Genomic DNA, 288358 nt, shown 5'->3' with positions numbered 1-288358 from the left:
ATGATCTAATCACTGAAAGTAGAAATAAAAAAAAGATCAGTTAGATCATCCAGTTCATCTCCCTGCTAATGCAGGATTGTTCCCTAAAATCTTTGGACCAACACGGGATTTAGAAGCCCCAAAGGATAGGGGTCTCTATCAGCTCTCTACAGCCAAATACTTCTTGTGTCAGCTATGTCAGTCTATTTTTAAATGATATCCCTGTTACTTCTAGTTACACATCTGGGTACTCTACATAAAGAATTTCTTACATAATTATGAGATGTTCAAATATTGTAGACAGTTAATGTTTCCCCTTAGACAACTCTGGTAAAATACATATATTTAGTCCCTTTATTCAAAAATGTTTTGGAGTAAAAGAACACGTAATACTTTTTTTGGGACGGGTAAATGGTGACATTTCTGTAATATTTTCCTAAATAAAGAATGTATAGTCTTTCAGAAAATGTGAGGTTGCTTTTCTAAAGTTGGTTTTGCATATGCTCCCTGTATTTTAATACTCATTCACTTTGCATTTAGTGTGATCTGTTCTTTTCTGATGAAACTTGGAAGTTTTCGTTTGAAAAATGAAGTGTCTTATAGATAGTACAGACTAAGCAATTTTAGCTATGGCAGAGCAATAAAAAACATTCTTGCCATGGATTCATTGAAGGTGCAAGGACAGGTATTAACCTTGGTAGGGTCTTTCATAGCATTTATTTAAAAAAAAAAAAAGCTAGGAAAGGCATTGGTATTTAAATTCTCTCTGTCTTTTGAGGAAGCAAAATTATAAACATAGGCGAGTAAGAAATAATAAAATACTCACAGGATTAACTATCAGTGAGTGTATTTTAAATCACAATACTAAAATAGTTAACTAAATGGCAATTTACATATCTCCAAGAACAGGATTCTCTGTTCAGTTTTAGATGTAAAGGGATATTTTCTGTTTATATACAATTTATTATTTCTGATGGGTCTTCTAAGATGGTATAGGGTGCAACATGCAAAGAATTCAGAAAGAGAAATAAACATTAAACATTATACAAGGCATGCCTGTTACAGAATTAAAAATGTAATTCACTGAAAATATCAAACATGGGATGCAGAAAATCTTTAGAGATCCCAGAAAGCCAAATCCTGTTTACCCTGATCAGATGAGCAGTCCCACTGAAATCAATGAGTCTATTCCCAGGAGTAATGAAAAAAAGGATTTGGCCCCTACACTTTGTTAATAATGAGCTGAACTCTGCTTATGTAAAAGAGGCAAATAGGAACACTGAAGAGAATCGATCCACTACAGACATACAGCAGCTATGTTTCCTCTCTGCCAGACTCCTAATATAATTATTTGTTTTTTTTTTCTTTGCACAAAAATATAGTAGGGTTTAAATGTGAATTGGTTGCACTAGAGGTGAATGGTAGCTATGAAGTTCATTAGTGTAAAGAAAGCCTTTGGGGCTGGTATTTCCCAAGTGATAAAAATCTAACACCACTTATGGCCACCATTTTGGATTTATTTTAGTTAGTCTAAATTTCTACTTCATCCCATTTCTAGACTTGATGTACAATATTTAGGGCTTGGCTAGGAGCTACAGATATCATTAAATTCTCTCTGTGCTTGCTACAGTGCCGAGCAGTTCCAGGCAACAAGCTATCTGCAAGTCAGTGCAACTTCTTAAATACCCATAAGATGGAGAAAGGAAAAGTAAATGAATTATTCAGTATAAAAGTTTGGTAATCAAAGACTGAGAGGTTTTATTAAACAAGAACAAAGCTCTTGGCATCAATTAAAAGCATTGCTGGCTTTAAGTAAACTCTTAACAAAAGATGAGAGAAGAAGCTGTTTCTATTATATCCTATAGTGCATGGTGCTTTCACGATGTGTATACTTAGGCCCTTATCCTACAAGCTGTTCCATGCAGGTGGACCCCTGAGTCCCTGTAGAGCCCACAGACTTAAGCCTGCACAATCAAAGCCTGTCTCTGATTTTCTCAGTAATTCTAATGACAGAATTAACAGAACAACAGAACAACTCCCCATTCCAAAACTCACAGTTGCACACATCCTTCCCCAACACAGAGGCAACTAACAGCAAAAGCAAACCATTTTCAAACTACTGAAGTATATATTACTCATTCACAAGGATATAAAATCCTTTTCTTAATTTGTATGATAACTCGATTAAATTGAACAGGAGTATTTTTAAATTTTAAAACATGAAGGAGAATGTATGTATTTAGTGTGTATGTTGTGCATGCATGTGCAGGTGCCTGAGAGTGTGAGAAGTAATAGTCTAGTTTACAGCTATACATATGAACTTCTCCGACTGCATTGAATTATTGGTTTCCGAAGGAAATATTATTATCAGGTCACTGTAATGCTAAGCAGTATTACATTCTAGCTGATAATTTCTGAAAAGTGCTTACTTTTGAAATAAAAAAGTAAGAGAAAAAAATCCAGCAAGTGCTGACTAAAAAAAAAATATTTATATTTATATTAAACCCCTCAGCTAGATTCTCAGACACATCACTGCTTAAAATGCAGTCACCTGACAAAAACAGTTCTAATTATTACCCCCTTGGGCTAACATTTTTCAGAGTGACTGGCTAAAATGCACTCCAGCTCATAATTTCTATCTCTGACAGTGGAAGACATAACCTAGTTTCCTCTAATGCAAAAGTCTCTAATCTAGAGGGCAAGACCCTGTTCCGTATAACACTGAAAGGAGAAAATGCAATTTGAGCACAAGGAAATTGCACACATAGTTTGATAGTTCTACCATTCTCATTTTTTCCCCCAGGTTTAAATGTCGTTTTATTTTATACTAAATTATGACCTGGCTAAAATCTGTGTATATTCCTTGGCATATTCTGGAAACTTTATACTATAAAAGTAAAGGATACAGAAATATAGTGTAACTTTTAAGTTATATTTTAGCTGTAAAAATTCAAAACTACTATGCTTTGTGTAAGAATATTTTAAATAATTGATAGTTTTTGTTTTAGCAAGTGGCACTTGTACACAATAAATCTGAATCATCACTGTATTAATCCTGTTCTATGTTAGTGTAACTCGGCTGATTTCAAACAGATGTAATGTAGTGATGAATCAGGCTCCCAAGGTTTGAGAATAGGTATGATTTTCAGATGGGCTTCATCTCAGTATCTTTATTTTACAATGTGTATTTCACCGGTGAAAAGAGATATCCACATTTTAGTTCTCATGAACAATGCAGGGGGCAAAAATTAGACAGCACCTTGGATAGATAGCTACCTGTATTACACATGAAATTGGGTAGTTAAATGCCTAACTACAAATATTCGCAATGGGGGCCACTTGCCAAAATCTGGATCTCTATGTATAAGTACTTGGTTAAAACTGACTGCTAAGAAACACAATGCTTCATGCATCATATTCAGAAGCTAAGAACAGAAGGATTCCTAGCATTGCTAGGAGAGGGGAATTAACCTCAAACATTTCTGGTTCAGCTTATGTAGGCAGCAGCTGAATAATAAATTGACCTGAAGCTAATAAGTCAAAAATGTTCATGAGGTTTTAAGGAAGTGAGTCAGGAGTCTTGGAAGAGATGACTCTTCTACTGGAGACTTATTAACAATTTTTATTTTTCCCAATTTAAGCACCCACCCCCTCCCTTGCAGCCTAACAGCTGCTGCTTAACACCTTTCTTCCAGCTGGGAGGGCAGCTGGATGAGTGCATTTGTAACTAATGCCAGTATGGCTCTTTAGTGAGCAACTGGGGCATCAGTTTCCTCCTGGAGACTGCATATGTCACCTTCACGTCTCATTCATCTTCCATCATTCCAGGGAACATTTGAGGAATACTTGGTAGCAGGCAGTAGGTTATGAAAGTACAGTCCAAATGAGTGAGAATGAAAGCTGTCTTCTATTACAAATCACCTGCTTCTACGTTTATATTCAAAGCCTTTTTCTTGAAGACATGCATTCGCATATTCAAGGAAATAAACTATAGACACAAAGCTACTCAGAAGAGAAAGGAAAAAAGTAAATTTAGCATTTGGGCCCATTTTGTTGTAAATGATTAATGTTCATGAGAGTTTTACGTGAATTACAGTACTCATGTTGACTGGTCAGCACTCAGGTTTAAAAGTAGCAGCCGTGTTAGTCTGTATCCGCAAAAAGAACAGGGGTACTTGTGGCACCTTAGAGACTAACAAATTAATTAGAGCATAAGCTTTCGTGGGCTACTGCCCACTTCTTCGGATGCATATAGAGTGGAACATATATTGAGGAGATATATATACACACATACAGAGAGCATGAACAGGTGGGAGTTGTCTTACCAACTCTGAGAGTCCAATTAAGTAAGAGAAATTTTTTTTTGAAGTGATAATCAAGCTAGCCCAGTACAGACAGTTTGATAAGAAGTGTGAGAATACTTACAAGGGGAGATAGATTCAATGTTTGTAATGGCTCAGCCATTCCCAGTCCTTATTCAATCCTGAGTTGATTGTACCTAGTTTGCATATCAATTCCAGCTCAGCAGTCTCCCGTTGGAGTCTGTTTTTGAAGTTTTTCTGTTGTAAGATAGCCACCCGCAGGTCTGTCATTGAATGGCCAGACAGGTTAAAGTGTTCTCCCACTGGTTTTTGAGTAGCACTGGAAACTGAAGTGCTCTGTTTTTTCACAGAACAGGTAAAGACAGAGCAATGACAGTACAAACAAAGTACAGTGCAAACAATGTTCACAGGAAAATTTAAGCCACATGAAACTCACGAGGGCTCAGATCCTACAAACAGAACTGATAGTGTGAACTCCTGTACGCATGCACACATCTATTTCCAGGATCAAAGTTCACATTACTATGAAAGATCTGAACCAGCAAGTTTTATTTGATTTTTTTTTAAAGTCTCCACCATGTAAGTTGAAATTTGAAAGACTATTTGGAGAGGAGCAAATTTCTAGTGGGTGAAGTGTGCTGGTTGTCTTGAATTTGATTTGAGATGTGGTGGTGGTATGTTTGCATAAGGCCATGTAATGTAAAACACCTGGTGTGTGTCGGGGGAGTGGTCCTTGATTGGGAATGTTTACCCTCTGCCATTAGAAGAGATAGCAAAGATGTCAGTTGTTGATGGGGACTTGCAGAAAAGGAGGGTGTATTTAATTGGATCGTAATTCTAGTTTTCAAAACACAGTGCCCCAAATGTTACAAATTTTATAAGTTTTCACTATACTTGTGTAGTTAGTGAGGCAAGCAGGGAAGGCTAAAAGGAAACTATGTATACACTATTGTCAAATATCACACTAATAGTAATTAATGTCTGTTGCATTACTGTTTTGTGCAGCCCAGATTCCCTGCTTGTCCTTAAGCTCATTGAAATATCAGCAGAGGCCTAAGAAATTTTCATTCCTAAACAGGCCTGGCAGTGCTAATTGCATCTCTAAATATTATAATTACCCCACCAAACTGCTTTAGCCCTCATCTGGAGGGACCACCTGTAGAGGTGAAAGAGCTGCTCAGTCTTGATAATCATTCAGTCCTTGGGCACCTTGCTTAGACTGACAACAAAGTGTCAGTTGTGATGTTGAATATCAGGATGCAGGAGACCACCAGCTCATTTCAAATACTATAGGCCACTGAGAAGCCATAAATGTTAATAGCTTTTAGTCAATGCTGAATAGGTGAGATTCAGATCAATGAGAAAAGCTCCATATCTATTATCAATTCACTGAGGCAACTACCCTTTTGTGGTTTGATTTCAAAATGGTACTTTTTAAATATAGGTTAAATGACATTATTTTGCTTTGGCTTTCCTTTGCCTTTAAAAGAAATAGAGGGTAAATATAGAAAGAGCCCCATTACTTGAGACATTTAAATCTAAAATGGCAAATGTACCAGTAACCATACTTTAGGAAATAATCCTATAGTGATGCACTGGATGACCTGTAGGTTATTTATGTCTCTACTTTCTAGAATTCATATGTCAGGGAGGTTTTTACTTCCACGACTGGGTCCCAAGATATTGGCCCAATCTGAGTAGTTTTATTAGGATTTCACTCACCCTCTCATTCTACACACTGCCACGTTTCTCACTTTTTAAAGACACCATGGCTATCTATGTGCTTCAGACTCAGCAGGAGCTGCATCACGGACAAGAATCACAAGCTGAGAAGGTGGATAGCTACCTATACGATTATAATGTAGCTCTCTTACAAGCCATCGGGAGCAACTTGCAAGTATTTCTATTTCCACTCATCCCTCCCACTTGTACTATATTATCAATTTGACTAGGATTCTAACCCTGGTGGGTCAGAGCCAGAGGACAGATGCCAGAGCCAAGTGTCACTGCCAAAGTCAAGAATTGGAGCCAAGGGTCAGGACTGGATTATCTGGAGTGAGGCAAGGCAGGGGTAAGGCTGAGGTCAAGGTAGGAGCAGGGCTGGAACAAGGTTGGGAACAAGTAGGTTCAGGAGTTATCATAGCTGCCTGTGGGGGAATGCTTTGAGCATCCACTGACCTGCTGCTGCTGAGCTTAAAATTCTGCTGATTCTTCCAACCAATCAGGCAGCATAGCCAATCAGGCAACCTACTAGGTCAGCTGCACTTGTTAGATTGGCCAGAGACTGGCTGTGCTTTGAGACAACTATTTTCCATGTAAAATGGTCAAGTAGTAATTCAGCACCCCAAAATTTGATTGAAGGATTTAAGAAACTATGTCACAGGTTAAGAAATGGGCCAGGTATTAAATCCATGACTTGGAAGCTATTAGTGTCCCTCAAGAACCTTAATTATTCACAGGTACACTGGCAATTGGTAAGACCCATTTTATGTTCATATTTCCCCGGAAGTATAGCTTCTGAGGGACTGGCACGATTCTGAGGTAGGTCAGGCAGGCCAATACTCCACCTTCCCTATGGAGCTCTAAAAATCCTCAGGTTTGAATGGGGCTGAGGTTTACTGAACAAGTCGAGCACATATCTAGGACCATTGTGGCAACACATTTTTAATCCTTTTTGTTTTTTGAACTGGAAGAATATTTATTGTCATTCAGACACAGAAAAACTGGCTGTGTTGAAACAATGATAAGTTTGCAAAATCACTGACTGATCTAGCAAACGTTAGTCAACTGTAACATCCCTCTGTGGTACATTAGAAAACTTGAAGTCTGTACCGGAATGAGGAAAAATGCTTTTCTGTCTGTGCTCAAAGGTAGAAAAAGGATATTTTATTACAGAGTACTGAATAAAAGTAATTCACATTTAGAAAAAGGAATAAACTAAATGTCACTTCACTAAGAGAGAGATTCTAAATATGAACCAATAGGAGTTTTGCATATAGAGCAAAAGTAAAATATGGGTCTAATCCTGCTCCAGCCAAAGTGAATGGTAACACTCACATATGGGAACAGATGGATTTGATTCTGTATAAATCAATAATTCAAGAAAACAGGCCAAGGTGCTACAGAAATATAAAAAGATGCAGGTAAAGAGAAATGCACTAGTATAGAGCAAAAATAGTGCATCATAATGGACTTTTTTTGTTTTGGTTTTGACTGCAGAAAAAAAGGAAGACATGAGAATGGCATTTGGACCTCCCCCAGGGTAAAATTCACTCCCGTGCAAAAGGCACCACATAAATCTTATTTTAGGAAAATAGAAAAGGAAAACATGATCAGCAAAACGTATCAGGTTATGTGAAAGAAATGTACATTCCACAGGAATAACAAAAAAAACCCAAAACAACGCACAACCAAATAATTTCTTCATTCCATTTTGATGGGATCCATGTTCACTAGAATGAAAGCAGCCTTTCTAGTCAATGGAGCTTTTTGTGGGTTAAGATACTGCTCAGTGAGATTAAGTGTGACTGAAATCTTGGTAATATCCTGTTAAATACTACAGGTGAAATCCTGGGCCCACTGAAGTCAAGGCAAGTTGGCTAGGATTTCATTCTAGGGCTACTACTGACCAAAAAAAAAAAAAAAAAACCAAACAAAACCACATTTCATTGTTTTTCTTAAATTTTGTTGGTAACGAATTCATAATACATTGTAAGGTTAACTGTTTTAATGAGTATCTAAAAAAAAAGACACACAGTGTACCTTTCCCAGACCTGTGTAGCTCCCAGACCTGTATAGCTCAAAAGCTTGTCTCTCTCACCAACAGCAGTTGGTCCAATAAAAGATATTACCTCACCCACCTTGTCTATCTAAAAAAAAATTAGGGTGTTTCATCGTTGACTTAAATTGGAAACAGGAAGGACCCCAGCTTTGGCATAATTCACTACATCACTTGAACAACGTAACCATCTAGGCTTTCCTAATGTACGTGGCAGCCAGAAGCACATTCAGACCCTGAAAAAGGAAACACTATTTCAGGTTCGAATATCTACTGGAAACAGTATAAAATATACAAAATTCCAATTTTTCCTAATGAATTCTCAATTTCCACTGCACTGCTTATGAACTGTAACCTCTGTTTGGTAATTTTCAGCCTGATATCTAATGAAGTTCACAGTTACAAATTTTTGTATTCAAGACTAGGGTAGGGTAAGAAACTGAAAAATGAAAGCAGTAACAGTTCATAGGCACAGCATTATAAAATTATCATATTTCTGCCATAGACCTACTGATTTGATTATCCTTCCTTTAACCGCTTATCTGCTTTGCTTGAGTGTGATTTACATGAATGTAACAAAAGATATTTTGTGTCAAATGTATTTACTAGATACATTGTCATAAAGAGGAACCTCACTCTCCCCAAAACAAAGAAACAAAACTCAACCCAGCACTAGTTAAGGACATGATCCTGCAAACCCTTACTCACGTGGGTAAGCTTCAAAGGGGCAGTAGTCTATAGGACTTTTGTAAGATGAAGCTTAGCTGAGTATTTATGTTTTATACTCACTTCTGTATAGACCACATTACACATTTTGAAGTGATTTTACACTGCAATCTTGTAGACTGCAATTTTTGAGCAATCCAAACATCCCCATTAAATAAACCAAAACAGAATGCAGAAAGTGTAGGATTCTAACACATTCCCAAAAGATCAGAGTACCGCTGTGCATTCTTGCTCAATTTAAACAAACTAAACTCCAGTTAGTATTGGGGCACCCCTAATGGGCACCCCCACTGGGGACATTGTTAGATTACCACCATCGACAATAAGTACAGCTGGATATGTAAACAAGGCCATAATCTGTCTGAAAGAACTCTCACAGTTTGGCAGAGCTCACAGTGTTGTTAACATATTGTGCCAAAGCAATAACAAAGCCATCATTTTTAAGTTTATTCACGGACTCATATTAATCAAGAAATGTTCCAGAAATTACTTCTAAATGAGGAACCTTCCAGAAATTTACCATTTGGAAAGAAGGTTTCCAGATGACTTTTTGCTTATCTGCAACATGTTCCTCAAAATAAATCACTATTTAGTCCAAGTTCAACTGAGACAAAAAACACATTGCTGCTGTAGCGTAAGGGTGATTCTCTTTTGATCACTCTCTAATTCTTGTAAAGCCAGTCAGTTTTGAGGTCATAGTTCCTTATTAAATAGGAGATAGCCAGTGCCATCTAGCTTGGCTTTCTGGCAATAAATTTAAAACATTACAAGTTATGAATTCAAAACAATAACTATACGTGCAGGCAGTATTACTGAGTTAGCTACCCTAAGGAAAGAAAATGTGTTTTACAAGTATTGTAATTCAGTTGCTGATTTTAATTAACCTGCAATATATTACAGCTTTATAACCATTTAAACATTTTCCTAGATTTTAGATACAAGTTATATAAATTGATTAAATTGGGAGATTAAAAAGTCTAATTTTGAACAGGATGAAGAAATGAAACCTGGATTTTAAAAATCTGCCCCTAGAATTTAAGGCTACAACTGTTCTGAAACTTTGCCTTATTAGGATCATTTTCAATTAAAGACAGCAGAGACAAGGATGGGAGCTACCTTGACCTTTGGTAGTTTTTATTATAAATTAATATTAGTGAAACTTACCACAGGGGTTTTGCATTTTTTTAAAATAAAAGTTTTGTGGAAGGTTATTTGTAAATTGTATCATGTTCTCAGTATATCGCAATGGCTCTATCAGGAAATTACTTATATATATGGTACCTGTGACTGTATATTTAAATGCAGATCATTTACGTGACATTTTAATATAACTGCAACCAAGGAAACAATTCTTGTTTATCTGCTGAATTCATATTTATAAATACATATTTAAAAACATAGTTAATTACTGTCCACGATTGTTTCTTTGGAACCAGTGAGGTTCTTTAAAAAATTATTGTATATTTAGTGATATTATGTATATGTATCCATATCCCATGGAACTATGGAAAAGATTCAGCACAAATTTTCAGTGGTTTTAGGAGCCTCCCAAACCTTGGCAGGTTGCAGTTGTTGACCTTGTGGCAAGCTGACTTATTCAGAGGAAAGTTCAAAAGCCACCTGCTCTGATGCCCACACTTTCAGAGCTGTCTGGGAAATTCACAGTGAGCTCTCTCAGTATCTCTGCCCATAGCCAGGATAAGTAATCATGCTGTGTGTGTGTTGGGGTGGCAGTCCCCTTGTGGTGATAATGCTTTCTTCTGTAAAGCATTCTGAGATTGCTGGATTAACAGAATTTTATAAAGAACTATTATTTTTGACCTGAAAAACATAGCAACTCCTGTGATGTTAGCTATTTTGTACTGTGAAAATAGCTAGGGAACTTATCATAGAATATCAGGGTTGGAAGGGATCTCAGGAGGTCATCTAGTCCAACCCCCTGCTCAAAGCAGGACCAATCTCCAACTAAATCATCCCAGCCAGGGCTTTGTCAAGCCTGACCTTAAAAACCTCTAAGGAAGGAGATTCCATCACCTCATATTATATACAATATAACTTATTGTTATATCTGCCAGGACAGTCATTTGGGAGATGCCCAACTCAAGCAAACCCTACACCCTATTGCAAATGACACACTGGCGTCATCTCCTTTGCTCTAGCCCAGCATCTCAGGACTGTCTATTGCTTCTTGACACTAACCATCTCCTTATTATTGGTTGCCATTGCATTGATTTGGTTAAAAAACAACAACAAGGAGTCCGGTGGCACCTTAAAGACTAACAGATTTATCAGGGCATAAGCTTTCATGGATAAAAACTCCACTTCTTCAGATGCCTGGAGTGAAAATTACAGATGCAAGCATAAATATACTGACACATGAAAAGACAGGAGTTACCTTACAAGTGGAGAACCACTGTTAACAAGGCCAATTCAGTTAGGGTGGATGTGGTCCACTCCCAATAACACTGGTCTACAATTTTTGAGAAGTCATCTGCTTCAGAGATAAAATGTGCTATTTATTATGTATTTTGATGTGCTGAATTCAAATATGACAATTAAAACAACTGATTGGCACTGTTTCTAAGATATTTAAGTTTTTACATTTTATGTCTATGTATATTGTGTAGATAGTAGAGTTTTACTCATAAATTGTAAACCTAGGTCTTTTCATGTGTTTATGGTTGCTTTACATGATAATATTTCACCTGTCCTGTTTATGTAACACTTTAAAAATCAGCAAAAGGGTTATAGAAATAAAATTTATTCTGAAACAAAAGGCAAAAAACTATTGTGTACATAGTTTAGTCCTATTCAGTGTCTACTCGGTGCTTCTTGGCTTGTCTCTTGTATTCATTAAATGGAGCATCTCTTGTCACTGTCCAGCAATAGTCTGCAAGCATTGATGGGCTCCATTTGCCCTGATAGCATTTCTCCACTGTTGCAATGTCTTGGTGAAATCGCTCGACGTGCTCGTCGCTCACTGCACAGTTCGGTGGAAAAAAATCTAGATGAGAGTGCAAAAAATGTATCTTTAGTGACATGTTGCAACCAAGGCTTTTGTATGCCTTGAGGAGGCTTTCCACCAACAACCTGTAGTTGTCTGCCTTGTTGTTTCCGAGAAAATTTATTGCAACTAACTGGAAAGCTTTCCATGCCGTCTTTTCCTTGCCACGCAGTGCATGGTCAAATTCATCATCTCGAAGGCGTTCACAAATCTGAGGACCAACAAAGACAATTTCCTTTATCTTAGCTTCATTTAACCTTGGAAATTTTCCACGGAGGTACTTGAAAGCTGCTTGTGTTTTGTCAATGGCCTTGACAAAGTTCTTCATCAGACCCAGCTTGATGTGTAAGGGTGGTAACAAAATCTTCCTTGATTCAACAAGTGGTGGATGCTGAACACTTTTCCTCCCAGGCTCCAATGACTGTCGGAGTGGCCAATCTTTCTTGATGTAGTGGGAATCTCTTGCACGACTATCCCATTCGCAGAGAAAACAGCAGTACTTTGTGTATCCAGTCTGCAGACCAAGCAAGAGAGCAACAACCTTCAAATTGCCACAAAGTTGCCACTGATGTTGGTCATAGTTTATGCACCTCAAAAGTTGTTTCATGTTGTCATAGGTTTCCTTCATATGGACTGCATGACCAACTGGAATTGATGGCAAAACATTGCCATGATGCAGTAAAACAGCTTTAAGACTAGTCTTCGATGAATCAATGAACAGACTCCACTCATCTGGATTGTGAACGATGTTGAGGGCTGCCATCACATCATCGATGTTGTTGCAGGCTACAAGATCACCTTCCATGAAGAAGAATGGGACAAGATCCTTTTGACAGTCACGAAACATGGAAACCCTAACATCACCTGCCAGGAGATTCCACTGCTGCAGTCTGGAGCCCAACAGCTCTGCCTTACTCTTGGGTAGTTCCAAATCCCTGACAATGTCATTCAGTTCACCTTGTGTTATGAGTTATGGTTCAGAGGAGGAGGATGGGAGAAAATGTGGGTCCTGTGACATTGATGGTTCAGGACCAGAAGTTTCATCCTCTTCCTCGTCTGACTCAAGTGAGAATGATTCTGGTGCATCAGGAACCGGCAGTCCTTCTCCGTGGGGTACTGGGCGTATAGCTGATGGAATGTTTGGATAATGCACAATCCACTTTTTCTTCTTTGACACACCTTTCCCAACTGGAGGCACCATGCAGAAGTAACAATTGCTGGTATGATCTGTTGGCTCTCTCCAAATCATTGGCACTGCAAAAGGCATAGATTTCCTTTTCCTGTTCAACCACTGGCGAAGATTTGTTGCACAAGTGTTGCAGCATATGTGTGGGGCCCACCTCTTGTCCTGATCTCCAATTTTGCAGCCAAAAGAAAGGTGATAGGCTTTCTTAACCATAGTGGTTATACTCAAAAAGAAGAACAGGAGTACTTGTGGCACCTTAGAGACTAACAAATTTATTAGAGCATAAGCTTTCGTGGACTACAGCCCACTTCTTCGGATGCATATGCATCCGAAGAAGTGGGCTGTAGTCCACGAAAGCTTATGCTCTAATAAATTTGTTAGTCTCTAAGGTGCCACAAGTACTCCTGTTCTTCTTTTTGCGGATACAGACTAACATGGCTGCCACTCTGAAACCAGTGGTTACACTGCGCTTTTGTGATGCAAAAGTCACTTCACCACAAACATAGCAGACGTTATCTGCACTGTTCACACAAGTACGAGGCATCTTTGCTCACTTTGGCTAAACAGAAATGTGTCCCTTTGCAAAATCAAACACTGACAAATAAGAGAGCACGACACTGTATGATTTCTAGAGCTGATATAGGGCAATTTGTTCAGCAGAGTGATGTAAGCTTCCTTATGATTGCATCATCCATGACTTCTAGGAATAACATGATGCAATTCATATCATGTATGACGCAATACCAGCTTCAGATTGCATCATTCATTGTTTTGCCTAAAAAGCAAGTACTGTCCAAACCCAGTCATAGATTTATTCATAGATCCAGTCAAAGATGTATTTTAGTCATTTCTGGTTTAAATTGAGATCCCTTCCCTTTATAACTCACTTATCCTCCGCCATTCCCAAGTCAAGGATCATATATACTGACCCAATAGCATATCTTGAAAACTAGAGCCAATCAACAATTTTAAGCATCATTTTCGTTCTCAGTGACCCAGAATTAGTAAAGTTTGACTACATTTATTTCAGAAGCATTTTGGCTGTAGAGCAGTGTAATTGACGAGGGGGTGTCAATACCAAGAGAGGGAAAATTGCTTTTGTAGTGAGCCAGCCACTCCCAGTCCCTATTCAAGCCCAAATTAATGGTGTTAAATTTGCAAATGAATTGTAGCTCTGCAGTTTCTCTTTGAAGTCTGTTTTTGAAGTTTTTTTGTTGAAGGATGGCTACTTTTAAATCTGTTATAGAATGTCCAGGGAGATTGAAGTGTTCTCCTACTGGCTTTTGTATGTTACCATTCCTGATGTCTGATTTGTGTCCATTTATTCTTTTTTGATTGATTTGGTTGACAGTTTTCTACATTTCATATCACTCGACACAGGGTTCCTCTTCCCAAGTGTATGTCATTCTTAGTTTTCAGTGTCAACAGTCCATTTAGATAACTGGGGCAGATCACACCTGTAAGATCTACTGTATACCTACTGTAAAAGACCTATAAGTGTATACTCACCTTCAGAATATGAGTCAAGTGTAAACTGATGCAGTGTTGTGTGCCTGAGGCAGCAGCCAGCCTAAGACAGTAGGTCTTACAGGTGTGATCTGCCCCAGTTATCTAAATGGACTGTTGACACTGAAAACTAAGAATGATTTATTTATGTCAACACTGAAAAATACTTTGTTGATGATCAAAGCAAAGAAGAATTGACAAGGATGATCTACTGGCAGTGGCATCTCATTCTGAATTAATAAATTGTCAGATCTTGAGCTGTGAGCAGAGTATGAAGGAAAACAAACATTGCCTTTTTTCCACTCCAAATCCATCCCTTAAGGGCTGCTAGGATCCATAACTATTCCTATCCTCCAGCCAAAACTAACCCCTCCATTTGGAAGGGGTAGGAAATTCTATGTCCACAAAGCCTTCACTAGCAGCAACAGCAGAGCAGTTCCATCTTGTATAGCTGGTTGAGAAAAACTTCCTTTTTTTTTTTAACAAAAGATTTCATGAGAAAATGCCTGTTTAAAGCTTTTCAAACCAAAAAGCAACAGTTTTCCAAGATAATTTTTTAAAAAAATGAACATAAACGTCATCTTATTTAATTAAAATCAAAACATTTTATTTCCATTTTTGGAAATATTTTTGGAAAAATGTTGGTTTTCCATTTTTGGGGGCATTCTTCTGTTTTTTCCACTGGAACAAAAGGAAGAAAGGCCCTAAAACAAAATAAACAAAAAAGTGAGTACATGGGGGGAAAACCCTACTTTCTCCTTTTTGTTTATACGGTTTCCATCTGGAAAAAGCTGGAAAATCATAAGAAAAATATGAGAATGTGGGGAAAATGTAAGTTCCAAATGTATATGTTCTCTTAATCTTCCACTGGATAGATTCTCCTAGGAGTTTATTGGCAATCCTTGAATATAAATATTTTACCTCTAGGAGAGACAGAACTTTACCAGATATAGGATCTAATTTTCTGCTGCTTGGTCTGCAAACTCTTTCTTTAATGCTGCCAGCTCTTGAGGCATCAAATAGAGAATGTGGTCTACCTATTTTGGCTCTAGGAAACAGATGCTTACAAATGCTATATACAGGATTCATTATTAAGGGAGTATGTGAACATACTTTTTAACAACAATATGATTGTGGGGAAACAGGATGCTAAATGTGCACTTGTGTTGCTATTGAAGAGAGTGGATAGGTCAAATTTAGTTATTAAAAATATAATAAATCTCTGATAAGTCAGACTCTCTGTTATTGGGATTTGAATTATTTTGGCTCTGTAGGAGTGAAGCAGTTAAATAATTTCGTCTTCTAGTCAAACAATATATAACCTCTTAGTTATTATGCATAGCTTTCATGCATACTGTTTGAAGATAAAATGATTTATCCAGCTGGTTTCTTATATAATCTTGTGGTATAAATTTATATAGTGGGAGTTTTAGTGTATTTATGATCCATAATAAATTATATTTTAAAAGTAACTTGTGCAATATATTGTACAGCCTTGCTTTAAGCTATTCTCCCAGCCCATTCAAGAAGCTTGAATTTCACATCTAAGAGTTGACCTAACTCTTCTGTTCTGAGCCTCAACCTTGAGTAGTACCACAAGAAACGGAGAAAATGCTTTTCCAATTTCCTCCTTTAATTAGCTTGTTTAGTAGTCACCTTGTTTCTATATGAAAAATACCGTCATTGGACCAACACAGTTAAAATGGATGATAATAGCTGCGAGTGACTAAACAAAAACTGTATTAACAATGAAACAGAGCAGAAGAGGAACAGCATCTGGTTTATCTTTTAGAAGTACATAACCTGCCCTTATTTAAAGAACAGGATGTTAGGGTACCCTAGCAATAAGAGTGTCAAACCTTTATACTAAATTGTCTGGGAAATTATCATGTTTTCGGAAATCACCATAGAATACTGTACCGTTTTCTGTATGGATGATATATTCTGTATGATAGAATGGGAGGAAAAGTGATTAATTACTTTGCAATCCTATTATGCTTTCCATCCAAATATCCAAGATCATTAAAAACATCCATGAACAAATATAACCCCATCACAGGGAACTCATGCCCATTTTACAGATGTGGAATCTGAGACAAACAGATAAAGTGACTTGTCCAAAACCACGGTCAGGAGTAAGGCTCTGCAGCTGCACGTGCTCAGTACAACTGACACTCAGTTAAGGTGCCTGACAGACCACACTGCTGGATTGGCTGAGGAAGCTAGCAGGCTGGTTCTTAAGCCCCAAAGCAGCAATAGCTCAGTGGCTGCCAATGCACATGTTCATGGGCTCTCTAGGCATATCTAGACTACAATTAAAAACCAGGGGCTGGCCCATGCCAGCTGACTTAGACTTGCGGAGCTCAGGCTAAGGAGCTGTTTAATTGTGGCTCAGACTGGAGGCTGGGCTCTAGGACCCTGTGAGTTGGGAGGGTCCCAGAGCTTTGGCTGCAGCCTGAGCCTGACTGACTACACCACAATTAAAGGCCTCTTAGTCTGAACCTGAGTCAGCTAGTATTGGCCATCTGTGGGTGTCTAATTGCAATGTAGACATACCCTTAGCATCCCTGTGGTTGTCTTTCTTCAAGCCCTGTTCCTACTTTGCTTCTCCATGGCTCCAGCCCAGATCCTGCCCTGAACCTAGTCTTATTCCCATCCTGTCCCAGCCTTGCTCCTGCCTCAAACTAGTCCTGTTCCTGATTTCCCTGACTCCTTGTAATATAACCTAGTAGGCCGGACCACCTATGACCTGGTCCCCTAAACCTGCACAATTAGTCTGTAGCAGAGTTGGGTTTAGAACCCAGATCTTCTAACTTCCAGTCACATGCCTTAACCACAAAACCAACTTTCCTTTCTTTAGAGCTAATGAGACAAGAACCAAAATAGTTTGTATCCATTGAAGTTGTTCTGTCTGTTGTTTTCTTTTACAGACTATGTTAAAAACCTGGAGTTGCTCATCTGGATGCACAGCAACCATTGGATGTGGCTACTGTGGGAGCCAAACTCTTGCTTGGATTTCACCCTAAAAGCTCTGCATGTCTTTTCATGTCTTCTAGTCTAATGCTAGAAAATTGATGCAAGAGCTATTTCAGGGATATAGCCTCTGATTTTCTATTACTATGGTTTAGGGAAATGCCCTAAACTTTGTTGAAGTTAAAAATATTTAGAAGTTTTGTAACTGCATCACAAAGGCTGCAAAAACAAACACCAACTATAAATATGTGACTTATAGTAACAAAGGAATTCAGAGAAATGGGTCAATGTACTGCCTTATAGTGAGCTAGCTATCTGAGAAATGAAGTAGTGAGTGGGATGAACTGATGAAAAAAAAATCATAAACATGACATTCATAACAACAATATTTACAGTGCTGTAATTGAACCAATACTGCGGCGTTTCCTTATCATTTTTGTCACTATCTGTTTTAGGGCATGAATCAGTGTCCCTTGAAGTCAATGTAAAGACTCCCAATGACTTCAATGAGCATTGGATCAGATCCTTAATACTATGTGAAGAAATAATTTATAATGTCAACAATTCTTTTACACTTCAGTAACATATTACTAAATAAAATCCTTGTATTCATATATGGGGGCAGGGTGGCCCATCAATCAACAATCCCTTGGTTATGCTCATGAAATTTACATAATGCACATGCTGGTTACATCAATCCAGCTCCTTTGAAGTCAAGAGTGATACACTGGTGCAACTAAGAGCAGAATCTAACTTACTGAGTTTGGTTGTTTAGCTTTTCACCCCTCTGCCTATGTAATAAATAACAGTAGTGTGTGTGTGAACAAGTGTGTGTGCGAGAGAGTAGTTAAGCAGGCATTTAAACTTCAATCTCAAGATATAAGGACACTAAGTCAGAAAGGATGGTGGTATCACAACTAAAATATCATGGCAATTGAAGAAAAAAATGCATCTAAAGTTATGTCCACACTAGGGGGGACTGTACTGGCTTAGCTATGGCACTGTAGCTACACCAGCATAACCCCATAGGGTAGACACAGCCTATGTGAGCGAAGGTGTTTTTCTGTCAGTAAAGTAAAATCATCTCCTCACAGTAGCTCAGTCGATGGAAGCATTCTTTTATCAACCTCGCTATGTCTACACGAGTGTGGGGGGGGGAGGAGGGGGGGAAATTGGCATAGCAACATAGTTCAGGGTGTGGATTTTTCCTACAACCTGAGCAAAATAGCTATGTTGACCTATATCTTAAGTGTAGACCAGATCTGAGGTTTTGGCAGGACACTTCCTGACATACTCTGAATGTCATGGCAGGATATGGGGGAGGGGAAGTGGCAATCCCTAAAGAAATGTGGGGGGAAATAAATAATCCAGAACCACAAAAAACTTCATACAAAGGGGCCATTGTGCAGCCACATTGGTGATATTGGTCACAGGGGCACATGGAAGAAAGGAAGTGTGTGTGTGGGGGGGCGTCTATAGACATGGGGACTAGGTTGTGCAAATGGCATCTCAAATGCTTGTTTGAATGTGGGGGATCTGTTTTGATGTTTACAGTCTGACTGGAACCCTAAGTCCATGCTGATTTTGGACAGGCTCAGGAGTCTGGCAGGGCCTTTCACACAGCCCTCTGTCATACCCTTTGCATCAACATGAATATTTAGTGATACACAGAGGGAAGACTGCATTCTTGGCAGGTGTCCTCAGTATTTTAGAATAAGTGCAGAATGGATTTAGTAGTAGTAGTAGTAGTAGTAGAAGAAGAAGAAGAAGAAATCAGACATCTCAAGAACATCCAACTTGTGACCTTAAGAATTTATAAACAGAAGGACCACAAGTTGCTGTAATACATGTTACACTGAGGCACAAGGAACACCTCAGCATCAGCTTCATACCGGGGTAGTGAGTTAGAAGCAATACATATTATACAAGCCTGACAACAGCTTTGAAAACTTGCAATGGGATCACAAAGCTACTGTTATGTTTTTTCTTTGATGTGACATCATTATGTGTGATGTTACAATATAATTTATTATCTTGGTAAAAGCCAGAAATAGAAGAAGTAAACAATTTCACGTGCTATTTTAGCCATCCTGCAGAAAATCCCTCTGCTACCTCTAGTCTGTGACTTTCTCAAGCTGTCTCTACAAATCACAAGCCAGTGATCTTGATGATCTTCATGAAAATTCACACACACAGTTCCAATACTACTCTTCACTCTCTGAATAGCTAGTAAACAGATTTTAAAAATCCTTTATTTGGTATACAGAGAGTTTCAGAATCACACATACTATGCATTCTTTCTGAGTGCAGATCGTACAGCTGTTTTATTTTAAGACTTATTTGGAAATAATTGCCTATACAGGGTCATTGTCTGATCCAATTTGGGCAGGCATGGTCCTAATTTGGATAAATATATCTTGATCAAAGGGACGAAAGAATAAAATATGCCCTCAACTTGGTAAAATGATACTGATTCTTAGAGCACGGAGAGACCACAGTGACAAAAATAGCAGGATAGCTAAAGGAGAATTAAAATACTGAAAAACAAATAGACGTTGAATGAAGTGTTAAATACTTTAGTCTGTTAATTAGACAGCATATTATATACTATAATAGAAAGACTAATACCATGGTAAGCACAATATTCCATTAAAAATCTCAAAAGAACATAGTTACTGGTAATGTTTTATTTTTTCCCAACGTAAATCTTATTGACCAGCACCTTAAATATAAATAAATATATGTACAGAGAGAGCTTCCATCATACAGGTCTTCTGCTGGATTATAGTGCAACTCTATCTGGAATTGTAGAAGACCACAGAAGCAATTGCAACAAATATTTCATGACATGAGTACACACTCGTCAGTATTAAAAATAAATACATGTTCTTTTATTTGATGGACAGGTTTTTTTAAATAAATGGAGATATTCTATCTCCTAGAACTGGAAGGGACCCTGAAAGGTCATGAAGTCCAGCCCCCTGCCTTCATTAGCAGGACCAAGTACTGATTTTGCCCCAGATCCATAAGTGGACCCCTCAAGGATTGAACTCACAACCCTGGGTTTAGCAGGCCACTGCTCAAACCACTGAGCTATCCCTCAGGGCACTGCTCTGTGAGTTGATGCTAGCCATGGTAGTGAGGATGCACTTTGCCGACTTAATGCGCTTAGTGTGGACATACGCAATCGACTGTATAAAATCAATTCCTAAACATCGACTTCTATAAAATCGATGTTTAGAAATAATTTCATAGTGTAGACGTACCCTATATGTTACCTCAGCAACCCTCAATGTCATAGGTGAAATTTTCTGTGAAATAACATTTCTTTACTATTTATTTTTTTCTCGTTCTAATAATAAATAATAATAATAATAATGTATAATATGTTCTCTGGTTTTGTTAGGTAACTAAGAAACTTATAACACAGTTACTTGATTTTGAAAATTTAATTTGTGATAGGTTATTCTGATTTTATAAAATCCAATATAAAAAGATCCAAATTGTTATAATAAAAATTGAGGAATAAATCATCATTGAATCATCATTCAAATTTTTCAAGATGAATGGAAAAAGAGAGAGCTCTAATATTGAACTTCACAGAAGGCAAATTAAATAAAACCACAAATACATATCCCACAACACATTTTCAATACTTGAACATCATCATCATAAAGACAAATATTCTGTGTCAAATAGGATATTCCCCACCTACGAAGGAGTAATGAAGAGGGAAACAGAACAAAGAACGAAGAACAGTTTAGAATAAAATTAAAGAAATCTCAGAACTTTAGTATGATACAAATGTTAGCTAGTCATCCATTGATTCAAATATGTCTATATTTCATCCTTATTTTCAATTCCTTTTTTATCTGAAGCCAGTCATCTGACTGACCATTGACTTAATACAGCTTTGAAATTTTACTATGCAGAAGAAAAATGCTGCTTTTAACCATCTTAATTTAAATGAAACAAACACAGAAACAGTTTCCTTACCTTGTCAAATCCTTTTTAAACTTTCCCTTTATTTTTTTAGTAGTTTTTGTATAACACAATCCTCTACTGTATTTTATTTTTCTTTTCTTTTTTTGTGTGTTTGTCTCTGCTGCTGCCTGATTGTGAACTTACAGTTCCAAATGAGATGTGTGGTTGACTGGTCAGTTTGTAACTCTGGGGTTTATAACTCTGAGGTTCTACTATAAGTTCTAAAATAGCTAGAAAAACCTCTAATGGGCTCATTTCCTCGACCTTTCCAGGTAGTCCCACTGTTCTTAAATTGTAATATTTTGATGACTTCTGTCTTCTTGTGCAGGATAGCAATGTCTTTAGTGAGGGCTTCATTAAGGGCTTTAGTACACTAGTTCTGCCTGAAGATCTCGAATGCAGTGTAGGTGTAGCTGTGTCAGTCCCACTATATTAGAGAGACTTGTCTTTCTTACCAAAAGAAGTTGATCCAATAAAAGATATTACCTCACCCACCTTGTCTCTCTGAACACCTTGAAGTCAATGGAACTATGACAACTGAGCTCAGCTGAGGATTTGTCTCTTTGAATTATATCACACAATTGCTGAAGTATCATCTTTTTCCCAGATATGGTCTTTTGTGCTAACCAAGGATCATGAAACTATTTTCTATTTCCAGTTTGACTGGCTTCTAAGGGTATGTCTACACTTTCAGCTATGGATGTGATTCCCAGTTTGAGGAGACATGCCTGCACTAGCTTTCATTGAGCTAGTGTGCTAAAAATAGATCACATTGTTACAGTGATTTTCTAGGTGCCTTAAAGTTAGGCCAAAGTTCTCTGAGCCAATCAATGGCACCCTCACACAATGGATTTATGAGAAATATTTAAAGATTCTACTTAATTTATGTGTCCACTGAAGGTCTGCTATAAAGTATCCCTAATTTATTTCTATTGCACTCTAAATCCTCTACTCATTATAAACTCCATCTGTATAAACACACCTATGTGAGAGAAATAGCTTATACAGGAATAAAAATCCTATATAACATTTTAAATTTTATGTTTCAAGGGGCTTTATGTTGATGGACTTAAAATAACTTTCCTCTATAAAATGAAGATTTCAGAAAATAATCTCCTTGATTTATAGCTCAGTTCCAAAGCAGAAAAAATATTGTAAACATCTTTGTCTCTAAGAAGGAATTGGAGGTGATGAAAATGGACAGAAGGTTGAACATATTTTTAATTTTGCTGATGAATGAAAGTTGAGTGACTGGTTATTGCTAGTATTCTTTTTCCAGTCATTTTTTTAGATTGAACTTTCTGTAAACTGGCAACACAATGTTGTCTCAAGAACTTTTCAACCAGATGAGACCATGGCAGCTTTCTCAAAAGTGGTCTCATGTATCTTTGATATTTTTTGCAGATCTTAGACTCTGTTTCTGTGGCATCCAAAACTCACACCAAAATAAAATTAAATTAAATTAAAAAAAATTAAATAGCTGATTTTTCTGAAATGATGCTTGCTGAGGATGACCTAATTTGAAACTGACTTGTCCAAGTTGTGTGTCTCCTCACAGCTGATTTGTCCAAAGAGTCAAGTAAAAGTAGGGAAATGATCTTGTTTTGTACTCAGCATTGGTAAAGCGGCTACTAGAATATTGTGTCCAGTTCTGGTGGCCATACTTCAAGAAAGATGTGGAAATATTGGAGACAGTTCAAAAGAGGGTCACAAAAATGATCCAAGGGCTGGACAACAAGCCTTATGATGTGAAGCTTAAGGAGCTCAACTTATTCGGTTTATGGAAGAGAAAGTTGAGAGGTAATTTTATCACTGTGTAGAGGTCCTTACTTATGGAAAAGATATCTGATATGGGGAAAGGGGGCTTTTCAACTTTGCTGAGAAAGGCATATCAAGATCCAAAGGCTGGAAGTTGAAGTTAGATAATTCACCCCTGAATAAGATGCAATTTTCTAGCAGTGAGGGAATTAAACTTTTAAACAGCTTACTAAGGGACATGCTGGACTCACCATCATTTGGAGTCTTTAAGACAAATTTGATATCTTTTTAAAAGATAAACTTTAATCCAGCTTCTGGGAGAAATTCTGTAGTCTCTGTGTGCTGAAAGTCAGGGTAGTGGTTCCCTTTGGCCTTGGAGTAGGTGAACCTCAGTCTCCCTGTTGATCCCCTTCCTTCATGAGCCGTGGTAAGAAAAGAATAGCCTGCACTGCCCTTATCATGTTCATAACACTGGCAGCTCTGCATTAAGATAATAACTATAATCAAATCTCATGCTTCAAGGCTTCAGCTGGTCACCTGCCAGGATCAGGAAAGATTTTTTCTCTCAATGCACAAATTGGCCAGATGCATTTTGTGGTGTTTTCATTTATTTATTTTTCACCTTTCTCTGAAGCATCAGAGATTGCCACAGCTGGAGACAGATTGGACCCATGTTCCAAGTTGATACAGAGAATCTTTTCTAGATGACTGACTGGTATGTCTCTCAGGGCCTTACACAGAAGTTCAGGGTGTTTGTCTTCCTAAGTGAAAGATAACTTGGGTTTCTTTGCCCCTCTCTTCTGTAGTGCAGTGAACCTTTGAAATGGATTATTCAGAAGGTTACACCCCAAAATAAAGTTCTTTGAAACTCTGAGGAAGGAGACATGGAATCTGGTGGTGCAGGAAGTTCCATTCTAGTTGTATCCCCTGCTGGTGTAAAAATGCAACTTGATCTGCTTCTACCCTCTCCAGTGCAAATGAATGGTCACTTGACATGTGATTGCTAATTGACCTGACTGGAAGTGGGGATCATCCTTCCTCTGGGTTTACCCACTCCCCAGACTTGTTTGGTGAACACATTTTAGTTCCACATTTCCTTCATATTAGTATTTTCCCTTGGGTGTTTATTATACGTACACCATGCAAGAATATTAATGATCAGTGTGTTATTAGTTTTCAAATGATACTTTACATGACACATAGATACAGAATGTGACATTAATGAATTGGGGTATACTGAATGGGTCAGGCCAGCTGAAACCCACTACCAGATACCAGTAAGCCCCTTTCACTCTTGCACTGTGATGCTGTTTGGGTACAGGCATAGTTTGACCCTAAGACTTGCTAGCGAGAAACTTTGTGCCAGCAGAATACCACGGTCTGACCCCTAATTACAGTTCCAGCTCCTACTCTATGAGAGTCCAGAAGACTGTGAGAGCTGTCCGATATTATTTTAAATAACTTATTTTTCCTTTTTCTATTTTTATTATCTGGGAGATATCCTAGTCCTTTTTTTATTCTGTGTGTGACCACACGGGGAAAATGTCTGACAGAAAGGTCCCCCAAGTTTAAACATCCCCAACAATTGTCTCACAAAATTACTTAGAGTGTGTTCTGTATTCTACATTTACAAGACTGAGAGACTTGAGATTGTCATCTGGAATTTCTGGTAACTTCTGCTTTTCAAGAGTGATCTGTTAAAGTTTGTATTATAATATCTTTGTTGTGGGATGAGATTTAGGAAAGGTGAACCATCACACAAGGTTCAAAGTCTAAGGAGGAGGCTTTATGATTGGATCTGTGGTTCTGACATTAGATAATAATTTGGTTTCAGTATTGATATTTAACCATTCAAATTATACATATTTTATTGACTTTAGTTGGGATCTATAACCAAATGGGCACCACCTCCTAAGACTCCTTCTTAGAATGCATAGAAGGGTTGATTATTTTTGGTATTAATTTGATGATTTAGCTAATTGAATCATTTAATTCCAGTCCAATATAGATACTAATTTGTTAATTTGACCTTGATTTGATAGCTGAATTGCTTTATTTTTAGTTTAGTTTCATATTGTTGATAGTACCTTGGTTTGGTGGTATGTTTTCTTGATTCAATTTTTTGTTTTAAGTGTTTTAATAAAATGTACTGAAAGACACTGAGTTGCATTTCTTTTACTAAGAAACATGGGTTTAGAATCTTTGAGGAACTGGGTGGATAACAACCAATCAACCTAGAAGCCTTCCCCCAATTAGACTTTGGTTCTCACACCTAACTATGTCCATATAAATTTGAAATACATGGTGAAGCTTCTTAGCAAACAGTATTATAAGAGTAATGCAACTGAAGATGTGCCAGCCAGTGAAGGCTTAGTTTCTCCCATCATCGTGTTAAGCTTTTGGGGAATTTACTTTGCATGGGGAATAGCAGTTACTTCTTTTAAACAGAATATATGGCAGTTGATGGAGCAAAACATTGTTTTTAAGAAACCATGCACTAATCTGTTTCAGCCATCTTAGACAGATGGTCACAGAGAAAATTAAATTAACAGAAATTAGAGAATCTTGTGAGATACTGAATAAGGAAAAAATCAAGAGAACCAAGGAAGCACGTCTTCTTTTCCCTAGAAAAAAATACTCCCTGGTATTCACAGCGATCTGTTTTTAGGTGACATGGGAAAACAATCCAGCTTAGTATAAATCACTCTTACTATATGGTGGCCATACATGGTTTTATCAGGCAGCAGGAAGTGGGACAAGAAAATTCCAAGTGGATTTAGTATGGAAATAATCCTCACATATGCTGAGGTTTTTTATTATTAATTATTATTATTATGTTGCTTTTTACTTTTAAATACAGCTGAATGAAAAGAGGAAATATTTTTCAAAAGCAATGTTGTGTTCAACCATATTCACCATCTTTTCATTTTCATGTAGATTTATGACTCAAGTTTCTTTAGTGTGAATACCATCAAAAATTGAAAATTTAAGCTCAAATTAGGCTATTTTTCAACTGCATATTCAGCTGTAAAATTCACACTGCTGTGTTGGAATAGAAACAAATATATGATTTACAAAATGAACAGTGCAAATTTTCCCAACAAACTCCTCACAAATGCTCTGAACCACAAGAATTAATGGGTAAAGACATTCACAAATAATTTTGAACAATGACTATATCAAGAATTTCATAATCTGCTCTTGAACAATTTGTTAACACCAGAAAGGAGATGTCAAATAAAGTATTAATTGCAATTTATTTGTTCAGGTCCCAGTTTTAAAGCTCCTCCTAAATATATAACTACCGTAAAAATTCAAGTATTACACACACAACCTCAGTAAATTCCCATTTTCTTTTTTTATTATTTATGATATAAACATCAAATGTATGACAGTATAAGGAAGTTATATGCTTGTTAACAATTCTCTTCTATACTTCATTCTCATTAATGCTGATAACATCAGCAAATCAGAGAGCAAAGACAGGTATGGTGTCTTTCATAATTCACAGATAGGGATATTGAAGGAAAGGGAGATAAGTGATTTACCAAAGGCAACACAAGTCAGACCCATTAGACTACACCTCATCTCCAGTACAATAAAGATCTGATTTTCAGCGGTGCTGAACACTCAAAATGTCCACTGTCTTCAGTAGGAGTTGAAAGTGCTCAGACCTTCTGAAAATCAGGTCATAAGAATACAATTATCCCCTCTAGAGCAGTGATTCTCAAGCAGGGGCACATGTATCCCTCGGGGTACACAGAGATCTTCCAGGGGGTATGTAAATTATCTAGATATCTGCCCAGTTTTATAACAGGCTACATAAAAAGCACTAGCAAAATCAGTACAAACTAAAATTTCATACAGACAAGGACTTGTTTATACTTCTCTATATACTATACACTGAAATGTAAGTACAATATTTATATCCCAATTGATTTATGTTATAATTATATGGTAAACATGAGAAAGTAAGTAGTTTTTCAGTAATAGTGTGCTGTGATACTTCTGTATTTTTGTGTGATTTTGTAAGCAAATAGTTTTTAAGTGAAGTGAAACTTGAAGGATACACAAGACAAATCAGATTCCTGAAAGGGGAACGGTAGTCTGAAAAGGTTGAGAGCCACTGCTCTACAGAACTAGCGAGTTACATGCATACATTCATACCTACATTATTATATATTATTTGAATAATACCAGTGTTCTCAGCATTACTATACTTTCCTTTCTAAATACAACAATAATTAATAATGTTAATTCAAATGTGTTATTATACAAAATACATTTTTCCTGATACAAGTGCAACGTATTTCGGATCCTTCTGATTTGCTGTGAATGGCAGAAATCAATGAGGGGTGACTTTTCTGCATTGGAAATACCATATAGTGGTTGCATACTGGTTTGGACCACCTCTTTTCTCCTTACTCTAGCAGTGCTTCAGTACATAGCTTTGTGATGGCCTTGGTTCTTTGGTGACAGTGAGAACCTGCATATGCTCAAAATGGACTTTTCAGATTGGTCCCCTATTCTCTTGTGAGATAAATAACTGATCCTAACACTATCAAAATTATTAGTATTTTCCCTCAAAGGTCCTTTAGACTTAGTTATAAAGTCTAATGAACGTTGGAGGTAAAGACTAATTATGTAATCACCCTCAAAAGAGGAATTGCTGTTGAGACCTCTGATATCAGGTGTTACAGCAATGAAAGAAAGATCTTTTTGGAAGAAAAAAAAGTTCAGACTGAATCTATGGAGAAACTTGACATTATTCACTAAGAAATTCAGTGCAGCACAAAACTTTTCTCTCTGTATCTGTGGTATTTCTAAGACTCCTTTCATCAAGGTTGCTAAATGCTGATTAGGCTCAGAAGAGCATGTCAGCAGAAGCAGCATGCAGCCAAATCAACAACTTATGAGTGTGAGTACCACTGAGGCTGTAAGATGGGTGTCCACAACATTAACATGGCAAAGTACAGAAGTGACTGAAACAGCCCTTGGAAGGCAGAACCAAGGAGAACCATATGAAATACCTGGGGGGGAAATGGACTCAACTAAAGGTGACAAAACATATCTCTTTGCTTTTGTGGGATTCTCTCTGTACGTTATCAGTAAAACAATGTTGTTGTAAATTTGATTTTACCATAATTCTCTCCGTGACACTAAAACCTTGTTTTTTCAAAATAACAAACAGCCAAGTTCCCTGTAAGGACTGTAGAGCTTTTCTGGTATAGAGTTTTGATGGGTTGAATCACAGAAACCCCCTTGGGAGCTGCCACCCGATGTGCAAAGACTACCCCTGCTTCTGTTTTCCCTGCCAGCTCAGGACTCCAGCATCCTGTCTTGCTGAGCCAGACACTCCTGTTTGGCTCCAGACACAGATCCAGGGTCTGAATCACTTGTCCCAAAGCTGCAAGTTTACCTGAAAACAGCTCACAGTAGAGTGCTTGTCTTTAGCACTCAGATGCCCAACTCCCAGTGGGGTCTAAACCCAGATAAATCCGTTTTACCCTGCATAAAGCTTATGCAGGGCAAACTCATAAATTGTTCGCCCTCTATAACACTGATAGAGAGATATGCACAGTTGTTTGCTCCCCCAGGTATTAATACATACTCTGGGTAAATTACTAAATAAAAAGTGATTTTATTAAATACAGACAGTAGGATTTAAGTGGTTCAAAGTAGTAACAGACAGAACAAAGTAAGTCACCAAGCAAAATAAAATAAAATGCGCAAATCTATGCCTAATCAAACTAAATACAGATAATCTCACCCTCAGAGATGTTTCAGTAAGTTTTTCTCAGACTGGACACCTTCCAGGCCTGGGCACAATTCTTTCCCCTGGTACAGCTCTTGTTGCAGCTCAGGTGGTAGCTAGGGGATTCTTCATGATGGCTTCTCTCTCTCTCTCTTCTTTTCCCCCCTTTATATATCTTTTGCATAAGGCAGGAACTCTTTGTCTCTCTGGGTTTCCACCCCCCCCTCACTGGAAAAGCACCAGGTTAAAGATGGATTCCAGTTCAGGTGACATGATCACATGTCATTGCAAGACTTCATTACTCACTTGCCAGCACACACATATACAGGAAGACTCACAGGTAAATACAGCCATCTGCAGACAATGGGAGTCATCAAGAGGCCCTCAGAGTTACATTTTATATTTCTAGTTTTAGATACAAGAGTGGTACATTTATACAAATCAGATGATCATACTCAGTAGATTATAAGCTTTGTAATGATACCTTACAAGAGACCTTTTGCATGAAGCATATCCCAGTTACGTTACATTCACTTATTACCGTATTTTCTCTAAAACTATCTCAGTTACATTATATTGACTTATTATCAAGTTTTTATAAAACCATATAGACTGCACAACGTCACACTCTCAGTGACACTAAAACCTTGCTTTTTCAAAATAACAAACAGCCAAGTTCCCTGTAAGGACTGTAGAGCTTTTCTGGTATAGAGTTTACTGGAAATATTGTCTTCATTTTTGACCCATATGGGTTCCTAACTTCTTCTGAATCCCAAATTGCAATCTCTTAATCACTTCAGAAATTCCACTGACTTCAGTAGGACTAAACATATGTTTGATTCACTTTGAGCTCTGGGTTAAAACTAATCAAAAGTCTCTAAGTGAAATTCAACTGAAATTATGTTTGCTTGTTTTCATGTTGAAACCACATAGAATGCAATTTTCATGATTACAACAGAAAAACATAAAGCAGTTTGCTCCAGACTCAAGAGATAATGAACCTGAGTGAATATTGACAAGTCTTGGTCTGAGTCTCAAATTTGTAATGAAATCTCAGCAATACTCAGGTGAACTTTGCATTCCTTCAGGGTCCATTCCAAAAATCCATGCTACTCTAATAAGGATTAATGGCTTATAAATGCTTAGCCAGAGTGTGGCTTTGATGGGGCTGGGAGCAGTAAAGACACCTTCTGGGGCTGGTGGGGGGAGAAGTTCTCTGGGAAAAGCTGAGGCAGTGTCCACATGACATCTCCTCTTCCTCCCCCCCAATTTTTCAACATGCAGGGGCTGCTGCATCTGTCTTCCCCCTTCCTTATCATGCACAGAGCATGATGAAGGGAAGAGAGGATCCCATGCTGCATCTGGAGCCAGCACTCCAGGGCCTGTCCTGGATACTGCTATTGGGGCTGGCTGATTGGCTCTCATTTGGAGGTGGTAGCATGTAAGGGGGTTGATTCAGTTTTTGCTGTGAGAGTTTTTACACCTTCCAGCAGATCTGGTTTTGGAATTTGGAATACAATTGTTGCAACTTTGGTAAGTTCCAGTGCAGCTGGGCATTAAAAAGTGTCTGGTAGCGGTTCCTGTAGCCCAGTGAGCATTGGTCCTGGGCACAACAATGACTGCAAAGGGAATGTCTATGTGTCTCACACAGCTTCTGGCTCCCCTCATCTTGGCTCTTGTACCTCTGATGTAAAGAAAGTGAGGGGATTAATGCTCTGGTATCCAGTCAAAGTCTTTTGGCAGGCCTGAGGGGATAGAAGGGGCATGGCCTTCGCACCTATTCTCAGGTGCTAGGTGGAATCTCATTGATGCCATTGGTGCTAGCTGAGATCAGCACTCAAACAGTCTACCTGGGTAGTTTGAGGGTGGCTACCCCAGTTAGGGAAAAGATTAAAATAAAGTTGTGGTTTCTGCATTTAATCATATTATTGTGTCTGTGTCACATTTTTTCTGGGTCCACACCAATTATTTGTTTAAAACAGAGGCCATTATTTTCCAAAAAGGTAGCTGACAACTGGTTCTTCTTATATATTTTGTCACATAATGCAATCCATGTTTAAAAATATTTGTATATTTTGGGCGCAGATGCGGCACAAGTCAAACTTGTGCTCCAAGTTTCAGTTTGGTGCAACATGAAACACCAAGCTGAGCTAGTAAACCAGGAAAATCAGGATTTGTAATGGCTAAACCATCTCACCCTTAACTATCCCCACCACTATAATATCCCCTACTGGTTATGTAACTGGTAGAAATACACTTAAAGAGGTAATCTGTCCTTTCAGCTAATAATATCAAAATGAGACCCTTTTCTTCACTTTACTTGGACCTCTAACCTTTAAAGGTGAGTTAGACAGCTGCAGAAAACCTGATCTCATTTTCTGCCCCTGGCAAGATTTTTTCAAGTTCATCTTCTTTTTTCCCTTCTCTCAAAATCTGATGAAAAATGAAATGTCATGAAAACAGGCTCTCAGGCTAAAAAACCTCTGTCTGTCTTTGTGACAGATGTCAGTTTGAAAGGTTTCAGGTCACCTGTCAGAAGTATGTCAGTATGATCCATACAAACATCTACTCAACCTCTAACACTAACATTGAGTTCTGCTTTTTAAAATACCCCTTGAAAAAAGAATCAAATGATTTCAAGTCACTGCCTTTTCCCCTTTCTTTTAACTCTGATTAATGAGCCAAACTCTTAGGGAAAAAAAAAGCCTTTAAAAAAGGACAGCTTGACCTTTATGTGCCCCTGGCAGTGAACCAATCAGCATTCTCGTAATCCAAACACAGATGCCTGGAGCTAAACAAATCCTGTACTTGTGAACAAGAATTCGGTTTGCTGTCAAAATACAGTGACGAGCAGCACAGTGCTGGTTTTAAACAAAATAGCCTGAATTAAATTAAATTTAAAATGTTTTTGATTAATAAAAAAAGTAATGGAAGTAACATAATACATCACTAATAGCATGGTTCAGTAATGATTAATTCCAGATAGTTAGAAGTCTGCTGCATATATTTAAAATACAGTATCTCATATAGATATATAGGACTTAATTCCCTAATATTTGATGCCACCAGAAACATTGCTTATGTTATGCTGTAACTCAGTATTTTGTAATGTTAAATTAATGGGGTTGAATGTTGTCCTGATGTTGGTTTAGTGTCACAGTGTTTACATTATTTCTCACAACTTAGTTCCGCCCCCTTAAAAATTGATCCTCTACACAATCAAAGAGAAAATCCCATAGCCATGACACTTTTTTTCAACATGCTGAGCTAAAAGTTTTTAAATAATCTACTATAAAGATACACTGAGATTTTTTTCTACCATTCTTTTTCTCTAAAATGCCCCAAATAAATGCTACCAATAGGTTCTTGATGGAAACAGTCAATTTTTTTGATGTTTCATAAAAATTCATACTGTTTATATTATAGACCTGGCATAATTTGGATAAGGAAAACTTGGCTACTGTATTGAAAGATCACAGAATTGAATTTTCATTATATTCTAAAGGTACTTTTGCACTAGTCTTAAATTCAGGATTAAATGTGTAGTTTAGTTCATGTAGTAATTAGATGAGAGACTGGAGGTGGCATTTTCTTTCTGTGAAACGCTCTTCAAGTACATAGTCTTCATTTTTTACATTTGTCTAATCTATGATTTGTCATACTGCTTGTCAAGTGTCTATAATCTCACTGCTTACTAGTAAATCAACATGCCAAATGTACAACTATGCTATGTCAAATTTCACAGTCCTGCTTTTAAATCATTAGCCATGGCACTATTCATAGTCTAATAGTTAATTTAATTAACACTTGCAATCTGCTTTTAAAGTCAGATAGTAGTCTACTTGGAATCAAAGGGTTACAGTTCTTCAAAAAACAAGTATAGTTTTAGACAGCCCTAAAAAGAACAGTTGGAAGCAAGACTAGCCAGCTAGAACTATCAGGATTGTTTAGACCAAGATGACCACAAGCATCCTGAAATACTTTACAATGTCTGATGTCTCAGTGAGTCATGCTTTTTTTTTAAACTTTAGCTTGCTCTGCCCCATTCCCCCCTTTAGGAAATTAACATTATTTGTATGAACACAGCCATATGGCAATTCAGTTACAAGATTAATACTGATTACTTCACAATATTGATGGGAACTGGTGCTTCCAGTGGCAAAACCCAGCTGCACCAGTTTTCTCACTGTAGTGGACATGGACATGGCTTGGATTGCAGCCAAGTTGGACTGCTGCTTGAATACTGAATGCTATAACTCCAGAATTCAACCTTGCAAATAAGGATGAACCATTTCAACAAGCTAAATTCTCTGTGTTTACAAAATGGTGGATATAAAAAAGTAATTAGAGATTTTCTGTCTAGTGTTCTGAGAACCTTGAGTTCTGCGAATAAACCTATCATTTTATTCTCACCGAAGAGTGCATAATGTTATATGCTACAAATATTTAGACACACGATAAACCATTCATTGTAACTTTCTTGCCTCTAGTTATTTTCAACACTTGGGTTGTGACACTCTGCTCCCCTGAATAAGAGCAAGAATGGAAAGATTTTCACACTGCCTATCACACAGTAAAGCCTTTTAGGAACTAATAAATTAATTACATCTCCAAAGGAAGACTATCACTCGCCTCCTTTATTTTGCATTGCCAGTTTCATTTGGCCAGCTAGTCAGATACTGAGAGAGCATTATTGCAGATTACGATCAGAAATGTTGAAGCAGTGATTTGTGTCACACTGGAATAGCACATTAGCATTGCCACAAACAGTCTTTCCCTTGTAGAATAGTGCTTTGATGTTCCGACCCCTAGGTAGAATATTAGGAAACAACCAAACAAAAAAAAAAGGGTGGGGGGGGGGCGTTAAACAGCAGCGATTCTGAAGACAGATTTCCCAGCTGAAATTAATAATTCTGAGCAGCACTAAAATTAATTACTCTGTAGTTGTAAGCAGGCAGCGGATTTATGGTAAATGACAGAGTGTTTGCAAATTTTCCTGACTACTCGATTAGAAAATGCACCAAGTAGAGGCATCAGCCGAGCATGCATTATTTAAGTGGTTGGTGTCTGGCGACAATCTGGAAGCTGCAATTGTTGTGGTTGCCCGTAGGAAAATTCACACTTTATGAGAGAAATTCTTTCACCTTTGTGTGCCCACAGCATGGATCTTTTCTCATGGCAGCTGTAGGATACGCTGTAGCTCCATGACCTGGAAAATGTGGGACAACTGACACAAGGTGACCCTTGAATGCTGGGGTAGGCCCAATTAATTTAAAATTTTGCTTGGCCTTGTCTCTTCCAATTTTCTAAATCCTCTGGAAAAATGATTAATGCGTACACTGCCAATGCGAAAATATTTTTGACCCTATTAAAGTCGACCAAGGGTAAACCAAGTGTAGGCTGGCATTGCATCAAACTAGCTTTATTAAATTTGATTGGAGGTTTGTATGAGGAAGGGACAGACAAGGACATTATTTTGCACAGCAACTCCCTTTTAAATGAAAATATTGGGAGGAATACAAAGTACTGATTTGCTTTGCTATGGAGTTGTTTTTAATCTAGCAAAATCATATGAAGAACTGTTCTTTTTTCCCTTCATTCTTTTTTTCCTCTGTCTTTTTTCTCCCTCAACAATATTAGAGTTGTTTCCTCTGTTTATAGATGAGTGAGAATCATTCAAACCTTGCTTTCCTTCTCCTTTTATTTCACTTTATTATGATTTCCCTTCCCTATTCTGTCAGCTCTGGCATTCAGTGTGTTAATGCTGCTCCCCCTCCACATCCAGGACCCAACAAGTAGTAGGGTAAGTTGTGTTGTGGATTTTCTACTGGTTAGCATGTTTACACTGATTTCAAAATGGTTACCAAAACATCTATTTTTTGAAGGAAAGAAATTCCAGCCCAAGGATTTATCTACAAGAAGCAAAAACTCACAAGTTCCATTTACGTACTGTATTGTGATATTCTGAAAATCTTATTCAGTGTAAGAAAGATATTGCTTATATAGTCATTGTGAAGACTGTTTCTCATTTAACTGTAGTTTACTATAAACCACAACAGTATATTTAAATACCATCATGGTGGTGACACAAACAATAAAAAAAGGACATTCAAAGTTCTCAATGATTTTTGGTTGGGTTAGTCTCATAGTTATGAAAGGTGCTGTACTGACAACACTAATAACTCTATTCAGTCGCAGAACAGGTAGAGCAAAAGCAGGAGTAGTTCTAGCTCTCCAACCATCTAGTGAGGATCAAACTGCCTTGAGAAATGGCAGCTCAATTTCTGGCCTTTCTGAGGGGAGACTGAGTGGAAAAGTGCCAATTGGGAATGGTATTTTTAGTGTGATGTGGAACCTTGTCCACTAGAAACTCGATTTAGACCACCATCTCATTTCACAGATGCCAATGAATAGACATCAAATGGTAACATCACCAATTTGCACTGGACTCAGACTGATGAGCTAAAGTAGAAAGGTTTGCCACATCCCACTGAATTTCCCCAAATATTGAAATTAAGGTCTTCAGTTCACATGGTTATGTCTAGCCTCATACTGTATTTACAGCTAGAGCTGGGTGAAATTTTTCTGCAAAAAATGAAGATTCTGGTTAACCCCAAAATTTTGTGACTTTTATGTTAGATTCACAAAGGAACTCAAGTGTAGTGATACTGTGTGTTGCCATGCTTAATGTTGAGATGCCCAGAAAAATCACTGTGCTTCACAAAGCTTGAGTTTGGTACCTAAGCTTCGTATACAATGAACGGGAAGAGAGATGCTCCTCAAATGGGATTAAGCCAGCGTGCTGGGCAGCTCCTCACTAGCCAATGGTAGATGCCAAGCTGAGGGTGTTGTGCTAAGTCCCACCCTTCTCTGTTCCATGGTGGATAAATAATGAAAGAATCATTGGGAGAGAGGAGGAGACAGAGAGAGCGAAAGAAGATCAAGAGAATAACTATAAAGCCTGGTGGTTAGAGCACTCATGTGGGAGAGCCAGGAATCAGTCCCAACATTCCATTCACACTTGTTAAATGTATTATCCACAGCGTAACAGCTTTAACAGGAGAGACTGAAGGAGCCCCATGTCAGGATACCCATAGTCCAGTAGTTAGGGCACTCACTTGAGAGGTAGTAGATTCCAGTTCTAAATCCCTTCTCCCTCTGAGGACATGAATTGGAGGTCTCCCACATCCCAGATGAGTATCCTAATCACTGGGCTAAAAGTTATGAGGGAGGTCTTCCTCCTGTACCCCACCCGTTTTGTGTAAGCTTGTCTATAGTGCCCTGTAGCGATGCGAGAGACTCACCCCTGCGGCGCCTCCTGCTGGTCGTTGGGAATTAGCTCTTGTCCAGCCTCCGGAGCGCCCTCTGCAGGCTGGTGTCCCACTGCCGCTGGCCCCCCATGTCCCTCCCAGGACCCAGTGCCCCTTGTCTTTGGGGTGCTGCCCCCTGGCAATGCCCCCACAGTCTCAGGGTCTCCCCACCCAGGGGAACCCCCAACCCTCTATCCCTACCTTGCCTCAGTCATGGGCTACTGCCAGTCACCAGCTAGCCCCCGTTCACTGGAGCAGACTGCAATGTAAAAGCCACTCATCATAGGCAAGGGGGATTTTGGACCTGCTGCCTGTGCCTACTCGTGGGCTGCCCCCTGCAACCACAGTACCTAATTGGCCTTCCACTAAGCCACCGCCTGGGTGGTTTCCAGGCCGGAGCTCCCCAGCTCCCTTGGCCTTCCCCCAGCCCTGCTCCATTCCAGGTACACCTCTACCCTGATATAACACTGTCCTCGGGAGCCAAAAAATCTTACCGCATTATAGGTGAAATCGCATTATATCGAACTTGCTTTGATCTGCTGGAGTGCGCAGCCCTGCTCCCGGAGCACTGCTTTACCGTGTTATATTCAAATTCATGTTATATCGGGTTGCGTTATATCGGTGTAGAGGTGTACCTTCTCTTGGCTCCCTGCAGCCAGGTCCCTCCCTCTCAAAGCTAGAGAGAGTCTGTCTGTGCTTCTGGCCATTGCCCTCTTATAAGGGTCAGCTGGGCCCTGATTGCACTGGCTACAGCAGTGGCTGCTTTCCCCATCAGCCCAGCTTTTCTCTGCCAAGCCCTCTCCCGGGCTGCTTTAAGCCCTTCCAGGCAGCAGCTGGATTGGGCTCCGCAGGTGAGTTAGGCAGAGGAACACCTAACTTTCTCTGGTTTATGCATTGCTCTGGGGCTTAGGTGGCTGGATGCCGAGGCAGAAACCTAGGTACCTCCAGGACTGTTAATGCAAAAATTTAGGCGCTCAGGAATTTTAGGCACTTAAATGCTCAGAGGCAGCTGAGTAGAGGTTTTGTGAATCCCAGTGGGATCTAATTCTAGGTTGTGAGCATCTAAAAAGGCAGTTAGATGGCTAAGTACTTTTGTGAATCTAGCATTTTGTGTCTATTTCATTAAATTTTTTGGGCCAAAAAACCCTAATTTTTTTCAGAAAAAAAACCTGAAACTTTTTGTTTTGACATTTTAAAAATATAACTTTTCAAATTTTCAATTCAAAACAACTTTTCATTTCAAAATTTTCTTCAATGTTATTTTATAAAAATCAGAAAATGTTTTTAAAAATCTCAAAATTAAAAGAAAACTTTTGATTTGGGTCAAAAATAAATGTTTTGTTCGACCCCAAACAATTCTCCCCACACACATTTTTTTGCATAACTGAAAATTAAAAAAAAAATTCCGGTTGACCTGAAACTGCTTAAAAAAAATTTTTTTTTGGAACTACCAGTGAATCGTAAAATCAGTGAATCACTCAGCTCTATTTACAGTGTGTACTTTATGATGCTATTTATAGAATCATATTAGAACAAAGGAAAATTAGAATGAATTGTTAACCTTAAGTTTGACATTTAGAACTGGATCCAAATGTGAAGTTTCTTCAAAGTATGAGATGTACAGATTCGGAATTCTGGGTGCAGCCAATTGTAGAATTAGGCTGGTTGCAAAATTCGGATTTGAATACAAAGCCGGGGTTTTCCAAAATTTAGGACTTTTTGGATATAGATTTCTGCCCCATCTCTGGTTTGTGCCAATATCATAAAAACAATTTATTATTATTTTCATATTATATATATATATATATATATATACACACACACACACACACACACACACACACTAGTCTCTGACCTGATTCTACTCTCAGTTACATCAGTTTAAATTAGAAATAATTCCATTCAAGTTAACTGAATTACAGTGCAAGACTGATGCAAGGGAATGTAGGAGAAAGGACTTGATAACTCATAGGGTCTAATTAATAAAATATTTACATAGATTGCTAAAATACAAATTGTATATTTGAAAAGGATAGATTACTTTGCATATAGTGAAATAAACATGATTCCCCCCCCTAGGTTTTAACTTGTCCATTTTCTTGGACTAAATACTGTAATATAGATTTAAAAACTGTTTAAAACACATTATTATTGTAAATACATATACAGAAATTTGAAATATACATGCTCAGTATTTAATAAAAGAGTAATGTACTTAGTTAAAGTAGTGAGTGCCAAACTAACCACTTTCAAAGTGGCAGTTCTGCTGTGGTATTTAATTGCCAAAATAACAAAAGTGATTTAACCATACTATAGAATAACTGATTACTACAGTAGCAAAACTTGATTTTTAAACCGAATGTAGTTGGGGGGAGATCAGGGGAGGCTATATGAATTCAAAAATTGTATTTAAACTTTTAAATTTTCTTTTGCAATCATGTTAACAAGGCTGAACGGATATGGGGTGTATCAAGGAGGAATAGGTAAAAGAAAATAAACTGGGTTGAAATCTTGTGTGTCAAGTTTCAGTGCAAGGGGGGAAATGTATTTGGCTGAATTTCAACTCCTAACAAACAGGGAAGTATATGGAAATGATGACTCAACCTGAACCAGAGCAGCACTAGCAGGCCCCACAGTTATACTTGAATTATTTCATAGTTTGCAACTGAATGGACTTGGTAACTTCTATAGTAAATTAGTCTTTCTAGCACATAGTGGACAGCCTACAGCATTTTTGTGAGAACAGCAGATCCAAGAACAAAAAGACACTATTTGCATGATTCTGAGCTACTTTCAATACTGAAACTTCAAAGATGAGTTCAACAAAGGGTGAGATGACTTGTAAACTGTGCAAGTTTAATTTGCTAAAAAAATAGACAGTTTCTAAAATGGCTAAATAGATTGTAATTTCTTATTTTCTCACTTCTATTTTATCTATCTGCTTTCTGTATTTATAAGGTGCCTATCGCTCTGGTATTTAAGTAGTAAGCTTTTTAGTCAAACTCATTAAAATTTTGCATTAGTAATTGACAAGAGAGACCAAAACTTGTAAACTGTCTCAACCAAATATTTTGCTCACTTCTCATTAGCAATCTGAGCCTCTGATCACAGTGCAACATCTCTGGTGAATGTTTTGCAAATGCTGTCTTGGTGACACATAGGAAGTGAATTGTGCTGTCATGCATAAGTTCTGGGTTTGAACTGACCTCAGAACTCCCACTCCTTCAGCCTTTGTTAGGTCTTTTATGTAGAGGCACCACGTCTCTATTTCCTCTTTACTGCCTCCCATGCAGACCTCAAACTCTCTTTGGGGCAGCCACCTGTGTGAACAGGGAGTGGTCTGAACAACTAATCTGTCTATGTCCTGTTGCTGCTGTTCAATAACAACCTAATTGGCTGCCTGCCACCTCCTGCAGGATGGGGATGATAGCAGGCAGGGAATATTAAGTGCTTCCCTGTGGGAACCTGCAAGGGGAGTAGGATAACATTTCACTGGCCCAATCTGAATTCATGGGAGTCCCTCACACAGGATAGCTGCCTTCACCTCATAGCCAACCAATCCAGGCAGAAGAGGAGAAAGGGAGAAGCTGTCCACAGTTTGGAAAGAACCCTGGGTGAGGCACAGTATCAGTTTGGTGGGGGGTGGGATAAGCTAACAACTTGCCATGGGCGGCTCAATATTGTAACCAACTCCTTCTTGTTCCCTACAGGCCTGATCCCATATGAGTGGAGGTGCACAGAAATGGATTACTGTTGGTAACCACAACAACCAAATCACAATGCCTGGGACAAATGCTGTGGTCTAACTATTAAAGCCACAGGACATCAAACTCTCCGTGGGTTTGTCCTGGAGTCTCACACACACACACATACACACACACACGTCACAAAATAAATGAGGAACTTAACTCCCAAACTGGCTGGAAACTGTGAACTGAGTTCAATAAGGGCTGCAATAAACAGAATTAAGTGGCAGTCAGACAAACACAATGAGCAGATCCAAAACAATCAGTCAGTAGTAATGAGACCTCTTGTTCTAGATGAATCCCCATATCCCCCATGCATCTCTCTGGAGCAGACACACCTGGAGATCAAATTCCTTCCAACACAGGAATTCTTAAATCTCTAGGGTTGATGTCTCCTTCCTGTCTCATTTCTATTAAGAGTTCCACTTTTCCCAGGCCAGAGACTTCTTACCCAGGCCAGACTCAAGCCTTTCCTTATTTGGGCCAGGTTCCAGGAGCCTCCCCTATTTCCCTCAGGGCTTGTCTACACTGCAAAGTTGTCGACAAAACTTTTGTCTTTCATGGGTACTTAAAAAAGTCCCTCCGGGACAGATAAAACTTTTACCGATGCAAGTGGCAGTGTGAACATGGATTTGTTGGCAGAAAGCTAACGCCACTTGCGGGGCTGGAAGTATTTTGTCGGCAAAAGTGCTGAAAAAGTACCAAAAAAGAGCGTTTACACATGCTGACTTTTAACGACAAGGCTGTGTCAACACAGCCTTGTCGCTAAAAACTGCGTGGTGTAGACAAGCCCTCAGTACCAGAGAGGCATCTGCCTTTCTTACTCTTGCTCATCAATATGGATCCTTGTCTTTAGTTCCAAGTGATCCTCAAAGTGATTTGATTGATTGCTGGAAGGGAACTCAGCTGTGCATCAGAATGTCGGTCTTTCTCTGAGAGACAAGTTGGGTGAGGTAACACCTCTCATTGGACCAACTTTGTTGGCGAGAAAGACAAGCTTTCGAGCTTACACAGAACACTGCATACAGTCTCTCTGGTTAGTTCCAAATCTGCAGCAGCTCAGCTCTCTTCTGGAGAGAGAGAGTAATAGCCCTTTCAGTGGGGAAGGCAGTGTATCAATTTGTTGGGGCTAGGGGATGGGGAGGTAAAGTATTGAATGTTTGGGAAAGTGGGGTGGCAATGTATCAATTGGCAGGGAGTTAAGAGTTGGGGAACCAATAGTTTGCTCAAGAAAATATCGTATCAGTTTGTTTGGGGTCCTGGAAGGAGGCAGAGGATTAGTTGGCTATGTGGGCTGGTGAGGGAAAGGCCTCTTGCTGAGGAAGATTTAATCAACTGTCAAGAGCACTAGTGAAAAAAGAGAGGGCACTCCCAGTTCACACAGGTGGCTGACTCAGATAGATCTGACATCTGCAGAAAGGCAATAAAGAGGAAACAGAGAAGTGGCACCTCTACATTAAAAGGCATGCCAAAGGCTACAGGAGTGGGAGTCCTGAGGTCAGTCCAATTGAGCTCCCCTTTGTGTCTGTTCAAATTCAAGCCAGTGAAGAACAGATATATAGAGATAGTCATGAAAACGAGTTTTATGAGCTAAATCGATGGAGTAGCCATCCTGTTTCTCTTATGGCTGGTAGATATTGTATGCTTATAAGTAATGTGGAGAAAAATATTGTCACCATTGGCTAGAATAAAAGAAAACTATGGGAATTGACTGTCCATGAAATCATAATAGTTGGAATAGATATAAAGAGATGAAATCACTAAGTCCAAAAAAGATAGAAATAACCCTCTACCTCATAGCTGCAAATGTGGATAACAATTAGGTTGCCAACAACAACAACAACAAAGAAAAAAACCAACCCCTTAAAATCTACAGTTAAGTAGGTTTGAGAGGTTGCCAAAAGTAATGCAATAGTTTTAAAAGTACACTCACAAAGCAGTATGCCTGATCCAGTACTAACTGGCATGAATTTATTCTGAATTCCATTTCCCTTATTAAAGCTGGAAATCATTACCCACAATGTTTTAAAAGACACGTATGCATACTTTTTTGACCAAAAGATATCACATTTATTTTGCAAAATTGCCTGCTCTGGCTATTATCAACACCTATAGTTGAGCACAAAAGGATTATGAACTACAACCTCCAACCCCCGGCCAACTTCAGATATTTGAGGGTCTTACTGAAGCACACAGAAGGAACAAAGGAAATCTGTGTTACAGTTATAATTATATTGGGTAGCTAAAGTGAAATTCTTAGACTAAATGTGTCATGAGAATTGCTTAAAATTATGCAGCTTTCATATCTGGGAGCAGCCTACATAAACTACAGGTCCCAGCATACAATGTTTCATCTTAATGCAAACAGCCTCATCTTTTGACAGAACAGGATGGAGAATTGCATAATAGGTTTCATAGAACAAGCCTCCATATTAAAAATAAGAGTAACAGCTGTATGAAAATTAGGAGTAGCCAGTGGGCTCCTGGCAAGCTATCTATGAGGTGGTTCACTAGACAAAGTTTGAATGTTCCAGTTTATATCCTTAAACCACCTAGTTATGTCTGAGTATTGCAGTACATATTGGAATAACCTTGGCCTTTAATGACCCTTCACAAAGAATATAAACACTGTACTAAAAGCTAATAGCAATGCTCTTTTAGCTCAAATGGTAGAGCTGCTGTTTTAAGATTCAACATTCAAAAGGGCTTCAGTTCAAGATTCAGCAATGGCAAAGTCCTCAAAATTGGGTGCCCAGTTAATGATTCAACACTCATATCTCTATATTAAGTTTGAAGCATTTAATACAATGGACACCATTAAGAAAGTCATCGGCTAACAAACAGCAGTTACTCCCTGTACTAGATATACCAGAAAATATGGTATCTCAAACCAACACAATTCCTAGATGAATGAGGATTATTTTATATAATCCATTCTCCGGGGAATCTCACAATGGTTCCTACACTATAGAAAATGACCATTTGAAACTTCACAGTGAAAACCAGGGTAGCACTCAGATCCTCCTGCTCCCAAAGCATTTATCACCATTACTGAAGCTGTAAGAGAATCTCACTTAAGTTTTAGCAGTAGATGGTTCAGTCAAGCAGTTTTGATCTTTCTCAGTTGAAAGTACACAGTCACACTATCCAGGACATTAAGCTACCTAAATAGGACTTGGACTGTGGATTTTGATGTCCAAACCCTGATGCTCTACTGACTTAATTATTTAGGCTGGATTCATTCATCACTTTGTATGTCTTTCTAACCTACCTGTCATAACATTCCAATACACTTTTGTACATATTGTGTACATGAGTAGATGTTTGATAATTTTTTAAAAATGTATTTTTCTTTGTAAAGTATTATATAATGCATGGATACCCATGATAGGATTATGCCAACTTCAAGTTTACTGGGGGTCGTGAGCGCCTTTTCTCCACTTACTTTCACAGTGAACTGTTATCCATTATCTTATTTATACAAAGGTAACTGAAAATACGAGTAGAATATAATATCCTAAAATTTAATATTTATTTTTTAGGTACTGCGGCATGTCAGTGCACTTCTTTCATGTCACATTGTGTTATATAGACTTACAATGAGAAAAAAATTAACGAGATGTGACACAGTGTCAGTGATGCACTGACATGTATAATTTAAAGACTACACTCTTGTTGGAAGCAGACACCTGTAATTAATTCAGATCTTGGGAATTCAAAATGAAACTGATGATTAAAGCCAGAAGGGACTTAAGATGCATATTAAGCTCATGAACTGATGAATACTTCTGTTTACCAAATAGACAATTAGTATATTTGTGCTTATAACTCATGTACAGACTATGAGTGTTGGCCTTTGAACAGAATACCATCAATATAAAATATTAAAAATCCTTCAAGTTTCTCCAATTTTTACCTCATGGCTGAATGGTAAACATTTATCAAGAGGAAATCTTGCTTTCTGTTCTCTTAGTATTTTCATTAAATTAATATCTGAGCTAGTGATGGACTTCTCATTTAGGAAATTTCAGTTGCTTCCAGAAATGAAGATGCCTTCTAAAACTCTAACATGAAGCCACATTGTGTGTGTGGGGGGGGGGGGGGGGGAGGGGGAGGGAGAGTGGGTGGAGGGGTATATATGTATCTGACTCAAATTCCCTGTGCAGAACCATCACTACAGGAAAGCCCAGGAGTGACATCTCTGCTTGGGACAATTTCAGAATGCTGTGCTGTAACTTCTAGCATACCATTTTTAGGGACAGTATTTCCAGAAATAATAATAGAACATTATGTCCTTAGGTACTGTACTCAATGTACCCATCCTACTTTATACAGATATAACTGTAAAATGTCCAGTCTGAAATCCCAAACAGTGCTCAGTTCTCAGTTTTTTCACAATTAAAGGCCTGCAAAATAATAATAATAATCAACATTGTGGTTAAAGGAAACCTGTATACTTTGACTGGTCATTATAATAATCACACACAAAAAAGAAAGAATATACATATCAGATCTATCCATATATTTCCATCTATTAACTAGCAACTTTAAAAGGATATGGAAGAATCCTACTGGAATTAACATAGAATATATAGTCCATTGTTGTTTGCAGTGTTGTTGTAGCCATGCTGGTTCCAGGATATGAAAGACACAAGGTGGGTGAGGTAAAATCTTTATTGGACCAACTTCTGCTGGTAAAAGAGAGAAGATTTTGAGTTCCGCAGAGCTCTTTTTCACCTCTGCGTAGTGTGAATGCTTGTCTCTTTCACCAAGTTGAAGGAGTTGGTCCAATAAAAGTTATTACCTTTATTTCTCTCATAGAATATATATTAAGTGATTTATTTGAAAAACACAAGAAAAAAGGCTGTATTCTAATATTGCATGGGAAGTGGATTAAAAGTACATTTACTTCTTGTTTGTCTTATCACTACATAAGTGCTAAATAATACTTATTTACATAATGTCCATTGATTTACAGGCAATTCACCATCAGGGGAGTCACCTTCACATTCTCTACATGCATGCATTCATTGAAATTAATAAAAACAGCAGAGACTAGGATTTTTCCTAAAAATTCACCATGTTATTTATTGCTTAAAGCTACTAAGTTCTGTCATTTTAAAAAATATGTAATCCTTGATGCCTTTCATTGGATGACACCACAACTCAAGGTTATAAGAAAGCAAGAAAAGTAAAAACTTCCAACTTCCTGTATAAATAAAGAATAACTCTGGCCATACGCTCTTATCTATATTAACAAACAAACAGTGGGAGTATTCCTAGAATCAGATTGAATTCCCATCGCAGATTCCATATACAATGGGCAAACCCAAAGAAATATTCCAGATTCCATTTTTAAATGGATCATGCTCACAAAGTTATGTAAAAATTATATTGCAAAAATAAAGCAATTTTATCATGAATAGAACTAAAAGATCTGCCCTCTATGAGCTCTCTCACTCCTTTCTTGCTTTTCAAAAATGTTGAAAACATGCATTCCTCTTGCTTTTGAAACCTATAATAGTATTCTTGACAAAGTTCTTAAGCACAGCCAATCTGTTTGATGCCCACTATATTGTATATTAGTCATTATTCCACATCCTGTCATTTCCGGGGATTGTTTTGTTAGGTAAACATTTCTCTTGTTCAGGCTAGACCACTTCGATCAGCCAATACCAATAGTTTGAATTTATGAGGCTCACCAACCCAGTACAATATACTTTTCACATTATTTTTCTTAAATAGTTTGGCAGTTCTGAAAGACATGGTCATAGTAAACTAACAACTGAGAATGTCATTAAGAGGCATGTTAAGCTATCAAAAAAAAGTTCACAGTATGCTTTCATTGATTAAAGCACTTTCTAATATCAGCCAATTATATCAACTCCTCTGGCACCTATATTCCTTAGGTTTTGTATAGGTTTTCCCTTTATCTCTAATGGGATCCTCATAATATTGACCATGTGGCTTTAAAACAACATCAAACTGCTAATCTATTCCCCAGTGTGGGCCAGAGGCATTACATAGACCCTAACATGAACCCATATTTGGTGGCACCCTAATTCAAATAAAAGCTAGAATTAGGGCTGATCAGGTGGCTCAGTGGCACAGCATAATGATGTGTAGGAGAGGAGGTACCAGTAAATGATCAGGCACATTTCAAATTGGTCACCAGGGAGGGTGAGTTGCTCCTGCAGACCACTTTTTTTGGAGCTCTTTGGACCTTGCCAGATGGAGGAAAAGGGCAGCCACTATAAAACAGCAAAAATAGAGGTGCTGGAAATATGTGTGGGAGAAATGGAAAATGGCAGCTCTAAAACTGAAGTTGTGGGTAATAAATAATATCTGACATGTTAAAATAGGAGTTAGGCTCATAAGTCATCTAGATACTTTTGCAAATTTTACCTTATATACTGTTACCTAATCAAAGGTAATAGCTAATTGCATATAGTAAAATTAAATGTTAGGACTTAATTTTCCTAAAAAAGACCACTCCAAAATGTACAGTAAAGCCTCATATTTCAGCATTTATAGCTCTGCTTGTGGAACAGGAAGGCTAATGCCTGATCCATGCAAAAGCAAATATATTTATTATCATTTTTAATACTAATCATAGTATTTGCATTTATGTAGCACTTTTCATTCATAGCTCTCAAAGTATTCTATAATAGCATGTCAGTTTCATTATCCCTGTTTTATTAATGGGAAAAATATAGAAGAGAGCTTGTGTGACTTGTTCAAAGACACGTGGTAACACAACGTAGATCTGAGAAGACAACTCCCATTTCCATATTCAGGCCTTTTAGATTGCAGCTGTCCCTCCATTTTTTAAATCTCCCACCACCCCGCTCCACCGTTTTCTGACATTAGCACTGTGATTTCTACTTACATTTGAAGCAGAAAGCAGAACAATAAACCAAACATACAGACAGGAACATGTCATCTCTTTTCTTCGCAGCTTTTTCATAACTCTCCCCAGGAATTCCCTCCTGCTCTGGCCTCCCCCTGCTTCTTTTCCCAGTAAGTCTAACTTTAGTCTTTCATCACCTGTGATGCTGTGACTAACCTTTACAGCAATTAACTAGTACATAACATTGAGTCACTGAAATTGAACAACTTCTTCCAAACTCCCTCTCCATCTTGCCACACCCAGGGTAGCCTGTCCAATCACACCTTTTCTTTTGAGCATCAGACTAGGAAATTTAACTGCCCTACTTACTTCTGGTTGGGGAAGTTCCCACTAGTCCTGCCTTCTGAATGCTGTAAGAAGACAATATTTTTCCATACATATTCTCATTATTTTCACTCCCTCACAAGTTTTAGCCAACACTTTTATGACTTGTTAGGAGAAGAGACTCATGCAATAGATAAAGCTTGTTTCAGGTGGGCGCTGAGATTTTTCTATCTTATCCGAAGGCCTGGGATGGCATGATACTGGGATGATACTATGGTACAGATATGGCTGTTAATAGATTTCCAGGCCAGAAGGGCCCATTATGATCACCTAGCCTGACTTCCTGTATTACATAGGTCAGAGAACTTCTCCAAAATATTTCCTAGAGCATAATTTTAGAAAAACATACAATCTTGATTTTAAAATGGTCAGTGATGGAGAATCTACTATGACTCTTGGGCATAGAAGATTCGTGCTTCCTGATATGGATACTGCGCACAATCTAAAGCAGGGGTGGGTAAACTATGGCTTGGGGGCCGCATCTGGCCCTCCAGACATTTTAATTCGGCCCTTGAGCTCCCACCGGGGAGCAGGGTCCAGAACTTGCCCTGCTCTGGAGCTCTAGCCAGGGAGCGGGGTCTTGCCCCCTCCACGCGGCTCCTGGAAGCGGCGGTATGTCCCCACTCTGGCTCCTATGCATAGGGGCATCCAGGAGGCTCTGCATGCTGCCCCCGTCCCAAGCGCTGCCCCCAGAGCTCTCATTGGCCTGGAACCCTCCCACACCCTGAACTCCTCATTTCTGGCCCCACCCCAGAGCCCTCATCCGCTCCAGCACCTCAAACCCCAATTTTGTGAGCATTCATGGCCCACCATACAATTTCCATACCCAGATATGGCCTTCGGGTCAAAAGGTTTGCCCACCCCTGATCTAAAGGCTTTGGCAGCTCCTCATTGCCCGGGTCTTTCCCCCCTGTTCCCCATGTAGGTACTTAGAGACTTTAATCAAGTCACTCCTTAACCTTCTCTTTGTTAAGCTAAATAGATTGAGCTCCCTGTGTCTGTCACTCTAAAACAGATTTTTCTAATCCTTTAATCATTCTTGTGGCTTTTCTCTGAATCCTCTCCAATTTTTCAACATCCTTCTTAAATTGTGGGAACCAGAACTGGACACAGTGTTGCAACAGCAGTCACACCAGTGCTAAATACAGACGTAAAATAACCTCTGTGTCTGTGATATGCCAGTTCAGTATTTGCAGTATCATTCAGATACTGAATGAGGGCACAGCAAACAGGCATAGAGTGATTTGCGAAGCCTTTATGCACGAAGTCTTTCTCTTTCGATATATATGATTTTGTTTAAAAAGGGGAGAAAAACCTCCAAATCAACAACCTCAATTACTTCACGTGAATTTCACCCATGTGGCAAAGTACACCTCAAAAGGCTTTGAATGATCTTAATTTCATGTTTGATCTGAAGTCTAGCTCATATGAACAAGGTTTGTGGTAAAAGGAGTATTGGTCACATCGGTTCTGAGTCCTGATTCATAAAAAGCCTTAAAGCAGCTATAGTCACTCTGCAGCTTGCAGACTTCATGTGACTCTTAATAAGTGATTTGTGGCTTAGTATGACATGATTTACTGCAAAATACTCTATGCTTCTGTGTGCCTCTTACAAAGTCGATTCAAATAAAAATTCTACACTATTCTCTTTCTATCTTAAATATTGGGAGCATGGCCAAGAACTAGTGCCCTAAAGATATACCTTAATCTACTCTGGTAATAATGGGGGATAAAAACAGGCACATGTATAACAAAAAGTAGTTAAAATGTTGTAAACAAACATTTTATACTGGTAGGGATAGAGGAGGTACTTCATTTGCTATATTAAGGGGGACAGCAAGCTTGTGATATTACATCCTATATGGTCTGCTACTGCTCTCATGGAAGTAAATGGCAAACTCTCTAGTAGAATGCGGAATCCTCAAATTTATGTAACTTTATCCCAATCTTTCTGAGAATGTGGCATCCAAAATGGATAAGGAACAGAGAATTAGCAATTTTATCAATTTGTACAGAAACCAACTCCAACATGCTGCAATTTTGCTTTTGTCCTCTTTTAAACACATTTGCTTGCTGTCAGTGGAAACATATTCTCTTAATTCCAGAGAGTTAATAACCCTGATTATATATTTAACTGCTTTACTAATCATACTGTTGGACCTATAGTGCTTGTTCTTGAAAAGACAACTATTTTTCATTTTCAATCAGCTTCACCACAATATTTTTCATATAGGCTCCCATCACAATGCTAATTTCACTTTAGAGCTGGCACTACATCACACATCCGTTGGCCTGCTGTGCTAACATGTTTTCACATTCTTATCTTTTATTAACATAAGAGAGGCAAAACTCTGAGTCACACACCTCTTAATGTAACTGAAGTTTCAATATGGGACCCTGACCCTACAAATAAGAAACAAAATGATCAGAAAGTGAGAGACACTGTATAAATTAGTAGTGCTGAAAACACTGAATGAAGAGTAAATAAATACCTAGCATAAGCAAGGCCTGAGGTGACTTCTGTTTGATGATTCAAGGATGTGAAGGATGATTTCGATGTGAAGGAATCACTCACAGAAGCAATTTTTTTTTGGAACTGGGCAAAATATTCTATACAACAACGTTTAAAATATTTGAGGTCTGCCATGTTTCAGTTCACCCTGTTGTCCCTATGAGTTACTTTGAATCATTGAGATTTGCATCCAAGTCAGGCTATAAAATTTTGCACTTTGTGGCTGTCTGAAAATGTTGAGGCAGATTTTTGCATTTCCAATTGAGTTTCAGGCTGGGATTGGTAATGTGGCAGAAGTTAAAAGGCTGAATGTTAAAAGTCACATGGTATTTATTCTAGTTCTATGACTGGCTGTGTCTGCTCCCTGTGATCATGAGTCTAATTGCTGTGGCTCCATATTGTCTGCTCTTTCTGAGACATACAGAAAAAAACTAGGAGATGAAGACATGGACTTTCCTTAGCAGTCACTTGCAAGGTCTTATGCGTCACTTATTTTCCACAAAACTAGTCTAGATTTGGGGCACAGACAGTGGCCCTTTATAGGGCCCCCCTTTACCTGCCCAATAACACCAGAAAAAGGATTAGGACTCATCCTCCAAAAACACCAGAAGGGTAGCAGACCACTGGCATTTCCTTCATCAAGATGACAATAGCAGAGGGAACTGATGGAAAGCCTTTGGGTGGAGTGTCTGTCACAGGACCTGTAGAGAACAATAGGATTTGTGTTGGGACAGAGAGCCTAGTTCACCTATCCCTAGCCTTTTCTCAGGTGAGAACCACCACAACCATTTTAGGCCTATTTGTCACTCTGAATCCACAGATACGAGTCCACAGGATCATGTATTTATAATTTTAATAAGCCATTATTTTACACAGTCTATCCACTCCAATTATCTCAATGCGGGTAGCTTTGACATATCTGCTGATGCCCAATATTCTTGCTTAGTGTATCTCTAAAAAAATCCAGCCTGTTCTTAGTGGCTCGGAGTAATTGAAAATAGGATACAACACCAGGTCACTATAGTAAAACACAGGTCAAAAATGAGTTACTATTCCACATAATAAGGGATAGAGATGATCAACAGTTTTTGCAAGAATACTGAAATTAACAAGTGAGGATCTTATCTAGAAGGTACATGAGCGTATTAATTAATGAGTCTGCTCTACAGCCTTAGCTAACAGGCACTTGGCTTTTAGCTCATGAGGTAGAGACTCATGCACTAAGTTCCAGAGGTCCCTAGTTCGAACCCGCCCACCGACAACCAGGGTCTGACGGTATTACATATTCACCCTGTTCCTCTTCACCCTTGAATTTGGAACTGAAAAAAATCTCTTGTGCATAACCACCTTTCCCAGATCAAACTAAATTAATCCAGAAGGGATGTAAGAATGGATAGCAGTTTTTTCAAGGTTTGTTGTTAATTAAAAAATCTATTACCCAGGATTTCTAATTACTTTGTAAGTACACTATAGCCTGTACCTGCTCCTCAGCAATTTAGTGAGATAATGCTTGAAACATCTTATTAAACAGAATTATTCCTCCTCCATATTCATTCACACTTCTGCTTAATAGTCTTCTTGAGCAACACCTCTGTGAAACATTTGTATCCATTAAGTTATCTTTACTGTTATTGCCATTGTGCATTCGTTTCCAAATGTTTTCTGCTGAAAATGCAACAAAATGAGAGGATTGGGAGGGGGAACAGTGAAGGAGAGATCTTCAAATATGCCTGTTACGACACACGACCCAAGAGAAGTGGATACATAATGTTGGAAGTCCCACAGCTCTCCCGCTGGCATAATAAAACCACCTCCACGAGCATCAGAAGCTGTGCCGCCGACATAGCACTGAGAACACGAGCGCTTATGTCAGTGTAACTTATGTTATTCACACCACTGAGTAACACAAATTATGCTGACATAGGTGGTAGTGTAGACATGGCCTAAATCTCATTTCTCCATCACTCCAAGTATGGCCTAGAATACATTTGTCAGCATCTATATATTACATATCAGATAATATAGCTGGAGGGAAAAAAATCCCTTTAATATTGTTTATGTACTATTACTGAATTACACTTAAAATAGAAATATGCAGGATGCTCACTTTACTTCATATTTCCAACTATCCTGGAATTATACTTTCTTTCATTTTAATTCTTCATTACAGTATCATTTATGAACAGTAAAGTGTCTCTTACTGATGCTTCTTTCTTACTAACAGTCGTTGTCTTTCTCGATTCTTATCTGTCAGCTCAGCAATGGGGCCCAAATGAAGTCTATCACTATCTGTCTTGTACCAGATTCATGGCTTCATTCATCTTTAAACTTTTTTTGTTCTATGTCATTCTTCAATGTGTCTATCCAACACATCCTCAGCCTTCCTATATTTCTAGCTCCCTGCACTCTGGTATCCTTTCTGGGTCCATTCTTGACATGCAGCCAACTCATTGCAGTCATCTTTCTTGAATCTTCTGTCACAGTGTCATTTCTTGACTTAGCAATTTTCTTATCACTTTTTTACAATTTTATTTTCTGCATCTTGAAACTCTCAGTATTCCCCTCAGCCAGGTCATTTCTTCAGTCAGTATCTTTTGTTTGTTGGCATTCTTCATATTCCAAATTTCCAACCCATACAGCAGTGTCAGTGTGACAGTTGTCTCATATACATAGATTCTCATTTTTATCTAAATGTTTTTAGCCTTCTTGCAGAGTTTTCTGAATGCAATAGTGGCTACTCCAACTCCTCTTTTTATGTCATCTTCACAATTCCCATTCTTCAATACTAGTCCTCCAAACTACACAATTTTTTCCACTTGTACTAGTTCTTTGTCTCTGAATTTTATCCCTTACCTCATCCTCTTGCCTTAACTTTTGTCTTCTCCATACTGATCTTCAAACTGAATTTTCTGCTTTCCCAGTCTACCTAGTCAGTTATTCTCTATAAATCATCCTTGGTCAATGCTATGAGGTCAATATTGTTGGTGAACCTTTGAATACCAAGGCCTTAAGAATATAAAGAACCTAAAAAATGCAACAGGCAAAATTACTGACAAGGCTTTTAAATAATTTTTACAAGTGTGATGCTAGAACTTTGATCAAAAATCCCCTGAAAACCCATATTTGGAGAAAATAAGGAAATGCTGACATTAAAGGTCATGCTGTCCCTGCAACCACCACCCCTTCAAATAAAAAGTAAAGGTTATAATAATGCATGTTGTGGCAAATTGCTGGCACTATTATGAGGGGTCCCGCACTTTCTCCTCTTGTTGGGGTTCAGGGTGCCGTTTCTCACCCCTGAACTGGGGTATCAATTGTCCCACTAGTGTCCCAAAAAAGGGGAGTGGAGAGGGAGGGACCCGAGCCTGCCCTCTACTCCGGGTCCCAGCCCAGGGGCCCTAAGGATAGCAGCAAACCACTTGAACTAGTGATTCCTTCCCCTGGGCTACTTCCCTCTCCGGCCCTTCAGCTTGTGGGGCTTCCTGCCCTCTCTCCGCTTGGGCCAAGTTTCTCCCAACCCCTTGTGCCTCTAGAGTCCCTCTGCTCTGCACAAGCCGGGTTTCCCTGTACCTAGGGTCTTGGTCTTCTGGCCCACCACAGCGCTTCTCCAAACTGCTTTCCTCCAAACTGCTCTATGCTCCAACACCAAACCACTCTGCTTCAACTCCTCCAACTGTCTGATTGAAGCGGGGGGGGGGGAGGGGTTTATCAGGTGACTGGCTTCAGGTGCTCTAAATGGCTTAATTAGTTTCAGGTGCTCTAATTAATCTGTAGCAGCCTCTCTTCCCTCTACAGGGAATAAGGCTCTCCTCATCCTGGGGCTTACATATCTCCCATCTATCACTTTCCTGGTGCCCTCTGGCCATGCTATATCACAATGTATACCGAGTTATGATTTTGAAATATAAAGATGAAAAAATTTTGAATGGTAAAAATAAGGTTTTGTTATTTTAATGGTTTATACTTATGGATAGTGAATGAGTTTGGATAGGGTAATACTTATGCTTTAGCCTAGCTCATTGCCTGGCATAAGTGGTATCTTGCCAATCTCTCTCTTTTACATAGACTTGTTTAGATACTTCTTACAACTGACAGGACAAGGGTGATGTTTTGTTATGGTGTTGGAGGACTGAGATAAGAGGAAGATAATTAGTACAATAAAACACACAAAACATTGTAGTAAAAGCCTCTGTTGGGAAAAACAGGAGTAAGGTGACATGAAGCCATGATGACATGAAAATAGTGTACACAGTAAAAATGTGCATATGTATTGTATGGTTTATGTAATGTAAAAAGGTATAAGAAATCAAGTGAATAGGTGCTCTTGCCAGAGAAATACTAGACTGGAAATTGAAGAAATGAGACTGAAGGAGCAGACCAGAGGCCAGACACTGAAACACCATCATGAAGTGCAGGAGAGCTTCCTGGTATCCCAGAACTCAGTGACTTGGGCTCTTATCTGTTCTGTCTTATCTGTTTATTGTCTGGCATAAATATATGTTCAGAATTGTGACAATAATTATGTTTGAAAATTAACAAATAAAGGTGAAAATTGATTAAGTCTAAATTGGGTGGACATGTGAATCAGTTACACAATCTTACAATATCATCTGCGAATCTAAGGTTATTCACATAACATGACTCCTCCCAGTTCATGTCTCAGTGCTACACCTATAACTGCATCTTATGCCAATTTGAACAAATATAGCAATAGTGTGCATGCTTGCAACCCTTCTATGGTCATCCTGAACCAATCTGTCAGCTTTTTGTTCGCTCTCAATGCACTTATCAACTTGCTGTAGAGGTTATAAGCTTGACCAATTTCTCAGGGATGCCATATATTCTCAAAACACTTGCCATAACCCTTTCTGTCAAATGCTATCAAAAGCCTGTTTGAAGTTTATAAAGTTGTTGTAACAGGTTCTGTTGTGATCTATATATGTGTGATAATTATCACAAATAGCTGATCTATAGTACTTTGTTCTTGTCTGAATCCAGCCTGCTCCTTTTGCTAGCATCCCTTCCACATAGCTCTTCATTCTCCTTTGCAACATCTTGGTGAATGCTTTTCCAGCACATCAGTAAACTGGTTCCTCTATAGTTCTCGCACTCAATCTTCTCTCTTTTATTTATAAATTGGTACTATTATCGCGTTCCCCTATTTGCTCAGCACTTGCTCTTGTCTGTAAATCTTTTTGAATAGCTTGTGCTGTGCCTTTACCATGTGTTCTCCCCTGCTTGCAGAAGCTCTGCAATTATGTTGTCACTTCTTGGTGTCTTTTTCTTTTTCAAACTTCTTATCAAGGTCCTTACTTCTTCTTTTAAGAATTCTTTTGTCTGCTCTCCCTTGTTAGTACCATGGAGCTGTTTCATCTACTGTGTTCAGGACTGTTTCATCTACTGTGTTCTGCACATTGTATAGCTTTTCAAAACATTCTTTCCGTTGCTTATTCTTTGCTTGTTCATTTTCAATTATATGCCCATGCTTGTCTTTCACCACCACCACCATCTTCAACTCATAAGTTCCACTTAGTTCTCTCATCTTGTGATATAAGCCCTGTGTCAGTTTTGCTTAATTTATTCTTCTGCATCTTTACGTTATTCACTTTTCCAGTTGTTTCTGTCTCTGTTCACTTTGTTTTAGCTCTCTGCTCAACCTGTTGTACTCAGTTAGTTATAAATTAGTGCTGGCATCAATGAGGTTGAAAGCAAGCAAAAAAGTGCTGTGTATCTATGACATGGACAAATTGAAAGAGCCAGCTATCAGGAAAGAATATGACAAAGTCATGTGGAAAAAAACATCACCTCTCTGGTGAAAGAAGCAATGAACGTTGAAGAACCATGGAACAATGTAAAAATGGGATTACAAGAGTGGTTGAACACGTGTTGGGCTACAAAGCAAAAGTGAGGAAATCAAGGTGGATAATGGATGAAGTGCTGCAGGTGAGTGACAAGCATAGAAAGCCGAAGTAGAATAAAAAAAGAAAGGCACAAGAAGTTTAAGCGCTGAATGTATGCATGAAACTGAAACTGTAAACATATTTGGGATGTAAAACCATTCTTTATTTCTGTGTGGATTGTACATATTCCAGTTGGAGTTGTTCATGGCTTTGAAAGTTAGAAGACTAACTCAGAATTATATTATTTATTATATAATTTGGTTCTTCCAATTTGTTGTTTGCTTGTGCAACTTATTTTGTTGTTCACCACTTTATGTTCAGTTATCCATGTTACTTACATTCATTTATTCAGTACTGTTGGCATGTGGTAATTCTGGTTCTGTATTACTATGCAAACCTAGCAGAATAGAGTGGAAGGAAGTTCTTTTGAGATAACCAGTTAATTTCAGAGGTCTTGTATGATCTCCCTCTTGGGTAAGTAAGAAGAACAAAATCACACATTGCATGATATTCTTCAGAACATATGTTTTAATTGGTTCCTGTGCACCATCATGTTATCCAAGGTGGCAGTACCAAGAAGCCAAATTAATATCTATTCAAGGCAAAAGTAGATCACAACTGGCAGGTAGATTTTATTATAGTCTTATGAGAAGGAAGTAAATTAAGCCACAAGGGATAAAGCTGAATATGCTGAGGGCTGACTGAACCCAGCATATTATCCACCCTTCTATGTCAAATTTGTCTGGCTTGCAAGGCCTTAACTAGGTTGTCCTGGAAAACAATAAAATGAGACATTCTATTTGTGGCAGAGGACCTCTCTGCCATAATGTTTAAATGGCCAGACATTTTCTTTCCTTATTTCTGTAAGGTTTCTACTGCACTATATTGTGGTTTGCCTTTTCACATTACACAATGAGGTAACAGAGGGTCCTGTGGCACCTTTAAGACTAACAGAAGTATTGGAGCATAAGCTTTCGTGGGTGAATGCCCACTTCATCAGATACAAGACTTGCATCTGATGAAGTGGGCATTCACCCACAAAAGCTTATGCTCCAATACTTCTGTTAGTCTTAAAGGTGCCACAGGACCCTCTGTTGCTTTTTACAGATTCAGACTAACACGGCTACCCCTCTGATACTTGACACAATGAGGTAGATTTTAATCCTGATTATATTGTTGTAAACAAATTCACTCCATGCAAGTCAACAGGGTTAGTTGGGAGTAACACCATTATAACTGAGAATAAAATCTGGCCCAGAGGATATATTAATACTGAACATTAAAATTATTGTTAGAACTGATTGCCATGAGGATTGGAAATGAGAGAGAGTTTTAAGTCTGAGTCACTCTTTAATGTACTGGGTTTGCATATATGTGACACTGACCTCCAGTGACTGGCCTATAAAGAAGGTAGGAACCTGTTACTACTTCCAGCCAAAATCTATGTAAGCTCAAGTGATAGTGTTTTATTGTTTTGTTTTTGTTTTGGGGTTGGGAGGTTGGAGGGAGAACTAAAAGTCCAGGGTTCTTGCTCTCCGGGTGCATGATTTATTTAGTATATATGTCTTTAGTTTGTAGCACATGTATGGATTCATTACAGCTCATTTATATCCAGTTTAGGCCAGTAATTACTGAAAGTTGTTACCATCTGATAAAGTGGTTGGTGGCCTACGTGAAAAATGTCACTCTATAATTTATTGGATACATCACACCCAGCAATAATTACCTGCCTTATTTCAGAGGCTAAGAACTGAATGGGCAAAATGCTGATTGACGAAATTGAAATGCTTTGCAGGAATATATAGATTTCATCAAAAGTTTTTGCGGGGAAATGTTTTGTTTCAATAAAGTTGACATGTTTCATTTTTACTTTTTTAATATGTTAAAATTTATACAATGATCATCAAAACAAATTATGATTCTGATATTTCTAAAACAAATTATTTCAGAATTTTCATTATGCAGTTAGTTTCAGAATTTTGACTTTTTGTTCCAATTTGGAATAAAAGAAAATTTTGAGTTGTTGGAATTTCCCTTGAAATAGAATTTTGAGTTTCAACCAACTCTTGTGGAGTCATTTTCTGTTCCTGGGTGCCTCTGAAACTGATACTGCTCTTTTCTTTGTAGGCTATAGTCCCAAAAGCCTGAGAGATCTCAATTTGTATTCTCAGGTTTGATTAATTTAGGACCTGTTTGGTTTCAATTGATCATAATAAACCAAAGTTTCTCCATTGCCGGTAGATACAAGTTCAGACCACACACACACTCACTCACATTTTAACAATTTTAAAGACTTGTTAAACGTATTTGCAATTTTGGACCTAAACATTTCTTTCTTTTGGTTTCTATCCCATGCTAATTTTCTAAAAATATCCCAAATTCATATACAAGAGACTTACAGAAATATAAAGGGAGGTTCAACTTAAAATTATCACATTTGTTTGAATACTTTTAAACATTAATTTTACAAGAAATAAAAATATTTTTAAACCTTTCAGTTATATTATTTTTGTTTTCTTTATTTTGACAGCGCTTAGTGTATATTTCACCTTCTTCCCACAAATAAATATGTAAATATAGAAATATATATTGCCCTCTCCCAATAGTAAGCTATTTTGTGGATTCCACTGTTGGTATGGCTTTCTCTCAGTGCTAAAAAGAGGAAAGACAAACATATAAAGTGATTGAAAGCCTTCCAAAATTGGAAGGGGTTTTAGGGACAGACATAGTGTTTCTAACAATGTTTAACTCATTCTTTGAAACAGACTGTATTTCAAGTTGTTAGTGTCCCTTTAATTTTCAGGTCTTTGCAAGGTCAGAAGTTCTGTATGCAGAAGTTGCCCTATTTTACTTTCTATTTTATGTATATTTCAGCATCATTAGAAAGCTATTGTCATCTTAATATATTATTACTGTAATTACAACAGTCATATTTGTGTAGTTCCAATGCTAATACAATCTTTTTATACTGTATGAAACAGTTGCCTGCAATAAGAACTGAAATGACCTCTTTCTTTCAAAAACTATTTATTACAGTTGCAAGACCTACATATTCAATTTCCATATGCACTGCTGCTGGTCCTTGGAATATGCCAACTATAGGCTTTTTTCTTTTAGCTGTGATAATAGCAAATATGAAATAAGCACCACCATCAGTTCATTAAACCAGCAAACAGATAATAATATTGGGCATTGAAAGACCACAATAATTCTTACAATTATGGAAAAAGCTTTAGAAACTTTAGTGAGTAGAAAATGCACAAATATAGTAACAGAGATTATAACTTAGGTTTAACCCATCATATTCTGCAAGTGAATGCACAGCTGCTGAGCACTCTGCTTTCGCCACACCTTACACACACTGGCTGAGGAATTCTTTCAGTCAACCGGGATGAGGGTGGTCTAGCCTAGTAATCAGAGCAGGCAGCAAGACGCCAGAGCTCTTGAAAACTGAGAAAGATGGGTCCTTCAACCAAGGGGAGTTGAAGGTGCTGGGAACTGAATATAGGTGAGAAACCTGCTTAGGCAAAGATTTTTCACCTAAGAAAAGAAGGGAAACCAGCACCTTGTACTTCTGTCCTGACTGAGAGAACGTCATGGCTGAAAAGAAAAAGTTTGGTAAGAAATCTACCTGAACTACCTTGTAGTTAGTTGAGTTTAAGTCTTAGTCAGTAGAAAGTGTTTCACTTATTTGTTTGTAACCATTTCTGACTTTATCTTATGTACTTGAACTCACATAAACCCGCTCTTTTTGATTAAATTAACTTGTTTTACTTTTATTCTAAATCAACCCAGTACTGTGTTTGACTTGAAGTGATTAGTAACTCCATTTACAACAAGAAGCTGCTGTGCTTTTTTCTCTTTAGAGAAGCAACAGAACTTATTACTCCTCTGAATGTTCCAGGAGAGGGCTGGAGATTTCAAGGCAGATGAGTTTGGGAAAATTCAGGACTGGGGGTGTGTTGTGGTCCACTTGCAAGTAATAACCAAGGCTGGTGGAAACCAGGGTGGGCCTGTTTTATAGGCAGATTGCTGGGGTCAGCATGCTGAACCAGGGCTGCATAGAACAGACACACTCCGGGACCTGCATGCTTATCTGTGGGCTATTGATGTCCAGGCTGGGAGCCATAGCAGCAGAGTATTTAAGAAACTCAGGGTTACTGGACAGGCTCTGACACCTGTCACCGGGCTGAATTGCACTGCAGAAGGTGACAATATTCTATAAAAATTGCTAACAAATATTTGTACTGTGCAACTAAAAGCCAGTATAGAGGTTGTGAAAAGCTTTCCAAATTAAACCCAAAGTTTGACTAGGGTCTCTGCTAAACTGAAATGTGAACCAGGTTTACCAAGGTTTTGCTGATGTTCAAAAACCCTTTTAGTGAACTTGGGCTGGGTTTTATAGATTTTAAGGCTAGAAGGGATCATCTAGTCTATTTCTTTTAAGAAAGCCTGTACTATATTTTTAATAAACCTGGGTCAATTCATTGCTTTGGGTAGAAACTCAGCGAGGTTTTGTGCAGCATTTTATTTCATTTTGACAAAAAAGTGCACACAACACTGTGCTAACCTTTACAAATGTTCCCTAACCATTTATGGGCCTGCTACACTGGCTGACTATATTGTGTAAACTTCATAAACCTTTATTAACTTTTCCCAAGATATACAAGAAATGTGTGTTCCTTGACTGGAACATATTGGCTAGACAAAACTGTCAGCACACTCTACACCTTCAAATTTTCTCAGGCTGCTTACACAGCAACTGCGGATGAATGAACCGCAAAACATTTGGAGGTACAGTTCAGGTAAACTCAAAAGTTTAGATAAGATTTAGGAAAACATCTGAACTTCTTGTGTCTTAAACTAGGTTGGTAATATCACCAGATCAGGCTCTTCGGTGAGATTTCTAGTAGAACCGGAAATACTAAGAGAATAGCCGCTCCTGAAGTATTTCAACTCTTTCTCTTGTGCTCTTGGGTAGACTCTGAAAGTGGCGTGAAAAATAAACATAAAAGTTAAAGGAACATTTTTGAACCTTGAAGACAGGTTTGGTTTGGGCTTAGGGCAAAGTGTTTGGGAGAGTTATTTGTCTGAACCATTTTCCCATCCTTAGTGACAGTGAACTTGGTTGCAGAGTAGGAGTGTTTATTATAGAATATATATTCTTCCCTCAATGCAGTTTGTACATGAATAAAATTGCTAGACTCCAATTTAGTATCATAGGAGTTACATATGCACATTGACAGAATAATACACTCCATGCTTATATCTTTGTAGCTCTTATAAGTTTATATCCAAAGCTCTATTTAGCTTCTATGGACTCCAACAACTGATCATCTTCATAAATTTATTTCTACTCCCCTTAATTATTTTAAATATAAATACAGAGACTTGTGTTTAATAAAGATCTGGGCCCAATCCTGCACCACAGGAAGACAACAGAAAGCTTGTTATTGGCTTCACTGAAGCATAATCAGGCTCTTTATGCAGCAGCCCAGCTAAGAACCAACCAAATGTCTTAGTATAGTATAGGTAACAGATAATCAGTAGAAAATTATGGACATTGAAAAATTATGGATCTATGATTTTCCCTGCTTCCTTAAGAATCTAGGATTGGTTGCTCCTTCAGTTCCTGCCTAACTGGATCATTGCCTATCAATAACTCCAGCAACAACAAAAAACAACACAAAATCTTGAATAGGCACACCCACACTGGCTGCTGGTGTCCTGACTCTTTCCTGGTCAGAGCCCTTCAACCAAAGTTCCAAGTCTTTCAACTATAGAAATGTCAGGCTTTTGGTGTTATTGTAATAGTAAAAACCAAAACAAGCAAAGGTAACTCTTAAAACATCCTTAGAAAGCCAAGATAAGACATCTACAGACTTGGTCATGATGCTTACCAAGCAACAGTGATTATATAATGAAGGCGAAGGCAGCCTTAAATAGAAAATTGTCCCTTGTCAAACAACAGTAAACACCCCCTTTTAACTCACTGAACTGTTAACATCACAGCGTGGTTGAGACTACTGAATTGATACGGTATTCAGAAATGTAAACACCCAGCTGGAGTTGGATTATTTATTTTTAACTCTACACTGATTTTAGATTATACTTTTGTCTCTATTTAATGTCTTTAATAAATTCAACTTAATTCAATTTTATATAACCATCACATAATTTTTCAATAAAACATACTTTAAATCAGCTTTGCAAAATTCTACTTGCAACATTTTTGATGGGCTTGTTAAATGCCAGTTTAATGGAAAGCTTTCTGATCATCAGATGGTAGAAAGGTGTGTGTGTGTGTGTGTGTGTGTGTGTGTGTAGGGGAAGTATAATTTAATGTCTGACTAGGTAAATTGTTAGAATTTTGCAGTGATGCATTGAAGTACCAAGCATGCAGAGCTGCATTTAAGCAGGGGTTTCTACTGCAAAACCTGCTAGGTTCTATAGCCATTATGGGCTCTTTTCAGCTTCACAGAAGTGTTTTGAGCTTCTTGTGCTTTATATCCATAGAGGCAGCTTCCAGTTCTGATGGGGGAGTTCAGATGCATAAAGGTGAATGGCCTTACATAGTTGCCTATGCCCACCCCGCTCCTGTATGGAGTTATACAGTAGTCAGATGTGTATGGAGGAGCACTAAACACGCTGTAGTAACTCCTGCTTTCTGGGGAGTGGGGATGTGGGAAATAAAGGAACTTAGAATAGGTAGTACATCTGCTTGGGAGAAATGGAACTTATTTACATAAGCTGACCACCTCTTACCTCCCAGGCAGGTCAGGTTGGTTTGTCCCCCTTTGTTCACTGGTCTGAATTTCACCTGAATAGGTCAGGCCAGTGCACAGCCGGCTTAAAGGGCTTTTGGGCACTTGAGTATATATTGTACAAGGGCTATAATTAAGTAATTTATTGGGCCCGATTCTGTTCTTATTTACACCAGGGTAAATCAGGAGCAACTTCATACTTTATTGAAATCAATGCAGTATGAAATTGTCAATCCAGTGTAAGTGAAAGAAGAATTAAATCCATTGCATACACATTTATTCACAAGTGGTACTTTTCTCCATCCATTCTCTGAATGGAACTTTTACGCCACACCTATTAGTTTGGGAAGAAATTAGGAGTTTGCCTCTTGTCCCAGCATACTTAGCATTTTCTCTGTCCATTTCCTAGACTATAGTAATTCATTTCCTTGTCACAATTACATGGTGCCTTATCTCAAGTTAAAAGGATAGGTAGGTGGCTTCTTTATTCAACAGTCACTATGGCTTACAGAATATAGGAGCTGTGACATGAAAAAGTCTGCTCTCCTATCTGCCGAGTCTCTGAATAGTTGCAAATGTCCAGCCCTTTTCAGAGGAATATGGACAAAAGTATCAGCAGAGATTGCCAAGAATGTATGTACCTGTTGTGGCAGGGTCACTCACCTTACATGAGTGCCTCCTATCAGGTGTGTATGTGCGCCTGCACTCACTCTCTTCAACTGCATTGCTTGGGGTGATCTCTGTTGGGCAATTAGCTTCTCAAAGCAGGTTTTCAAGGACTCAGCCCTCTGGCCGAGACACACACAGTCTGTAGATGTACAACTAAATGAACCCCTTCTTTGGTACACAGTCCAATGGGGCCTATCACAGTGCCCTTAACTATGTCTCTATCTGTAGCCCTGTCTCTGGTCTCAGTCCTCAGTTGGTCCAACAGGGCCTATTCCAGTACTCTCAGTTAGTATCTTTAGCCCTCTCTCTCGGCTTGGGGGGAGGGATAGCTCAGTGGTTTGAGCGTTGGCCTGCTAAACCTAGGGTTGTGAATTCAATCCTTGAGGGGACCACTTAGGGATCTGGGGCAAAATCAGTACTTGGTCCTGCTAGTAAAGGCAGGGGGCTGGACTCAATGACCTTTCAAGGTCCCTTCCAGTTCTAGGAGATAGGATATCTCCATTATTAAAAAGAAATAGGCTTAGCTTTCAAATGATCCTTCTACATCAGTTCCCCGCTCTAGAATGGAGCAGCACCCCCAGGGTTCCCTCCCTGGAGACTCTTCACCTCTTGGTGAGCCCCAACTGACCCACGCTGAGTTGCTCTTTCAGTTCAGTCCCCTTTCGGGGGTTTATCAAAGGCCACAAATGCTGACCCTCTTTGGGGGCTTCAGCCCCTTCCCTGGGCTAATTTATAAAATGTTTTCTTGGAAAGTCAGTGAAATAGTATGTGAGGTTTCTCTGCAATGCTCTGCTATAAATAACTGCATTCTCCATCCTTTTCTTCAAAAATAGTATAATTTCCCACAATTTTCTCCAGTTTCTTTGCAATCACCCTTTGGGTCTGATAATGATAAATTGTGAGAGTTATGAAACATTCTTAGGTTTTGGTACAAACTTATTTAGCACAACTGTTTCTATAATTTAAATACACTGGGAAAATTCACAGTGCTCAATGGGCCAAGACTTCTTATTACTTCTGCTTGTGTGTTGTGTTGTTGGTAAACTAGGTTTTATATAAAACATAGTGGTGGTGGCAGGATAGACTTTTTCAAGTAGATTTATACTGGTTTTATTTCTATAGATTCATGGTGCTTAGTCATTGATCTTTTTTAAAAAATTATCAGACTTCCTCCCATTTTTTAGTCAGCTATCCTGACTAAATGGTCCACATGTGCACTTGAGCTGAATCAGCAGCACTAAGAAACCAGAGCTGATCTGTTCCATAAAGCTCTTGTGAACAGTTTCCAGTGGATCACTAGCACAAATAGATGAGATGAACTGAAACCAGGAGGTTCAGAATCTAATTCAGGTCCAAATGCTTCCAATATATGGTTATTTGGATCTAGGATTTTGGAGTGCCTCTTCACAAAAACTGGCGTTAGCTGTGTAGTTCAGATCCAAATCCAGCAACTGCTAGGACCATTCCTTTCGATCTACTATAAGGTGGGTGCATAACTGGTTGGAAAACCATTCCCAGAGAATAGTTATCAGTGGTTCACAGTCATGCTGGAAGGGCATAATGAATGGGGTCCCACAAGGATCAGTTCTGCTCAATATCTTCATCAATGATTTAGATAATGGTATAGAGACTACACTTATAAAGTTTGCAGATGATACCAAGCTGGGAGGGGTTGCAAGTGCTTTGGAGGGTAGGATTATAATTCAAAATGATCTAGGCAAACTGGAGAAATGGTCTGAAGTAAATAGAATGAAATTCAATAAGGACAAATGCAAAGTGCTCCACTTAGGAAGGAGCAATCAGTTGCACACATACAAAATGGGAAATGACTGCCCAGGAAGGAGTACTGTGGAATGGGATCTGAGGGTCATAGTGGACCACAAGCTAAATATGAGTCAACAGTGTAAAACTGTTGTCAAAAAAGCAAACATCATTCTGGGATGTATTAGCAGGAGTGTTGTAAGCACCACACAAGAAGTAATTCTTCTGCTGTACTCCATGTTGATTAGGCCTCAACTGAAGTATTGTGTCCAGTTCTGGGTGCCACGTTTCAGAAAAGATGTGGACAAATTTGAGAAAGTCCAGAGAAGAGCAACAAAAATGATTAAAGGTCTAGAAAACATGACATATGAGGAAAATTGAAAAAATTGAGTTTGTTTAGTCTGGAAAAGAGAAGACAGAGAGGACATGATAATTGCTTTCAAGTACATAAAAGATTGTTACAAGGAGGAGGGAGAAGAATTGTTCTGAACCTCTGAGGATAGGACCAGAAGCAATGGGCTTAAATTGAAGCAATGGAGGTTTAGGTTGGACATTAGGAAAAACTTCCTAACTGTCAGGGTGGTTAAGCACGGGAATAAATTGCCTAGGGATGTTGTGGAATCTCCATCATTGGAGATTTTTAAGAGCAGGTTAGACAAACACCTGTCAGGGATGGTTTAGATAATACTTAGTCCTGCCATGAGTGCAGGGGACTGGACCAGATGACCTCCCAAGTTCCCTTTCCAGTCCTATGAGTCTATCTGTATTTGCCAAAAAATCTTGTTGCATTTTCATTCAGATAAAGATTTTAAAGTAGTTATCCATGCCTTTGTCACCTTGAGGTTGGTTTACTTGGTCCAGGTAACTTGAACCCAAGAGTTGTAAAAGAGTTGGTTGAGGAGCTTGCTGGACTGTTAACATTGCTTTTCAGTAAGTCTTGATACCAATTTGGTCGATACAGATAATAATGTAGATGTAATATACCTAGATTCTTTGTACTGCACAACATTTTGATTAAAAACACTAGAATGATATAAAATTAACATGGCACACATTAAATAGATTAAAAGCCAGCTAATGGATAGGTCTCAAAATGTAATTGTAAATGAGGATTCATCACTGAGTGGGGGCATTTCTAATGGGGGTCTGCAAGGATCAGTTCTATTTAAATTTTTATCAATGACCTCAAAGAAAACATAAAATCATCACTGATAAAGTTTGCAAATGACACAAAAATTGAGATACGGTAAGTAATGACAAAGGCAGGTCACTGATACAGAGCAATCTGGATTGCTTGGTAAACTGTGTGCAAGCAAACAATATATGTTTTAATATGACTAAATGTCAACATATACATCAAGATACAAAGAATGTAGGCTATACTTACCGGATGGGAACTCTATCCAGGAAAGCACTTGGGGTCATGGTGGATAATAAGCTGAACAATGTCAAAAGGGCAAATGTGATCCTTGGAGGCATAAACAGGGTAATCTTGAGTAGCAGTAGAAAGGTTATTTTACCTCTATATTTGTCACTGATGCGACCGCTGCTGGACTACTCTGTCCATGTCTGGTGTCCACAATTCAAGAATGATGTTGAAAAATTGGAGAGGGGTCAGAGAAAACCCATGAGAGTGATTAAAGGATTATAAAACATGCCTTACATGATAGACCAAAGGAGCTGAATCTATTTAGCGTCACAAAGAGAAAATTGTTAAGGTTTGACTTGATTACAGTCTATAATTACCAACATGGGGCACACGTATTTGATAATGGGTTCTGAATCTAGCAGTGAAAGGTATAACATGATCCAATGGCTGGAAGTTGAAGCTAGACCAATTCAAACTGGAAATGATGTGTAAACTTTTAACAGCGAGGGTAATTAACCACTGGAATCTATGAATTAGGTTTCACCCCTTCAAATTTTGCAGCTAGTGGTGAATAATGCAAACCCTCTTAAGTGCTGTTTCACATAGTCAATGCATTACACCAATACACAGATCTGCAGTGTCAACAATTTGATTTCTGCACAAAGATTGAGGTGTTGTTTTGATCGAGAATATAAAGCCTTAAATGATCTGGGTCCCATCTACTTGAGACACTGTTTTTATCTCCATGAGACACCATGATAGTGGTGCTTGAGTTAATAGCTCCTGATTTGATAGGAGCCTGATGGTATGTCTACCCAGCATAGTAAGCCTGGGTCTGTGAGACCTGCGACTGCAGACTCAGTGCACTGGGCTCATCTGTTTGGCCTGCCCTTTTTTTCCCTTTCTTTTTTTCAGGGAGGAGGCAAGTGAGAAGGGCAGTGAATGTAAGAAAGTTTGGAAGTATTTAATGGATACATTATGTATTTTGGTATGTGTTTTTAAATTTCTTTAATGGACCTAAAAACTGTGGCAGGAGCAAAAAGAAAAAAATTAAAATAAGATAAATAAATAGGAAGAAATTAAAAAAAAAAAAAAAAAAAAAAACAACGGACCAAGCCTAAAAGCAGTGAGACCATGCACAAAACAGGCCAGCATCAGAGGAAGTAACAGCATTTCATCTCTGTGCCACATTGTTCTAATTTCCTTCACATCTGTCTCTTTTCTGGAATATGTGCCTGTGGAGGAGCTGTAGCAGCAGCAATAATAACCACACTGCCAATTAAGGTATTGTACCTGGGGTTGGCCAGGGCTTAGTCTGAGGACAAGATCACCTCCAGGGATGGAGTTGTAGCTCTCCAATTACAAGTACTATCACTACCTTTTCTAACTTGTCAAACAATGAGGAGCTTTTGAAGGCTAAATCCAGCAGTAGCTAGTAGCAGGGTTAGTGCTGAGTGAGTGACACTGATACATTGAGACTGAGAGTCTGACATTGTTTGTCAAGATAAGTTCACAATGAAGATGACTTTCATTTCCAGTCTAAACTATCAGGAAAGAGACCATCTCTAAACTGGATAGCTAAGTGTGTGGCTCTTACGGAGCCTGACGGAAAGGGGTTATCTAGAAATAATGGACAATGCCCATTACTGTTTGGGGTATTTTTAAATTGTTATTAAACTACAGCTTTAGTGGTTCAAAAAAAGAGAAGCTACATTTATACCATTACTTTAATTTACAATTTTTTTCTGGTTATTGACCTGTGGGAAGGGCACATTTTTCCTTTCCCAATGGGTGGACCCACATCCTGTCATACGGGGCTGACTCACTGAATGTTATTTGATTATTCTTTAGGGTAGTTTGACTCTCACTTCACTTCAAATATTGCAGCTGTTTCACAGCATTCCAAGTAGTGAATATCACAAAATGTCAGATAAAAAAAATTATAGGGGCCCAAAATGTTCCTGGAAACGTTGGAGTGTCTCAGCCTCGAGATGTCAATAGATCACAGTGCACTGGGTTCTGTCTGGGAGGAGTGTTCCCTGTCCCGCTGCATGAGCCTAGGGCACTGTCAGAGTCGAAGAACCCTGTTCCTGCTTATCTAGCTCAAGGGCCCTGAGCTAGAACCCAATGGAGTGGGCAGGCCTGGGTTCCCCTACTGACCGCCTGACGGACGTCAGAGTGAAGAAAGGGATTTCAGAGTCCTGAGCACCAGGAATAGACTAATAGCCTTGCTAGGTTATGTCAGCGATCGGGCTGCACCATGCTTGGCCAGAAGGGGTACAGTTGCACTGATGCATCATCTTACAGGGAGCTGACATGAGATTCTTTAGATTTAATTTTCAGAGGCACAGAACACTCACAGCTCCCATTAACTTCAACACATAGGACTTCTGAAAAACAAGAGTGTCAAACTGGGTACACAAAAAACGAGAGAGACACAAAATCAGAGACTCCTTTTTTTAAATTTTGATCTATGTGTCTATGCTTTTAGTAATCTCCTTGTTTCATCAAACTCCGGAGATCTGTTCTTATTGGGATGTTTGTAAGCTATAGGAGTTATCTAAGAGCAGCATTATTTTCCAGATAGAGACAGAGGAAGAGAGATGTAGGGTGGGGTGGGGGGAGTTGTGTGCATTTTTGTCTTTCTACTTTTAGACAGTTTATGAATTACATGTATTGTGAGTTTATTGTGCTGTTTGCAGATTCCTTGTACAACTGCATTTTGCTCTTCATAATTTAAGTTATTCATTTTCTCCAACACAGTTGAATCTTTCGTCAAGGGAAGAGAATGCACTTTGCATTTAGTCTTTTTTTCATAAGGACTCCATGAGATTCAAAGTGAAGCCAGTCCTGACTCAAGTGGTACTAGAGTTATGTTGATCTGAATCCCAACAAAGAGGGTGTTTGCAAAGAGACCTGTGACCTAGAGGCACACAGTTTAAAGAATTCTGCTTTCTGCCTTTCTCAGAGTTATTCTGATGTTGGGTAACTTTTCTTTCCAAATGCTATGATATCCTGCCATACAAGATATCCGAAAGCTTGGCATGAAAACAGCCCTTAAAATAAGATAAGATTTCTGGTCCATAAGCTTTCAGAAGATTCATCTGCTCTCAGTTATGCCTAGTTCAGCCCTCCTGCATTCTTTAAATTATTTCTTTCTCAACAGAACACATACACATCCTTGTATGTGTTTTATTTTATAGTTCATTAGATCAGGATGTGTCCCCCACCATCAGCTGCGGCTCTAACAGAAACTTGCATGTCAATATATATTGGAGAAATTGCATAATAAACAAGTAAAAAATACCAAATCAGAGGAGAACAATTTTATAAAATGTTATAATGAAAATCTATATAATTGACTTCTGTATTGCATTTTTACGCATATAGGTTGGCGAAATGAATATCAAAAAGATGTCAAGAGGCTTTGAATTTTCATCTTGAAAATAATAACCTTTATCCCCACCTAACTACAGTACTAGTGTTTACTTAACAATGCTTCAAAAAGGCAAACTAATGATGTGCTGTGTAAAAGATGCAGTAGGCTGAAGTGTGACTGAACCTCAACAACGCATATAAAAGAATAAAATATTTATATTAACTCAGCTGTGCTTAAGTGCCTTTTAAAGTGTCTTTATAGGATTTATGAGTGTCTGCTGTGTTGTGCAGGTTGGAAAAAAATACCCACTTTTCACTACAGATTGATCATTAATTGAACAGCTTGTTCAATGCAGTTTCTGTAAAATTTGAACTGTTGCCCTGTCCTCTTACATTAAACAGTAAACACTTTTCTCTCCCCAGTCTTCATCACAATGACAAGTAGCCCATCAAGCTGCAGAACTTTAAGTACCTGCTCTTTCTTACAACTGTTCCGAGACTTCTGACCAGGAATGAGCAAGCCCTTAATTGTTTGGCACTGGGTTCAGACATAGGCTTTAAAGGTCAAATTTAATCCAAAGCCACCTTAAATGAGTTTCTCATGAGATTTCTGCATTTTTTTCTTGTTATTAATGAGTTGGACATCTTACTGCTGCAGTTGCTGGATGACAGAAAAGAACAGAATAGCACCGGAGAAAACGGAAGTAGAATCCTCTCAAATCAATCCTTAAACATAAATTCAGAGGAAATTAAAAAAAGGGTTTGAATTTACAGTAAAGCACCTAAAATATAGATGGATTGTTCTTTCCAATATTTTCAACAAGCCTAATTTGAACAGACAAGCTCAGAGACTTCACTGAAGTTTTTTGTGTGCGACAATGTAAGCCAGCTCTTTGGTATGTTTGTTTGATTTTGTTACACTTTAACTTTTCTAAAATGCTTTTAAAAAAAATTTGCTGCCCTTGTAAAAAAGGACATCATTTTCTCATCTGGGTTTATGTAAGCTGACATTTGCAGTACCATTTCTCTCACTCTTAGCTATTTAGAGGCGCTTGCCCACAGAATCCTTTTGGGAACTGGTTTTCTAGATTCAGGGCTGGTGTTGCTTTCAGGGTGAAACTTTCTAACCTCTTCAAAGAAAAGACTGGTTTGACCCCAGAGCCCTTATTTATAACAACCAGTCACAAGATGATCATCCTACATGACCTATGGAACATGCTATGCACTATTTTTAGATACCATAGAATGTGTTCAAGGGCAAATGACACATTCCATGATTAAGAAAGAATTCCTGCAGGAACATTCAATAGTAGGAGATATAGACACATCAAAATGAGGCACCAGGTTTAATAACCCCTCCCAAATGGTTTAATAACCCTCCCCAAAACTTCTTTTTGTATTAACATTTTTGTTCTGAATAACCCCAAACAATACTAAGTTAAAGGTGAAATAAAATGCTTTTGATTTAAAAAGATATATATAATTTTTGAGATTCTATATCATCCATGCTATAAATGCATAGACATCTACAGAACTACATTTTCATTCGAGCTTTTGATTTTGCACATAAAAATGGGCAAATTAACCCATTATCTGATTTGTACATGCTCACAAAAAAAAAAAAAGAGGCCCAGCTGAAGCTGACCCCAAAATTTATAAATAAATATCTTTTGAAGATGCACTACAGAGGCTTTTTGCCTACCATGTCTGAGTTAAAAAAATCTGTTTCTTCTGAAACAGTGGATGAGAACACGTGTTAACAAGGCAGGATCCAGTGGTCTGAGAACAGGACAAGGGACCAGGAACTGCTAAATTCTAATCCTCTAATGCAGATTTCCCTGGTGGCTTTGGCAAATCATTTAATCTCTCTGCTTCAGTTACCTTAATATTTAGTTAATTATTAGACAGGGCTGCAAAGAGACTTAAAGTGCTTAAAATAGTGAAGCAAACTATTTTCTTTACTCTACTTAAAGTCTTTACCCAGATTTTTAAAGGCATTTAGGCATTGCTGCACTCAGCTTCACAACACCTAACTTATTTAAGAGCCTACAACTAAAGGAGGAGTCTAAATCTCATTGATTGTCATGCCTAAATACCTTTAAAAATCTGGGCCTTAATGATGTCTTCAGTTTCTTGGTAGGTAAACAAAACAGCATCTGATTTTAATGTATATTGTTCTAATGTTTTTATTTGCTATTTTTAGCTGTAAGGAGGGCCCAATTCTGCTCCCTTACTCAAGTTATCTTGCTTTCAGACACTATTCAACTTAAGAATAGGAGAGTGCTTGATTTTTGGTTCTTAAAAAAAAGATTACATTTGTTTTTGTTAAACAACATTTCAGTTTACCTTCAGAAAGTATCTTGATGAAAAGAAGTAATGACATATACTTATTTCCTTTGCCAAAAGTAAAGACATGCATTACACTAACTTGTTGCTGGAAATTTTGATTTGTTACAACTTGTCTCAAGAAATCAACCTTGCTTTGCTAACAGTGGAGCCACACTGCATTACGCAACATCACTCTGCAGTGGTATATTTCAGTTTTGCTACAAACCTTGCAATGTTCTTGTTTCACAGTCATTAGACTCATAATGTTTGTAGGTGATTTCTGCTAAACTGGACATCTTAAACTTATATTACAGTCAAATCCTAACCCTTTCAGGTCTCAAGAGGGTTAGGATTTGACTGTAGGTTAGGATTTGACTGTCAGGTCTTGAATACTTTGGCTGCTTTCGTGTCCTTTCTAGATGAGGTATGGCATTGCTTTGTGTGCCACTGCAAATTTTAGTGTCTCAGTATTTCCATTTTAAAAACCTATTTTCAAGGGTTTATAACTCAGTTGTAGAATGTGCTCTAGGCTGAAATTTGGCATTCGAAGTTCCAGTCAAGAAGCTCAAGCACATTCTGTCTCTCATACATATTACACATATACTCATGCATATATATATACATATACATTCAAAATATAACTTGGTATAAAATGCTGTTGTTATTTTTAAGTAAAAAGAGTGCCAAAAATAATAAAAGTTAAGGAAAAAGGGTTGCCACCCTGCTTGTTCACTCTATTCTTCACCTATCTCCAGAGATAATTCTAGTTTTCTGACTGTTATTGGCTACTCTTGCCTCCTTTGTGAACTGTTTCTCTGAAAATGTCCGTACCACCCTGGGGTGCAATCTCAACAGATCTTACAAGGTAAACAAAGTCAGATCTGGTCATAACATGGCCAAAGGAAAACCAAGTGCTATAGCAAGTGGTGTTGATTCATTCTTTCTTCTGAATTGGTGCTTATCTAAGCATGACATCAGTGAGAACAGCACCGCTTTTAAAGACTTAATGCCAAGAGTCTGATTACCTTCAACTATTTTTTGACGAGTCCATGAGATATTTTGTAAGTATAGGACTATTATCCTCAGCGTCAGATTCAAATTTGGATGATTATATTCTGTTCCTCTATATTGTCCTGTGGTATCAATTAGCTATGGTGTTTTTCCTCCTGTCCTGTCCTAAACTGTTGTGTAATACAGCTGTGCACAGATAAACATTTGGTATAGTTCACGTACAGGTATGGAATGCATTAAATTGTACATTTGTAGCATGGGGGGGGGGGGTCGTCTCTCTCTGGATGGGCCAGATTTCAAAAAGAGCTGAGCTTCCATGTAGGTCCAGATTTTGAAAAGTGACCAGCAGTTACTATTGTTCTCAATTTGGCCACTTAATTTAGGTGTCTAACTGGGAGCTGAGTTCCTCTGAAAATGTGTCCCAAGTTATAGGTGGTGAGATACAAGAGAAATTGTTAGTCTATTATGCGCTACATTTTCCTGAAATAATTTTGCTTAAATCGCACTGCTTAATTAATTCTTAAATTCTTGGTTAATTAATTTTAAATGGCGACACACCTCAGGCTTTTAACTCCCCACCAGTGTCAACTATTTCTTGTATCCTCCTTTTCCAAACTCCTTCCTAATTTTGGAAAGAAAGTGCTGTGATTCATGAATGACTCCACACCTCTAAACCTACTTTTGAATTAGGGCTAGTCTAACATTTAATATGACATTTGGTCACTTAAATTTTAGAAGTCATTCTATATCCAGCTTGGCTTACGTGTGTGGATGTATAAAACATCAGTCATTTCTTACAGAACAATAGCTTTTTGAATTGGCAGCACTTCCCCCACCCAAGAGAAAAAACATTTTAAGTGTATTAACAGAGACTTCTATGTTTCTTCCTTGTCTCATATGCCTTACAGGGTTCTAAATTAACCATATCAACTCAGGAAAGGGACTTGGGTGTTGCAGACAGATCCGTGAAGACATTTGCTCAATATGCAGCTGTGACCAAGATGTTAACAAGATATTAAGGTGCATGAGGAATGGGAAAGAGAATAATACAAATAATATTATAATACAAAATCAGTGGTGGGGCCTTATATGGAATATTGTGTGCAGTACTGTTCATCTCAAAAAAGATACTGCAGAAATACTGGGGATTCAGAGAAGAGTGAGGAGAATGATGAAGCGCTTGGGAAATGGAGAGATTGAAAAGGCAGGGACTATTAAATTTAGAAAGGAGATAAATTAAAGGGGCTATGATAAAAGAATATATAATAATGAATGGTCAAGAGAAAGTAGATCAGGAGCTTCTGTTCTCCCTGTCTCACACAATAAAAAGAGACATTCAATTACATTAAAAGGTGGGAAATTCCAAACCGATAAAGGATCTTTTTCCCCCACATAACATGTAGTTAAACTGTGGAAGTCATTGCCACAGGAATTCACTAAGGCTAAGAACTCAAGATTCAAAAAGGGATTGGATATCTACATGGATATCATGAATATCCAGAGTTGTTAGAATGAGAAATAATACATTTTTATTGGAATTTAGCAATACATGGAAGGGATATTAAACCTCATGCTTCAGGACTTAAGCTAATGTTTAACCATCAGAGACCAGGTTGAGCCCTAATGTAAGGGGCACACTAACCCATATCTGCCTTTTGCAGGGTTGTTAAATCTTCTTTAAAAGCCTCCAGTACTGGCTGCTGTCAGAGACAGGATACTGGACTAAATGGACCTCTGGTCTGATCCATTATGGTGATTCCTATATCTAAACTTATTCTCTCTCTAGTTTTAAACAATGGCTTTTAACAAATGTAAGTTTTGTTCACATTATTCAAAGTAGTTTCCTCACATGGGGTAGACAATAGTGCAGACAAAGCAACTGAAGACAGAATAGGGGAACACAATAGGCTGTCACATTCTAAAATGAGAATAAGTCTCAATCCCCCATAGAAATGGAATTTTCAACCGAGGGGAAAAAACCCAAGTGTGTTGCTTCATACAGCTGTACCAGTGAAGAGGAAAATACCTTTTAGGAAGTGCTAAAAATGTCCTGCAGTACCAGCTTCTTTGGAAGATTCCCAGCCATGCCCAGAAGCAGAAGTGCTGGCTATTTCATTGAAGAAATCAGATTTCATGAGATTTCCAGTTTATTTTTGTAGACTCATGAAATAGGGATAAGCACCCAAACTTTTTGAACCGAACCTCAATTCCAAAGGCACACCACTGAAGGAAAGAGAAGACATACCTTTCTCATGTGAAAGGAAAACATATTGGAGAATTTATTCAAGAACAGTTAATCCATATGAAAATAAAAGTCTCGGAAGTTAGCCAAAGCTCTGGGATGATGTGGTGCTGAGTAATTGGTAGTGCAAGTCAAAGCTGCTTAAGAAAACTTAATTAAAAAAAATATTCAGAAGACTTTGTGAAATTTACTAACCTTGGGAAAGATACTCTTTCCTTCTTTCAATTTCTTTGCCACTTATTGGAAGTGCTCACCCACCCCTCATTTCAGATGCTATGCAAGTTTCCTTCAAGAACTAAGGAGGAGACATTCATTAAATTAGAGAGCTAGGCAGTGACACATATTTCTACAAATAATGCAAAAAATCAAGTTACAAGCAGGCTTGTAATGACAGAATAAAGCCTCTAGTTGAAAAGTTGTTCCTGTAAACAACAAGGATGAAATTCACTCTGTGGAGAGGGCCAGCTCAAGACTTATGCACTGTTTAAACATAAAAGTTTAAATGGTGAGCAAACCATTATTTTCCTCATACCAGTACATTCTAACATTTACTTCCTGTCATACACAGTCCTGGAAGAATTCACAGAGAAATTGGCCTTCCACATAGTAAATAAGGGCCCTATTGTGCAAAGTGCTGAGCTGCCGGAGTTCCCATTGACTTCAGTAGAAGTTTGGGCCATTCCACATCCTGCAGGAGTCAGAAAGCATCTCACAGGATTAGTTCCTAAATGCTTAAAACTAAACTTTGCAGGCATTTACCACAAAATTACAGAGTCAGGTGATGATGCAGTAAAATCACAGCCAGAAGATATATTTTGCATGTGAGTCCAGGGAACTGCTAATGAGCCTCACAATTGAACTTGAAGGGAAAAAAATGGTTTATGAAATATTTTTGGAAGCTTCTGTTAGACTATTTTAGAAAGAATCAGAAGTTTTAGCCTTTATATGCCATAAACTCCATTTATCCTTTTACCCCACACAATTCTTACCAACATCTCTCCTTCAGATTTTTAACCCCACATGGCAGTTATGCAACAAAAGGATCACTTTGACTAATTCAAAAGTTATGGCTTAGCCTTAGCAACCATAACTGTGGCTATTATTTGAGAAGTGTATGTAGTTTCAGAGATCTTTTCTCCAGGGAAAAATATGTTTCTCAGTTTGTTTTTAACCACAAACTGGCTGGAGTACTCCATGTTTTCTTTAACTGTGACTTCAGTGAAGCCTGTGTTCTGTCTGCTATGATGTATCTGAGTGCAAACAGCCCACTGTTAGCCATTATGTACCTATTAGCACTGATTACTTTCTGATAGCTCTTCACCAGTTGGTTTCACTCACTTTGACAGATTTGGCGCTTTGTTTAACCTTTAAACTAGTGGGGCAATAACACTGTTGACAGAATTGGAGAAATAATTAAGGAAAACTTAGCCAAGGCATAAGAAAACAACTGTAACAAGGCAGGTCTTTCTGTTAGATTTGAAAAGTTGTCAACTGACACACATTACAATGACCATAGCACAATATAGCATAATTATGGCTATTTCCAGTTTAATCTGCAGGAATCCAGTTTAAAGAGATTATTACTGCTTTACTAATCTTATTTTTTCTCACTGTAGCTACATACTGTCTAGGTCAGGAAGTAATTTATTTCAGCATTTTTACAGCATATAATATTGCAGGGAGAATACTAATAGTCTATAGCTATAGAGCGTCTATTTTGATTTATAAAGCTGAAACAGGCACTATAGTTTATTAAAGTACCGTCTGGAAACATGCTAAAATGAACGACTGCAACTTCACTAGGACATCTTTTTCAACTGACTATTGTTACAGGATAACACCTAATACCATAAATGAATAAGATTAATTAGAGGGAAAATATCATTGTCTGTTTTCCTTCTCTCCTCTTCCCCAGTTTATTTATTTGGTGTGTTTGACAGCACTTTGGGTGAAATTAATTCCAGCAAAGGCTCTGTGCAGGCAGAATGTGGGCGTGTTGAGTAAATGAAATTCATCCCCCAATGCCAGGATGCAGGGTGACCATGCAACTGCTACTGGACTGGAATTACACCTGTAGTCCCACTGCATTGGCTGCATGGGGCAATGGATCCTCATACATGCCTCTTTCCTGGCTTGCACCCGGACAACCACAAACCTATCTGCCTTCTGTGCCAGCCTCTGATAGGTTGGTGTGATTCCTGACACACCCTCAGTCTGGGTTTTAAGTGGTGTGGAGGCCCTCTGCATTAAGGATAAATTTCACCCTTTGCGAAGAGTAAATTTCAGAGTTTTCTTTGTACAATCAAACTATCCGTTTCCCCTGTTGTTTGACAAGGTCTTGCCCAGCATAGGAGAGAGAAATATTTTTTGAAATAGGAAAATTTAATTGTAAAATCACAAAAGTTGGGACCCGTATTCATGGGCAAGTATAATACCTGAAATGACTTTAAACTCCTTTGTGAAAATTGACTTGATTTAAAGTTGATAGGTCCCTTTAAAATTTCCACTCAACTCTTTTTACTGAGAGTGATCTAATCTGTTTTTGAAAGAAATAGAGTGCTCAGGTTTATGATCAGGATATACTCAGCTTTATGAGCTGTATAATTATCACAAAAGCATAGTGAATATGCAGAATTCTACAAGACAACCAGAATTTTGATAATTTCTGTTCAAATATAAGGAATCCAGATTTGGTAGCTGGCAGGAAAGGGGTGAGCTTAAAAAAGATGTGTGCTTTTTGTATCCATTTAGTGATGCTCTTTGCAATTCAGTTAAAAATGCGAGTGTAGGTCACAGGCCTTTTGTCATTCTACCTGCCAACCCTGACATGCAAAGTATAGAAAAATGCTTCATTGCTGCATACAGATAATTAAAGTCTAAAAAATATTCCACTAAGGTAACCAAATTAGTCTGCCTGGTCATTAATAATTGAAGAGTTTGTAAGACATTAAAATATAATGTATTCATATTTTCCTCAGGTTGACTAGAGCCTTACATAATATGATATATTTATAATCTGTAACCTCTCTTGCTTTAGTTATATTTCCATTGGCCATGACAATAATAACTAAAATAGGCTACTTACCCTTCTTGTCAGATGTAAGATACTGACATCAAGCAAATAGCACAGTTGTCTCTTAATTAAGTGTGGTAACTAGTCTAATTTAGTGTCCTTTCATCAGTCATTTATCATCACTCTTACTGCTCCTAGTATTAGTTCTTATGCTAATTGCTCACTGTAATGCTCCTAAACTACATAACTGCATAAATATTTCCTGGGCAAGAAGTTCAGCATTTCCAGCAGCTCACTGCAAGTATTCCACAGCAAAACATGCTCTGTGCAGCATTTGGATAGGAAAAAAATATAATGTAGGGCGAATTTGTCCTTGGTCATGCAAACATAATGCAGTTTTTAATGTGGTTTCTGAGCTTGAACAGCTCTTCAGTGAATGAAAAGGGTAAAGTAGGTAGACATTTAAGATGAGGGTTTTTTTGCTGAAAGAAAAACTGAACTCCCCCTGAATTCTCTTTCAACTTGACTAGTTTTCTTGCCCTCTTTCACTTTTTGAATCCCTCTAAATTTGTGCTTCCATTTTACTGTATTCTGAAACGAAACATTTTTTAAGGGTATCTGGAAACTGAGAAAGCTTTTGGCATCACATTTTTCACCCTTGTGCATTAGGGTCTCGACAAATAAGACATCACGTAAAGGAGAAAAGAATGGTGTTTCTCTTTCCACAGTCGGTGCATTTGAAATCATCTTTATCTCATTCTAAAACACACAATACGCTTTACACTTCAAAAGGGTAGAGATATAAAGAGGTGTGTTAATTAGGGTGATTTTAGTACAATTATTGGAGCAAAAGTGTACAGTAGCTGTCTATTGTTTTTAAAATAGAGCTTTATTATTAAAGATGTATGTGACATTGCTTATGGTGAAAAATAAAGTTATTTAATATGACACAGCAGGCCAGCAGTGTTTCAGGAATAAATGGAACTGGGTCATTATGTGTAAACTGAAAACTTGTTCCTGACTGTTAGTGTAGAGCACTTACACATGAATTCATAAACCCCAGACCAAATGGATTGGTTAGAGATCAGCAGACACATGAATTTCTCAGTAAATGTCTCTCACCCCATTGCCACTTTTTTCAGTACTCCATATGCTAGATTGCAAACTACAGATTTAGCCCTTTTGCCCAAAGGCATCCAAACCTGTGAAAAGCCTAGCTGAAGCACTGTCTATTGTTCATTGACAACTTGTCAATTTACTTCCAGGCAAAATAACTCATAAACATGATAAGTAAGGCAGATAAAACAAGAATTCTTTCACACTTTGCAACTTTACTGCAAAAATGCCTTATTTTTCATAAATGTGTGAAATCTCCCCTCAGAATTGTGACTGTGCATTGAACTTTAAAACTGTGTGGAAACAGCACACGCATCTCACAATTTCAGTCTATAATAAGATGAATGTTAAATATTAAACATGGATTAAAAGTGATAAAATAAAAGATTTTCAAGGTTCAACAACATCATCATTGGCTATCTAGCTCTTTGAGCTAATAAAAGTTAAGTTTAGGAGTAATCTCCAAAAAAACAAATGTTTGAATACCAGCCTCAAATTTGACATTTTTATATATTTATAATGGCTATTAACCAAACCTTATCAGTTCAGAAATAATAATAAAAAATCCTCTACCTCATATATAGTGCAGTGACCATTACATAGAAATCCACAACGTGCCAATTCAGGGTATGCCCAACTTTTAATTTTTAGATATTTTTTAATTTTCACAAAGAGATGAGCATACAAGTGCCTTTTAAATCAAGCCACTATCTCATCATCACACAAAGGGTTTATACTTATTTGTTTTCACACTCATGGCTGACTCATGCACTCATGAATTGATATTTGCTGGAAGGATTTTTAAGCGGGGTATTTTCTTGCATTAGGGTATTGGGAGAATCTTTTTTTTTAAAATGGCTACTAAAAAAACAATGATGCTTGTTTACACTGTTGAGACTACTTCTTCTTATACCAAACATGTGAATTTCACTGATCCTTTATCCTCCTCCCCTTGACTTTTCCTCTTGTCTCCCACTATATGCTAAGATTGTAAGCTCTTTGAGGCAGAGATTTTCTTTTTAATACATGTTTGCACCTTGCACAAAGAGGCTCTGATTCCCGTTTTTGGGGCTCCAGGGATTACTGCGATACTAATAAATAATGATACAAAACAGAATGTTAAAACATGCAAAATAAGAGGTTCATACTTTTTAGTAGATAGCAGGTTGCCTACATGCCATATACATTCATGCATGTCATGATTCATTTTGGTAAATTTTTCAAGCACATTCACAAATATTTTAATCACATTCATGCTTGCTCACAAAGTTGAAGCTCATGTGTGACTCTCGCATTCACCTCTATTTTCAAATGTTTATTACATACACTAAACATTTCAAACAAACATTTGTGAAGCGTTTTCTCTTAATCAAATTACAAAAGAAGATTCCAACTTTAAAAACAGTGTTTGCATTATACATATCTTATTAATATTAGATTATTCTTTGCTATGTCTAATTATAATAAAAAAATAATAGAAATGTGAACACATCACCTATTGATTCATTACTGAAATTCACATTCTGTTTATATTTCAACTCCGTATGTTATTGCACCCTCATTTTAAACCAATTTTAACTATAATTTAACAAAGTGTGGTTAATGCTTTGTTTTCAGTTTCCCCAAGAACTCTATTTCAGTGCCCTAGATCAGATAGAACAGCAGATCTTGGGAGCTTCACTGTTAATAATTCTGATATATAACTTGTATATTAAATAAGTCACTCCACAATTTTAATTTTAATGCTCTCTTCTCTACAAATGCTATAAACAGCTACACAAATTACAGTCCATATAGATACAGTTCAGATGGAGTGAGGCATGAAGGAGGACTTGTAATAATGTTAAAGAATAACAAACCAATAGTATACTGGATCTAGAATTTGGCTGGCCTCTGAAGCATGCTGTTGATGAGGTTCAATACCTTACCAATCATAATTTGCATATTAAAAGTTTATGCCCCCACAGAAGTTTGTGAAGAGTCTCTGTTGAACAGTTTTTATGATAAAATAGAAAAAGTAAGAAAACAAAGGAAAAGCAGACACATGTTGATAGAGGTGAATTACTTCAATGCTAAAATAAAAAAAGTTTGGGTGGCGGCCATAGTTGGAGATCATGGATTGAGATTTAGGAATGAAATACGAGACAGACCGATTGAATTTGCAAGCAGGAAAAATCTAGTAATCTGCAATACGTGGTTTCAGCATCACCCAAGAAGATTATATATGTGGTGAAGCTCTGGGGATGAACTGGGCCATGCTAGAAGGAATCAAACATGTTACATTTCAATATCAAAAAGATTTCATACTGCAGTTCCCATTCATAGACTGCAATAGTGATCATAATCTGTTTGCCATGAAACAAACTAAAGCTTAAAAAACTCCTTAAACTATCTAAAAGATACAGACTACAGATTGACATAGATAGACTCAAACAACAACAAAAATTCATGGAATGTATTTCAGAAGTCAACCAAAGTCTTGATTTCTCCCATGAATACAACAATGAAGACACTTTAGAGGAACTGGAAAAAAGTTTAAGACAGCAGTACATAGCACCACTAAATTAGTATTAGGAGAGAAAGGATGTGATGCTAAGCAACCATGGATGACTGATGAAACTGTAAACTTACTTAATGAAAGAAGAGAATGTAAATATAGGAGAAGTGAGGAATATCAGAAGTCAGAAAAATTCAGAAAGCATGCAAAGAGGCAAAAGAATAATGGCTAGAATAAAGATGTGATGACATAGAAGAATATGAAATCCGACAAAACCACAAAGAGAGAGATTCATTGCACTGTAAAAAGAACCATGAGATAAATAAAGAAGTCAGAAAAAAAGGAATTAGCTGTGTTAAAAACTAAGAACGCCAGAAAATGCTAACAAAACTAACAGCATCTTGGAGAGATGGACAGAATACATGAAGGAACTTTTTGGTTATTCTGAAAAACTGGAAGATATAGACATCAAAAAAAGAAGAAGAAAAAGAACCGCATACTACTATGTGGGAACTAGAAAGAGGTATGTTGGCTGGAGAGAAAGCACAGCGTTTTTATTAACTGAACAAACACTTAGGTCAGGCTTCTGGAAACATCAAGCTCACACTGGGCATGCTCTGGTGTTCAACTCAGCTATCAACATAGCCACTGTCATCTAATAACGCTACCTTTTTTTTTTTTAAAACAAATTCCACCTCTGCAAGCCCATTGACACAAGAAGGCTTTCACAGCGTACATGTCAGTGTCATATTTGGGACATTATTTTCATTTTATGCAGTTAATTTTCACTTTATGCAATTAATTCTATTTAAACGTGTGCATTATAACATGTTTTAATAAGCAGAGTCACAACATACAGTCATAGGCTTGGTCTACACTAAACCCCCAAATCGAACTTACCTCGGTCCACACGCGGCAGGCAGGCTCCCCCGTCGACTCCGCGGTACTCCTCTCGCCGAGCTGGAGTACCGCAGTCGACGGCGAGCACTTCCGGGTTCGACTTATCGTGTCCAGACAAGACGCGATAAGTTGAACCCAGAAGTTCGATTGCCAGCCGCCGAACTAGCGACTGGGTATAGACGTACCCATAGAAATATAGTGCTGAAAGGAACTTCACAACATACAATCATAGAAATATAGTGCTGGAAGGAACCTGGAGAGGTCATCAAATCCAGCCTCCTACGCTGAGGCAGGACCAAGTATACATAGACCATCCCTGAACAGGTGTTTGTCTAACCTGTTCTTAAAAGCCTCCAGTGCTGAGTCTACAACCTCCCTTGGAAACTGATTTCAGTGCATAACTATCCTTATAGCTACAAAGATTTTCCTAATATCTAATCTAAGTCTCCCTTGCCACAGTGGATATGGAGAACAATTGATCACCTTCCTCTTTATAACAGCCCTAAACATATTTGAACACTGTTTTCAGATCCTGCCTCAGTCTTCTTTTCTCAAGACTAAACATGTCCAGTTTCTAAACCCTGCCTCATAGTCCTGTTTTCTAAACCTTTTATCATTTTTGTTGCTTTCCTCTGGACTCTCTACAATTTGTCCTCATCTTTCCTACAGTGTGGCACCCAGAACAGGACACAGTAGTTCAGCTGAGGCCTCACCCATGCCAAGTGGAGTGGGACAATTACCTCCAATGTTTTACATATGACACTCCTGTTAATATACCCCAGATTGATTCTACCCTTTTTAACATCACATTGTTGACTCAGTCTGTGAGCCACTATAATTCACACATCCTTTTCAGCAGCCAGTGATTACCCATTTTGAAGTTGCTTCCCAAGTGATGTACTTTGCACTTGTCCTTAATAAATTTCATCTTGTGGATTTTAGACCAGTTCTCCCATTTTGAATTCTAATCCTGTCCTCCAAAGTGCTAGCAACCTCTCCCATTTTGGTGTAATCCAAAAATTTTATAAGCATACTCCACTCCATTATCAAAGTCATGAATGAAAATATTGAATAGTACTGGATGCAAGACAGACCCCTCAAGGACCCTACTAGATATGTCATTCCAGTTTGACAGTGAATCATTGATAAGTACTCTTTGAGTTATGTAGTTAGTACATAATGAGATTCTTTACTCCGCTTTTCTATTAAAATAATTAAAAATACTCATAGCATTACCTTTATTTTGTAATTTTGCCCCACTCCACAGATTACCACTTCCCTTTCTTCGGGTCAAGTCTTCAAACAAATTCTCTAGTGCACATCCTTATTGTTTAAATTAAGGGAAATCTGCATAGGTCTAAAGAAAGGAATTCTGTGATGCTATATCCAGCGTAGAGTCCATCTGCAGATATTACATCAGGTTATGGGAGGGAGAAGTGAACAATGGTCCACTATAATAACTTTATATGCAAGGTTTTAGACTAGAGAATCTGGCCTGTATGCTGGCTTGCTAACCCTACCATTCCTTGGATATACCACAATATATCATCCTTTTATTATTATTAGTTATCAGTTGTATTACAGTCGTGTCTAGGAGCTCTAGTCATGGACCATGACTACATTGTGTGGATGAAAGATGCCTCTGCCACAGAGAGCTTACAATCTAAGTATAAGACAAGAGATAACAGATGGCTACAGACAAACCAATGGGGGAGTACAATGAGACAAAATGGATCAGTATGATGGGCAGTGGTGTCAGTAAACCAGTGGCTAATTGTTAAATTTTTGTGGCAATCCCAGCAAAAGAGTTTAAGGAGGGATTTGACCTCTCAGATGTGCATAGGGAGTGTAGTTCTCTTCCCAGACTCTCAGCTGGTGTAATCTGTCACAGCTCCATTGACTTCACAACAACTGAAGATCTGCCCCTGCATTTCTGATGCTTTCAAGCTGTGCCCTCAGAGGAAGCTGGAGAATTTGACTCTACCTTTTTCAGAAATATTCGATACTCATTCCAGAACTTCCCTTTGATATTTTTATTCAGAATTGGAAAGGGGCACAGTACTTGCAGAAATAACATCCCAAGCCAAATGTGTCAGTCCCTGAAGTTCTTCATTTTAGAGGTGTTATTCCAAAAAAACATGAGCTCTATGGTGTGCCAAGTACCCAAGGTAAGAGGACATTTGCACAATATCCAAGGCATTTGGATGGCTAGTAATTTAATTCTGAGCCTTTTCTACTATTATGGAGTAAAGAAAAGTACAACATTACTAGGTAAAAACATAGTTTACCATTTTTCCAGGAATAATTCACAAAAATTGTTATAGACAACAAACAGGATTCTATTGAAACTTAGTATTAAAAGCAGGGGCCACAGCAAACCCAATAGTGTTTACTATGGCTTTATTGTCTACAAATATATGTTCTTTGTATTCAATTTTGAAAATAAAAATTGCATCCTTGTGGCTCTTTTTTTTCATATATACACAGCACATGGCAGGTTAAAAGGGCTTAGCTGTGTTGATTAACTATCCAAATGTTTAATCAATACAGCAATAGCTAGATGCATTCTGGCTGTGAAAGACCTTGGAAAAGTCCCTCTTGCCTTATTCCCCACCCCCAAGTGGGACATCAATGAACTATTACATGATCCTTGCATATCAATGCAGAGGGGCTTAGACAAATACAACACTAATGGATAATTGTGGGTCACCTTGTCAAAATGTTAAATGCCCCCTGAGTACCTTTTTTTTTATTTAAAAAAATGACAGTAAACTGTGACCTTGTTGATATCATTCAGCCTTTCAGGAAGCAAATATTACTCAGACTGCAAGAAGTTCATTGATTCATGGGTCAAAAATCCATTCAAACTAAATTATAAAAGACGCATCCTGGTGTGTTGATACAACCCATAGTAACTGTCTGACAAACTGTTAAACAATTGTACTCTTTAGTGTAGGCAGAACACATTTACTGACACTTATTCAGAAAATACACATATAGGCCTCTGTCTGAGTGATTCATAAGCAAAGCCTGTGTATCCCTGAGTACGCTGGATGTTAACATATCACAAAGTCAGGGAAAGTTCATCTTGGGACCAAGTTCCTTGGACTCAGTCCAAGAATATGCCATTTGTAGGAATGGCGTTAACTGGAGGAAGGCTGTTGTGGGACTTGGATTCCTGCCCCTGTATTTGTCTACTCACAATGTCATTAACACCCACATTGATTCTGAACTGTTATTGGTACTGATGCAGTGCATGGAATTGCTTGTAGTCTGGTGTCACAAATCACAAGCCAGAGAAATGATTCTGATAAAGATAGCAACTTTGCTGCTTCCCATTGTTACAAATGATGCCACAGAGGCCCTGCATACATGTTAATAATGTGGTATAATGATTTTGCTTAGCTATCCCTTAGAAGCATTACCTTTTCTTTTGCTGTTAAAATTAGTACTCAGAGGACTATAACATGGTTTGCACTGGGATTGTCACAATGCATTTGTCATATCTCTGGCACTGGCAGTAGTACAATGCCTGAGATAATGTTGTAGGTTAAAACAAGCAACAAGGACAAAATGCAATTAATTAGCAATTTTTTTCTCTTTATTATGAAGCTTGTTTTTTGTGCAGCCAGCAAAGAAATGGAAAAGCTATAAGAGTATGTATTCAGAGCTGTGTGAAATTTTGAAAAAGTTGGCATAGATTTTTTCATTTACTATTTATTGCAAGAAGGTTACTTTAATCACCACAAATACACACATATATATACATACTGTGATGGGGCAAGGCCAGATGGCTATAATAAAATAGTGAGGAACAGGTATGTTAGCCTCAGGCTAAACAAATCCCTGGTACCATGGTAACCAAATGGCAGTTGCTCTAGGTTAATCAAGACACCTGGGGCCAATTAAGATCCTTCTAGAAAGCCTCGCCCACAGTCACCTATTTGGAGAACACCTAGGGGTAGAGAAAACCCAGGCACAGATCCTGCTGAGGTTCTTCTGGACAGGAGTACACGAAGATGTCCAGCGATACTGCACCTCTCGTCCAGAGCGTCAGCTACATAGCCCTCACCCACACTTGTGGGCCCCTTTGATACCTCTTCCAATAATAGAGGTACCATTTGAATGCATAGCCATGGATCTGGTTGGACCCCTAGAGAAGACAGGTAGGGGCCACCAACATGTGCTTGTTGTACTAGACTATGCAACCCGATCCCCGGAAGCTGTTCCCCTACACAACACGGCTTCCAAGACAATAGCTAAGGAGCTAGTACAGATCTTTTCCCTGGTTGGGCTAGCCAAGGAGATATTGACTGATCAAGGGACACCTTTCATGTCCAAGTTGATGAAAGATCTGTTTGTTGCTCCACGTACAAGCCCTATGGACCTCTGTATACCACCCGCAAACAGATGGCCTCGTGGAAAGGTTCAATAGGACCCTCAAGGCCATGATCAGGAAAGTGGTGAGCCGGGATGGGAAAGATTGGGATACCCTATTGCATTACCTCATGTTTGCCATCCGGGAGGTTCCACAAGGTTTTCTCCCCCGGGGCATATTGGATATAGCCAGAGAAGCCTGAGAAGAGGAGCCAAATCCCAGAAGGAACATAGTCGAGCATGTACTGCAGATGAGGGATTGGATAGCTCGAGTTATGTCCATTGTACGGGAACACTTGGAGAAAGCACAGAAGACCCAACGAACCCATTATAACCACCAAGCAAAGCTTCGATGGTTCTAACCAGGGGATCGAGTGATAGTCCTGGTGCCCACAGCAGAAAGTAAACTGTTGGCCCAGTAGCAGGGACCCTACAAAGTGATTGAAGCTGTGGGAGAGGTGAACTATAAGGTGCGGTAGCCAGGCCGCAGGAAACCAGAGCAAATTTACCACATCAATCTTCTAAAACCTTGGCACGATCGAGAGGCATGCTTAGTCACGCAGGAGACCTTTCCCCAGGAGGATAACTTACACAAGCAAGTGAAGATATCACCCGACTTGATGCCGATCCAAAAGATCGAGGCAGCTGACATGATTAATCACAACCGAGATGTGTTCTCTACAAAACCGGGGCAGACGACTGAGACCTATCACCATATCCGCACGATCCCCGGAGCCAAGGTAACATTGAGACCCTACTGAATCCCTGCAGCCAAAAGAGAAGAAATCAAGGCCGAAGCAAAGAAAATGTTAGAATTAGGGGTTACTGAAGAACCTTTCAGTCTGTGGTCCAGTCCAATCATTCTAGTACCATGAGATTCTGTAATGACTTTTGCCGACTGAATGAAGTATCCCAGTTCAATGCATACCCCGTGCCATGCATCGACAAACTGGTTGATTGACTGGGTAGTGCCCGATTCTTGACTACACTGGATCTGACAAAAGGGTATTGGCAGATTCCCCTGACTAAAGAAGCTAAAGAAAAGACACCATTCTCCACCCCGTACGGGCTATTCCAGTACACTGTCCTCCCTTTCGGGTTACATGGGGCCCTGGTCACATTCCAGCACCTCATGGATAAACTGCTGCGCCTCCATACTAGTTATGCAGCTGCGTACCTAGATGATGTCATCATCCATACGCCAGACTGGGGAACCCACTTGGAGAAAGTTAAGGCAGTACTGCACACCTTAAGGCGGGCTGGCCTCACCGCTAATCCCACTAAATGCGTCATAGGGCTAGCAGAGGCTAGGTACCTGGGATATATTGTAGGCAGGGGCATAGCGAAGCCCCAAATAAATAAGCTAGAGGCGATTCAAAACTGGCTCCAGCCAACCCAAAAGAAGCAGGTCCACGCGTTCCTTAGCTTGGTAGGCTACTACCGATGTTTTATTCCCCACTTCGCCGCTAGGGCTAGTCCCCTAATGGCCCTGGTGAAGGCCCGAGGTCCAGACATGGTGAAGTGGACCGACGCAGCAGAGGGGGCATTCATAGACCTTCAGATGGCCCTCTGTAATGACCTCATACTCATAGCCCCAGACTTTAACAAGGAATTTATTTTACAACAGATGCTTCCGAGGTGGAGTTGGGGACGGTTCTGTCAAATGGTTGGAGAAGAATACCCGATCCTCTACCTAAGCAGAAAGCTGCTCCCAAGAGAACAGAAGTATGCAGTAGTTGAGAGAGAATGCCTTGCTGTCAAATGGGCCATGGAGACATATGTTATTACCTCTTAGGCCAGCGATTTACTCTCGTGACGGACCATGCACCCCTCCAGTGGATGCAGAGGAATAAGGAAAAGAATGCAAGGGTTACCAGGTGGTTCTTATCCCTCCAACCGTTCCAGTTCCGCATATGGCACAGGGCTGGATGCCACCATGGCAATGCTGATGGTCTGTCACGAGCACACTGCCTGGCGTCCCAAGTTGCCCAACTCTATGGTGTTGAGCAAAGGGGGGAAATATGTGATGGGGCAAGGCCAGATGGCTATAGTAAAGTAGTGAGGAATAGGTATGTTAGCCAGGCTAAACAAATCCCTGGTACCATGCTCCAGGTTAATCAAGACACCTGGGGCCAATTAAGATCCTTCTAGAAAGCAGTGGAGATAGCTAGGTTGATTGGGACACCTGAAGCCAATCAAGGGCTGGCTGGAACTAGTTAAAAGCCTCCCAGTTAGTCAGTGAGGCGTGCGTGTCAGGAGCTGTAGGAGTAAGCCGCGCTGTTGGAGGAACGAAGCAGTACAAATCCATATCAGGCGCAAGAAATGAGGCCCTGAGGTAACGGTGAAGGAGATATTGAGTGGTGGCTGCTGTGGGGATGTGGCCCAGGGAATTGTACACATCCTATTTCCAAAAGTCAGCTATCATAGCCGCTACTATTAGGGTCCCTGGGCTGGAGCCCGGAGTAGAGGGAGGGCCCTGGCTCCTTCCTTCCCTCCCTGATTAATCACGGAGACTGGGAGACAACAGAGAGTGTGCGAGGGAGGGCTGCTTCTCCTCACCTCCCTTGCTGGCTTATGATGAAAATGGCTCAGTAAGCTGTGCCTCTAGAGAGAGAAGGGCTACATGGAGGGTCACAGTGAGCCTCTGAGGCTAGCGAAATCAGCAAGGAAATGCGGGACCCATGGAGAGAAGGACAGAGCTTTGTCACAATACACACACACACTATGTGTGTGGTTTTACACACACACACACACTTACTCACACACTATTATTTGTACTATGGTAGCACCGAGACTGGGGCCCCATAGTGCTAGGCCCTGTACAAACACCTAGTAAGAGGCAATCCCTGCTGCAAGGATCTTACAGGCTAAATAAGACAGCCAACGAGTGTGAGGGGGAACAGAAATGAAGTGACTTACCTAAGGTCACCCAGCAGATCATTGGCAGAGCCAGACACAGAACCCAGTTTTCCTGAGTCCCAGACCAGTGCCCTATGCACTGGACAATACTGCTTCTCACATATTATACAAATCTATATACAGAGACATATCTCATATATCTGGGTATTAAGAAGAGAGACAAGGAAGACTAAGGAGAAGTGATTGGTAAGTCCAGTAGTGATCATGAAGGAGAAGGGGTTACACAGGAAACTTTAGAGTGAGACACAGGTCTTAATAAGGGCTCAGTTATGCGTTGTAAGAGCATGAGCAGTATTAAAGGAAGGGGAGGAGGTAAGATGGCTGAGCCGTAGTGTTTGGAACATTATGCCTTTAAAAAGTTCTACCAGGAGAGGCATGCTTGCTACATCTTTGCAAAGACACAGACACCACTCCTATTAGGGCAGCCCTAGTAGTTCAGAGAGGTGGACTTATGGCTCTGCACATACATGCCTCCTGTGGGGCTGCTTACACTGCCACCTCTCTCCTGTACTGCACACTCCCTGCAGCCAAGTTATAACTGCCCCATTCATACCTGTAGGGAATGAGAGAATTGAAGGACTCCTTGTGCACACATTCTGGAACAATTATGATTTGGTACTGTACATTGCTAACTGCTATGGAAACATTCCCATGGAATGCGTGACAGTTCCCCCCTGAATTAGCTGGTAAACAACTTATCCAGTTTAGATCTCACTGTTGACTTGAGAAGTGATTTGCTTTGTTGAGACTCTACCTATCATGGGAAGGCCTACTGCTGTGAATGCTCCCCATTGGTAGAGCTCCTCAAGAGATAAAAACAGAGAAACTTTCCATTGTAGCTGGGGTCAACATTTCATCTCAGAGTGTTGAGTACCTGCACTGAACACATGGAGATCATGGACTTCAATAAACCTTCAGCATTACTGGATATCATGGTGAAAATTATACTCCATCTTTGCGAGCTCACCAATTACGTTTCACTTTCTAGGAGAAAGTAAACTGAAAAAGTAGTGTTAATTTTTTTTTAATTGTTAGGACCATTCAGATAATTAGGTTCAGATATTTTTACTGAACTTTTAAAAATATAAATAATGTACAGAAAAAAGGACAGAAGTTGCAGAGATGGAATGTAACTGATAAGCAAGACAAAGATAGTATAGTTATCTCAGTGATATTCCGACCTTGTTTTATAAGTATATTGAAATCTACACTCATCTTCTGCATAGATAAGTGAATGTGTTTGACACTTTGAGGTTAAATGCTTCCCTCAGATGAAATGGAAGGCTCTCTTTTGATTCAGTTATCACAGACTGTATGCTAACAGTAGGAACATTCACAGTGGTAAGTATTCCCATACTAGAGAAGTCCAAAAAACAAAGTCTAAACAAAGTAAAATTTTGCTTGGAAAAATCAGATCATTGTCCTACTTGATTGGTGAAAACAAGAATGGAGGTATGGAGGCCCTTTTTAAATTGCAGTTGTTAACACCTCTGTAGGAGGAAAAGGGCCATCTTTCCTTAGATGTGCAGTTTTTATGCACTTGCCCAAGAAATCTTCTCGAGGGAGGCAATCTCTGAGATTCCATTTGAGCATGAGGTTGTGTTCACTTGCCTATTGACTCTATCATTCTTGAATGGGTCCGTTCTTTCCTGTCTGGGATATCCCAATGGAGGGCAATATCCATCATTATTTTGTAAACTGTACATGTTTTGGGCCTCCCTTACTGGCACAAGGCATCTCAGAATATGACCTTAGGCAGATGTCATACAAATACATATTTAAGACAATTTCATATCCCCATATTATACATTAGGTTTTATTTTAAAATAAGTTAATTGTATGTATTTTAGCATTGCCATTAGGGAAGTCAAATTAGCATCCATTCAATCTTTTACTGGGGAAAAAACAGGGTAATAGTCTCCTCTTCCCTTACACAGCATGGAGAGGAACCAAAAAGTTCTCTTTTGCTTTTTACACAACAAAAACAATATGACAAAACCACACCACAGTTAGTCCCAAATACATATTGCTGCTCTGGCTAATTTTTGGCAGCTTTTAAAAACAGACACAGCAAGTGCCACTTAACAAACAATTTAAGAGCGGTAGACGTGTTAGTCTGTATCAGCAAAAACAACAAGGTCACATAAACACCACCCTATACCAGAAACCTACTGACCTCTATACTTACCTACATGCCTCCAGCTTTCATCCAGACCACATCACACGATCTATTGTCTACAGCCAAGCTCTAAGATATAACTGCATTTGCTCCAATCCCTCAGACAGAGACAAACACCTACAGGATCTCTATCAAGCATTCTTAAAACTACAGGACCCATCTGGTGAAGAAACAGATTGACAGAGCCAGAAGGGTACCCAGAAGTCACCTACTACAAGACAGGCCCAACAAAGAAAGTAACAGAATGCCACTAGCCGTCACCTACAGCCCCCAACTAAATCCTCTCCAGTGCATCATCAAAGATCTACAACCTATCCTGAAGGACGATCCCTCACTCTCACAGACCTTGGGAGACAGGCCAATCTTTGCTTACAGACAGCCCCCCACCCTAAAACAAATGCTCACCAGCAACTCCACACCACACAACAAAAACACCAACCCAGGAACCAAACCCTGCAACAAACCCTGGTGCCAACTCTGTCTACTTATCTATTCAAGGGACACCATCATAGGACCTAACCACATCAGCCACACCATTAGGGGCTTGTTCACCTGCACATCTACCAATGTGATATATGCCATCATGTGCCAGCAATACCCCTCTGCCATGTACATGGCCAAACCGGACAGTCTCTACGCAAAAGAATAAATGGACACAAATCTGACATCAGGAATTATAACATTCAAAAACCAGTAGGAGAACACTTCAATCTCCCTGGTCACTGAATAACAGATCTAAAAGTGGCAATTCTTCAACAAAAAAACTTCAAAAACAGACTCCAATGTGAAACTGCAAAACTGGAATTAATTTTCAAACTGGACACCATCAGATTAGGCCTGAATAAAGACTGGGAGTGGTTGGGTCATTACAAAACCTAAACCTAGTTTCCCCAATACTAATTTCCCTCTACTGTTACTCACACCTTCTTGTCAATTGTTTGAAATGAGCCACTCTCATTACCATTTCAAAAGTTATTTTTCCTCCCTTGGTATCCTGCTGTCAATTGAATTGTCTTGTTAGACTGACCTCACACTTGGTAAGGCAACTCACATCTTTTCATGTATTTATACCTACTCCTGTATTTTCCACTCCATGCATCTGATGAAATGGGTTTTAGCCCATGAAAGCTTATGCCGAAATAAATTTGTTAGTCTCTAAGGTGCCACAAGGACTCCTCGTTGTTTTTAAACAATTTACAAGGATACTGCCTTATTCCTATACACTACAAGAGGCCTCTTATTGTGTTTGAGGGAGATGACTGGGCATGTCAAGGGGAAAAAGATGGCTTTGTAGAGTATTTGCTCCTACCATGTAACTAACTATATGCTCTATGTGGCCATTATGTAAAAACTCAGACCTGCAGAGCTAAGGCAGGGGATGTGGAAATCAGCTGGTTAATGTGTTATGTTCCCATAGTAATGTATCAAACATATTATGTAATTTCCACTGAAAGTTAGTGCTGCTCTGATCAGCAGTAACTCCCTCTCTGTGGAGTCTAGACACTTTAGAGAGTTATAGGAAGAAGAGAGAGGAGACAAAGTGAGCACAACATCGGGGTCCAGCTTGGTACCTATGACAGCCCCATGCTGCAATTGAGTTGAGACAGGTGGCAAAGACATCTCACAGAGCACAGAGATCACACACACACACACAGTTTGAAATCTCTAGGAGATGCAAGAAACGCTAGCCATGCTCCCCTCCTATTCTTCACAGCTACCAGCCTGCTGGTCCAAAGGGAGTGATGCATCAGACAAGCAGCTTTTTGAGAGCAACACAAGTACAGGGAGACTGTGCTCATCTTCCCTTGTGGTTTTATTCAAGAAGGGGGAGAATGTGGCCTACAGTATGATATGAAGAGAGAAGTTTAAAAGCAAAAATACATGGATAACCCTGAGGGATTTTTTCATTATTCATTTCTTTTCAAATTTACAGTTACAGCCTTCTTCTGTTGTACTTACTCTCTCTGTTGAAGCAGTTAGTTAGAAGAAAAGTGTCAAGGCCTAGTAAATAGCACTGCTGCAAATTTTTCCAGTGCCTTCATTCTGGAAGATTTCACTGTTCACACTGATTCTCCAAGTGACTGTGCTGTAAAGAATTCTCCCTTAGCACCTAGGAGCCCTAGTTATGGAACAAGACCCCATTGTATGCCTCAGCACTGAACAAAGTCCCTGTCCAATGTTCTTTCTTTAGCTTTTGGTGTTTCTTGGTTTCAGCTTTTTCACTCTATCCTCTGAATATTCTTTTCTTATCTCTGATTTTAGTGGGAAACAATTTCAGGCCATGGGGACTGTCATGGGCTAGCTGCATTTCTGTCCCTTTTTGCGGTCTCTCTGAATGTATCCCCACAGATATCAGTCCTCATGCCTTTACCTATCTTGGGGTAAAATTCTCCCACTTTTACACCACGTGGGGCTATCGCATTCTGTATATCAACTGTTCTTACCTTCCAGGTCCGACTGAGTTAAACACCTGCGGTTCTTCTCTTTGGGAGTCTGTGACTAGTCGTGGATATAGTGATGGGGCAGCCTTCATAAACCAAAAATATTCTTTATTTTAGCAGTGCTAACATAGCTTTCATAGAAACGGGAGTTTAAAACAACTCATGTCTATCTCACCTAAAGTCTTGTCTTATCCCCTGATGGTGACCTAGATAGCTCGAACTTCTTCAGTTACTCCAGCTATTGCCTATGTCTCAGTCTGGTTCCCCCAAACAACTAGTCTCCCTTTCTTGAGAGAGTCCATTTTTAAACCCTGTTATAGTTCTTTTGTTCTACTGTGCTTGTTGGCCTTTTCCTGTGCTGGTGCAAATCAGTGTTGTAGGTTGGTTGGAGAGGAGGCAAAATCTTCAATCTTAATAGTCCTGGCATTGTCCCTCAATAACCCTTAAGTGTTCATGGAGAAATGGCTATCTTGAGCCATTCTCTCTTTTCCACCCAGTTTCTCCAGATAGCCCTCTATTCAATTAATCCTCAAAAGTCAGACAGTACCCATCCCAATAATCAGGTCAACATCCAGTATTCATAAAATACTACTGAGCAGCTCCAAATCTGTCACAGAAATGACTTGATTCTCTCTTGAAATGTCAAATATTAATATTCAGGAGAATTAGCTTGATTTTACTTAATTTTTTACTCTCTTTTTTAAACTAATGGACAGTAAGTGAATGAATTTCCCTGTATTTGCAAGATTTATCTGACTATTTCAGATTTTCTTGATCTAATATTAATATCAGAGAATGAAGGCAACTGTGGGTAGTTACCCAGACTTTAGCTAAACTATTCAAACTTCTTTAATTTGAAACAGTAGTCAAGACAATGTGATCTTTCTGTTACTTCCTAGTTTTGAAGTAGGCCATAAATATGAGGACTCTTTGTCTTATGGTATTCTGGCACTTCTGCTTGGCAGAGCTGACTGGAACCATAAGCTGATGTACAGAAAGCTGAAAAATATACATTAAAAGTTGACTTTTTTGAACCTCACACAATGGTTAAATTCAGTTCCGTTCAAGTTTTGGGTTGACTGCTCTTACAGCAGAATCATTTTGTGATTCCCATACTTGAGGACTCTCAAAGAGTTAACAAAGTCTTCCATCATGATTTGGCAGCCAAAACTGTTTGTTAAGAACCAATACCAAAGAGTATTTCTGGGACTAGGTTGCAGCCAGTTCTCTTCTAGCCAATAATGGATATAAATAGAAAAGTCAGAAACACAGAAGAGTTTCCCCCCTGAATCAGGACAAACCTATACAGGAAGACATGTATCAGCAGGGGGAGAGTGAAAAGACAAATTATGAGAACAAACGATATCTCCAAGTGCAGCATATGACTATTGAATCACAAACGGACCATAATAGTATGCCATGCATCACAGGAAAATAAATGAATGTAACACATCCAAATAAAACAGATTAAGGACAGGGTACATGTTCACTACGGTTCACTGCGATCTGGCCACAAATCTTGCATTGCAATTGGATTACTAGGTACACTACACTGACAATATCTCGAATTTTGTTTAATAAGATGAAAAGGAATATAAGTAAAAGTGATGATGGCGCTAAGCAAAACACCATAAGAAAAGATAAGATACATGCAAAGTAAGGGAAAAGGGCCTACAGCCATACAGTGGTGGCCAATAAAGTTATCATTTTCATTTGCCTCAGAGGGATGCCTGTGATGACACTTTTCAGAGTAGCAGCCGTGTTAATCTGTATCCGCAAAAAGAACAGGAGTACTTGTGGCACCTTAGAGACTAACAAATTTATTAGAGCATAAGCTTTCGTGGACTACATCCGAAGAAGTGGGCTGTAGTCCACGAAAGCTTATGCTCCAATAAATTTGTTACTCTCTAAGGTGCCACAAGTACTCCTGTTCTTTTTGTGATGACACTGTCATTTCCTATTATAAGTATAGGGAGAAACTTAAGTGTTCATATAATTGTGATGTATTGAAAACTGTGTTAAAATTATAGGCTTTCCCTTTAAATCCTAAGGGGTTTCTTGGTCCTTCTTGCAGGTGATGGGGATCTGTGTTCCCAGCAGTCAGTCTGCAAAGAGCCAGCCAAGAGCAAGGTGGGTTGAGCTGTGCCTCTCTGCCTTAGGGAACAGTCTGCTTTATCTCTCTTTGTTTTTGGTTGTTGTGTGTTAATGTGCTGGATTTCAAGAAATAAAGTAGCATTACACTGCAAGAGTATTTTATGTTTTCATCTAACTTCTCTGTATGTATGCCATGAACATAACAATAACTCCCATTAATTTTAATGTGAGCTATTTACATGCACTGAGAAGCTATATACCTCTTAATTTTTATGCAGGAACTGAAAACATAGTTGTTTGCCAATGTTTTCAATTATTAATGTATTAACTGGTTTCTGTGATAGTTTTAGTGTTAATATTTTATCAATGATGTTGTAATTGTATATTGACCTAGACTCCATGAAATACTGTAAGATGCATGTTTCCTTTTATTTCAGGGACAGGTTCTGCCACATGCAGGTGGAAGAGTACCTTGCTATGCTAATAGATTTCATTGAAACTGCTCGTGGAGTAAGGGTGGGAAATCAAGTCCTGATTGCCCATTGTATTGTCTACCTGGGGGTGGATGGGCATAATTCTGCAATTCTTTTTATGTATAATTTATTTTTTTCATACTGCAAGATGCAAAATAATCAATTTAGTTAGAAAAGTGTCATTTCATTTCATTCTAGGTAATATCCCTCTTCAAAAATCTCTCATGTACTGGATATTTCACATAACATCTATCATTATTTTAAAACCTTCTAAAGGTTTTTAGCTTTTTAAACAAACCCTCCACCCTCTGTGGCTTTTCCCACAGCCCTAGTGTATATGTTCACTTTTTTTCCAAGACACCATTCTCCACTGTGAGTGATAACGTCTGGTAACTCACTGAAGTGAAACATTGCCTTATTCAGAAAAATAATTTGGGCCACTGCTGTAGAAAATGAAAGCTACATTCTTTACACGAAAAAGAGCATGGGATATGATTTCCTATATAAAGAATGCTCTTCTGCAAAACATCAAACTTCTTTTCTCCTGTGTGTGCAAATGGAGTCTCCTTTGTTACATGTAAGAGGGTGTATAACTCCAAAAGAGATGGAGTTAGATGAAAAAGAGCCATTCCAAACTCTACTGATTAAAATAAATGTGCTCATAAAAAAGACAGGAGAGTAAATTACTGCATCCCCAGAACAGCAGTAACTTATACACCAACAAGTTATTTTCGAGTTTGCCAGAGGAAATAATCTGCTATCAACAAGGGGTAATTGCCTGAGCAAACTCGTCTTTACATCTCACATACACTGTCACCTTGTGTAAAAAAGAGAAATACACCACATATCAATTCAGAAAAGATTTTTGAAACATTCTTTTAAAGGTTTCCTCTCTCTCAACCACCTGAAAGAGAATATATACACAGTTCAAAACATATCTAATCTCTGCTCTTTTCTTATCACTAAACAGTAGTCCAACACATCACAAAATTCATAACCTAAGCAGCCTAGGGCAATATTAGAAAGTGTCCATTTTAGACTGGAACAGAAATTCCAATCTGAGATTTACCCGGTGAAACAGGTTAGCTACAATACCCTTCAGGAATAAATGAAGGAACTATTAAGTAAAAGACTATTTTCTGATTTTATGCCAGCATTGGGTGGCTGTAGTGCTGGGTGAATACTACCAGTTTTCTGTGAATATTTACTCTCATTTTTTAATTAATTATATTCAGGCATGCTCACATCCCTTTTTATGTTCACATTGCACAGACATTCATTTTATTAAACTTTACTGGCATAGATATTCACGTAAAGCAATTTTCAAGACCTCATGCATAAATATTTGTGGAAACTGAATTTAAGATTTGCCTATGTGTGACTGGGTGCTGAAAATACACTCCCAATCCAGGAACAGACTTACCCAACCAATCAAAACTAACCAGTTTTAAAACTCAACACAAAATATGGGTAGTTACTTCAAAATAGTATATAATTTTGAGGAAATTGTGATCTTCTCATGAATATTTTGTAAATCAGAAAGGAGGCTACATTCATCAGATAAATTGCCTATTGTGAAGTGTCCACTCGTGGCATGCCTACGGAGCAGCCCTGCAAGTGACCCGCTGCTCAGTTTCCCCTTTCAAGGGGGTTCTTCAGTAACTCACACACACTTGTTTCCATTTGCAGCCCTTCTTAGGTTCCAGTTTATTAGATTAACAAACATTCAAAATAAAAGTTCTCAGTTTCCTCCTCAAGCCCATCCATTTAGCTCCTTATCAGAGTGTTATCAGGCCACTCCACAGACTTTCCTGTCTGTAGTCTCACTCCCCAAGTTTCAGGTTTCTTTCTCTGCTGGAGACTACTTGCTCCCAGGAGTCTCTGTGCTGTGCTGAGCTCTTCTCCCCCAATCCTATCCATGGCTTGGGGGGGAGGGATAGCTCAGTGGTTTGAGCATTGGCCTACTAAACACAGGGTTGTGAGTTCAATCCTTGAGGGGGCCACTTAGGGATCTAGGGCAAAATCAGTACTTGGTCCTGCTAGTGAAGGCAGGGGGCTGGACTCAATGACCTTTCAAGGTCCCTTCCAGCTCCAGGAGATAGGATATCTCCATTAATTTAATTTTATAGCTTCCTGCTTCTCTTTATAGGAGAATGCCCTCATCCTTGCTCAGGTGTGCCTATTTAGCTACTATGGTTGGCCTACCCCAGGCATCTAGCCTTTAAAGGAGCAAACTACTCTATTACAATGAGATGACATTTTATTCATAAAAATAACATCTGCCTCACTTCTTACTCAGCAGAGGACATCAATGTATTGATTTCCTCTACTCCATCTTTTTGACTTTTATTTAATTGAGTTCCCTTATGTTGTCTCCAAAATTATCATAACCAGCCTAATTTTCCTGGTCATGGTAGCAAAATATTAAAAGGAATATAACAGAAAAGAGATTGAACCACCCAGTTTGTATCCAGATCCAAAGTTCTTTGTACTTCCAGGATGTTCTAATTCTGGTGATTCTTCCTTTCATTAAAGGGTTGCAACCAGCAGCAAAAATCTGATCTGGATCTGAATTTTCACAAATTTGGGAAATATAGATATGGGAGGATTTTCATCTCCTCTTTAATCCTCACATGTTGTGGCCCTGGGGTCATAGTACTGTAAAGAGGCTGAGGTAGAATTCCCCTGGTGCAGGGATTGAAGAAGATACACGCTGGCTTGTGAGGACCTCTTTGCAAATTCTGGTGTAGGGGATATGCCACAGTAGTGAGGCTGGATTGAGAGGGACATGTCAGTGGTGGAGTCCCAGTTCTTAGTGTTGCATTAATTCTGGGCTGCACTGCTGCTCAGAGGCAGTCATTGACAGTTTACTATAGGGCTGCTTAAGTTACATTGTGGCCCATTCTAGTCCCTGGACCAGTCCAGACTCAAGAGGATGCAGAGGTATCTTAAAACTATGTTAGCCCTCCAACACCTCAGGCTGAGAGTTCAGTGCAGTGAAGATCTCACCCAGCTCCCTTACCCAAAACTATGTATAGACTATCAGCACCAATTTCAATTCACCATCTGAGAAAGCAAACTCACTCAGCAACCAATTCTGCCACCCTTATTCACATGGAGTCTTCTAATCATACTCTTCACAAATAATTCTACTGAAATAAATGGAACTCCTTGTGGACTAAGATACCAAAAAGTGAAAGGATGGCAGAATCAGGCATTTAGAGCATGATTCCTGTCCTCAGTACAGCAAGGGAAGCTGGAAAGCACACCTTGAAAAATCAATTAGGCAGCATTCTGGCATAAGATCAAGGATATTGTTATATAGACTAGCATAGACGAGATTTTATTTCTGAGTTAAATGTAGAAAGTGTGTTCTAGTTTACGTATATTGTTTCTGTGAAATGTGTATGTTTCATATGCATAATATTTTTAATGGTCAGGACCTTATATATTCCCTACTCTTTGGACTACGAATAAGAATGTACATAATCCCTCAGTAAGGCTACAGTTCAGTTTAAAAGACAAAGAGCCTCTCAACAATAACAGAAACTGTGGATAAAATTTGCCATTGTAACTGATTTTCCAATCTTTATCAGACTGTATCTGTCAGTCACAGGAAATCGGTTTAGAAAATGGGGCAGTCCTCCCTCAGAAGCTTGGGACGGAGTCTGATTCCATTTATAGTAATTCAATGGATGCTTTTACCATTCTCTCATTAAAAAAAAATCATAATAGTTCCAAACCAGCATTAACATCAGTATGTTAATGATACCATAATGGTTGGGGAAACTGCTGTACAACAATGTAGTACTTATTTTTTTAAAAAAGAGTTGACTTCATTTGGAGCAGGATCAGAACATGGAGCCACAGTCCATTTCAGGTATAAATGGGCACATACATTCCTCCCAATGTTCCAGGTAAAATTAACAAACCCAGCCACATTAATACAGAATCCATGTACTAGCATTTTTTACTGCAAAAACAAAACCACACTGCATTCTGTACCCACCAAAGTGGATTTTTGGAATGTTCCTAAAAGTTATCAGTAGTACCCCATACTATTAGCAATTATACTAATATATCATGGATTACTACAAACAAAAGAAAAAAATAGATCATCAGTCATCTCTAGTAGAATAAAAATGATTTCAGAGATAAACACATCTTCATGGAATATGCCTAGTGTATAGATGACAAGAACATTTTTGAATGAGAAAAAAGATGGAAACTGTTTTCCAAAGTGGATCGCTAGAGGATAAAAATGAATAATTGTTTCTATCCCACCAATGAAAGAAAAAGAATGACAAATATCGTTCAACTTTTATTAGTGTAGGGCAACAATAGACGAATGGGACCATTCACACTGAGGACTTCATTGCTGATAATTCTCAGAAGGAACAGTATGGCTTTGTTCTACAACAGCATTGAGACTAGAAAACCATAGAATTAAAACTAAAAGAACATTCTTTTCAGCTTAGTAGAGAGAAAAAATAGACTCTCTGGGTAGAGAGGGAAAATGGCCTGTGTGACGAGTCTTCAACTATCTTTCCAAAACAGGCTTCATAAATGAAAAAAATTGCAAAATGTATTTGCCTATTTTGTTTTAGAGTCAGGCGGCAAGAAAATAATAAATAAGTTGGGTTAGTTATAAAACTAAGGGCCACATTCTCCCATGGTTGGCATGCTGCAAAGTAAAGAACACAATCACAACTTAAATAATACCTTCGTTTCCAATGTCACAACACACCACTCACAACCAACTTTTTTTCCACCCTCAGCATCTGCAACAGATCAGCAAATAGCACAGAAAGACATCTACTTTGTGGGAGAAGTCAGATAATTTAAAAAGCAATCTGTATAATACTCTAACACCAGCCTAGTTTACTACAGAGAAACATCATAAGTTACAACTACCAGAGGTAGTAAGTAATAGGTTGTACTCCAAGGCCTATTCTATGATGAATCAGATTCTAATCTTGTCAGCAGCCTTCAGAGCACATAGAGAGTTGTTGTGCGTGTCAGATACTCCTGGGAATGCAAGAGGTGCAGACAAGTTTGCTGTGTAACTGTGCAAGCCCTGCCACCCTATGTGTGATGCTCAGCAGTACATTCTCCTCCTAGAGAATTTTCATATGGTTTGGCTCTGTAAAATGTGTTTTAACCACACCCATTTAGCTTGACACAATGGTTTGCCTAGATTGAAGGGTTTGCTACAGCATAACACAGCACACCAGATTTTGCACAGCTGTTCACAGATGTTTACTTCTTCCATGCTGTTTTCTGTAAAAGGGCATACATTGATTTTAAATAATATGCTAATTACTATGGCTCCTTAGAGAATAGGGAAATTTTTAAAGCAGTTATTATATATGGAATATATGATGGCATAGTATAGAATCATCCTGAGTTTGGGATGTTACATTATGGATGAGTGGCAAAGCCATGAATAAGTATGCAGGTCATCCCAAACAAGTGGCAATAAATATACCATCCCTCACCATCACCTATTCTGTATTTGCTGCAAATAGTACAGAAATGTGACTCAAGAAAAGTCAGAGAGAGTTTTATTTTCTTTTTATTGGGACTGTATTCTGTAGCTCTCTGCTAGGTACCACATTTGCCATGAGCCCAATTGTGCAGAGCTCTGATAGAGACATTAAACCTTTAAATTGAACTAAATAGCTTTTCTATGTGTAAAAATGGGAGTTATAAATGCTGATCTCAGGTTCTTTCATGGCAAGAAGCAAGCACTGCATCCTATTTGAAAGCAAATCACCCCCAATGCCATAGTATAAGACTTCTGTTTCTAGCCCCAAATCCTATATCTAGAAAAGGTTCAGGAGTGAACTTTGCCTGTTCTAGGCCTCAGGTAGGAGTAGTTCTGTAGGTAATTTACACCTTTGGGGGAGGAAAGAGTGACATTTAGATTAAATAAATAAACAAAAAGAGCGGCAAGGTAAGAACATCAAGTATCAGGGGGTAGCCGTGTTAGTCTGTATCTACAAAAACAACAAGGAGTCTGGTGGCACCTTAAAGACTAACAGATTTATTTGGGCATCCGAAGAAGTGAGGTTTTAACTCACGAAAGCTTATGCCCAAATAAATCTGTTAGTCTTTAAGGTAAGAACATGTCCCCTGACATTTGGATTAGTGGGCAGATAGCAAGTGAGGTGATTAAATGTGCATGGTAAATGAATTCATCACATAGCTCTGCAATTTATTACATGCACATCACCTTCATGCATTTGATGATACATCCGTTACAAACTCAAAAAGTTTGACACATGAATAAGTTCTAGCTGTATGATCTTATAACTCCATACTATGGGGGAAAATTTGACATTTGCATAGAGATTACAAAAGATTAAGAGTAGAATAAATTCAGGTGCAGCCAGGTGAGTGCATGCGCGCGCGCACACACACACACACAGTAGACCTGGGTGGAAAATGGTTTTCCTATCCCATAAAAATTTAAGATTTCAAAAAGTTTTCCTATTTCATATAAAACTGAGAATTTTTGAATTGTTTTTTTTTAAAAGGAGAGAGCGTGCAGCACCTCAGAACAGCCCAGTGGCTAGAGCACTTATGTGGTATGTAGAACACCCAATTCTAGTCATTGCTCTGAAACAGATAGCACCACTTGATAGCTTATTAGCCATTGTGGGGTGGGTCTCTCAATCTTTCCTGTTGGAGCTGTTCCATTTTGTACAAATACTGAAATAGTCATTGGGGGGAGGGTGGGAAGGGAGAGAGAGAAAGCACGAGCAAGAGAGAGAGATATTCTATACCTAGTGGTTAGGGCACCTGGGATGTGAGAGATGCAGGGACTTGAGCCTGTCCCTTCCACATCCCAGATGAGCTTCATATGCAAAAGTTTTGTTGAAACTTATACATTTCCGCAAAAGTTTTTGGTTTTGATGAACCAGCATTGTCTAATGGAAAAACAGTGTGTCTGAAAAATTCCTGACCAACTCTAGTGGTCTGACCAGCTCTAGTGGTCTGTTCCATTCCGTAACAGCTCATGCACTAGATTAACTCCCAGCAGGGTTCGCTGATTACATTATCATGGCTTTAAAGGGACATCATTTACATGACCTCTACTCATGTGTCTCCCACTCCTCTGCCTGTACATGAGAATGTGGAAGCCAAAGAGGAAATGAAGGATTGTACTTGTGATGTCATAAGCCAATTAACTAGCTATATTCGAATTAAGACTAACTGATCAAGAAGTAGGCTGAAAAGTCATAACACTGTAGCAACCTAACCAGAGTTTCTGTATCTGTTGAATGCCTTGGTATTTGAAGACACCTGACCATTTATAAATGATAATTTACTAATTTCAGTCTTTTTTCAAGCTGTAAAGCACAAATAATATCATGAACAAATTCATAAGGGTGAAGTAAACATCAAGTTATGATTTTTAAAAATATTCATACTCTGAAGAGCATTTTGCAATACAATGTCCCTGCCCCAAACTATGATTTTCCATCTATTTTAAGCAAAGCAAGAGATGTAAATGAAAAAAAAGAAAAGAAAAATACCGATACAAGAGTTTTATGGTTATTTATCTAGGTTCTAATCCACCTGAAATGGTTTTATCCTGAGGCTTCACAAAACCATGTGAAGGGAACGAAACATGACCATACACCCATATTCCTGCAGTGGGTATAGCTTGATTTATAAAACATACATCATAAACATATTACAAAAGTATTACTGGAGGAAAAAAAATCAATGTAATAAAAACGTAAAAAAATAAAACTGTGCATTAAAACAGAGATTGTCACAATGTGAGTCGAAACACCCACAGTTAAACATATACATAATATACCTTATCTATAAAAGCTATTAATTCCATTTAACAACATTCAATGAATTTATACTAAGAAATGGAATTTACAGAGATGAATAAAAAGCCCAATTACCAACTAGATTTGGGAGATTCCAGTTGGTAAATAAGGCTGTGAAATTGCTTTGTGTTAGAAGCATATTAATGGTTATGCTAGCACTTGACTAATATTTTATGGTGCAGACTGTTACTAAATTAAAATCTGTGTATGTCTTCCTGTAGAGTCCTTTAGTTGTAGTTAGAAGACTTGTTTTCTATTCAACACATTTAAGAGTTTGCTGGTGTGTTGGAAGTTCCTGACCTGAATGATTTTCTCAGAGTTGAAGCTGTGTACATGCTACCTGCTTCTCGTAAGTCTCAATTGAAGACAGATTGGTTATAAATAATAACACTCCTTATTACTCCTTGAGTGAACTCCCACTCAGGTGCTGGCAAATACCCTCATTTGACAAGTATTGGAACTGTTGGTTGACCGAAAGGAAAACACACTAAGGTACATCATGTTAGATACTACTGATACACCATACCATATAATCATGTTATGAGAAGGGCCAGTGTGAACTGTGGATCAGATTCTAGCTTGGGGAAATACAGGGCATAATTTTTCCTCTCTGATTGTGGCTTTCCTCCAAAACCTAAACCACAAAGATGCATCTCCATACGTCATCTGTGACTAGAGCTGTAAAGCAAGGTGGTTCCAGGATCAGTGCCAGGGGACATGGATGGAATGATACTGTAGGTATATCATCACTGGGGAGTAAAAACATGTGTTCCTAGCGCAGGTTACCTAACCTAGGTTAAAATAGCAGTGAAGACGTGGTAACTCAGGTTACCAGCTCAAGTTTAACCCTTGGCTCCCCAATTGGCTTGAATTTGAGCTGCTAACCTGAGTTCAAAGCCAAGTTGATGTGTCTTCACTGCTATTTTAATCCCAGTTACCTAATGCAGGTTAGCTAAACTGAGTTAAACACTCAGCATTTTTGCAGTAAAGACATACCCGTAGACACAATTATGGTGCCACAGAGGAAAAAGCATAGATATTGTTAGAGAGATGCTCCAGTGCCAGAACTTTTCTATAAATTACCACAGAGCAGCATTTTTTTAAGGTTATCTTTTACATCTGAATCTCATCTATGAAGAAAAATACCTTAAACCGGTTTACACACCTATAAAGTTCCACTGTGGCCAAACATGCTTTAATACTTAGGCACAAAGGGGTGAAGTTATGTACGAATTCTTTTATCTTGTGAATTTCAACCAAACATTAGCTTATGTAATATATTACAGCTTATTCAACATATTTCACATAAACAATAATATAAAATACAAACTATTGATAATGTTACTTTAGTTATCTTTTTAATTAAAATTACTCTTTGATTGAGGCTTATAATACTCTTGGTAGTTATGCCATATTTCAGCTAAAAATTAAGAATATAGGCCCTGTTCCTGCAATATGATGTGCTTGGGCAGAGTTCATTGACGTGAATGGGGCTCTGTGAGGATATAGGGGTCCTACATCATATTGCAGGAATTTCTAAATATGACTATTCAGCAACCTGGCAGTCTAATTTGCCCTACTAACTGCTACTCAAAATACAAGTTCCTTTCTCAGTTAACCCTAATCTGTTATAATAAAATTCTACACAGAACATAAACTTTCCTGATAAGGAATTATAGTATTTAAAAGAATGTGCAAACCAAAGAAAGATGAACAGCAGATAGAACAGAAAACCCAACTGAGTTTTAATATTAGCCACTTGACAGTCTCTGAATGGGACTCACAGAAAAAAGAAAATCCACCATAATGTATTGAGTCATTATTGCTAACAGAAGCATAGCTCTTCCACAGCAGCAGTAACATTGGTCTCAACTGGGGGAACACAGCAGGAGGTTCACAAAGTGTTCCTCTAGCATGCTGGGGAAATGATCCCTGGTGAATGCCCAAATGCAGTTTGAAACATCAAAAGTGCTGATAGTCAGAGCATCTGCTGTACCAGTTACAAATATATTACAAGAATGTATATGCTCAAAGCTGCTTTATATGGAGCATATCTTCGGTATAGCCCAGAGCAGAAGAATTAAATTGTGCAATCCTAGTTAGAAACAGAATGAATGTCCTATTACTGGGTACTGAGAGAGGTAAAATAAAACAGTGTGCAATGAGCAAACAAGCTTTGGCCTTCCATAGGCCTTATCTACTCTAGAGAATAAACCCAACTCAGCCATTGGTGGCAAGCAATTGTAATACATCAGTTGACCCCCTAAGGGTAGAAAAGGGCAAGTTAGAGTTTTGGACTGATTGTGATTATCATAATTTAAATTATTAAATACATTATATATTATAGGGGGAGATGGTGGTGTCCATATATTAAGGTTGTATAGCACTTTCTATTATGACCTTTTTTTGAGGAGCTCTAAAACCTCCATTGTTTCCAGCAGTCTTTTGAAATGCAGCAGGGGGAAAGACTGCTGATCTAGGGAAGTGCCCTTTTCTTTGTCTCATGAAATCCCATTCAGGTTTTGCTGAGATATAAATAGCTGAGAATTCCCATCTTCTTTCTCTGCTTGCATTCCCCAAGACATTATAGCTGCCTGCTGAAATCATTGAACATGAACATTCTAAAGAATTGGGTCCATGATGCAGCCCCAGAGCCAGAACAGAGGCTGCATTGGGAATGCTTAGGAGCTACAAGAGTAGCTATACTGTGAGGAAAAGTTAAGCGGGAGAGAGAGCAGGCCTGGGATCTTCTGAAAACCCACCAGACAACACCTCTTCTTAGTAGTCATTCCTTAGTAGTCACTACTCCTCCACTCCCCCACAATCTCTTCACCTCAGTATCACTCCTTTTATCCTCTTCTGCTCTTCCTTGATTCTCATACCTCCTTCCCTTCAGTGTCTCCTCCTAAATAATCCCCATGGCCGGATTTACACCTTACGCATCCCTAGGCACAGCCTCTTCAGTGCCCTCCCACCCACCCCCCACCTACAGCTGACCTTCATGTTGCACACAGTTTTAGAGAGGTAAGGCACCCCTAGAATGCTGGCACCCTTAGGCACATGCCTACTGTACCTAATTGGAAATCTGGCCCTGATAATCTCCTTCCCCCCCTTACCCTCCCGAATGGCACTAACATGACTCCCAACACATTATTCACTCTGCTTGTATGTTTGTGTGTTCTAACCCCTTCCCCACCCTGTGTCTGTCTTTTCTTGTCTATTTAGACAAGGGGAAGTGCCAGCTTTTTGTTCTGTTTGTACAGCTCCTAGCACAATGGAATTCTGGTCCATGGCTAGGGCTCCTTACCACTATGGTAATACAAATAATAGAAATACTACACAATTCAGGAAGGCAGAATTGCTACTTGCTCGTGAAATATGTATGTGTAGCAGAAGGAGTGTCAGGTTAATGCCTTTATTATTGTGGAAAGTGAGGTGGGATCTTTAAGCAGCACAATGGCCAGGGCCTTAGTTTTTATCTTATCCATGGCATCTCCAACAGCATAGTATCACCACAGTGGAGCTCTGAGCTGTTATTGCTCACTTTTAGCATTATTACTACATGCACAATGTGGATTTCCCTTGTGGGTCTTTCATCCAGCTATTGGTCAGGATGGATGCTGCTGTACTTATGAGATCTGACAAGATACCAGCCCAAGGAGACTTTACAGTGAAAATGCTTTTGTTCATTGTAACAAAGTGAACCAGATTGTGATATATGTTTACTCACAGTGAATTGAACTTTACTTTGCAAATAGTTCCACTGCCATCCGTAGGACCACTTGTGGAGTAAGGTGTTGTTTAATATGAGTAAGGGTATCACAATCTGGCTTAGCATTTTTAAAACAATTTATTTATTAAAACACTGAGGTCCCAAGCAATCCTTGTAGTGACAAAAACAATAACAAACACAACTCTACAGTGTTTATTTAATAACATCCAAAAATACTTAGTACATTTTTTAAAAGTAAAAGCTTCCTCCTGGGCTGAGAACTAATATATGCCAAGTACAGTAAATTTTTACTTTAGTAATGCTCAAAACCAGGTTCATTATGAAAAATGCCAAAAGACACGTCACTAAGTCGGTTCTAGCTATAAGAAATCACAGATTATTATGTGGTAACGCTCCTACTGACAGATGCAAGTCTATAATTCACGGATTTGGAAATGAATAATTTGAATTTCATCGTTATCTCTGAAAAGGTTTCCTGTATCACAATGGTAATTATAGAAGAAAAAATAAAGAGCATTCAAAACCATAAAAAGTAAACCTTGATGGACATTAGCTACTAATGGAAAAAGTTCAGCAGGGACACTAAATCCATACTACATAGCCATCAATTTGTATTTTAACATATTGATAATGAATCCCAACATAACCATTCAAACCAAAGTCAGAATTCTTTTCTTTGTCCCTGCAGGAAATTGTAATCAATATCACACACATTATCTGTATATATATCTATATATATGTATAGATATATACACACACTACAAAATAATATAATGTGCTTCACTCTCATTTCAAATCTTTAACACAGTGATGCATTTCTCCATTCTTCCAATCAATGTATTCTGTTAGTGTTTTTCAGCATTTTAAATCCCTGAGCTAAGTCAATAATGTTGATTACTTACCATAAGCACTGTAAATGCCATTCTAATACAGGTTATTTGCAATTTGACATCCTCATCTATATGCATTATTCCACTTGGAAAATTAAACGAAACCCTTGATTCAGAATCTGAAACACTTAAAAGTAATGATCCTGTTTACTGATTGACTGAAGTTGTGGTTTTTGAGCACTACTTAATAGAGGAAACAAAAAGCAATATTCAACTAAAATAGAAGTATCTAAGTTACTTTAGGAAGCATTCATATTATATAAATAATAGCCTTTTATTGTATTTTCCTTGTTTATACCTCAAAGATACTTAGCCAACACTGTTGCTAGCTCAATACCACCAATTTTTAAGATTCTTGATCATTCAAAATTTAAACCCAACAGGCTCAATGTAGTAGAAAACCCAGTGTTCAATACTTTCGATTTTTTATGTCAAATTCTTTTATAAATATTGTTTGCCACTATATGGGGATGAGCATATAAATAAGAGAGGATAGTTCTAAATGAGGTTTTTTTTTAAAAAAACACAATAGGTTATAAAAAGGAAATGGAAAATAGACTTAGATGTGACATCTTGGCTGGGAGGCCGAGTATGAGTTATAAAGCCAAAGAAACACAGGAGGTGGCTTCTAATTTTACAAAGGTTATAAGAATCAGTTTATGTTTCATTACTTCTCAGAAAATTGTTTGTTATGCCATTTTGTAGCTACTGATTGATGCATAACAATAGATGGTTTGGAAAACAATAAGCACTATACCAAAACTCTGCCCTAATTTTGAATTGAACCAAACCTCAACCTTCCTCATGCAACACCCTCCCCTCTATCCATCTCCCAAATACTAAGAACATTATTAGTAACAACAAAGAGAAAGATGGCACAATTTCTCTACCAAAGAGCTGACAAAGGCTGCAATCTAGTGACTGTATCCATGCAGATAAACTCCTGTGCCAGTGTGAAGCCCCATTGAAGCTATTGGGGTTTTGCACCCTGTCAGAGTTCCACTTATGTAGCTCCAATTATAGGTTCAGTGTGTAGTTGCAGACATGACACCAAAGGGAGTGAAAGGGTTACATGTATGTCTGGAGGTATCAGGAAGAGATTGGAAGGAAGGGACAAGGACATCATCAACAAGATTATGTGGTTATCCAGAAAAGGTAATAGACAAATTAGGGCATAATCTCGGGGATGTTTTTGTTGTGTTTTGTCCTGTCCTACTTTTGCTGAAATCCATGTTGGAATCTCAGAAGGTCTGTGTCTCTCTCTGCTGTGCCAGCTAGTACCTTAAAAAGCACAGGGAAGCCATAGAGCTTTGATGTGTCCCTGTATATATTTATATTTGCAAGTATGTGACTATGTAAGGAGCACTTCTGACTCAGGAAAGCTATGAGATTTGAAAGGAACAGATTGTCCACAGCTCAGTAGAGATACTGCAAGATTTGGGAGAACTCCCTTGCAACATCACTAAAGGCTAGAGGGGATGTTAGACAGAGATAAAAGTGACTTGATTCAGGCCAGGGAGAAAAAGCCCTGGGGTTCAGGAAAATTAAAAAAGAATGTAGTAATAGAAGACAGTGGGTATTAGATCAAGGCCCCTAGTTAGATTTAGGGAGGGAAGGGCAAGTATGGAAGGTGACAAAGCTGGAAGGAAGAGTGAAGGAGAAGGGAGAAATCAAAAAGTTCAGCTACATTGAGATAAACATTCAAATTTTTTGGGACTCATCCTTTGGGAACCAAAGCTTCTGAGATTTTCCCAGCCTTTAGTAGATTACAGCTAGATTCATTTCACCTCCCAATTTAAATCTTCCACTTGAAGTTTTAAATACATTAGATTCCACAGTTAATATCATACATTTATTACTGGTACTTGTTGGCATGAATAAATGGGAAGAAAATAATTGAGGAAATTAGAAATATATTACACACTGATTTTGGGAAGTGTAATATGCAGGTGCTGAAAGTCCATTTGATGGCACATTTTTATTCAGAATTATTTTAGGGATTATCTAAGAGCTGCACTGTGGATTATCAAAAATGAGTAATTCCAATTTTGTTGAACTCTGTGAACATGTGAAAATGTTTCAGACAGGTGAAGTACAGTGACGGCTGTCTTAAGCTACCACTCCAGGGACCGGAAAAGAATCAGTTGCCAAGTTGAGTTGGTATTTTACTAAGCCTGAATATAATTATACTTGAAACCTGGAAGATACTTTAAAGCAGCCTTTTAAGAAAAGATATTGCCCACTGGAATGCTCCTTAGTACAAATTTCACTACAATTATTTTAGATCAGATAGAGCTGACACATACAACTATGCTCTTTCCCTGGATATACATATATGTTCAGTTCACCCACTGAAGCCATTGGGAATTGAGTGCACTCATTTGAAGGAACCATTTTGACTACCGTCACTTACTGTGGAATCACCTATTGCCACTTTGGTCTAATGTACCCTGAATCAGAAAAGTCCTAAAAGTTTATCAAAACAAAAAAATGTCTGATGGGTGAAACCCTAGAGCTGTTGAGGAACTGTCCATAACAAAACGTGATCTCATTACACTTGGTGCTGGAATGCATAAGAACTGTGAATAGTTCCTTCATAGCTTCATATATGCTGCAGTTCAGCCCATTCCCTGGGTATCTGGAAGGGGAAAGCATGAATGGTCCCACAAAAATGTGTATGGGATGAAGACTAACAGCTTGTTGCTGTTACTCTTGAGTGCATCTTGCAGGAGTGACGGTAGAGTAACTGCACTGGCTCCTGTGAGTTACAGAGCAGGGTACCATCCACAGATTCTTTTGCCTGAATGCACAGCCTGTTTTACTGGGCTGCAAGCTCTATTGCAGGATTTCACTAAAACAGAGATATTGGTGCTTTTTCATAAATTAGAGCTGGATGAAATTTTTCATATGAATAGTTTATTCACCAAAATATGCCAGTTTTGGGTAAATGAAATTACTCTAGTCAAATTCAGTGAATAGTTTGGCCAAAAAGATTTTTTTTCCAAAGTAAGTGTTTCATTTTGATATTCCCCTTTTGAAATGACATTTTATTTCAAAATTTAGCTAGATTTATTTAAAACACTCACACATAGGTAAACACACCCAAAAAACAAAATAAAATGGGAAAAAAATAATTTATTTTTGGGTTAAATGTTTTGCTAGATCTGAAATGATTTTTTTTCTTAATTTCAGTGAGGAAAACACACAAAATTTCAGTTTAGGGTTGATTGAAAACTGTGTGTGTGTGTGTGTGTGTGTGTGTGTGGGCATCAAACCAAAAAAAAAAAAAAAAACCAATTATTTGCTCAGCTCTATGAAAAATACTACCACAGGGATGGTGAAGGAGGGAAGCATCATTGGGTGTGTAGAGCACAGGATTGGGATTTGGAAAACCTGGAATGTATTCTTTGTTCTCTCCCTGACCTGCAGTGTGAGTTTGGGGCAAGCATGTCACCTCTTCATGCCTCATTTTTCTCATTTGTAAAATGGAGGTTATGATACCATTGAAGTTGGGACAAGAAGTAATGGGCTTAATCTGCAGCAAGGGAGATTTAGGTTAGATATTAGGATGCACTTTCTAGCCAAAAGGGTATTTAATCTCTGGAATAGGCTTCCAAGAGAGGTTGTGGAATCCCTGTCAATGGAGGTTTTTAAGAACAAGTTGAACACACACCTGACAGGGATGAACTAGGTTTACTTGCCTCAGTGCAGGGGGCTGGATTAGATGATCTATTGAGGTCCCTTCCAGCCCTATATTTCTATGACTCTATATATTCCTTTGTAAATAAAAAGTGCTACATAAGGGCCAAATATTAGTAACTTATTAAAAAAATATGAGAATATGGAAGGCGCATGTGTACCATTGATGAGATTTTTAAGTACAACCTGTAATTACCTTGAATTGCTCTGTATTGCAGTAAAGGCGATGCAATAAAATAATTACATTTTCTCAAAGCCAGATTTCTCAATGCTCATTCAAATCCTGAAGATACATGCAATAAAAATGAATCAGTTTAGTGTCTGTAAAGCTAATGATACAGGTATCTGTTCCAACCTATTTCCAATTAAAAATAATATTAGGAAACAATTATTCATAGATTCTAGGACTGGAAGGGTCCTCGAGAGGTCATCGAGTCCAGTCCCCTGCCCGCATGGCAGGACCAAATACTGTCTAGACCATCCCTGATAGACATTTATCTAACCTACTCTTAAATATCTCCAGAGATGGAGATTCCACAACCTCCCTAGGCAATTTATTCCAGTGTTTAACCACCCTGACAGTTAGGAACTTTTTCCTAATGTCCAACCTAGACCTCCCTTGCAGCAGTTTAAGCCCATTGCTTCTTGTTCTATCCTTAGAGGCTAAGGTGAACAAGTTTTCTCCCTCCTCCTTATGACACCCTTTTAGATACCTGAAAACTGCTATCATGTCCCCTCTCAGTCTCCTCTTTTCCAAACTAAACAAACCCAATTCTTTCAGCCTTCCTTCATAGGTCATGTTCTCAAGACCTTTAATCATCCTTTTTGCTCTTCTCTGGACCCTTTCCAATTTCTCCACATCTTTCTTGAAATGCGGTGCCCAGAACTGGACACAATATTCCAGCTGAGGCCTAACCAGAGCAGAGTAGAGCGGAAGAATGACTTCTCGTGTCTTGCTCACAACACACCTGTTAATACATCCCAGAATCATGTTTGCTTTTTTTGCAACAGCATCACACTGTTGACTCATATTTAGCTTGTGGTCCACTATAACCCCTAGATCCCTTTCTGCCGTACACCTTCCTAGACAATCTCTTCCCATTCTGTATGTGTGAAACTGATTTTTTCTTCCTAAGTTGAGCACTTTGCATTTATCTTTGTTAAACTTCATCCTGTTTAACTCAGACCATTTCTCCAATTTGTCCAGATCATTTTGAATTATGACCCTGTCCTCCAAAGCAGTTGCAATCCCTCCCAGTTTGGTATCATCCGCAAACTTAATAAGCGTACTTTCTATGCCAATATCTAAGTCGTTAATAAAGATATTGAACAGAGCCGGTCCCAAAACAGACCCCTGCGGAAGCCCACTCGTTATGCCTTTCCAGCAGGATTGGGAACCATTAATAACAACTCTCTGAGTATGGTTATCCAGCCAGTTATGCACCCACCTTATACTAGCCCCATCTAAATTGTATTTGCCTAGTTTATCGATAAGAATATCATGCGAGACCGTATCAAATGCCTCACTAAAGTCTAGGTATACCACATCCACAGCTTCTTCTTTATCCACAAGACTCGTTATCCTATCGAAGAAAGCTATCAGATTGGTTTGACAGGATTTGTTCTTTACAAATCCATGCTGGCAGTTCCCTATCACCTTACCATCCTCCAAGTGTTTGCAGATGATTTCCTTAATTACTTGCTCCATTATCTTCCCTGGCACAGAAGTTAAACTAACTGGTCTGTAGTTTCCTGGGTTGTTTTTATTTCCCTTTTTATAGATGGGCACTATATTTGCCCTTTTCCAGTCTTCTGGAATCTCTCTCGTCTCTCATGATTTTCCAAAGATAATAGCTAGAGGCTCAGATATCTCCTCTATTAGCTCCTTGAGTATTCTAGGATGCATTTCATCAGGCCCTGGTGACTTGCAGGCATCTAACTTTTCTAAGTGATTTTTAACTTGTTCTTTTTTTATTTTATCTGCTAAATCTACCCCATTCCCATTAGCATTCACTATGTTAGGCATTCCTTCAGACTTCTCGGTGAAGACCGAAACAAAGAAGTCATTAAGCATCTCTGCCATTTCCAAGTTTCCTGTTACTGTTTCTCCCTCTTCACTAAGCAGTGGGCCTACCCGGTCTTTGGTCTTCCTCTTGCTTCTAATGTATTGATAAAAAGTCTTCTTGTTTCCCTTTATTCCTGTAGCTAGTTTGAGCTCATTTTGTGCCTTTGCCTTTCTAATCTTGCCCCTACATTCCTGTGTTGTTTGCCCATATTCATCCTTTGTAATCTGTCCTAGTTTCCATTTTTTATGAGACTCCTTTTTTTTTTTTAGATCATGCAAGATCTCGTGGTTAAGCCAAGGTGGTCTTTTGCCACATTTTCTATCTTTCCTAACCAGCGGAATAGCTTGCTTTTGGGCCCTTAATAGTGTCCCTTTGAAAAACTGCCAACTCTCCTCAGTTGTTTTTCCCCTCAGTCTTGATTCCCATGGGACCTTACCTATCAGCTCTCTGAGCTTACCAAAATCTGCCTTCCAGAAATCCATTGTCTCTATTTTGCTGTTCTCCCTTCTACCCTTCCTTAGAATTGCAAACTCTATGATTTCATGATCACTTTCACCCAAGCTGCCTTCTACTTTCAAATTCTCAACGAGTTCCTTCCTATTTGTTAAAATCAAGTCTAGAACAGCTTCCCCCCTAGTAGCTTTTTCAACCTTCTGAAATAAAAAGTTGTCTGCAATGCAGTCCAAGAATTTGTTGGATAGTCTGTGTCCCGCTGTATTATTTTCCCAACATGTATCCGGATAGTTGAAGTCTCCCATCACCACCAAATCTTGGGCTTTGGATGATTTTGTTATTTGTTTAAAAAAAGCCTCATCCACCTCTTCCACCTGGTTAGGTGGCCTGTAGTAGACTCCTAGCATGACATCACCCTTGTTTTTTATCCCTTTTAGCCTAACCCAGAGACTCTCAACACTTCCAACTCCTATGTCCATCTCTACCTCAGTCCAAGTGGGTACATTTTTAATATATAAGGCAACACCTCCTCCCTTTTTCCCCTGTCTATCCTTCCTGAGCAAGCTGTACCCATCCACACCAACATTCCAATCATGTGTATTATCCCACCAAGTTTCAGTGATGCCAACAATGTCATAGCTGTATTTATTTATTAGCACTTCCAGTTCTTCCTGCTTATTACCCATACTTCTCGCATTTGTATATAGGCATCTAAGATACTGGTTTGATCTTTCCTCCCAGTTTTGTCCTGACCCTCCTTTCTCTCTGCCAATATAGCCCACACTCCCTCTCATTTCTGACCCATCTCCCAGGTCTCCATGTTCCCTACTTACCTGTGGGCTTTGCTCACCTGTCCCTGTCGAACCTAGTTTAAAGACCTCCTCACTAGGTTAGCCAGTCTGTGTCCAAATAGGGTCTTTCCCCTCCTCGAAAGGTGAACGCCATCTCTGCCTAGCAGTCCTTCCTCGAATAGCATCCCGTGGTCTAGGAAGCCAAAGCCCTCCTGGCGACACCATCTTCGCAGCCAGGCATTCACCTCCATGATGCATCTCTCTCTGCCCGGGCCCCTACCTTTGACAGGAAGAATCGAAGAGAATACCACCTGCGCTCCAAACTCCTTCACCCGTACTCCCAGAGCCCCTTAGTCACTCTTGATCGGCTCAGTGTCACACCGCGCAGTATCATTTGTGCCCACATGGATGAGTAGCATGGGGTAGTAGTCAGAGGGCTGGATAATCCTCGACAATGCCTCTGTAACATTTCGGATATGGGCTCCTTGATCTAACCAATCTACTTCAGAAATTGAAGTGGTAATGTCTGTATGGGTTAAATGCTCAGGGCAAGTCTTCAATACAAAACTTAAGTTGACCTAAGCTACATCGATGTACAGCCACTGCAGTAATTGAATTGGTTTTACATGTCCACACTACCTCCTTGTGTCTGTGGTGCATGCCCTCATCAGGGGTGCTTGCACTGATTTAACTGCCAGTGTGGGGCATTGTGGGACAGTTTCTGAAAGACAGCAACAGTCGATGTAAGCAATGCAGTCAGGGCCGGCTCCAGGGTTTTGGCCGCCCCAAGCAGCCAAAAAAAAAAGAAAAAGCCGCGATCGCGATCTCCGGCGGCAATTCCGCGGGAGGTCCTTTGCTCCCAGCGGGAGTGAGGGACCATCCGCCAAATTGCCGCCGAATACCGGGACTTGCCCTCGCCAGAGCGGCCACCCCAAGCACCTGCTTGTCAGGCTGGTGCCTGGAGCCGGCCCTGAATGCAGTGTGCGCACTGACACTGTGTTGACCTAACGACATCAATTTAAGTGCTATGCCTCTCGCAGAGGGGGAGTTATTAACTCGGTGTAGTGGGCGAGTTACATTGGTGGGAGCTACATTTTAGTGTAGGCGCTTACTGAATTCGGTTGATGTAAGCTGCCTTACATTGACCTAACTCTGTAATGTAGACCAGGCCTCACAGTTGATCAACACTCAAGAAGTTATAAGGCCATAAAGAGCTGATTAAATTGCTATTGGTAGAATTCACATGGGTGACCTGCTAGGATAATAGCAGAGACAAAGGTAAGCATAAGAGCACTTGTTTGTCTATCAGAGGCAAAAAGCCAGACACCATCAGTAGCACAGTTTTATCAGACACTTAACAGAAATTATCTAAGCTTTTGCTATTTATAAATTAATTTTCAAGTATTACAGTGTATAACTATATGCATTCCATTTATCTTTTCTTTAAAGAGATTGACTCACTGACTTATGAAGTCAAATCCCTAGGTTAGAAGATGCCTATAAAGATTAAGGCATTTCTCCTCTTTCCTAACAATTAGCAGCACTAGACTACTAAGCAGAGATCAATTGTAATTGGGGAACTGAGATAGGGCAATAAACAAATTACTGGTGTTTTCACTGCAGCCTGTTGGTTTACAGACCCACTGTTATTTAATCCAGGAGCCCTGTAGGTTGTAAATTATCTATTACAGTTGTCATTCGGCTGCTGAACAGGAGTTACTTACTAGTATAAAGACATAGGACAGGAAAGCTGTCTGGTTCTTTATTTCAGGTGAAACAGAAAAATCACAGCTGAATCATTATGGAAACATTTGAGCTGCTTAGTTATAAGAACCTCCAAAGGTTCAGAGGTTTGACTAGATAAATACACAGACATTTGGATATTTATCTGACCCTTAGATGAATCTCTTAGGTCTGCACAATTGGACTTGAAATCTAATACAAAGAGGCCCTCTCGTGAGATTTCAAGTACTTCTATTCATATTTCTAACCCAGCCAGAAACAGCAACATCCATTCTCACTGTATTTTGTCTCTTCTAGTTCCATCTGAAACCAGGAAGCATGAAGATGTGAGAAAATGAAATATAATGGTGGAAATCTCAAAAAATAATTTAATGTAGGGTTTACTTGACAATCACTGGACAGGTGGAACTAAACAGAACATGAAGGGAAAAATCTCTCCGTACAACTGGGAGAAGGGTTTTTTGTGGCATTCCAGCTTCTGCACCTTTTTCTAGCTCAGACCCCTGCCCACTACACTCTGTCCTGTAGAAGACAGGAAGGAGTAAGGCCCAATGATTGCACGTACTTGTCATTTTGGCTATTTTGTTTCGGCTATTTTGTTCTTTCTGGGCATTTTCATATAGCCAAAGAGTCAGTACAAGGACATACCTGCACCTAGATTACAAAGATTTAAGGACATCTGGAGGGATAACTGCCGTGCCACTTAGGGTAGGTCTACACTTACCTCCGGGTCCGGCGGTAAGCAATCGATCTTCTGGGATCGATCCCAGAAGTGCTCGCCGTCGATGCCGGTACTCCAGCTCGGTGAGAGGAGTACGCAACATCGACGGGGGAGCCTGCCTGCCGCGCCTGGACCCGCGGTAAGTTTGAACTAAGGTACTTCGAATTCAGCTACGTTATTAACGTAGCTGAATTTGCGTACCTTAGTTCGAAATGGGTTAGTGTGGACCAGGCCTTTGTATTAAAGAACTACACACAGGCAAGATAGTATCTGACTGTTAGTCAAAGAGGTAGATTCCTATTACTCCAGTTTAAGACTAGAAACTCATGCAGAAGCAGCAGAAATAAAAAGATTTACTGTTCAATACAGTATGAGAAGCTTGCAGAGAAAGGAAACATTCTGGAAAAGTATTTTCACATACATTAAAAATACATGTGTGTTGTGATCTCCCATTAACAGATATCAAATGCCTCCTCTGGAGATGCTGCCACCTAATCTCAGCAGGGGCGCATGTGTGTGCGCATGTATGCATGTTCATCATTAATGTTTCATAAATTGCCTACCTCTGGGGAGAGGACTATGTGCATTTTAAAACTCCCACAATACTGTTGGTCTTGAACTAAGCAAAATTGCACTATTTCAGATGTACACATTTTATTTAAGATACTTGCAATAATAAAATGCAGCAGCAATTGATGACCAATGTGATGGCCTGTTTATTTTAAAGAAAAGAAAGAGACATAGGACTTAAGCTTGACCTCTACATAGAGGAAACTAACTGAAATCAATAGGGGAGTCCGGCCTGAGTAAGAAGTCTGGAGTTAGGACTATAATTCTTTACATTGTATGATTTAAATTAATCCCTGGTGTAATGACATTGACTTCAAAAGGGATACATTTGACTATATATTTTTAGCGACATAAGATAATGTCAAGGTATAGTTCCTCTTGTTTATGAAACTGGGCAGCCCTTTTTAAATCATACAGAATTAGAATTTATACTGGAAAAGGGTGCAGGTTTGGGTTTTATAGAGATAAATGTGCAATTAGGTTCCATTTTAAGTCTTATTTTTACATGCACCCCAATCAAAATGCCTCAGAACAAATCCAAGCCACACAAAAATTCCCACCTGTCTTAAGATGTTTTGTCATTATATATCTTTCCCTCTGCCCCAACTCCAAATTTGAAGGGATTCAGATAGATGTTAAAAACCTGAAAGAGCTAACTCTCTTTTGGGAACATCTTATCACAAACCAACTGGACCTAGAACTCCACATTTGCTTCTTTTATCTGTTAAATATTCTTGAAAGGTCTGATGCTTAATTCTGGAGTGGCCTGTTACAGATTCTTGAAATTAGCTTTTTCTTTTTCATGCCCTCCATTATCCTCCTGTACTATTGAATTCCTGGAAGCTATCTAGTTTCTCCCTCCCACCCCCCCATTTAAACAGTTAGGTAGGTAAATAGCAGAATGGACCGGATTAAAGCCCCTGATAGAATGGGTCAGTTAAAAAGTCACTGTACATCCTGCTAGTGATCCCTCAGAAATTATAAACTCGTTATGAGCGGGGAGGGGAGCTCTTTTGTAGAGATTATAATCCCTGTAGCCTGTGGGATGCATATGTCATAGAATAAAAGCTCCTAATAGTTTTATAAAACCCTGATGGATTATTGCATAACTTGTAAACCCCACAAATTCTCCTGCAGAATTTATAAAACTTGCCAGGACTCCTGTAGAGACTGTAAAATCCACTGGACTCCTGAAGGTTTGTCAACTCCACACGAACTCTGGTGGGGTTTATAAACTCTGTATGGACTTTTATAAACCCTAGGCATCCTGGAGTGATTATAATATCCACAAGGACTCCTGAGGTTATTTACTCCAAATTAGGAGTTCACAAATACATATAATCTTTCCAGGCCAGTTATATTCTTCCTCAAGTCAGACATTCTTTAGACACTATGAGGAAACCCTAAGAGTACTCCTAAACTGCAACTTTGTTAAAATAACATTATCAATATTTATCAATAGTTTGCAGGGACAACCCCTTAAAATAATGATGTTTTTAAAAGAGAAAAGTTGGATAACCAGGAATTTCAAAATGATGATCAACCTTAAAAATAACCCTAACCATTGGAAACTATTGACATGCTGAATTAAGATGCCCTTAACCATCTCTAAGGATATAGCTACACTGGCAGAGTTTCAGCACCAGCAGTTACAGCGCTGCTCAGAGAGCGCTGAAGGGAAACTGCTGTTGTGTGTTTACACTGTCAGCTGCCTGCACAATAGCATGTTCACACTTGCGACACTTGCAGCGGTATTCAGAGCAGTGCACTCTGGGCAGCTATCCCACAGAGCATCTCTTCCTCTTCTGCCATTAAGAGTTGTGGGAAGGCGGAGGAGGTCGCCAGACATCCTGGGTCCTGTCCCAATGCCCTGTGATACATTGCTTCGCATCCCAGCAATCCCTGTGCTTCTGTCCGCATTTGGCGCCATCTTTCAACAGTTTGTGTATTGTGCGCCCTGCACTGCCTCTTCGGTCTGCAGGAATGGATCCCGAACTGTTGACCAGTATGCTGCTCGCTCTGACTAACATGTCACAAGTATCAGTGGAGTCATTCCTTAAACTACAAAGGCAAGAGAGTGCAACATTGATCTCACCACACGTAGTAGCTACGACACAAGATTGCTTGTGGCCTTCACAGAGTTTGCTGACCACAGTGGAACGCCGCTTTTGGGCTCGGGAAACAAGCACTGAGCGATGGGATCACATTGTCATGCACGTCTGGGATGACAAGCAGTGGCTGCAGAACTTTCGGATGAGGAAAGCCACATTCATGGGACTGTGTGATGAGCTTGCCGCAGACCTGCGGCACAAGGACACGAGAATGAGAGCTGCCCTGCCATTGGAGAAGTGTGTGGCAATTGCACTGTGTAAGCTGGCTACTCCAGACTGTTACTGATTGGTCACTAACCAGTTCAGAGTGGGAAAGCCAACCATTGGACTCGTGTTGATGGAAGTGTGCAGGGCCATTAATTGCATCCTGCTCTGAAAGACCATGACTCTGGGCAACATGCATGACATTTTGGATGGATTTGCACAAATGGGCGTCCCTAACCACGGAGGGGCATGCATATTCCAAGTCTGGCACCAGACCACCTTGCCACCGAGTACATTAATTGGAAGGGGTATTTCTCAATGGTTCTCCAGGCACTTGTGGATCACCACGGGCATTTTATGGACATTAATGCAGGCTGGTCTGGAAAGATGCATGACGCACGCATCTTTTGGAATACTGGCCTGTTCAGGAAGCTGCAAGCAGGGACTTTCTTCCAGACCAGAAGATCACCATAGGGGAAGTCGAAATGCCCACTGTGATGCTGGGAGACCCTGCCTACCCCTTAATGCTGTGGCTTATGAAGCCATACCTGGGGCACCTTGACAGCAGCAAGGTGTGGTTCAAGAACAGGCTGAGCAAGTGCAGAATGATGTTGAGTGTGCTTTTGGCCATTTAAAGGCCTGCTGGCGCTACCTATATGGGAAGCTGGACCTGACCGATGACAACATTCCTATGGGTATAGCCGTGTGCTGTACGCTCCATAATATTTGTGAAGGGGAGGGTGAAAGCTTCACTCAGGGCTGGACCGCTGAGGCACAGTGCTTGGAGGGTGAATTTGAACAGCCAGAGACCAGGACTATTAGAGGGGCCATAAGGATCAGGGATGCCTTGAAGCAGCAATTTGAACCTGAAAGCCACTAATATTTGTTGCTATGCTCGGGAGTGCAGTGCTTGTAATGCTAGGAGGTGATTGTGATTGGTGCAGATGATGCACTATGGAGGTTTAAGATAATTGTCTCTTGCTTTGCAGGGCTCTGTTTGCTTTCAATTAATAGAATAAAGATTGCTTTCAAACCAACACAATTCTTTTATTTAAAAAAACAACCAGAGGAGAGAGACAAAAACACCCCACAACACATCAGCACTGAGGGGGATGAGGGAAGGGAAGGTCCCAGGAGGAGGTGGGGTCCTGGGACAGTTAAAGATTTGTTTCCAAGTAGCAGCCGTGTTAGTCTGTATCTACAAAAAGAACAGGAATACTTGTGGCACCTTAGAGACTAACAAATTTATTTCAGCATAAGCTTTCGTGGGCTACAGCTCACTTCTTCAGATGCATAGAGTGAAACACACAGACAGAAGATATTTATACATACAGAGAACATGGAAAAGGTGGAAGTACGCATACCAATTGTAAGAGGCCAATCAATTGAGATGAGCTATCAGTAGCAGCAGAAGAAAAAACTTTGAAGTGATAATCGAGATGACCCATAGAAGGTGTGAGGAGAACTTAACACGGGGGGAAAAAATTCAATTAGTGTAATGACCCAACCATTCCCAATCTCTGTTTAGACCCAAGTTAATTGTGTCTAATTTGCATATTAATTCGAGTTCAGCAGTCTCTCTTTGGAGTCTGTTTTTGAAGTTTTTTTTGTTGCAAAACTGACACCTTCAAGTCAGTTACTGAGTGATTAGAGAGGTTGAAGTGTTCTCCCACTGGTTTTTGAATGTTATGATTCCTGATGTCAGATTTGTGTCCATTTATTCTTTTGCGTAGAGACTGTCCAGTTTGGCCAATGTACATGGCAGAGGGGCATTGCTAGTACATGATGGCATATATCACGTTGATAGATGTGCAGGTGAACGAGCCCCTGATGGTGTGGCTGATGTGGTTAGGTCCTATGATGGTGTCACTTGAATAGATATGTGGACAAGCTGGCATCGGGCTTTGTTGCAAGGATAGATTCCTGGATTAGTTAGTGTTTTTGTTGTATGGTGTGCGGTTGCTGGTGAGTATTTGCTTAAGGTTGGGAGGCTGTCTGTAAGCAAGGAATGGTCTGTCTCCCAAGATCTGTGAGAGTGAGGGATCATCTTTCAGGATGCGCTGGAGTGGGTTTCAGTTGGGGGCTGAAGGGAGCGGCTAGTGGCGTTCTGTTATTTTCTTTGTTGGGCCTGTCCTGTAGTAGGTGGCTTCTGGGTACTCTTCTGGCTCTGTCAATCTGGTTTTTCCCTTCAGCAGGTGGGTATTGTAGTTTTAAGACTGCTTGATAGAGATCTTGTAGGTGTTTATCTCTGTCTGAGGGATTGGAGCAAATGCGGTTGTATCTTAGAGCTTGGCTGTAGACAATGGATCGTATGGGGTGACCTGGATGGAAGCTGGAGGCATGTAGGTAAGTATAGCGGTCAGTGGGTTTCCGGTATAGGGTGGTGTTTATGTGATTTGTGTATGTCCAGGGATCATATCCAACCTGCTACTTTGGAGTACAGTGCAGTGGGTACTGTACTTCAGCAGGGCTAAACTGCAGAGGGACTGGTGTTGAGTGCAATGGATACTGGGAGTCCGCAGTGCTGGACTGTGATGGGGAGGAGTGGAAAGCAGTGGGTACAGACTTGAGCCAGGAGATTGCTAAGAGTGTGTTAGTGGTGTCTGGTGGGGGCGGGGACACATGGGAAACAGTTTTGCGACAGTGCCTGCAGGGGAGGGCAGGCATGGAGCTGCTCAGTTTGAAGAGCTACTATCGCCTGGAGTGTGTCCAGTTGGTGTGCCATAACATTTAAGAACCGCTCCATGGTTTCATTCTGGCACGCCATGTTCTCCTTTCGGTCCCTCTTTTTGCTGTCCCGCCACTCCTTCGATTCCTGTTTCTCGGCCGCGGAGTATATTAACATCATGCAGAAAGTCCTCCTTAGTTCTTCGTGTCCACTTTCTAATTCAGCTGGCAATAACAAAGAGGGAGGCTGGGCTCCCAAGGTCATCTCTGTGAAGCCAAAATGCAACATTTTATGGAAGCAGTATTGTTTGCAACACACAGACCACTGATTCGGTGATTTAAAACACAGCCACTATTCACATACCTGTCACTAACTGGCTGACCCCAGGCAAGCAAACATGAGCCACAAGACTCCCAAAATGATGAGTAGCCACTAATGTACTCTGAGCACGTGGTTCTTGGGGAGAGCCAGCACTGGGGGGGGGAGGGCGTTTCTAATCATTCCTATCCCCACATTTTTCACAGGTTGTGTTAATTATGGATCATCTGGTGCATGGAGCAGGCATGGCCACCTGGAAAGATGCACAGAGACCACTGCAGACATCACCGAGCAAACAGGAAGGGAACTTTCAAAATTCCAAAGGAATTTACGGCATGGGGATGAAGGTTGGTCACCTGAGGGCAGGGCAGTAGAGTTCAAACTGATGACCAGAGAGGCGAGAACAGGCATTGTGGAACACCTCCTGAAGGCTAATTGCAGGGCTGTAATCGACCCTGGTGTCTGCACTGGCACAGCGGTGCTGTACCCACAGTGCAGAAAGCTGTACGCCTCTCGTTGGGGTGGTTTTTTTTTACAGCACTGCAACTGCGCAGTTTCTGCGCACTATGTGGCTTGGCAATGTGTTCAACTCGGGAGTTACAATGCAGAAAGTTGCTTTACTGTGCAGAAACTTGCCAGTGTAGAGAAGGCCTAACTCTAGCAAACAAGATCTTTGAAAATGAGCTCTCAGCTGTGAGTCAAGAGGTATATTGGGGCTTAACCAGTCTCTCCTCATGGGTGAATAGGAGTGAGGAGGATAGCTCTCTCTTGAATTAAAAAAATAGTACTCGGATGAGAGCTAACTGGTTGAAGATCAATCCAGTTATTTTTGGTAGGTTTGGGTAAAAAAAACAGAAGAAATAGAAGAAATCAATTCCATTGATTAAGGAAGTTTCCATGCCTTTTTTTACTCAGGTTTGTAACTTTAGAGTTCTGCTGGATCTTTGACTGCTTTTGGAAGTCCAGTTAGCAGCTCTAGTCAAGAATGTTCATCTTCCCTCCCACCACTCCCATCTACACTTGACTAGAAAGAGGATCTTGTCAAAGAGCCTTGTCATATCTAGACTGCAGAGGAAGGTGTTCTTCTTCAGGCTACACCTGAAGACCACTCAAATTTAAGATAATGTAGTGCAAAATGCAGTGGCCTGATTGCTTAGCTGTGCTATTCATTGAGAATCCTAAGCAGTCTGGCTCTGTATTCTGTTGTGCGTGCAGCTGAGGTTTTAATTTCTGAATTGCTTTCAGTCTTAGTTGCAATAAAATGCCCATCTTCTTGTAATGATGGCATGGCTATTTAGAGGGTTCACTTCGGCTACATCTACACCAGAGCTGGAATCAACGCTTTGAGATCGATCTACTAGCGGTCAATTTAGCAGATCTAGTGAAGACCCGCCAAATCGACAGCAGCCTACCCCTGTACTCTACCCCTGATGAGAAGAATAAGGTAAGTTGACAGGAGAGTTTCTCCCATCAACCCCCTGCGGTTTAGACCCTGCGGTAACTTGACCTAAGGTATGTCAATTCCAGCTACATTATTCACGTAGCTGGAGTTGCGTAATGTAGATCAACTTACCATGGTAGTGTAGACATAGCTTAGATTTGGTCCTCCTGTAATATGCTTTCAAACTTAGATTCATTCAAATCTGAAGCTCACAGTGAGACCCAGACAAATCCAGTTTGGGATTAAAAATAAGAAAAAATGCAGTTTCATATAGTTTTTCACCCAAAATCATAAATCCTTGGAATTCACCCAAAACTTGGGCCAACGTTGGCTCAGAGCTCTGCCTGAGTTCGCCTGAAGGGTTTGTAAACTTTGATGAACGTTTCATCTGAACTGGTCTAAAGTATGGATTCCCTGCAAAACCCAAAACCACATGAGTGCTGTATTTTGAGTTCCATTGCAAAATTTTTGCACAGCTCTTATGAGTTTAATCCTGTTTACTTTAGTAATGCGAGTAGTTCCACTGAAGTCAGAAGGAGTGCTCATTAGTGTAAGGCAAATAAGTTATGTGACCAGATAGGCTTACATTGTTAATATTGCTGTTCCTATTAACTGATTACATCAGTTTTGAGGCATCTTCCCTGTAACTTCCATCCTCCTACAAACTCCAGAACATCAGACTGACAAATATTTATTATCCTTTTTACTTCTATAATGCCTTCCATTTGAGGATCTCAAAGTGCTTTACAAATTAAGATCTCTACCTCCCAGAGGTGTTAAGTATTCCCTCCATTATACAGATGGGAAAGTGAAACATGCTAAGTCTGTACTAAAAATGAAAACAGAGTTCAAATAGCTTGGCTTCCAATCCTGAGTTTTAAATACTAGGTCGTGCTTAATTTTTATTGTCACTACTTATTCTTATGGATGCATTTTCTGCTTTTGTTTCTGTATATTTATAAGCTGCAATGCCCGAGACATCAGTTTCTTTACTGAAAAAGCTCCATAAATTCTGAGTACAGTAAGTAGATAGTAGAACAGTTCTTTGTAAACATCACGATCAGGGGAATCTGCCATTACTTCTTATATGGATGAATGCATAATGTTTCCAAATACACAGATCACATTTTAGATTTAAATCTCATTTACATAATACATAAGGCTGTAGAAAATCTCCCAAAGGGCAAATAAACACTTTGAGCATAAAATGGAAAGATATCTTGAAAACTGTTTCTTTGTTGGGTTTTTTAGAGTGTTTTAAAGCCTAAGAGATGGATATCACAAATTTACAACAAGGTTAGTTTCTTTTTCTTTTACAAAAGTTACAATACAGATAATAGCTGTTAGTCTGGTTGTTACGAACTCTCCCCTAGAAATGTCCTTCAGACTGGTGAATGTCAGGAAAATCAAGCACCCCTTAGGAATCCATGTAACACCATACAGCCAACACCATAAGGAAAATATTAGTTGTTTTGGGGCTTCAAGCACACTTATTTATCACAAGGAGCTAAATTCCTGTTTTATCAAACTAACAATGTTATTTTTTGTTTCATAGCCTGCTCTGCATTTTTCATGCAAAAAATTTGGTGCTCCCTGCTCTACTGAAGGGCGCTATTTTTAAATGCAAATTGCAACACAGTTTCCTACACTTAAGCCCACAACAGAGCTACCTTCACAGTCTTTTTGTAAGCTAGAGAATGATGGAAGCCAGAAGAAAGAACATTTTAAGATTAAATTCTCAAGCAAGTAGTGACAAACTCCTTGTCCTTGAAGCTTATATAAATAACTTTCCTGTGTTTTTTTAACCTGTTTCCCCCTCTCCCCAGCCACCCCAGCAGTGAGGCATGTCACTCTGCTGGTTCACATCCATCTCCTTTTATTGATGTCCACTTTGGTATCTGTACAGGTCATCAATTTTGCTGCCTCTTTGACAGCCACTGGGAATGTACGAGCAAAGTTACTGGACTTTTTGTGCTGGGGGGAAGGAGTGTCAGCTTTCCATAGGACTAACAGTTCCAATCAGATGCTGGCACTAGGTCTCATAAATCTTGTGGGTGACCCAAGTGAACTCTGAGGCTCAGAGCTCACTGAAAACTGATCAGGCCTCTGCTTAGTTTAACAGGTCTTTTTCAGTGACAAGTGAAGGGTTCAACAAATGCACAAAACAGATCTATTTTAGCTGAAAAACTAATGGCTTTTAAAAGAATGTTTGACAATTGTTTAAGGCTGTCTGTAGAACCATTATACTGATAAACGACCAACTTGGTATATGCCAAAATGGAACTGGCCAGCAAGAAAACAACTCCCCCCGCATCTTTCTGTTGATTGTTTCATGAGATCCATATGTTCTGTGGTGGTCAGGAAGACTTAAAGAAGGCAAGAAAGGTTACCTGTACTGCATAGATTTAACCTTGCAATCAAACTGGAATTAAAATGACACTGCAACTGCCCCCAGTGACCTGCTATTGACCGACTGAACTTCTATGTTAGGGTCAGTTGGGGCCCAGAATAGGAGGTCAAAAGCTGGTCAGTGCTCTTCAGCCCCAGCATGTTGAATAGGAAGACTTTATTGCTGTGATTTATGCAATTTGCACAGACAGGTTAAGGAGACCTTAAAACATGCCATAGTGCTCACTTACACTGGGTACACCATCCGCTGGGAAAATAAATTCTGATTGTCCAGCAGAAATCTCTTGTGGATACGCTCTGAAGTATTTTACCCTCTGTGCTCTAAAGATTCATTCCCACACTCGACCCCTGAACGTGACAAGGTTAGTGTTTCCAGATTTATTTAAACAATACAAATGCACCAAATGAAGCACTTTACAAACCTGATTAATTGCAAAGGCAGAATAACCATCAGTAATGAATTATTCTGGGACAGCTAACTCATAGGAAAGTTAAGCTCTTAAATCAGTAACTGCAGCTTTTTGAACACAATGAAAACTAATTTTAACCAGTTCACAAATATCAGAATTTGGGATTTCCTTCTTATATATCAGATACTCTTTTTTTTGGTCTGAAATCCGGTAGTTAATAGTAAATTATCAGCTCAAACAAGGAACTAAGGCAAAAGAAACATTGACATTTATGAGACTTCTCCCACCCACTTTGTGATCAAAATTGGACTAAGTGCATTTTCTCTAAGAGAGCATAGTGTAGGCAGGATTATGTAAGCTTCCCCACACAACGTACTTTCATGATCTGCCTGCAACATTACCTGCTATTCTAGTTCTAGGCCTTCCTCAAGCAGAAACTACCAATAGTCCTGTGGATTTTCTGATGTGGAGGAGTCTCTAGCCACCAAACTTGTTTTAACCTGTGATCAAAGCCAGACATTGAATGCAGGTCACTAGAGGTGAAAGGGTAAGGCACTAACCCAGTTGCACCACCTTGCCTCCCTTTTAGCAGTTCATAATGTGTGTGTGTGTGTTCATTATTAAAATGCTTAAATTGATTTTGATTTAATAACCATAATTTAACAAGCTATTAGTCCATAATATGGTATAATTCTATTTAATATAACGAGGAGGGGGGAAATTTAAAACTGCAAAGCTATCCTTCTCTACAAACTGGCTCCTGTGAATGTGCAGTCACACATTTTTATAAGGATTTTAAAGATACAGTTTTAATAAGCACACTCTAGGCCCTAAATTATATTTACATGAGACACTAGGATGGCTAGGCATGAACTGTTTGAATATGTCAGGTAAATAAAACCTCATTAATACATTTATTTATAACCAGCTATAAAGCCTTGATGGTTAAATAATAGTTTGCATCTAAAAGAATGTATACATATTATTTAAACTGATAACTGGTCTGTCATGGGCATAATGCATATTTTTAAAACTGCCAGAACGTGTATTTATCTGAGAGACTGGAACAGCTCCAAAAAGCAGTCAAGTCAATAATATGCATTTACAACGTTCTGTGACAGAATCTTATGTTGCATAACAAGAGAAAAAGAACATTGTGACATTTTGGGGATCACCCACACCAGTAATGGGTTCTGCCACTGCCTGCCCTGTCGCTTTGGGTGCCTTAATGCTATGCTGCTATGTCTCAGAGCCCTGACACCAGCATAAAGGTCTCCCCATGGCTTCCAGTAACCTAGTTACTCCTTGCAGGGTGACCACAACAACCTTTCCTGTTCCAAATCTGTCCGCTCTGAAAGGCATGAAACCAGCCCCCAGACACCTGCTTGTTTTAGCACACACATATTCCATATAGTTTGCACAAGAGAGACCAGCTTGGGGTAAAAATAAACAAAAAGTTTATTTGATAGAAACATCACAGATCCAAAGATGAATTAGCAAAGGAAACATACATATGCATGTTACACAGAAAGTAAACAAAGATGCCACCTCGGGCTTTAGGCTTTCAAATTAGATAAATCCCTTTTTTAACACAAGTTACCTATTGCCTTTGATCCGTTTCCCAGCATACCTCCTAACTGTAGAGGGGATCCAGCATTTCACAGACAGCTTCCTGCCTAGATGCTGTTCCTCAGGTTTTGGATAGATTACACTCAGGGGTGAAAGTAACTTAAAGGACTTACCAGTACTCCGGAGTCCTTATGAGGGGGCGGGGCCTCAACTGGAAGAGGCGTGGCCTCTGCCGGAAATGGGTGGGCCTTTAAATCCCTGGGTGCTTTAAATCAGGATTTAAAGGGCCTGGGGCTGGGGCTGTGGTAGCAGCAGCTGGAAGCCCTGGGCCCTTTAAATCACCCCTGGAGCTACCAGCTAAAGAGACGGCTGGGAGCCCCGGGGGTGATTTAAAGGGCCTGGGGCTCCAGGTGCTGCTAAGGCCCTGGGCCCTTTAAATCACCATCGGAGGGGGCTCCCCAGGGCCCCAACCTCTGGTGGAGCTTTAAAGGGACCGGGGCTCCACTGCAGTAGCGGCAGCCGGGAGCCCCTGACCCTTTAAATCACTGCCAGAGCCCTGCCGCCGCTTCCCCAGGGCTCCAGCAGCGGGGCTTGGGAGGTGATTTAAAGGGCCCCAGAGGGTAGTGGCAGTGGGAGCCCTTGGCCCTTTAAATTGCCACCTGAACCCCCCTGCTAGAGCCCTGGGGTAGCAGCGGCAGCCGGGGGCTTGGGCAGTGATTTAAAGGGCCTGGGGCTCCGGCTGCCACTACTGCCCCGGGCCCTTTAAATCATCCCCGGAGCCGTGGGGTAGCGGCAGCGGGGCTCCGGCGGCAAGTTAAAGGGCCTGGGGCGGTAGCTGTGGCCAAGACCTGGGCTCTTTAAATCGCTGCCAGATCCCCACCGCCGCTACCCCAGGGCTCCAGCAGGCTCCAGGGACGATTTAAAGGGCCCAAGGCGGTAGCGGCTGCCAGAGCCCCGGACCCTTTAAATAGCCGCCGGAGCCCCACCGCTGCTACCCCAAGGCTCCGGGGCGGTAGCTGCGGCAGGCTCCCCGGGCCCTGTAAATCGCCACCCAAGCCCCACCGCCGTTTCCCCAGGGCTCCGGCAGTATGGCTCTGGTGGCAATTTAAAGGGCCTGGGGCTCCAGCCGCCCTTTAAACTGCTGCCAGGGGAAGCCGATCCGCCCCGGTATGATGCACCGGCTCTTGCTGGTACGCCGTACCATGGCATACAGACTTACTTTAACCTCTGAGTACGCTTCAAACCCCTTCCCTTTTAACAAAGTTTGCAGGGGTTTTTTGCTTTTGTTTTCCCCTTCCTTTCTCTCAGACTATGGTGATTCATAGTTATTCAGAGCAGGGGAAATTCTCTCTCAATTTATAGTCTGGGTATCTCAGTGTCTTCCCAGTAATAGTAATGGGCCATCATTCACCTCTGCCCCTATTGCCGGAGAGGAGATTAAAGACAATGTAGGCATGGCGCAATATCTCAATGAATATTTTGCATCGGTGTTTAATGAGGCCAATGAAGGGATTAGGGATAGTAGCACCACTACAGAGGGGCGTTCAGGATGGGGGATTACCGTATCCGAGGTAGAAACAAAACTTGAACACCTTAATGAGGCTAAGTCGGGAGGACCGGACGATCTTCATCCGAGAATATTGAAGGAATTGGCACGGGAAATAGCAGGCCCGTTAGCGATAATATTTAATGAATCTGTAAACTCGGGGGTGGTCCCGTTAGACTGGAGAATAGCTAATGTGGTTCCTATTTTCAAGAAAGGGAAAAAAAGTGATCCGGGTAACTACAGGCCTGTTAGTTTAACATCTGTAGTGTGCAAGGTGTTAGAGAAAATTCTGAAAGAGAAATTAGTTGAGGACCTGGAGATTAGTGGCAATTGCGATAAATTACAACATGGTTTTACGAAGGGCAGATCGTGCCAAATGAATCTGATCTCCTTCTTTGAGAAAGTAACGGATCTATTAGATAAGGGAAATGCGGTGGACCTAATATACCTGGATTTCAGTAAAGCGTTTGATACTGTACCCCATGAGGAATTATTGGTTAAACTGAAAAACATGGGGATCGATATGAAAATCCAGAGGTGGATAAGGAATTGGTTAATGGGGAGAATGCAGCGGGTCGTATTAAAGGGTGAACTGTCAGGTTGGAGGGAGGTTACTAGTGGAGTGCCTCAAGGTTCGGTTTTGGGACCCATCTTATTTAATCTATTTATAACTGACCTCGGAACCGATTGCAGGAGTGGGCTGATAAAGTTTGCGGATGATACGAAGGTGGGAGGTGTTGTAAATTCGGAAGAGGATACGGATATCCTGCAGGGAGACTTGAATGAGCTTGTGAATTGGAGTATCAGAAATAGGATGAAATTTAATAGTGAAAAGTGTAAGGTGATGCATTTGGGGATGACTAATAACAATTTTAGTTACAAGATGGGGACGCATTGGTTAGAAGTAACGGAAGAGGAGAAGGACCTAGGGGTCCTTGTAGACCGCAGGATGAATATGAGTAGACAATGTGACGTGGCGGTGAAAAAAGCCAATGCTGTCTTGGGATGCATTAGGCGAGGTATATCTAGTAGGGATAAGGAGGTCTTGCTTCTGTTGTACAAGGCGCTGGTGAGACCTCATTTGGAGTACTGTGTGCAGTTCTGGTCTCCCATGTTTAAAAAAGACGAACTCAAACTGGAACGGGTGCAGAGAAGGGCCACTAGGATGATCAGAGGAATGGAAAACCTGTCGTATGAAAGGAGACTAGAGGAGCTTGGGTTGTTTAGTCTGACAAAGCGAAGGCTGAGAGGGGATATGATTGCTATCTTTAAATATATTAGAGGGATTAATACAAGGGAGGGAGAAGAATTATTCCAGCTTAGTACTAACGTGGATACAAGAACGAATGGATATAAACTGGCCGTGGGGAAGTTCAGGCTTGAAATTAGACGAAGGTTTCTGACCGTCAGAGGGGTGAAATATTGGAATGGCCTTCCGAGGGAAACGGTGGGGGCGAGGGACCTGTCTGGTTTTAAGATTAAGTTAGATAAGTTTATGGAGGGAATGGTTTAATGGTAAAACATAGTAGTAAAGAAAACCAAGCAATGGTAGGTAAATAGCATAATGGCTAACAGGGATCAGGATGGAGACTCTTGCCTATATGCTCGGGGTCTTACTGATCGCCATATTTGGGGTCGGGAAGGAATTTTCCTCCAGGGCAGATTGGCTGAGCCTCTGGAGGTTTTTCGCCTTCCTCCGCAGCATGGGGCAGGGATCTCTAGCAGGAGGGTCTCTGCCGATTGAAGTCACTAGTAGCAGGATTGGGGACTTCAGCAGCAGAGTCCAGGGAAGGGGTAGGGACGGTTTTATGGCCTGCAGCATGCAGGGGGTCAGACCAGATGATCATAATGGTCCCTTCTGACCTTAAAGTCTATGAGTCTATGAGTCACTGTCATAAGCATTAAAATTCTGTAATCTACCATCCGCTCCCTGAAACTTACTTGGAACATTGGCATATTTTGGTCACCTTTGGCAATGGAACAAGGATTAAGAACTGAAACAAAAGTGCTCACCAGACTTTCCTTTCTTTGAGTGTGGAATTCATAGACAGCAAGTTGCTGAGCATCAAGGATAGTTGAGTCATAGCACTATGCCTATGATGAGAACTAAAAGTGAGTTTTCTTGTGGCCAGTCTACACTGTAATAGCTTTGCTGATATACTGGTGCAGTTTATATAGGCAAAAAGAGTTCTTTTGCTGGTATTTAAACCACCTTTTCGAACAACATAAGATATGCCAGCAAAATGACTCATTGGTATAAGCTGTGACTACACAGGATGTCATAGTGCAGGTCCTGGTGCCCCCTTGCAGTCAGGCATGGCACTGTGGGTGAGTCCTGTGTGGATTCCTGTTCACCTGGAGTATAAACAAGTCCAAGCAGGCCTTCAGGTATCTAAGGGACCCCCCTTTAAAAGGTCTCAGTTAGTAGCAGAAAAGGCCAACACAAAGCATAAGCAAAACATTTGTCTCAGCATATTAGAGGAGACATAACATCAGTCTACGTTTATTTGTACCACATGGGTTGACTGCTCACCTCTGCCCAGGCCCTTTATCAGCATGGTTCTCTTAACGTCATCTCATATGCAGACATCAGAGCTCAATGTCCAGGTTCCATAACCTCTGTATCAAGGAAGTCTAGGAATTGTAAATCTCCCTCCATATGTTGAGTTGGGCATTCTTCCACCACACAAGTTATTGTCTCCGACTCTGCCCTACAGTCAACCTGGAGAGGAAACCAGGCCAATCCAGTGCTTAGTTGTGGCAACTCTGGACAAGCCAGAGAGTAACCTGTTGAGCCTGTTCAGAATCTATGATCAAGTGGACAAGCAGCCAGGCACAGTGATAGATTCCTGAATTTAATCAGAGTGATAGACACTCTTTCCTACCAATGCTTCCACTCTGTAAGAACGTAGTTTCCCACTCCCTGGTGGTGCTAATCATCCATGCAAGGTAAAGTGCCAGTAGTGCTCTTGTCCAGGTATGTGTGAGCTGCCATATCAAAGGGGTGTCAAAAGATCAGCCAGAATGTCATACCCCAGTCTGTGGGAGTGGAATTTCTTCCCAGAATTTGAGCAGGCCTTCATGTTGGTACTGTGTATTGTTTCCTGTCTGAAGATTGGCCATCAGTCATCCGGAGATGTAGTAGATTGGTTTAATCTGTTCGGACTCTCCAGGCAGACAAGAACATATAAGAATGGCCGTACCAGGTCAGACCAAAGGTCCATCTAGCCCAGTATCCTGTCTACCGACAGTGGCCAATGCCAGGTGCCCCAGAGGGAGTGGACCAACAGGCAATGATCAAGTGATCTCTCTCCTGCCATCCATCTGACAAACAGGGGCTAGGGACACCATTCCTTACCCATCCTGGCTAATAGCCATTAATGGTTTTAACCACCATGAATTTATCCAGTTCTCTTTTAAATGCTGTTATAATCCTAGCCTTCACAACCTCCTCAGGTAAGGAGTTCCACAAGTTGACTGTGCACTGCGTGAAGAAGAACTTCCTTGTATTTGTTTTAAACCTGCTGCCTATTAATTTCATTTGGTGACCCCCTAGTTCTTGTATTATGGGAATAAGTAAATAACTTTTCCTTATCCACTTTCTCCATATCACTCATGATTTTATATACCTTTATCATACCCCCCCTTAGTCTCCTCTTTTCGAAGATGAAGAATCCTAGCCTCTTTAATCTCTCCTCATATGTGACCCGTTCCAAACCCCTAATCATTTTAGTTGCCCTTTTCTGAACCTTTTCTAGTGCCAGTATATCTTTTTTTAGATGAGGAGACCACATCTGTACGCAGTATTCGAGATGAGGGCGTACCATCAATTTATATAAGGGCAATAATATATTCTCAGTCTTATTCTCTATCCCCCTTTTAATGATCCTTAACACCCTGTTTGCTTTTTTGACCGCCTTTGCACACTGCGTGGACATCTTCAGAGACTTAACTGTAATGGCATGGCACTGAATTTCTTGCAGAGCTATGTACAGTAACACATACAAACTGGAGGTTGGTATGTAGTTCAAGCAGTCACTAATAATACTACAAGTGATCGAATTCAGCTGTGTTGACAAGCTGATGTGGGGACTGTGCCCCTAGACCTCAGAATTGTATTCAGTTGGAGCAAATGCCCAGGCCAGTACAGATATATGAAGGACTGAAGGGTCTGCTCCCCTGGAGATTCCTGATAGTTTTTGTATCAAGGCGGTACAGGAAGAGATCTCTATTTTCAGATATTCCAAGTGAGGCCAGTATGTCAGGCTATGGTTGAGTTTTACCCACAATTATGTGACAATTGGTTGGAATGGCAGTAAGTAACCTTTCATATAAATCATTTCCAGTGTCAGCAATACAGATGTTATTAGCATACTTTTCGGCCTGTGTTTCAGGAAAGTTGTATGTGCATATATATTGAACAAATGAGGAGACAAACTGATCCTTGTGGAAGGCCATTGCAGAATGGTTTAAGGCAATTGATTTTCTCCCTATTTTACAGGATAAAGCTTCAGTTACTAAATTATTTCCCCAGCCTACTGAGAATAACTTGCAACAGTTTGGCATTCAGCCTGATAGTCCACACAGTGTTGTAGGCTGCCATAAGGCCAGTAAGGACCGCACCAACTTTCTTTCCTGGCTCAAATGCATTTTCTATGTCTTGCATAAGACTGAATACATGATTTTGGGTGCACTGTCCCCTTCTGAATCCAGCCTGAATGCAAGGCATCTGAGAATTTACTACCTCATTAATCCATATCAGAATGAGTCTCTCCATCAGTTTATAGATAACACACAACAGAGAAATTGGTCAGTAGCTCTTTGGGTCTGTCAATGGTTTCCATTGACTGGGAACAGCTAAGACCTGCACCAGAGTTTTGGGATACTTGAAGCAGCCGGCTTTTTGGTGATTTGCCCAAAACAAGAGGAACACATAGTGGATATTATCTAGACCAGGAGCCTTGCGAAGTTGCAATTAATGTATAACCATGTTGAGCACTTGATCAGTAAAAGAAGCATAAGGTTTGTGTTCACACTCAGAGTCTTCCATCTCTCAGCAACCATTATTTTAACTGCATAGCTGAAAACTTTATCTTGTTTAGAAGCTCTGCCATTGGTCACCAGATGAGATGAGATGGAGTTTCTGTGATTCGGTATTCCCTCTTACCCAGACTAGAATTTCCACTCAGTCTTGTAATAGTTTGCCAGGCTTTGTGACTGGAATGCATGAAGTTCGATTTGGAGACCATTTTCTTTACATTGCTCATGCCTGGTTCAATATAGAAAGTAAAAAAGAGCTCTACTTTTGTCAAAAACCTTCTGTTCATTCTTAGCAGATTTAAATTCCTCATATACTGTGATTGTATCAGATGACCATCCAGGACTGAATTGCTGATGAAATCCCTGATATCTGTGCAGAGGTCAGAACTTTATTACAGAACTGTTGGTAGACAGCATTTATATTGTTCAGAATATCAGGCTCTGAGTCCCTACCCACAAGAAACTTCAACTTGGATTGGAACAGATCCCACCTTGCCTTCTGGAAATTCTACTGGGGTTTCTGGAGACTACTTGTAGTTGGAATTTGCATGCCTGTTGTGATCAAGTATGGCTGATGCTGGGCTCAAGGAAACATATCAAGGAGTTTTCACTCTCTGACCACCAGTGGGTATTGTCCAGTTTTAGAAACAGCAAGATCAGGAGAAGAGTCCAAGTTCCATCCTTTGCCATAGAAAGTCGGATGCTGCTTAGGATCACACAGAAGCTGCAGATTAGGTGCCAACGCCCATTCTTCTTGCCTCACTCCACCCACATCGTCATCAGGATATCCTAGTTGGCAGATGGAGGTTTGTAGAAATTGACAAGAGTCGGGTCCCTCAGTTTTATAGGCACCATTTGATAACATAATTTGTACCTGATAATGACACTGGAGTTGCTGGAATGCCTTCCCTGATGTAGGATGACATCCTGTATTACCTGTGATGAGGGTAAAACAACAACAAAGCCAGGGACTGAAAGTTGAATGTCAATAGTAGCATGTGTTTCTTAAAGCAAGATGACATGTGCTTTATGTTCTATGGCCAGCTAGAAGAGAATCTCTCTCGGCTGCTGCAATGCCCTCTATATTAAGGCACAGCATCTTGAGAACTGACCCCAGAGCTAAGATTTGTAATGCTGGCCCTAACAGGGGCTCCATAGGACAATGACTTCTTTGCTTTTTTACCAGAATTTGAGGTCTGATTTTGCATTTAATCCTCATTAGCTTTTCTTTTGCTGCTGATGGGGTGAAGGGAACAGGCCACATGTCCTAACCAATACAACAATGCTGGCTAAACTCTGTAGCATAGACCTGGCCTCAGTCTTTCATGTTTACATTACTTAGCTCAGCGTTTAAAAAATAGTTCATCTTTCTTGTCCCTTATCAAAATATTGTGGAACAGACTTATCAATCTTCATTACCTTACACAGTACACTGAAGAATATTCATTACTTGGTTCCTTTGCATTAATAATATCTTTAATATTTAATTAGCACTCCAAGATCTACAGTGTTACTTGGAGACTAATGAAGAGCACAGAGCAATCTTAAAACCCCGGCAATGTGAAACATATACTTTAATGGCTTCTATAGGATGAGGCTTTAAATCAGATTTGTAGCTAAGCTTCACATTTTAATGTGAAAACAGGTTGCTTCCTTGTTTTATCTTCTGGGAATATATCATAGGAGCATGAACATTGAATGTTAGCAGCATTGCTTGCAATGAAAGTCATCTCAGAGACCTCAAATGTAATTGCTTCGGTAGTTTCAGCCCCTCATAGATAATATGGTATGAATTTTATAATCACAAAGTAACAAATTTGGCTTATTTTTGTAAGATTAGTTAAACTTGTCTTCAAAAGTGCTTCATGATCAAGTCAGGCTAGAAACAGAAATACTATCTACCATAAATGGAGCATAAAACCTTCCAAGGTCAGAACTGAGGTCATGAACAGGGTAATATGGACTTGAGCCTGCAGAGCAGCTGCTCTGCACTGTATTTAGCCTGTGAATAAAGAAGGGGCTTTTGTGAATTATTACAAGACACTTCCCTTCCACTATCTATACTTAAATATACCATATATGTACCAGACTACAGGGCAGAGATTTATTTCCTGATGTAGTGAAACCTAGGCTGCAAAAAAGTGGGGTTGGGGGGGAGGAAGGTTTACGGATGGAAAACTAACACACACATTTGCTATCATAGCTTTTATTGCATGGTAGCTAAATGAAGTAAGCACTATGCCTTTGCTCATGGTTCACCTAACCTAGCTACCACAGTGCCTTGTCTCCACTAAGATTTCACAGTGGGATAGCTAACCCTGTGGGGGAGAACACACTTTTTTTTGTTTTTGACAGTGAAGACAAAAGGTTAGATTTTTAACTCATAGTTTGCCTTCCAAGGCAGTAAAATACTTGCTAAATAATTTCTCTATCCTCTGGACAGTTGAACATTTCTTTTTGACAGAGCTAGATTATTTTTTTTCACTGTGGAAGGCTGACCTTCCCCTGAATAGTTCTGCTTGCCACAGGGCCAGCACCTACAGTTTTGCACACCTTCAGGAGCTCCAAAAGCTTAAGCTATTGAGCTTGATCAGGCTATACATTTTTCTTTGGGTGATTGACTTGTTTTGTGTTTCTACTAAAACAGCACTGATGAGCCATGAAAAGTCAAGAAAAGGAATCAAGGTGTTTTTTATTAAAGTAACTTGCTGCTGGTGTTAGATTGATCAACTGAGCTGTTTAGGAAAGTTGAACCAAGCAGGATGAACTGATTAGTGATATGCATTCTTCTTGTAACTCATAATCTATGCTGCCTCACATCTGCTATTCACTCAGTTTTTATATCTGTCACCCTCTCTTTTAATACTTATCAACAACAAAAAACTTGAACTGCCATCAATTTTCTTTTTAGCATGAGTAATAAGTTAGCACCTAAAACCCTGATCCTTCTCTTATTAAAGTCAATGGAAAAAATCATTGGCTGCAATGATGCAGGATCAGGCCCTAAACAGCCAGCTGAGTAAAATTGTGAAATAAAATGCTTTTATTGCTTTATGGGAGAGGTTTTCTGAGCAAAACTCCATCATTCTATGGTCCTAGTACTGTGCAGACCCAGAGCTAAGAAAATAAAGAGCAGAGAGCGAGAGAGTTTTGTGAAAATATTGTTGGAGCCATGCCTTCTCCTTTGTCTAATTGTTATATTTAGGTGAGCCAGGGTTTTTCACATACTACACTTCCGAGCTCGAAGGGTTTTCACATTGACTGAAAAATTCAGTGCACTGTTTTGTTTTTAAACTACAGCCATGTGAAAATTGCAACTGAGATGCTAGATTTGGCATTGGAGATGTATAAACCTATACACTCCACTGGGGGACAAGGTCAAAAAATTGGAAGGTGATTTTTAAGTGTGTATCTTTGCTGTAATTACATTCAGTAAATCACTGTAAAAATAAACCTTTCATTTGATTAAAAATAAATGGGTATATTCTGACAATATATTTTTAATTTCTTCCTTTTGTCTCTCTATTTGTGAAATATTCTCTCGATTTTTTTATTTTAATGCAGACATTTTCTTTATTCTTACGTTCCCCACATCTGCTGTCTAGCCAGGGCAGAATACCTTTTTTTAACCCTCCGCACAAGCAGTCCTGTAAAAATGTGGCAGATTGCAGAGTTCAAGTACTCCAAAATGTGAAGCAAAACAGCTGCCCCTAATCACTTGCACAAGTGAGGTTTTTGGAGCTTCGATTTCAGATCTCATCTGCCTGGAATTCTCCATTTCCTGTGTCCAGATCAAGTGGCAGACAGTGTCACAGAGGTCTTTGATATATGGACACTGATTCAGAGCTGGTGCATGAGTCTTTGCATTAACAACCTTGTCACATTTTTTAATTTGATATGATTTCCAGACACTTTGTTCATGTTCAGTTAAGAATAGTTCTGCCAAAGAGTCGTGCACAATGGTTAGAAGTCATTTATCAAGCCAAAGGTAGTTCAGATTAATGAATAGAATGGGTTTTTTATGCATTGCTCACCATTTAAGAAGAAAAATCCACTTAGAATGTCAAGTATAGTCACTTGCAGCAAACAGAAATTCAGCCCCCTCATTTCCTTAATGCACCTTGACTGTCACCTAATTAGGACAGCCTTCTCTCAAGAATCTGCTGTACACTTCACTTAAACAGACATGTTGTATTGAACTGTTGTTGAACAGGCAGTTCTTTCATGAATGAATCCACTTCAGCATGCATGTCCCAACTACTCCAAGTGAGGACTGCACATAGAATGAACTGATATTTGGTTTCAGGACAATCTTCAGTGAAGTAAGTTATCAGATACTGGTAGGGGGGGGGACCATAGAAATACCTAGACAAGTTAGGATTGTGTCCTCATATCTGAAACAGAATATATTGATTCAGTTCTAAACTGAAGGACTATGAGGTAATCCTGGTAATGGGATGTTAGCTAATTATTTATCTTTGATATTGTATGTCATGGATAGAGTTCTTCAAGAATTTTCTGATCCAAAACCTAATGCAAAATAGGATGAAAAAAATCAAATGAATGAAACACAACAAGGAAAATCAAAAGGTAATTTTCCCTTCAGTGTTTGTCTTGCTTTGAAAATCTTACTCAAATTTAGTGAAATTTGAAAATAAACCACATAGTGAATAATGATGAAAATAGAATTAGATTTAATTATTCCAATTTTAATCACCTATGTTGTCATTAATAGCACATGGAAATAAATTAAAATGAGTTCTTTGTTAACAATGAGCTTTTAAACAGGAAAAATTATCAAAAGGGCAATTAAATGTGTTATTTTCATATGTATATTGCACAATTGCATTTGGTCATTAGAAATTAAACATTATTGCTGCAATATACTTAAATCATCTGACAATTTAGCATTTGCTACAGTATTTTATCAAACTGAATTTTCTGATCAATGATGCTTTGGAATGTGAATTGTGTAGATGGTAATACTGGATGTTCACTGCTTTCAAATCCAGCCCTCTGTTTACCAAGCATAAAGACAAATGCCAGTTAAACTACTTTCTGTTCTATCCCTCTGCTGTTCAAGTGCAGGAAGAATTATCTCCATCAATATTTAATGGCCTAATCCTAAACAGACAGTGCCACAAGTACAGGCAATAGTCCTGTTAACTGCTGTTAATTTTCAAGCATAGAGGCTGAAATGGACTATAGAGTTACTGGAAATGAGTAGAAGTACATTTCCCTAAGGTAAAATACACTCAACAGTCTCCGAATAATGGAATTAGATCTCTTTCATAGTTCTGTTTAATGGGTTAAATCTGTGCAGTCCTCCATGTTCATTTGGGGAATGTATCTTTTCCATTTTCTCTCTGAGATTCATTGTAGCAGAGCTTGTGGGTAGCTGACTCAAGCTGGGTGTGGTGTGTTGTTTTTTCCCCATCTGCTCATTGATTTCTTATTGAATTAGCTCCTTAAATAATCACGCTTGTTTCCCTAGAGTCCTTGTCCAGGTCTCTGGAATCTGGTCTATCACTGGCCTCTTTTTGTATACCAGAATTTCGTGGCAACATATGACATGACTGAAGTTGATTAAATGTATTTGTCGATGTATGAACCATAAATATAAAACAATTTTCCCAAAGAAATGTAGTATTTGAAATATGTATGATGTTTGCATTTGATAAGACTTGATCTCTGAAATGGGATGACTATAAGGCAAATCTCTGCCCTGTTATAAGACTATAAGGCAAATTATGAGTTAAAAATCTAACCTTTTGTCTTCACTGTCAAAAAAAAAAAAAGTGTGTGTTTTCTCCCCCACAGGGTTAGCTATCCCACTGTGAAATCCTAGTGGAGACAAGGCACTGTGGTTTTTACCATGAGGTAGCTAGGTTAGGTGAACCATGAGCAAAGGCATAGTGCTTACTTCGTTTAGCTACCATGCAATAAAAGCTATGATAGCAAATGTGTGTGTTAGTTTTCCAGCCGTAAACCTTCCCCCCCCCTCCCCCAACCCCACTTTTTTGCAGCCTAGGTTTCACTACATCAGGAAATAAAGCCGACTCTCTTACTTTTGGATTATTCCTAATAAAATGTTTGCCTCTGCTCTGTGTTCCTAGCCCCCTGTTTCCATCACAAGGTGACATGGTGTCAGAATTGACTGAAACCCACTTTCAGAGATGAGAGACAACATAAAAGGAAAGGAATAAGAGTGTCTGAGCAAGTGAGAGAATGAAACTCCTGCCTTGTGAGGAAAAAAAAAAAAGAGGGTTTGTTTACCTAAACTCCAGTCACGCTGGGAGCTCTGCTGCTGGAGCGTAACTGAGAAATGCAGGAGAAAGAACAGCTGAAGCTCTGAGTAGAGTTGCCAGGGCAGGAAGAGTCCCCACTTTAGGACAAGCAGTGTCGTCAATTATCATGCTCGTATTGCGAATCTTACAATATTTGGTGCTTTTTTGAATGCTCCAGTTTCTGTAATCAATTATCGCAGAATCTCAGCTCTCACTAAAAAAATAAATACATTTCTAGCTATTATGGCTTTAGAGAAAAGCTTGCAAACGTGAACCCCTAAATGTTCTAACACTAGAAGGCAAATAAAAAGAACTGCAAATTTATTAATTTTTTTTTAAAAAAATCTCATGAGTTTTAAGCCAATCTCCTGATTTTTGGGAACCTAACATGATTTTTGAATGCATGGGGTTGGCAATACAGGAGTTGGAAAGGAGTAAGCAGATAGGGCAGAGAAAAATAAACTTAATTAAGAAGCATCTCTCCAGAGAAACTGGGCTGTAAGCCAAAATCAAAGAAGCTGCAGTGAAGAGCTTCAGGTCCCATAAAAACAGAAAGGGAGGCCCATTGTGAGAGAGAGAGAGAGAGAGAGAGAGAGAGAATTCAAGCTGTTTTATAGGCTCAGAAGAAACAAACAATACAATAAAACTGAATTTGTAAAGGAAATTGAGTAGAGCCAGTTGGAAATTTTTCAGAATGCAGGTTTGTCGAACTTGGAATTTATCAAGAAAGTGAGTTGGGTTCGATGAACTTTCAACAAATCACAGACACAGTTCCAACAAAATCCTGCCAGCTTACCTGGTGGGCTGCTGGGTATTCCCATCATACATTCTACAGGACTCCAGCCTTCTAGGGCTTGCGACTCCAGAGCAATTTCCTCTTGGAAACACCAAGTTTTTGAAACATTATTTTTATTTATTTATTTATGGTTCATGAGAAATTTGGAAAAATTTCATTCTGATCTGGAACAAACAGATTTTCCAATGCCAGAATTTCTCATTAACCAGAAATCCTTAGTTTCAGACTGCTCTAAAAATAAATTAATTTAGAGGAGCAAAGGAGCTAATATTTCCCACAATCCCACAGAAGGACCAAAACGGATGACATTTTGAGCAGTTTTGTGTTGCATTAAAATTTGTGAATAGAAATGAAGACTAACAAATAAATGTCTTCATATACCATACACCGGGGTAATCAATTGTTTTTGTCAAGATCTAAATTTCTTGGTCAAGATATAGTCAAGGTCTAGACTACAGACAAAATAATAAAAAATAACAATAATGATAACAAATAAATAAAAAGATTTTGGGGTCTGTTCAAAAGCATCTGGCAGTGCAGATTTGGCCTGCAGTCTGCCTACTGACTACCCTTGCTGTACACCATGGCAGATGAGCCATGTGCCGGATTGATGGCACCCAATCTAACTCGAGATAAGAAGGATGTGTGTAAAACAATGAACACTGAGGGACCCACACAGAATAAAAAGTGAGAATACAAGTATGCAGATTTCATTATAATGAGGTTAAAAAACTCAAAAGAGAAACACAAATCAGCAATTTAAAGAAACTCAATCAGAAGGTTTAAGGAACATGCAATACATGGAAAACTATGTGTAGAGGACACGGTAAATCTTTTATTCAGTTAGCTTTTACCTGACATGCAGGAAAGAGAGTCTGCCAGATGGGTGGATGGGGAGTTTGTGGAGGTAGAAGATCGACTCGGGTGGCATCATTGGGTTTTGGGAAATTAAAACAAATAGAAAAAAGGTCCTGTTGAGTTTAGGGAGACAGAAGGGGTATTAATGGGTTTTAGACAGCGGTGTTGTGAGAACCGGGGATGTAGAAGAGGCACATGCTGGCTCAGGGGGACAAGGAAAGTGGGAACGCAATGTTTAGGGAAAACATTGGGTTTCTGTGTTGGTGTTTTGAGGTGGCAGAAGGTGGGACCTGCTAGGTAGTAGGGGCAGGGAAGATGTGTGTGTGGCTATGTCCACACTATGACTTAGAGGTGCGATTCCCCTGCTCGTAAACACATCCTTGCAGTAACTTGATGAGAGTTACATCTAGTATAAATAGTAGCATAGTTGCAGTAACATGGGCAGTGGCAGCAGAGGCATGGCTGAGCCATGCAGGGAACATACCCACAGTTTTCTGGTGGGTTTGTACTCAGCATGGCTCAACCATGCCTCTGCACAGCTACATGGCTAATTATAGTTGTACTAGCTTTCCAGCTGCTGTGAGTAGTATGTGTACACAATCCGGAAAAGAATCATACTCCTACTTTGTAGTGTAGACAGGAGAACTGGGGAGGAAGAAGGTAGAGCCCACTGAATTGGGTGGGAAAGTTAGGGAAACTACTTGCTTGGGAGGAGTGGTCTTGCTTGTGAAGAGCGGAAACTCCAAAAAACTCCCACTTCTCCTGAGAGAGCAGTTTTATTTATTTATTTATTTTTAATAAAAAGCCAGAATTTTCTGTGTTCCTGGGCTTTGGCCCTTCTGGTAAAAAACAGTCTTGTAGATTGGCTGGGGAGGAGGTAAAGTCTTCAAAGCTAAGAGTTTGGACATTGTTTCTTTACCATTAAGAACCAAATTATTAAAGGTATTTCAGTGCCTAACTACTACTGAAATCAATAGGAGTTTGGTGCTTAAATAGCTTTTAAAATCTGGGCCTATGTGTCTACCATGGAGTGGCTTTGTCTTGAACTATTCTTTGCAATTCCTGCTTGTTTTTCCTTACAGCCCTCCTATTGAACTAATATATTCATACAATAAACATCCCAATAACTAGGCCAATATACAAAGTGGCTCCACTTTTATCACAGGCATACGAAGAAACATCCTACCTAAAACTATTTAAAGTTATCAGAGATTCATAAAGGGGGCTCCTTTGAAGCAGAAGACCCTACAGACATAGCAGGAGGCCAAACAGATTATTTAAGACAAAAATGAAGCTGCATGTCTGACCACAGAGGAACTGATATGTTTCTAGAAGTTACCTTGTAGTATTTCAATTATTTGATACGCAACTTTCTTTTCTATGGAATTGAATGTAATGGTAAGAAAAGAGACTCATTTTTCACAAAGACCAAGAAGAAGATTGGTGTGAAAAGAGAGGAGAGAGAGAAGTAGGTGGGAAAAGGAGAAAGAGATAAGAGGGAGTAAGCAGTCAATAAGAGGGAAAAGCCTACTGTTCCTCCCATTTAATTGTAATTCTCATCCCTCCCCATCTTTTTTCATCACATATCTTCTCCTTTTTCCCCTGCTTCCTTCCTTCCCCTTTCAATCCATCTGCCCTGTTCCTTTTTCATTTCATGTTTGTTCCCTCCTCCCTTATGAATTACTTTTCTCCCTGTCTCCTCTTCACTTCCCTCTTATTTTGTCATCTTACAAGTGGTGTTTCTTCACCTCTCTCTTCAGTGCTCTCCTTTTTTCTGTTCCATCTCTACTTCCTTTGGCCTCCTATATCCTTCTACTTTTCTCTAGCATGTGTTTTTTTTTTTACACTACATTTTCTCATTTCTTTCTTTATTCCTCCTTACTTCTTCCCTCATCCTTTTTGTCTCCTCTTCCCCCCACCAAAACTTGAGCAGAAGATCAAATGGGGAAACTCAGCAACACGAATTAAAGATTTGATGGAACTCGAATGTAACTAATAAAATAAGTTTAGATTAGCCACAGTTACTAACAGTTTTTAATAGCTGACAAGCTGCAGTTTCTAATAGGAGAACAAGAGGGTTGTGGGCATAAGTGGACATAGTGGATGAAGCAATTAAATTGACGATTCCTTGTTACAAACTGGTCCAACCCACCACCCTTTTCCTGGATATTCTGTATTGTTCCTGGTTTAAGTGCTATGCAAAAGTTTAAGGAACTGGGCTAAACACATTTATTGTAAAATATGGTTCATTTAAGATGCAAATTACTTGAATTTGTATTTTTTCTCAATAAATATCCTCTCATTTCACTTTTAGTCACTGAAAGGTGGAAATGAGAACTACATTTAATGATTAGAGCATCAGTACTATTTCATAAAGCCTGTTTTCAAGGATGCAATCATCCAGATGTTGCAGCTTTTAGTAACATTGTAATACTATGCATGTTCACACTTTGGTGTGCATTAAAAGCACAGTTTATAAATGTATGAGATGCATAACTATGTCCGCTTTGAAATATCATTCTAAAATATATTAATTATCTCCAATAATCAAATTTTATAACCTTTTAATTGACTGGTATTTAGTGTTTAGCTATTTAAGAAGTGATCATAGCTAATCATCCACTGAAGTTAATTATTTGTAGATAGAGCTGGTCAGTAAAAGTATGCCTTTTCTGTGTTCAGAATGTGGCGCTGTTCCAATTTCTTAATGGGCTACATTTAGACTGGTAACTCTAGTAGAATATTGATACTTCTAGCATATGTATTACATCAGAATGAGTCATATGACAACACCTCTGATTAGGGTATGTGATTAACTGACCTGACTAAAGGATATATCCTGAGCTGGTGTAAATCAGCACAGCTCTATTGATGTCAGTATAGTTGCTCTGATTTATATCAGCTGAGGAGTGGGACCTAAGCCTGGCAAACAAAACAAACACAAACTCATTTGCAAATACTGGATCATTCAGGATGAATATTGTCACTATAAAACATGTTATTTTAAAAACAAGTAATTTGGAGCAAATTCTCCTTTGAGTTACACAGGGATATATCTGGAGTAACTTCTCTAAAGGTAATGGTTTTACACCAAATTTACTTTGGTGTAAGGCTCAGATCACAATTGGGTCCTTACATAGAATGACCAGTTGTCCAAAGAGTCCTGAAAATATAGTTTCATTAGTGTTATCATATTGTAAGATTTTTTTAAAGAAAAAAAATCCTTTAATTGGTTATCTCAAATAGTATCTCCAGTTACCACAGATGACATGACAGATGGGAAATGATGTAATAATGCAATTCCTAAAGTACTCTGCAGTCCATCTATATTTTTAATTTTTGTTTCCTATTGGGCACATGTAGGCTATAAATGTCAGCCCTTTAATAATGTCTCATATACAGAGTAGAACATAACATTTCAATGCAAACACACACACACACAAAGCCAACAGATGGAATCTGAACACATAAGAATGACTAGGTTTCACAACAACCATTGGAGAAGAATATACACTGATTTTCTATATTGAACAGCTATTAAATCCAGGATACAGCTCTGTAATGAAAATCTTTTTCAAGGCAGTTTTAGCCTATTGCTGGGAGATAGCAGACACCTGTGTGAAACTGATATTCTTGTCATGACCACCTGATGCCAAACTTTCATTCACCAGCTAGAACTGAGTAAAGTAATTCATAATTCCTTATTCAGTGGCCATGCCAGAGTACAACAGAAAGAAGACATTACAGCAGCTGCCCACTCAGTCAGCCTAGAAAAGTTTTTAAGATTTAATTTTGTATCCCATATTCATAAGAACAGCCCTATGGAGTCAGACCAATGGTCTATCTAGCCCAGTATCCTGTCTTTGGACAATGGACACTGCCAGGTGCTTCACGGGGAGAGAACAGAGCAGGGCAGTTACTGAGTGATCCATCCCCTGTCATCTACTCCCAGCTTCTGACAGATAGTGTCTTATGGGGTTGCATTCCTGGTCATCTTGGCTAATAGCCATTTACGGACTTATCTTCCATGAACTTAGCTAATTCCTTTTTGAACCGTTATAGTCTTGGCCTTCACAACATCGTCTGGCAAGGAGTTCCATGGGTTGACTATGTGTTGTGTAAAACAATACTTCCTTTTGTTTGTTTTAAATCTGTTGCCTATTAATTTCATTGAGTGATCTCTGGTTCTTGTGTTATGTGAAGGAGTAAATAACACTTCCGTATTTACTTTCTCCACACCACTCATGATTTTATAGACCTCTACCATATCCCTGCCCTTAGTTGTCTCTTTTCCAAGCTGAACAGTCCCAGGCTTTTCAATCTCTTCTCACATTAGTTGCAGCGTAGACATACTCTGAGTTCATCATTAAGATCCCACGGACTCAAAGTTTCTCTCTCTTTTTTCACATACTTTCACCTCTTTCTCTCTATAAACTTATACTATAATTATTTGTGTACTATCTCGCTTGGTGCTGTGCTTACAAATTATGGCCCCAATCCTGCAAACTGACCTGCATGAACTGATTCCTGGAAGTCCCACTGACTTCAGTGGGAGTCCACATGATTTCTGTCCATGCAGATCAGCATGCAGGATCAAGGAGTATATGGGAATATCTACTTCATTGCCTTATGGGCCTCAAATGCACCTAATAAAGCCAGCAAAAAGCAGTGGTTCTCATAATGTATGACAAGAAACTAATACCTGCTGTCTTAGAGCAGCATCAAAGGAAAAAAATAACTAGTGGTATATTAATCAATGCATAAATGCACAGAAATCAGGAAATTGGATTTCCTGGTAAACTCTTTAGGGCATGGACTGCATTTTACTGTGTGTTTGTAGAGTGTCTAGAACAATGGGACCCTGACCCTGACTGGAATATGTGAGCACAAGTGAAAAATAAAGGATAACAACAGCATCCAATTTGTAATAAAACATGTCTGGGTCTAGGACTAAAAGGTCTTTGTATGTGAAAATGGATGTACCTGAACATTTTTGCTTTAAGAAGACCAAACTGTCAAGTTTGGCCTTGACAGTTTACCATTACAAATATGAACTTGCATTGAAATTTGTTTGTCATCTGTTAGAGAATGTCTGCTACTAAGTTGTTTTCTATTCAAATGAATTCCAATTATATTATTGGCTCTTATCAGAATCTCTGAAAAACTTTTTAGTATCTTCATAGTATGCTTTGTTTTTTCTCCTGGTGTATATTACACTTCTGGTTGCCAATTACCGTTAACCCAAGCACCTCGCAACACTTTAATGGATATTAATTTTTAGATAAATGATAGTTCAATAGGTGAAAAATTGTTTTTGATATAAAAATAGATATCTGGTAATCTTTTACACTGAACAGACTTCATTGTTTTTAAATATCTCTATAATGTACATTTAAAGTATCAGTAATTAAAAAACATATTATAAAAATTTGATGAAGTATCCAACACTAATTCAGGATAAGTAAATGATTTCTCCTCATTTGAGCAACTTTCCTGAAATTATATGAAAAACAACAAGACTGAGAAAATCAAAACTAACTTGGAAAGTTTCAGAGAAGAATATTGTATCTAACTGAAATTGCAGAGGAAATTTAGGTAGGCAGAATGTGATTATTTACATTGAAATTTGCCTAAGAGACTGTGGCTAAAGTGCTAATTATTTTGAATGGTGCCACAGCATCTTTAATCACCACATGTGTTCAGGACCTCAGTTTTAAGTGAAGTGTTATCTTAAAATAAATCCTCAAGCAGCGTAGTGCCCACTAATGCAATGCTGGGGCTCCAGTCCAGTACTCTGAGGGAAAAATCCCACCTATAAGATCACCAGAACATCATTCTATAGCACCTGGTATTTTCCTTAGAAGTTCCTAGTCCCTATCCAAGTACTGATGTTGAATATGTTATATGTATCTGGATCACAATCTAAGGTGTTTGATCTATGAAAGTAGATTAATGTCTAACTAACACGATGTGGGAGGAACCTCATATTTTGAAGTTCTCTGCATGTATTTTTGCGAGTGCTACTTGGGCTTAATGGGTATTCTCCCATTGGGAGTAATGTGTTGAGGTCCTGATTACAGCAAATCCTAGGAGGGGTTCAAAATATGGCCATTGGGAAATTACTTGCAATTTATTCTTCTACCTCTATGCAAAGAACAAACATATACCATCCTTATTATTGTTAATTGGAGTTACCTATGTAAATTCTCTAATAACGAATGGACAAAGAGATCCCTTGTCCTCCTTCAAGGAATAAGTCTCAGTGGGTATGTTACTCAGCTGCCTATTCTGTCTTCTTGGTAATACTCCACAGTTCATATTGGAGGAAAGTACAGAAACATTTCTAAGGAGCTGAAGTTTTAAGCTTTAAAAACAGTAGTTATGGCATTCAAGAAAGTTAATAGCAGGATATAATAATTAGGCTAGGCCTATCTTTCACTGAATCTCATGTAGCAAGAGCACAGACTCAAGACATCAGGAGAGGCAAGTAAAAAGCTTAAAAATTAAATAGTGGAATTTTATATGGACTGTTACTATGTAGCTGAGATATTATTTTCAATTAAAAGTGGTGGCCAGATCCTGAAATCAGTGGAGGTTTTGCCTGAGAAAGGACTGAAGGTTTTACCCTACATTTGAAAAGTTATTATGCAATATGATTATTTCCAGTCTGTTCAGACTTGTAAAGTGGGGCTCTCTCCAGTTAGCTGATTCAACAGAAACAATCCAGTAAAGTATATGCTATATTAGTTAAAGGTTTACCAAGTGAGTTCCCATGGTTTCCTTTTCCCTCACTGAATGCATTCACATGCACTGGAAAGGAACTGTGAAGTGGAATGCATCCGGGGTATTAGGCCTCAGGATGTATTATTTAAGGCATATCAGGTTGTCTGGTCTAGTGCATTTACATGGGAAACTTTTAAAGTTCCTTTCCCTTGTTCCAATTCCAAAGCAAAAGTTCATGTTAAATTAAATCATTTTTGGCTTTGTTTAAATTTGGAAGCAATCTTAGTAGACTATAGCTGTGGTTTTCACAATGTATGTTGGAGATGAAAGGGGACTCAGGATGGCAGGTTTTTTAAATGCCATGTTTCAGATGTGATGTTTATTGTTTTCCCCCCAGTGTGACTGCATTTCAACGGAATTATATTGTAAATGCCTATAACCTTCCTGCCTAGTATAAATATTGTACTCCTGCCTTCCATTCTAGATTTCTGATGAATAAATGATATTATGGGGTGGCAATGCTACAACCAGAAAAATATAGTCAACATCTTCTGATCCCCAAAATGAAGCATTCAGAGAAGATGCTGGTGTTTTTCTGGTACTGTTCCTTGGAAGTCTTGGTGAAGAGAGTTATATTTCATTCAAAGAACTTCAAGGGCAGCTTTGTTGGTTTATTAATCCTAATGTGGTACCAGATCATAAAGGTAATTTGACTGATTTGGTAATGTTCTGATTAATGCACTAGCATGAACAGAAGAGACAGATTAACCATATGAATTGTAACACAACTAATTCCTCACTGTAACTCTAACAGTTGAGTCACATGCCGTTTCAATTATTTTACATGTTTGGCAGCCATTCTTCCCCAATGGAACAATAAGCATTAACTCAATAATCTGAAAGAAGCTTATAAAAACATAGTTGACATAACTCATTCTCTATTAAGAAATATGTTTACAGCAAAATGCCAGTTTTGTTTTTAACCACACTTGCTTGTACATTTGAAAAGAAAGATCCTGATCTGAATGCCTTGAAAATATTTTCCAATTTGTCATGCTCCACTAATATGTCAAATCATTGATAGTTCAATAAATTAGTGTTATTGCAAGGTGAATGCATGAAAAAGAATGGGCAGTGGGGGTTAATGAGAAAGAATTGAGCTTGAATTAAATAGAGCTCTGTGTTAGAAACACTTAACAGCAGAATAACAAGAGTACTTACAAGAATAATCAACTCCAAATAATGCTTTCAATCCATAGATCTCAAAGCACTTTACAGAAAGAGGTAAGTAACCTGATCCCCATTTTACTGATGGGCAAACTAAGGCTGAGAAATTAAGTGATTTGACCAAAGCCACAAAAGGAGTCAGTGTCAGAGACATGATTAAAACTCAAATTCCTGACTCCAATTTCTGTGCTCAGACCCTAATTTTCATTCTGTTCCCTCTATGGAAGGTAAGAAAAAACTTGGCAGGTGGCATATTTTCAATAGTTTTCAGCATTCACATTTTAACCCAACTGCACTGAGAGATACCAAACTTGCTATACTATTGCTCTCACCATGCTGAACACATTAAACCATCCCATGACAAGTTATTAAATGATGGACAAACCTAGAATCTAGACAATTTGTTCAACTCCATTACACTGCCTGGATGAAAAAGTTGTATGATCACCAGAAACGTATGCAGGTTTTACAGTTAAAGGTGATTCTGGAAGCAGAAAGAGTTTTGATTAGTGGCTCCCTGTGCTCAGCCTTCTTGTGAAGGAACTTTCTGTCATACAGTGGGATTGCAGCTTCTTGGAAAGGGTAGCCATTTATCATGATCCCAAATGAAAGCATTCCTTGGACACAAATGTCTTTTTCTTCCTTTGTGTAATTACTGAGGGGAAAAGTGAGAAGGAAATGTCAAAACAGTGAAACAGTGGTGTATAGAGAGCAGTCACTTTGGAGCTCAACCAGCTTTTGTGAGGGTCTGGGCGATTTGTCAAACGGTTGTGGCATAAGTCAAGCCCTGGGGTTGAAAGGTCTTGACCTAAGGAGTGCTGAAATCAGACAGTGTAAGCAAGGGGAATGCTAGAAGTTTCAGCTGTAGTGGAGATGAACAATGATGAGTGCTGGACACCACAAAACCTCATCTGCATAATTCAGGTAAGTAATTTTATTGGAACTGACAAGTATGTGACAGGCAGAGAAAGAGAAGGGAACATGCTCTTGCTGGGAACCTTTAAAGCTCTTCAGTTAGGTATGTGAAAATAAATGACAGCCAATCTCTTTACTAAAAAACCCTGTAAACAATGCCATTTTACACAGGGCTCACCCATGACCTTTTCATAGATCAGGCTATCCACTTTCAGGCCAGGCCACAGAACCTATCACACACAATGAAGTGAATTTAGATTATGCAATAAGAATGTTACTTTCCATAATTACTTTGTATGTTGCTACTCAGTTTGGCAGGTACACTACCATAGACAGGTTAGAGCTTAGACAGGACTAGTACAGAGTTTATTTATTAACCATAATGGTCTATGTGAAGGTATTTCACCAGAAGGATTGCATTGCTTTTCCTTTACAGTTTTAGCTTGCATGGGTCATACTGAAACTACAGATCTCAAGCTAAAAGGTCATAAGGTGACAAGACAACTCAACTTCTACTATTGAAGTGACTAAGGCTTTTAAGATCCTACACTGACCTCTTTTTAATATATATATTATTTTATCCTCTTGCCTGCATTTCTGCAAGTCTTCTTTAGGTAGTCAACAGTACATTTCAACAATGCAGCTCTTAAGAAAAATATACAATAGGTGCTTTTGAAAATAAGATGCTGAACAGTGTCCTTTGATGATAAAAAAGGCAATGCAATTTTTCTGATTAAAAACTACTAGACAAATGTAACCTGGATACAAGTATAACTCTTACAAGGAGTACTTGAAAAACAAATCTAGCATTTGTGTGAAATAGTTACATCTATCCATCAAAAGAAATAAGCAATGGCCACTATATCAGTTGGTAGTTTTCCTTTTTTGAATAATTGAATTCTTGAGAGTCATTCCTTAATCTAAGCACTGAATTTCCTATATAAAATAGCAGTTGATATCTATATAAAGAGGCTTTCTTGCCAGATCCAGACCTCTAAGCCTGACAACAAGATAATTTATTGTGCAGACGGCTGAAGGATAGGAAAGACCCCTCAAAATATAGGATAGCACAGTCTGACTGTGATTTGCAAGAGAAGAAATACAACTATAAAGCTTTTCAAACAAGTACAAATATCAAAACCACTTTGTCAAACATGAGTCACAGAATCCCTAAGCATTTCTGTATTACCAATACACAGCGGTTCTGCTTTCTTTCTGCAGTGTATGGCGCACATGCATATTTGGACCTAACTGTGGATCATTTTACCTAATGGGAAGCATTTAAGAGTTCTGGCTGGATCAGATGTGGATCTCAGTATTATAAACAGTCCAATGCATAATTCACTAGGCTTAATGAATATTCCAATTCATGACAGCCAACTGGTTCCATAGGTCACGCCTCCCAGTCTCATATAAATAAAGAATGAGATACTGGAAAGCATACCAGCTGAACCCAACTGAGTGCCAAAAACATGCATATTAATGAGGCACAATAAAAGATATACTTGACTGTCAGGAAGTGACTGTGTTATTTTCTAGTTTTAAATGGAGAGAAAGTTTGCAGTGTACCTTTAAGTATACTGTACTGAGCAACAGAAAATGAATTATATTCATAACATTTTAAATCCCATCTCATCAGATCTATAGTATCAATAAGCACTCCCATCACAACGGTGAAACATTCTGGAAATATTCACACCCTCTGCACCCATGTTCCTTTGCAAGTCCCAACTTGGTAACTAAGGAGAGGAAGTGCTTCAACAGTGCTGTTCTTTTATGTGTTCTGTTTAGACCTTGGAACAGGATGAATGGTAGCTTGGATGAATGTATTTGTGCCATTTTTCTTGGCCCCAGACTATGTTTCCTCACTACCATGACATCTGAACAGAAGGAGAAAACATCTCCCTTTTGTGGCAGGCTAATTTAATTTGTACCTTCCACCTAGGGGTAAATATGTTTGTCTGTCTGTCTAAGCTCTCTTTGCCCACTTTCTTTTCTCACGGGAAACCCTGCTGAGTGGAAAGCAGGATATTGCTTAGTGCTCTAACTTTATTTTAAAGTAATTTAATTTTAAGCATACTCACACCCACCCTAAAGTGAAGCAACTGTAGAAACTCCCTTGGGATAGCCTTAATGACTTTTGCATGTCTCTTGTGTCACAGACGTCAAGGGCTTGTTGTTAGGGGGGTATTTATCTTTTGGAATAAATGGTTTAAAACAAGATCTCTCTTTTGCAGTATTCTTAGCATAAGATGTGTGTTTCTTTTTTTCAAAAATCCCACAGCTTTGCACATTGACCTACCACCTTTAACCACCCAGCGTTATAAACCATTGACCTTTGCTCTAAGTTGATCTGGTATTATTTGAGATTTGACCTTGTTTTGTCTGGAAATTCAGTCAAAAGATTTAAAATAAACAACAACATTTATTTATGAAAAAAAAAGCAGAAGTGAAATATGTCTCAAACAGCCCAAAATTCATCTGATTTATGCACAGCTTTTTTAAAATCAGGAAATATATTAAGCTTAGGGCATTATTTGAGTTAATTAAAAAAAGTTTCTCTCAATTAATAAGTAATTTAAGATGGGGAGGGGAATGAAACTTAAATCCAAATTAAACTGTCATTTACATTTTTGTTTATGCTAACAACACAAGTGTTTCCAAATGGTCTTACCATTAGATAGCAAGATTTAAATAAAAATCTAAACGACTCATTCAAGAAACTGCCTAGTAAGCAATTTCTTGCCCGTTATTGTAGTTTTTTTTAACTGTTTCAGTGTTATTGCCCAATAATTGTTTGCCTATCACAGTTTTGTCATTCTCTCAAATGATCATATAATACTTCTAAAATAATAAACTATAGTTCTAATATCTGCAGTAGTAAGTATTGCCATTACTGTTTCTATTAGTGGTTAATAGTTATTCATTTTTGCAGAAACATTTCAATAAGACGTATACAAAATAATTTGCATCCTGTGTTATGATAGCACATACGCATTTATCTATAGATAGAAAATTAGACACCCGTGGGGAGGGAATTTTTAAGATTAATCATAATATTGCTGTTTTGCTGGGGAAACTTGCTTTCATTTTGTTTCTCACTCATGCTCATTATAAATGAGCCATACGATTTAGAGAAAGGGGATTCCTCTCTGATCCAAAAATATGATGTAAATGATGTTATGTATGTAGCAACAGTAACCAAAGATTCTTCTTCCCTACCCCCCACAGCTACACAAAACCATAAATACATCAAAAATGTTTCCCTTTAACTGCTTGGAGTACCAAACAGTGGAGATCACATTCATGGGGATATCACACTTCCATGGACATTGCATAAGTATGTCAGGACTGGACTGTGGGAGTGACATAGCTGGGTGTGGCACATGGGTCTGTATACAGCACAGATTTGAAGAGCCTCCAAGCTAAATGGGGGAGCAGCACACTGCTTCTGCTATTCCTCCCCATATTCTGCACTAGATGTTCTAGGTCCTACTTGGGGGTGTTTGATGGGGAGCCTTCTGTTCTCTTCAATCTTTATGTACTTCCTGCATTGCCTTGTACTTGTGCTTTGCTCACCCATCCAGGATTTAGTACTAAGTGATACTAATTGGCCAAGCTTGTACTTTTCACCAACTGTGATCTGCACAATGTCAACACAATAATTACAATACGAGGCATTTATTTTAAAAGATAGATCTAAGTATGGTCAAACAACATATCCAAATTAAATCTGGCCTATGTACTATTTTACAAAAAATATGTTAGGGTGTAATGAGATGGAGGAGGAGGCAAAAAGGATCCCTGACATGTTTCTCAGTGTTCCAGCCATGGGCCTCTTGTAGTCACAGTGCTTCAAACAACTTCCCTCAAGATTTGAAACTTTCGCTTTAAAATCAAAACTTAACTCTTACGACATTGCCTTTGACAACAGTGCAAAACCTAGTTAGTAGGATCCCTTACGGATTTGCTTTGTTGCCAGGTAAATTCACTGTCTTTCCAGGTCATAAAGTGATCACAAAATGCATGGCAGTAAGGAGATCGTTCTCTTTAGACCTATAAAAAGGTATTTCCAACATCATTGCTAAACTGTATAAATCAAGGCCATCCACGAGTCCATTAGAATCTAAGCTCTTAAGGTCTATATGGACAAAGGGCTTAGTTGTTTATGTAGCAACAACATCTGCTTACACTCAGCCTCATTGTCAGAGTGGTGGGTTAAAAGCACTGGATCTTTTTTCTGTCCATTTCACGCTGTATTATGTTTCATGCGGGAATATCTACTCTCTAAGGCTTGACCAGTGCTTTAATCTGGTGGACTTTAAAGACTTAGCTGCTTGTAGTGAGAATCAGATCATCACAACCATAGCAGTCAGGGGACCACAACCAGGCTAATTTTGCTGGACAGTTGAAAAATTTCATTTGGTCTCCAGACACCTTTCTGTAAAGTATTAGCTTTCCTCTGTTGCTCTGAAGCTAAAGCTCCTATGTAAACATTTCTCCAGTTCAGTTTAACATACAATATAGTGTTTGGATTGGAATTCCTCTAATATTACATGTACACAACAAAAGTCTATTAATTCCACACAGACCACAAAAAATATAAAGAATCCAGGCTCTTCTTCAGATCTTATTTTTAATACTATACTAAAATAAAATGTTTCTGAGCTTTGCATACTGACAGGAGATAGGTTTATGCAACCCACACTCATTAACAGAGTCTGGAAAGACAAAGTCTCTTTTGCAGTCAGTTTTTACCAGAAATGTTTTTAACAGAAAACATGCAAAGGAAGTGAAAATTGTCCTGTAAATATGTAATTGTGCTGCTTTCTCCCATCTGTTCTTTCGCCCCCACCCCAAGAAACAAAAAGCTTTGATGCAGTATAAATTTAAACAGTCTTAAGACAAATTTCTCCTCCCTGATCCACATTACGGAGCAGTTATCGGTAACCCAGTTCTCTGTTGCATATTCCATCATTGCTCTGCATGTACAAGCTCCATTGACGTTGATGGGAATTACTTGTGTAGAATATGCCATAGAGATCTGCCCTGTTGATATAAGTGCCCCACAATGCAGATCAGAGAGAAGAAATTTGCCCTCAGGCTGTATGTTATTTTAATTGCATTATACCAATTAATTGTACATCACTTTACCACAATATCACATACGACATTATAACCACATGGCTTGCTATACAATACTTTGATACCTGTGCTACTGAATGTAAGAGCTAACAATGTTCAGTATCATGAGACAAAGAACTCCCAGTTAATTTATGTATTTTAAAATATACATATGAAAATGTATCCTCATCTCTTTAGGCACGATAAAAAAAACAAACAGAAGTTAAGGACACTTACCAGTAGGAAGAGAAGAAGCTGTAGCAAGCTGCTGACTGTTACAAAATGGCCACTGAAGGACTACAGGTGCCTCTTCTGCCAAATTCAAAGGACCAGCCCCAGAAAGGCATGCTGGGAAAAAAGCCTATGAAGGGCAAGCCTACCTTATGGAGGGCTAGTAGGGAACCTATCATTCACAAATGAAGTTGCTCCAGGGGAGAGGAGTTGCTTCTGTGTGTTGTATACTACCACTGTATCACATACAGATATCAGTTATCTGTCATTTATTTGTCAAATAGACTAATACTGCTTGAAGAGTGTGTAAAGAGAGATTGATAGACTCATAGCTATTGGCACCTATACACTTATAGTTATTGACAGAGCTTAACTCTTTTCAAGAACCTTTTAACTAATATTGGCATTCTGTTTTACACATTGACACTCAACCTGATGTACTGGAGAAAGCTTTCATACTTCATGTGTTTAACCAAGGTTTATCATCATCAGTGTTTAATGTAGTTTAATACCATCATGTTTTTATTTTAAGGCTGCTTGTTTATATATGAATCAACAATCTAATATCCCTTATGAGAACGTGTAATCACAGTGGAATGGTAATCTCATGTGAATGCTGATAGGAGAATTATATGGTATGTTTTAATCATATATATTAAGATCCATGGGGGTTCCCTTTCTGTCTTCAGTAAGAAAAACTTCTAATAAAGTCAACAAACCCAAATACAACCAAGTTATAACTATAACTAAGGCCACTTTAGAGAGTGGGGTTTTTAGTCCTTATTTTACACACACCACACCTGAATTTAGTGTATGATGCTGTCCATGATAATTAAGTTCCTGAACTTTTAAAAGGTTGATAGAGTAGTAAAACAGAGTTGGCAAGGGGCACTACACAGCCCTTACACAGGACAAGAACAAATCAGTCACTGGAAAGGCTGCCTCAGGGAGGGAAATTGAGATGCTTTGCATCATCAATCTCCACATGCCATTGGGATGAATGAGTAGCATTGTATCATCACCAGGGGCACCAGTGAGGAACAGAATACCGGAGAGCAAGATTAAAGGAAGAGTGGAACAAATGGCCAAATTCATGAAAGGAATAATGGGTAGTGTTTCATTTGTAGAATATTAAGGAGTTACTGATAGAGTATTTGGAGTTACTTCTTCTCTTCACCTAGAGAGAATCCCAGTTCTAGCACAATCACTCAATGTCTTTATAGGAATGGATGAATTGCCTAGTATGAGGGTCATATTCACATTTGAAGGATCTGCAATATGGATGATATTCATACTTCTGAATCTGAATCCTAATCACATCTGTGCACCATTCATCTCATAGGCCTTCCCTCCTACTTCTTACTGCTCCTCAGTGTGGTTTTCCTGGTCCCTCCAGGGGACTGGACTGGATGTGTGGATCTGCATTCTCTTTTCCTTGAGGCTATGGGATTCAGCTGCTGGAGTAATTCTTTCCCCACCTCTTGTGGCTCCCTCCTCCACATTTTTAAAAAATAGAATGAAGCTAAGGAGGAGGGCAGGAGCATATGGCATCTTTGAGATTTGCCTCTCACTGGTCATATACACCCATCTTGTCTCCATTGAGTCACTGTGCTCAATTCACCACAGCTGGTGGATGGTAGTGATGAAAAGTCTATCTCCTTACATAGGTAGGGGCTGCTGTGGCCTAGGGGGTTCACTCATATGCAATTGCAGGTGACGTATGCCCTGTCACCCTCCCTCAGGGTCTCTGCCAGGGGAGAGGACTATTAACTTAAAAACTGGAATGCATAGGTCTCTGCCACGGGAAGCTGTTCAAGGTTGAACGTGAGCAAAATGACTGCACAATCCAATCTGTAAATGGTCACTAACAACAGAAATGTGCATTATATTTATTTGATGTAGTATTCATGTCACAGTACTTCCAAGGCTCCATTTCTGTCTCTCTCTCCCCCTCCTATTTATTCTTCCCTGCTTACTTCTTTTAATAAGCCACAACTCTTGATCCTTCTGCTTCAAGACCCTTCTTCTTTTTCTCTGACAGTTTGGGACACAACTCCCTCAGCTGTGCTTGGCCTTCTCTGTCTTTGAGTTCCCTCTCTTTGCTATATGGCCCTCATTTATTTTTTTCTCTGGTGAACTGTTTCTCTCCCTAGTCTTCATAGCCAACTGGAACATGCTATGAGGATTTTGAGAATGGTTTCAGGTGACACAGTTTTGCATGTCACCGCCAGCCGGTGTGAATGGAGTGCAACATTTTTAATGATAGTTTTTGGAAATAATTCTGGAGACTAGATAACCATTGTCAAGATTAGTTTTTGAAAAGGATTTTTTAACAGAACCCACTTGGTGGAGTGGACAGGACTTATTCTTCGTTGGTCTCTCTCTCTCTCTCTCTCTCTCTGTACTCCAAAGCCTCCCAGTTGTCTCTGTCAGCATCTTGGATCATATGTATTTCCCTTTCAGTTCTGATTCTGTTGCCCTTTGCACTTTCCAGTGTCCTGCACCACACACACCTGATTAAGTGGAAAAAGTGACATCCCCAGTTCCCAGTCTCTGATGGTAGTAGGCCATGGAAGTTACACTTACGCCACACTTACGAGTTCATGGACCATGCAGGTGGGACATCAGAGGCTGCAAAACCAGGCCAGATGAAAGTAAGAAATCATCACAGCCTGCATGGGGATTGTAGACAAATGTGAGATGGCATGAGTGAGGAAAGGCAATGCAGAGACGTGCCCAATGCCAGGTGGGAAAAAAGCTAGAAATGTTCTCACAGGTGTTATTTTACATAGGGCCCAAAACACCCCAACCCTGTATAATTTTCTTGTACTAGCACCAATATGTTTTACTTGTAGCTGTAGGTATTTGGAGAACTAGTCAAGATGTTTTCTGACTATTTATCAAAGGTGTAATCTCACATACTGCATGGTGCTTAAAATTCACTGTGCTAGAGGCAATACAGCAGATAAGGTGTTAACATACATGTCAATGCAAGCTGGAGTGCTTCAACTGCTTCAGCAACAAACAAGAAGCCTTTCAACTAGCAAGATGTATTAGCCAGGGCTGTATGCTTTAGAGTGCATAGGGTATGGGGGAAAAATGGATTTTTTACATTAACAGAGAACTCAGTTCAACCTTTTAGAACCAGGGTGTAGAACTGGCTCCTCAGAAGCCTCTCCTCTCTCTACCAGGTAGTTATTTTTGTAGCATTCTTGTGCTTGCCTTCAGGTGCTGCATCCAATGTTCAGTCTCAAGTCCCACTGTGGGCTGGTCTACTCCTAAAACTTAGGTCAACTTAGCAGGGGTGACAGTAACTTACCGGACTTACCGGTATGCAGGGCGGCCTGGGCAAGGTGGGGGGGGGGTGCTGGGCCCCTGGAAGGGGCAGAGCCCAGGCAGAGGGGGCAGGGCTGGGGCCAGACTCCCCCAGCCAGCCCTTCAGCGATGCCCTGCCCACGCCGCCCGGGGCTCTGGCGGCGATGTAAAGGTCCCAACCCCAGCCTTTGTTCCTGGCCATGGCTCTATTTCTCACCCCACTCTTGTCCTCAGACCCACCCCTAGCTGCGGCCCCAGCCTTGGCCCCCTTACCCCTGTCCACATTTCCCCCCTCCCCCTCCGGGAGCCATGGTCCCACTCCTGGCCCTGGAGGGGGGCACAGACAGGGGTAAAGGGAGGGGCACGACCATGAAAAGTTTTGGGGTCACTGCTCTGCACTGGTTCACAGATATACCTCTACTTGTTAAGAGCCATATTCAAAACCCATTCAAGGGAATGGTATGACTCTCAGTGATTTCTGTGGAATTTGAGTCAGGGCCCAAAGTGGGCATGATTTTGTTTTGCTCTCTGCTACATTGTTTTAGATTTCCAGTATTAAACATCCCATAATTTCATCTTCACCCACAGAAGTGCATACAGTCACAAAGGTGCACATTTTCATTAAAAGTCATCTTGCTACTTTATCCTGAGACGCAACAGTCAAATCATACTCAAAGTGAGATGAGAAGCAGTGATAATTTTGTGAGCAAATCACCATCAAAATCTTGCATATATTTTAGCATTAACATATGGCTGTTCATTTCCTTTCTGAACTGTATGACAGCATTGTTTGTTTTGTGCATGGTAAATATTGTATATAGCACAAATCACTATGAAATTACGGTGAAGTCACTTGATCATTTAATTCTCTCATAGTTACATAATAACTTCATGGCTACTTAAGTCCTTCAGATTGCATTAATTATACTTGGAGTTAATTATTCCCATCCACTTTCACGGATGTATGTCATAAGTTTGGTAAAAACAAGATATATTTTTTAGAAACTTGAAGTGAGGGGTTTGGAAATGGCGTGGCCATTTCAGTCTCATTTATACCATTTGGAGCTGTGAATGCTATAATTTATTTAGCCTAATGTAACATAATACAGTTATGTAATGCTCAATGAAGCAGTCATGCAATGCAATTTGTAGTTTACATATACATATAGGTATGGATGAGAATTTAAATTTTCAAATACATAAATATCAATTCCATAAAAATGCAGTCACAGTACAGAGTCACCATGCAACAACTATTCTTAGTTTTCAAAAACTAAACTTCAATATCTGGTCGCCAGGAGCTGTTTCTTGAGTTGCTGAGGTCCATATCCTTTCTCTGTGCTTAGGCTTTGCATAGGATTCTCCAGGAGAAGTTAGGGGACAGGCACTCAGATATTTTCCAACACAGCTAGAACATGTAGAGTTATTCACAGAGGCAGGATGGTCTTCCATTTAAATGTACTTGCGAGATCTAGGTTCATTTCTAGCTGTAGCACGAGCTTCCTGTGCCACGAGCTTCTTGGTTTTTACCTCTATGTGCTACTATGATACAGGCTTGTATTATACTCCCAAAGTTACAGCTTCTCTCTGACCTTGGCTTAGTAAACACTGCCACCACCTAAATGCAAAATACCCCCCTTTGAACCCAGGAAGGAGCACTTGGGAATTCCTCCCTGTGGGGTACCCTCAAGTCCTTTCACACACCCTCCGTGGAAGAGCTGAGAAAGAAAACAAAGGAAATTAGCTGTGCTACCAGCTAATCAAACAACATGCACAAACCTCTTAGGACACCAAAAATCCAATCCTATTCTTAAAAAAGGTAAATTTTATTAAAAACAAAAAGGGAAGAAAATACATCTGGAACTTAGGCTTTTTGCTAAATCATAAAAGAAATAATTACAAAAAGTAAGCAACCAAAATAGCTTTCTGGGGGGTTCAGCTTAAAGGTTACAAGCAAACAAAAGCATCTGGGGTTAGCACAGAGGAGATCCACAAGCCAAAATAAGAAATAAACCTGATAGCGTCTAACTAAACATTCCCTATCCAAATTATTTCTTCTAGGTATGGAAGATGAATTTTTATACCTGATTCAAGCCTTACACAGCATTCCTGATGCCCTCTGTTCCCCTCTTTCCCCGGAGAGACACAACACACAAACAAAGGGAAGTTTTTTTCCACATTTTAAAAAGTTCTAGCCCTCCCATTGGTTCTTTTGGTCAGGTGCCTACTCCTTTTCCTTTACCTGGGGAACTTAATTAATCCTTTACAGGTAAAGAAAAAAGAGAACAGCCACCAAAAGGGACTTTATAGCTAACTGGCTGGCTGGGTGTCCATAAAAGGAAGCTAACCCTCCCCCCACATTCATTTGTCATACCCATATTCTCATGTTATGGCAACTGGATAGGAGAAAGCTGCTGCTTTTCTCACCTCGGAAGGCTTGTTGAGTTTCCATGTGTTTTGGTGTCCAGGAAACCATAGAGGCTTTTATATAGGTGCAGGGATGCATCTTCTTTTTCCCTCCCCTTTTAGGATAGAGGCTGGAAATTATTTTAAATTTGGAGGTGGGAAAGAGATTGAATATCTTATTCTCCTCTGCAGCAAACCTTGACAGCAACTAACTCCCCACATGTAATCCTATTCCACTGAATCCAATAAAAATGTAGAAGTGCTTTCACTTGAATTTTCTGGTAAATCAGTTGCAGTGCAACAGTTATAAGTGCTGACTTTTAAACTACCATTGTTAGGCTTTAGAGTAAACACAAGCTAGAGACAAATAAGGCAACTTCCACTCATTAGTCATGGGAATGGCTGGCATATTGGCATGGTCATGGATTCACTGGCCCCACACCTTCTGGCTTGCACACCAAACCAGTTGCACACTCCCTGCCTTCTCTTGCAAATAGTTTGACTGTGTCCAGGATCTCCCATGCCCATGGGGCTGGGGACATGATTGGCTCCTTAATGAAAAGCAGTGATATAAGAAATTTCAAGAATTTGTTTTTTTTAAAGGCTTAAAGTATCTATTTAACCATTTCCAGAATTTAGCCTCAAGGAGTCCTAAGAACAGTATTGTTTCAGCTGTAATATTGCCACAAAATGATTTTCTTGAGAAATAATAGCCCTGTTCATTCTTGATATGTTGGGAAATTCAGGAAATTTTTTGAAAGCTAATCAAAATATCTACGTGCATTTAAAATATTCTAATCCCTGACTGATAATGTTGCACCAAACTCACTCAGTCACTTTATCACAAGTTCAGTTTCTGAGTGCTGTGTTCAGCTGCCTGACTACATTTAAGGAGACACACCACACTTTTGGTGTTCTGAACACTACGCCAAACATAACTGTCAATATTGGTAAGGCTGATGGTAAAGGCATTTGTTTCTGGAACACTTGCTGCTTTTTCTCAGCACATTTTGTCTGTGAATTGCCTTCACAATTATGTATGCCACTATCATTTAGGATGTTTCCTGATTACTTACTATTAGTTTTGTCAAGAAGCACTATTTTAGAACAGAAAACTCAATAGGTCTTTCCCATGAAGTCAAAGAAACCAAACTAATTAATGAGTAAAGTTGTTACATGTTGTGTCCCTGCTTACTGGAATCTTTTTGAATCAAAGCACTAAAAATTGATACCGAGGTACATGACTAACAGCTTTATTGAACGAGTCTCCACTGCACAAGTATCTGTATACCACTGATTAATCCCCCAAACTGCTGTACCAGTATGCCCAGGGCTCAATGTAAAACCAAAAATGTTTTTTTTGGGGTAGCATTTTTAGTTCCAAATTCATACTCAGGAATCTGGAAGATAAATTCCCAGAACGAGATTCTTATAGATTTACAAAGTGAAATGCCAGAAGGCACCATTGTGATCATCTAATCTTAACTCCTGTAGAACACAGGCCATAGAACTTCTCCCAAATAATTCCCAGAGTTGATCTCTTAGAAAAACAGCCAATCTTGATTTAATAATTGCTAATGATGGAGAATCCACCATGACCTTTGGTAAATTTTTCCATTTGTCAGTTACCTCAATGTTAAAAAGTCACACTTTATTTCCAGTCTGATTTTGTCTAGCATCAACTTCCAGTCATCAGATCATGTTACACTGAGCTATCGTTTCTCTCTAGATTAACAGCCCATTATCAAATACTTGTTCCCCATGTAGATACTTACAGATTATAATCAAGTCACCCATTAACCTTCTCTTTGTTATGCTAAATAGATTCAGTTCCTTGGGTCTATCACTATAAGGCATGTTTTATTATCCTTTCATCATTCTCAAAGCTCTTCTCTGAACCCTCTCCAATTTATAAACATCATTCTGGACACCAGACCTGAATACAGTATTCCATCAACATTAGCACCAGTGCCAAATACAGAAATAAAACAACATCTGTACTCCTACTAGAGATTCCCCGGTTTATGCACACAGGGATCACAATACCCTTGTAGCCAGTGTCGTATTAGGAGCTTATGTTCAGCTTATTATCCACCGTGGCCGTCACTGCTTTTCAGGATAGAGTCCTCCATCCTTTAAGTATGGCCTATATTCTTTGTTCCTCGATGTATACATTTACATTTAGCCATATTAAAACAGCTTACCAAGTGATCTGCTCTGTATCAGTGACCTGTTCTCTTCATTATTTACCACTCCCCCAATTTTTAGGTCAGCTGCAAAGTTTATCAGTAAAGAATTTATGTTTTCTACCAGGTCATTAATAAAAATGTTAAATAGCACAGGGCCAAGAGCCACTCCCTTCAGGACCCCACCCAGTTGATGATGATTCTCGGTACACAATTACATATTGAGACCTATCCGTTAACCAGCTTTTAATCCCTTTAATGTGTGCCATGTTAATTTTATATCATTTTAATTTTTTAATCAAAATGTCATGTGGTAACAAGTTGAATACCTTCCCAGAAGTCTAAATATATTATATCAATACTATTACCTTTATCAGCCAAACTTGTAATCTCATTAAAAAAAAGATATCAAGTTAGTTTGACAGGATCTAGTTTCCATAAACCCATGTTGATTGGCATTAATTATATTACCCTCCTTTAATTCTTTATTAATTGAGTCCTATATCAGCTACTCCATTATCTTGCCAGGGATCCATGTCAGACTGACAGGCTTATAATTTGTTGGGTCATCCATCTTACCCTTTTTAAATAGTGGCACAACATTAGATTTCTTCAAGTCTTCTGGAACTTCCCCAGTGCTCCAGGATTTATTACAAATCAACATTAATGGTCCAGCCAACTCCTTTAAAACCCTTGGATGCAAGTTATCTGGACTAGCTGATTTTAAAATGCCTAATTTTAGCAACTGCTATTTAACATTCTTTTGAGATACTAATGGAATGGGAAGAATAGTCATTATTATATGACTACATCATCTGTTTTTCCCCCAAATACAGAGCACAAATATTTATTGAGCACTGCCTTCTCTGCATTATTATTGATAATTCTACCATTTTCATCTTGTAATGGACCATTACCATTGTTAGGATTCTTTTTGTTCCTAATATACTTAAAAATACATGTATTACATTTTTTTTATAGCTGCCTTCAGCTCCTGTCTAAACCAGGACAGTTTTTTTAACCATTAGGGCCCTCTTTCTCGATTGTGGGGTTGTGGCTTTTTGTGCATCTAGTAAAGTGTTCTTAAACAAGTCCCAATTATCATTCCCAATTTTCTGACTAAATTCTACCTCCCAACTGATTTGCTAACAATTTAATTGCTTTCTGCTTTGTGAAATTGGACCTTTTAAAGCACCAAGTATATATATTACTGGCCTGGACATTATTCTGTTTGTACATTATAAATGTGATCAAATCATGATCACTTGTACCTAAGCTACCATTAATGTTAAGGTCTCTGAGCAGTTCCTTTTTATCTGTCAAGATGAGGTCTAATATAGAATTCCTCCATGTTGGAAGCAAAATGTTTTGAGTTAAGAAATTGTCATGTATACAATTTAGAAATTCCAAGGATGTTTTAGTGCTGGCAGCATGAGACAACCAGCAAATTGAAGTCTCCATGATCACAGAGCTCTTTTTGTTACACATTAAACATAGGTGCATAAGGAGTTGTTCCCCAGTGTGATTAAATGGTCTGCAATAGACACCAACTAATACCCCCATCTTGTGCTTTATCTGTTACGATATTGATCCATAAGCATTCAAGATCACTTTCTTCTGAGTTATCAGTAACTTGGAAACAGGTAATGCCATTTTTGACATACAGTGCCACTCCCCCTCCCCTTTTGCTCACTTAATCCTTCCTAAATATGTTACAACCTATGATTTTAATATTCCAGTCATGCAAATCATCTTTCAGTAATAACAACTGGATCAAATGTGTAGTACTAAATGAGCAATTCCAGTTCCTTTTATTTGTTACCCAGACTCCTAGCATTGGCAATTAAAGAATTTCATTGCTTCATGTCCTTTAGTTCCTAGATTAATTGTGTTCTTACCATTTCAATTTTGTGTGAAGTGAGTGCTCATATTGTCCATCTCTTTATCCTCTACTTTTTTGTTATTAGTTTAATACTCTTCTGACTAGTTTAGCCAGCCTATCCCTGAGGAGATTAGCTCTCCTTCTACTTAGGTGGGATGCCATCCAAACTATACAGACCCCTCTCCCCATAGAAGGTGGACCAATATTCTACAAAACCAAAACTGTCCACCCTACACCACATACCTAGCCAGTGGTTCACTTCCAGAATCTTATGCCTTCTTTCACCCATGGACAGGAAGAATCCCTGAGAAGATCACTTGGATGTTCTTTTCCTCAGCACACTTTCAAGTTTTCTTGAAGTCATCTCTTATCTGCAACATATCCTGTGATGCAGTGTCTTTACTACAGATATGACCCATCACCACTGGATTCCGTCAACTTCAGAAGTCTACCCAATCTCAGAATAATGTCTTGTATCTTGGCTCCAGGAAGGCAGCACACCATCCTGTTGTCCCTTGCAGAATGTTCTTTCGATTCTTTGGATTACTGAAACCTCAACAAAGATTATCTGTCTTTCTTGGATGGTTGGAGAACTCTTTGTGGGCAAGCTTTATTTTCTTACAGGGTGGACCAAGCAGTCATCTGTGGGTTTGTCTGAAGTACTTTGCTCTACTTTGTCAAAAGCTTTTCAGATTATTTTCTCTCCCACAGATAGAAGCCATTAACAAGAAGAGCTAGCATCATGTTGTCATGAGACAGAAAACAGAATACACACACTCGGGGCTTTCATTTAGCAGTTTGTAAACAGAGATTAAATTAACAGTGTGTTTTCTACACCTATAAACATTGTTTTAGGATGTAAGTGGCTTGAAATACACTCTGTATTTAATGGGAGGTGGAAATGATCTTTTTAAAATGTTGTATAGATTAACATAGATATTGAGATGAAAATCAACAAATGTAATTGCTATAAAATTGAATTCATTAGTCATTTAATGTTGTAGAAGTCACTTCGTGCTTTTCACCATAATGAAAAAATAAGGTATAGGCAGTATTTAGAATTAAATGGATTCAAATAACTTTTTGTGTATTTAAAGAACAAATTTTATTTTAGTTTGGCTTTGTTAAAAAATTAGCTGTGAAAAAATTATGTTCACCTCACACAGTATTAAAATTATTCTGTATTTTTCATAAAAGTAAAGGAAACAGGAAATCACCAGTAAGCAACTCATCAAAGTCTGGCAAAAAATATCAGCCTCTGCATAACACACCTTCAGAAATAAGTCAGGAATCTTGAGTACCATTAATTTAAAAGAGAATAGCTACCTCTCAAAGATTGAAGTACTGATGTGTGTGTATTGAGAAGTATCGGTGTTGGAGCCTTCACAATAGTAGGGGGGCCAAGGGCCCGCACTCCATCAAGGCCCTCCCCCCTGATCCTGCCCCTGGCCAAGCCAGAAGCTGGAGTGGGGACAAGGAGCTCCCACCCCCCGCTAGAGGTGTGTGTGTGTGTGTGGGGGGGGGGGGGGCAAAAGTAGCACCCTGCCCATGTCCCTGCCCCCAGGGCTCCCCGCCTAGCCCAGGGCAGGTGAGGTGGAGGGTCCACTGTGCCTCCCCACAGCTGCCCTTGCAGCTCAACCCGGCTCCAGCTGGGGTCGGGGGCTGGGACCTGCAGCCTGGCCATGGTAAAAGCCACACTGGCAGCTGTGGGGAGCTGCAGTGGACCCTCCACCTGCCTGTGGTGTGGTGGGCCTGAGGAGAACAGACCCCAGCCAGTGTCCCTGCCCCCCCGGGTGCCCTGCCCAGGACAGGTGGAGGCTCCATGGCTCCCCACAGCTGCCCGCGTGGATCTTACCGTGACCAGGCTGCAGCTCTGAAGGCCGCCCTTCTCCCACCCAGGACAGAGGCATGTGGGCAGCTGTGGAGAGCTGGCACAGAGTCACGGACCCTCCACTGCCCTGGACCAGGCAGGGAGCCTAGGGGGCAAGGATATGGGCCAGGGGCTGCTCTTGGGCCCCCCATACCGCGGGCAGCTGGAGAGTCCACACACGTTGCTCCCACAACTGCCTGGGCTCCCATCCCCGGACGGGTTCAACGCTGGCCTGGCCGTGGGGGTGGGGTCTCGGGGGGAAGAGGAGGGGAAGGGTCCACTGCCAAACCCCTCCCCCCCCCGTTCCAGCGCCACTGTTGAGAAGCTTATACAGTAGCTTGTTTATCTGATTTCTGCATTTTCCTTTGGCTTCATGTAAATAGATGCCATCCATTTTTAGTTTTACCAACTGAATAACTGTCTCAGGCCCCAACATTTAACCAATTTCTGTGTGTGTGTGTTTGGGCCAAATTCTCAACTGATGTAAATAAGCATAGTTCCATCGATATGATATATATACACACAAACACAATGAGGAAGGGAACAGCCTTAGCATCAAAACATATTCTGCACTATCCATCAATTATAACAAACATAGAGGAACAACAATTGAACAGGCGAGAAAAGATAACATAGAATATTGTGTATTACTTATAACATTTGAAGAGGAAGGATACAATAAACTGTGTGTTAGGTGCTAAAATGTCAGTGAGCAAATATCTGATACAAATATTGCTTTATAAACATATGCTTTGAAAATATGCAAATGTAGAAAACAGACATTAGCATTTCTGCTATTTGCAAGTTATAAAGTTACCTAGTTTTGGAGGTGCAGACGTTTTCATACAACCACTACTGGCAAAGTAGCTCTTAGGGACATGAAAATGATTAGATTTCTTCTAGAAATTCACTAAATACAGATTCACTTCAAAAATCAAGAAGTAAATGGGGCTGATTTGTTGGCAGCACTGTAGGTACAGTACTGCCAAATCACAAACTGTACAGTGAGAGGCCAAACCAAAAGACATAAAGAACAAACTAACAGCGCTAGTCACATGCAGCAATTAGCTATGGTAACAGAATTGTTTTTAAACTAGGATTTAGACTTCATTTAAATAAAACTCTCCTCAAATTTACATGTTGCAATGCATTCAGCCTGAAATGAAAGTACTTAGTGTGCTGAGTCTCAGTGATTAGATTTTAATTTCAGGCAGGCTCGGAAGGGTTGGAATTTGGGGATAGGAAATGTTCCTTGCTTGCAGAAAACATTCTAATTCTTTAGATAAATAAAGATTCACCCCTACAGCTTCCACCAAAGAATTGTTCAACCATTTCTGAAAATGCTACATTGTTAAACAGTTCTCTTTAGTCTTAAGTGGAAAACCAGTTAACCTTGATTAAGAAGTGATTAATATTACTTGGTGAGAAGCTAAGCTGTCAAATAATAGTCTGGAGGATCCGCAAAAAAGTCAGAAAGATATTACAACACAGCATGAGCTACTCTCTGATCTTCTAAATACCTGGACTGTATTTGCTTCCACAATTTCTGTCTTATCTAACCTTCTTTATATTCACCTGTACGTTTATATTAAAGCCCCAATCAGTAGTATGGCTTCTAACTGGGGATTTCACAGTGTACAGAAATTAACCATACAAAATACAGGCATTTGCACTTTAAAATCCTTCCTGCCATTGCACTGTATTTCCAAGATAGTAAAGTCCAGAAAAAAATACAAACGCAAAAGCAGCTCTATATTATAACACACACACCCCTCTAAATGTCACTGCATGATAGTGATTAATGGATACTGTTAGCAATTATGTATATTACAGTAGCACTTATGGGCCTTGCTGATATAGGGCATTATTGTGCTAGGCACTGTACAAACATATTTAAATGCCATTTACTGCAACAAGCTATAACAATATAAAAAACCTTGATACCAGAACAAGTGCAGCCTGATTAGAAAGGTGCCCTGATTGAATTAAATCATTTAAAAAAACCTAATTTAGTTAAAGTGGTACAAAAACTGTGTATCGAAAAGCCCCTAGTGGAAGACTGTCCCTTCTAATGAAGTGCTTACACTCTAAATAGCCAAGACAGACACAAGGTGAGCAAGGAAACAGAAGTGAAGTTACTTGTCTGAGGTCATATAGGAAGTCAGTGGCAAAATCAGAAATAGAACCCAAGTTTCCTAACTCCCAGGCCTAATCCACTAAACCATGCTGTCTTTCATGATTAAGGAGACTAATTATCAATTTAAATTTGAGCATGGATCAGCCTAATTTGTTTTTATTTCAGATCAGATAATCACTAGTGGAACTGGTGACTACATTCACTGGGATGCATCAAGTATGTTAACACCGAGCCAGCTTGTCAGTAGACATAATGCAGATGTGCGGGGTTGGGCTGATGTGGTTGCACTCTCTACAAGGCTAAGGACAATTGCACTCTCTGCAATTGCTCCCTCCATATATCCCTAGGGGCTCAAAGGGGCCAGGAAAAATGCAGGACCATGGCCCCAACAGTACCTCACAGAATAGGCTGGCTGTGGCCAAAGCATGGTGCACCACACAAGTTTCCATTCATGCGAGTGAATAGGGAAGGGATCGTGGTTCCTGGAGCTTCTTCTGGAACTGTGCAGCTTCTCATCTCCCCAATATAATTGATAAAATATGGCCTATAAAAATAGTTTTTGGGAGTAAACTATTTATATTGCTGGTCCTGTAAAAATGCATCCTCAGAATTGCTACTGTCTTTCAATAAGAGGTAAGCTCTGTGCTGACTGAATAAAGTACAGGCTTTTCTGTTGAATCTGCCTAAAACATTTGTCTTCTATCCCAGCTGTTAAAGCACGCAGTCAATGATCTCGTGAGATGAAGAACATATGCCAGTAACACTTCATTTCAACAAGCTTACTTAGTGTTTCTTACTTTGATCTTTCACTGTACACTTCCTGCAACTGGAGTTAGTTACAGGCTAAAACAAGACCCAGAGCTCCCAAAGATTTAAGATTTTTTTTTTAAAATGTTCCATTTGTACCAGATCCCATTACCAGGTATGTCAAATAAACCAGCTGGCCCTCACTGGGTCTGCTGAAAGTTGAAACTGTTCCAATTCTATTTCACTACGTAGGTTCTTATGTGGACCTCATCCCCATAGTATTGAAGCACCTCACAATTGTTCATTGATTTTATCCTCACAACATTCCTTTAAGGTAGGGAAGTACTATCATCCTTTTATAGATAAGGAACAAAGGCACTGGATAGATTGAGTGACTCACTCAAGGTCACATCGGAAGTCTGTGTCAGGAACTGAACCAGGTCTCATGCCCTATTCACAAAACCATTCTTCCTCTCCATCCTTCATAAAACTCATGGAATATTTTTTAGTCTTAATGCTGTATTTACAGCTATTTTCAGTGGAAAATTTCAGGTAGAGTTAAATTCTCTGTCACCCTCTGTGGATATGCAAGGTCCGAAGTGGAGCACAAACATCACATTTATATTGCAGAGGGGATCCTGAAAGTGAAACACACCACAGGAAAAATCCACAACTCCAAGCAAAATTTGAAGCCTAGATCAGAAACATCTTTCTCTGAAGGAATGGTTGGAGTGTAGTAGGCAGTTAGGGCAGCACAAGGGGTGGTGGCCAATGGGTACGTCTCCCAACACGATTACAATGGGTCTATACTGGGTACATGCCCAGTATAGACCCATCGTAATCATGTTGGAAGAAGCAATCCCTGAAAACATTTCCTTACCATACTCAGTCATTCAGTTATTTCTCAGTGACCATCACCACAGCAGAATAATGACATAAAAAAAAAGGACCAACATTGCATTGTCGTCAGATTGCATGCTCCTTACAAAGTGCTGCTCTGTCTTGCTAAGGAAAGTATTCTTATTCAAAAAAAACATTGATAAAATAGAATTAAGGTTGAGATACATATAAATAATTTAAGGGACTAAAACCTTAGTTGAATGCTATCGTTTTTTTAAGAAGTTTGTAAAGTGATAGATGAGTATAAAGTATCAGTAAGGCATGTCAGTGTTAGAAATAGGATTAGAATTCCATTGTTCTGGGTTCCCAGTCCAGTGCTCATTCCTTTACAATATGGAATTGTTAAGAAAGTGGCATCTTGTCCTCTTCACATTTTCAGCTGTCTCAGACTTCCAAATTTGTTTGGTTTCTTGATGTTTATAGTCCTTGGAAGTTGAAGTGAGTGCTAAACTGTTTTATAATATCTTCAGCATTTCCTAAAATGAACAAACAAAACGAACACACAGTAAATTCTTCTACATATGGTATCCTAAACTTTATTATTGTTATTATTATTACAGTAAAACCTAGAAGTCCCAACCAGATCAGTGAATTCCCCAGTTTACCATTAAGACAAGATATCTGAGAGAGAATTCCACAGTGTGAGAAACATCTGTCATGCTCATAGTTTAAGAACTACCAAGCCAATTTCTTTCAAACTTGACTTGTTCCTTAGATAATTTCTGATCTACAAAACAATTTCTAAGTAAAAGGTTTTCAACATTTTGACTTGCACATGTTCAAACTTTGTGACTGGAACATTAAAATAATGCATGTTTATATTTCTTCCCCACCTTTCACCCGTCACTTTTCTTTTTATTGTGAGCTCAGTGGGATAGGATTCTGAGCCAGATCTTCAAAGGTATTTAGGTGCCTAAAGATGCAGCTAGGCACCCTGTGGAATTTTCAAAAGTGCCATGGTGCCTAACACCCTTTAATCTCAATTTATCTGAGGAAGTTATATGCAACTAGAAAAGGAGGGACTGAGGAGGAAGAGGCTACAATGGAAGCCACGCTCACTTTCCGAAGGTTATGTATGGAGTAGACATGTATATTGATAATATATTATTGGCTTACATTTTCAAAAGTTAATAGTGGTTTTTGGCAGAATGACAGATGCCTGCCGATAGGGAGGGGGTAGAGTGAGGGCAGCGAGCTTCAGCAGTGTTACTGAGCATGCTCAGTACAAGCCAAGCAGCAAATCTGGGAGAGGAGGTACATGACCCCGAATGCTCTCTCCCTCCCCCCCACCCTCCATGTTGCCTCTGGTTTGGGGACACAGATGGAGACACGGTAAGGGGCCTGATGCACAGAAAGCATCTGCCTTCTGAAAATCATGACCCTTGAAGTATCTTCAATTGGGAACCCAAAATCACTAATCACTTTTGAAAATTTTGACCCTAAACTAGAATTGAAATGTATAAGGGATATGACTCACAATTCTTCAGGACATAAACCAACCACCACTTGCTTGGGTGTATGAAGAAACTTCTGGCAATGGTATGTCATTGCATCATTGTTCATTCAGAGAAGGTCTTCAAACCTCTGTCTGAAGAATGTGGTACTCACTACTGTGGAAGAAGGATTAATGGATCATTGATCTGATCTAGAACAGTAAACTCTATATGTTTATATTCACAAACATACAAATATTCATATATTTTCTGCCTTATTAGAGAACAAGCTGAGAATGTTGTGTAACTGTTTCAAATGAATCAGAGCAAACTTACAGATAAACATTCAGCATCATTTTCTCAATTACATGAAGATAAGAAACAGCATTTGGCTACCCAGAGTTCCACATAATGCATGTATAGTGGTCTCTGTCAGACTTCCTGCTATTGCAACAATAGTCTTATACGCCCAGATCAATGAAATTAATGTAAGTTAGGAGCCTAATTACCTTTGAAGATCTGGGCCACAGACCTTTCTAATGTACAAGTTAGATTCTGGTCAATTTGTGTTGAGTAGTGGGGTTTTAAGTCATTCTAACTTACTAGGTATGATTGTTTGAAGATTTTTCAGGGCACCTTCTCTCACCTAATTTTTCACTGTCTAATTTTAATATCTCCCTCATAATCTTTGTATTTTTATTGTCCTCACTAGATTTTCTTCTCAGCTAGGCTTTTAGATACAGGATGGAGAGCTACATTATATAGGCTGGATCATCCTTCACCCACGACCCATGCACAAGAGAGACAGTCCATATGTGTTTTTCCTTCCTCTTGTTTGGAAGTAGTCATGACAGTCATCTTTGCAGTAGCATTCTCCTTCTTCCAGACCCCACGGATGATGCTGTATGGGTCCACACTGGAGAAGATGGCAGACACTTGAGGCCTGGGTAAGGAATAGGAAGCCCAGGTTGGGGTTGGGACACATATCATCCTCATCCAAACCTTTGGCGATTCCTCAAAAATAATAATTCAGTCTAGGGCTGTACTATCTTATTCATGGAGCCTGATACCCACCCTTTACCTAAGGGGGTCCAGGAGCAGCTATGACCAGAGGGAAGAAACCGGTAAAACGCTCCAGTGAAGGTGTGATACTAAGAAGCATGTGGATTGGAGTGGGGATGTGGAGGTGGAAACACTATTAGTCTGAGCTAATGGAGAGGCATAAGACCTCCCATGGATCCCTGGAGATCCAATAGGCTTGGGTTGGGACCTGTAGTCTAGTCCTTGAGGAGAGAGCAAACATTGCCCTTTCCTGCTGGAACAATAGGGGAAGAACTCCTAGAGAAAGCCTTCTTTACTGCTACAGACCCATGATTTTAAAGGGCTCATGATTTTTGAATACTTCATCAATATCATGTTCCTGAGGTAAAACATATTTTAAAAACTATTGCTCAACAATTAAATGTTTCTGTCCTCGTTAAACTCTGAGTTTGAAATCCTGCCACAATACCCTTTGCAACTGTTTATATTGGTTCAGTTCCCTTCCTGTTATCCATTATTTTATTTGTTCTCTGCTTGTTAGCATTTTAGACAGCACTTTGTGCTAGTTCTAATTTCCTCTTCCTATCTAATCTATGCAGTTGACTCAGTTCATCTGTCAGATTCCTCCTTTTGTGTGTGTGTGTGTGTGTGTGTGTTCCATTTTCACTTTTTTTCCATCACAAGGTTCATGTATTCTTTTATAGACTCTTATTTACAAAGCCATGTATTTGATTTTAAAAAGTATTTTTCCTGAAAATCAAAGCATAGGTTTTATTCTCCTATTAATGCATGAAGGCGCTTTGGGAGTGTAATTCCCATTAGCACTAGTGATAGTTATACATTTAAATCCCCATCCAACAATAGACATACACCCACACCACCATTTGTTTATTGTGTCCATCCTCTAATAACAGTAATCTGACTAAACATCCAATGCAGAATTTACGAATAAGAGATGGAACAGTAGGACCCCACGGTAAGTAGATCTAAACTACATTGACTTGAGTTATGCTACTAATGTAACTCAAATCCCATAGCTTAAATTGACCAAAAGCAGTAGTGAAGATAAGCCCTTTGAGCCAAACACAAGCACAGAACTAGTTAAAGTCCATAGGTGTGCCAAACATATTTTCAGACTTAATGGAAGGAGCAATGAAGCACTTTTATGTAGTAGAGACAGCTACAAACAATGGATGGACTGCCCAAAGCACATGGCAGATCAGAGCTATGCCAGGTGGGCTGAGGGGTTTCACGGATTACAAATGCAGGGGCTAGGATATTGATTTTGCAGCCTGTTTGTGTTAGAGGAGAAAGTCAGCAGGAAACCTGGAGAAGCAGTTGTGAGCGTGACCTTGAGATACCACATTATCCATTTCTCCTGTTAATGGTAACAACCCTGCAAGTTCCCAAATACTGGCTAAACACTCTGGCCAAAGAGACATACTGTAAACTTCATGAACCAAGACAAGTCAGAATCTATTTCTGGAATAGACGTACGTTGTTTAGGAAATTGGAATGTATGACCTCTCTGATATTTTTGGTGAGTTATCTGTGTAACTTAGTTTTCATAGAGAAGAAGGTTTAATTCATTTTTCTCTGTACAACTGGAATTCAAACAGGGATATTAAGCTGGTCCTCCTTGCATAGATACATTGTTATTAATTATTATTATTATTAATTATTTGTATTGTGGTAGCAGCTAAGGGCCCTGGTCATGGATCAGTGCTCCATTGTAGTAGGCACTATACAAACAGATAAAGAGATGGTCCCTACCCCACAGAGCTTACATTTCAGTGTTATAATTTAAGAGGTAAATGTGGGATTCTATGGTCTTCACTGGCATGTGGGACATATGAATATCAGGAGCTCTGTAGGACTGAAATACTGTACTTCTGATCACAAAAAGTTGATCACTTAAAAATAATTTATTTTCCATGGAAGGGTGGCATGTATTTGAATTTTACCTCTAGAAAGACAAGGTAGATTGATCATAAGGACTAACTGGCACAGATCTTTCACTCTTGAAATTTTTAACGACTCACTGATATTTCTATCCTTTAAAATGCAAACACTGATGAATGAGGAATAATTCTAATAACAACAACCTATTTTTTTTATTTAAGGAAAGCCATTATAAATGTAAACAATAGCACAGTTCAACAGTTATGAAGTCCTTCTTTTCTCTTCCTAAAGAATTTAATAGTCCTCACTAAAACTATTCATTATCTATCTTCTTTAGAATTTTAATGAAAAGGTATGCGAAAATTGCTTAAAAGGTTGAAATTTCAAAAATATCTCATTGATGAATCAAGACTGAGTTCAAATCCATAAGTGAAAATGAGTTTGGTGGTCTACAGTTAGAGACTTAATTGTCTCCCACATAGTTTGGCAGAATTCTTCACAACTGGCAGAGACATATGTCTTGAATAATAGTATCAATATTGAAACTGACTAACTACTGAAAGGCAAACTAGTTCAAATAATGATAGAATCACAGAAATGTAGGGCAGGAAGAGATTTCAAGATGTCATCAAGTCCAGCCCCGGTGCTGAAGCAGGACCAAGTAAACTTAGTACATCCTGACAGATGTTTGTCCAGCCTGTTCTTTAAAATTTCCAATTATGGGGATTCCATAACCTCACTTGGAAGCCTAATTCAGAGCTTAACTACTCTTATAGTTAGAAAGTTTTTCCTAATGTCTAATCAAAATTTACTTTGCTGCAGATTAAACCCACCTTGTCCAACCTTCAGTGGACACAGAGAACAATTAATCACTGTTCTTTTTATAACAGCCTTAACATATTTGAAGACTTATCAGGTGCTCCTTCCAGTCTTCTTCTGAATATGCCCAGTTTTATTTAACCTTTCCTTTCCTTTAAGATCAGGTTTTCTAAACCTTTTATATTTTGTATTGCTTTCCTCTGGATTCTCTCCAATTGTCCACATCTTTCCTAAAGTATGGCACGCAAATTGGACACAGTACTCCAGATGAGGCCTCACCAATGTCAAGTAGAGTGGGACAATTATCTCCAGTGTCTTACATACAATATTCCTGTTAATATACCCCAGAATATTAGCCCTTTTCACAAGTGCATCCCATTGTTGACTCATTCAATTTTTGATCCATTCTAACCCCCAGATCCTTTTCAGCAGTACTACCATCTAGCAGTTATTTTCCATTTTGTGGTTGTCCATTTGATTTCCCCCTCCCAAATGTAGTACTTTGCATTTGTCGTTATTGAATTTCATCCTGTTGATTTCAGACCACTTCTTTAACTTGTCAAGTATGTTTTGAATTTTAATCCTGTCTTCCAAAGTGCTTTCAACCCTTTCCAGCTTGGTGTCATCCACAAATTTTATAAGCATATTCTCCATGCCACTATCCAAATCACTAATGAAAATAATGAATAGTACCGGATGAAGGACTGACCCCTGTGGGATCCCACAAAGTATGTTCTCAAACTTTCACTACGAACCAATGATAACTACTTTTGACGATGCTCTTTCAACCAGTTGTGCTCCCACCTTATAGTAATTTCATCTAGACCGCCTTTTCCTAGTTTGCTTATGGGAATGTCATGTGGGACAGTAACAAAAACCTTACTAAAATCAAGATACACCACTGCTACTGGTTCCTCCCTATCAACTAGGCCAGTAACCTTGTCGAAGAAGGAAATTAGGTTGTTTTGGCATGATTTGTTCTTGACAAATCTACGCTGGCTATTCCTTATAACCCTATTATCCTCTAGGTGTTTACAAATTGATTAATAATTTGTTCCAGTATCTTTCCAGGTATCAAAGTTAGGCTGACTGGTCTATCACTTCCCAGGTCGTCTTTGTTGCCCTTTTTAAAGATAATTACTATACTATGTTTGCCCTTCTCTAGTTCTCTGGGATCTCACCCGCCTCCAGGCGCTCTCAAAGATAATTGCTAACAATACCAAGATTGCTTCAGCTAGATTCTTAAGTACTCTATGATGTATTCAAATCATCAGGCCTGATGAAATTCATCTCACTTACTTAAATGTTTTTTAACATGTTCTTTCCCTGTTTGGATTTGTGCTCCTTTCCCATTGTTGTTAACATAAGAAATTACCTGAACCTTCTAAAACTCAATTCAAAACTGAACTGAACTGAAAATATTCAAAAAACTTATTTTTATACATTTCTGTGACTCTGTACTTTTTAGTTTTAGTGAGTACTTAACATGGAAGTATAGAAATACCTGAAAAAGTCTTATTTCTGATGTTGTCAGAACTGGAAATTAGCGAGAAGGAATCTTGAGAGAAACTCTGTTCTCATGAGATATTGTGCCAGATTTCTAGACTGAAAAGGATCAGATAAGCTTTGGAGGTGCAAACATTTGGCTGGTTTCCCATCACTAGAACTGGCAGAACATAGTGAGGAAATTGTACCACGCTTTGCTTCAGTCAGTTCTGTCACTGTGTCACTAAAATAAAACAAATTTGATTTTTGGTTTTCAAAAAATACTTAAAAATAGAGTCTAATACAGAAATCAGTGAGTGTTTTGCCTATGTCAGGATTGGGCCTGTAGGTAGTAAACATTGATTTTATTCTGTAAATCACTTTGTAGTTGATATTTTTTAAAAAGCAGCATAGTCTTTCAGTAACTGTAGATCACTGAATACCTTTTTATATAATCTTCCGTACAAGTATTCTTACAACTTCCCCTGGTGTCTATAAGTCACATTTTTTAAAAAAAAGTACAGGATGAAACTGGAGCAGACAAATTAAAGGACACAGTTCACACTCAGTCATGGCTCTTGCCAGGAAAGCCATATATCAGGAGATGACTAAGGAGTTTCCTATGTGTGAATTTGCCAACGGGACCTGGTGATGTGCCAAAAAAAGAGTCATACCATTAGGAGTGAAGAGAAAAGCTCAGATTCTTCATTGTTGGTGGAAGAAGAGTTAGCCTTCACAAAGAAGAGAAGGAATTATCTTCTTCCCCTTTGACAGCAGAATTCAGGAAGAGTTGGAAGCAGCCAGTGAAGCAGAGTTCCTCCAACATTACAAAGTGCAAGGCCCAGGTTAGACAATATTCAGTTCTGCACTCATTGACAGTAATTCTTTGGCAGAGCTGGAACTGGGCAGCTCAGGAGAGTCATGGATTTTAAGACTGGAAAGGACCACTATGATCATTTAATCTGACCTCATGAATAACACAAGCCGTAGAATTTCACCCAGAAACTCCTGCAATATACCCAATCAGCCTCAAGATTTTCCACAGACTGCCTGCATGACCGTAGAAAGTCACTTGTTCTTGCTGTGCCTCTGTTTTCCAATTTGAAAAATGAGGATAACCACCCCATCTCACTTGGTGTTGTGAGGATAAATTCATTAATGTTTGCAAGGTTCTCATATATTAAAGTGATGGGGACTTACAAGTGGATAGAAGGCATATTAATAATTTGCTCATCAAAGAAAGTGCTGATTATTATTTTTTTCTATATTCCTCTCCACTTCCATGTTCAAGAATAAGACAGCCCCCCCAACCTGAAACAAATACTCACCAGCAACTACACAGCACACAACAAAAACACCAACCAGGAACCAAACCCTGCTACAAACCCTGCTGCCAACTCTGTCCACATATCTATTCAAGGGACACCATCATAGGACCTAACCACATCAGCCACACCATCCAGGGCTCATTTACCTGCACATCTACCAATGTGATATAGCCATCATGTGCCAGTAATGCCCCTCTGCCATGTACATGGGCCAAACCGGACAGTCTCTACGCAAAAGAATAAATGGACACAAGTCTGACATCAGGAATCATAACATTCAAAAACCAGTAGGAGACCACTCAATTTCTCTGGTCACTCAATAACAGACCTAAAAGTGGCAATTCTTCAACAAAAAAATTTCAAAAACGGACTCCAATGTGAAGCTGTAGAACTGGAATTAATTTTCAAACTGGACACCATCAGATTGGGCCTGAATAAAGACTGGGAGTGGTTGGGTCATTACAAAACCTAAACTTAATTTCCCCATTACTAATTTCTCCCTACTGTTACTCACACCTTCTTGTCAACTGTCTGTAATGGGCCACTCTCTTACCACTTCAAAAGTTATTTTTACTCCCTTGATATCCTACTGTTAATTGATTTATCTTGTTAGACTGACCTCACACTTGGTAAAGCAACCCCCATCCTTTCATGTATTTATACCTGCTCCTGTATTTTTCACTTCATGCATCTGATGAAGTGGTCTCTAGCCCACGAAAGCTTATGCCCAAATAAATTTGTTAGTCTCTAAGGTGCCACAAGGTCTCCTCGTTGTTTTTGTTTGTCAGTGTAGATTTGAAAACAATTTGTCTGTTTACAAACCTAAAGCCAGCATTTTATTTGGTAGTGATGGTTTGTTTGAAAAATAGGATACATACAGTACAAATCATTGTCTAGGCAATTTATTAAAGTCAAATGATTCATTTGAAGGAATACATTAACTAGGCCAAATTATGAGCTAACTTTCACCTCATGGAACACTGTTGAAGAATGGACAGGGTATATAATAGAAATAGAATGTTGCAACACTTTTCAGCCATGGCGATTACAGATCTTGATTAGCCCATCAAATTGCTATGCTACTTTTTTCACTAAAGTAGAGGAATGTCTATTTTCATCACATGTGTAGAATAATGGTGGCATGCGTCTTTGGTCTTTACCCAAATGCAGCATGTTCTGGTATCAAGATTCATTAATTAAAAGACTATTCGGTGACAAGCAAAGTAACAGCACTTCACATTAAGCTGAATTACAATACCCAAACACTTTATTGTATTTCTGCCAGTTCCAGTAACTATATAATTACGTCCTCATTCTGACATCTTTCTATTGATATCATAGATCCATTGTGGCATCTGATTCCAAAATCTACTCAACAATTTGCTATGCTGAAAACAAAAGGGTACCGAGTGGAGAAAACATTGGCTGTAAATGCAGGGTAAATATTACTGAGGAAAGTATCACTGAACAATAGAACACATGCAGCTGTTGCTGCCACACAAAAAATTAGCACATAAGATGTGAGATCTGCACAGGCAAGAAAACTATGCCCATGGTTCTCCACCTATTTCACAATGTCTCCACATCACAAACTAACAATTTACAACATTCTCCCATCCAGCCAACCATCCTTTGCCAAAAGTCATGCCTCCAGGCCTTCTCTTCCTCTCTCTTTCACACCACATGCCTTCAACCCATTTTTTTTTTTTTACCAAGCTGCAATTGCCCATTTTAGATACCCAATCTATGGCTATCTGAGTTGCTGTTGTCCTGCATTTCAGTCCAGATCCTGTTGTCCTGGCTGTTTTTCCTGGCACAAGGTGTTCCCTGCAGTGTTCTAAAAGTCTGTGCAGGTGTACCAGCTGCATGAGAGGAAAAGCAAATGACAACAAAGGACCTGTTTTCTCAGAGATGCTTGATTGAAATGCCCAAAGACCAAAAAAATGTGTATACAACACTTTTCTTTAGCTGCTGCCTGCTTTAGCTGCTACTTGCCAACATCTTAGAACATACTGGGTCAGATCAAAAGTCCATCTAGCCCAGTACCCTGTCTTCCAACAATGACCAATGCCAAGTGCTCCAGAGGGAATGAAAAGAACAGGTAATCATCAAGTGATCCATTCCCTGTCACCCATTCCCAGCTTCTGGCAAACAGAGGCTAGGGACACCATCTTGTTAACTTCACTTTTGATTTGTCCTCAAAAGTGGTTTTGCTTGTTACAAATCAACAGTTCTGAGGACAGCACAGGAAAAGGTAAAGATGGCATCCAGCAACTCAGGAGAAAAATGGGAAAAAGGGTTCAGAGGTGGGAAAATGAGTATGAAAGGCCACAGAAAAATATTGGTGTGCATCTTCTGCATGTTACCTGCAGGCTGCAAATTACAGAGCAATTTCTAATAGAGAATGGAATGACAGCTATACACAAAGAACTTCTGTAACAGTCACAAGTCCCCTTATGTTACACATAAGAGTCCTACTGCAAAAAAAGTCACCATTCTTTTGCCCTGGACAATACAGAATGAAGTAGCAGCTCGCAAGATGACCTCTTCTGTTTTTCCTGCTCACTAGCTCAGCCTCATAAATGCCTAAACTCATATACAAAAATGTTAATGCTTTCCAATTGCTTTTCTGAATTTATATTTATTGCAATACAACATATCCATTAGTGCATCTATCACTGGTAAATTTGTTGCTGCTACAAACGTACAATACATAATGCTGCAGCAATTTCATTTTACAAGCTAATAATGTACTGTAATGTAGCTTACAATATCATGTAGATGTATTTGATTAGGGAGGTTCTACAGTCAGTCAGGCTGAATAGTGGATTACATGAGATTCAAGTTTTTAACTTATTTACTGTACAAATGAACAGCCTTGGTGCACAATAAATGTGTTAATTTAACAGGTGTATCATTTTCTCTTTTCAGATATTCACTGAAGAGGAACAAATGTTACCCAGTCTATTTTGACTCAAATTGAAGTACAGCAGACTTACAATGTTTTTGACACTTGACATGTTTATTCTTTTAAAGAGAGCCATAATCACATTTAACTGTTTTGTGAATTTCACTTAACTGCTTTATTTCATTGACAATACTAACTTCTCAAGCACAGAAGATGTGACAATAATATGGTTTTCTGAAGTGTAGTAAATAAAAATTATAGATCTCTTGCAAATGAAGGAAAGCTTAAAAAAATCTTGCTTGAAGAACTATTTTTCAAAAGTTTTCCATTAAAAAATAACCAACCAAACATGGCGTTTGTAGCACAGCATTACCCAGTGCTTAATTTGTGATTAAGGAGGACTGGGGATCAAACAAGTAGGTGCTGGGGCTCAAGCAAATGTTTTACTTTCATAAATGATGCAGCAAACCCAGAGGTGCCAGGGCTATGAACTGCCAAGCCTAGAGGTGCGGGGGCTCAGCCCTGGCACAACTTAAGCACTGGCATTGCCAATAGTTAATGTGTATGGTTGCAGAGGAAGGAATGGCACATGTGTATTGCCAGATGTGAAAATAAGAGTGAGGCAAGGGTGTGTGGAAGAGGCAATGATTAGGAGAGAGATTTTAACTATAACAAGGCTTAATCTTTCTGCCGGTTTTCAGGGCTTATCACCCCACTTACACTGAGAGGAAGGATGGTTCTAGTAGTTACAGTGCTAGCCTGGGACTTGGGTTTGAATCCCTGCTTCATCACACATTTCATGTGTGACCTTGAAATAATTGGGAGTTAGCCACTTGGCCCTTGTAAAAATCTCGCTAAGCACCCATCTGCATCTTTAGGCACCTAAATACCTTTACAAATCTGACACTTCAGCCTGGTCTACATGTAGCTCTGTTGCTCCAGGTGTGAAAAATTCACAGCCTATGAGCACTGCAGCTATGCTGACCTAACCCTCAGTGTAGAATCAGCTAAGTCGATGGAAGAATGCTTCTGTTGCTCTAGCTATTGCTACTCAGGGAGGTGGATTACCTACAGTGATGGAAATAACCTTTTTGTCCCTGTAGGAAGTGTCTACACTATGGCGCTACTGTGGCATAACTACAGCACCATAACTGTGATGCTGTAGCACTCGTAGTGTAGACATGGCCTCAGCCTCTGTACCTCAGTTCCTCATCTGTAAAATGGGGGTAATAGCACTTTCTTATCTCACAAGGGTGGTGTGAGAATAAATACATTGAAGATTGAAAGGCATTGAGATACTATGGTAAAGGGGCCAGATATGAACCTAATATTGGCTTGTCAAGTATCAGGGGGTAGCCGTGTTAGTCTGTATCTACAAAAACAACAAAGAGTCTGGTGGCACCTTAAAGACTAACAGATTTATTTGGGCATAAGCTTTCGTGAGTAAAAACCTCACTTCTTCGGATGCATCCGAAGAAGTGAGGTTTTTACTCACGAAAGCTTATGCCCAAATAAATCTGTTAATATTGGCTTGTCATCCATGAGACAACAATGATTGCATTTACTCCCAATTTACACCAGCATCAGACTTATCAGAGTCAGAATTTTGTATGGGGAGCAAAAATAAATAATGTGAACTAGCCTCTTGTTTTTATATTCTACATACAAAAGGATTCAGCTAAAGGAGTATGGCCATTAATGGTTTCTGAGGTTAATTATTTTCTCCTTTCCAATGACATTATCCATGTAGTGTATGCATATTAAACTATATTGTTGAATTAACTTAGCTCAGTTATTTAACTGAGATGCTAATAGGCCAAATTCATCATTGGTAAAACTCCATGTTCATCATAATATTTATGTAGCATTAAAAAAAAAAAAAAAGAAAAAGAAAAAAAGTAGTTTAGCTCCCTAATCTAGCTGTGTTCCTTGTAATACATTCCAACTGAAAAATGGGACACAACAGGAAATAGTTTACAATTTTTTATGTAAAAGGGGACTATAACTGTCATTTCTGTTTAGTTTATAGTTTCCCGAGTTTTGCCAGTCTTTTATCCCATTCGGATGGGCTAGTTTTTAATTTAACTCTATCATGAGCAAATTACCGACATGAGCACTAGGGGAGGGGGAAAATTACATGAATAGCTTTGAAAATCCAAACCCTCTGCACATTATTATGAAAAGTAATATTACATCATTTCTTTACTCATCCTTAGTGCAGAGGATCAAATGGGAACATTTCTCCTACACTCCATAGGAAAGGGGCTTGGCACACACAGCAGAGTTATTGGAAAAGGAAACTAAAATATATGGTGTTAATGAAGTGAAGTATTTTTCTCTTTGAGGTAAATTGAAATGACATGTGAAAATCCTTCTTTTTATTCCACTGGGGGCAAAAAACCCTCTTTTCAGAGCCAAAGCCCAGTAACATCAGTGGGAATGCTTCAACTGACATCAGTAGGCTTTGGACCAGGTGGTCCAAAAACCCATATAGACTGAAAGGTAGAAGACCAACTGATCTTATGGCAGAAACTGTCTAATGTACAGTTTGCATAGATAATCTTGCCTGTATTGCAAGCAATGCTTTCATTCCACAGTATATACCCAAAGCAAAAAATTGGGATTATGTTTTTTTATTTCACTATCCAGTAGGCATCTGTGAATTGGCTCTTTTCTAATGGTGATGCAGGGCCTATACTACATCCTGTTTGTACTCTGCTAACACCACTGGCTTCCACTTCATGTGACATTTGTCTCTACAGTATGCAAAGTGTTTGGGGGAGAGGGGTAGAAAAACACCCAAAACCTGACAGCATCTTTCATACATTCTGATCTGTTATAACAAAGTGAGGATTAATTGGTATGTGCTGCTTTTCAGGATACAAATCTATCTTGGAATGTATTAAAATATTTTGAATAATAAAAAAGAAATAGATCTTTTTCAATTCATGTTGCAAAATATGCTATGAATATGATCTGATATTTATGCATGCATATCAAAAGGAATACACTAAAATGTCGGAGCCTGTCGTGCTGTATTTTTTCCTTTTCTCGGGTTCTTTTGCCTATTTACTCCAGATTCCTCTCCGTCCTCTCTTTACTTCATCAATATACTTTCATAGTAAGGTAAAACAAGTACAGTAGATATATAGTATGAAGTAGAGCCATGAAGCAGGACTGGGCTCCCGCAGGTCTCACTGCCATAATAGCGGGAGTGGGTAAAATGTACTTTGTTGCGCATGGGATTGGATGAGCAGAAACAATAAACTGTGGTAATTTTCAGGGAAACACTAAATCTCTCATCAATTTGTCATAAATAGAAATTCAGCAGTGGAAAGCAAGTTTTTATTTAGGTTTAAATATTTAAATTTAAGTGAGGGATAGAAAGAAATGTGATGTCTCTTATAACAGGTGTTAAAGTATTTTTTTACATGATTTAAGCAAGATTTCTTTTATTCTTTTAATGGTAAAATTGTGTCCAAATTCTGTTTATATATATATATATATATTAACAAAGGGGCAATCTCTCTCTTGCAGAATTTGTGAAATCTAAGGCTTTTACGGGTGGGAGCAGGATAAAAATGCAAGAAAATGCAGGAGCAGGTGGGGGAAAAAAAAGTCCAGCGCAGGTAAGCAGCAATATGTAACTAAACAGCATGCAATCCTATCCTCTATGCTACTGTCATCACCCATACAGCAGCATGTGTATTTTTTCCCCCAATGCAATACCAGATTTTAAGTGAAAACTGCCTAAGTCTCTTTCAAATCTTGCTAATGTGATTGGATGAAGGATATTTTTACCTGGCAGTCTCCTATCCTACTATACTTATCTTCTCCATTTTGAAAAAATAAAAAAAAGAAGGATAATTTCAACAGATTATATTAACATTTTAAAGAGAAACAGTCTGCTTCTACCTATCCAGCTGAATGGTAATGATAAAGAATCTAAATTGTGAAAGAAAAACAACATCCTCTGTAAGTCTTAAGCACCTAAAGAATTCTTAGACCGTAAGTCTGAGATCACAAGTGTTTTCTTCATACCCCGCTAATATGAAAACACCACTCTATGATATCCATCTTGCCATCAACTAGTACAGACTGTGTGGAGCCCCAATTTATAGTGCAAAAAATATATTTCATGTGTCAGTGTCACAAACATAAGCCTATTGTGTCAGAAACTCCCTAAAACTTTTTAGGTTTATCTTATCAAAGCACAATAAATCTACTACTAAAATAAGCTACCCCCTGAACACACAGTCATAGTCCCAAGCAAGAAAATAAACACTAAGTTCAATTTTATGCCAGATTGTCTTTAATGTAAGGATGTCACCAAAGCATTAGGTTCTCAAGTTGGTTGTTTGCAGCAACTCTTTTCAAATTCAAGCTGCAATCAACCATGCTATAAACACTATTTGTGCTGTTTCCAATCCCTTGTAAATCAATAAAATAAAATAAAATTCCTTTGCCAGTAAAAAAAAAAACAACAACAACAAAAAAAGCAGATCCTCTAGTTTGATGCAAGAGATAAAACAATTCATCTAATTAGGACTGAGAAGAAAATCTTCAAAACATTTAAGAACAAGTCCAAAGGATAAATCACACAAAACAAAGAGTACAAGTGTTTGTAACTGAGACATCATTTTCTCTCTTCTCTGTGTATGTTTTGCTTACTTTTTATAAACAAAAACAAAAACAAATGATGGACTCTGAACATACTCTTCTCTGTAAAAAACCCACAAGTCTCCAGTCTCTCCAATGCTGCCTTTGAAATGAAAGACACTATAGAGTGTCTTAATCCAAACAAGTACCATGTTGCACCTCAATACAGTGAGCAGGAGAGAGGCTGAGAAAATATACAGAATGTAACACACCAGACAGTGGAATAAAATACACATAAGTATGGCGACAGCTGTATCTGAATGGTAAGTGAATCAACTTAAAGAAACGAAACCTCTACAATTCTCGAGTGTGCACGCACAAGCATGCACACACAGCATTTATTTATGAAACTGTCTTTTAAACACAGAATCTTGCACAGCAGAAAAGGCAATTAAACAGAACAGCAGGAAGCTGTCAATCACTCTAGCAACCAACAAAAGCATCTACTATCAAAGCAAATAATGTAAATGTACAAAAAAAGTGCCTTCTATCAAAGCAAATAATGTAAACATGCAAGGGAAAATAAGGTTGTGTCATAAAAATGAAGAAAAAATTGTAACACTGCCTCCCAGTATATATTTTTGCTTGTGATTTCATTTGGCTAGATTAATTTTTCCACGTATTCAACCTGGAAGGTATGACATTCAAGAGCTTCTCAAAGTATTTTGGAGTGGCATGATACTTAGGTTGGTGTGGTGGGTTATTTTTGTTTGGCTGGCTTTTTTTCCATCTTAGTGTACAAATAAATGGACAGTCACCGTTTATCATCACTTAAAGATGCATGTGCATGCTGCAGTTTACTGAAACATGATTGGCTGCTACATAAATCAATCTGATAGAGATCGGTCCCATGAAGAAAAGATAAATCATTAGCTTGTGCTTTTGCAATGTAATTCATTTTAGATAGTGATTATTGATGATTTAATTCCACTGGTACATGTACATGTCTAGACCATGCTTTTATATAAAATGTTAAAGCAACAGAATATATTCATTCCAAGAAATGTCATGAGGAGGTAGTGAGTGAAATCATGTTAATGCAATATTACACATGAGATTTTACATCCATAGAAGTTAGCAAAATCAAAGTTATGGTTCCCACAGCAAATGTAACTCAGCCCTCCAGTGTATATATATTTTCTATTGCTATGTGTTGTGATAACTTTTCTGACTAAATAAATGTTCTGTGCAAGTATGCTCAATGAAACCAAATTATGGGTGCTGTGAGAAACATAACTTTGAATTTTTTGACTTTTGTCCTTGTTAAATCTAAACCATAACATTGTTCTAACAAGATTTTTGTTGTTGTTTCTTTAAACCTCCTTTAAAAGTAGTGTGTAATTGCACACTGAAATAAATGCAGCACAGCCTGTGTCTTAATTCAATTCAAGTCCTTCAGGTGTATGAGACAAATGATTGCACAAATGAACATATTGCACCAGATTTTGCCCATATACCATATTGTGAATTTAATTTGTACATTCAAACCCTGTTGGCATGTGCACATTGGCTATTTCTACACACATTTAACCAGTTAGGTGTGTGGACATCTCTCAAACTCTGGCCACTAGGGATGAAATTCAGGCCTTTGCAGAAGGCACCACTTATGTCCTTAAAAAGTATATAAATAGGACTTAACTGGGTCACAGGCCTTGTGCTTTCCCCCTACAGAGAAGTGAATTTCCTCCATGTGCATTTCTTTGACTGCATGATCACTGATTACAATAGAATTGTCAGCCAACTGTGTGGATGAATACTTCGGCTAGATCTATGCTACACACTTACTTTTGGTGTAACTATGTAGCTCAGAGGTGTGAAAAATCCATACTCCTGAGCAACATTGTTATACTGACCTTAACCCCTCCCCCCTCATGTAGACCAGTAGGAAAACTTCTCTCTGACATAGCTACTGCCTCTCATGGAGGCAGAGTTATTAGGCTGGCGGAAGAGGTCTCTTCCGTCAGCTTAGAGTGTCTTAACCAGAAGCGCTACAGTGATGCAACTGCATTGGTGCAGTTGCACGAATGCAAGTTTGTAGTGTAGGCCTACCCTGAGACACTATTACTCATGATAATAATAGCAACAAAATGCACTTTTATAGCACTTTGAATAATAATTAGGTATTTGTCACAGTACTACTGTACTGCAGGTAATATCCATCTCGCAGATGTGGAAGCTGAGGCAGAGAGTTGAAGTGATTTGCTGAGCTATCACAGCAAGTCACTGACCGTCAGGAGTTCCTGACACACAGCTCTCTCACTTTTCTGCATCATGTGGCCTCTCAGTTACATACAGGCTCTGTTTGTGCTGAGATTGAGTCAGGAAAATGGTTCATTCTCAATACTCACCATGCTGTTTTAACTTGTTTACAGCTCCATTCCCCCTCTCCTACCCCTCTCCCCCACTAATCCCTTTTTCAAACTTAGCAAAGCAGGCATTCCTCTTGGAAAGCAATCACTTCTTAAATAAGACAGACTTGGACTTATACAAGTTATAAAAAAGAGCATCTGAAAAAGTGTCTTAAAATATATAAAAACATATTTTTGTTTCATGCTTGGATAAGTCAAAAATCAATCAAAGAGCATCTTACCAAACTTTCCAGAAGAATTCACCTCTAGGCTGAGAGCAAGCATCAAAAAATTTGGGCAGAAATTCACACTGGTTACTGATCTCATATCCTATCATATCATAACAGCAAGCACAAATGGCAAATAAAGGATGGATGAGCACACTATACTCAGAACATTTCAGCCCTAATAATGGGCCAGATCATCCTCCCATGGGGAAACCTGAAACAAAGGTGAAGAGGTGGAGTAAAACTCCATAAGGTTCACCTTGAAGAATTTTCCTGAAATCATTCCCTCTGGAGGGAGGGATGGAGAGGCCATGAATTTTGGGGGCCACATCCTACTTAGATCCACAGATTTTGGGGAGACACTTTCGGAATGGATATAGGAATCATTTTGAAGAGACAGGTGCTGCAGCACAGTAGCTGTACTACTTTTGGCTCAGCCCCCCTGCTGCGGTTTAGTAATAGCAAGGAGGAGACCTAGAGAGATATTATAGCTGCAAAGCTGTATTATCTCCTACCTTGATTTATGCATGGAAATCCTCACATTCTACAGGGGGACAATGCTTTAAAAAGTGGCAGCTCTCCTGGTCCACTTCATTCCATCCTCACTTGTCTCCCCTGAATTTAGCAGAGCTCCGTCTCCTTGGTGTTCCAGGGGAGGCGTATCTGAGCAAGACAAAGAGGAAGTAAGGGAGGAAAAAGATTCTGTCACAGAAGTGTCACTTTCATATACCCAGGAGAGATCTGCACTTTTGGGATTACCTTCTTCTGCAGATCCCATGAGATGGTCCAAGTTGTTTAAATGGTTTGTGGAACTTTAATATCACTTAGAGAATATGTGTGACACTCTGCTTTTGTGTCACTGGTTCTATCTGGGAAGAAATCATTTGCACACTCTAAGGATTACAGGATTGTTTTCCATTTTGATTGAAAGTCATTGCAATACACATCTTTTTGAAGAAAAAGTAACACCACAGCTGTACACACAACAATAAAGATATTCTAGGAACTAATTGATCCTATAGTATGTCCCGTATCATTATAAGTGAATTTGACACAGCTGAAATAGATTATACTAACTACTATTAGGTTGACAAAGTGTTTGGAATGAAATACGTTAGCTTTTCTTGAAAAGGTTGTTACATTGTTCAGACATCTTTTTCTTTGAAGAAAAAAAGTTGGCTTTGTCCTGAGTTCCACAGTCAGAGTTAAAAGTTGGTATTTGTTGGGCACCGAGCTTGTGTGTCTATGAATGCTGCAAACTTTTTCCAAGTGATGTTTTACAGAATTGCTTTTAAAAACCCCAGAGGGTAAATACTATTCTCAGAATAAACAGAAAAATGCTGACCTTGTCAGATTTAGCTGCTGAAAGCAAAGCTGTTTTAAGACTTGGAGGAGCAAGGGTCATGGTTATAAACAACACAGATAAAAAAGAGAAGAAAAGAAAAAAAGAAAGCTAGAAAGAAAAAAAGAACCACACCATGAATATAAGTAATAAATATGTTGACCTTGACAAAAAGGGAATGAGATATTTATGCAAAAGAAGAATGGAAAAGAAAAAAAAAGAAAGAAGAAAAAGCCCACAAACTGTACTTGGAAAAATGTTTCTTAGAGCTTGTTTAAAGCCGGAAATGAGTCACTTTAGCTTCATCTGTTTTTGGTTTCAAAAGGGGAGAAAGGTCAAAGCTTCTTTGTTTTAAATAAGCTGGTCACTACTTCTGAAGTGTAACATGATAGGGTTCAAAAGCCTTAATGAAACTGGTATTTCACTGACAACCTGGGCTGCAGCACCTCGGCAGTTGCATGGTCATGTATTCTAAGTCAAAGGAGTTTTACAAACAAAGGCACGGCAGAGCGTGACTTTGTTCATGACCTTCATACCCCGGTGCTCCTGTGGCAGCCATATGGGCAACGTGATGGCTAAATCTGCCACCCCCTACTACACTTTCACAAATTGCAGCTGCACACAAGGAACTCCAAAGTCATGTTCACAGATGTGAAATGGAACCATTACTCTGAGCTCCATACAATGCCTTTTAAAATAGATTCTAATAGGGATTAAATTGAAAATAATTCCATAGAAAACTGAAAGCATTAGAGAACCTCTATTTGACAGTAAAAATTCAAACAAGTATTCCAACTACACACAGGAGTAACTTCTGGAAAAAATTAAACCCTTAGAACACTATAGGTTTAAAATTCTTTTAATGGAAATGGACATGTTAAGGGTTTGAAGACTAGTAGAAGCACTGTTCCTTTAAAGAAAGTTTGAGTGACAGTTTGTTAACCCTCTGACAGCCAGTCATACCCTTCCAATTATAATTGAGCCAGGAGAGAAGCTAGGTGAGGGGATAGCATAATGAAATAGTGTCATTGACGGGCAGTGGTAGTGCATTGGGCAGCAAGTTGGGAAACAGGTTAAAATCTTAAAGGAGGATCTCTGAAGGAGTCAGCGCTATCGATCAAGCTGTGCTGCAGTGGCTCAAAAGCCTGAGTACGAACCTCAGGGCAGACTGTTAAGAAGAAGGGCACAAACCCCAAATTGGTTGTGAGTTCTATACTTAGATTTCACCAACCAATTGTCAAGTGTAAACTCCTCAGGCACTGTAACAGCCTTAACATGGAGTCACACATGGTCCCCTTGGGTACTTCAATCTGTCTTGCCGCCTAGGTAAGCCTACCTTTGTGATAAATGGTCCCTTACACCATGAATCACAGCAATATTCAGGTTACTTCCCATCCCAAAGGACCAGTCACTCACCCCAGGTCAATTGCACTTTAGATCTCACACAAAGACAATGCCTGTAGCCAATCCTATAATAAACTATCTGAAGGTTTATTAAATAGGAAAAGGAAATGAGTGTTATTTACAAGGTTAAGGCAGGTGAACATATACAAACACATAAGTTACAATCTTAAGTTTCAAAAGGTAATAGAAGTTTTTATAATAAGCAAGCTCTATATGTCTGTTAGAGCTACTCCAGGCTATGCCCCAGGGTTCTCTTGCTCATGTCTAGAAAACCTTGCCCTTCAGCTTGCAAGCATCATTGAGGTACAGTTCCTTCTTGTTAGGGGTTTTTATTCCCTTCTCCCTTGCATTCTGAGCTTCAAACTCAGCTAATGGGAGGAATTCGCTTGCATGACTCATTGGGAAGTGGGGGCTGGGGAGAGCAATCAACAATTGTTTTTGTCCTGTTTAATGTTCCACAATAGTTCATCTAGTGTTGATGGGTTTTCCCTGTTGGGCAGGACAGAAACACCTTTGGTTGGAGATCAACATTTCATACTAGTTAATGTTTCTCTCGTCTAGTGATTTACAGTTACAGAGACTTGTAATACAAAGGCTCAGATATCTTATAATATGGGATATAGATAGGGCTGCCAACTTTCTGATTACAGAAAGCCGAACACCCTTGCCCTGCCCCATCCCTTCTCCAAGGCCCCCCCTCCCTCTGTCGCTCACCCTTGCTCATTTTCACTGGGCTGGGACGGGGGTTGGGATGTGGGCTCTGGGGTGGGGCTGGATATGAGGGGGTTGGAGGATTGGAGAGGCCTCAGGGCAGGGGCCAAGGGGTTTGGAGTGCAGGATGGGGTGTGGGATGCAGGCTCTGGGAGGGAGTTTGGGTGCAGGAGGGGGCTCAGGGCTGAGGCAGGGGTTGGGGTGTGGGAGGAGGTGTGGGGTGCAGGCTCTGGGAGATGGTTCAGGACTGGGGCAGGGGGTTGGGGTGCGGGAGGCAGTGCAAGGTGAAGGCTCCGGGTGGCGCTTACCTGAAGTGGCTTCCGGAAGCGGCCGGCATGTCCCTGTGGACCCTAGGCACAGGGGCGGCCAAGGAGCTCCATTCGCATGCACCTCCTCCACAGCTCCCATTAGCTGGCCAATGGGAGCTGCGGAGTCGGTGCTTGGGGTGGAGACTGTGTGCGAAGCCTCCCTGGCCTCCCCTGCGCCTAGGGGCCTCAGGGACATGCCGTCTGCTTTTGGGAGCCACACGGAGCCAGGGCAGGCAGGGAGCCTGCCTTAGCCCTGCTGCACTGCACCATCGACCAGACTTTTAACGGCCTGGTCAGCAGTGCTGATTATCCATCAAGGTCCCTTTTTTGACCAGGTATTCCAGTCTTCTGTTGTGCTGCCATCTATGCCTGGAACATCACCCAAAGCAGTATTTGGTAAGCATCCTCCCTCCCTCTTCTTCAGATCAGTTTAAACAACTGACCTGTTGGATAATGCCCTAAAGCCCATTTATGCTGATATCCACATACTTCTCCTTGTTTATTAGCTATACTGTAACTATTCCTGCCTTTAGACTGTAAGTTCTTTGGGGCAGGAATTTCTTCTTCTGGATTTTATAATGTATAATATACTTGCCAAAAAAAGTGCCATTTGCTCCAGATTACTGCAAAATAACAGTAATAATGACAACAGAGATATGGAGAGCTATCAGAAAATGAGGGAGGTTAATTGAATTCAAAGGAAAGACAGTTGCTATACTTGTAGGTACAAGTGATTTTGAAAATGACGCGCTTTGTTATTTTTTGCTGCAGCAATCCTTAAAACAAATAATTCACAACTATGAATTATATAATAAAACACAGGGGGAAAAGATTACTAGTTGAATGGCCTTTAGCTATTTCAGAGATAGCAACCTCTTCACTGTTAAAAGTAGGTTTTGAATCTGGATATATGCAGAATCACACAAGGAGCTTTCAATTTCCACTGCTACCACTCAGTCCTCCTTCTATACCCATTGGACCTTTTTGATCTTTACACTGATTGACATGGAGCCAAAGCTGACCAGTGAATGGGAATTCCCTCTGCTCTACCTTTTCTGACAGTCCTTCCTCACAATCATATCTGTTGTCTCCATTTGTGGCCAGAAGAATCATGGAGAAAGCCATGATTTGGAGTAGAGGAACTCACTGAAGCAACTGTGACTGCCATGAAATCTCCAACCATTTGAAGCACTGAGGAGGTAGGCAGGAGGCATTCTGATGAGCACAGAATAGACAGCTAAAGTGTTAAGTGGACTGGGAAAATGGAGAGATGGAAAAGGTGCAGAGGCTGGGACAATAGATAAACATTCATAACGGAACAAAGATAACATTCTGTATTTTTGGGTTCATGTCCCATGTGCAGATAGATCAGACTGGAGGGAGGTTACTAGTGGAGTTCTTCAAGAATCAGTCTTGGGACCCATATTATTTCATATTTTTATTAACGGCCTTGGCACAAAAAGTAGGAGTGTGCTCATGACATTTGTTGATGATACGAAGTTGGGAGGCAACATCCATACAGAGGAGAATCAGAAAATTATACAAGAAGAATTTAACTTTGAAGAATGAATTACCAAAAAATGGATTAAATTTAATAGGACAAAGTGCAAGGTCATGCATATAGTCTAATAATAAGAATTTCTGCTATAAACTGGGGGCTCATCAGTTGGATGCAACAGAGGAGGAGAGAGACATGGGTGTGTTGGCTGATCAGAGGATGACTATGAACCACCAATCAGATGTGGCTGTGATAAAGGCAAATGCCTCCCAGGATGTATCAGGCATTTCCAGGAGAGATAGAGAAATATTAATGTCATTGTACTAGGCACTGGTAAGACCTCGTTTGGAATACTCTGTACAACTCTGGTTACCCAAATTCAAGAAAGATGAATTCAAAACTGGAACAGGTGTAAAGAAAAGCTACTAGGATGATCAGGGGACTGGAGGGTCTACCTTATGAGAGGAAATTAAAAGAGCCTGACTTGTTCAGACTAGCAATATGAAGGCTGAGAGGGGATTGCTCTTTATAAATACATCGCGGGAGGGTGAGGGGCAGGGGGCGGAGGTTAAACACCAGGGAGATTGATGGGCTTTTTAAGCTAAAGGCACAAGAACAAATGGGTATAAACTGGACATGAGCAAATTCAGCCTTGAAATTAGAAGGCTTCTAACCATCGGAAGAGTGAGGTTCTGGAACAGCCTTTCACTAGGAGCTGTGGGAAAAAAAACAACTTAATTAGTTTTAAGAGAGAGCTGCACAAATATATGAGTGGGATCGTATGATGAGGTTACTTTTGATTGTGAGAGGCAGGGTTTAGCTGCTCTGGGGGTCCCTTCTGGCTCATGGCAGATGTTCCTAAAATCTCATGCTTAAGGGCTTTCACTTACCTGCAGGGGTCAGGAAGAGATTCTCCCCTTTACTCCCCCAAAAAGTATTCTGTGTGTGTGTGTGTGTGTGTGTGTGTGTGTGTGTTTTATCTCCTTCCTCTGAAGGATCAGAGATGGCTGCAGCTGGAAATGGGATACTGAGATAGCACTGAGCAATCTCTCTTTTCACATGCTTGGCTGGTTGGGTCTTGCTCACGTGTTCAGGGTCTAAATGATCACCATACACGGGGTTGTGAAATAATTTTTCTCCAGGTCACATTGGCAGTTACTTTGGGGGTGAGGGTTGCCATACTCTGCAGCATGGAGTGCAATTCACTTGCCAGGATCATCTTGGTATACCTCATTTAATTAATTTCTTGCCATTGCAGGGGCCTTGGGCATTGGTGCATCTCAGTCCTTCCTATTCTCTCTGTCTGTAGCACATAATAGTCTGCACTCCTGAGGGCTGTAATACCCCATGGTCTAATTTCAGTTTCTGGGTTTAGTGCGCAGGTTCTGGGGATGGTGGTCTGTGATATGTAGGAGGTCAGCCTAGATGATGATCCCTTCTGGCCTTACATTCCATGACTGCATATGGTTTTCAGAATAGAAAAATTACAACTACAATCTTAACCTTTACTCTAATGTATTCACTTCACTCCATCTCTTCAGCAATCTCATAACTACCATAAATGCCGGATGTTGGTCTTGTCTACACACTGAGTTAGTGTGAGTAGATATGGATCTATAGCACACTAGCTTCCATGGAGCCTTCTACAGCACACAAATTTCCATAGGGTGTTTTGACATACTGCTGTTTGAAAGAGGAGCACATCAAAGTGCTCTACAGAACTTTTTCTGCACTGGTGCAGTGTCCACATGGGACCTTACTGAATGGCAAGCTTGTGAGCTGTAGATTCATACCCTGGCTTGCTGCATGCTAACATCCCATTGAGAGATGCAGCTTCTTCTCTTCCCAATGTAGCATCCATAGCACTTTCTGTCATTCTACAAGTCCCAGATACAAATCAAACCTTTCAGTTTACAAAAACCAAACAAACCAGAAAGCCACTGCTAACTACAATCGGGTTCCTCATTGTGGGACAGAAGCTTCTTAGCTTACATTGTTTGCACAGATAAGTAGGCCTTTTGGCACTCTCTTTAATCATTCTAGAAAGACTGAGAACTTCTTGATCAAATTCAGTTGAGTATGAAAACGTTCCAGTCCAATAGCTCATTCACCCCCATGAAATTCTAACAAGAGATGGTATTGTTGACCAGTAAGCAGCAATCATTGACTACTACATTTTGTTTAATGGGATTGGGAATGGCACTGGTCTTTTTTCTGCTCAATGAACCATGTTGAAACACTTTTCATATCTTGAAACACTTCATGATTGTCTTCAAATAAATCTGTGTTGACAAAGCATCATTAAGTCAAGTTATCCCACTTCTCCACCCATTGGGAAAAAAATGTACAAAATGAGGAAATACTCAATCCTCGACCAACCTTTCCTATATACTATAAATGGATGAGAATTAATATGTTGTCTCTCCCTCTCTCGCTCTATCTATCTCTTTCTGCAGAGTGCAGGTGGGTTTTTAATGTGAAATATTAACTTTTTCGCCTTACCTCAGAAAACTACTTAGGTCTGATAAATTCAGAAAAGCTTCAGATATGCCATTGAACTCTGGGGGGTTTATGTGAACCAAAGGCCACCAAGTCTTTGAAGACAGCATATCTGTATTGAACATCATCAGATTAAAAGCTAAAAGGAGGAAGGATGGTTTTGTGGTTAGACTGAGACTTAAGCCCTTACCCAGAAAAGCACTTATGCATCTAGTTAAACTTTAAGCACTGGACTAGTCCCATTATAGTTAGGCACATGCACTGGACTAGGGCCGTACTCTCTCTTAATCTCAGTTATCCAACTGTAAAATGGGGATAATAATACTCTCTTTCTCCCATACTTTATTTAGACTGTAAACTCTTTAGAGTAGAGATTGTGTCCTATTAGGTATCATACAGTACGTAGTGTGGGGATGTATCATCCCTACACCAACCTAATGAAAAAGTTCCATGAGGAGGTAAGGGTCACGATGGGACACTTGCCAGGTAAACAAATCATGGCCTTATGTAAGGCCCCCTGGTGGTCTAGGATCATATAAGATGATCATGGCCTTATGTAAGGCTCCCTGGTGGTCTAGGATTATATAAGATGATCATGGCCTTATGTAAGGCCCCCTGGTGGTCTAGAATTATATAAGAGGAGGTAAACAAATCATGGCCTTATGTAAGGAACGGTTAAACCAATCGGTGTGGGGCTATACATGTGATAAACACATGATTCTCCTTCTTGTCCAATCCGTAGATGTGTTATTATAGCCTAATTGTGTTATGTAATGTAAAGAAAAACTATAAAAGAAAGCTTGCAATAAACAGAATTCGGATTCAGCCTGCAACCACAGTGGTCGTGTGCTTTATCTGCTCCGCATGGAACCCCACAAATGGTGACCCCGACGTGATTCGGCTTGGACATCAAGGCAGCCAGGACTTTGCCCAGAGTGAGCTAGCAGAGATCATACTAGACACAGCCGCCAGTGGAGCAGGGATCAATGTTCTCAGACAGTAGACCCAACAGGTGTTGTCTCAAAAGCTGAGCAAAGAGAAAGCAGATCCAACCAGAAAAAGGATCTGAGTGGTCAGACTCTATGTCATCTCTCATGAAGAAACTGGAACAATTGAATTTAGATATTGAAGAGGCTCTCAGTGCTGGCTCTTCTCCTTCCAGCACTCCTTCTACCAAAAAGCGCAAACAGCCATGCCCTGTTAAGGTGGAGACAGGCCTTCTTCACAGAGATCATCAGAGAAAGGGAATCTGTGGGAATAAGAGGGCAGGCTACCAAGATTTAGATGGTTTGCCAAGCTCAGTGTCAACTGGAGCACGACCAAAAACTGAACATGGTTTGAGAAAAGGCAGAGGTGGCAGCCGCGGCAGGAGGTACCGGAGGATACCGGCTCCTGCTCGTCCGAGAGAGACGTTCGTGAGCTCACAGCCGACTGAAGCGTTCGGTGAGAAAAGGCGGAGGTGGCAGCCGTGGCAGGAGGTACCGGAGGATACCGGCTCCTGGTCGTCCGAGAGAGACGTTCGTGAGCTCACAGGTGAGCGGCTGCATTTAATAAAATGGGCTCTGCTTTGTCTGCAGAGGAGGAGACGGTGCATGATTTTTTATTACGCATCGCTAAAAAGCGGGGAGAGAAGCTTCCCTCTGACGCGTTGTCCCGTTTGTTGAAATGGGGGCAGAAACGCGGGAATGTACAAACAGGGCCCTCAGCTACAGGACATGCTGAATCAGTTGTCCCATTTGGCCGGTGAGAGCCATCCCCCGCAGTCCCACACATTGCGAGCCCTGAACAAGCCCGGCTTTCCTGTCACCAATAATGTTTGTACCCCAAAGTTCCGGGCGGAGTTCCCGGGGCAGGGTGAGCAGTTGCAGAATAGGTTAAAAAGAATGGCGAAGCCAGGCTTATCTAACTTTGAAAGGACATATAGGAAAAAACCACCGGATAAGATCCCTCCGGCAGATGCTACCCGAACACCATGCCGCCACACAGAAGCCAAACGACGACCCCGCGGCACCGGACTTGCACTTGTTGTTTGCTACAACCTAAACACCTGATAATGCTGTGCTTCTGTTTGTTCGGACTCCTTATTATAGGAGCAGGGGTCTTTGTATATCCAAACTCTGTACCTTTTGTTAACCCACGACAAAATGTTTGGATCACCTGGGCAAACCAAACTGGCCAAAAAGCCCTTTTTGCTTGTTCATGGCCACCCCATCGGATCCCCAATGGTTTTCGTGGGTATTTATGTAATGTTATGTTTTTTAATAGTTCCCAGTTGTTAAATGTCACCTGTCGTCAGTTTTATAGGTTCAAAAAAAGTAGTCAGGTGGCTAGTAATTGTCCTAATGTTAGTTGGACCCTCCTATAGGCCTTATTTAAGAAAAAGGGGGGAGGTGTGGGGATGTATCATCCCTACACCAACCTAATGAAAAAGTTCCATGAGGAGGTAAGGGTCACGATGGGACACTTGCCAGGTAAACAAATCATGGCCTTATGTAAGGCCCCCTGGTGGTCTAGGATCATATAAGATGATCATGGCCTTATGTAAGGCTCCCTGGTGGTCTAGGATTATATAAGATGATCATGGCCTTATGTAAGGCCCCCTGGTGGTCTAGAATTATATAAGAGGAGGTAAACAAATCATGGCCTTATGTAAGGAACGGTTAAACCAATCGGTGTGGGGCTATACATGTGATAAACACATGATTCTCCTTCTTGTCCAATCCGTAGATGTGTTATTATAGCCTAATTGTGTTATGTAATATAAAGAAAAACTATAAAAGAAAGCTTGCAATAAACAGAATTCGGATTCAGCCTGCAACCACAGTGGTCGTGTGCTTTATCTGCTCCGCATGGAACCCCACAATGTAGTACACTTGAGCTCCGTTGCGGCCTGCAGATTCTACTGTCACACACAGTAATATTAATAAATTAACTGACCCCTCCACAATCCCCTGGTAACAATACACCATAAAATAATCTTCATAAAAGGCTCAGTTTTTTGGTCTGTTTTCCAGATTGTTCTGATTTGTATCCGTATCTGGTTTACATTCACCTCCCTGGCTGGCTGCTATCCGACCATTTCTACTTACTAGCTGGGAGAGGAGTCAAGCTGCTCCTTCAACAGCCAGTGATAATTGTTGCAATGTGAGGCAGCTGGCAGGCTAATGCACCTACACTAAAGCTGTGGCCTGCAGCTTGGAAAGGAAATTTAATGAATCTGAAACCTTTTGTCCCATTTGTTAATATTTTACAATTTCTTTTGATAAATCTCTTTTTTCCTGTCTCCATATTGTACAGCATGGGGCCTCCGAGTGCCTAATTTATTATTTGACAGTTCTATGCATGCTTCAAATAATGGATTGCAAAGTTACTATACTATTCCAAACAGGGTTAGAAAGTTTATTCATACAGTGAGAGAAAATGTTAAAAGTAAGAAGGAAGATTTATTTACCTTAGATTACTGAGAACTTGTAAAACATATAAATAAATGATAGCTTCTTTTGAATTTAAGGCTTGATTGGTTCCATAAGGGTCTTTATATATTCCTGCTAAATATACAACCGATTCTACAGAGAATTGCAGAAGGGGCCGTATAACTAATCTTTTACATTTATTCTTTTCTTTTACATTCTTTACTTAAGCATAATCACAGTGATAAATCCACTTTGTGGGTGCGAGTGTGAGATGGCCAACCTGAAGTTTCTCAGACAGGCCTGAGGTCTCTAAGACCCACAGCCATTCTCTTGTTCTTCTCATTTATCAAAGGGCCCCTATGATCTAGCTTCTGCATTTGTATGACAACCAGGAGATTGCCAATTGTCTTGGAAATGTAAAATAAACACTTTTTCTACATATGTTAATAACATTGTTTATTGACTACTTACTCAGCTTGGATGTAATTGGGGTCATTAGGGAAACATAAGCAGCTCAGAGGCTGTCAATACCTGACCTTTAAAATATTCACTACATTCAGTGTTACATGATGTTTAACAAGCTAGCCTTTTCATGTGAATGCAGCTGTTGTTGCCAAGCCAGCAGGAATAGAGGTGCGATTTCTTGCTGAAAACTTTTTTTAAAGAAGGGGTTTTATCTCAACCATGGGGTTGAAACAATTTGGAACAAAACATATTTCATGGAACATGTATTTTGAGGTTCATATGCATTGGGAAAACATACAACAAGTGTCACATGAAAGAAAAAAGAACCAAAAGAGCACCAGGATTAAAACATTCAACTAAAGTATTTTCATATATTATGATGTTTGGTAAAAGTAAATCAAGCCACCTTAAGGCTGTCTCAAGCAAAATTTTAAACTGGGGTTCTGATTACTGAGAGAAGATTGAAGAATCTCTCATCAGCAGACCATAAAGAATAAAGCAAAAGCTATCACTAATGTGCAGATGTTATCAGGATGTGACTTCAGCACAGCTATGCATCCCGACAGAGACACAAAACTGCAGATGTTTAACACATTATTGTGGAACCTAACCACAAACTATTCTATTTTAATTATTTAAATTTTATACAAAAAGATATTTTATTTCTTGTGCCTCTACTGCAGAATGTGAGTTAATAGTTCCTGTCAATAAAAGCAAACAAGTTTTTCACTGAATTAGAGTTATTAATAGTTCCGAATTGGCTGATATGTAAATGCTTCCATTTTAAGTTGGTCTTAGAAAAAACAAACAAAAAAGATATCCCACATTGAAAAAACAGAGTAAACTATGTTCTTTTAACACAATGTTTAAATTAACATTGAGTACGTTCAGACAATGGCTATATAAGCATACAATCCAGTGCAGAAAGGGGGAAACAAAAAATATTAAAAAATAAAAGTAATGCCCATGAAACCAGAATTATTGTGAAATGTGCAATACAGAAAGAAACTTGGGCTGCAGTCCGGTAAACATGTATCCATCCTGGTAACTTTACGCACCTGAATAACTTTATGCACAATAGCAATCCTACTTAAGTTACTTGTGTGTAAGTTTTTGAAGGGTAAGGTCTTGTTTTGGTTTTAGCAAGCTGGAAAAAAAAGTTTAGAACTCTGAGGCAAACAGTTAACAGGTAGGATAGCTCATCCTGCGCTGTTCACTAGACACAGTAACTTGTAAATCTAGAAAGCAAGACAAGTTATTAAAGTAGGGCATGTGAGTACAAAATGCATTCTTGAGGTAAAAGATTATCTGAAGTCACTTGGTTTTGAATCTGGTGTTCAATTCTTCTAACAGCTTTTTACTTTGTCAGATTTTATTTGCTAGATTTTGAAGAGCCAGAAGTAAAGGATTCTGTATTGTGATTGGTTGTGAGACAATTTTTTTTAATTCAAAAAATCATTGGTGTTATTAATTTGCCAAACATGGAAAAAGTGCATTATTGCCCCAAATAAAAAATCAACTTTTTTCTGCTCTCAGTTGATAATCAGCTCAGAATGTATCAGTTGTGGTTGAAATAGGTCAGTTTACTAGTGCCCTCTTCTGCTTTACATTGGTCTCTGCTGCCCTCTCCTAACCTCTGCTCTCCCTCTAGCAGTTTCTGTTCTTTCTCTCACTGATCCAGCAAGACCTTGGCCCCCTCAGGTCCCTTATGTCAAACAAGCAGGCATCTACTACACTACACGGTCTGAAGGTGACTGCAGAGAGAGAGGGAAAGAGAGAGAGTAGTCCATGGAAAAGCAGGATGGCTTCTCTGAAAAAATACATCAATCACACAAGTCCAGCTATCTCAATTAACCCTTAGTTAAGCTGAGACCTCCTGGAGAAACTGAAAAGAATTTGAAGGAATAAGAGATGCTATCTGCCACAAGGATTACCACTCTACATGCGGATCAAAGACAATTCCACATTTTACCCTAGTGATTAGCTGTAATTAAATAAAGTAAGTCTGTTTAAACTTCATTAGCAGCAAGACGTTTGCTACAGCAGAGTGGGCACAAATCATCCATTCTTAATTAAAAGATAATCCACAGGATGACCATAATCTTCTTCTAAAAATACACCATTTCCCCCTGAAAGATTTCCTCATCAAATAAGGATAAATAACGGTTTCTATGTGTTCAAGATATGAAGGAATGGATGCTCCTTCCTGTTTGCTTGAGTGAGTGCTGAATGTGCCAGATAACATCACTTTGGCATGCTATTATCTAAAATGGTAGAATACCTCACTTCAGCAAAGTCTCACATAAATCTTTGAAAACAAAGACATTGCATATGTATGAGCTGAAATAGATATGACAGTGTTGGCACATTAATATTCCTGACACTGGGGGGTTTCAAACTTTTAAGGAGAAGTTACCAATGAATCCAGGCTATAGCTGGTGAAAGAGGGCAATTACTAATCAGGCATAACCAAACATATTGAAAATACATAGTAAAGGAAAAAGGTATTGGGTCAAATGTATATTACAGGATAGTCCCTTAAGAACAACTAATTTGGGACAGAAATCAAGGTTGTACTCAGTCTCACATAAATAGTATTCTGGGAGTATCAGTCTTAATCAGTGGAAAAAGAACACTACTTCTGTAGACACTTCGAGGGTGTATGGGTAACATATGTTTCCAATTATTCCGTAACAGCCCTCATTAAAAGTAACTACAGAGCCTAATTGAACAGTTCTCTGCATAGTTGCTTTTGGACTGAAAATGGTCCTAGTGTGGCATGTTGTCTGGTTATTTATCTATTTTTAGTGCTTGATGTGAAAAAAATATGGTATCCACTTCACTCTGCTGCATTGACATAAACAGCTGTAGAGAATGTAAATAATGCAATAGAACTGACACTGTAGTTCCAGCTATCTGATTCTTTTGGGGCTGACCATGATCCCATATGGAAAGGACCACTTCTGTAAACAATAACAAGAAAATATCAGTTCCTCTTAAGTATTAACAAACCTTAGTGAATTATAATTCACTCTGAGAAAAAAAATGACACTGTCTTTTGGTTTATGCTTCATTTGGATGGTGTATGCACTGATACATTCACATGCGGTACTTAGGCCCTGATTCCTACAACGGGCCTCCACATGGGTGCAGGGGCCCACCCACAGAGAGCTGAATGTAGGGACAGGACTTTAGATTTTGGGCAGGCACTGGAGCTTTTTACCAGTACATGAGGCATCTAGTATGGGTTTTAAATCATATGAATAGATAAAGTAAACAAAAGCCATTAAATCATTAGCAGAGGATGAAGATTCTTGTGTTAGAATCTGAACATAATTCTTCAAACTCCTCTTTATAACTTAAACTTAATATTGAAATGTTTGCAGGTAGTGACCATTTCCCATAAGTATACAGCAGGTCTGTATACATGCTAACCTTGAGGTTTAGGACAGAAGGGCTGTTTAAAAGATTGTCCATTACTGCAAACCTGGTTTTTGTTTTCCGGCTCTCTAGCCATTTATCATTTTTTGCACATTTTGGCATCTCAGGCTTAGTCGTGACTCCTGACACCCCATAACCTCTCAGCTCACATGGATGAGGGCCTAAAAAATTCCTCTTTCACAAACAGGCATGAAGCTAGCTCTTGATAAAGGCATCTCAAACCCATTTGATGACAAGTCAGCTTTTTTATATAAGGGAGCACCTCCAAATATTTTAAAACTTTCATCAAATCCTGTGGAGTTGCTGAGGTCAATGCTTTCAAAACAACTAGAAATACATCTGTGCTTTGGTCTTGATTTAACTCTTTTATTACACTAATGTTATCTGTCATTTCCTGTGTGTGTTCAGCATTGCTACTGAATGGCAAAACATCATGGATAGACCACACCAAAAAGAAAGAATCTTGTACTGTGCTATGATAAGCAGCACTGCTTTAAAAAGAAAAAAAAATATTCCAAGTTGATAGATTATTTGGCAACAGCAAGATATTACATTTCCCATGGTCTTGAACTATAATATACACTGGGAGATAATTGTATAAATGGTTTTGTCTCCAGTCTACTGTATTGGTTTTTAATTCTTTTATAGCTCCACAATTTTGGGAAGGTCTCACTTCAAATGAAGTTTGCACTGATATTGGAAATGGTGTAGTCCATTCCCAGTGCATATAGGCCTGGTTGTGTCTCTCTTCTATAAATGGAGTAGTAGTTTAGGCCCCAAATCATCAAGGTACTTAAGCATGGGCATAATTTTAATCACATGTATAATCCCACTAAAGTCAATGGAAATATTCATGTGCTTAAGTATCTTGCTGCATTGGACCTCAAATACTACTCCATTTGAGTAAGAGTGGCGCAATCTGTTTTACATAAATAATCCCATAGTAAAAAATATTTTTCCCAACGAACTACTTTAACTGTCCATTTAGCAGGAATTATAACAACAATTCTAACTTCCAAGGGGAGTTTAGAGCCATAGAATCATAGGAGATTAGGTTGGGAGAGACCTCAGGAGGTCATCTAGTCCAACCCCCTGCTCAAAGCAGGACAAACCCCAACTAAATCATCCCAGCCAGGGCTTTGTCAAGCCAGGCCTTAAAAACCTCTAAGGATGGAGATTCCACTACCTCCCTAGGTAACCCACTCCTGTGCTTCACCACCCTCCTAGTGAAATAGCTTTTCCTCATATCAAACCTAGATCTCCCCCACTGCAACTTGAGACCACTGCTTTTTGTTCTGTCATCTGCTACCACTGAGAACAGCCGAGCTCCATCCTCTTTGGAACCCCCCTTCAGGTAGTTGAAGTTTGCTATCAAATCCCCCATCAGTCTTCTCTTCTGCAGACTAAATAACCCCAGTTCCCTCAGCCTCTCCTCATAAGTCATGTGCCCAGCCCCCTAATCATTTTCATTCCCCTCCGCTGGACTCTCGCCAATTTCTCCACATCCTTTCTGTAGTGGGGGGCCCAAAACTGGACGCAATACTCTAGATGTGGCCTCACTAGTGCCAAATAGAGGGGAATAATCACTTCCCTTGATCTGCTGGCAATGCTTCCACTAATGCAGCCCAATATGCCATTAGCCTTCTTGACAACAAGGTCACACTGTTGACTCATATCCAGCTTCTCATCCACTGTAATCCCCAGTTCCTTTTCTGAAGAACTGCCGCTTAGCCAGTCGGTCCCCAGCCAGTAACAGTGCATGGGATTCTTCTGACCTAAGTGCAGGACTCTGCACTTGTCCTTGTTGAACCTCATCAGATTTCTTTTGGCCCAATCCTCCAATTTGTTTAAGGTCACTCTGGACCCTATCCCTACCCTCCAGTGTTTCTACCTCTCCCCGCAGCTTAGTGTCATCCACGAACTTGCTGAGGGTACAATCCATCGCATCATCCAGATCACTAATGAAGATGTTGAACAAAACCAGCCCCAGGACAGATCCTTGGGGCACTCCGCTCTATAACGGCTGCCAACTAGACATCAAGCCATTGCTCACTACCCACTGAGTCTGACGATCTAGCCAGCTTTCTATCCACCTCATAGTTCATTCATCTAATCCATACCTTTTTTAATTTGCTGGCAAGAATACTGTGGGAAACTGTATCAAAAGCTTTGCTAAAGTCAAGGTATATTATGTCCACTGCTTTCCCCATATCTACAGAGCCAGTTATCTCATCATAGAAGGCAATCAGGTTGGTCATGCATGACTTGCCCTTGGTGAATCCATGTTGACTGTCCCTGATCACCTTCCTCTTCTCCAAGTGCTTCAAAATGGATTCCTTGAGGACCTGCTCCATGATTTTTCCAGGGATTGAGGTTAGACTGACCGGTCTGTAGTTTCCCAGATTCTCCTTCTTCCCTTTTTTAAAGATGGGCACTATATTTGCCTTTTCCCAATCATCCGGGCTCTCCCCCAATCGCCACGAGTTTTCAAAGATAATGGCCAATGGCTCTGCAATCACATCAGCCAACTCCCTCAGTACCCTTGGATGCATTAGATCCAGGCCCATGGTCTTGTGCATGTCCAGCTTTTCTGAATAGTCCTTAACCTGTTCTTTCACCAGTGAGGGCTGCTCATCTCCTCCCCATACTGTGCTGCCCAGAGCAGCAGTCTGGGAGCTGACCTTGTCTGTGAAGACCAAGGCAAAAAAAGCATTGAGTACTTCAGCTTTTTCCACATCATCTCACTGGGTTGCCTCCCCCATTCAGTAAGGGTCCCACACTTTCCCTGACTTTCTTTTTGTTGAGAACATACATGTAGAAACCCTTCTTGTTACCCTTCACATCCCTTGTTAGCTGCAACTCCAATTGTGCTTTGGCCTTCCTGATTACACCCTTGCATGCTCGAGCAACATTTTTATACTCATCCCTAGTCATCTGTCCAAGTTTCCACTTCTTGTAGGCTTCCTTTTTGTGTTTAAGCTCACCAAAGATTTTTCTGTTAAGCCAAGCTGGTCGCCTGCCATATTTGCTATTCTTTCTGCTCATCGGGATGTTTTTTTCCTGCGCCCTCAATAAGGCTTCTTTAAAATACAGACAGCTCTCCTGGACTCCTTTCCCCCTCATATTAGCCTCCCAGGGGATCCTGCCTATCAGTTCCCTGAGGAAGTCAAAGTCTGCTTTTCTGAAGTCCAGGGTCTGCTGCTCTCCTTTCTTCCTTTTGTCAGGATCCTGAACTCGACCATCTCATGGTCACTGCTGCCCAGGTTGCCACCACTTCTACTTCCCCTACCAATTCTTCCCCGTTTGTGAGCAGCAGGTCAAGAGGAGCATGGCCCCTAAATGGTTCCTCCAGCACTTGTACCAGAAAGTTGTCCCCAAAACTCTCCAAAATCTTCCTGGATTGTCTGTACACTGCTGTATTGTTCTCCCAGCAGATGTCAGGGAGATTGAAGACCCCATGAGAACCAGGACCTGTTATCTGGAAACTTCTGTTAGTTGTCCGAAGAAAGCCTCGCCTACCTCATTCTCCTGGCCTGGTGGTCTATAGCAGACACGCACCACGACATTACCCTTCTTGCTCTCGCCTCTAAACTTAACCCAAAAGCTATTTTTTAAGAGCTATTCAGGTAAAAAAAAAAAGTCCATCAAAAATGGCAGTAATCCACTATAGTTTATTATCACAAAAAGACAGCCCCAAAACTGTTTGCCTTTTGACCAAAAAAAAAAAAAAAAATCCATTGTTTAACAAAAAGTTCATTATACATTAAATAGACAAAACATTCATGGTATGGAACCACTGATATTCAATGTACAATGAAAATGAAGTCACTGGATTCTGTAAAATGTTCTCTTGCATGTCATTTCATTGCAGAAAATAATGAATTGCAGCCTCTTCTTCCTCCCAGTGCATATTTGGGATAGTTTACATGACTTTGAAATGGCTTAAATACTTCATCGCCTACTGTTGTATCCCCTCATAAAGAGAAGAAAAAGACATTTACTTTCACTGTTTGACTACATGGATTTCTTATTACCATATGGAACTGAGAAAAATGTAGGTAATATTGCTTTTAAAGAGAAAAAAAAGCATCTGATAATATTTATATAAGAGTTATATGAAAAATATCTAATCAGATATAAGGAGAATCCCAATATATGTACATACCTTTTAGGGCAGTAGGAAGATTTTGTAAAACCTCTGATAAAAAAGAACTAATAATGTTGCCTTGGAAAGTTATCTATAGCTAAGGATATACACTTCTACCCCGATATAACGCTGTCCTCGGGAGCCAAAAAATCTTATCGCGTTATAGGTGAAACCGCGTTATATAGAACTTGCTTTGATCCACCGGAGTGTGCAGCCCCCCCCCCCCCCCCCCGCCCGCCCCCGGAGCGCTGCTTTACCGTGTTATATCCGAATTTGTGTTATATTGGGTCGCGTTATATCGGGGTAGAGGTATAATTATATTCCCTGTAACTGTTAATTCTGAAGGTTTGTACATATAGAAATAATGTCCATGTGTACCATATTCCATTAGAAAAATCCAATATGAACATAAAATCTACCCACCCACTTTTTCCTTCTGCTTATATAAACCAGCATGCCTAGCTCAGATCTTCTATGCCTATACATGCTTCACATTTCAGTATGACAAGTAAATAACATCTTCCCCCCCGCCCCCCGCCCCAATCTGATTTATGAGACTGGATTTATTGTCTTTTGAGAGAGAGAGAGACATTATGTGTGAAAGGTCAAGATTTACAGAATCTACAGTAATTGGACCACCCCATCTGTTGTGTTTATAATATGCTTCTGTGCCTACAAAATATTCTATATTTTCAAAGAAGCTACTTCCAAATATCCATTAACCCATAAAATATATATTCCGCTATGATATATTTTCTAAACATATTTTAAAATACAGAATTTTCAAAGTAATATAAAGTCAACAGAGCAGCAATTGCTACTCTTTTGCTTTAGATATTCATGTATGCTTAAGTTTGAAATGTACATACTGTACATTATTTGCCATTGAGGCCCTGATTTTGCATTGTAATCTGTGTGAATGGACTTCTATGCCTGTGCAGAGTCCCAGTGAAGTCAATGGGATTTCACACAGGTGGTATACTGTGCCTATGAAAATCACCCAGTCCGGCCCCCTGACCGAGCGGCTCCCTCTGGTGGCCGGCCCCGATCAAGCGGCTCGGGCCTTGGGGCGCAGGCCCAGGTTCTGGCCGAGTGTGCCGGCCCCGGCCGAGCGGCTCCAGCCCTAGCGACTCAAGCTCGGCTCGGGGCCCGTGGCCCCGAGCTGAGCGGTGCCGGCTAGTGGCCGAGCACCCCCAGCCCCGGTCACAGTGGCTCTGGCCCAGCTCGGCTCAGGCCCCGGTTCCAGACTAGTGGCTCCGGCCTGGCCCCGGCCCCGGCCCCGGCCCCGGCCTTGGGCGAGCGGTGCTGGCCAGTGGCCCGAGCACCCCCAGCCCCGGTCCCAGCGGCTTGGGCCCCGGTTCCAGTCGAGCGGCTCCAACCCGGCCCTGGTCCTGGCTGAGCAGCGCCAGCCAGCGGCCGAGCACGCCTGGTCCCAGCGGCTCTGGCTCCGGTCCCAGCGGCTCCAGCCCAGACCCAAGCCCCATGACCCCTCCCTATTTTCCCAGACATGTCCGACTTTTTGGAAATTCCTCCCAGATGGGGATTTGAGGACCAAAAAGCTGGATATGTCTGGGAAAATCTGGATGTATGGTAACCCTAGATTAACAAGCAAACAAAGCAGAATCTAGAACCAGAGCAAATAGGCAATGGGGAGAGACTCAGACCACCAAAAAACCTTGGATTAGCATGGAAGCAAGAACTGAGTCTGTATACAGAGCTGACCATGGGGATAAAGATGGGAAAATTAGAGTAAATTTTTTTTTTAACTATCTCATTGGGAAACAAGAATGAGGCATGAGACACTATTACAAGAATAATGCCTGAAACATTAGAAGAGTGATAAAAGTATTTGATGAATACTGTGACGCCAGAGAATGAGACAATAGAGAGAGACTGATTTTCTGCCCAAAACCAAGCAGCAGAAGAGGGAATAGGTACTTACGTTGAAGAGCTAAGAAGTCTGGCATCCACATATAACTTTGGAGACGTAGGATAGGTCATGGGACACACTGTTCTAGACTACAGGAGAAATCATTGAGAGAAACAGAAAATAATTATTAATAATAATCAAACCCTACAGAAATGCCGCCAAATAGCAGCTGAACTGTCCATGGAAAGGATCAAAAGAGTGTCAGCCTCTAGTGCAGAACAAATACACAGATTCAAGCTAAAGGAACCAAGGAAGCAGGACACAGACAGACCAAACTGAGAATGCAGGCATCATGGTCCACGATACTTACTGAGGAAAGCAACACAATAAGCAGAAAGAAAATGTGCCCAGCCTATGGGCAATGGTGCAAGGGACATGGGAAACAGAATCACTTTATATCCCAGTGCAGCAGCTACCCCAGGAAATGAAAAGCAGCAGTATATTCAGTGACTGAAGATGTAAAGACTTCCAATGAAGATGAGAATATCGACACTTTGACTTTAGCAGATTCAAAGTCTCTCAATATACATATAATGCAGAACAAGGCAGCTGCTGATTCAACTGCCATATTTGCTACTATATTTCTTAGATCAGTGACAAATTCAGTACCAGCTGGATCGTGGAACCACCTGTAGTGTAATCCCAGCAACACTGATAAACTGCAATATTAGAGTGGAAAAAGGTGACCAAGTGCTGGTGATGTACAATAAAACCATTCTGATGCCAGTGGGCAAATACAGGCATTGATAAGAAACACACAAATCAAGAGACTTATCACTTGACACACAGGAGTGTTGACACAAAGGAGTATCACCCACTACTGTGCAGCAGGGCAGTGGATCTGATTGCAGTACACCACCAGAATATCCTAATCTGGGAGAGGAAGGAGAACAGTCGCTGTGGGTCCTGCATAGCACTTTAACAAAAGATAAGGACATATTTCAAGCAGATGTACACTCAGGGGGCAAACTGAACAAAGAAGACCTCCCCCCACCCACATGTACAGCCCAGGAGACTACCAAAACAGAGTTCTATCAGCCCTGGAGGAGCCACTGAAGAAGGAATGGGCAATCCTGCAAAGAAGAGGTGTTATTGCACCTGTTGAAACTAGCATAGAGTGGATCAGCAGCCTAGTAGAGGTGAGAAAACCATTAGATAAACTTAGGATCTGCATTGATCACAAACCACTTCACAGAGCACTGAAAAGATCATTACCAATGATCGAGGACATACTGTTGGAACAATGTAGGGCAAATGTGTTCACTGTTTGTGATATCAAGAATAGGTTCTGGCATATTGAACTAAATGAGCCATCCAACACTCAACCACATTTGCCACACATTTTGGCAGGTACTACTGGGTATGAATGCTTATGGACATCAGTCCAGTCCCACAGGTGTTCCAATGTAAACTAAACTAGGCACTAGAAAGAATCCAGGACATCAAGATTGTAGCTGATGGCATTCTTATTGTAGGAGAAGGAGATAAGGAAGACTCAATCTATGGCCATGATACCAAGCAGTGACTATTCCTAAATAGGTGCTGGGAGCAGAATATTAGCCTGAATGCAAACTCCCTGAAGATGAGGAGCATTCAGATCCCTTACTTTGGGCATTACTTGACTTTCAAGGGACTCAGGACAGACACTGAGAAACTGAGAGGAAATGCGCAGATCAAAGGATGTGAATAGAGTTCAGTGATGTATAGGGATGGCCAGCTATCTTTCCAGATTCTGCACACACATATCTAAGCCGGTGAACCTTTGAGATAGTTAACACACAATGATGCAGTATGGAAATGGTCAGAGACCCAGTAACAGGCATTTGAAAGAGTAAAGAAAATCAGAAATTAGGCATCAGTTCTAAAGTACTATGGATCAGCTAGAGCCACAGTGCTGCCTCAGAATGAGGCCTAGGAGCAACACTGCTGCAAAGTCAGCACTCCACAGCATTTTCTAGTAGAGCTCTGACAGACACAGAAAGGAGAGATGCTCAAAAGGAGCTATGAGTTGTGCTCTTTGGAATGGAACAATTTAATTAGTTCACCTTTGGGCACAAGTAGACATGCAGTCTCATCCAGGGCCGGCTATAGGTTTTTTGCCACCCCAAGCAAAAAAAAAAAACCAACCTCCGAGAGCGCAACTGCCGAAGCAAAAAAAAAAAGGGGGCCGGAATGTCACCCCTGAAATTGTGCCGCCCCAAGCACGTGCTTAGTTTGCTGGTGCCTAGAGCCGGCCCTGGTCTCATCGGAAGCCATCAAAAAGCAGCATGAAGAAACCACTTAGGAGTGCACCCAAGAGAACACAATGCATATTATGATGAGGATATTGACAGTTTGACTTTAGCAGATTCAAAGACTCTCAATATACATGTAATGCAGAACAAGGCAGCTGTTGATTCAACTGCCATATTCACTATGATATGAGGATAAGTTACTGCTCAAGAAAGTCACTACTGGTGGCAGATACACTGATTAGGGTATGCCTTCCACAGTACGACACAGATGGCTCCGTGGAACAGGAGACAGAGTTTATCAACATGCTACAATACCTTATCATCTGTGATGGGAAGCTCCAGGGAATCCAACAAAGCACTGAGCAGGATGGCATGCTTCAGGCAGTAAAATCATTCATATTCCAGGATTGGCCAGATGGCAAGCGCCACTGGATGTTACCCCCTACTACCAGGGGAAGGATGAGCTGTGGGTTCAAAATTGGATTCTATTTAAAGGGAACTATAGCACAGTGACTACTTACTTTATTTCTCCCCCACTCTTCAGGAGCCTTTAAGAACTCCAGACCACAGGTACTTTAAACAATCCCCACAAGGGGTCCCATTTATTTAGTCCTCTGGGCACACACTGGTCCTCCAGGCCACAACCTCAGTTCAGTATCCTTCTCCCAGTAGTCCAAAATAACATACTCTTTGAAAATCAAACAAAAACTCACACAATCTTCATCCCAGTTTCAGCTGGGCACAGCCCCGCCTCCCCAAATGTCTGTCTGTTTGGTTGGTTCCCAGGACTTCTTGCCTTGAGTTTATCTCTTTATCCATAGGCTTTCTCAGTTGGTATCTTCCTCTGCTGACTCAGGGCCCTGCAGGAACCTTCTTACTATTCCCTGTGGCATCTACATTCATTGTTGCAGTTTTCTCATCTTTTCCAATTTACTGCTAGCCTTCCTGTCTCTGACAGGCTCAGCTCCTCTCTTAGTTCCATAACCTGCCCTGAAGTTTCTTGCTGCCTTTTATATTGGAATAACCTGGTTCCTTTCATGTAGGGCTCATCTTGTAACCAGGGCTAGCTTTGCCCCATGCTCTCCAGCACATGGGCAAGCCACCCTGTTACAGGGACAAACCGCTAATCCTAAGAGATTAAAAATTGATATCAAGACAGAGGTATCAGCTTTACACCTTGGGATGGAGACATGCCTGAAACAAGCCAGGAAGAGTATTTACCAGACAGACAAGAATGTCATTGAGATCATACATAGAAAAGTGTGAGGCATGCAAAGAGTATAGTGATCAACAACAGAAGGAGACTTTATGCCTCATGAAATCCCAACCCGACCCGGGGAGAAGGTCCGAACAGATCTATTCACTTTTAATGACACGGAATGCCCGGGCATAGTAGATTACTGCTCCAGTTTCTGGAAGGTGTACTATCTGGAGAATAATCAGGCAAGAACTGAAATCAGGAAACTAAAGGTTCATTTTTTTCGGGTATGGCATACCGGACAAATCTCCAAACAATCTGAGCACAGTATGTCCGCCATTTGGTACTGCAGCAGAATTAAAACTATTCAGCGATAAATGAGAATTTTAGCACAGGACGTCTTCCCCTGGCTACCTTCAATGCAATGGATAGGTAGAGTCAGCAGTAAAAACAGCCAAGAGACTGATGACAAAGGAAAATCAGACAGGAAGAGATCCTTATCTGGCAGTGTTGGACCATTCCAATACAAGCTCGCAGGGATGAGATAGTAGCCCTGTGTCATGGTGCCTGGTAAGTGGCTCACAAGTGAGAGTGCCAATCTTAGGACAGACTGTCAGAAAACAGGGTAGACATCCCAAATTGGTGGCATATTCTATAATTAGATCTTACCAAACCAGTTACAAGCATGCACTCCTCGAGTACTATATTAGCTTTACTGTGGAGCCACAGATGCTTCCTTTAGGCTCTCCAGCATATCTTGCCACTCAGACAAGCTGGACTTTGTGATAAAAAGTTATTAAAACTAAAAATCACTTCACATTACATTCTTCCAACCCCAAAAGGTTGGTCATTCATGCCAGGTCAGTAGATACTCTGGATCTCATGCTAATAACAATGCTGTTAGCCAATCTTTTAGTAAATCTTTAAGAAAAAGAAATGAGAGTTATTGAGGGGTTAAAGCAGGTAAACTATATAACAGGTGAGTCAGAGTTTGTAAGTTGAAATGATAGTAGTGATGTGGTATCTGCTAGTTTCCCATAGGTCTCTCAGAGTTGCCAAAATGGCTTTATGGGACCTCCATGTTGTACCTGGAACACCCCCCTGACAGCATCCAAATAAATCAGAGACTCAGAATTGCTTCCTTCTTATAGCTGAAAACAGTCTGAAAAGTGTTTTCAGCACAGCCTGGGTCCGTAGATTCTCCATTGTTGAACACACAATGACCCACATTTTGAAGTCAACATGTTCCTTCATTTACATTTCCAAGACTCCAGTCTCCAAGGGGGAAATATAATGTAAACACAATGTGATAGCCAGAAACAATTCTTCATTAGTTTTCATGCAGTTTTACACATCAAGTAAATTCACATCTATACATTAACACACATTTCAGTCTAAGGTTAATTAGGTACAGGATACAGAAAGATGAAAACAATGCAATCAGCATATGTCTCTTGATTTCTATCAGCTCTGATCTGAGCTGGTCTGTCTGCGTCACAGAGCTGGTAACCTGTTTAGACAGCATCACACCCTGCATAGAGACAGATGGTCCTGAGAATCAAGAGGGATAGTCTGCTTTAGCCCAGCAGAGAAATGATGGACAGTATACAGAAGCAGTTAATACAACATCAAGCTAAGCAGACAGCCCACTACAACAGAGGACCTGAATCCACAGAAGGGCTAGGTTCAACCATCAAATGACCATACAAAGCAATGACAAAAGGCAACAGTCCAAGCTGCAGTGCAACACGGGTTATATAAAGTAGCTACAGACTCAGGACAGTTGTGGAGATGAAACTGAAGACAACTGAAGAGTAGCAGCAAACAGCTGGTACACCTTGACAGATGGGACCAAGGCCAGGGCCAGGAGGACTTAGAAAGAGCCTCAGTCATCAGCTGACTTGATGTAGGAGAGTTAGGTGAAATGAGGTATATGAGCAATACAGTAGACCAACAGAACAAAGGGAGCAACAGGGTGGAGGCAAGTCTTCCACTAAAAACAATAACACAAAGACGTGGGTGAATTGAAGGTTTATGAGGCCTAACGAGCTGTAAAGGGCTGGTGATAAAGGCCATGTCCCTAGAGTGGGCTAGGTACTCATAACCTCTGGCCCCACCAAGTCAGCAAATGCTTGCACAAAAGACACCACAAGAACAAAAATTGTAGCAGCTTTGCTCATCTGTTTTATGTGGAAGGGTAAGCATGGACGAAGGCATGAATGTGCTAGCTAGAGAAGCAGAAAAGTCCAGGGTAGTAGCAATACTAGCAAAGCAGAGAGTGATGCAATCAGATACACAAATCGATAAGTAGGGAGGGACAGAGATCTGAGGGTGGTGATGAGAAGATTGAATATGATGCAATGGAAAAGGGGCTGTGGAAGAGGGAGTTGATGTGAAGCAAGGAATTAAATAGGAATGGGAATCTATCATATTAACACGTATGCCTCTCTGTGAAACATCTCAATTACATTTCAGGAAAAGATGAATTTTCCATTTCCATTGCTAACTTCCCCTCATTTGTTTCTCATTACAATAAGTAAACAAGATTAAATGGCAAATCCTACAGTTCACAGAGTACAGCACACAGCTGAGCTGTCTTCCTGCAAATACCTTACAAGTGTATTAACCATCATATGTCCTTTGTAATGTCTGGATATTTCTCTCTCTTATGCAATTCTAAAAGTTTTAAAATATATTGGCAGGTTCCAGACAACCACAAAAGCTGCAAGTCTTCTTTTGCCAATACACAGCTTTTAGTGTAATTGCTTATTTGCAGTCTCAGCAAGCCAGAGAGAAGAATTTTATCCTCTTTGGTTCATTTCTGAATACTAACTAGCCGGCCCAGTCAAGGCTCTCTAAAGAGTGAAACTGCATGAGAGACACTGCATTTGACACAGTCAGGAGGCAAAAGAAAGAGCAAAACAAAAGTCTATTCAGGTTTGAATCCTCTGATATACTCCCCCATCCCCCATCCCCTTTAAAAATAAAGAGAAAGGAAAAAACTCATGAATCCATGGCTGAATGCGTGGCGTTGTCAGAATAAAGGACAATGAATGACAGCTGACTGTCAGCACAATTCCCAGACTCAGAGTTATCACTTCTTGGCATTTCTCAACTAGGAAAAAAAAAAAAGTGTGCGTACATAACAAGGAAATATCTCACAAGTTTTTTATGAACACTTAAACACCAACCAGTTCATTGCAGTAGAGATAATTAAGCTGGTCCACGTGGGTATCCACCTGTATGTAGTATATTTTTTTCTGAGAAATGTTCCCAGTTCAACTCATTAAATGCTTTTCTATAGATAACAGTGCAAAGCCATAGGGGTTAGAAAACTATTTCCCCTTTATTTTCTTTTTCCTAAGTGAAGAGATCAGATATATTTAAAGCCGAGAACACTTACACATTCTTGATATTGTAATCTACCTGTTGGTTCAAAAAAATCACCATGGTAAGTCTTTTAACATTTCTGTGTGTTTAACTTCTTTAGGAGCTCCTCTCAAACTCTTTTTTCTCCCTGCAGATTTGCGCACACTCTCCTCTTCACTGACTGCCTTAATCCTTTGGCTCTTTGTTGTTCTAATGCAGGGGTTTCAAACTCTAATGACCACGAGGGCCACGAGGACTAGTGCATTGGCCCGCATCACTGACACCCCCCCTCGCTGCCCCCGGCCCCGCCCCCACTCCACCCTTTCCATGAGGCCCCGCCCCTGCCCCATCTCTTCTCCACCTCCTCCCTTGAGCGCGTGGCTCCCTGCTCCTCCTCCCCCTCCCTCCTAGAAAGTGCTAAGCGCCACCAACAGTAATGCACCTCACTCAAAGGACAAAACATGCACTTAGTTAGATTTACTTCTGCTAAAGCCCCCCCACTGCACTGGGCTACGCCACCACTCCACCCCTGCTCTGCTTCTTCTAGGGGTGGCAGGTTTGAAGAAATTTTGGTGGTGCCCAGAACCTTCCCCCCCTAAACTCCACCCCCACCTGCCTAAGGCTCTGGGAGGGAGTTTGGGTGGGGGACGGAGTCTGGGGTGCAGGCTCTGGGATGGAGTTTGGGTGCTGGGTGCAGGGTCTGGGCTGGGGCAGGGGGTTGGGGTGCAGGATCTGCGATGGAGTTTGGGGATGGGGGGTGCAGGGGTGAGGGCTATGGGGCTGGGGATGAGGGGTTTGGGGCATTGGAGAGGCTCAGGACTAGAACAGAAGGGCAGGGGAAGGGCAGCTTGCCCTGGCCATAGTGAAGGGGGGCACTAGGACCCTGCTGCAGCAGGTGATGCCGGAAGCCGGCAGAGCAGAGTGGAGTCAGCATGAGCTGCAGGCTCTGGGGCAGTGAAGGGGCAGCAAGTGAGGCCGGGGGACACTCGGGGGAGACGCGTGGGGGTGGCAGGTGGGGCCGGGGGAGAGACCCAGCCCCAAACATTGGGCAGCAGCGAGCAAGGAGCTTAGCTGCCACATAAAATAACTCTGGGGACGGGGGCGGGGGGAGCTTGGCGGGCCGCAGGGAAGAGCTCCGTGGGCCGCGTGTTTGAGACCCCTGTTCTAATGCATGATCAGCTTGTTTTTAAATCACTTCTACCCACATTTGTTAGTGCTGAAACATTACTTTAGGCTTCTACGTCTCCATAAATCCATATAAATAATGCTCAGGTTTTCCTGAACAAGGTTCAAAAAGCTAATAGGGCTATTTAAATATTTCATTTTAAGTTGGCAGATATTTAACTACAGTTTATATACTAGCAGTAAGTATCTGAGCAGAGAGATTGCAAACCTGGAATGCTAGGTTATTTAGTAATTAAAGTAGATCTGGCCCATTCTCAAAGCACTATCTCACTTAAGCCTGTTGACCATCTGTACTAGAGAGACAATGATTCTATTCTTAGTCCTGTCAGTTTGTTAAGGTTCATAACTGCAAACAAGACCAAGTTCCTAAGTCTTGCCACACTAGGAATGAAGACTGCTTTGGAGTGTGGTTATCTTTTAGAGAAAGGATATAACTTAAGGGTGAGCAGTGAAAGGGGTTGAGACACTGATCTATATCACTTTAAACATTAGCAGGGCACCATTTAGCTTGGGAAAGCTCAAACTTCTGTTACTGCCCCAGCAGGTGTTACTGCACATTATGAATCTTTAGAGAAGAATGAAGAAATCAGGGAGGGAGTGTAAGTGGAATGCAACAAGAAAAACAGGAGGAAGTTAATTTGTGGTCTTAATTTTTTCCAGCTACAAGGAAAAGATGTTTCTGCAGCTGACGGAGATGGTCTTTATAAGTTCCAGAGTTTGCATGAAACCTTTAAACACCTAAAAACAAGGAATGTGTGCAGATAGGGTTTTAGACCAAGACATTTACATTTTTGGGTAAACTGTCATTATCTTTGTGAAGGGACAGCATTTTCAGAATCGGAGGTAAATAATGGACAAAGCCAAAACCTTCAGTCAGAACAGGCCCCCGATTTTAGAGAACTATGAATCTGCATTTGAACAATGTGGTATAGTTCTGACTTTTAAGATTACACAGGCATTTACCAATACTGTACACATAATAAAAGGCCCATATTTAAAAACTTTGGAAGATATTTGTGAATGTGCCATATTACATTACTAGGTGGGCCTAGTAATTTGTGAGAAGCTTTTGAGTGCTCACTTCAGAACTGCAGTCACGCAAAAGATTACAGAGGCAACCAAAGGCTTCAGAGCCTTTCCAAAAGTGGAGGGCTGGGGGCCTGGCCCCCTGTTCCCCGAGCCCCAACCCTCGCCCCTCCTCTTCCCCCAAGGCCAAGCTGGAAGCCGGAATGGGGCCGGGGAGTGAGTCCTCCCGGGGAGGGGGGGAGGGGAAGCAGCCCCTTGCCTATGTCCCTACCCCCTGGTTCCCCCGCCCAGGGCAGGTGGAGGGACCCAGGCTCCCAACAGCTGCCCATGTGGCTTTCCCTGACCTGGCTCCGCCAGGAGTAGGGTTGCCAACTTTCTACTTGCACAAAACCGAACACCCTTGCCCCGCCCCCCCCCTCCAAGGCCCCACTCCCACTCACTCCATCCCCCTTCCTCTGTTGCTTGCTCTCCCCACCCTCACTCACTTGGTCATTTTCACTGGGCTGGGGCAGGGGGTTGGGGTATGGGGGTGGGGGCAAGGGCTCTCGCTGGGGGTGTGAGCTCTGGGGTGGGGCTGGGGATGAGGGGTTTGGAGAGTGGGAGGATGATCGGAGCTGGGGCAGGGTTTGGGGTGCAGCACGGAGGGGGTGAAGGCTCTGGCATGTGGCTGGGGATGAGGGGTTTGGGATGCAGGAGGGTGCTCTGGCTGGGACCAAGGGGTTCAGAGAGCGGGAGGGAGATCGGGGTGGGACAGGGGGTTGGAGTGCGGGGGAGGGGAGGGGTGAAGGCTCCCGTTGGGAGTGCGGGCTCTGGGGTGGGGCTGGAAATGAGGGGTTTGGGGTGCAGGAGGGTGCTCTGGGCTGGGACCGAGGGGTTGGAGGGCAGGTGGGGGATCAGGGCTGGGGCAGGGGGTTGGGCACAGGGAGGTTGCAGGCTCTGGGGTGGGGCTGGAGATGAGAGGTTTGTGGTGCAGGAGAGTGCTCCCGGATTGGACCGAGGAATTTGGAGGGAGGGAGGGAGGGGGGGAATCAGGGCTGGGGCAGGGAGTTGGTGCACGGGAGGGGTCAGTGGTGCAGGCGCCTCGTGGCGCTTACCTCAAGCAGCTCCTGGAAGCAGCAGCATGTCCTCCCTCCGGCTCCTACGTAGAGGCCTGGCCAGGAGAAACAGGAGAAGACAGGAGAAAAGGATAAAGTTGAGTGTATGCACTGCAAATGGTGTGGCCCAATTATTAAATGCAAATATTTATAGGTTAATAGTTCTAAGTCTACAACAGTAAATTGTTTATTCAGATGAAAAGTTTTATTTGGGATTAGACATACAATGTTTTCCTAAACTCAGAGGTAGCATTGTATTTTGAGTTCTGTTTTAGTTCCGCAGCAAACCACATTGAATTCGATTAATCAAAGCACTAATCTACTGAATATTTTCCCCCTGTCCTTCTGACCACCAAAATAAATCCAGATATTTACTCAGAAAAATTAGTAATAGTTTCTATTTTTTCCATTTCTATTCAATTTTCACCCGGTATTGTTGTTGTAGTAATAAACACCGATAAATTCCCAGGAAAAATTAAATACAATAAAAACCGAAAATGAAGGGCCCTAGTTATAAGGTAATATTAAAGTGTCTGCTCTAAAACTGTAAACCTCCACCATCATCAGAGAAGCATTAACAAGTGTGAAATTCTGGTTTGACACAAGAGGTGTTATCTTCTGCCCAACTAAAAAAGGCCACAGACTCCAGACAAATCATTATGGAACATCAGAGGACAAAAGACTTTCTTGATTGCTCCCCACACATCCACTAGAACTCATACCATCAGCTTGAACTCTGGGGGGAAGAAAATAAAAATATCTGAAAGGAAGAAACTGGGTCTCAATGCTGCTTGGACTTTTGAGAGCAAAGATTTCTTAGCATAAGCAAGGGATCCCAGCCTGGATTAGCTCTGAAGGACATATAGCGTTTGCTTCTTATAGAAGCTTCAACCATCCTTGGAACTAAGACTAATTCATATGTATGTTTACCTGTCTAACCTTGTAAATAACTAATTTCCTTTTCTTAATTAATAAATATTTAGATAGTTTATTATAGGATTGGCTACAATCTTCTTTGGTCTGAGATCTAAGGTGCAACTGACCTGGGGTAAGTGACTGATCCTTTGGGACTGAGAATAACCTGAATATTGTTGTAATTTTTGGTGTAAGGGACCACCTATCACAAAAGAAAGCTTACATTTGGGTGGGAAGATAGATCAGAGTACCCAAGGGGACTGTATGTGACTTCATGTTAAGACTTTTGTAATTTCTGAGGAGTTCACACTTTATACGTGGTTGTTGTAATCTAAGTAGAGAACTCACAACCAATTTGGGGTGCATGCATTGCTTCTTAGCAGTCTGCACTGAGGTTGGAACACATACTTTTGAGCCCCTCCAGACAGCTTGACAGTGGCTACTGGAAAACCTAAGGGCAAAATGATAAGACACCCCTTGCTAAATATTTTTGGCTGACAGAGGGAGCAAACTATTCTCTGGACACAGATTTGTTATAAACAGTTTCCTTTTGGACCAGAAAGTGTTGAGTGCTCTCACCTTTCCCTGACTTCAGTGGGAGTTGGAAACTTTCAGTGCCCCACAGGGGCTGTTCAATGTATAGCCTGAGATGGATAAAAATTGAAATACTGTGAGCACCAGTTCCTGTATGGATTCAAAGAAGGGAGAAAGACAGGTGGAGCTGGGGGAGATACATCACTGCAGGCTGCATTTGAGAAGAGAAGCAACTGTTTCATTTCAGCTGACATACTAAGCATGAGAGTAGAGAACCTTTACATTCCATGATTTAAAGTCCTAGGTGATAATAAAGAGGTAAAAATAATATGGGCACATGATAAAACTTATTTATCTTAAGCGTAGAACATGTTCAACAAGTCAGAGATACAGATAGAAATACAAATGTAGAAGGGCTATCATAGAAAAGAGCAATAGCTGTATAATATTCCCAGTTTCTTTGATTGTGCAAGAAATACACACAACTATTAGCAGAAGAAGAAGAAGATGGGTGATGGCATTAGACTGGAATTCAAGATACCTGGGTTCAATTCCCAGTTCTAGTCCCTTACTAACCACCTAATATAAAGAGGTCCCAATTTCATTCACTACTAAAAATACAGCTCTAGTAAACTAGTAGGATTGTTTGTCTATGATGCAATTTGCAGACATCAAATACATGAGAGCTGAGTTCTAGAAATTGACCATTTTAAACATGACATTTAATGATCCATGTTATTTAGATTTAACAAGAAATATTAAATATCTCAAGAATTTTTTTTTGAACACACATTGAAATCTGTACAAGAGACCCTTTTTAGCAGCCAATCTCTTGTCTTAATATTGGCTGCATCTGGACAGCTTTTTACCTATTCCCCTCCCTAGCTCACCAGCACAATAATCTCACCTATGTTTGGCATTGCAATTCAGCTAGAAAAGCTCATGCCATTCTGTGAAAGTTTGTAAAACTCCATAAAACTTAACTACAAGAAAATTAGGCAGAGTGAAACCTGTGTTAAAGAAGCATTCAGACTGGTTGCCTAACAGAGGAGATTTTCTAATTAATATATGGTGATGCTTTGAGGTGGTCTATTAAGACACGAGATTCCTGCTAAGAATGGTCTGTTGTACATTTTCGTCAGATGCTTAACACTAAATATAAAAGTTCTTTTTCCTTTCTGGTAATGGTAGAGCAGGCTAGATGGAACTTGAAATATAGTCTTTAATGCGCACTACATCAGGTATAGCAATATTCACAAAGGAGGACAATGGTTCTAGCCCTTTTTGGTGGTCAGAATTTAGAAATCCTCCATTTTCTATTGTCCATAAATAGACAAAAAGAAGAAAAGATTATAGAAATGAACGAATGGCTCTTACATATGGGCAAAGAGAAGACACTAATAGAAAAATGATAAAGGACAAAAATGTAAAAACACATTGGTAATGCAGCAAACTACAGAAGTTTGGAACACAGGGGTCCTCCTCTCTTGCTCCTCCATCTTAAAATTAATATGTAGAGAAATAAAGTTGATCTGTATGGGAACAATTCATAGATGGCATAAGGGTTAAACAGCCCCAAATCTTAAAGCCAAATCTGAACAACCCTGATTTTCGGTAAAAGTCTGAGCAATGCTAAATTTGGAAAATTCAGATTATGGTATCAACCGGAAATGAATACTTTGACCAGATTATTTATTATTATTTTATTGTAATTAGTATTTTCAATTTTAATGTAAATTTAGTGATGGTAACAGTTGCAAGTCAGACATCCCTAGAGATCCCTTGGGATCTAAGTCCTCCTTTTTTTTCACAGCACAGTATCCTTGGCCTCAATGCTGAAATGACTAACAATTGTATTGCTGGAGGTTTTATGTCAATATTTGTCCTTTAGGAGTGGGATGAGACTATCAAATTCATTTCATAGTGCCTACTAAACATCAATGATATGGTAGCTGCTTTCATTCAGTATGATCTAGACTGGAATGGAAACAGCAGCCTAGAGGTGAAAGAAACTATGTCCTATTATCAATATCCTGAAGAATCCAGTCCTGCAATTCTGCTTACATCAGATTTCTTTTCAGAAATATTTCTACAGCACTTGCTTTTGGTTACTATCTCATTCCTGAGGTGAGGAATAGAGATAAAAGGAAGTTTGAAAATGTCAGGAAACTTCTTTCCTCTTCTACTATGATTATGCATCTGACAACTAGAGAGCCATTCAGAAACGAGAGGTCGACAGTCAGATATGGTTCTCTGCGATAAACAACGGAGCACTGGAACGTGCTCATTTCATAAGTCGCTTATGTTTTGGGTAAGAAACAGAAATGGGAGGGAGTTTCCCTCTTGGGAGTCTTATTTCATATTTCAGTATAATTAGCCAGATGATAAACAGGCTTCTGTTTTCCATTTGAATGGCCAATAGACAGCCATTTGGGACACTGGCTCATCAAATGGGCAATAATAACAATAAAGTTTATGTATCTTGGCTGTCATCTATCCTGAAACCTGTGGTGTCCTTTGTTTCAATAAAGAACCTGCAAGAACATATAAAATAATTGTCTTTCAAGGACCTGCCTGATGACGAGTAGCATACAGATGATTGTCTTATTTTTAAGGACAACATTATAGAGTCCAAAGAGGGAGGGGTGGATGGATTATTTCTTGCCTTGTAATATTATGGATGAAATCTTCTGTTCCAGTAGGAGACCGTGTAAAACTTGAACCCGTAAGAAAAAGCCCATTCCCTTTTAGTGGGTCTCCGTGATATGCTAGTGATATGTTAGCACTGTTCTTCCTACTGACTATTAAGCAGAAATGAATGGTGCTGACTCTTGCCAGATCATGTGAAGTATTTCTCAAGGAGTGTCCCAATATTCCATTAAGGATTTATCATTTTTAAAGAGCCTTTTTTCTGTACTTTAAATTCTGTGTCAAAGGTTAAATAAAGATGGATAGGGCACTTGTGAAATGACAAAGAAAATTCCTTAGGTCTTATTTGATGCTTCTCTGTAAATAGCCATGGCGATATACTATTCACAGTGTGTTTGCTTTCAGATGAATTATGTTACTTCAAGCTTGCTTTCTTTCTAGAAGAGTGACAATTATATATATAATTAATACCTGAAATAAATTTGCATTTTTGGTGGAATGAAGAAAATCTAACTATGAAAGATAGACGTTAAAAAAAAAAGTCAAATGGATATTTACCTCCAAATTCCTTTCTTTTCAATTTAACATCAGCTCACAGTCACAAAAGCTTCCCTGGCTGGGATGCTAAGTAAGTCATATGAAATACTGCTCTGATTCCCTGCTGGTTTACAATTCTAACTTCTAAATACATAGCTGCTATTCAGACTTCAGGACTTGTCTGAAGAGCTTTGTGTTATCTTTGGGAGTCCAGTACTTATAACAAGGAACTTTCATTAAATGAAGTCCAATTTTAAACATTGTATCTATTTATTTGACCCCTCTGTAAATTTTTGAAAGAATCCAGCTGACTGTTTATGCTGACTCACCTAGAATTTCTTAATTTTCTTCTGCTTCTCATCAGCTTCATGCTTTGTAAACATAGTTCCCTTAATAAAGTCTTGAAAAGAAAGATGTTTAGTGAAGCCTACATTATTAACATTTATTTTAACTCCTTTTAAAGTGGAATAAATGCTATCGCTTAAGATATTGCACTCTCCCATTTGCCTTACAAATATTTTGTAGTTAATTGTCAGCCAGTGTTGCTACTTTTTCTTGAAGAATTTGTGACCCATTTCATAAATGTTCTTTACACCATTTGAACTTAAAATCCATGCACTACATTGTGAATCTAAATCTAATAAATTCCACAACATTCCTGTTTTCTAAACCTCCTATTTGCTTAGTATGGTTTCCTTACCCTAGTTACCTTGCTGGAGTGTGAACAGATTAAAAAAAAAGACAGTTGTGTGTATCTATGTCAGAAGGGAATGAAGTGAATAAAAAATGAATTGTTCCTAGCTCCAGGGGATAAATTGCGTGTTATTAAAAATGGATGTTTTTAAAATATACACATTAGTTTCAGCTTTCACAATGGGAGACTATAACAATACTTGCATAATCAGAGTTTTAACATTACCTTCCTTTCATTCTAACTGGCCACAATGATGTAGAAAAGGAACTATGTTGAGTATGAAATACAGTGATGAGTAAATTTCAGAAGGTCTAGTGTCTAGATTTGATTCCTAGATATAATACATATTTGTTTAGCACTAACAATGGTTCTCATTGATGTATAGTATAGAGAAGCAAAGACCAAATGAAAATTGGAAGGATAGACACCTTGATGACAGGGTGCATTAGGAAATCTAGAATTGGGGGAACTTATCTGAAGTCATTAAGTATGGGGGGAAATGTGATTAGGTATCCTGATAGAACAAGATCCTTTCTCAAAATTTCTACTTCTTAGTAGGCATGAAATACCAAATGAACAGCCTTTCCCTAAATTATTTTAGTTCCTGTATTTTCTGGCTCTGACCAGATCACTGAAGTATAGGGCTTTGAAAATATATAGAACCTTATATACTATAGAAGGTTAAATAAAAATTTCAGAACTTTCAAAAAAGGTAAAGTACAGTTCTGGAAATGACCAAAATCAAGGAAGGCTGCTTGTTTATTCTGCACCTGCTCACCCATCTTCTTTATCTATCTTTTGTCTTTGTATTGGTTGCTTGAACTATTGGAATCCCTTGTACCCAGTTAAAAGCATACAGCAACAAAGATCTCCACCTCTTTTAAAATTCTTGGGATGAGTAAGAAATAGCGAGTCACCTCTATGTAACTTCCAATCACCCTGTCTGTGCTCGTCCCTACTATACAAACACCCTTCTCAAAATGAAAACTAATGGTGCCGTTCTAGATGGTTAATACTTGGCAGATTGATTGGTGAGTTGAATACTCATACGTAGATGAAGACACTAGGTAATACAAAGGACCAAATTCATTCAAGCTGGTTTAGGCAGATAAACATGTCTGGATACCTGGATACCTCTACCACATGGGGAATTCACTTTGAGTAAGAGCTGGCATTGGTATCATTACTGTCTTTCCCCATGGTCCTTGTCAGTGGAGAGCTAATTTTATTTGTACCCGGGACTACTATGAGCCCCATGGGATTTTGTGGCTCTGCACTGGGCTATTGTCTAAATGCCACAATCTGGCCTTCAATCTGTTCCTAACAAACATTGATAGACCTAATATTCAACGTACCTTTAAATATGGATCTGAAACCAGTGCCTCCATAATATTTACTATGTTAAGAAAGTTAATAAAATACTGGATATTTATGCGAGCATAAAATACCCTCCAAAGTACAGTTTATTAGAACTATCTATCCATTGGCCTTTACATGCATGCCCAGTGCCCTTCTCTTTTCTTCTTTAGATAAGTGTACCTACCTAAATTCACCCATAGCTAAAAATTAGGACGATACATGTCTTCTGTTCATTTCTTCTTTAGGCATGCACCCTAAGATACTTAAGCATGGCCATCACTACTGTCTCCATTTATCACTGCTACTGTTTGCTACTCCATCTGAGAAGAACTGCAGAGAGTCATTTTCTGCCATTGTTAATGGTGCATCAGCTATCTGCCATTAGGAGTGCTGAAGAAAAGTGCAGTCGGCACGTCATTCTTAGAGAGCAAATCCTTTGCTCAGGTGCTATTCCTGATTTCTATTGTCTTAGGCAGCAAGAGGGGGTCTGAGGATCATGATGTGATACACTGAACCACAAAATGGGGGATACTAACTTTCAGCATCTCTTGTGGATAAAGAAAACAATCTGTAGCCCAACAACAGACAGCTGGTCAACAGGACAAAAAAGGAACATGACTTGACATGCAAACATTTTTTTCCTCCATGTAGAGCCTATATTTTTAGCATTGGAAATTGACATTTTTAAAGCATTTGCAGCATTATTGCAGTTGCATTTTCTAGCTTTGGTGCATTAACCAGTTAATAATTTAATAAGATTACATTGTATTGTGTAATGAGTACATATCAGACCTCTGTATTATGCTAGTCCTTACTTGTATGGCTTTTTGACCCCTTGGGATCCTCCAATTTAAGGGCAATACAGAAAATCTCCATTGGAGTCAACTGTAAGGACCAGTGACACAGGAGAGCAGTGGTTTATTTAAACTTTACTCACTCATCCTCTGCAACGCGGGTTGCCAGGCAAAGTAGCTCTTGCTTCCTCTAATTTTGGACAAATAAATAATTTCTACCAATCTCTTAGAAGGAACATCCATACATGCATACACTTTTTAAATATTTATATGTACAAATTATAAATAACTTTACTTGACACCTTTGGGAAGTCCCTAACTTTGACTTCTTATGCTTACCAATGTACTATGAATCATTCTGCCAAACTCCTACCCTTAATGTGAATGATATATTTTATTTCCATTCCTGGAGAAAAAAAACCCAACAACTATGCGTGATCATTATTAATCACTCACAACTTTAAGAATGATCTTACCTCTTGGCTATTCATCAAGATCAGTATCCTTCCTTTGAAGAAACAGACACATCAAAACTGATGTACAATCAAACTGTGGATATAAGATCCAAGTGTATAGCTATTACCAGAATGGATAACTCTCCAATTTTTTAGTTTTGGTATTTTTATTTCTTACTGGCACCCTCCTTTAAAATATGAAACCATAAAACTATGTCAACCTGTAGACAACCCATTGTTATACTGAGCAATAATGTACAGTTTTCAAAAGCCACTGGCACTGTAGTCACAGTTCCTGAGATGCTGCAGTTCCTACAGGGTATGCAATGTTGCGGAGGCTCTCACCTCAGCAGGTGCTCCAAGAGCACTGCACATGAAGTAGGCACACTTGCTTCCTGGAGCATAGCCTCTCTGCCACACAGTTCTAGTACAGCATATTGTGTGCTGTCTCTCACTGGTCAGTCTGCTATGTGCAAGTCCTCTTTGGAAAAGCTATTTGTGCTGCAGGTGCCAAGTTTGCAAAGTCCTGGCATTCTTTGTTGTTCCTGGGCCCTGCACACATGGTACACATGGTGGTGCGGAGGCACTATGCACCTTCTCTCCCTTGCAAGACCTGTACAAGGCTGGGCCCAACCTTGTCCCATGTTTGCCTGCATGTTACCCCATATAGGACCAGTTTCTGCCCAACCAAGGTATGACTCATAATGAAGATTTGGGTCTAATTATAAAATATTTTTAGATAAGCACTTGGTGTTTTCTGAAGTTTCCTTCACTCTCACTACAATGCACAATTTCATACATTCAGTGAGCTTTGTCTTTCACTTTTTTGCATTTGGGCCTGGCTCCAAATATGTTATGAAAAACATTATTGTGGTCCACACTAGCACCATAAAGAGGCAGAAATTAAAATGAAGGTGGGGGGACTATTGGTGTGTACATGTGGACATCATGTTGTCTCGCATCTTTGCTCTTTCTGCTTGCTGGGTGGAACTTTCTCAGTATGGAATTCCAAATGACTATTCTTCAAGGCCCTCATTGAAAGAGACTATGGAGCTTTTAATGGTCACCATGAGGAATTAGCTAATAAAGGAAGTGAAAAAATGCTTCAGAAAACAATTTTAAGTAAAGCCTGTCTGCAAAGATGCATTGCAGCAGCTATATCACTAAAAACAAATAAATCACAATCAATACATTAACTAACTTAGGCACTGCTTTACAACCACTGGAATCCCTTGAATATATTGAGAAAAAATGCAGTCCATTTATTAGAGAGACCTATCATCTCTCAACTAAATCCCAGAATCCAAACTCAATTTATATCCCACTGAATTCATTGGTAATTTTGCATAAGAGGACTGTAGGATCAGGTCATAATTAAAGACCAAATTGAACCATAAAATGCACAGAGAAGGTTTCAGATAAGCAGCTTAGCTGAAGTATTTTAGGGGATAAATATATACTGAAAGCCAAAAAATTCTCCCACAATCCAAATGGTGTGTCTGCACTTTTCTGACTTTTGGCCAACTGATTTCCCAACTCATTGCTAAAGGTATTGATGGACATCTTCACACATATAATAACATAATGTCAGCATCCCAGTTCAAGTGGAAGTTCTCAAATACAGCCTGGAATAAGTGAGTAAAGTCCATGGGCAAGATTCCACAGAGATTTGAAATGGTGTAAGCTACAGCTCTGTGTGAAATTGGTCCCAAAACAGGTGTAAATGACTAAGACCTGGTCTACACTACGAGTTTAGGTCGACTTTAGCAGCGTCAAATCGAATTAAGCCTGGACACGTCCACACGACGAAGCCCTTTCTTTCTACTTAAATGGCCCTTTAAATCGGTTTCTTTACTCCACCTCCGACGAGGGGATTAGCGCTAAAATCGGCCTTTGTGGGTCGGATTTGGAGTAGTGTGGAAGGAATTCGACGTTATTGGCCTCCGGGAGCTATCCCACAGTGCTTCATTGTGACCGCTCTGGACAGCACTCTCAACTCAGATGCACTGACCAGGTAGACAGGAAAAGCCTCGCGAACGTTTGAATTTCATTTCCTGTTTGCCCAGCGTGGAGAGCACAGGTGACCACGCAGAGCTCATCAACACAGGTAACCATGATGGAGTCCCAGGATCACAAAAGAGCTCCAGCATGGACAGAACGGGAGGTACGAGATCTGCTCACCATATGGGGAGACAAATCAGTGCTAGCTGAACTCCGTAGCAGTAAACGAAATGGCAAAATATTAGAAAAGGTCTCAAAGGCCATGAAGGACAGAGGCCATAACAGGGACACACAGCAGTTCTGCGTGAAAATTAAGGAGCTAAGGCAAGCCTACCACAAAGCCAGAGAGGCAAACGGAAGGTCTGGGGCAGAGCCGCAAACATGCCGCTTCTACGCGGAACTGCATGCCATTCTAGGGGGTGCAGCCACCACTACCCCAACCGTGTGCTTTGACTCCATCAATGGAGAAACACGCAACAGGGAAGCGGGTTCGGGGTACGCGGAAGATGATGATGATGAAGACAATGAAGATAGCTCACAGCAAGGAAGCGGAGAAACCGATTTCCCCAACAGCCAGGTTATGTTTATCACCCTGGACCTGGAACCAGTAACCCCTGAACTCACCCAAGGCGTGCTCCCAGACCCTGAGGGCACACAAAGGACCTCTGGTGAGTGTACCTTTGTAAATATTACACATGGTTTAAAAGCAAGCGTGTTTAATGATTAATGATTAATTTGCCCTGGCAATCGCAGCCAGTACAGCTACTGGAAAAGTCTGTTAACGTGTATGGGGATGGAGCGGAAATCCTCCAGGGACATCTCCAGAAAGCTCTCCTTCATGTACTCCCAAAGCCTTTGCAAAAGGTTTCTGGGGAGGGCTGCCTTATCTAGTAGCACGTAGTCTGGAATCATTGCATAACAAAGCATGGTAGCGTATGGTCCCAGTGTTTGCTGGCATGCAGACAACATCCATTCCTTATCTCTCTTTGTTATCCTCAGGAGAGTGATATCATTCATGGTCACCTGGTTGAAATGGGGTGATTTTATTAAGGGGACATTCAGAGGTGCCCGTTCCTGCTCGGCTGAACAGAAATGTTCCCTGCTGTTACGCAGTGGGGGGGAGGGGTGAAGTGATCATCCCAGAGAATTGTGTGTGTGTGTGTGTGGGGGGGGGGTAGTTGGGTTTGTGCTGCATGTTAACCCGGAAACCCCAGCCCCTCCTTTTACATTGCAAACCCATTTTAAATGGCCAACCCAACGGGTGCTTGGTATGGGAAATGAGGGCGCTGCTGTTTGAAACCATTCCCACATGTTATGAAGGTTAAAAAAGCCAAAAGACTGTGGCTTACCAGGGCTGCCTGCAAGCCAAATTCTGTTGCCTGGCACTGCATGAGTGATCTCTCACACCAAACCGGCAGGCCCTCAATATAAGAGGAAAAATGCGACCTTGTAACGAAAGCACATGTGCTGTGTAATGTGAACAGCAAAATTTAACATGAAAGAGCATACCCATTGTTCTCTAAAATGTGTCTTTTTTAACCACCTCTCCCTTCTCCTCCACCAGCTGCAAATGTTTCTCCTTTGCAGAGGCTAGTGAAGATTAGAAGGAGAAAACGGCGGACTCGAGATGATATGTTCACGGAGCTCCAGATGTCCTCCCACGCTGAAAGAGCACAGCAGAATGCGTGGAGGCAGTCAATGTCAGAGTGCAAAAAAGCACAATTTAAATGAGAGGAGAGATGGCGGGATGAATCGCGGGCTGAACAGAGCAAGTGGCGGGCTGAAGATGATAGGTGGCGTCAGCTTGCAGACAGAAGGCAAGAGTCGATGCTCCGGCTGCTGGAGCATCAAACTGATATGCTCCAGCATATGGCTGAGCTGCAGGAAAGGCAGCAGGAGCAGAGACCGCCGCTACAGCCCCTGTGTAACCAACAGCCCTCCTCCTCAAGTCCCATTGCCTCCTCACCCAGACGCCCAAGAACACGGTGTGGGGGCCTCTGGCCACCCAGTCACTCCACCCCAGATGACTGCCCGAGCATCGGAAGGTTGGCCTTCAATACGTGTTAAAGTTTTAAAGTTTTAAACTGCAGTGTGTCCTTTTCCTTCCCTCCTCCCCAACCCATCCCGGGCTACCTTGGCAATTATCCCCCCAGTTGTGTGATGAATTAATAAAGAATGCATGAATGAGAAGTAACGATGACTTTATTGCCTCTGCAAGCGGTGATCGAAGGGGAGAGGGGAGGATGGGGTGGTTGGTTTACAGGGAAGTAGAGCGAACGGGGGGTGTGGGGCGGGGGTGGCGGAGGGTTCATCAAGGAGAAACAAACAGAAGTTTCACACCGTAGCCCGGCCAGTCACAAAACTGGTTTTCAAAGCTTCTCTGATGCGCACCGCTCCCTGCTGTACTTTTCTAAGCGCCCTGGTGTCTAGCTGCGTGTAATCAGCGGCCAGGCGATTTGCCTCAACCTCCCACCCCGCCATAAATGTCTCCCCCTTACTCTCACAAATATTGTGGAGCACACAGCAAGCAGCAATAACAGTGGAGATATTGGTTTCGCTGAGGTCTATCTGAGTCAGTAAGCTGCGCCAGCATGCTTTTAAACGTCCAAATGCACATTCCACCACCATTCGGCACTTGCTCAGTCTATAGTTGAACAGGTCCTGACTACAGTCCAGGCTGCCTGTGTACGGCTTCATGAGCCATGGCATTAAGGGGTAGGCTGGGTCCCCAAGGATAATGAAGGGCATTTCAACATCCCCAACGGTTATTTTCTGGTCTGGGAAGAAAGTCCCTTCCTCCAGCTTTCGAAACAGACCAGAGTGCCTGAAGACGCGAGCATCATGTACCTTTCCCGGGCCATCCCACGTTGATGTTGGTGAAACGTCCCTTGTGATCCACCAGGGCTTGCAGCAGCATTGAAAAGTATCCCTTGCAGTTTATGTACTTGGTGGCTTGGTGCTCTGGTGCCAAGATAGGGATATGGGTTCCGTCTATCGCCCCACCACAGTTTGGGAATCCCATTGCAGCAAAGCCATCCACCATGACCTGCACATTTCCCAGAGTCACTACCCTTGATATCACCATGTCTTTGATTGCCCTGGCAACTTGGATCACAGCAGCCCCACAGTAGATTTGCCCACTCCAAATTGATTCCAGACTGACCGGTAGCTGTCTGGCGTTGCAAGCTTCCATAGGACTATCACCATTTGCTTCTCAACTGTGAGGGCTGCTCTCATCCTGGTATTCTGGCGCTTCAGGGCAGGGGAAAGCAAGTCACAAAGTTCCAAGAAAGTGCCCTTATGCATGCGAAAGTTTCGCAGCCACTGGGAATCGTCCCACACCTGCAACACGATGCGGTCCCACCAGTCTGTGCTTGTTTCCCCGGCCCATGAACCTGCCCCAGTAACACCATGATTTGCACATTGCTGGGGCCCGTACCTTGTGTGAGGGCTATGTCCATGTCAATTTCCCCATCACTCTCATCGCCGTGTTGCAATCGCCTCCTCAGCTGGTCCTGGTTTTGCTTTGGCATTTCCTGGCTCTGTATATACTCCAGGACAATGTGTGTGGTATTTATAGTGCTCATAATTGCTGCGGTGATCTGAGCAGGCTCCATGATCCCAGTGCTATGGCGTCTGGTCTGAAAAAAGGTGCGAAACTGACGGAGGGAGGGTGGGGCGACTGACGACACGGCGTACAGGTACAGGGTATTAAAATCAACAAAGGTGGCTGTGCATCAGGGAGAAACACAAACAACTGTCACACAGAATGCCCCCCCCCCCCAAAGATTGAACTCAAAACCCTGGGTTTAGCAGGCCGTTGATTTCACGGAGGGAGTGGGAAGCAAATGAATACATCTATTCTTTACATCTTAAGCTGGCAGCAGGCGGTGCAGCATGACTGATAGCTCTCGGCATCTTCTGGGTGCTTGGCAGAAGATACTGTACTACGACTGCTAGCCATCATCGTCAAGATGGTTCAATAGGACTGCCGGCAGGACTGAGTCTCCAGGAGACAAAGCATGTCTGCCCAGGTGCCTCTGATTGAACTGGAATACGACGATGACGGATATCAATCTTAATACACCATCTACTGCCAAAAGGCAAGGGGCTGCTGCTGTGTAGCAATGCAGCCCCACGTCTGCCAGCACCCAGACAGCCAATGAAGGCTACCAGTCATACTGCACCATCTACCGCCAAAAGGCAATTAGCTGCTGCTGTGTAGCAATGCAGTACCACGTCTGCCGGTACCCAGATGACATATGGTGACGGTGAGCTGAGCTGAGCTGAGCGGGCTACATGCTTGCCGTGGTATGTTGTCTGCACAGGTAACCCAGGTAAAAAGGCGCGAATTGATTGTCTGCCGTTGCTCTGACGGAGGGGGAGAGGCCTGATGACATGCACCCAGAACCCCCCGCGACAGTGTTTTGCATCATCAGGCATTGGGATCTCAACCCAGAATTCCAATGGGCGGCAGAGACTGCGGGAACTGTGGGATAGCTACCCACAGTGCAATGCTCCGGAAGTCGACGCTAGCCTCGGTACTGTGGATGCGGTCCGCCGACTTCGTGCACTTATAGCATTTTATGTGGGGACACACACAATCGACTGTATAAAACCGATATCTATAAAACCAGCTTCTATAAATTCGACCTAATTTCATAGTGTAGACATACCCTCAGTATGGCAAATTGGTGCACATTGAAATTCAATACTAAGGATCAGATCCTAGCCCTCACTATGATCCTTTTGTGCCCACTGCTTAGGAATCTGCCAGCATGGGAATCTTTTCACTAGTGACAATGGTCCTGGACAGAAATGATATAATCTTTGGCCTTTTTTGAAAAACACTAGACCCAATTCTCAACTGCCTTGCAACTAGTTATTTACCCTTGTGCATAGTGAATGTAACACACTACCGAGTTTTGCCCTCACTTTGCACAATGCCTGGAAGTTGGAGGTAGACAAACTCAGAATGAAATAACGTGCACATTTTTATCAGTCAGAGTAGTTAACCATTGGAACAAGTTACTAAAGGGCATGTTGGGTTCTGCATCACTGGCCATTTTAAAATCCAGATTGGATGTTTTTCTAAAAATATGTTACTGTTCAAACCGGAAACAATTCAGGGAGGTCCTATGGTCTGTGTTATACAAAAACTCAGACTAGATGATCCCAATGGTCCCCTTTGGCCATATAATCTATGAATATGAAATGTTAATGACTACACAAGGTGCAAGGCAGTGGAGAATCACACCCATTGTCTGATTAGCTAATAAAGGATAGCTAATAATTACCGTGAAACAATGTTTGTATTGTTAGCTTGGAAAGAGACAACTACGGGGCGATATGATGGAGATCTGTAAAAATCATGACTGGTGTGAAGAAAGTAAATAAGGAAGTGTTATTTACTCTTTCTCATAACACAAGAACAAGGAGGTCATCAAATGAAATTAATAGGCAGCAGGTTTAAAACAAACAAAAGGAAATATTTCTTCACACCATGCACAGTCAACCTGTGGGACTCTTCGCCAGAGGATGTAGTGAAGGCCAAGACTATAATAAGGTTCAAAAAAAGAACTAGATAAATTCTGGAGGATAGGTCCATCAATGGCTATTAGCCCAGCTGGACAGGGATGGTGTCCCTAGCCTTTGTTTTCCAGAAGCTGGGAATGGGCAACAAGGGATGGATCACTCGTTGATTACTTGTTCTGTTCATTCCCTCTGAAGCCCCTGGCATTGGCCACCGTCAGAAGACAGGATACTGGGCTATATGACCTTTGGTCTGACCCAGTATGGCCATTCTTATCAGCAATGTCCTTGGTGTTTGTGCACAGAGATGTCAGTAATAGCTTTTACCTATTCTCTTTCATTACAAATTATTCTCTAACTCATTTGTTCTGTGTGTGGCAGCAACAACAAAACACTTTGAACTAACAACTCACACTCAGATATAGTAGTGACCTGTTGGATAAATATTAACCATGTGTCTGAGTTGTAAGACCATTCCAGAAAACCCTCTCAAATGGATGCTGACACACTGAAATCCATGTTGAAAGTCAGGAAGGATTCCAAATGATTCCTACAATCCTGCTTGCATGCAGAGATCAGCAGACAATCGAGAGATCCAGCCACAGATCTCCTCAACAGTAGAATTTATCCCCAAAGGTTTAGTGTTTATAATCCTATTATTTTCTAATCCTATTATTGTAATGTTTGGATGAATTGAATATATTTCCTCCTTAATCTCTGTGTGATCTCACATATTTCCCATCAACAATGACTCCTGGCTAACCCTACAAGTATTTTGTCCTTCAATACTTATATAATAAATCCATTAAAAATAGTTAGGGACAGTATGTTTTCTGTATCATGCATCTTGCTGCTAGATAATGCTTTAGGACAAAGCTAGTACTTAACAAATAGCATACGGAAGTTTGATTCTCAGCTCCTGTCTCTTCAAACTCTGGGTTTTTATCTTTTACTCACACAATTGACCACATCTAAAATGCTTGGTTTCTTTGCAGACTATAGTCTCAGAACACACATATCTATATTTGTATGTGAGTGTGTCTCTGTAACCATTAGCTACACATTGAATTATTGTACAATATATAGAAAAGAATGCCATGCAACTGTGAATTACATGGATATAATGCCATCAAGGGGTTTAATGATGACATCATAAATTACATGAACAAGGTACAAGTGGACTTGTATTTCACCACAAATCCAAGATGCTGTAATAGCCTTAATTTTTAAAGAGTTGTCTACTTTTTCCATTGTCCATTGAACAATATTTTTGTTTACAATTTCCTCCTCTCACCCCCTTCCTTTGCCCTTTCCTCTCTCTCCATCCTTCTTTCCTCTTCCCAGTTTCATGTCTCCTTCTTCATCATGCTTTTAGAATGCCCTATTTCAAAATGACTCCTCAAGTTAAATAGAAGCAGCCTATGTCTCCTTTCATTTAAACCAGTGTTAATCAGGGAGTCAATGGAATTACACTTGTGTAACTGAGAGAAGGCCCTGTGATGTGATCTATAGACTCCCACCCTAAGGTCAAGGCAAAGTAAGGGCTGGAAGAGTTCAAGGTCTGGAAGGCCCCGTCCCTCAGGCACTGCTCAGCATGCTCCTGGGAAAAGGACCAGTAGAAGTTCCAGAGGGTGGTGGGGAGAGAAAATAAAGAAGCCATTTTCTGGAAGAAGACCACTGTGCAGTGGCAGGAGAAGAAACTTTTATTGAAGGGGTCTGGTTGTGAGTCCTGCCCCCTATGACACTACCCTAGGGAGAGATAGAACCAGGGGCAAGGGCACCCAACAGTTGCAGGCATTGGCCTTAGACTGTGGGGTTTGTGCAGGCATCGGCCCTAGACTATGGGGTTTTAGTCAAGGACTGTAACTCAGTTGTGGCCACACCCCAAACTGAGACAAAGGGTGTGGTAGGAAGTGGCCAAGGGGAATGTGATCAGCGGCTGAACCCAGACCATACCACAACATTACACTTTCAGGGCCGTGGGCCGGGACCTGGTAAAGCAGGAGGGCCTGAGTGCCCCTACCCACCCCAGAGCCACAGCTCCTGGCCCCAAAAATGGCAGGGCAAGGGATTACAAGCTAAGAAGCCAGTCCAGCAGGGACCTCATCTAGAGAGCAAAATACATAGTGAACTGAAATAGAGACTGAGGTCAGAGGCCAAAACCACTAGGCCTACTGACCGAACAAATCCCTCTGCTACAGACCTCATGACCCGAAAGACCTTGTAATTCAAAGTCATAAAATATGGGACACAGGTGACAATACGAATATGAATGATAAGATTTGTTTGTACTTGCTAGAGGTATGTTTAATTCTACTATAGATGTAATATTGGACTGGTATCCTCTCTTGTGATGATTATGTAAACCTGTTTTACTCTCCTTCGCCCCCTATGCAATTTAGGCTACAGTTACATATACAAACACAATCACACAAAATCCAACCCCAGTTGCGTCAGTTCATTTACAGTGCACACTCTTATTTAGAAAAAAAACCAGCCATATAAGCAAATGAGGAAGGCTCCATGTTCAAGAAGTCCTACCACACACAGTTAGGATTGTCTACCAAATATTAGTACCTATGTTGCTAATCTCCATACGGTCCCAATGTGCATGGGGGTTGGCAATAGGGGAGTCACTTTTTGCAGGTAGTTCTCATTTTACCAATTTTGGTACCAAAACCAAACCACAGTTCAGTTTAGCATAGGGTTCTTTGTGATCTAAGCCATTGATTTGCCCACAATTTAATAGAACGCTGTTTTTTCCCCTCTGCTTGTAGTCCTCTTTGTGAAACCCAGTTAAATAAAGTGGCTGCTCCCAACGTAGACATCTTCTGCTCCTCTCCCAGCATAAAGTTCAAAGAGCCCATTATCTAAACTCCTTTAAATGCAAAACACATTAGGGCTCTGTATAGAAGCGAATATTGATATTCCAATTTTTGTGCTACTATAGCTATCCAGTTATGGGAATCCAACATGTCTGGCAGCCTTTCTTCTTGTCTCCACTGGACAACTCAGTGCAAAATTGTTGGTATGTTGGGCCACAGAGTGCACTGTTTACCTCAGCCAATGAGCCACAGAGTAGGAAATAGGTGCTCTGGAACTTCTTAGCAGGCAGGCTCAGCACTCTATGGCCACTCCAGCACGTGCATCACAAATTATTAGTCCACTTCTGGGGGTACAATAGAGAAGGACTTAGACCCTCTGAGCCCCCATCCTAAATTACAGAAGGAAAATGCTGTCAATGAAGAAAGGAAAAAAAAGATAGCAGTAGGGTCTATGCGATCTGATTAGTGGTGTGAACCAGAAATAGTCTTTGTGAAGGGAATGTGTGTGGATCAAGGGTCCTTTGGGTTTGGGGTCAAGAAAGAAGAAGAGGAAGGTCACCCAAGTATAGCTGTGGAGGAGGACAACAATCACATGGTGAATGAAAGGAAATGAGAACACTTAAATGACTCTAGTGGGAGAGAGATGAGAACTCCATCGGTTTGCATTAGGATACAAACCCAATGGGAACCTTACAACAACATCAGTTATCATGAGTGAGTATATGCCCTCTCTCAGTTTAATTATCTTCTCTGCCTCTGTTCACAGCTCAGCATCCCTCTTATCTTTAGCTCCCTGCACAAAATGGCCCTGAATGATTATGTCAGTACTTTCCGTAAATACTAAAAGTATATGACAACATTTAATGAGAGGCGAGCATAAGACAATTGAGTGGCAAAGTGTTCCGGCGAGAATACTATTTCCCCAAAGCAATTACAAATACACACATTAATAAAATAATATTGACTTACTCAGGTCTTGTGGAGGTCTGTGTAGAAGACAGCTACAGCCAATTCTTTTCCTGAAAAGTGATTGTCTGCAGGAAGGAAGCTCAGAACAAAATCCTTTTGGAAGTCTCATGTTCTCTTTAGGAGACACTCAACAGGGGCAGCAGAAAAGTCCAGTAACTTTATCTTTTCTTACAAGACACACACACATGAGTTGGCAGATACAGAAATGCTACACGTTTGCACTCGAATCATCATGAGGATGAAGGCTGGAATTTTCAAAGGAGCCTATTGGAGCTAAGTGCCTTCGGTTCCTTTGAAAATCTCAGCTGAAAATCTTGAGGTATTTCTGATGGTTATTCCACACATACTCAGGAAGAAATTCAAATTGGTGCCAATATTCCTTGTAATGATTTTTAATGAAAAAGTGCCAAATTTGGACCAAAACATAGCACACTACTAATACACAGCTGGCTGTGTACCCTTAGGGTTTATATTTAAATTTCTGATAATATTAAACACTCGGGACAGGTCAGACATTTAGATTGACTGAGTGGCTGAATATTGACACACCTATTTGCCTGGAAAGAGATATAATCTCATGGAATGCAGTGGCCAATGGATTGCTGTACTGCAGTACAGAAGGGAAGAAATTTCAAAAACTATTATACTTAGATTGTAAACTCTTTGGGGTAGGGACTCTCTTTTTGTTATATGTAAGTAGAGTATCTAGCACTATGGAGTCCTGATCAAGGATCCATTGGCCACTGCATTCCATTCGATTACATGCTTGACTGGGGCTTCTAGGAGCGACCACAGTGTGAATAATAAACTAAATTAAATTAAATAAATAATAATAAACAAACAATAATAATATTAAATGCCATTGATGCCAACGAGCATTCAGGCAGTCTCTTCTTCATCATGCCTACTGCGCCTGCACAGTCTTTTTCAGTGCACTCTGGTTTTTTACCTGATGAAGTAATCTGACAAGCAGATACAGGTCATTACAATAAGACAAGAATAAATATACTGTACATTGCCATCGACTGGGTAATACGGCGTACAACAGAAGACATGCCAAGACGCATTAAATGGACACTCTTCTCATCCCTTGAAAACCTGGACTTCGCAGATGATGTCGCTCTCCTATCACATACTCAACACCATATACAAGAAAAAACAACTCGACTCAATGCATTCAGCCAGCAAATTGGACTGAAAATCAACCACAATAAGACAGATATCATGACCTTTAATATTGCCTCACCATCACCAGTACGGATAGAGGATTATGTTCTCACTAATGTAGAAACATTCACATACTTGGGCAGCACCATCAGCCAGGACAGTGGAACAAGCCAGGACATCCGGAACAAAATCAATAAAGCCAGGAACACCTTCAGGAGCTTAAATACAATTTGGAAATCATCAAAATACAACACAAAAACCAAACTGCGTACTTTCAACACTACTTTATAGTGCAGAATGCTGGGGAATGAGAAGTATGACATGTCCAAACTGTCTTTATTCCATACAACCTGCCGCAGAAAAATCCTCCCTATCTTTTGGCCCAGAACAATCTCAAACCAAGATTTATTGACACAGTTCAGCCAAGAGGATTTGAGCACCATCATTGCCAGGAAGTGTTGGAGATGGATCGGTCATCTGCTTTGGACGGAAACTAATTCCATCACCAGAGTAGCAATAAGATGGACACCAGAAGGGCAAGTGAAAACTTGGCTGTCTGAAAAAAACATGGCGAAGAGCAGTGGAAGCTGAGCTGAAAAACCTGGGGCACAGCTGGGGAACCATTGAAAGACTTGCCAGAAACAGACAGGAGTGGAGGAGCTTCGTCACTGCCCTAAATGCCAGAGGCATAATAGGAACACGATGATGATGACATTGCACTTGTATAACGCTTTTATCTTCAGAGCCCCTTACCGTATTAACCAGCTACCTATAAAGTAGCTACCATTAACCATAATTTAAAGATGGTGAAACTGAGGCAGTAAGTTTAGGTGACTTGCCCTAGACCGAAGATGGAGTCACTTTCAGAACTGGGATTAGAACTCAGAAATCCCTTAGCCCAGTGTTCATACTTCATCTGTATCCCAGAACAGAAAACACAAGAACCATGTTCATAACAAACACCTTAGGGTATCTGCTTTTATAAGTGATTTTGATTTCAGTTTGGTTTTTCCCTATTACTAGATCTGGCCCAGGGGTATGTCAATAGGCTTGCTGACTGTTGGAGAGGCACTAGAGGAGTGATAATATACAGAAATAATAAAAAATAACCACTGTGGTAATTTCACATGTCTCTTCAATCTGGGTTCCCTCCTCCCATCCCAATGCACCATGAGCAATGCCTTCCCTCCCCCGCCAGCTCCTCTACCCAAAAGGACAAGAATCCTAAATGCAATTCTTGGTCCCCTGCAGTATACAGTACAAACCACCAGATGAAGCTGATCTAGGATATACTATTTAATAGTCTGAATTTCCAAAGACCCTGAATCCTAGAAACTATGTCAAAAGGGTCTCTTTTAAATCAGCAGCATTGCTTTTTAAATATCAGGATTTGATATATCTGGAGTCATCAGCCAAGCAGCAGCTAGATCAGAATCTGAGCAATAATGACCTCAGAGGAATGTATATTTATCATGTGTTGCATTTCCTGGCATACTGGAGTCAGGAGGGAAAACCACTGAACCAGTCCAACACCAAGGTTAATACTTCAATTAAATCATAGGCTTTATAAAACATTTAAATCTGCAGTTCCTACTTGGAAAACATTTCATAACTTTACTATCCTAACAATGAAGAATGTTAACAAGGGACCTAGGCTAGTCTTCTAATTACACGTAAAGTGGAAGGTGCTTTCAACTAATGTGGATACTTTTGATTTGGCTATACACACATCTTCCTGCACTTACAGGCACAAAAGGAAGCAGCTGCTGCATACAAGGAAGATCTGAGAGAGTAATCATTAGCAACAAGCAACATAAAATCCATACAAGGGTCCTGTGAGATGCATGAGTTAACAATTCTGGCATCACTAGTTTCATCTCTCATATGTGATCATATTACAACCCTGTTAACCAGAATATGCATTATCCAGAAAAAGAATTGTGATGATTTGTTGGTTGCCGTGCAATAAGGTAAATTGGTGGTACTGACACACACAGCTCTTTGGGGTACCTCACGCAGGTCTCAGAGGCTGCTGCTTTGATTGGAGTGCCTCTCCTTTTCAGCTGGCATCAGGCATTGCACAAATCACAAGAGCATTCATAAGCTGCTCAAAACATGAAAGGCTGCACAGGGAACAATGACAGTACACTGAGAAATGGGAACCCCTCTCTCTGCTTTCAAGCTGTCAGAAGGATAGAGGGAAGGCAAAGAGAGGATTTCTCTCCCACCCTGCAGTTGCAGAGGGCTGGAGGGTGGAAAGAGGGAAAACACTACCTTCCCTTCTAATAGCCAGGAGTGTGATGATAGGCAAAAAAAAAAAACAAAAACCCTGCACCCCACATATGCGGGAGAAGGCAGAGGTGAAAAAGGGTATTAAACACAGAGACACAAAATAATCATGGCTTAAAGTTGTGTTGCAATGTTTGTGCCACAGTGTTGACTAAATAATGTGATGATGGGTTCCAACAACATAATTGTATGCAGTGTTGTTGTAGCTGTGTTGGTCCCATGATGTTAGAGACACAAGGTGGATGAGGTAATATCTTTTTTTAGACCAGCTTCTGTTGGTGAGCATCACTGGAGGCCACTGCTGCTCCCTGGCTCCAGGCATGCACTGCCATGCCCAAGCTTAGTCAAGGAGGTTTATTCCTCTGTAACAAAGGTTAAGAAACAAACAGAACACAGGAACACAGTCTTAACTCAATACCTGGTCCCCAGGTTTCAGGGCCACCCCTCCCATTGATCTTTGGCACTCCAGCTGCTGGCAACTTCCCCACCTCCATCAGCTCTGCAGCCACAGAGCCCTTAAGCCCTTGGTCCCCTTGCTCCAGGGACCCACCACAGAAGTTAGCTCCACTTCTGTGTAGCGTTGCTTCCTGGGGCTCAGCCTGTCTCGGTCCGTCCTCCCTCCAGCTGTCTCCTATCCACAGAGACCAACTACACTGTGACAGTGAAAGAGACAAGCTTTCGAGTTTAGGAAGATACGTATGGCCAGATCAGAAGCTTGTCTCTCTCACCAACAGAAGCTGGTACAATCTCCAACAACACAATGACATGCAGAAAACATCACAACACATTGTCAACGTCTCTACATGATGTAGTGGCTCTTCTCAACTCAGTTTGATGATGTCAAGCTGTGTAAGATTTAATATTACTGCCCTAAGTCCTCTGCCTTGGCTGAAGTGGTGTTCTCTTCCACCATTGCATCTACCAAGTCCTGTCCAGCCCAACTGCTTCAGGTTGTTGCCAAAGTGTGTGGGAAGGAGAGCAGTGAGAGTGCAGGTCAAGTCCCACTTATTGCTGTGCATTTGGGATCATGTCCAATGAAGCCACACAAGGGAGGATAGGATTTTTGTTCCCCAATCTGGCTCTCAAGCAATATTAGTGCAAAAAGGATTTGTGAATGGTTAATTAAATTTGCAAAATGTCCCCATTTGGAGAGCAAAAATAAATGGAAATGCAAGAGCAGTATCAGCAACAGGTTAGGAGTCAATAACTATTAAAAGCCAAACTGACTGCTTTGGGGGAAAAAAATCTGCTGTTTAAGTTTCTCTAACCTTTCTGGTCCACTTCACCTACTGACGGGCCCCAGACAGTAATAATTCCAGAGCACGGCTGCTTGGCCACAGAAGATCCCTTTCACCTTCAAGCCTCCACATGACTATGGAGCCAACATTTTTAAAACCCCGATAAACACTGAAGGCCAGTTAGGCTTCCCATGTTTAACTGCAATACCTTGGCTATCAAGGTAGACACTCACTCCTAAAAGCAAAACTGCTTCTGCTCACAAAGCACGGGCAAGGAATTTCTCTAATACCTTCACTAGGTGGGCTCTCATGGCTTAGGTCAGTCAGCCACAAGAACAATAATGTCTCGAGCCTCCTGAGTGCTGTAACTTTAACACCAGAATCAAGGCTGTTATACTGTACTCTAGACATTACGTCTCTTGTAGCTGACCTCAATCAGCAGCCATGGAGACCACCCAAGGGAGAGGGAGTGTAAGGGGTACAAAAGATTTTATTAAACCCAAAAGAACAAAAAGAAAAAGAGCCTTGACCCCTCCAACAAAAGGAGGAAAGTTCTCACCTGGCAAGAAGCCAGGTGATATTTTTTTAAACAGTTTCCCCCACCCCCAGCTTTGTAGTCCAGCTACTAAAACCCACCTTATAGCTGCAGCTGCACAGAGGAGATTCTCCAACCTAACTCCCCTGACTAAAACATATTCAGCGTGCAGCTGCTAATACGGGAAAAAAGGGGGGAGGATACGAGTTAAAGGTTTTGCTTTATTAAACAGTGCAGTATGCAGAATCCAGAGAGGTGATTAGCATGAGCTCACTGCTGCTTTCAAGTCTTCCCTATGGTTTAGTGCCACATAAACAATTATCATCATCATCAGAATAAAATCCTTTTTTTAAAAAAGGCATTGGTGATCTGGTTAATTTATCTTGATGAACGACCCTCAAGAGGTTTGGACTGACCCATAAGCTTGAATGCTTAATTTCACATCTACGAGTCTGCACAATTGAGGTGGAAATCATGTGAGGCCAGATATTTGTGAGATTTCTGGTACTTCTGTATGGTTTCAAAATATCATGAGGATGGCCTTTCCTGTGATATTTTGGCAATTTTGCTTCCCATCCAGGGCAGAACCAACAAACTATTAGTGGATACAAATGAAAAGGAAATTAATTAAATAAAAATTATTAAAACATTTTCAAATCATATTAATAATTCAGTTAGAGATTCAGATTGGTTTCCATTTTAGGAGGACCAGTTATTATTATTACTACTACTATTTGTAGTCAGGAGTGCTTAGAGTATGTCTACACAGCAACTAGACACCCATGGCTGGCCCGCGCCAACCAATTTTGGCTCAGGCTGTGGGGCTGTTTCATTGCTGTGTAGACTTCCAGGCTTGGGCTGAGCCCAGAAGTCTACACAGCAATGAAACAAGCCCTGAGACCCCAAGTCAGCTGGCACAGGCCAGCCATGGGTGTCTAGTTGCTGTGTAGACATACCCTTAAAGGCCCCAGTGTACTAGGTGCTGTACATACACAGAGTATGAAACAGTCCCTGCTCCAAGAAATTGACATCAGTGGTCTTGTCTACAGGGTGGGGTAATGCACACTATGACGGTGACATTTCTAAAATGCACTAACATGCATCTATATAGATCCTGCTGGTGTGCATTAAAGGGTCACAACAACACTGTTTTAAAGTGCACTCTAGGGAACTTTCAGTGCACACTAGCAGGGTCTACATGGAAGAATTAATGAGCAGCATGTTAGTGTGGTTTAGAAATCATTACCCCATAGTGTGCATTAACCCACTATTTAGACAAGCCCTAAGTAAATAAGACAGAATAAAATGTCAGAAAGGAAGTATTATCCCCTTTTACAGAACAGATACTAAGGAACAAAGGACCAGAACCTCAAACTCCAAAGGCACCTAACTCCCATTGAATATCTAGGTCAAGGAAATTAAATGAGTTGTCCAAAGTCACACAAGAAGGGTGAGGAATTGAACCCATGATTTCTGAGTTCTAATTAACCACAAAAAACATCCTTTCCTTTTTCATTTCTATGAATCTGTTGCGGAATAAGACACAAGGGCACAGGGCTGTTATGCCGCTTCTGTGATATTGGCACAGGGAAATATTCAGTCAAACCAAACTGAGTCATTTGTTGCTATTGATATTAAACACTTTTATTGTTGATATAAAATTCAAATGCTTTTCTCTGAAGGAGATTTGAATTTTCTGCTGGTGACAGGTATCAACAAAATTGAAAAGCAGGTCTGAGAATAACCTTTTTGGAAGATAATTTCATTGTTTAGTTTATAATTATTAATTTTATTTATTGGGCTTTCAGCTTGATCATGTTTTAAAGTAAAGAAAAAAACTATATGGAAAATGATAATGTCGAGGTTATTAGTAACACTGAACTGGCAAGAAGAAAATCTCATAGAAGGTTTATATCAGGCAGAATAATGTCCAATATCAGAAAAGGCTGGGATTATTTTTCCTTGTAAGAACTGCTGTGTCAGCCAAAGCAAGAAATACCTGTAATTGTCTTATGCCTGGACCCAGCAAAAAGATCTCTGAGACCTTGAAACCAATAGAATGCTTTTCTCAGTTTGATAATAACTGTCTGTTACCCTTCCCGCTAAATGCAGCGTGTTATAAAAAAGAAAAGATTGCAATGTACATGAAAGAAAGAGGATCCTCTGTCAAAGCAATTGTGGGGGTAGTGGTGGCTGAGCATCGATTGGCCAGTTTACTAGTTTTGTTAGGGAAGCAGGTCAGTGAACAGAAAACCAGGATGGAGTTCAAAAACTTGTTCTCAGAAGAGCAAAATCCCCAGGTGACATCTTTATCCCTTCTCTGGCCCCTTTCGGCACCTAAAAGAGCTGAAGTGGCATAAAGGGGCCCTGAAAGCCCTGGATGTGACTATGGGAGGATTCCCTCAGCACAAATACTGAAGAAGACAGGGTGCCCTCCAAGGAGCCCTTTGCAAACCCTAGCATAGGGGACATGCTGGGCTGTGTCTGGGAGCAAGAAGGATGGGCTGATACTGCTAAGACTTATGCACATATTTAACATTACATGCTGTGGTTGGAGTCCTGACCCCACTGATATCAATTGAAGTTTTGCCATTGACTTAAATGGAGCCAGGATTTTACCCTGTGAATAGTCCCATTTAAGTCAATGGCGCTACTCTCCATATTTAAAGTTAACCATGTGCCTAAGTCCTTGCAGCATTGGGCCTCAATTAGCAGAATTCTCTGGTATCAACCTCTGTTTACACAAAGGCTCTTCAAATTCTTTGGGACAGAGAGTGTCCTTTTATTCAGTATTTGAATATGACTTAGCACCATTTGGGTCTGGTCCTTATTGAGGACTCTAGGTGCTATTATAATACAAACAATAAATAACAACACTTACAACCCTGCTGGTTGAATTGGCCACTGTGAATAATTTATGCCTTTCTTTACAACTAAACTGTTCACAGATACAATTTCATTATCTCTACATTTAATTCATCAAAAATTTTTTTGACCAGTCTCAGATAAATAATTAGTCAATTATTTGTGCCATCGACTTGTTAAGGAGTTCTACCCTCTCGGAAGCAATATAAATTGCAAAGTAAAAGTGTGGGGTTTGGAACAGTCCTTGCAAAAGCTATTCATCTGCCCCAGCCTTCCTTACAATTGATCTAATTAGACCCACACACCTCCAAGACTATTTCACATCCAGTTGGTGAATGCTAGTGTTGTAGCACACAGCTGGAATAAAGAATTTAGATTCACAGTGTTAGAAAATGTTATTAAATGACCATTCCTCCAAGCGGAAACCCACAAGACAACTGGTAAAGCTTGTCTATAAAGAAGACAAAGCTTTCTCAGGTGCAGGTCCAACAGGATTTAGGTACCATCACAAACCTCACCATCTTCTGCTCCAACTGAAAGGTGCACCTCTTTGACCTCGCCTTCTCTGACATAAACACAGAGCAGCACATACATTTAAAAAATACCACCATCTGAAACGTAAACCCTAACATAACAAAACAGAACACAGAGCACACACACAGTTTCATCCCCTGATAGAGGATGAGAGAGAACAGAACCCATACTAAGATGTTAGTCACATTGCTTAATGCATTAATGAGAGGTGCTTAGATACCTCGATAATAAGTGCAGTATAAGAACCTATATAGATTAGAATAAAATAGAAAAATACAAAACCAACAACAAAAAACCCTGGGAGATTGGATTCAATTAGATTTGTTAGAATCACTCGACCTAGGCTGAGACTTTTTTATTTTTCTCAAAAATGTTTGTTATCCTATTGTCGCATAGTACCTATCTATACATATACACACTAACCACATTTATGAATACATATATATTATACATATGCATTGCACACAGAGACATATATGTATGTGCACACACAGACACTCATACAGTTGCTATTAAAATGTCACTGCTAACAAAACAATAGTTTCTGAGGTACTGCAGTTTCTTCTACATTGAGAATAAGAAAAAACAGAGTCTTAAAAAAAAAGAGTATGGGGTAAACTTTCTGAAACGTGGACTTATAATTAGCAACCACTCTATCTGTGGCACCTTAAAGACTAACAGATTTATTTGGGCATAAGCTTTCGTGGGTAAAAAACCCACTTTTTTACCCACGAAAGCTTATGCCCAAATAAATCTGTTAGTCTTTAAGGTGCCACCGGACTCCTTGTTGTTTTTGTGGATACAGACTAACACGGCTACCCCCTAATACTTGACACTCTATCTGTGTGTATGTTAACATCTACTTCTATACATACTGTACATACAGTAGCCACGTACACAAAAAAATACCATTTCTTTTTGTCATACTTAGGTTTCTGCTTGTTTTTTTAAAATGCTATGGTCTTCCTGCCCAATTCCTTACCTAGTCCCTTTATACATATTTTAAAAGAACAAATACGATACATTGCAGATCATCCCTATCAGACTTGTTGCATTCTTTAGTTCTTTAATCTTGTGTCATAGCTGAAGGTTAGGCTGACCCATGTGATTCACAGCAAAACAAGTAGTGGGAGGGGGGAAAGCAAAGATTCTTGTGATAAACTGTGTTTAATTCTATTTTGGAGAAAACAACCATCTCTCTCGGTAGGATGAAGGCTGAAAACTGCAAAAGCTCACACAAATATACAGTGCTGTATCATTTGTGGTTTAATAAAAACAATTTATATGCAGGGTAGTGAGTATGAGGAAAGTTATGGAAAACATTTCTCACCCAAGGACAGAGTACCAGATGTGCTAAGACTTATGGGAGCAATCAGAGGTGGCCAAGGCTCTGCTGTGGGCCTTATTAAGTTAGACTGTGATCCAGCACCTTCAACTTATTAAGCTGTCGGGAGTTTCAGTGATTAAAACCAAAGAAAGGTCAGCCACAGACCTTCAGAATTTCCCTGGACTGGTATTTTCTTTGAGGCCTTAGACCCTAATGAAGACACTTCACTTGATACGTGGATTTTTTTAAATTGGTCTTTTGAGCTGGATTTGTCCATAGCTTGAGAAAATCTTCAATAGGTTTTGCTTCTTCAGAACTCTGCGTACAGTTATCAGAAATCCTAACCAATAGCAAGAGATGAGGCCTTATAGGATGGCTTTGCATATCATCACAGCAGAGATCAAAGGAACAGGTTAATGGGGATCTGGTGAAGTTTAATTACGTCCAAAGTAAGGAATGAGGGTTAGTGGCTGTAGGTGGGACAGTTATAAATAAGCTTTCAAAGCTCTGATAGCTGAAGTCTAATGTTTGTAAAAGGTATAATAAAACTGGTATTTCTTATGGATTTAAGCTTGCCAAAATCAACCCACAAGTCCTAAAAAAGCTTCACAGCAGTAACAGATATAATATGCTCCAGGTACATGTGATGTCATTCTATTTTCTGAGCTGTTCTTAGGTGGGTTAAAGGTTGTTGTTTCATCTACAAGGACATTTATTACTGCTTACAATCGCTTAATTATAATACTGCCATGAAGTGTTGTTTAACTCAGCCTCTTCATCCCTTGTTATCTTCTGGTAGGGGTTAAAAAGTTAGCATGTCTACTTGACTGTCTTAATCAGCTGTATTTTTTCTTTGATGTTACCTACATTGAATATAATGGCATACACAGAGTGTACTTGTACCTCTGTAAATTATAAGACCCTATTTGTCATAGGTTTATAACTCAGCTATAAAAATGCACGGTGGAAATGTGGCATAGAGGGTCAAGCACTCAAAGGAGCAATTTTATTATGATTTTATATTATTTTTAAAACATCAGGTTGCCTGGTTTTTATGTTACAACCCCTCCCCCCAAAAAGAAACTCTTGTATTTTTTACATGTTAATAAATGAAAAAAGCTATTAAAATAAAAGCAAAATGTGAGCGTTATCCTATGGCATGTTTTACATCCTCTTGTACCATGATATTTCTTTTACATTTTAAAATTGCTGATTTATTAAGTGTTCAAAGATCATCACAAAGCATGTGCACTCATTTTTAATATAGCTATTTATATTGACACAACAACAGCCAATATCATACAGCAGATCAATATTAAACTAAACAGGAATTTATGTGCTAAACTGAAATTGCTGAGACTGAGCAATTATGATATACCAAGTCAATAATGATTGCTTTTAATAATATTTAAATGTTAAGCTCCATCACCCAAAGATGATTCCATTTTCATGTTAAGATTTTGCTTTTTACTCACTGAATTACAAAATCTTCATTAGTGCCATAGCCACATAAATGGTTGGGCAAGTCAAGCACCACAAGGTGGTGCTAATGTTTGATGACTGACCAGCTAGCGATTTGTCCTGAATCCTGACATTCCTTGGTTTTGAACAGAAAACCAATCAGATCCCAGAAAGTCACTCCGCTGTGCATGAACACATCTACAAGATACTGAAGTAGTTGAGATACCATAGCCTCATAACAAACTTGATGGTGAAGCAGTGTTTCTCTAGAACACATATAGCAAATTTTATCAGTAGTGGTGGGGCGATATAGTTGGGAGTAACTGGAATGTTTCCTTTACTGTGAACTAACATTTTTCTTTGATCAGTTTTACTGCCAAAGGAAGGTGAATACTGAAGGTAGCATCCATCATGTCTGGGTGGAGTTAGGAGAGGTAGCACCACCATCCCTTTCCACCTATAGCAACTTTGCCCTGTGGGACAGTCCTGGGCTTATGGGTATGCAAGAGAGTTGAGTTATGGTTGCTGAAATTGTCTTTCCTTTGAGGATTTTAAAATCTCATCCATGATACTGTATTAATGGTTACTCCACCCCCCCATTCTATAAAATGTTTCTATTAACTTTGGAAAAACAAATTGACGAATATTCCCAGTGTTCACAAGTGAGGATTTTGTAAAAGTCTGTCCTCAGTTTTGCTCTCTCAATTGAACGTACATTAGGGAAAACAGTGCACTCTACAGTATAAACTGGACTCTTAGAGAGTAGATGGGCTTTTGCCTCCGCTGCCACAGCATTAGAGGGAACAATCTGCCAGTTATCATAAAGCCAATTGATATTGTTTGACATTCAGTTAGAAAACTGCAAGAAAATTCATTTTTTTTCTATAGCGCCATTTGGCATCTGCTGGCAGAACTACAGAGGAACATGTCAGATTTGGCTAATTGATCACATAAAGGGCTCTCATGGGACATGGACATTAAAACTTGACTAGATTTCCAAGGCTGGAATGACCTTGGTACATAACCTTCTACATGACTCCAATAGACCAGAGGTTCCCAAACTTGTTCTGCTGCTTGTGCAGGGAAAGCTCCTGGCAGGCCGGGCCAGTTTGTTTACCTGCCGCATCCGCAGGTTTGGCCGTTCGCACCTCCCAGTGGCCACAGTTCACTGCTCCAGGCCAATGGGAGCTGCTGGAAGCAGCGGGCAGTACATCCCTTGGCCCGCGCTGCTTACAGCAGCTCCTATTGGCCTGGAACAGCGAACCGCGGCCACTGGGAACCACGATCGGTCGAACCTGCGGAGGTGGCAGGTAAACAAACCAGCCCGGCCTGCCAGGGGCTTTCCCTGCACAAGCGGCGGAACAAGTTGGGGAACCTCTGCAATAGACCAAACTGACCTCTTAAGTTCTGGTCATCATAATATTTAAAATAACTACCTGGTAGACCAGAATATGCTCTTTGGAACTTGTCCACAGTCGATCAAGTAAATAATATATTATGTGGAAGCTATAAAGGGTCTTTCTGGTCTTTTTGGTACATGTTGACCAAACTTGACTGTCCAGAGGACAAAGAAAGTCAGCCCACGGCATTATAGGATACTTTTGGCAGACTCCTAGACTGAGCATGAATCCAGTGGGTCTGGGTCTACAATGCTCTGTCTCCACCATTTTTTTCAAGGTAAATATTAATTTTAAAATGTTCCATGAAGGATTTTCTTTTTGAACAAACAAACAAACTCATATGCAACATGCATGCATTACATCTAAAAAGCACTCCTACACCTGAACACTTTAAGATTTTGAAACAAATTGACAAGCACAAATAATGTCACTGTTAAGACTGATAATCCACTTTAAATCTTTAAATCACATCTTTGCGCCTTTTAGTATCATCTCCCTGTGCACATGGAAAATTCTGTGGGGCCAAGGAAGGTGAGTGTGGTTTGAGGAGGCAATGGCAACATAGCTCTGGTGGACCTGCTCTGCCATAGAGAATTTATGTATGGAGAAGGCGGGTGTCAAGGGAACAGTGTGTAGGTGCTAGGTTTCCAAGGATGTCCTGAGTTCTGTGGGTCATGCATGCAGCTCTAAAGACATCTGTGGTTTTGGCTGATCTCATGCATCTTCCTGTTCCTTTTGTGGCAGAGCGAGAGAGAGAGAGAAAGGAAACCAAACAACTACTGCACCCCACACCATTGATAGAAGAATTAGACAAAATGGGTCAGATTTTTAAAAGAGCTCAGTAGCCAGCAGATGCCTTGAAATTAATGATGTTTCACTGAGATGAATTTGGTCTTTGGGCAATGGGCTGTAGAGAAAGTTCACTGAGCTATATTGTATAATGCAGAAAAAAGAAAACAATCCTCCTAGGTCCAAAAATGTGATAATTCAGCTTTGCAAAGTAAATCAGTGGGGTTGAAGATAAGGAGGACCAAGGGGTAAGTAGAATTATAAATTCAGCAGCTTCACAGACTACCGCAAGCTTCAGAGTAGCATGGCTTATGTGGCTTTTGCGGAAGAAGCTCTGGGCGAAGCAAATTTATTCAGGCTTTGCCCAAGGAGGGAAGGTTGGTCCATAGTTTCTACAGTCCATTGGGAAATGTTGGTATGAAACAGTTTAAAGGTAATTTGGGTAGTTTACATGTAAAATATTATTCTACATCTTGGAAAAACAGGCTAAGAAGTTCTACCCACATTTCTTGGGATTTGGTTATAGTCAAATTTTAATATTTTTTATTTTAAAAGTTCTTTTCTATTTCTGACATAAATTAGTTCAGGAACAACTTGGATTAAACTTGAGCTGGATGTTATTAGTAATTCTCTTCTGTGCTGCCCCTTAGAGTTTATTTGGGGAATCCAACTTCACAATCTTTTCTGTATAACACTTTCCTTGAGATCCAAACATTTCAACTGCTACAAGGAAAATTAGAATGGAGTTTAATTTAGCTTTGAGCTAAGATCTGACAGCCTTATATCAAATAGCAATTTGTAATACAGGTTAATAAAGAAGTTGGAGTTAATACTTTAACTCAAATTCCAACTGAGAACATATGATTTTTCCTTTAAAATACAAATTCCAGTTAAAGTTTCACGTTGTCCCCAGTCTTGTTAACCAGCAACCATGGTGCCCTGTAATGAAGATTTTTTTTTTTAAACTTTAATCTGGTTTTCAGTGAAGTGCCCAGCTACTATACAACCTGTGACAAAAATCAGACTACTAAACTAATTTTTGTGTTTTATGACAGTTGTCCTTAAAAAAGAAGCTGAATTCAGTTTGCTTGCAGCCATGTTCTGAAGGTTTACATGATAAGAAACCCCTCTCATCAAGAGAAAACTGTCATATGCATTTCAAATTAATACTTTTGATTAAAATAGCTTTTTGTCAATCTACTACTGCTGGTAGCTGTATTGCTGGAAAGTACCTACAATGTCCTATGCTTGCAATATTGGGAACTCACTGTAAGATTGTGAATCAACTTCTTTTTTTGTTTCTGATTTAATAAACTGTTTCTAATTTAAGAAGAATTCACAATATTCTAGTATGTCTGTCCCCGTCCCCACCCCATCCATCCAAAGGAATATGAGCTTACCTATGGATACATAAATATGGTGTTACATCTTCTGCAAACTCCATTATCTGAAACTTTTTCTTAAATGCTGCATTTGAAATATGATGCATTGCCTATTCCTGTTGTGCAGACATAGGGTATGTGTACGCTGCAAGCCCAGGGTTTGAACTCAGGCACGAGCCTACATCCCCACCCCCCATGCTTTTGTTTACACACAAATTGCACTAACTCAGGGCTCAGACACAGTGTCCCTGGAACCCATGGAGGTGGATGGTCCAAGTCTGAGTCAAGACAGGATCTAGGGTTCAAGCCCCATTGCTTTGCACTGTAGACACAGATCCACTGGACTCATGCTCTGGGGGTCTTCCAAAAGTATCCTACAATGCCATGGGCTGACTTTCTTTGTCCTCTGGACAGTCAAGTTTGGTGAACAATAAAGTTTTTCCACTCTGCACCATGAACAAAGGGCTAGAGCAGCCACATTTTGGAGGATGCTAGGAAGTCTGGAATATTGGTGGTTGGACCGAGACCTGCATAATGTAGATGCTGGAGCCCAAGGCTGGGACTCAGGTTTCAACAATTCCTAAACTGACATTACCAATAAGTATAGACACTCAAGCCCTAGGTTAACAAACCCAGGGTCTACACTAAATCGAGTTTTACTAATCCTGGGCTTATACTGCAATGTAGACATACCCATAGTAATAGTGACTTGAGTCCTTGTGAAGCAAGACATAGGCTTTCTGCATATACACATGCTTCTACAACTAGGTACAATACCAGTTCTGCAGAACACATGGGATCAACCCAGCAGCATAGGACTGTGAGTATGGCAGACTGAGTATGACTGGTTTTACTGAGTGATGGGACAAGAATTCTGCAACTCCTGTGTGCAGTGGATTAGATCTCTGCAACAGTTTAATATAGAGTAGTTGGAGGATGAAGTTGTGTCTGTGTTCGGGTATGTATATATAATGGGTCGGGAAGGTAGGGAGGAGGAGCAGTGGTTTGGCCAGTGGGTCAATGATTCGAAAGATCCAGGGTGAAATCCTGCCTGTATTGAAGTTAGTGGGGCCAGGATTTCAGCCCCTGTCTACAGACTTCTGCATAGTGGATATACAAGGATCAAGGTCCTTATTTCAGTCCAGGGGCTGTGGAAGGAACACAGAGCTGCCTTGTACACTGATCAAAGGTTTAGGGGACTGGAGTCTACCAACTCCAGGCACTGTATGAATTCCCTGCACAAACCCTGCTTACTTCAGCTCTCTTGGGAGGCTGGGAGACAGGGACGCAGTTTACCCCAAAGGAACAGATAATACATCTCATTTCAGCATTTTAGAGGGTAAATTACTGATACAGGGTGCAGATAGTTATTGCTATTGCTAAGATTGTATTTTATAGTTAATTTAGAAAAGAAAAGTGCAGCATTTCCTGTATATTGACCCTGTGTGTGTAAGTAGCAAAAGATTCTACCTTATCCTAGATACACATTTTGTCTATCACACTAGTAAATGGCTTACGTTAAAAATGATGCAATTTCTCTTGGATGGAAAGCCATTCTACAGTTTATTTACGTTTCATTCCATTTAGTATGCAGTGTGGGCATGGTGCCACGCTGACTTTTAACCCTAATGGAGAAAACACACAAGTTGACTGTGGACCTCTAGGGAAAATAGAGCTTTAATGGAAATTTGAGTGTAAAATCTGGTCTCTGGAAGAAAGGTCACCACATCTGCATAACCCCCTTGAGTCAGGCTTAGAGCCCTGTCTGCCTTCAACTAAAGAGGCATTTTCCTGTATCTTAAGGCTGCTTTAGTTTGAGGTACACAGAACACATGACAGAATCAGGGGAACTGAATGATGTTTGTGCATGTTTGACTGCACTCTGCATCCTAAGAGAAGACTTTTGAGAAACCCAATCAATACTACAACCATGTCCCATACAGCTGCAATGTTGTTTCATTTTGTTACAATAATGAATAGAAGTCTCACAACAGCAGGTATAATAAGCACTACTCAATCCTTGATATTCAATCACCTTTAACTGGTTATATCTATCTAAAACCCACTGTTAACTGGAATTTTACAAATCCTGACTGGCAACCTTTTATGGCCCTTTCTGCATAAAAATGCAAAACCATCAAAAATGTCTTTCAGTGCCATATACTTTTCTACAATTTCCTTCTTATATATGCTAAAATGTTTCCTATTTTTTGTTTAAAGCCTAGCATGAGGCATAGAGAAACTCTGTAAAATAGAGTGTTATTTTCAGCTTCACATTTTTTTTTTTACCATTACCATTCCAGTCATTCGTGTATTACGGTCTTTCCATTTGAAAGCTTATTTCCTGTGTTTTGGACTTATATAGCAAGATAATCTTTCGCAAATAAAAATGTAGAAAACTTAAAGCCTGAAATTCTCTTTGGAGGATACAAAAAATATAAACCATATATTCTAGAGGATTTTAAAAATGGGTTTGACATTTTAATTTTAAATTATAAACATTAGCCTTTTAAATGCAGGGCAGCTTCAGCAGCAATGCTGATGGCATCACAAAAATGACTGTTGAATTGGGGAGATCATTACTTTGGCAGGAAGCATTCACTCTTGCAATAGTGCTTTGGTTGTTAGAAAGTGTTGAAAAAGTCCTGCACTTAAAAAAGCCATTGGTCTGGAGCAGTCGTGTCCATTATAAAAAGTAAAGAAGGAAGAAAAAAAATACACTTAGACAGGGAGAGGCCTGAACAAAACTTCCAGATAAGACCATGCCCAGGATTTATATCTGTATCCAAAATTTGTGGTGAGCTCCAATTTCAACTATGGGCCAAGCCAAAATCCTGGATCCAGTTGCTTTCTCCCCAACCAGTAAATAATTTTTGAGGTACAGGCACACTTCTAAAATTTATTTACAGTACAGGGCTTATTCTTATAATATTACCACTAATATAGACCTTTTCATCCAGAGATCTTAAAGCACATTGCAAAGGAGAATAAGCATAGTTATCCCATTTTACAGAGAGAAACTGACTTGCCCAGCATCATATAATGTGAGCTGGTCATAAGGATAGCCAGGAACAAAACTCAATTCTCCTGATTCTTCACCAGTGCCCTTTCCACTGGATCATTTTGTCTCCCATCCTCTGTTCCTTACACAATCAAAGCTCCCACTGACTTAATCAGAAGCTTTGGGTGCATTCAGACTGCAAGTCTGGACTCTGCAATAGATATTTTTCCTGTATACTGCACTGAGACTATCTGTGTTTAGGTTTCTTTTAAGGTCCAGAGGTAAAATACACAAACTGCCAAAATGAAAACAAACAAACAAACAAACAAACAAAAAAACCCTTCACAACTAAAATGTTCTGTTGTATCCAGGGTGGTAAAACTAAACTTAGCTTTTATAATAAAAATAGTGTCAAGTTCAATTTCCCTTCCCACCACCACAGAATGCTGAAATGTTTTGAAGTAGCAGAGAGCTGCAGTGTATTACAATCTGCAAAATATCAGCAGTATTTTCAAACATGTGGTAATGTTTTCTCTCAAACATAAAAGTGACCCAACCCTAACAAGAAACCAGGCTGTTTCAAAAATAATGTTAACATTGACAATTCCTCTAGCTCTTTCATGATGTTAAACTTGAGATCATTAACTTCTTTGGATATTTCAGAAGAGCACCATATCTTTTTCCCCCTCCAGCTGATCAGAATAAATAGCTATTAGTAAACAAGTAGTCAACGGGAGAAATGTATCTATCTCTGTGTTTTTAGGCTACACGTTAGAAATACCTATATTGCTATGAATTAACACCCGGAAAAAATTCTTTGCTTAATACAAATCCTTTTTTATGTTATATCATTTAAAAGCCTTTGCTCCTTTTTAGCATAGTTCATTAAAGGGCTTGATTCTGCTCCCACCAATGTCAATGACAAAATTCCCCATTGATTTTGTTGAGAAGCAGGATAAAGATTTTCATTGGCAGTGGCTTCAGTTAATGTCTAACATTTGTATTGTCTTTATTTTTCTTTCTATTGCATTTTATTATAAATTGTTATGATTATTCCTAAATGGCACAGGGATCTTTTAAAATGGCATTTCTTGTCAGTTTATTATATTTAACACTTTAAAAATTAATAATGTTCCTGGGAGGTAGGCAGGACAAATTTGAAGAGAGACAGAACTATTGCATTATGTTGGCTCTTGAACTAATGCTATTTTTGCTTGTTACAAATTTAAGACAACACACATTCCATTTGATTAATTAATGATAGGAAGCACAAGGAAAGCAAGAGGAAAGTTAAACTGTGCTTTGAAATGACAAATATTTGTCTTTTTGATATTTCTTAATACAAGTATGAAATACTATTTATTGAAGTAGAAAAATGTTTCATAGCTAGAACACAGAAATGATTTAATAAGTTCTATGAAAAGTCAATTTGCATGAGATCAGCACCTCGCCTATAACAGGTAGTAATGGATTGTTGGCTTGATTTTATACCACTTGACATCAGATTACAATACACTGAATAAATGTTAACCTATAATCCCTTTAGTAAAAGCTAGCATTGTTTGTCTTCCCTTGTAGAGACCACATTGATTTTCTTTTATTGGATGCTCAAGCACTGCACCTCAGATTGATTACTTTGAATTAAATGTGCAGGGAACATTTTTATTATTCTAAAACAGCATTCTTAACGTTAACAAGATACTTTTCCTCCTACATACTGCTGAACGTATATTCTACTATTTAATTTGGATTTCTTTCATTTTCCCTTTTCGTTTCAGTGCTGCTGTGATGCTGACCCCTGCTCTGCCCCTGTGACCCATGACCCTGACACATCTGACCAGTGAAGACTCTAGGGGTGGCAAATTAATAGAAGCACTGCTTGTTAATTGCATAAGAGAAAAGCCAAAGAATTCATCACCTCAGTCATGGCCATTGCTTCCCTTTGACCCTCTTCTCCCACAAGACTTTTGCTGGTGGTCACATCTGTGATTTTCCTATATCCTACATATTTGCCATATAATTATTCAGCATCAAACCTTATTAATCAAATCGATGCTGTGTTTTAAATGGAAATTGCTGGATTAATACAAGCATTCATTTCATCCTGAAAATCTTGATGGCTTTAGCACATGGAATCCAATTGGAATATAAAAGAAGGGATGTAGAGACCTGATTGAATTAGGAGAGGCATGCTACACATTAAATTACATATGCCAGCAGGGGTCCATGCTTTTATAGTGAAATACTATTGTAGAGTACATATGTCATTTTGTGATTTTGCTTTAACAGTCAGCACTCTCATAAGACTATAATGTTTTACCATATTTTAAAAATGCATATCTTTAAACGGAGTGATGTATTTTAAAATGATCCATTTTATTTCCATTACCTGAAATATTTTATTGAATGGAGTGAATTAATATAGTCTGAGCTGAGGCACCCAAATTCTTTCTGACCCCTCAATGCTACTTACTCTTCTTGCATTAAGAAGCCCCTATCCTCTTTGGTTTCTAAAGGCTTCCAAATTAGGGATGAGTGGATATGTTTGAGAACTGTTTGAACTTTTGCAGTTTGTGATTTTATAACTGGTTCTAGAAGTTGGAAACAGAGGCCCAAAGAAGGGTTTTTTGACAAACATATCAATAATGCTTTCACGGGGCTAAGTACTCTAACGCATGGTGAACACGATCACCATTCATGTATCTGCATGAATGTACCTAGGGACAAATACACTGTGTACGAGGGTAAGAAAATGAATAAACTGTAAACAAACATGCACATTGGCTGGTGGTGCTCTAGATCCTGCAACACTCACTCGTGCAAACAGTTCTAAGGCAAATATTCTCATTGAAATCTGTGGTTAACTGTGTGAGTAAGAAGTGTGAGTAAGAATTGTGTGAATAAAGGATGTAGGATTGGGCTGTTTAATTTCAATGGTTGATATCAGAGCATGGGGAAAGGCAGCAATGGTATGCCATATATGAATCTATAAATAAAAACATGTAAAGCGTTCTGGGTATAGAATGAAGGGAAGTAACGTCTGAAGTAAAAGGGCAGTATCTAGGCACACAAAGAACATGAAATGCCACCTCAAAACTCTCCCTTTTCCTTTTATGGAGTTTGATCTTGGGAGCTGCTGAGGAGTTTTTCCATGTATTGACCACCCTCATTGTTATAAATCTGAGTTAAGTGTGCTTAGCAATTTTCATGGTGGAATAGCCTGTTTGTAAGCCTGGGCCACTCTCTCTCTCCCTCTTGCTTGTTCTTGCCTATTTCCAATTAGATAAAACCCAGTCTTAGGAGTCGACTAAAGTTACCTGGCTTTTGCAATAATGAAATTCAGATCTCATAGTTTTAACAAGGACATATGGCAGCTGTGAGACTTTTTGTCATCAGTCATACTATGTCAAGCACTGTACTTAAGAAAATCAACTTTCTATTTTAAATTTGTCAGAAACACAAGTGGGAACATAATAAACCACTTCATGAAGAATTGCTCCATGGAGGAAACCACGTGGCTTTCTTGCCCAGATCCCACTTCCAACTGAACTTGGACTCTAGTCTTCTTATCAGGAGGAGGAAGAGGAAGATATGCTTGCTTAGGTTAGACTGGTGACATGATTTGAATGACAGTCATTTGTGATTATTTCTGTATGCCCCTATTCTCAATATGGCATGATGATTCCAAAAAGATTTAAAAGAAATATCCTCACAAAATACATTTAGAAGTAATAAAATTATGTGTTTTCATGCAAATCCAGTCTCAGTACAAGATTAAAGTTACTGAAAAGATGTTTACAGCAACATATTAATAAAATTACATTTGACAATCACAAAAACAAGCTACAACAGTATATTTTATGACACAAATTCTTTCATTTTAATACATCCCTTGTCAAATTAGATGAATTTACTTACCAAACTTTATACATAGTTCATGATTAGTTGTAAAAGAAGATTAGTTATAAAATAAGTCAGCTTAGCATCCAGACACAGGATTTTAATAACAACTTGATATACAAAGACTGTCAGGTGCTGTCTATTAGTGAGAAATAAATACTACCCTAGACCCGTCACTGTAATTACCATCATTCACTATGTACACAGGATCTGTAGCTTGGTTCATGCTGAAATAGATTCAGAACTGCTTGAAGTTATTCAGTAAAGTGCCAACAAAAGATCAAACAGAAACTGAAATCTCCAGGTAAAAACGGAGCTGTTCATTCAGCACTGCACTTCTACCTGGAACGAATAGGTGATTTTTTTTTTTCTAGGAGTGTATTATAAATTACACTTTGTCGTCTACATTCCCTGATGAGGACCTGTTAAACAAGTTTTAAGGGGTTTCCTACTGAGACTGACACAAACTGAGCTCAAGAACCTTTGCTCCATTGCTAGATTAGAGTACAAGGTGGGTGAGGTAAGAACATAAGTAACATAAAGACTTAAAATACTTATTTCCCATGACATTGATGAGAGAAGTTTTTGGATTCAAAATCATATTTTTTATTTTATCAACATCTGTTAGTGAGAGACACAAATTTTGGAGCTACACAGAGCTAGCTCTTCCTCAGGTCTGGGAAAGCTGCTCAGAGTGCCACAGGTACAAGATCAAACAGATAATGTAACATAAGTAGTTAGCACATATTCTAAGGGACCAGTCAAAGTGAAGTGGTCTGTTAGCGCTCCTGTAGTCAAAGGACAAAAAGGGAGGTTAGTGAGTTACAGATTGTTGCAATAAGCCATAAATCCAGTGACTTTATTAAAACCCTGATTTTTAGTATCTAGTAAAGTTATGAATTTAAGCTCCCAGACTCATCTTTTGAAAGTGTTGAGCAGGTTTCCTTGAGGATGAGAACTGATAGGTCAGATATACAGTGATCACTTTGTAAAAGTGTTCACCTACAGGTGATATGGTGTTTTTCTCTTTCATAATTTTCCCGTATGAGTTCATTCAAGAGTGCAGTAATTGTCTGGTTACACCCTACATAGTTGCCATTCAGACATTTAGTGCACTGGATAGGGTATACCATATGTTGTGATAGGCATGTGTAGGACCCAGGGATCTCAAAATGTATGTTGCATGTGTGTGGGGGCTATTGACCATTGTAGTAGTGGAGATATGTCCGCAGATTAGCAGTGAACATTTGAATCATTGCAATACAGAGTTACTTCATAGTATATTTATGCACATCGCTAATTTTGACATTTTAGATGCTAAAAATTCAGTTTATTTGCCAGAAGGTTTGAGATAGGAAAGACTTTCAAATGAATGAAAAGATTTAGGGCTCTATGGATGCATTGGCACTGTAATGGACAAGATTCTGATCATAGTTTCACCGATGTATTTCTGCTTTACACTGGTGAAACAGATCAGAACCACTCCAAATGTTCTGTATTTATTTTACACTGGAAAACTGAGTCATGTGCATGTATATGAAATTACCATGTGTGTCTAATATGATTTCTCTTTGCCTATTTTCATTGCCTTTTAATGAGACGATACCTATATTTTCATGTTACTTTATGTGGATCAACCACAGAACATTGGCATCAGTAAGATCTGAACTATGCAAGTAGTTTCAGTTGCAGTTCATTCAGGTCCTTATCTGCAAAGAACTTAAACACAGATATACTTTAAGGATGTGTTGAAGTCCCATTGTCGTCTGTTGGACTTAAGTGCTTTGCTGAACAGGCACAGACTGCTGAATTGGGGCCAAAGTGCTACACTGTAGTGTAAATGGTGGCTCTCCAATCCCCTCCCCCTCCCCCCGTAGCACAACATATTTCAAATACATATATTAGAAAGTGACTGAATAAAAGACATCCTCTAATATAGCCACTTGTTTGAGGATCCTTTTCACAATGAAATAAAATTCTTCTCAGTGAATACATTTGATAGGGGATAGGGCTGCTAAGAGAATAAATGCTCTATATACTAATCTGCAAACTATCCAGTGGAATAAACAACTAAAGGATGAACTTTTCATTCTCCTAATAGTACAGTACAAAGATAATGGAAAGCATGTTCTCAGAACACAGTCATGCAGATAACAAGCTATAAAACATACAATGATCCAGAGAAATCTTTCCGAAACAAATAACTGATAAAGGCTAAACATTTTTCAAAGGAAACATTTTCAAAGTGCTGTTTTATGTTTTACCATTTTTAAAAAAACCCTGTAAATGACAGATTTGTGCAAATTGTGCACATTCCTCAGTTACCAATTGACTACACAATGTAGAAATGGGAAGAGAACAAATTTACTCCATTGCCTTCCTCAAAAAGCCATGACCATGGGAATTGACAAGCAGAGGGAACAAATTCCTCTATGTCATATGTGACTCTCTACAGGGTTTTAGAGGTGCTGACATTGCAGAGGAAAGCATAAAAATAATCACACACTAATTTCATCACAAACTTTGCATAGAAGAAGGAAGACATAGGAAGACCCTTTGATAAAAGCCCATCCTTTTAATAATCATACTGCACAGTTTTAACAACAGAACAATGCCATTGACTGAAGGTTTAGGCCAGGCTGATATCCATCCTCACACCAGCTTCTCAGATAGTCCAGGACATCTCAACAAACACTTGAAATGTTACCAAACCCAAGCCGCCACTTCACATGATTTATGATGTCATTAATGTCAAGCTATCAGTGGACAAGAGTAAAAGAGACAACAGCAAAGCTGACTAAAAACAAATAGTTTTGATTAAACTCAAGGACGTTCAGTACAGCTTTCAGCAAAAAGGCATTCATCATTTCCGAAGCTGACCTTGTTTTTGTATCCCAAATGCAAAAATAATACATGTAGGGATTCCAGCAGAATCTTTGAAGTGGGTTGGAATTATATTCCCTTTTTAAGGCAAAATTAATGAAGTATAGCTACAGCACTTTTTTCTGTGGGGTTGATTAAATTGGTAATTGACCCTTTACCCTAAATGTCCCCCTCCTTTTATTTCCCCAAAGGCTTTGAAGACTGCTTTAGGGATGATGGAAAAAAGGTTAATATAGGACATAATTTTTTCAAAGGTGCACAATACTTACAGCCCCATTGGTTTCAGTTGCTAAGCATCTCTAAAAATCTAATCCATAATCAACAACAAATTTAGCTAAAATATAAAGGTCTTGTGAAAAGCAGAAGGAAAAAAAGTGAGTGAAATACAAGACAGAAATGAATTATTTCCACAGAGACCTATCTATGCCTTGAGTTTAAACCCCCATCTGTGTGAATGTAGAATTGCTCTAGAGGTCTTTAGGTTTTTTTTTTTTTTTAAACCTTATCTTGAAACATGGGTAACACAACATGGTTTATCTGACTTGAAAATATTTAGACCTTTTTATATCTATTTTTATTATGTGAAAGAATTAAAAATATACATTTGTGTGAGAACCAAAAGCAATTCAGGCAGTTTAGTAGCAGACAACCTCAAATTGGATCAAGTCACCTCCAGAAATCACATTTCAGACCTGTGTAAAATGCTACTATAAGTCATTCAAAAAGCAGATGGAAAGTAATATTTCAGGCTTTAAAAATGTTATAAAAAAGAGCTGTCAGTAACAGTGGGTATTATTTTTGGAGCTAATGAGGATTTGTACCAAAGTTCATCTTCTTTCAAAACTGTAGTAGCTGCTTCCCTCTAAATCTTTAAAATCTTTGCAACAATCTTACTCTCTCCTGCTCTCTCACTCTAATAATCAGCTTATCGTATTATTATTGCACACTCTATAACAGTAAAGTTAAATATGTCCTTCCAGCAAACATGCTTTTCATAACTTAGTGTGCAATTAGGTGATTAATGTAAAATTACAGAAGGGAATGGGGTATCATAAAAAGGGTTATTATGGCTTGAGGACAAAATAATTAAATGACTATATTTCAGTTTTAATTGTACATACAGTACCTAAAACTTTTAATTTGGGTTTTTCAGATAATTTTTCTAGAGTGGTTAACCCAAATAATTTCCCTGCCTCCAGATATATACAGATATCCCAAGGATTGTACCTACCCACCTCTGGCTGCAACTAGTTTCTCATACACATTTGAAACTAAAATCTCTATTTCTAAAATTAGTTATATTTACCCTGATTATCAAAAACTTTCTGCTTAGAGCTTTTATGGGAAAAAGACAGGCTGTATTATAAGTATTAACTGTGCATGAGAACATTTGTAATATCACCCTTGGAGAATAATAAACAGATACTAGAGATTGAAATTCTGACATAGTTTACAGAACAATAATCCAAACATCTGTTATAATGACAAGGGATTTGAACAGAATAGAGAGTACATGGGAAAGCTATGCTACTTTTAGTACAGTTATAACATTAAATCAAAGCACTGCAGCTCAAGGCAGCTTGCTGCTAATAAAAACAATTTTCTACATATTCCTGGGCCACAAGCCAGATCTCAGGATTCAGTTACAAGCACAAGGTCAAGAGGGAATCAACGGTATGAAATTACTGTATATGAATCAAAAGAATAAATGGATAATTAAGGATGAAAACAAATTAGAAGGTATACTCTCACTTAACTCATCAAATAAATTTGCTGAGTAACTTCATGCACTGAATAGGAGTAGGATCAGTAGAGGCTTTAATGCATTTACTGCTTAGACCTACAGTATCAGCATTTTTGGAGTCAGGCTCACAAAATCATCTTTTTATGTGCATTTCATTCCATAAGAATATCTAACATCTGACTACAATTATGAAGATAAATATTTAATCACATAATTTGCTTAAAAACAATTAGAATGTCTCTGAAAACACCATTCTTGCCTCCATGTTACGTGAGGGGAAACCAAACTTTTGTCTCACTTCCGGTCCCAGTCATCTTCCATGCTCCAAATGACCACATTCAAAGCTGCAGCAAACATAGTAGATTCACTTTAATTTGTGAGGGGCCTTTCCCACCAAGAACTTTCACATTTATTTCCATATCTGTGAAAGGTTGAGAATATTTTTGTCACACAATATGTCTCTCTTTTTCACACCTACACTGGCAATCATGCTCAGCCACAATCATCTGCACTGGGACTAGCAAAATAAAAGCAGCTTTGAAATTGTAAATGAAAAAAAAACCAATATATATACATTGTATTTCTTTATTTTTGTATGTATTTAGGACATGGTCTCCACCACTGAAATCAATGGACATTTCAACACTGACTACAATGAGAGTAGGATTGGATGCAGAGCTCCTGAAATGCATTACTGTTCATAGCCCTGGAAACTGAAATCTTCCATTTATTCACAGAAAAGATACAGCATGAATAGCCACAGTGCCAGCTTCTCTTCTCTTGACAATATTGCTCAACCTTGACTTGGAGGACCCATTTCCAAGCAGCGAGAAGTTATTTTAATTTCTATGTCCATTCAATCCATCACCTTTCTGTTGGAACTGAAAAAGGGTGCCGACTACTGTAGTGCCAAATGTATTGGTGCTTTTAGTCATGGGGACAAGAAGCCACTTAACTCATTTCACATAGGCCACTGAACAAGCGTAAAATAACAACTTTTGGTTGCTACTGACCTTCATGGAATTTTGAATTATCTACAGTTGCAATGTCCTTCCAAGTCATCCAAATAATAGAAATTATTATTTTTTTAAATATAGGAACATTTATGGTCTTATTTTCAGGGACTGTATAAAGCTACTGATGACTTTGCCTCGTATGGTTTGATCCCTTTCCTTGTGAAAAACATTCTCATTTTTGTATGCATCATCATTTATGAGCCATCTTATTTCCATGTAACAGACTACTTCTAATATCACATATTCAGCTCAAATAATCAATGTTGCTTCCTGCTTAGTGCAAATATAAGTGTCACTGAACAACACAAAAGTAAGAGCTACTTTCCTATTGGTTACTGTAGTGATCTTTAATTGCCAGGGAAAGAATAGATAAGGTAGGTGAAGAAAATGTAGGAAAATAATAGTATTGCAAATAGAAAACTATAGGCTTGATCTTTTGAGATATGGAGAGCCATCAGCTTCCCCTGCTGCTGTTGAGAGTTGACAGCACTCAGAACTATTCCCTATAGCCTTGGAGATGAGCAGGTAACTTTTAAACAAATAATTCATTTTTTTTTTTGCTTTACATATTTATTCTATCATAACTTGTCAAAGCAATGTGAGTGTCTGGGATCAGCATTTGCTGGAGGCCGGTAACTAACTTAGCTAGCTGTAATAAATTTAAACTCCTCCAGCTGGTCATTAACAGTCAGGAGATGTCCTTCCCATCACCACTATTGATTAAATAATAAAACTAAGAACTTATTGTATAAATATTACAAGCATATTATCAAGTTAGTTCTCAAAACACCCCTGAGAATAGACCTCAGCACCTTTCAGGACTAAGCCCTATAACCAGGGAGATCAGATCAATATTATAACCAGACCCCTACCCACTCCTTTTATTTATTATTACACTAAAAGGTAGTGCTGGGTGGGACATGTTTTTCCCAGCCCATAAAAAAAAAAGATTTAATTTTTGTTTACTGTTCCACATTGGGATGAAACCAAGATCTTTCAACATTTTTCAAGAGAAAGATAGTCTTATCTGCCAATAGTTCAGTGATTAGGAAACTCACTTAGCATGTGGTAGCCCCAGATTTAAATCCCTCCTCTGCTTGATTTGGAGCAGAAACTTGAACCTGAGTCTCTCATATCCAATGAGTGCCTTAATCACCTCCCTCAAATTATATGCTAGGCCTGAGAAAGCTTTTCAACAAAACAGATACATTTCTGTGAAAAGATTAGGTTTTGGCAAAATAAAGTTTTTGAAACATTTTCAACCAGCTCTACTAAAAGAGCAACTGGGGGGAAGAGAGGCACAGTAAAGGGCTGCCTAGTGGATGTAAAGCCACTGGATGCATGGGTGCAGGACAGGGCCTCGCTCACCCAACAGGATTTTCCAAGAGCCATTTGCTCAATGTTGGCATAACACTGCAAGGAGAACCTGGGGAGCAATGCTACTGTGGCACTCTTTGAAAGAGAGCAGCGTGTTCTCCAACAGTGTGGGGTTAACTCTGGGATGTGGCTTGGCCCGGGGCTTGTGCTGACTGTATCCCAACCATTATTGGCAATTGACTTACATAGTTCCTGCACTTCTTGAGCATCGGACTAGCCTGGCCACTGGGCAGAGGCTCTCTTGAACACCCACATAGGCCATGCACTAACTGGCCCAAAGTGATTTGTTACAGAGGGCTTGGATTTCAGAGCCAGGAATTCCTGTCTCCCAGGCCTTTGCTTAGACACCTAAATCATGTCTCTCAAGCAAAAAGTAACTCCCCGCCTCCATCCCTTTCTCTTATTCACATAAGTCACATAGGTCTGACCCAATATCCATTGAAGTCAATGGAAAGGCACTATCTCAGAAGCAGACAAGTTTACAAATTAATGAGATGCTTGGAGCAGCCCAAATGCATTTCTATAAAGGAACATCTATCAGATTGTAATATGATTTCATCTAGTAACCAATCATGCATGTGTATCCCACAAATTTTACAGAGTCAAATGTCACAAGAAGGTTTTTCAGAGAACTCTTTGGATAGTCCTCATTTCTGGTAAAAGAAATTACATTTTAAGGAGTATTACTAAAACATGTCATCATTCGGCCTCCCATAGCTAGAAACACATGTTCTAATTATAATATAACCCATATTATACTGTTGTCCTTTGTTCAGCAGTTAAAATCCTTTCATAGGATACACTAGAGGTCCCTAATATTTTTAAATATGTTTCCCTGATAAATATAGTATTCTCATAATACCCTGTTTTCTTAACAAGAAACAGAAGTTCTTGACAGCAACATTTTTGGAAGAAAGACTGTAGATTTATTTTTAAATTCTAGGACCTTTAATGTTAAATATTTAATGCTGAATATTTCTTTTTTTAATCTAAAATGTTATATAGTGACACCCCCTACCTCATCGCTCACAAAAGCCAGAACACAAAGTGATCAGTCTGCTTAACAATGTGGGACAATTTTTAAAAATACATTTGTCTTTCTTAGTTTAAATTAGTACACAGGTTAACTCACACACACCGTGGAAGCATGTCAGAAGAGTGACAGCAACAATATGAAAAAGCTTACAAAAAATACCTTCAACATTTCTTCAAAAGAACTTTACATCACTTTGGGATGATGGGGAAACATCCTGTCCTGCAACTACTGTAGAAATCACAGGGGCGTAGATGGGGTGCTGGGAGAAAAGTCACTAGAATTTTCTGACATTTTCAATATCTATTTTATAATGGTCAGATTCCTGAGTATCTGAACAGGCATGTCTGAAGATCCCAGGTGCTACAGCTTTCATGGGAGTTAAGATTGCAACTCAACTCCCATGATAATCCTCACACCCCACTCCCTCCCGGTTTCACTAACTTAGTGTTCTCAAACATTCATCTTCAGAGAAGAAATTTTCTGGTTGGCTTGAGACCAAAAATGATTTCAGTAATAAAATAATAAAAATAACCCAAAAACCCCACATAGCTAAAAAAAGAGTACCATTCAAGAATTATTTTGGGCTCAAATTACTCAATAATGGAGGAATACTCACTTGTGGCTGAATTATGATTAAGCCCTAAGTGGCTATGCAAGGGAGTAATGGGACATAAGGCTACCTCACACCTGAATGTACGGATCCCATCTTGATCCTGAGTCTCGGTTTGTGTGGGGAGTGGGATAGCAGGGGCTGCATGTCTGATTCTTCTCCATGAACAGCAAGTGGGCAGGGAAGTGTACAGAGTAGGTGGATTCATGACCTAGGAAAGGGGAGGAAAGCATGCTGTGTATAAACATGGGGCTACAGAACATACTTCTCCCTCTCAAAACAGGAGCTCCTGAGGAATTGTGACTCTGAGGGCTGTCTCTCAGGCCTTGTCTGCATAGGGTATTTTTTTCACCAGTGGAGCTACACCAGTGCATGGAATTGTGACAATAAGCACATGTTCAAGTGCTTTGCTGGATTGGAAGTTCATATTTCAAAATACAGCAGTATTAAATTATTCATCAAAGTGACTGACATTATGTCTGTGCACTTCTTTGGGTTTGTCCATGAAGGATAGCAAGGATATTAGAGATTCTGATGTACATTTGTGTTGAAGCATTTGAGGTGGTAATCTTATTCCACCCAGCAGTTAAACATTATTGTGTGTGTCAAAACAAAAATGTAATCCTGGAAGTGGATGTCATGTAAAAATGCCATGCTGAAGGAATACTGCAGTGATTAACTCTAATACCTTTGCTAGCTCAAGGAATATTTACTTTAAAATAATATGTATTAATTTTTTTGCAGAAGATCTACAAATGGAAGTGGGAAAATACCTAGAATCTTGCACATTTGTACAGCTCTTTTAATTATTTAATTTAGGAGTGTTATTAAGCTGTAAATAACACAAGTAGGCTGTATTTTATATTTGCAGAATAACTCACAATGTGAAGTGCTTTACAAACCTCATGGTTACAGGATAATCAATCTACTTACCACTGAAATCTAGCTACCTCTATGGTGGAATAGAATGGATGTTAAAAACATTAGAAAGCCTAGAAAATAGGAAGCTAAAAAGAATAAATGGGCCTGAATCTTTTCTTGCATATGTTTCATACCAATATAATTCCATTAACTTCACAGGAACTATTTCTGATATAAGAAGGTAAATGGAAGGAGTTTGGGGACTAATAATTTCAACTGGAAGTGCAAGGAGAATTTTGGGTGTGTAATTCCAATCTACTTACATGGTATTTGTCCAGGACATGAGGACTAATAATACTTCTCTCCTGAAACTGCAGAGTCCTTCCAATACTACAAGTTGTAAGTGCCTCTATTTTATGATACTCTTGACACTATCCTGGGACATTAATTCAGGATAAAATCAGAAGCAAGAGTACCACCTACTGAATCAACAACTACACCTCCAGCAGCATCCCAAGGTTATCATGGAAGTTTCCTATCCAAGTACAGACAAGCCCCATGCTATTTATCCTATAAAGTCTAATGAGTTCATGACCAGAGATGTTACAGCAGTAGACAAATATTCAGAATCACCATTTTTTTTCATCAAAAGCAAAGTTACATGGGACAATAGTTTATATTTTTACAAATGAAAACTGAAGCTAGATAACATTATTAAATGAACTCAGGAACTTTGTACAGAAGAGGAAAAAATCTCTCAGTTGATGTGTTCATCATCTTAATTGGGAATAGTCATAATTATACATACTTGACAAAGTACAAGTTTACAATTAAGCTTTCCCTACATTAATTGTGACATTAACTCACTAGGGCCAACTCTGGCATTTAGGTCATGTGCTAATTTAGCACTAGATATGTTCTGGGATTGAAATACCCACAGTTATGAACTGTTGGTAGATATAAAATAAAATACTTCCTTTGTGAGGCTAAACCTGCAAATTAGCCACAATTCAGGTTTGATTTTTGCCTCACAAAATAATAGCAAAGAGTCCTTTAGTGCAGATATCTTAAAATACATATAATCAGTGTCAGCAAAATCTGTAAAATGCATTTAAGAGCATTAGGAAAATATCTAAAAAATCAACAGCTGTAAGATGTTTGAAGCCCTCATCCAAATATATGTGACTGCTGTGTAAGATTAGGGCACAGGAAATATGGTATGGGAAAACATGCAAAGAAGGAGAATGGTTTGTTTAAGTTTGAACTAGGCAACTTTGCATGAAATAAAAACTGTGATTTTCTTTAACCCACCTTAAGTAAAGCATCTGGCAAGTAATCGAGACAGATCACTATGTCTCATAAATCTATCCGTTAAATGTTACTAGTTATGAATATCACTGACAGAAAGATTTAATTCTGACTATCACTGACAGCAAGACTTACTTATGCACATCATCCCCCCAATGGTTAACTAATTAGTCGTTCAGTTCATCTTCATTACCATTGCTATCTTCCACCTCGCCATTTGAAAAAAAGATTGAAATAGGAGAAAGTTTGGAGATTAATTTGTAGAAATGTATTTGGAACAGTGAAAGGTTCTAACTTCATCTCTACTTTGTCGACAGTTTAGTGACTGTTAGCATATGCTTAGAGACTCATCTTGTTTTCAAGCTTTTCAGGATGGGAAAGATGGTGGTTAGGGTTCTGAGATAGACAATAAGGTAATCTTTTTAATATTGGAGAGGTGCAGTTTTGAATTTCTGTATGTATCTAGCAGAGCTACTGATATGTGCAACATATACATATATAAAACTATCCAAATAATTATACTTCTTATTACATGCTTAACTTTAAAAATGGATTTTGGTGGATTTTAATGCTCATTAATAGATGAGGACTGTACATGAATAGGCATATCCTCTTGGCCTAACCAAAGCACCTTAACCTAATTTTCAACATATTTCACTATAGTCTTTTGGAATAAAAATCACTGAAGGTTACAAAATGGATGGCATTACATATGATATTTAGAAATCTCTACAGAAGGTCTATTCAGTTGGTATCCTCAAACAGATCAAAACCCAGACTTCCACAAGTGAAAGATCTGCAGGAAATATAGTTCTGAGACACTTAGGAAAAATATCTTTACACACAAGTGTATATACATTTAATATTGATAGGACTAAATAATTGATTATATGATGCACCAATATAAATTTAAAAAGTAATGAGGCAGATACCTGCTGTCAATGCATTGCTAAAGTGCTGCTTATATATATATTCTTTGCATAAAGGAATCACCATTTGGTTTACAAATGGCATAGCTGGCCTTTCACCACCAATCTCCCATCTCCCTCAGCATCAGGGACATGTTTCCTGAGGCTGCTCCAGAATCTTTAAAAATATTCCTTTATCACCAGAATACTTCAGTAATAGCATGTCCAACATTAGAAGAGGTTAATGCTTTTATATAAGAATCTTGAAGTCTCAGTAACTACTCAATTATAAATTTCTAGGAGAGACTGAGCATACTAATTGTTGAAATCTTGGCAGTTTTTCAGATTCACCGGCTACAATAACTCTTTAGAGCCCTTTAGAATTTTTCAACAAGTTTTATAAAATGAGATTTTCTTGAGTTTAAGTGAGTGTGTTCAGAAAACATTCTGTTGTGAAAAAGCCACTTACTATAGATGGCTATTGCACATCAGCTCCTAAAATGTGTCTCCCAAATGAGAATTAATACCTAATCCAACGCTGCTTTGTAGAACCTCAGACTGTCTGTGCTCTTTCTTCTTCTTGTGGCATCTCCATTACTGGAGGTTTGCAACCATGGTAGCCCATTCTGTATGATCCTCTGCTAATCTCTTTGTGGATGAATAGTTCTTTTCATCCACTTAGAATACCACATCATCCATCCAAGATCTTCTTTTTCTGCCTCGTATTCTTCTGCTATCAACTTTCCCTTGCAGTGCCTGTAAACGTGCACTGTCCACTGAACCTCTTAAAATGTGCCCTGCAAATCAGATCTTTTTTTCATAAGATCTCTGACTAGCGTTTGCTGAGTTCCAGTCATCTCCAATACCTTTGCATTGATTATGCAGTCTATCCATGACATTTTCAGAATTCTTCTATAATACCATGATTTCAATGATTGTAATTTCTTTATCGTCAACTATCTGAATGTCCATTTACTCAAACCAAACTCTCATTAATTTTATGGGAATTTTGTTGACTGAAGGTTTCCAAGATGGAATTCTCTTTGTTCTGTATTGCATCAAGCATATTGCTGGTGCTCACAAAATCAAATAAAAATAAAATAAAATAATAAAATAAAACACTTAAGCACATGTTTAACTTTAAGCATGTGTTTAAGTTGCACTAGAGTTAAAGAGACTTACGCATATGCTTCAAGTTAAGTGTATGGTTAAATGCTTTGCTGAATCAGAGCTTCCTAGTTTCATGATCTGTGAAACTCTCAGCTTTGTCTTGGATGGAGACGCACCAAGTTTATTAACCTGTAAAACAACTCCCTTTTATGTTGGCTATGTTTCAGCTGAAATGGGCAAGAGCAGAACCTTTATGTCCAATTTGACTGACGTGAGAATCTGGGACTAATTTTTACATGGCCTGCTTGAAGAATAGAATGCTTTGCAGATCAAGCCATTGAAATGTTCACACAGCAAAACATTATTGCTTTAGGAATAAGGTAGATGGGACTGAAAAATTATGCAAAACGATGGATAAGTTACAAAAATATTACAACTACTGTGATTGTAAAATTCATGGTTTCAAAATGTCAAGAGATTGTCTTATAAAGAAAGTGAGTTGGAGAAGATCATCTTCCATATTTGTAATGATCACTTTTTATGATGAATGCACCATTAAACACAGAGGCTTTTGTGCCAAAACAAAGTCCCACACATTTAAATTAAGTGTAGGCTTTTAAAGCTCAAATGCCACATTAAATATTAATGAGGAGATAAGAATTCGGCATCATTTTGTGGTCCTGACACAATGATCTAAATCCACTTGTATATAGGGGTTTAGGCCTACTTAGCATGATCTGGCCAAATTTCCCAGCACAGCTTAGCTCTTGGGTGATATTGTTTCATTTTAATATGTTTACCCTTTCCAGAGTACTTGCCTGCTAAGTTTAAAAAGTACATATTTTCAAATGGTAATAAATTAACTTTATTTCCTTTCACAATAAAAGCTACAGGACAAAAAGAGAGAACAATCTGTTGTTAAGTCTCCTCAATTTGGCTGATGGTCTTTCACTTTTGGAATATTGATATGGGGCATTTTGATACACTTATAGAAAGCAAAGTTCATGCTACAAAAACTAGTTGTGCTCTACTTATCAAAGATGTCTTCAAATATCATTTGCACTAGAAAAATCTAAATGTCTCAACCCACAATTCACAAATATTTTCATAATATTCAAAAGTTAAATCTGTGGGGGGGGGAAAGTGATTTAATAATAATAAATGATGTGGATGTTTCTTATTAGTTAATGATCGAGTTACAGTTCCATAAGAATCTAAAGAATAGCTCCAAACCCCAAGATCCATCTAAAAAAGAGCCACCCTTAACTTCTAGCTAGAATATTTTTCAAGGAAATGAATGGCACCCGTTTTCATTTGTACAATTCTTAAAATAGGATTTAACTTATACATTTATTTACTCCATGGAAACTACATCCACATTACCAAAGAAAATAAAATTACATAAAAAATTAAAAGAATGTTTCAGTTGCAAAATGAAGCACTCAAAATTTAGGAAAAGCCAGCATTAAGTTTGCCCAGATATTACAATACAGTCTTTAATTACATGATCATGGTCATGTTTACAGGGTTACCTGCAACTCTGGCCCCTTTTTTGGTCTCTCTCAGTGCACCTGCCTCAGATATGAGGCCTCATGCCTTTAGCTCCCTGGGCTGGAATCCTGTGATTTGTCCACTGTTAGACTGAATGCAGGGTGACAGCACCCTGTGTACCAACTGTGTTTACCCAATAGGTCCTACCAGACTTGGTACCTGCAGTTCTTCCCTTAGGGAGCTGTGTGACTGGTGGTGAATATAGTGATGCAAAACAACCTTCTTAAAACAAAGTATTGTTTAATCTTAACTGTAGGAACAGCAAAGCATTAATTAGAGAAAAGAATACCATCCCCAAATGGAGGCCTAGCTAGGCTAATATTTCTCGAGTCATCTCTAACCTCTGGAAGTTGGGGGATCAGGGCCGGCACCAGGCACCAGCTGAGCAAGCTGGTGCTTGGGGCGGCAGATTGTTCGAGGCGGTATTCCGCCCAATCCTAGGCACGGCCACTTTTTTTGTTGTTGTTGTTCCGCTCCGGCCGCCTTGTAGGGGGCGGTGGCGCAGAGAACCAGAGCGCCCCTGCAGGGCAGTCCTCTTCCTTCCCTCCCCGCTGACCGGAGCGGAGCCCTCCTGGCAGGCAGCAGGAGGCGGCGCAGTGGAAGGGGCCGCGTGGCAGCGCCCCTGCTGTAGCCCTGGCCGCCCCTTTCTCTCCCCCTCTCCCCCTCCCTCCCCTCAGCTGGTCCCCCTGCTCCGGCTGCGCCGCAGGTTTTTTTTTTTTTTGCTTGGGGCGGCCAAAAAGCCAGAGCCGGCCCTGTTAGGGAATCAGTCTCTCTCTTCTAACCCTCTGCCTCTTCCTTGAGAGTGTGCATGTACCTTTAACCCTCCTGAGGCATTCAGTCCTTCTGCCCCTCACAGGTACTGAGTCTTCCCTGGGGAATCCCCTCTGACAAGCCCAGTATGGGATCAAGCCAGAGTCTCAAAGCAAATGGTTCTGCATTGTTCCTCAAGTGTTTGTGGAGAGGGACATAGTAGGATTCATGTCTCCCTGACTGGATGCATTTCCTGACAAACCTGTTAGTGAATTAACTCAATATCTGCATACAGTAAACACCATAATAATCAGGTCAAGATACAGCATTCATAAATTATTACAAGCAGCTCCAAATCTGTCACAATCACATTACTATTTATTCCCCTACTTCATTCAGTACACAGGACAGACGATGGTCACTGCGAGGGTAGCTCTTCAATATTTCTTTAAATCCTCATCATTCTGTGTGTGGCCTCAATCCTCATTTACTTCACACCCATCTGTGCTGATTACAAATTCCTCATGGGCATTTCTACAGTGATCTCACCATAGCATCTGAGTGCTTCACAAATATTAATGAATTTATCTTCATGACACCCCTGTGTGATTATCTGATATTATCTTTGGGGATGGAGTGTGCGCACTCTGGTAAGCATGTAGAAGCTGCATAGGGATTGTGCATGCTCAATGCAGAGAGAATATTCAGAGAATTTAGATGCCAAATCCTAGCAAATCTTTACAGAGCATGTATAAACTGCAGTTTTTCAAAGGCTTATTAGCTTGGCCAAATTTAGGCGGATTTTTCATGAAGGACACAAAAAAGCACTTCCCAAATACTCTCCCTGCCAAATTTCAAACTCTTGCTCCAAAGCAAAGGTTGTATAACTTTTTTAACATGGCCAAAATAACGTATTTTCCCCTGACCTTATTCGCAGAACAGCCAAACCATTTTAACTGAAACTATCAAAAAAAATCAACCAGCGAGAGACACCCTGTATGGGAAATTTCAGCCTGAACAACTAAAGTTTGGCAAAGTTATAAGCAATGGAAGACAGGGTCTTACAATGGAAAGTGTTAGGCAACCTTAATTATAGGTATGCAATCAGTACATCTATTGTTCAATACTATGGTGAATTTTCATTTAATTTACATATTAATAAAATGCTTCTTTTTCTGTTTAGTTTACATGACAGAAAAAAGTTTGTTTTCTAATTTAAAGAAACTGCTTCTACATAAAGATGAAGAAGATTGATAAGATTGAGGATGCTCTTAGCACCATCAGCTAAACCAACAAATCCAGTAATTTCTTTCTAAGTGCCATTTTGTTTTCAGGGAAATGTACAAAAATATAGTTATGAGACCTTCAGTGGTTTCCATTAAAAAGCCAACATTTGCATTTCATGTAAATTATCACACAGTGAATTCCTTTTCTAAACCTAAGGAAAAAAACATGAAAACCCAGATACAGCTGTGTGGTAACTTGACAGATGCTGACTTTTCAATAGTGACAATTATACCTTTTATCTTTCAGTACTGTAATATGGAAACAAAACACCAGCATAAGAGACTCTGTCAGACACTGACCCATGAAATGAGGGACATCCATTTTTCCCCACCGTTGTCCCATGTACAGATACATGCGCATGAAGCCCTCTCTTCACTATTTTTCTATTGTCCCCAAATGTTTCACCCAATGCAGGAAAGTTGGAACAACTAGTCTGTTCCATGTAGAAATACTGTTCATGTCAAAAGACCTTAGTTAGAAAACAAACAAACGTGGGTTTCCCAATGGTTCTTTTTTTTAATGATGGGGATAATACGTGTTGTCTTCTAGGCAACCAAGACAAGTTTGCATGTTATTCCACATTGGTCCCCTGGTTCAGCAATTAGATATGAAATCTCACACTAGCCCATGGGAAGAGAAAGTGATGCCATTATTTCTCAATGATATAGAAATTCATTATCTTAGAAGAAAGTACCAATTACAGTGTCTATTTTAGATACAGGTAAATCAAGGAAGAGGTGAGAATTTGGCAATTCTGGACAGAATCAATGTAATTTTAATTTTTGTATGTGGCGACTTAGGTCATAGATGCACAAGACACTAATTTACAACACTGTATTCATGCTCCTTTATCTTGTCCCTGAATCACAGCATTAAACATGCAGAAAATTTGCTAACTGTACAGGCTGTGCTCTGAAACAAAAATTCAAAAACATAAGCATAGTTTTTATCTAAGATAGTTCCTTGTAGAAACAGTGTAGAGAATATTCATCAGGCAGTGATTTCACCCATTATCTATTTCTGTCTATGGGAGGTACTGAAATACACATGAAAAATATTTAAAATTTGTTATGAATGACTATATCTTTAAAAAATGTCTATGCTAAGAACACATATAGTTTTTGGCATGGTTTTCATTGAACTGTATCATTTGAAATGCCACAGGCCTGATGTCTTGCCAGCTGGTGGTGAAGTTTTTAACTGTGATCTTCAATTCAACATAGCCATTTTCATTACGAACTTACTCATTATTTAAATATTTTTAATTAGACTACACGCTACAAAAATTAGAGGGAAGTTGGAAAGAGAAGAAGAAACTGACAGGAAGAAGTAATAGTGTGAAGAAAACAATGTATAATTGTTTCAAAAAATATTTTCTTCCAAAAAAGAGGTTTAATACTTACGTATTTGTTAGGTCTTTGTAATGTCCATATTTGCAGGTACATACATGGCTTGTAGCTAGGTGAACTGGGACAGATCCTTGGTTCTGAAATGGCATAATTGCACTGGTTTGTTGGTGCAAATTAAAGCCGGCTTAAACTAGCCTCCAGAGGACTCCTCCATTGTAGGGGCAATTCCAAGATGGTATAAAGCTGGCACAGTGCTCTATGCTGTTCCCCTCCCAGCTTCGGGCATAGGGACAATGTCTGGAGAATAGGGGGCTCACTGTGTCTCTACTACTTGAAGTTTCTAATCATGTATTTTTTAAAAGATATTCAGTTTGATGAATTAGATACAGAAATGACTTCCACTAGCTCACCTTAGCTATAGAAAAGCACCATCCATGTTAATGCTAAGCTAACCTAATTCTGTTTTAACAGGCCCACACAACTCTGTTGGGAACAGTCTTAACACATCTAAGAGACTTTCTAGAGCAGTTGTGAACCATGTTATCCAGAATTGTGTTTGAAATTATTTTTCTCTCACTGCATGGGCAAGCCTCTTCCATAATATACGAGTAGCACAGTGTTATGAGCAACAATAGTTAAGAAGTTTTATAATATGGATGCAAACCATGGCTACCCATTTTAAACCAAGCCTTATAGTAGTCTAGTCTTAGCATTGTTCACACATTTTTAACACACAGTTCAAACCAAGATCTGGAGAGGCTACAGTTGAGTTACACACTCACAAGGAAAATGCTAATCATGGAATTAAACTATCTAGGAGTTTAATGCATATTGGCCAGCTGTCTCATAATAAATACCCCAAGTACTCTACAGCCTGTTATACTTAAACATTGCAACTAAGTAGTGCCTTTTGAGGCACTACAGTGCTAAATTTTGTGGCAGCTTCAAATAAATTAAAAAATAAATAGTGCCTTGTCTAATTGCATAATGGAAGTTGTCAGGGATGAAAACTTGGGGTTTGATAGCTGGGTGGGAGAAAGTAGGGACTTTTAGTAAATCAAAAAACAAAGGAGAATTTGGGATTCAGAACCTAGGTGACTGATGTGTTTAGCATCCAAGTGGAGATACACCACTATCTTTCCTGACCTTTGTGGGAATAAATAGAAATAACCTAACATTTTCCAGCCCTGTACTCTTACTTTCTCACATCAGAAAACAGTCACCACATTGTCCCAAATACCTGTCACATACCACAATTGGTACCTAGATGCATTATTACCACACTGTAAATATATTAATGTAGGCATTAAATCCAACAAAAGTGAATAAGTACATTAGCCGAATACTTTTGCTAAAATAATTAGGAGTGAAATTGTTAATGCTGACATTTAAATGTTCATTGTTAAACTTCAGAGTTAACAACCTATTCATGAGTGGGAGTTCACAACCCACAGTATAGCTGTAGATAGAAAAATGCACCCTTCTCTTTACTTTCTATTTAGATTTGGAAGGTTCTCTTTACCACCATAAACCCCTGAAACTTAGCTTTTAAAAATGTAAGATGCAGCACTATTCTTGGCTGGTATGGTTTAGTGACGTGAATACTGAGAGCTTGTGCTTTCTATTGTCATTTGAATTTCAATCTGTCAACGAAGGAAAATGTGCATACAGAAATTAAGACATAATAACCAGATTTCCGTTACAGTCAGAGATTATGATTTTTCATCACAAAAAACTATCAGAACAGTTATGCAGAGAAAATTAAACCAAGAGAATAAACTAGCCATTTCCCCTGGCGATTGGAAATGATACCTTTGCTATTGCTTGTTCCACAATATCAAGTGAATATTTTAATTTGTAGCAAACCAATTTTGGTCAGTATTTGCATTTTTTGTTATGTTAATGGTATTGTTGGTTCACTTGCTCCTATGCATTTGCTGCTTTATTCCTATTTCATCTGTAACTTTCACTCCATGCATCTGAAGAAGTGAGCTTTTTTTACCCTTGAAAGCTTATGCCCAAATAAATCTGTTAGTCTTTAAGGTGCCACCGGACTCCTTGTTGTTTTTATTCCTATTTCAGTTGCTTTTGGGGATTTAGTCAATTGAATTGTTGATGTTTAATGTTACATATAGTTAAAGTAAGGGTTAAGTCAAGGTCACTGGTAACTAATTTAAATAAACAGCCTCTGGACATTGCCTGACTGAAGCTGAAAGATATTATGGCATCCTTAGTCATACTGAGGGATATAATGCACTGTAGCTCTAAGTTTCCTTTGGGTTCTATTTTGTGCAATACTGTTGAGTGGATGACTAAATATCTGAATCTATTTTCTTTTCATCTTGATTTAAGGTCAAATCCTGAGGCTCAGAGTGGAACGACCCCATTCCACGATGTGGGAGGGCTGAGTTGTGACTGGGCTACTCAGAATGACTCCTCAGCACCCTTTTCACCATAGGATATAGTTCTGCAGTGTCTCACTCCACAGAACTGCATTCGGTGGCTTGCAAGTAGGCTGAGAGCATGGTTAGTGAGCTAACTGTGCTGATCCACTATTCACAATTCCCATGTGTGTCTATGAAGGCACAGAGGGACATCCACATTACTACAAGCCAGAAAAGTGAAATAAAAGTTGTGGCTGTAATATTGCCACAAACACAGCCTCTGTGTTGCAAGGAGGTGGGTGGATTCCATGTCCCTATGGGTTCTATTTAAGATACAGAACTAGCAAAATCTTTGTCAGAAAAATAAAGCGGAAGACTGCTGTAAAGGTTTGTGTGTCAACACAGTTTGTTATGCCATTAACTTTTTATTAGCTATTTAGCAATAGCTAATAAAACATTTCTTATTTTTCTGTAAAGGACTTATCTAAGAAGAAACTAATTTAATTTCTTATCCTGTATTTAGCCAAAACTGCACTAAAAACAGTAGAGAACATCCCTTTGGCTATTTTGAAAAAAAGTCCAGTCAACAAGAGCTCAGAACATTTTTACAGGGCTGTCAGATAAATCTCTCTACGGAAGTTGCCGTGCTCACAAAAATTCAATAGAGCACAGCTTGGTAACATACACCACACAGAGTCTTTCCGAGGATTAAACCCAAGTCTAGTTAAAATGCAAAGTTAGTTTTAGAAAATATGCAAAAAGTGATTATTTAAAAAATATTACAGGATCAAGAAGAATCAAATTATATTGGTCAACAAGTAGAGATTAGTTTTTAAAAATAAGTATCTTATGATGCTTATACATGAACAGAGGATCATGAGTAAGAGGAAGGGAATTTGAACTATTCATGTTTAAAATAAATCAGTATTTTCATGAGTGGAGTTGTATATATTTTATTTTAATGCTCATAAGTGTGCATTTTAATATGAAAGATTCAGCTAATACACAGTTCTTATGGATTACATTTTCAACCATGGGCAAATGGTGAGCCTTTAAAACTGCTCATTCATTGTACCTGCTTAAAACTGAATTTGTGTGTTCAATATTCAGTCGTCGTATGTACAAAAGGGTCATAAGCCAATACCAATTCACATGCACAAATGCAGGTACCTAGGCATTTTGCAGTCATACCTGTTGTATCACATTACATATTTTGATTGCATATATATAAAATGATGTACCATTCATATATAATTAATAATATTTACTTGTAAGCAAATGGGATTCTAAGAGTAGGTACTAGTTTCTGAGTGTCATATTGCAAGTGGTACATACTACGGCACAGTACATTGGCAGAGAATCTGACAGTACACAGTGAAAAAGTACATATTGTTCACAGTGTCACATCAATTATTTTAAAGAACAGATTTTTTGTTTTAAGTTATCTGTGACAGTTGTATCAGTTTGGAGGGTGATACTTCAAATAGAAGCACTGTGTTAAAAAAAGAACAGATTATCAACCAACCACCATATGTGCAGGATTCATGAGCCTCTATTCTAAATATTATGGTTTGCTGACCATGTAACTGAAATTTTACATGACTTTTCTTAAAATATTAATTGATTTAATCCAATGAGCATTTTTGGGGTAGGGATTGGGTTAAATGCATAGATTTTAATATACTGAAAACTGATTAAAATAGCAAGTGTGTGAGTAATCATTTCTGTATACTTTTAGTATGCCATATATTGTACTAGCGTCGAAACATATTTATCTAATTCACTGGTCATTGTGCATTACACATTCCTTTCTGTGACTCATCAATAGAGGATGCAATTCTCTTAAACTCTTCAATTCAAACTGTAGCATATCATGCCCTTGGCTCTGGAGGACCACAGTTCAGTCCCTCATATGTTATCCAAGATGGCAGCTTCAAATTGGCAATTCCCATTGACATCTTTGACCGGAGAATGTGGCTTTAGAAATGCAACTTACACCTTTCTCCCAAAAGCACAAAGGAGAGGCCACTCTGAATTGTACATACAAACATAGGTGCCGACTCCATGGGTGCTCCAGGGCTGGAGTACCCATGGGGAAAAATTAGTGGGTGCTCTGCACCCACTGGCAGCCAAGCTCCCCTCACCCTGAGCCCCAACTCCTCCTCCTCCCCTGAGTGCGCCATGTCCCCGCTCCTCCACCTACCTCCTAGAGTTTCACGCCAGGCCACTGCCAAACAGTTGTTTGACAGTGTTCGCATGCTCCGGGGGTGGAGGGGTGAGAGGTGAGGAGCGGGAACATGGTGTGCTCAGGGGAGGAGGCGGGGATATTGGGAAGGAGTTGGAATGGGGCAGGGAGGGGGCGGAGACTTTGAGGAAGGGGTTGGAATAGGGGCAGGGGTGGGGCCTCATGGAAGGGGTGGAGTGTGGATGGGGATAGGGGCCGAGGCGGTGTCGAGCACACACAGGAAGGAGGGGAAGTCGGCGCCTATGCATACAGCAAGTGAAGAAAAACTTAGGCTCTGATCCTGTAACTAAATCTTCATGGTAAGACTCTGTACTTAGAGCGTCCCCATTGATT

General features: G+C 39.7%; 2 long non-coding RNA genes across 3 annotated transcripts; one reads left to right on the top strand and one right to left on the bottom strand.

Annotated features, from left to right (window-relative positions):
• The first annotated feature begins 71620 nt into the window (after positions 1-71620).
• On the top strand, positions 71621-187398 carry LOC112059425 (uncharacterized). Its single transcript, XR_006175804.2, has 4 exons — positions 71621-71750; positions 96712-96767; positions 184390-184486; positions 185980-187398. It is a non-coding gene; the product is annotated as an uncharacterized LOC112059425 (long non-coding RNA).
• On the bottom strand, positions 170495-224512 carry LOC103306045 (uncharacterized). Of its 2 annotated transcripts, none has more exons than XR_010602235.1 (4): positions 224455-224512; positions 193706-193853; positions 176518-176650; positions 170495-175516 (listed from the first exon to the last, which is right to left on the bottom strand). It is a non-coding gene; the product is annotated as an uncharacterized LOC103306045 (long non-coding RNA). The 2 variants fall into 2 exon arrangements; XR_508680.4 differs by lacking the exon at positions 224455-224512 and adding an exon at positions 193950-194558.
• Positions 224513-288358: the final 63846 nt, after the last annotated feature.

The sequence above is a fragment of the Chrysemys picta genome, chromosome 6, assembly GCF_011386835.1.
Source record: "Chrysemys picta bellii isolate R12L10 chromosome 6, ASM1138683v2, whole genome shotgun sequence".
NCBI lineage: Eukaryota > Metazoa > Chordata > Testudines > Emydidae > Chrysemys > Chrysemys picta.
Note: the sequence above shows the minus strand (reverse complement) of the source record. Positions and strands in the feature narration are given on the sequence as shown.